General features: G+C 39.8%; 5 protein-coding genes across 10 annotated transcripts in view; 4 read left to right on the top strand and 1 right to left on the bottom strand.

Moving 5' to 3' along the window:
• The window catches only part of LOC139313753 (dimethylaniline monooxygenase [N-oxide-forming] 2-like), a 17,631-nt gene extending 16,066 nt beyond the window's left edge, over positions 1-1,565 (bottom strand). The window contains exon 1 of the mRNA XM_070939199.1: positions 1,428-1,565. Within this exon, the coding sequence (XP_070795300.1) occupies positions 1,428-1,559 (132 nt within the window). The 5' untranslated portion in view covers positions 1,560-1,565. The remainder of the gene's footprint in view (positions 1-1,427) is intronic.
• Positions 1,566-48,784: 47,219 nt separating this feature from the next.
• Positions 48,785-77,436, top strand: LOC139313754 (flavin-containing monooxygenase 3-like). Its single transcript, XM_070939200.1, has 9 exons — positions 48,785-48,813; positions 49,594-49,731; positions 62,210-62,398; positions 65,147-65,309; positions 68,657-68,799; positions 69,549-69,748; positions 74,323-74,681; positions 75,153-75,225; positions 77,006-77,436. Exons 2-9 carry the CDS (start codon positions 49,600-49,602, stop codon positions 77,346-77,348), a joined length of 1,602 nt encoding a protein of 533 aa, XP_070795301.1. The 5' UTR covers positions 48,785-48,813; positions 49,594-49,599; the 3' UTR covers positions 77,349-77,436.
• Positions 77,437-90,819: 13,383 nt separating this feature from the next.
• LOC139313756 (dimethylaniline monooxygenase [N-oxide-forming] 2-like) lies at positions 90,820-111,001 on the top strand. Its single transcript, XM_070939201.1, has 9 exons — positions 90,820-90,842; positions 93,745-93,881; positions 95,107-95,295; positions 97,271-97,433; positions 97,740-97,882; positions 99,365-99,564; positions 101,904-102,259; positions 109,213-109,285; positions 110,164-111,001. Exons 2-9 carry the CDS (start codon positions 93,750-93,752, stop codon positions 110,513-110,515), a joined length of 1,608 nt encoding a protein of 535 aa, XP_070795302.1. The 5' UTR covers positions 90,820-90,842; positions 93,745-93,749; the 3' UTR covers positions 110,516-111,001.
• Positions 111,002-142,143: 31,142 nt separating this feature from the next.
• On the top strand, positions 142,144-184,981 carry LOC139314910 (flavin-containing monooxygenase 1-like). Of its 4 annotated transcripts, XM_070940900.1 has the most exons (9): positions 142,144-142,203; positions 149,634-149,770; positions 154,890-155,078; positions 155,357-155,519; positions 157,814-157,956; positions 168,159-168,358; positions 178,511-178,866; positions 180,289-180,361; positions 182,885-184,981. In XM_070940900.1, the coding sequence occupies exons 2-9, from the start codon at positions 149,639-149,641 to the stop codon at positions 183,225-183,227; spliced, it is 1,599 nt and encodes a 532-aa protein (XP_070797001.1). In that variant the 5' UTR covers positions 142,144-142,203; positions 149,634-149,638; the 3' UTR covers positions 183,228-184,981. The 4 variants fall into 4 exon arrangements, with proteins under 4 accessions (XP_070797001.1, XP_070797002.1, XP_070797004.1 ...); XM_070940901.1 differs by lacking the exons at positions 142,144-142,203; positions 149,634-149,770; positions 154,890-155,078; positions 155,357-155,519 and adding an exon at positions 155,825-156,103 and having other exon boundaries at positions 157,848-157,956; XM_070940903.1 differs by lacking the exons at positions 142,144-142,203; positions 149,634-149,770; positions 154,890-155,078; positions 155,357-155,519 and adding an exon at positions 156,078-156,103.
• Positions 184,982-192,880: 7,899 nt separating this feature from the next.
• Positions 192,881-230,069, top strand: LOC139314909 (dimethylaniline monooxygenase [N-oxide-forming] 4-like). 3 transcript variants are annotated; one of them, XM_070940899.1, is made up of 10 exons: positions 192,881-193,012; positions 196,244-196,432; positions 197,020-197,182; positions 205,128-205,270; positions 208,223-208,422; positions 209,826-210,170; positions 220,808-220,837; positions 222,397-222,405; positions 225,678-225,722; positions 229,371-230,069. In XM_070940899.1, exons 1-10 carry the CDS (start codon positions 192,881-192,883, stop codon positions 229,735-229,737), a joined length of 1,623 nt encoding a protein of 540 aa, XP_070797000.1. In that variant the 3' UTR covers positions 229,738-230,069. The 3 variants fall into 3 exon arrangements, with proteins under 3 accessions (XP_070797000.1, XP_070796999.1, XP_070796997.1); XM_070940898.1 differs by lacking the exons at positions 222,397-222,405; positions 225,678-225,722 and adding an exon at positions 223,975-224,062 and having other exon boundaries at positions 220,808-220,861; positions 229,399-230,069; XM_070940896.1 differs by lacking the exons at positions 220,808-220,837; positions 222,397-222,405 and having other exon boundaries at positions 209,826-210,178; positions 225,650-225,722.
• Positions 230,070-243,793: the final 13,724 nt, after the last annotated feature.

The following is a 243,793-nucleotide window of genomic DNA, read 5'->3' on the forward strand; positions in this document are numbered from 1 at the left end:
GCTATGATTTCTTGTCTAATTTATGTTTTCTTCAAATCCCAATAGTACTTTGAAAACACATTCTAACTATATACATATTGGAAATGAAAAAAAAAAAATAGCACAAGATATCAAGTTCCAATGTATTTAACTATTAACTATTTATTTAACCATGGTCAACGACCAAAACATTAAAAAAAGATCATACACAATGGCTGAATGCAGCTAAGACAGTGCCTTAGTCATATAAACTTAAAGCTTTAGTCATATAAGCTTAAACCTCTAAAACAGTGGTTCTCAACCTGTGGGTCGGGACCCCTTTGGGGGTCGAACGACCCTTTCACAGGGGTCGCCTAAGGCCATTGGAAAACACATATTTTCAATGGTTTTAGGAATAATTTTATGGTTGGGGGTCACCACAACATGAGGAACTGTATTAAAGGGTCGTGGTATTAGGAAGGATGAGAACCACTGCTCTAAAACTTAAACCTTTAGACTTAGAATCACATGCATGCACATAGACATAGAGGCACACATGCATAACTATATACCTAAAAGAGTCACATTTTGGCACAAACTGAGAAACAAAACTCAACATATTGTCTCTGTTCCCATCTGTTGGTCGAAAAGACAGGATACGGCTGGCTGTTTCTAGAGCACTTCAGATTTACAAAAAAGGAAACACATTTGTTCATATAGCATTGTGTTAATTTAAAATAATCCGAAGAGGCTGCTGAAAGCCTGTTTATTTAAATTGTAGAATCAGAAGATTTGGGCCACAAAAAGTTCTCTTCAGGAAAGCTTCTGAAACTTCTGATTTTCATGCTAAATATAATAGTTAAAAATGCACACAATCTGAACACAAATAGTAAAATAGTCAAAAGCTCCCCAACTATACAAATTTTACCTCAATTTTTCCTTTTCATTTTACTGATGTTGCACTGATGATCAAATGGTAGCTCAGCTACCTCATATTTGGATATTACAAGGTAGTTATTTTTATTTACTATTTATTTCTCTTCTTTCCCATCCATATAATTAATAATTAATCAACTAGGTATCCCTTGATAGATAAAAGGAGAAATGTCACCCTAATGAGCAGAGTCCAAAGTAGGAGATTCTCGAAGAAAAGTTATTTGCTGAGAGAAAAAGGAATACAGTAGAACCTCTGGTCACGAACGCTTCTGACGACAACAAAAAAAAATCACTTTTTTTTCCGCGGCTCAGTTCCCCTTCCGCGCCATTTTTTCTGTAAGTGCCAAATTTCCAAAATTAAGTTTAGGTCATGACCAAATTGGTTTGCGACCAAAGTTATGGAATTAATTATGGTTGTGACCAGAGGTTCTACTGTATTTGGTTGTTGAGGAACAACAAAAAAGAAATATTCTAGTGAGGCTGGTAAATGGGTTAGTTACAGAACAATCAATATTGCCTATGAGAAAACATACCTGGAATCTCCATAGCCCCCCTATATCTTCATTTCTCTCAAAACATGTTGGCTGAAGACCCTCATCCAAACAGCATTTAATGGCTGTAAGGCCACTCGCCCCAGCTCCGATGATGGCTACTCTTTTGGCCATTCTGTTCTGCAACAGGGAGGAATGAGCCATTATATTTTTCTTTCACACATTCTTAAAAATTATATAAATTTGAACAAATCAAATCAATACACAGCAAACAACACATAACCACAGCCTGTACAACTAACATATGTGGAACAAATTGGAGAATTAATATGTTGCCAAAGTAGATTACAGTTGTATTTCCACCAGTGAAAGTCTGGAAAAATCATGCAGGATTCTATATTTATTTTTAATCAATGCACACACTTGGAAAATTCTTCATTTTGATTTAGGAGACAACAGTGGCACATTTGTGTAGCTCTGTAAAAATAAAAATAAAAATTCAGTCTATGTTTAAGTCAGCTTAAAGTTTTGCTGCCATGTTTGTCATATCCTCAATTTATTGCCACAATTGAGACCAGAATTCCATTGTTAAGTAAGACAGTTGTTAAGTGAGTTGCACCCAATTTTACAACCTTTTTCACCATGATTATTAAGAAAATCACTTGTAGTTAAATTAATAACACTGTTGTTAAGTGAACCTGGCTTCCCCCATTGACTGGTTGTTGGAAAGTGCCTGGGAAGGTCGCAAATGGAGATCACATCAGCCTGAGACAAATACCTGCCAATTGCCAAGTGTCCAAATTTTGATCATGTGATTGTGCTGCAAGGTTGTAAGTGTGAGTGCCAGTTGTATCTCATTTTTCTAGCGCTGCTGTAACTTCGAACAGTCACTAAATGAATGGTTATAACTCAAGGCTATTTATATATTGATCTTTTCCCTTAAGGCTTCTACACTCTCCAAGCAAGCAGATGGAGTAAGACAATTGTCTTCCTTCAGCTTCTTCTTTTAACTCAATAAGAGTGCCCTCTTAGAAAGATTCAGGTAGTTTTTTAAAATTAGAACTTCAAATGAAAAGGCAATAAGAAAGAGTCAGAATTTTGCACCAATATTTGTTAGAAATAAATAATACCTATGGTTTTTAGTATCCGCTGTAAAAAGCAAGTCCTTGGTATTTTTTCACTTAATGTATTCTGTTAGTATGAGCATATCATATTTTTCGGAGTATAAAATGCACTGGAGTATAAGACGCAGCTTAGTTTTTGGGGAGGAAAATAGGAGGGAAAAAATCTGCCTACCAGGTATTCATCTTGCTAGCATCCTTAGTCTGGTGAGCTTCAGCACATTAGTTTGCTGGTTTTTATCCCCTGCTTGGGGATAAAAAACAGCTTCTAAGGCACAGCTGAGAGGAAGCAGCAATGAGAAAAGCAGGCAAAGTATGGAGGAGATTGCTTCACTTGGCTAGCGCCTTGTTAGGGCTGGAAAAAAAGCTTTGAAAAAGCTACATTTGGAGTATAAGACGCACACAAATTTTCAGCCTCTTTTTGGGGGGGGGGAATTTGGTTAAACATTCCTTGCCCTGCATTTTCAAACTGTACAACTGCCTAAAGAAGTAGCAAGATCTAGCAATTGAATTGCTCACAGCAAATGGTCAAATTCTTTTGATTGGAATTTATGCTCCCAACCAACAACAGGACTATTTTTATAAGATGTTACATACTAAAATATTGCAATGGGACTATAGATCTATTTTAATTATGGGAGACTGGAATGGAGTAATTGATTCTAAACTAGATAAAAAGAGCTTGGCAAAGTCTAGAATTAGACTACCACAGACTTTTTTTGATATGAAAGAAGATATGGAACTAAAAGATGTTTGGAGAATACATAATCCAAATGAATTGGATTACACTTTCTTTTCTGATAGACACAGATCCTTTTCTAGGATTGATTTTATCCTGTTGTCAAATGATCTACTTGTTAAAACAAAAAGAACAAAGATTTTTCCAAGAACTTTGACTGACCATAGCCCTGTATGGATAGAAATTGAGATGGACAAGGTTGAGAGACGTTCTTGGAGATTAAATGAGAACTTGTTTAGATATGAAAAAAATACAATAGAACTTAAAAAGCATTTGAAAGAATTTTTTGAAATAAATTTGAATAAAGGTACCCCAATTGAAATTGTTTGGGACGCAAGTAAAGCTTATATGAGAGGGGTACTTATCTACATGAATTCTAAACATAGACTGTTCCGACAAAAGAAAAGATCTGAGTTGGAAATGGAAATGAAGAATAAAGAACAGTTACTTATTAAAAACCCAACAGATGAAAGAATACGAAGTGCTATAAAACTTTTGAAAGACCAATTTCAAATGCTTATGGCGGAACAAGTTGCAACAAGCCTACAATACGTGAAGCATAATACATTTTGCAACGCTAACAAACCGGGCAGATGGTTGGCTTATACATTGAGGAAAAAACAAAGTACACGGACTATTGATAGTATTGATATTGGAGGGAAAGAAATTTTTCAACAAAATTTAATTAAAGAAGCTTTTGTGGACTATTATACTAAACTATATGCCAAAGAAGAGGTGCAGAATGGACTTATAGAAAAATATTTAAATGATAAGAGAGTTACAAAAATTACTGATCAACAAAAGGAAAGAATGAATTATCCTATAACAGAGGAGGAGATAACAGCAGCAATTAAACAGTTAAAAACAGCCAAAGCTCCTGGCACGGATGGTTTGACTGCAGTGTATTATAAAACTTTACAAGCTGAAATGGTGGGACAACTTAGAGATTTATTTTGCAATATTCAACAAGGGGGTAAAATACCCCCATCTTGGACAACTGCTTATATATCTTTGATACCAAAAGAACAAGTTGGTCCTAAAAAACCAGAGAATTACAGACCAATATCTCTTTTGAACACAGACTATAAAATTTATGCGAAGGTATTAGCCAACAGGTTGATGCCAGTAATTCAAAAGGTGATTCATGAGGACCAAGCGGGATTTATTGAGGGCAGATATATGAAGGACAATGTAAGGCAAGTAATAGACTTATTGGAATATCTTGATAAGAATAAACAGATCCCTGCAGTGCTGGTTTTTCTGGATGCAGAGAAGGCCTTTGATAGAGTGGATTGGAATTTTCTACTAAAGACTTTAAAAAAGATGGGCTTTGGGGACCAATTTATACAGGCGATCTCAGCAATTTATCAAGAGCAAAAAGCACAGATTATTATTAATGGAAGTCTGACGACTGAGTTTAAAATTGAAAAAGGAACAAGACAGGGATGTCCGTTGTCCCCACTTTTATTTATTTTAACATTGGAAGTCTTGCTAAATACAATACGGGACTCTAAAATTTTGAAAGGTATAATGATAAGGCAAGAGGATTATAGAATAAAGGCATTTGCAGATGATCTGGTGGTTACCCTATCACAACCAATGGAATCAATAATTTTGATGAACGACATTATACAAGACTATGGTAGAGTTTCAGGTTTCAGACTGAATTCAAAAAAGACTAAAATGATAGTCAAAAATATGACACAAGATCGTAAACATGAGCTTGAAAGGAGGGCAGGTTTTGAAATTGTACCTAAGGTAAAATATCTTGGAGTTCAGGTTGCAGAATCAAACATGAAATTGTTCCAAAATAATTATGAGGTGTTGTGGTGAGAGGTCCAGAAAGACATGGAGACTTGGAAAAAGCTGCAACTGTCTTTACTTGGAAGAATAGCAGCAGTTAAGATGAACATTTTGCCAAGATTTCTGTTTTTGTTTCAAATGATTCCGGTGCTTAAAAGTGACAAACAACTGAAAGTTTGGCAGTCTGGTGTGAATAAGTTTGTCTGGAACGAGAAGAAGCCGAGAGTGAAATTGAAAATTATGCAAGATGTTCCAGAAAGAGGAGGCCTTAAACTCCCAAACCTACAGTTATATTATGATGCAGCAGCTTTAACTTTAATAAGTGATTGGTTTGGAAGTAAAAAGACTGGAATACTGAATGCAGAAAGTTTTGATCTTGAATTTGGATGGCATGCTTATTTATTCTATGACGACAAAGTAGATAAAGTATTTAAAAGTCATATACTTAGAGAATCTTTGATGAGAGTTTGGAAGAAGCACCGACTCAAATGGGATTATAAAATACCGTTATGGCTGGATCTTGGTCATACTATGTGGAATACAAATATAATGTCACTCGGGGGTTTTTTATATAAAGAGGTTCTTTTTACAGATGCGGGCAGATGGCAGCTGAAGACATTACAGACACTGTTGGATGAAGGAATTAATTTAACTTGGTTACAATATAATCAACTACAATTGAGATGGAAAGAGGACCAAAAAACTGGTATTATGTTGCATGAGGAAGAATTGGTTAGACATATAAGAGAGAAAGGTCCAATGCATATTAAAAGGCTTTATAATGTTTTGCTAGAAAGGGATTCAGAAACTGAATTAGTTAAAGATTGTATGATTAAGTGGGCACAAAATTTTGAAGAACCAGTGATGTTGGAAACATGGGAAAAAATTTGGGTTCAGAATGTTAAATTTACACAGTCGCAGAACCTGAGGGAAAACTTTTATAAAATGTTTTATAGATGGCATTTAGATCCTAAAAAGTTGTCATGTATGTACCCTAATGTTCAGCCAAAATGTTGGAGATGCGAATGTTTGGATGCTACGTATTATCATGTTTGGTGGACCTGTAGGAAAGTTAAGGCTTTTTGGATAAAAATATGGTGGGTTATGCAGAATGTTTTGAAGAAAAAAATTCAATTCTCTCCACAATTGTTTTTATTGGGTATAGTTAAGGGTTTTACACGGGGTGAAATAAAACTAATATTGTATATGATAACTGCAGCAAGATTGTTGATAGGTAAATATTGGAAGAATGAAGCCTTGCCTACTATCGAGGAATGGACTTTGAAGATGGCTAGTTTTGCAGAGATGGCGAAGATTTCAGCATACTTAAAGGATTGTTCACAAGAGACTTATGAATGGGAATGGAAAAGGTGGATAGAATATGTTCAGAACAAATACCAAACTAGAAAGTATCAAATAGCTTTTATTTGAAAATAATGTATTAGAAATATCTTAATGTAAAGAGAAAAAGAGGAAAAATTATATAGGGGGAGGGATGGGTTCAGGTTTATATATCAGTGTTATTAGTTATGAGTACATAATAGGGAAGTCTGGGGGGGGAGGATTAGGGAGGGTTAGGGAGGACGGGAAGTTTGGGGAGGGAGGTGGGGGGGTGAAAAAAAGGGGTGAAAATGTAATTGTAAAACTTTTGCAATAAAAAAAAAAGAAGTAGCAAGATCTTCTCATGTACTTATGTTTCATTTTTCTTTTCTTTTCTTTTCTTTCTTTTTTTTGTATGAGACTGGTATTGATTGAAATTTGATAAATAGGACCAAAATCCTGTTTTTATAAACTGTTTCAATAATAGGAAAAAAAATCCAATTCTTGTTTCTGTGATTTTTGTCTCCCCTTCACATTCATAACCTGTTTATGGTTCATTTTCTCCAATTGTTTTATGAGACTTTTTGGCATAGACTCAGAGCTCTATTATACTTAACCTCAAGTCTCTGGGATAAACAGAATGTTGAATTCTTACCCTTGCTTTGCAACTGCTCCCAACTGGTCCTTCCTATGTTGCTTCCAAACAACAGTTTTTTATTTTAAAAAAGTGAGATAAACCAATCCCAAATATAAATTCTTATAATTTAGTCCTCAGTCTTTGCAAGCTTACTTACATGGTATATAGGTATCAAACAGGAATTCCCTGGGTTTATAGAAAAGGTATAAGAATGTGACTTTGGATAATACAAGCGCAAACACAGGGTAGAAGGGTCAAAAGTGCTTTTAACCTGGATTGATAGGCTTTAGTACCCAGCCAATGATTCTGTATATTCTACAGAAGCAAAATCAAGCTGAACCAGAAAACAGGTAAAGATATTCACATTTCTTGCCAAAGTTTTCAAACCAATTCAGCAATTTACTGGTACCCCACCCCCCATACTATTAGCTCTCTTGTATAGGATATTTTGCCGAACACACACACACACACGGCTCCTAAATCTCAATTTCTGCATCCAGAAAAATAGCTTTATGAACAATCCAAGTCCATCTTTCCTTTAGATGAGTCACCGGTAACCAGTGCAGGGAATCCAAAAGAATCCCTGCAAACTGAGGTTCAAATTTCCTTAGGTCTCACACTGCTTACTATGATTCACTGCCTTTATTATTGCTGTTCCTGTTTTTTTTATTGTCTCTTAGGCAGCTTTAAGGATTTGGTTTCTAAAGTTTGTACATTATTTTATATTCTTTTCATATTATCTTTGTCCTGTTGTTATATATGATTATGCCTTTTATTATAATACATTTTTAACTGACTGTCCATTTCCCAGAGAACTCCTGGTATTCAAATACAATAATATAGATCACAAAGGAAAGGAAGGCATCATGGAGCAAAAAGACACACAGCTTCTCTGAAATAAGTATGGCAGAGGGAGGGAATACAATAGCAAGCCATGGAAAACACACAACCATACATACATGCAATGATAGAAGGAGTCTCCAACAGCTCAGATGGTGTTCCTCAAGAAGAATGAACCAGTCAGAAGAAATCCAAGGACTTTTGTTAAATCGTATTTATGAAGAAAGATACCAAGTTGTAAATAGAATGAGTCAGCATATGTTTTTGTCTCTTCCAAGTTGGGGCAGAAATGAAAATCCCTTGCAGTGTTGTGCATTCGTTATGTTGTATTTTGTAGTGTTTGCTTTGCATAATGCTTTGGGAACAGATATAAGTAGTTTCCATTCTTCTTTCCCACCCTATTCTTTCCTTTCTTTTATAACAAAGTCCAATTGTTTATACGTACTGTTACTAAAAGGAGACTATATTAATATTATTGTTCCCAATATTACTGGACTAAATATTGGGGAAGAAATGCAAAAAGCATGTGAATCAGCCCTTCCTCTGATGCTCCTCATGTTTCTAATAGGATTTGGAGACAGTTTTTATGGGGAACATTCAGGGTTTCATCTGTGAGGCAGATGACCCATCTATTCCCTTTATGCAGCATTATACAGATCAGACAAGGACAGGAGTAGTGTCATGCCTTGGAAACATAACAAATTCCCCCTAACTAATAAGCTTTAAAGTCTCTGGAGGGGGAATAGCTGACTATGAAATAAATACATTCATTTCTACTTCACTCTATATTTCCATAGAGAATTAAATGCCCTGAACCTCTCCTCCTGCCCACTTACCATCAGGATTGAGAATTTGATCTAGAAGGAGACAAGGAAATGCAATATAGTTGTCTACATAAAAATTTGGTTTCTTCTCCATCATTTTTTTCTATGTGGGATTTATCTAGAAATTCATAAGAGTAAGGAAAGTGCACAAGAAACCAAATGCCCTGGGAAAATAGCTATTTCGTGATTAACACCCCTTCCTTTAAATCTTCAGTGAGAGGTAGAGCAGCATGTCTGTAATGAAGAATTATATTTCATTTCTGCTTTATTGTCTGTTCTGTTGAAATTTTCTAGTGGAACAGGGAGCTGCTAATCTGGAAGCACATTCAGATAATCTTCTAATAATATAGAGGACCATAATATTAATAATATTAAAGAAAGCTTTTAACATTTTAACCAAAAGTGTCTTTTAATCTCTTGAAAAATACAGCAATATATGGTTGCACAGAGAGATTTCTTCTCTTTCTTCAAGTTCTGTATTTCTCTGAGAAAGAACCTATTGGTTTTACTAGACACTGGGTAAATTAGAATATTTTCAATTAATTGAAAGATGACTGACTTTTTAAAAATTGCAAAATAAAATTATACACCCAATTTTTATGTCCTCTCCTACCTGGGTCTCCTTTCCTTTTTGGATTATGCTCTCTAATTTAACAACAAGTGTAAAGTCTTGGTTAAGGTATCATAATGACCATTAAATTACACCTGATCCTGTCTTGACATTTCTGAAGAGCAGGGGAGAGAGAGAGAGAGAGAGAGAGAGAGAGAGAGAGAGAGAGAGAGAGAGAGAGAGAGAGAGAGAGAGAGAGAGAGACTATCTTTCAGTGGATGGTTACTCTTCTTTAAGCAGCATTTCTGTCCTGGGCTTTATGGTGTACAGATAAGATGTGTGTGCTGGGAACTAAGTGAACAGAACAAGAATTGCTATCTTTTGAGATAACTGAGCAATTACTAAATCTTCAGAGAGAGATAAAGTAGGGCTGCAGTTTGTAAAGGGGAAATTATTTCATTATTGCTTCATGTTTCATTACGCAAAAGTTCTATGGCAGACTAAGGCGCTGACAAAACAACTATCCTACTAATCCTAAACAGAAAGTCCTCGACTTACAATTATTAATTTAGTGACCATTCAAAGTTACAACAGCACTGAAAAAATTGACTTATGATGGGTTTTTCACACTTATGACCATTGTGGCATCTCTGTGATCACATAATCAAAATTCAGACGTTTGACAACTGTCATGTATTTATAACAGTTGCATTGTCCTGGGGTCATGTGATCATCTTTGGGACCTTCTGACAAGCAAGGTCAGAAGGTCCCAAAATGGAGAAGCCAGATTCACTTAACAACCGTGTTACTAACTTAACAACTACAGTGATACAATTAACAAGTGTAACGACTTGCCTTGAGAAGTTGTGGAGGAAAAACTGGAGGTTTTTAAGAGAATGGACAATCATATGTCTGGAATGATCAGTTTATCTGGCTTCAGCAGGGGATTGGACTAGAAGACCTCCAAGGTCCCTTCCAACTCTGTTATTCTGTGATTTACTTAACAAATGTGGCAAGAAAGGTTGTAAAACTGAGCAAAACTCACTTAACTATCTTGCTTAGCAACAGAAATCTTGGGCTCATAAATCAAGGATTACCTGTATTTTAAAGGGAGCACCTGCATAATTACACAGATCTGTTTCCTTACCAAAGTGTGCTCAAGATCCTGACCTTCTCTAATAGTGAATAAGAGGGAAGGTGCTCAAAAGGATGATAATAGAGGCTTTAAAAGAAGTTTTACCAAGAGTCAGGAAATTATTTTCCCACAACAGATTAGAAACAGCCTAGCAATTTTGCTACACTAGTTCAGTAGGACAGTTAGAGGAAGGAGAAGTCATTCCCATAGCAAAGAAGGAAGCTAAGATGTTAGAGGAAATGGATATCAGCAGGTCTGGCAAAATGCATTCATTCTTTAAAGAAAAGACATACCTGTTATTGTTCTGTTTGCAAAACAGACGTGGATGGAGGTCTACCTCATTATTCACTAAACTCTTATTTATATGGATTATAACCCAACAATCATAATATTGCACTGAGGAAATTCCAGTTCAAAAAAAAAAACTGGGGATCCACTATTTTTTATCATGATATTAGATTGAAGGCCCAGTATGAATTAAAGTGCTTCCTCCAGCCCAAACTCCAAATATTTCTTTATTCAGTTGGACAGATGGATTTAAAATAAAGTTTTGAAATTATTTGTAATGAACTTGATCTAGTAGAAGTATAGTAAATGAAACTTACAAAAAGATGGATTTTATCAATTACAACTATTTTGAGAACTTATTACCTTATAAATTATTAAGAGAATAATAAAAAAGAATTATTACTGCATTTTGGAATGGAAAGTGGTATGTGTCAACTCCAAAAGAAATTATAAATCTATTTATTACAATACAATAGGATATATTTTATTGACTAGTAAATTGACCATATCAAATAAGAGCATCAGCCACAGCAAAATACAATAAAATGAGTTAAGATAGGATATAGTGAAATGAGATAAAATAGAATAAGATACAATAAGTAAGATACAGCAGGCAAATGAAGGATAAAATAGTATAAGGTAAAATAGAAGAATATATGGTTGATTACAAGGACAAAGGCATCACATTTGGAAAAGAATGTAGAAAGTTAGCACCCACCCTTCTCCTAGAAGAATGAAATATTCTAGGAAATATTAAAAAGGCAGAATATTATACCTCCCTGGATGAGAAAAGGCGATACATGCTCTTGGAAAGCAGGCTATTATCTTTGTTAATAGACCCAGAAAGACTGGGCCATCCTATCTACAAGACAAAAGCCTGGGCCAGCTTATCTACAACACAAAAGACCTTCACTTTCAGGACATAATAGGATTAGCCCTCTACCCATCTCACCACATGACACCTGGGAAGATTATATCACCCAGCAAGATTCAACCAAGCCTGGGACTCAAGACAACCAACAAAGTTACCCCTACATGCCCCCAAGGGACTCCGACAACCAATCCGAATACATTTCTTTCACAGGAACAGGAAGCTCTAAGGCGGGGCCCAAGAGAGGATATGTGTGTGTGTGTGTGTGTGTGTGTGTGCGTGCATGCGCGCACACACACACACATATCTTCCATGTGCTCATTTTGCCCAGGACTCAAAAAACCCATGTGGTCCTGTTCACCATTAAATCATCTTTCCAAACAGCCTCCATGTTTCCAGTGTCTTTCTTCCCATTTGGAACTGAACTGAGATGGACATTTCTCCCACTAAGAACAAAAAAGATTTTAAATGCACACAGGTCATAAAATTCACACACCAACAAAAAGAAGTTCTCAAGAAGTCGTTCACATAAATTGAACTAAAGTAGCAAAACAGAAACTGATATTGAATACATTCCCAGAAGCAGATATGGTGAAATTTATTTCTGATTAGATACGTTTTAAATGGTGCTCTTAATTATACATTTGTTAAAACTCTTTCATGATGTTAAATGCTGCTATTTTAGGAATTCTCTTTGCATCCAAATATTTCTTGGTATCCCTACTTATTTCAGCATTCTAAAAAATATGGTAATATTCCTCTTTAATAAGACAATATTTTTTATATCTCTTTTAAAAAACAAAAATCCCAAATGTGCCCATCAAACAGAGTTTTTTGTCCTGCATCAGGGAACACTTTAGATTATCAACAGGAAACAGACTAGGACCAAACACGGTAATTTTTTTAACCAGAATTCATCCCTTGCGAAAACAATTTTACATGGAGAAGACGTGGAGGGCAAGTCCAACAAGCCAGAAGACATTACAGAAGGGGTTCCCCCTTCAAATGCAAATATCCTTGAACAATATCTGCTGTTTGCTAAAGATAACAATGAGTCTGTATTTCAAGGACAGTCACTGATCAAAGGGCACTGTGTGAGGTGGAAGCAATGTACATGACAACAATAGCAAAACTAGGTAGTGAAAACAATATGGAAATTGAAGGAAAAATGCAGAGTCCTTTGAGGAATTAAAAAAAGCAACATGTATTACAAACCAAAATCATTGGCTTTTGTAGCAAAGTAACTAAACTATTGAGTGAAAGTAAATTGGGTGTAGTGACTAAGGCATCAGGCTAGAAACCAGGACACTGTGAGTTCTAGTTCTGTCTTAAACATGAAGCCAGTTGGGAGACCTTGGGCTAGTCATTCTCCGACAATGGCGCCCACGGCAGTCATACTGGGTATCGACACGTTCGCTATCCAATAGGACCGAGTCTACTGGAACTTTAGTCCCGCCTCTTCCTCCTTCAGTTCCAGTTTTTCGGCTCGGTCTCTATCAGGACAGCCGTGTCTGTAGCCTTTCTAGTTCTAATTAGTTCATATAACGCTATTTCCATCGATTTCTGAGAAGTTGGAGCGTTCCCAGCGAGAAGGTTGGATTCTGACTCCGCTGAAGGCCGCCAAGCGGCGAGAGCTGCCGGCGGGCAGTCTCTCCATCGCGCGCACGGGCCTGCCTTGTCTAGCCCCGCCGCGCTTCGCCCTGCCTTCCCGCGCCTCAGTTCAATAATTCCTTCGGCGCAGTTTGGAGGAAACCGCTCTACAGCTGAGCGGCGCGCACGGGCTTGCCTTGTCTAGCCCCGCCGCGCTTCGTCCTGCCCTCCCGCTCCTCACTTCAGCTAATTTGGGCTATTTTCGGCGAATTTTTTTCGGCGCCGCTTTGAACAACCGCTCTACAGCTGATCGGCGCGAGGGCGATTCCGCGCCCTTTCTTCCCCTCACTTTCAAGCCGGACGGCTAGCGAGTCTGCGTGGCAAGCTTCCTAATCTCTTTTAGTCCGTTACCCTGTTGGAAGGTATTGTTTGGGCTTCTGAATTACCTGTTTTCCCGTCTGTGGTAGTTTTCACGTTTTGGCGCCTTTCTGCTTCGTTTGAAAATGGCGGACGCCCCTGTTGCTAGGCAGACTGGCTCGAAGGCGAAGAGCAAGAAGCGCCATTGTACTGAGGATCCAGGGGAGGGGCCATCATCCAGCCATAAAGGAAAGGAGCAGTCAACCTCCAAACGTGCCCATTCTTCTAGGACCTCCTCTCTGGCCAGAGATGAGAACCGGCGCCATAAAGCTATGGAGAAAGCTTTCCAGAGAGCTCATTCCAGAGCAGCACAGGAATCTAGGCTTCTCCCAGTGGCCTCCCAATCTCCCTTACCAGAGGATCATTCCTCAGTGGCCCCCCCGCTATCACCTGACGTCTCCATGCAAGGGGATTCCAGTGGTCCGGCTGATGCGGCATCAGTTTTTCCGTCTACCTCCATGGGAACCGGGTCGCGAATTCTTCAAGCTTCCTCGGTTTCTCCCCCAACTCAAATCTCCTCTGGGGCTCCCTCCTCTCAACAGTTCCTCCAGGGAAACCAGGTTCCACCAGATCTGCAGCCTTCTTTGGCTGACCTGATCTCTGAGGCGATCCGCCAGGGCATAGCGCAGGGTCTGCAGCAACACACCGCTTCCGCCCAGACTAGCCACAGGCCTTCTCGGCCTCGAACCTGTCATGCGGAGACCATGGCGGATGACTATGATCAGGATTCTGCAAGCCAGGGCTCTCTATCAGAAGAGGAGATCCTTCCTGAGCAAGATCTTTCGGAAGACGAAGGATTAGAGCCAGATCAACCGGCTTTTGTGGGACTTTTCAAGCCACACATGTTTCGCTCTCTTCTATACAAAGCTAAAGTTGTCACCGGATTGGGTGGAGGGCCCACCGCTTCTGATTCCTCTTCTTCTTCGTCTACTCAAGTTGACCCAAAGTCTGCTTTGTTCCAGGAACCTCCTGTTCATTCCGAGGTGGTCCCGGCTCCGAAGTTATTTTCGGACGTGCTTAAACGACAGTGGTCTTCCCCCAGTTCAGGTCCCATCCCTAACAACCTGGACAGAAGGTTGTTCAATCTAGCCACAGATTTCTCCTCTCTCTTGCAGGTGCCCTCTGTGGATACCCCGGTCGTGGCTCTGTCCTCTTCTACTCCTATCACTGGACCATCCGAGGAGTATCTAAGACCGGAGGAGAAGAAAGTAGAGCGGACTCTTATCAAAGGCCATCAGGCCTCGGCCTGGTCTGTGCAAGCGTCATCCGCGGCATCCTTTTTCAATAGGGCTACTATTCTGTGGTTACGCCAACTGCAGGAACGCATTCCGGCGTCTGAGCAGCGCACACACCAAGATATTGTCAAGATCCTGGCAGCGGTGGAGTTTTCCGCTGATGCCACACTTTCCGCTGCTCGATTTTCGGCCAAGGCCATCGGTTCCTCGGTGACTTCACGACGGCTCCTCTGGCTCCGCAATTGGCAGGCTGACGCCAGGAATAAATGGCGCCTCGCTTCCTCGCCTTATGCTGGCCCTAAGTTATTTGGAGAGCAACTAGAGCCTTTACTCATCGAGACCAAAGATCATCGGAAGATTCTTCCTTCTCTCTCTCGTCGCTCGGAATATCGTCTTCAGGGACCCTATCGCTCATCCTCCTTTCGAGGCTCCGACTCTACAACCTTCCAGCACCGTCATCACCGGCCCTTTTTCTCCAGGGGACCTCTGCAACAGGATAGCCAGGTCAGACAGGGGCCCCGCTTTTCATCAAAACGGCCCTTTCGAGGTGGGAGGGGCCGCCCTTTCCGACGATCCCGCTAGGTCTCTCCCTGACACCCTGATCGGCGGCCGTTTAACCTTTTTCGCCGATCAATGGGACTTGTCGGTGTCTGATTCCTGGGTCAGGAATACTATCAGGTTTGGTTTGTCCCTTGAATTTCGTTCCATCCCCCCTAGCTTCTACCTACCTTGTCCGATTTCCCTGGACCCGGTTAAACGGGCCCGGGTTAAGGAGGCCATCCAACACTTATTAACCATCAAGGCCATTCAACCAGTCCCTCTTTCGCAAAGGGGTAACGGGTTTTACTCCCGTTTGTTTCTGGTCCCCAAGTCCTCGGGAGGCTGGAGAGCCATTCTCGACTTGAAGTCCCTCAACCGACACATCGTCTACCGTCGGTTTAAGATGCAGTCGCTTCAGACCATCTTGCTCTGCATCCGTAGAGGAGACTTTATGTCTTCCATCGATTTAACCGAGGCCTATCTCCATATTCCCATCCTCCCCTCTCACCGTAAATTTCTTCGTTTTTCCTATAACGGGCAGCATTTCCAGTATGCTGCCTTACCATTTGGCCTTTCATCTGCCCCCAGGGTATTCACTAAAATAATGGCGGCCCTAATGGCCCATGTCGCTTCCGTCCCTATACGCGCACTTTTTTATTTGGATGATATCCTTATCCTGTCCCAGTCCCAAATTCAAGCAAACAGAGATCTTTCCTCTGTTATGGCTATTTTACGAAGTCACGGTTTTTCCATTAATGTATCTAAGAGCCATCTGTCACCCTCTACGTGCCTAAAACACCTTGGGGCCATTATCGATTCATCCACCCTGCGGGTATCTCTGTCATCAGAGCGCCAGTCCAGTCTCTCTGACCTGGCTTCCTCTGTCAGGGGGCGGGCCTCGGCCTCCCTTCTGGTCCTCTCTAGCCTGCTGGGTAAGATGGTCTCCGCTTACGGCATTGTGCCGTGGTCTCGCCTCCACAGCCGGGAGCTCCAGTGGCTATTACTCCCGTTCCAACGGAGTTTCCGCAGCACTTCGACCTCCAGGATTGTCCTGCCGCCGAGAGTACTAGACTCGCTCAGTTGGTGGACGCCATCAGCGGTATCCCGGGGCTCTTTCTTCGGAGAGGCCGACAGGATTGTCATCACAACGGACGCCAGTCTGTCTGGATGGGGCGCTCATCTGGGGAACCTTCTAGCGCAGGGTCTTTGGTCTCCTTCGGAGCAGACCCTCAACATCAACTTACTGGAACTGCGGGCCATCTACCTGGCCCTACTGAACTTCGAACCTCAGGTCCTTGGCAGGGACGTCCTCATCCTGACGGACAATGTCTCTGCCAAGGCACATGTCAACAGGCAAGGCGGCACCAGGTCTCGTTCTCTGCTGAAGGAGTCTCTCCGCCTGGGTCTCTGGGCGGAGATCCACCTGTCGTCTCTCCGAGCGGAGCATATCTCCGGGACGGCGAACGTCTGCGCGGATTCCCTCAGCCGCCACATCATCGACCCTGCCGAGTGGAGCCTATGCCCCCTCCTCTTCAAGGACTTAACCTCCCGCTTCGGCACGCCGTCATTGGACCTGTTTGCTTCGAGCGAGAATCATCAGCTGCCCCGCTTTTTCTCCCGCTATCCCTCTCCGGGGGCGGAGGCAGTGGATGCATTACGCAGCCCTTGGCCAGTCGGACAGCTCCTCTACGCCTTTCCTCCATTGCCTCTCATCTCCAGAGTCGTTCGGAAAATTCTCTCGGAGAGAGCAGAGGTCATTCTGCTTGCCCCACACTGGCCTCGTCACCCGTGGTTTCCCGACCTGAAGTCCCTGTCAGTTGCTCCTCCGTGGCGGATTCCCGACGATCGGATATCCCTACGGCAGGGGCCCATCCTGCACCCGGACCCTCAGTCCTACCAGCTGACAGCCTGGCGACTGAGCGGCTCTTATTGACCAGGGCCTTCGTTTCCACGGGAGCCATCGAAGTCATCCAGGCGGCTCGTAGGCCCTCCACTCAGCGCATCTACGGCTCTACCTGGAGGACTTTTTCTGATTGGTGCCGTCGCCGTTCCATCTCTCCTACCGAGGTCTCGATCCTCCAGCTCTTGGACTTCCTACACGACGGCTTTGTGGCCGGCCTCGCTCCTAATACACTCCGTCGCCAGGTAGCTGCTCTTTCTTCGGTACTATTCTGCGGTTCTAATACCTCACTGGCCAATGATCCACTGATTCGGTCTTTTTTGAGGGGCGCCACCAATCTGCGACCCCCCACAGTACACCGGTTCCCAACCTGGGATTTGAACAAGGTTTTGATAGCCCTCACAGGTCCTCCATTCGAGCCACTGCGAGAGGTTAGCCTCAAGTTTTTATCATTTAAGGTTTCCTTTTTAGTTGCTATCACCTCCGCGCGGAGGATTTCTGAGCTCGCAGCCCTTTCTGTACGACCGGATCTTTGCATTTTTCATACGGACAGGGTAGTCCTCCGCCTTGATCCTGCCTTCATCCCAAAAATTAATACCATCTTCCACAGATCACAGGAGCTCTCCCTCCCGAATTTTTGCCCAACGCCTCGTTGCCGGCAGGAATATGTCTGGCATAAACTGGATGTACGCAGGGCCCTTCGGATTTATGTACACAGGACGGCCCCATTCCGGAGGACCGAGGCCCTATTCCTGTCCTTCCAACCTTCTTCGATGGGATCTCGAGCCTCCTCGGTTACTATAGGACGGTGGCTCAGGGCCACTATATCATCAGCTTACGAGGCTCATTCCCTGGAACCTCCTCGTGGCATCACTGCGCACTCTACACGGAGCGCCTCCACCTCGGCCGCATGGGCCACCCAGGCCTCTTTGGAGGAGGTTTGCCGGGCTGCAACATGGTCATCGGTGACTCCTTTTATACGGCACTACCGCCTGGATTCATATGCGTCGGCTGACGCAGCATTCGGCAGGAGGGTTCTGCAGCAGGTCCGGCCTTTCCCGCCCTAGGAGACACCAAGCTTTGGTATGTCCCAGTATGACTGCCGTGGGCGCCATTGTCGGAGAATGGGCGTTGGTCTTACCTGATACGCCCCTTCTCGAGCAGGCGCCCACGGCAGTCATCCCCACCCCTTCTTTTTCAGGCCGCACCTGGTTCTTGACTGGGGTGGGAGGGATCTTTTCACTTCTCTGTTTCTTTTGCTACAGACACCACAGTCTGCTGGTCAACCTCGCCTCCAAACTGGAACTGAAGGAGGAAGAGGCGGGACTAAAGTTCCAGTAGACTCGGTCCTATTGGATAGCGAACGTGTCGATACCCAGTATGACTGCCGTGGGCGCCTGCTCGAGAAGGGGCGTATCAGGTAAGACCAACGCCCATTCTCTCTGCATCTTAGGAAGGAGGCAAGCACAAGCTTTTTAAAAAAAAAACTTTGCCAAATAAACTGCAGGGAATACAGTAGTCCAGGCAATTGTCAGATGTCAAAACCTGACCTGAACATCTATATTAAGCCTAAAGAAAAACCAGAACAGGAGAGAATAAAACAAGAAAGTTTTATTTTTGGCACTCTTGGCATTATATGTGAGTTTATAAAGAACAAAGTTCAAAACAGGGGTGGGTTCTACTTACTTTTACTACCGGTTCGCAGCGGGGCTGCACGCACGCAAGCAAAGCACTCTTCTGCACATACACAGAAGTTTTGATGATGTCGGGTCAGTGGGTGGAGCCTCCCGCCGGTTTTACTATTGGTTCTATAGAACCAATGCGAACCGGAGACAACCCATCAGTGGTTCAAAACCTTGCTGGTACCTACTTAACCAGTAGAGTTCCTTGGGCAAAGACTTATTAACACTTCAGCTCAAAAATGAGAGTGACAAGTATTAGGAAATTCATGTCAACTCATCTGGATTAACAAGTTCTACATCAGATGTTGGGGAAGCAGGGCAACCTAACAATAAATGGGCTATTAGAACAAACAATACATGGATGAGACAAGAGAACCTGGAATTGATGGAATAGCAGACCTAATGAGAAGAGATATATGGTTGGACAAAAGTTGTATGTCCACACTAAATGAGAAACAGCTACTTAAGCAACACATCAGCATAGTAAAGAGGAACCTGTTCTCACAACTTGAGATAGACTAATTACTATGTGAATACATGGCATGGCACTTTACAAAGTTAACAACATACAAAGCACCTTCCTCAATAACTCAATAAGATTATGGAAGTCAAGTTTGGGAATCAACTCAAGACAATTCACATAAGTGGCCATCAAGTGTGGTGTATACCTATCCCTGCCGTTCTTCTACATAGTCTTAAACCCCCACAGCCAGACAATTACAATGATTGGCTTCAGATACAAGTTCAAAAGTGGAACTACCATCAATCACTTCCGCTACACAGATGACATCAAGCTGTATACTAAGAGTGAATGAAACATCAATTTACTGATTCACATGGGTCTGCAGTGAGGACATTGGGATGTCATTCGGATTGTAGAAGTATGATCAGAAAGCAGTAAAGGGAGGGAAGATTGTCAAGACTGATTGGATAGAATTACTAGTGGGTCACATAGCAAACATATAGATCAGCTGTATGATCTTGGTGTTCCACAGTCACATGAGAATCATGTTGAAGAGACAAGGAAGACAGCAACATCCAAGTACCACAAAGTACCTAAAGAACCAGCTCAATGGAAGGAACAAGATCCATGCCATCAACACATATGCCTGCCTGTCATCAGTACCTTGCCAGTCTAGTGAGCTGGCCAAAGGAGGACATGGAAGCTGCTCTTGTGAAGACTGGTAACCACCCCAGCTCCATGAAGGCAAAAAGATGTCACAATATGTCATGATATGTCACGTGACACGATTGAGTCTGACACCCATGTTCTACAGCTCTAATGTGCTGCAAATAGTGACATCGCAGCAGTTGTACCTAAATGAAGAGATCAGGATCCTTTCAGGATTATTGTAAAATACCAGTTTTACCAATTTATGAATATATGTAGGTCAGGGTTGAACTGTAGACTCCTTGGTGCTCTCTGAGTTCAGTTGTTTACTTGCAGATGTTCCATTACTCAACTAAGTAACATTTTCAGTGCTAGAAGGAAATGGAATTTGCTCTCTGTTTATATACAATAGCTTGCCCTTTTAGTACTACATCTTGGCAGTTTCTTGATTAGACAAACTGCTTGATTGTTTGTCTAGTGTTAATCCCTGTTTATCTGGGTATTGATTGCTGGTGTGTGTGTGTGGGGGGGGGGTTTCCTTGTCTTTTTGTTTCCTTTTTAGTTTTTATGTTGTCCCTTTTGAAATGATGCTTAAATGTTTATCTTAATTACTTAAGGGAGTGCTTAAATATTGTTTACTGGGACTGATGAGAAAATAATTACCAAAATATATAAATCCCTCCTTCAATTCAAAATGGAGGAGGAAACGGTAAAAGAAATGATGATAATTTGGGTGAAAAACTTTGGGTATAATATTGAATTAGAATACTGGGAAAAATTATGGGGAACAAATTATAAGATGATGTTGTCGGCCGCCTATAAAGAAAATATTTACAAAATGTTTTATAGGTGGCATTTACCCCCAGCGAGATTGGCCAAGATATCCCAAAAAAATGCACCAAATTGTTGGAAATGCAATCATCAACATTGGACATATTTCCACATGTGGTGGACATGTCCCAAAGCAAAGGCATATTGGTTAAAAATCCAAAAACGGTTAGAGGAAATGACAGGGGGAAAAATTGCTATGAAACCCGAACTATTTTTATTGGGAATTATAAAAGAGAAGATTAGGAAAGAAATTTATTACCTTATACTTCATATAATTACAGCCGCCAGAATTTCATTTGCACAAAATTGGAAACACAGATTTGCTCCATCAAATATGATGATCATAAAAATGGTGCTAGAATGTGCAGAAGCAGATAAATTAACAAAGGAACTAAAAGGCTGAGAGGAAACGATTTATTACAAGACATGGAATAGATGGTATAACTGATTGGAGAAAGAATCCAAAATTAATGTATAAATGTATAAACGTAAAAGAAGATATTAGAGAGGAGTGAAAAATTATTGTGTAATAGATAGGTATAAATTGTAGTGAATATAGAAATTAGTAAGTAATATATAAAATGTATGTGTATATAGTTGGTTAAAAGATAAAATAGACATTACCAAAGATGCCGGTATCAGAAAGTTGTAAAAATGTAACAAGGATGTTAAAGATGTAAACGTTGAATAAAAATTATTTTTAAAAAAATATTGTTAACATCAGACAAACAATCAAGCAGTAAGTAATATCTAACAAATGCTATGTCTTTTTCGAATGCTAAATTGACTTTATAGGGAAATCCAATTTTAAAAATTTTAGAAAAGAATGATGAAATGGAAAAATTGGATGGAAGCAGGAATATTGACCTTGAGTCAACTGATAGATGATGAGGATGATTTTTTATCATATTCTGCATTAGAAGACAAATAGCATTTACAAGATGTAACCCAATGGAAATATTTACAATTACATTTGCTAACAATATTGTCTGGACCAGCACCATTCTCAGCTTCTGAGACACCAGAGATGCTAAATATCCTTTAAGAGTAAGAAAGAAACCCTACTAGATATTTGTTCTTTGTAAATCAATTTGATATGCAGATGCTAAGAAATGAGTGAATTAAAGAATTATCAATTCCTATACATATAATCCTTGATTTACAACCATTCATTTAGCGATCATTTCAAGTTACAATGGCACTGGAAAAAGTGACTTATATTATTTTTGACACTTACAACCAATACAGAATCCCCATGGTCATATGATCAAAATTTGGGTTCTTGGCAACTGGCATGTATTTATGGCAGTTGCAATGTCCCAGGATCATGTGATAATCATTTGTAATTTTCCCAGCTGGCATCTGACAAATAAAGTCAAAGGGGGAAGCTGGATTCGCATAATGACTGCATGATTTATTTAACAACTGCAGTAACTTAACAGTGCTTAACAAGAGAAATGTTGGGCTTAACTGTGGTCATAAGTCAAAGACCACCTATATACACTTGTATTGTAAGAACAGGGTGAGTTCAGTTTGCAGCTTTTTGTAAATTATTGGTGGTGAAATAAAATATAGAGTATATGTTTGAAGATAATATTTAATTAATATATATAGTTAAGTCACCAGACTAGAAAGCGGGACATTGTGAGTTCTAGTCATGCCTTACATATGAAAGTTGACTGGGTGATTTTGGGCCAGTCACTCTTTCTCTCAGCCTAACTCACCTCAAAGGATTGTTGTTGTTAGGGTGTGTGTAAAAAGTATTTGTTGCTTGTGCAGAAACACACAGGGAAGGAGATAAACGTGCAGCTCGTGTGAGAAAAATACTTTATATACAAGATAATAAGCAGTCTCGGTGTAGGTAAAACAGTCCAAGGTCATAAACAGTAGTATCAGTCCAGTAAGTATCTTCCCTTACCAAAGCAAACAGACTTTAGTAACTCTCGGTATACAGTACCATATAACAATCCAGTCTAACACCAATCAGCAGAAAGACGCAGGAAGCAACAGGAACAGGAACAATCAGGAACAAGGAACGCTTCTCTGCGCTGCTTATTTATGCACTGTATCCTAATTACAGGGTTCAGCAAACCCTGATTACGTGGCTCAGTTGTTTCTTAAAGAAACAGATATATTGCCTGACCAACAAGTTAGGAGTAAGCTACAAGCTGAACCTAACATTCTCCCCATTGGGCAGGACAATATACACAATAGATACACAAATAAAAATACACATCCAAATCATACATTGTACAGTGGTATCAGTTACATTTCAGATTCTTAATCCAAATCTTTCACAACAATTGGTGTGTTTAATGGCACCTTGCGCTTTGGTAAAATTATCGGCAATATTGTCCTCTGATGCGCAATATTCCAATGTAATCATGTTATCCTTAACACATTGCAGAACATTCAGATAACGTATATCAGTGTATTTAGTCCTTGTCTTTACAGCAAGATTCGTTGCCATTGTAATGGCTGCCTGGTTATCTTCATAAACCATAATAGAATAGTCCATTTTGAATCCAATATCTTCCATCAACTGTTTATAATAAATCAGTTCAGTACATGTAAGTGATAGACAAGAAAACTCCGCTTCCATGGTAGACAAACTGATGTGTTTCTGGCGAATTGATCTCCATCCAATCAGGCAGTTATCCAACATGTTTGCTATTCCAGATGTAGATTTTCTGGCAAAACTGGCATCAGCATATGCCTTTAACACCATATTGGCATTTGGTTCTAAATACATAGCAAAATGTAACGTTCTTTTAAGATATCTAAGAATACGTTTTGCAGCTTGCCAAAGCCTATCAGTAGGCTCTGAACTATATTGTGCTAGTTGATTAACACTAAAAGCTATATCAGGCCGTGTCCAGTTGCTCAAATACGACAAACTGCCTATTAATGATTGATACAGTTCTTTACTGAACTGTGGACTCTGCAAACTATCCTGCTGGAATTCTTGTGTCATAGGAGTCTTGGCAGGTTTACATAATTCCATCCCATATTTTTTCAACAATTTGCAGATTTTATTAGATTGTGAAATTTTAAATCCTCTAGATGTTTTCAGGATATCCAGCCCTAGATAATGCCGTATATGTCCTAGATTTCTAAGTTTAAATTTTGTTTGCAACTGATTGATAATCTCTCTGGCCTCAGCATCAGTTCTGGTAATTATGGCAATGTCGTCTGTAAAGAGTAACAAGAATGAAACACATCCATCCTGTTCTTTTTTAAACAGACATTTATCTGCTAAGCCCTCATAGAACCCAATGTTATGTAATTCCTGCACTATACATTGGTTCCACTCGTAACCTGATTGCCTTAAACCATATAGGCTTTTTTGTAGCCTCCAACACTCAGTGCTATCCTGTATATCATAACCAGGAGGTTTCTTCATATATATTGTATGCCTCAACGGAGCGTTCAAGTAAGCTGTCTCGACATCTATATGAGTAATAGAGCATTTATTTCTAGCTGCCCAAACCAGCATCGTTCTCAAAGTGCTCGCTCGTAAACTTGGAGCAAAAACCTCATCATAGTCTCTATCTGTCTGTGAGAACCCTTGTGCAACAAGCTGAGCTTTATGGGTTACTACCCCATCTACACTTTTCTTTACCTTGTAGACCCACCTACAGCCTATAAGTTTCTCATTTGGTGGTATTCTTACAACTTCATAGACACCAAGCCTCTTCAATGAATCAATTTCTCTATCCATTGTCTCTTGCCAGGCTTTTTGCTCCTTTTCTGGATATAATTTTATATCATGATAACTGGATGGTTCGATATCTACTTGGCAAACCACTGTGGCTTCATAGCGATCTGGTGGATGCCGGTCCCTGGAAGATCGTCTAGGCATAACAGGACTAACATCAGGTATATTGGGTTCATCCTCCCCTAACCCTGATTCCTGTTCCTGTTCTTCAACCTTAATAGATGGTTTATCATCCATCTCAGATGAACTATCATCAGGAATATGGTCTACCTTAACATCCACATCTGTAAAACCATAGTCTGCTTTTTCTAACCTGTCCCAGCCTTCATGTTCTAGGAATTTAGCACTAGCGCTACACAAAACTTTTGTTGTTCCTTTTTCCCAGAACCTATAGGACCTATGGTTAGCCTCATAGCCAACAAAAATCATTTTCTTTGCTCTCTGTTGGTCCTTCCTTCTCTGACTAACCAGTATATGCACCCAGGCTGGTGCACCAAAAGTATGTATATAACTTAAATCAGGCTTCCTCCCATGCCATAAAGTAAAAGGTATTTTTCCTGTAGAGGAGTGCACCACATTATTTAAAATATGATTGGCACATAGTATTGCTTCTCCCCACAATTTATCAGGTAAACAAGCATCAGCCAGCATAGTCCTAGTCATAGCTTGTAGGGTCTGGCCTCTTCGTTCTATATATGCAATATGTTCCGGCCGAAAAGGGGCAGAACGTATATGCTGTATCCCCGCATCCTTCAAAAACTTAGCCAACTGATGGTTAGTAAACTCAGTTCCATTGTCAGTAACAATGCATTTCACCTTAAACCTCTGCTTCCTTTCTACAAAACGAAGCCAGTTTGTGATACATTGGAACGTGTATCACTTTTGGACTTCATAAGGTAGCAAAAACCATATCTGGTAAAGTGATCAACTATACTCAAAATATAGCATGCTCCCCCTAAACTGGGTTTCTTTGGCCCTATTAAGTCTAAAAAGACTACCTCCAAAGGTTTAGTTGTTTTAAACCCATTGCAGCGGTTTGCAGGTGTAACTTTACTTTTATGCTGGTTACAAGTATTACAGTTCAGGTATTTGCTGCAAGCCCTTAACTTAATGCCTTTAGACTGCTTAACAGTCAAATGCAACAACCTGAAATTCAGATGACCATTTACTTCTATGTAGTAAATGTACGCATTCATCATGCGGCTTTACATTTCCAAATTTAGCTTTTGACTGAACTAACAGTAAGGACTTATCCCTAATGACAAATAAGTCATTTTCTAATTCTGCAGTAACTACAGTGCCTTCACATTCCAGCAAACATTTGTTGTTTTTAAAAGTTACTGTAAACCCAGAATGTAGTAATGACTTTACAGATAAAAGGTTATATTTCAAACTAGGGATATAAAGCATGGGTAAAGGGTGCTTACTAATAGAACATTGAACAAGTCCCTCCCCAGCTACAGTCACATTCCAGCCATTAGCTAATTTGACCTTTTTCTGTTTTTTGTTATTGATTGAGAGGCACCGCTATCAATCACCCACCAATCATCTCTTATATTAATAGATGAACTGGTTACTAAATTACACCCTTTCCTGGGTTTAGCAGAGTTTCTAGCAGATACTTTCTTATTATTACAATATTTTGCAATGTGCCCCTTAGCCCCACATGCATAACAGCGTTTAACAGTATTGACATTCTCATATACAGCTTCCACTTTTGGTTGCTGTTGCATCCTTAACTGGTCTCGTTCTTGCCTACGTTTGGCCTCATCCAGTAACCAACCAGTTATACTGGCTAATGTTAGTTCATCTCTAGACAATACTTCTAATGATGAAACAAAAGAGTCATAACTGTCATCCAACGATGAAAGAATAATATAAACTTGCTGCAGTTCAGTAAACACAAGGTCTTTCTCATGTAGCTCCTGGAAAAGCCCTGTCATGGAGTCCAGGTGAGCCATCATGTCTCCTCCTTTCTGAAGATGTAAGCGAAATAATTTCCGTGTCAGGTAGATATGGACACCCACAGAGTCACAAACGTAGAGCTTCTTTAGCTTTGTCCAGCACCTCGCAGCAGACTCTTCGCCCCGGAAATGGACAAGTTGCTGGTCTCCCAGTGTCAGGCCAATGATGCATAAAGCACGCTCGTTGTCCCTGTGAAACTTCGCTATCTTTTTGGCATCTTCTTCGTCAGCAGCATTCAATGCAGTTATGTCCGGTGGATTATTAACCATGTCCCACAGTCCTTCTTTTCGCAAAAGTAGACAGCATTTTGTGGACCAGGTACCATCCAACCGGGTTATGGTAGAATAACTTGTACCTTGCTCAAAAGCCATCATCTTGACTACTACACCCACTGCCTGCACTTCTCACTTCCGCAAAAACAAATTAAAAAGCCCTGGAACGTTCTGGGCCCATAACCAATGTTAGGGTGTGTGTAAAAAGTATTTGTTGCTTGTGCAACGAGCAGAGCAGAAACACACAGGGAAGGAGATAAACGTGCAGCTCGTGTGAGAAAAATACTTTATATACAAGATAATAAGCAGTCTCGGTGTAGGTAAAACAGTCCAAGGTCATAAACAGTAATATCAGTCCAGTAAGTATCTTCCCGTACCAAAGCAAACAGACTTTAGTAACTCTCGGTATACAGTACCATATAACAATCCAGTCTAACACCAATCAGCAGAAAGACGCAGGAAGCAACAGGAACAGGAACAATCAGGAATAAGGAACGCTTATCTGCGCTGCTTATTTATGCACTGTAGCCTAATTACAGGGTTCAGCAAACCCTGATTACGTGGCTCAGTTGTTTCTTAAAGAAACAGATATATTGCCTGACCAACAAGTTAGGAGTAAGCTACAAGCTGAACCTAACAGTTGTTGTGGAGAAAATAGGAGGAAGAAGGTGTGCTGGATATGTTCTCCACCATGAGTTATTTGTAAAACTAATAAGGCAGGATATTTATTTATTTATTTATTTATTTTTAAATTTGTATACCGCCCTTCTCCCTGAGGACTTAGGGCGGTGAACAGCCAAGTAAAAACATAAACTACAAACATTAAAGTACAATTAAAAAGATATATATAAATTTGGCCCCATGATTAAAAACAATAACAAACAATTTAAAACATTTTAAAAAGTGTTAGGCCAGCCCGGCTTGCTGGAAAAAGAAGGTTTTAAGGGGACGGCGGAAGGCACTGAGGTCTTGGATTCTCCTTATCTCTGGGGGCAGCTGATTCCAGAGGGTAGGTGCCCCCACAGAGAAGGCCCTCCCCCTGGGGGTCACCAGCCTTCATTGTTTGGCTGATGGCACCCCGAGGAGGCCCTCTCTGTGGGAGCGCACAGGTCGATGGGAGGCCGTCGGTAGCAGCAGGCGGTCTCGAAGATAACTAGGTCCTATGCCATGGAGCGCTTTAAAGGTGATAACCAACACCTTGAAGCGCACCCGGAAGACCACTGGGAGCCAGTGCAGCTCACGCAGGAGAGGTGTTGTATGGGAGCACCATGCAGCTCCCTTGACTACCCATGCAGCTGCATTCTGACCAGTTGGAGCCTCTGGGTGCTCTTCAAGGGGAGCCCCATGTAGAGAGTGTTGCAGTACTCCAGGCGAGAGGTGACGAGGGCATGAGTGACTGTGCACAGAAAATCCCGATCAAGAAAGGGCCGCAACTGGCGAATCAGGCGAACCTGACAGAAGGTCCCCCTGGCTACAGCCGTCAGATGTTCCTCCAAGGACAGCTGCGTATCCAGGAGGACTCCCAGATTGCGTGCCCTCTCCGTGGGGGCCAAAGACTCGCCCCTGATAGTCAGTGATGGAGTCAACTGACTATATCGGGATGCTGGGAACCACAGCCACTCAGTCTTGAAAGGATTGAGCTTGAGCCTGTTCCTCCCCATCCAGATCCGCACAGCCTCCAGGCATTGGGACATCACTTCAAGGGCATCATTGGGGTGGCCTGGGGTGGAGATGTACAGCTGGGTGTCATCAGCGTACTGATGGTACTTCACCCCAAAGCCACGGATGATCTCGCCCAGCGGCTTCTCATAAATGTTGAACAGAAGGGGTGAGAGGACCGACCCCTGAGGCACTCCACATATAAGAGGCCTCGAGGTCGACCTCTGCCCCCCTGCCAACACGAACTGCGACCGGTCTGAGAGAAAGGAGGAGAACCACCATAACACTGTGCCCCCCATCCCCAACTCTTCCAACCGGTGCAGCATGATACCATGGTCGATGGTATCAAAAGCCGCTGAGAGGTCTAACAGGGCCAGAACAGAGGAGCAACCTCTGTCCCGAGCCCTCCAGAGATCATCTACCAACGCGACCAATGCTGTTTCCATGCTGTGCCCGGGCCTGAAACCCGACTGGAACAGATCTAGATAAGATGTTTCCTCCAGGTACTGCGGAAACTGTCGTGCGACCACACTCTCGACAACCTTTGCCACAAAGCGAAGGTTGGAGGCAGGACGATAGTTGGCTAATACTGCCAGGTCCAGGGAAGGCTTCTTGAGGAGAGGCCTCACCACCACCTCTTTCAAGGCTGTGGGGAAGTAACCCTCACTCAACGAAGTGTTAATAATTCCCTGGAGCCAGCCTCGTGTAACCTCCCGGGAAGCCAGTACTAACCAGGAGGGACACGGATCCAGTAAACATGTGGCTGCACTAAGTCTCCCCAGAATCCTGTCCACGTCATCAGGGGTCACAGAGTCAAACTCTTCCCAGATAACGTTCTCAAGACTATTCCTCGCCACCCTGCCCGAATCTACCCAGTCAGAGTCCAAATCCCCCCGGATCTGAGCGATTTTGTCATACAGATATTGTCCGAAATCCTCAGCCCTGCCTTCCAAGGGGTCCTCCCGTGCTCCCGGGTGGAGCAGGGAGTGGGTCACCCTAAACAGGACGGCTGGACGATTCTCTGATGATGCAATAAGAGCGGGAAAGTAATTAAACTTTGCCACTTTTATCGCCACTAAGTAGGTCTTAATATGCGACCTTACCAGTGTTCGGTCAGATTCAGCGAGACTGGCCCTCCAACCACTCTCTAGGCGTCTTTTCCGGCGTATATATACAGAATATATACAGGATATATACAGAATATATACAGAATATATGCAGAATATATACAGAATATATACAGGATATACAGAAAACCGGAAGTGTCGCAGCGAGGCTGGCTGGAAAATAGTGGGCTCCGATGAGCCATGTGAAAATCCAGCCAGACAAACCACTGTCGAGGGATCTTTGGACCAGAACTGTCCTGTAGGGACAGTGAAGAAGGAGAGGCACCTGGGATGACCAAGAGGAACAGGTAAGTTCCTCAAAAGGTTGGAGGCAGCTCCTCGAACCAGTGGCGGGGGTGGCGGCCATTAAAAATGACCACTTCGAAGCAGGGGCAACCGGAATAAGACTTTGTGCAGGAGCAGTGTTTGAATGGAGTACTGGTACTGGGTGAGTGATTGGCAAACTCACAGGTAAAAAAGGAAATTTTAAAAAAACTTTAAAAGGTGTCCCGGCGAGGAAACGAGCAGCTAATTGGCACTTGGGGATTTTAATGGAGGGAGAAGAACAAAGAGGAAGTTAAAGTACTAAATCCCAGAAAAGAAAACTTTATATTTGGATTTAAAATTGGATTTGGAGAAATTAAAACTAATACAAAAAAAAGAAATCCAAGGGAAAATACTTTTCAATGAGGATTTGAAATAATTTTGACAGTTTTGAAATTTGGAGGAAAAACAAAGAGGAGATTAAAATATTAAAGCCCAAGAAAGGAAATTTTACAGTTCGATTTAAAACTGAAATTGGAGAATTTAAAAACAATAAAAGGAAAAGAAATTTGAGATAAAGTATTTTCTATGTGGATTTAAAACACTTTTGCAAGCTGGATACTTTGTTGTTCTGAGAATTGTGGATTGGAGAGAGACATCTGCTGGTGGAAAGAAAGCACTACAATGACCGGCTTGAAAATTGAAAGAAATAACAACAGTGACCTTGATCACTACAAGAGCTGTGAGAATTTTTTTTAAAAAAAAAAATTATAAACTTTATTAAAACACATATAACACACATATAACATACATAAAAAAACCATATAAATACATTATACAATAAACAATTTGTAAGTAAATCAATCTTTTGAAGCATTTGTTTCGTATTGGTCTTTCAGGTAATACGGTTATACTTATTCCCCTAAATCTTAACTTAACGATTTCATTTTACCATTTCTCCCTCCCCTCTCTTCTTTTCTCTAAGACTTCTACTTTAGTAGTCTATATATCATATATTTGAATGATATCTTTACTTTTAGGGTTTCTCTCTGTAAGTTTATCTGCCCGTAGGAAATTATTTGTATGCACAATTGTATTTCTATTCTATCTTACTTCTAGTTGTGTTTCTTCAGTAGTAAAATTATGCCATTGATACCATTTATTCCAAACTTTGTAAAATTCTGTGTCTTCTTTTTCCTTTAGCTCTTTTGTTAGCCTATCCATTTCAGCGCACTGTGTAATTTTATCCATTAATTCTTCTTCCATTGGGATTTTTTCCACTTTCCAGTTTTTAGCATATATTATCCTAGCTGCCGTTAAAATATGTATTAACAGATATTTTATTTCTTTAGGATATGCTTTTGTGAAGATTCCTAACAGGAAAGTTTCAGGTCTCTTGTCTTTTTGTAATTTGGTAATTTGTTCTAGCCATTTCTTGATATTGGACCAAAATTTCTTTGCCGCCGGCCATGTCCACCATAGATGGTAAAAAGTGCCTTGTGGGTTTTTACATTTCCAGCACACTGAGCTATTTTTCGGGTGGATTTTGGCCAATTTTGTAGGCGACATATGCCACCTATAAAACATCTTTAGCTGGTTCTCCTTGTATGCCACCGCCAATGTTGTTTTTGTATTCAATTGCCAGAGTTCTTCCCATTTCTCCAATTCTATTGAATATTTAAAATTTTGCATCCATTTAATCATCGTATTTTTAACTATTTCCTCCTCCATTTTATATCGCAGTAGGAATTTGTAGATTTTACTGATTAGTTTCTCTTCGGAGTCTAGTAAAATTTTATCTAGTTCCTGCTTCTCTTTACATATTTCATACATTTTTATATATTCCTAATGTTTCGATTGAATCTGGGACTTCCAGTGGTGACGATATCGTGAGCAGGATGAGGAAACGGTTGCTGCCGTTTCTGGAACCCAAATATTCTCTAATAGAAGCTCTTTACGAGCTTTCCTGATCCCGTAGAGATCGGGAAACAAGAGGGGAAGCCTTGAAGCCCCTGGATGCGGCGCTAGCGTCGGAGGGGACACAAGACAAACGCCTCAAATCTGTTGGGGAAGAAGTCTGCCCCCAGGGCAGACAGGAGCATTGGCAGCCGTCTAGAGTGAAGCCGAGAGTGGAGAGCTGTTTCGAGAGGTAGAGCTGAGCAGAGAATCCCCAGAACTGGTGAGACAAGGAGGAACGCGGACTAAGAGGGCGCGAACTGATGGATTAATTTGTGGTGGCAATTTACGATAGAAGCGCAAAAGCCTACACAGAACAGTAGCGAAAGGAAGCACAGCCCCGCGGAGTGACTAAGCATTATTGAAATGAATAACTCTAGGACTCTGAAAAGTGGTGGAGAAATAGGAACTGGAAAAGAAGACACAGCGTATATTCAAATAACTTACAGAACTCTGAAGGCCAAGGAGAACTGAAAGGAGAACTGCTTATAGGACAAAACTGGTGTTAAAAACAATTGCAGTGATTAGACCAAGATGGAGGGTGAGAAACGTGGACTTGATCGGAAAGCAGGAAATTGCCATACCTAAGCCACTGAGGAGACTGGACTAAAAACGCTAAATACTATTAAGAAAAAGGGGGGTAACTGTTCTCTAGTCTCTATCTGTTAAGAGCTTGGACATATTGTATATATTGTATATATTGTACAGATAGTAAGTAAAGAGAGACAGTAAAGATAAAGAGGAAATATATACTACAATCTATAATCTTTAAATACAGACTGTGTTGTGAACTTATAGATCTTGGAAAAAGAGGATGGGGAATAAATGAATTATAACTGAGATTGTTTGATTGGAAATACTGTAAAATAAGAGGTGAAAACTGAAAGAATATTAATTAAGTACAGTTGATTGTTTAGTAAATAAAGATAACGGGATCAAAGTCTGGATAGCTTATATGAACAGAAATAAAACTAGGTGAAGAATTGGAAGAAATAGAGGACAGAAAATTAACGTGTAAGAATTATATGTTAGCCTGGGAAAGTTTCTCTCGAGCATTAAAGATGTCAACAATATCTACTATAACGAAAACAGGGAAAAAATCAGCTGTAAATACTACAGTAGCGGTGGCATCACCACTACAACAAAAAACACTAGATAGTATGGTGGGAAAAGAAAAGGAGAAAGAAAAATCGGAAATGACTTTAAATACCATGCAAAGTATGTTTTCAATGATTCAGGAAACATTATTAAAAACACAGGAAAAGATGGCAGAGAATCAGCAAAAAATGAGAACACTCAGAAATTAAAAATGAAATTGGAGAAGTCAGGGGGGACATTAAAAATATGAATGATAGAATTGGAGATATACAACAATCAATAACCGAAATTGAACAAAGAATCAGAAAGGCAGAAAGAAAAATAGATTTAGTAGAGACAAAAGTAGAAGCAATGGAACAGAAAACTTCTCAAATAAATAAAGAACTGTCTGATTCCTTAGCAATGCTCGAGAGGGAAAAAGCATCATATTTCCTGCGCTTTCAAAATATACCAGAAGAGAAGATGAAGACCTAGGTGGAAAAATGGCAGAGATAATAGCAGAAATAATAGAAAAAGATAAATTGGATATAAAGGGACAACTGGATGAAACCTACCGTGTCCATACAAACTATATAAGAAGGCATCGTTTGGCAAGAGAAATACACATTAAATTTTCAAAACGATCAATTAGGGATGAGGTATACAGTATATGAAATCTAGAGAAGGGACGCTGACATATAAGGGTAAAGAAATCATAGTCTTAAAACAAATACCACGAAGAATTATGAACCAGCGTCAGCCATACCAGTTTCTAACAAAGCAGTTGAACAGATATAAAATAGCCTTTAAATGGGGAAGGATACTGTAAAATCTCCATTCCCTCCCCAATCCAGGGGAAGGTTACTGCAAAATCCCTATTTCCTCCCGATCAGCTGGGACTTGGAAGACAGAGAATAGATGGGGGCGGGGCAAGTCAGAATTTTTATTACCGGTTCTCCGAATTACTCAAAATTTCTGCTACCAGTTCTCCAGAACTGGTCAGAACCTGCTGAAACCCACCTCTGATGTATATTGTGTATTGTAAAATGAACAGCAGATGAAATATGAAGTGGCAATTTGGTTCAATTATGAAAATAACTAAAATCAAGAGATGAAATTGAAATGTAAAAAAGTGTGATGGGGATTTTGAAATAATGTTGTAAATGATGAAATAAAATAATTAATTGATGCTATATTAAGAAATTAGGAATTAAGGGCGAATAGTGATATTGTTTATTATGTACTTAGAAGAGATTAAGATAAAATGTGGAAGGTCAATTAAGTTAAAGGGTTTCAAAGTAAAAATTGAATAAGATGAAGTACATTGTTTATAGCTAAAAATGTGATGGGGATTTTGACAAATATACTTTATAAATGGAGAAATAAGATAATCAATTGAAGTAATGCTAAGAAATTAGAATTTGAAGGGTGGATGGTGATATTGTTTATATACTTTGTATTAAGAAGAGATTAAGATAAGATAAAAAAGTAGGGAAAAAGAATATCATAGCAGAAATTGAAATATGTAAATTGTATTTGGAAAAAACAAAAAAGAAGATTGGAATAGATTATAAAAATCAATATATAACTATGTTATAAGTTGTATAAGATGTGACCCGGTCAACACTCTGTTCATAAAATATGTAATATGTAAAAGAAAAACTTAATAAAACTTGTTCAAAAAAAAAGGCAGGATACACACACACACACACACACACACACACACACACACACACACACATTACCAGGACTACTTCAGCAACAACAACTGTTTTTTCAATCTTCAAAATGTAACTGCTGTTGCTCACATTTTTGCATTCCATTTGATGATGAAGTATCATTTGAATAGTGTCAGTGATCAGATAAATAGATAAAGATAATCGCTTTGCAAACTGTTCTTCCAGGCCTTCCAATGGATCCCATCACAGCTGTAATTGAGACTATCCATCTTGATACTCATTATCATATTCTCTTTCTGTTCCACCTTTCCCAGCATTATGTCTTAATGCAATGTGTCGAAAATGTGATAATTTGAGCTGGGACATTTGTGCATTGAGTAAGAATTATTTTCCTTTCATTCTTTTAATCAATTGTTGCTTTTGTGAAATTCTTGGCAAATCCTAATTCAGATGCAGGCAATTCCACTAAAATAAGTGACACAGGCTGGTTTCTTTCAGTGGTCTTCAGAGATGGACCAGTGACATAGAGCATAAAATAATAGGGACCTCGGAGGTCTCCTAGTCCAACTTCCTACTCAAGCAGGAGACCCTATCCCATTTCAGACAAATGGTTGTTGAGTCTCTTTTTGAAAGCCTCCAGTGATGGAGCACCCACAACTTCTGAAGGCAAGCTATTCCACTGGCTGATTGCTCTCACCTAGGAAATTTCTCCTTAGTTCTAGGTTGCTTCTCTCCTTGCTTAGTTTCCAACCATTGTTTCTTGTCTTGTCTTTTGGTGCTTTGGAAAATAGTTTGACACCCCCCTCATCTTTTAGGAGCCCCTCAAATATCAGAACTCTGCTATTATGTCACTCTTAGTCCTTCTTTTCATTAGACTAAACATACCCAATTTCTGTAACTGTTCTTCATATGTTTTAGTCTCCAGCCCCTTAATCACTTTTGCTGTTCTTCACTGCACTCTTTCCAGAGTCTCAACGTCTTTTTTATATTGTGTGACCAGAACTGGATGCAGTATTCCAAATGTGGTCTTACTAAGGCTTTATAAAGCAGTACTAGAACTTCACATGATCTTGATTCTATCCCCCTATTAATGTAGCCTAGGATTGCATTGGCTCTTTTGACTGCTACCACACACTGTTGGCTCATATTTAAGTGATTGTCCACTAGGATTCCAAGATGTCGCTCATAATTATTGGCATTAAGCCATTTTTCACCTAGTCTATACTTATAGGGTATGTTTATGTGTATGTCTATACATAAACATATGTTGATGTATATGTTGATGTTTATGTCTATATACCTACAATATAGGGTACCCCGCATCTGCCTGCCTGCCTGCCTGCATGCATGCATGCCTGCCTGCCTATGAGTATAAAGCCTCTCTGCTTGACAGAGAGAGTTTGCTCTGAGGTAGCTGGATATAGCATTCCTACAGGACTTTCCAACCGAATTCCCAAGAAGATTTGAATCTGGAATTCCCTAGTCCAAATTCAACATGTTAACCACCGCAAACATCATAGAAAACTGTGATAATCTGCCCCCAAAATGAAAGGTCTAGCACATTGCTTACAATTTCCTTCCTATTTAGGAGGAAAACAAAATATTATTCTCTGTTACCACAGCAGAGCTACAGAATTGGTAGTTGCTTCACTGTGGAATCTTCTCATTTAGGTTTCCCTATCGATTATTTTCATCTGAAATTTCAAACATAAATTTTCTTATTGACAAAATAGCATAGAACATATTAATAGTAATAATTTTTAAATAGCTAGCTAGTGTTCCATATTTCCATAAATATCCATTTGTGTGCTGGAATTTTGAGGGAGGGACACTCTCAGAATTCTGTGACAGCTGCACTCTCTTCGTAGAATGCTGGTTCCTAGAATTGGGGAAGGGCGGTGAAAATTAAACCAGGGTATTAGTGAAAATAGAATGCATTCCCACACATTTTTCTGTCCTCCATTAGGTGGCGACAGGTATCCATATTTGACTCATTTAGTTTATATTTTCAACCTGACTCTTTAAGCAGTTCTGCCTAATTGTGCAACATATGGCAGACAGGCAGGCAGAGATCCAGCCAAGTAGCTGTCAAATAAAGCAACACCTTCAGGAGGGATTTATATATGCAGCCACCACCCCATTAGAATGTCTGTGCCAGATAATGACAGTCTCATCAGGATTTATAACCATTTGCACTTGGTGGATATTTTTGGCAGACATATTTGATAGCACTAGCACTTAGCCTTATATACCGTTTCACAGTGCTTCACAGCCCTCTCTAAGCAGTTTACAGAGTCAGCATATTGCCCCCAACAATCTGGCTCCTCATTTTACCGACCTCGGAAAGATGGAAGGCTGAGTCAACTTGAACCAGTGAGACTTGAACTGCAGAAATGCTGGCAATCAGCAGTCAGCAGAATTAGCCTTCTAAGCACTGCGCCACTGTAACTCTTAATAGTCTGTGTAATGGGATACTTGGGAAATTCTTTTTTTAAAAATAAGTTTTATTACAATTTTTCTTTCATCATACATATTTTATGAACAGTGTATTGACCGGGTCACATCTTATACATCTTATACATAATCTTAATTTTAATATATTCTAATCTTCCCATTTTTTCAATATTCATCTTTTATATCTTTTTTATCTTTTTTTTGTGAATGATTTTTTAAATGTTATCTAATTCTGGGTTTTATTTAATTGACCAAACTAAGTAATAATTTTAATTAGCAATTTTATGATGTTTGTGTGTCTATATTTTTCTTGACTGTACACCGCCTTGAGTCCTAGGGGAGAAAGGCGGTATAGAAATATAATAAATAATAAATAAATAAATATAATCCTTTATTGCAAATTAATCATTTTTCATCATATTTTATTATTTCAGCTTCTGCCATATTAGTCTCTTTCCATAATTCTTTATCATTTTCAATTTTTACACATAAATAACATCACTTTAGGCCCTATATTTCTCCTCTCTTGCAAATACACCAGTTATTTACCATATTTCTTCATTTCTGGAAGCATCTCTCCAATTCCCCTTCCCAATCATTAGCATTTTGAATTTTCATCCTAATTTGCATTGTTATCAAAATTAGTAATGTTATTAAATTACTTATTTTCACATTTCCAATTACTGAATTTTATCTTAAACAAGTTCTATTCATTCATCTTTACAAAATAATCACTTTCGTAACTTTGTTATTCCAGTTTCAACATTATTATTCTCTTTACATATTTCTTTATCATTTCATGTTCATTTCTTTCACATAAACAACATCACAGTGCGCCCTATAATTCTTCTCTCTTACAAGCACAATAACATTTTAAATTCCACTCTAATTTAAAATACTATCAAAATTACTAATATTATATTATCTACTTTCCCATTCCCATTTACTGATCTACCTTGTTATACATATTAACTAATATTTACCCCATTATCATTTCCCCTTTCTGATAGCATTATTCACTTTAATCCATCGTCTCTTAATCTTTTTAGAATCCCATTTTTAAATGATTTTTTGCTCAGCCTTTTTTTATTTTTTCTCTTTTTTATTTTTTTTATATGTGTTACATTTTATCTTCTCAGTTCCTTTTATCTCTTTTTGTTGTACAGTTTGAGCATCCCTCACCAAATATGTCTCTTCCAAATATTTTCCTTTTTTCTTTTTTAAGGGGGATTTTCCCCCTTTCCTCTCTACTCTTTCTACATTACAAAAAAAGTCTGTAATATTGGCTACCTGATCCTTATTTTTTAATACTTTCTCTTCTATGTTCTTAACTTCTTGCATCTCATTTAAATTTCCCTCTTCCAAATCCTCTTCACTTTCCTTTTCTATCTATTTCAACAAATTTTCTGTTTCTTTGTTGCCTATTCACACATATTTTTCAACATCAGAAATAACTCTTCATACATCTGCAACTCCATTTTGTAACAATTTAAAAAATTATTAAAACCTCCCCAATTATATCTCTTCACAATTAGCCAAAGTTTAGAGTCTATTTAACTTTATTGTTTCTCCTCTTTTCTTCCTTTCTTCTTCAATTATTCTGCTTTTCTTCAGAAACAAAATGTTCTCCTAAATTATTAATAATCCAACTCCAGAAATAATGAAATCCAATTAAAAGGCTGTCTTCCAAGAGAGAAGGGGAAAAAAACAAAAGCCAAATGCAAAACACAATCACTCCTTAAATGTTCTTACAGTGTCCAAATTATCTTCTTCTATATGGCCAAGGTCTGGGCTTCCAGCTGTTACTTTTTCTTTTTTGTCTATTTAAGTAAAGTATTACAGTACTTTTTCTTTCCTCCAGTAGATGGCACTCTCCATTTCTATTCCATACAAAATAGTCTATTAAAATCAGCTAATTGTCCAAGTATCCAGGGATTTTAAGGTACTCATACAAAATGCTATTTTCTCTCAAAAATCACTTTTTTTTCCTTTTAAAATGTTTTGCTTTCCCCAATTTTCCAAGTATAGGACTTCTTCTTGGGCTTTTTGTATTACAGTGCCTGCTTCCTCCCCCCCCAATGTGGTTTTTTTTTTTTTCTTCCAAGTGCCAGATAGCCACTAATCCAAGCTCAGGAATTTCTTTTAAAACTCCAATTTCAATTTTTCCTTTAAGTATAAATTGGCAATTATCTCACCCAGTTCCAGCACTCCGTCCAAACACCACTCCAACTCAATTCTTGGGTCCAGTTGTCCCAGCTTCAAGGTGGCCAGAAGAAGATGGCCGCCGCCTCTGCTGCTGATCGGAAGAGCTATTGCTGTTCCAGCAAGGATATTGCCAATTCCTCGTGGTCCACGAAACGCCTTTCCTTTCTTCACCATCCCTACAAGACAGCTATGGCCCAAAAGCCTCCTGGCAGCAGTTTGTCTGGTTGGATTTCATGGGGCTCATCAGAGCCCGCTATTTTCCAGTCCATTCCCGCCGTGATGTCAAACCATCAAACCGGAGGGATACTTGGGAAATTCTTAAATGGACTTTGAAAAATCTAATTCCCACAGCGTGATTAAATGTTTTTGAAAAAACTCACTGTGTCTAACTGAAAGAATGTGGAAATAATACTGAACATGTACAGGGCATTTTCCATTCACAATTCATCATCATCATTTTAGCCATTGTCTATCCACTGCAGGGTGAAGGCTTCTTTCAGCTGTTTCCAACCAATATGATCTTGAGCTTTTGCAATTTCTTTTGCCAATTGGGCCCATCAATTGACAAATACTTGCTGATGTCATTGATCCATCTTGTTTTAGGTCTCTTTCATGGACACTTTATATCAAGAGGGAGTTGAAATGGAAATGAAAATGGGCTGGTCACATAGCAAGAAGAAGTGATGGCAGGTGGACCAAGGCAATCATAGAATGGATCCCATTTACAATTGAGTAGCCATAATTCATCCAGTTTGTAATAAATCTAAGAAGTGCAGATTTCTCAGCAGATGGCATCTATATCCAGAAAGTTTAAACCAAAAGAGCTTACTTGTACTTTCCCCTTAAAAATATAAGACTGTGCTCATAAAAGATGTTTAACTGGGTCTTGGGGTTGGAGCATAGTGAGTAGCAGAACGCTGCTATCATACAGGAGTTGGTTTTGAAATGAATCAGCATTCATTTCAGAGTTGAGTCGTAATCCATGAGAATATTCATAGACTTCCTGGATCTAGCAATTCAACTTCTATACTTTATTATGTTTACGTGGTAAAACCCATAATTAAGTAATTTGATCTCTGGTGAAGTAGTAAAGACTCTTTTTACCGCAAGCGCTTAACAATTCTTTCTTCAGCTGCAAAGATTCTTATTTTACAAGACAAATACTCTTTGAGTCCCATGATCTTACATGGTTCGGAGCACTAATTGCTGGCAGGAGTGGTTTCAGAGAGTTTATTCACTCCACCACTAGTGCCAGATTAAACATAGAATATATCATTGTTTTAGGGCCTTTACATATCATATTTCTTTCAAAGAGTATTAAAATGTGATTGTGTATCTGTTGACAGCTAATTGAACAGTGACTTCAGACATTTGAATGTAAGCATTTTAACCATATCAATGAGGACACTTGTATAAGTTGTCTAAATATCGTATTCACCAGATGAATGGAAAATGATAAAATTAATCTGATTTTATAATTAGTATAAACAAGAATAACCACTTGGAAAGACTATGCATTCACAGTGCTCCATGAATTTGGAGAGCAAATTGGGCATTGCCAATTGACTCACAGTGCTTTGGTATGTTTAGAAGGGTGCTGAGTTTTCGACCCCGCCTTATCTCTATTTCCTGGGAAAATATATTGGAAAATCCCATTGGGGAGTAAATCTAATTAGGGTTAGGGTTAGATCTCTAAGAATTTGGATAGCAAAATAAACATCACCAATGGATTTGCAGCACATTGGTAAACTTAGGAGGGCACAGACTTTTCAAACCTGCCTTATCTACATTTCTCGGGAAAATCCCATTGGGTGGTAAATTCACATAGAGTTAGGGTTAGGTCTCCAGGAATTTGGAAAGCAGAATGTACATTGCAGTTGTACATTGGGATGTACAATTGTGACATCCTAATCAATTTCACCTGAATATTTTACAAATACTTTAGAATTTGAAAATATGTCAATTTCCTCTTTGCTATTTGTTACAGCACTTGGAGCCAACTAGACTCAATTGATTGATTGGTTGGTTGGTTGGTTGATTAGACTAACAACTAGCCTCTTCATTTAATAGCTCAAGATAGTGCATGGGTCTCATGATTTCCATCCATTTGCCATTCAGGCAGATTCAGTGTATTCCAGGTCCCCTCTATTTAGTGTTATCATTTAAACACATCCTAGAAAAGTACTTTTTGTGTCACAACACCTGTCCTCTGGAATCACCTCACCCAGGGATTCAATATCCCCTACCCTACTCTCCTTCGAGTAATACATAAATTGGCCTATTCTTCAAGCCTTGGGATGTCTTATGAATATAAATATATAAGGAATTGTTCTTTCCTCCTATTTTTTCTCACAACACCCATGTACAGTAGGTTGGACTGAAAGAGGATGACTTGGGATGGCTGAAGATGAGGTAGAACCAAAGTCACTATGCTACAGTGACTCTCAGTCACAATTGTACAAGCTCATCCAATGTGCAATTCAATATGGAATGTGAAACAGCACCACCAGTTTTGAAAATGATTTGATGCTACTGAGAAGCAGAGTTAGACAAGACAAATAAGGTAATCAAGTTGAAATCTTTACAGGGCTTTGGGGGCTTTAATTAAAGATTTCCTATTTATTATTACTTTCCTATTTATGGATCAGTATTTGTGTTCATCTGTCTGTGTGAGTTTCTGATAGACAAACTGAAAAAATAAACTTCATGAAAAACAGATGTTACACAAGCCTGTAAAAAGTACAATTAAGAAGCTGTCAACCCTGATTCTATAACTGCTGTGTCCTACTTATTACATATTATATAGTGAAGTTCACTACTCCTGCCACTATTATTGCACAATATTTTAAAAGCATAATGTCCACAATTTAATTCAATACATCATTGGAAAGTTATGCTATCTAAATGAGGTCCCTGTCTGAAAAGAAATGCAGAAGTTAAGACCCAATAATTGACCATTTGTTATTGCACCATGGTACTTCAAATCTATCACATGAATTAGGCTAGCTCCTCCCTCTCTTGCAATCAAAGATTTTTATAGAAGAGCGGGGAAGTGCAGCATTGGATTCCAAAAGCAAAAGATGTGCAAGGAAAGCAGATAAACATCAGCAATGACTTCCAAAAAAATCTTACAGAGCAGTACTTTCAAGACATGGATCCATTGAACATTGGATCTTAGTCTTCTTGTTCTTTGTGTTATTCCATGGGAGCCACAGTTTTGCATTTTGTCCATCAGTTTGTCCAGTCTGCAGTGTTGGCAGAGCACACGCCTATGGCTCACATGTCTTTTTTTTTTTTTTTAATTTGATTTATATGCCGCCCTTCTCCGGAGACTCAGGGCGGCTTACAATGCGTTAAGCAATAGCCTTCATACTTTTGTATATTTTATACAAAGTCAGCTTATTGCCCCCACAAACTGGGTCCTCATTTCACCTACCTTAGAAAGGATGGAAGGCTGAGTCAACCTTGATTGTTTGCAAGTGGACTGGACATTGGATTGTAGTGTGGCACTAAATCTCATCATGCAAGAATGTAAATAGAGAAGGTGCCATGGAGCTGAAGAAGAGCTTCTATTGCTTTTACTGCTATAACCAAGAGTGACTTGTTCTGGATCACTGCACATAATTTGGAATTTCTGGGATGTGGACAAGAGAATGCCTGCCTTGCAAAGTAGTCACTAGATTAGAGATCCTAGTTTACAAAACATAGTGTGAACAACTTTAGGGTAATATTGGTCTCTGGTTGTGCTTGTGAAATCCTGGCCAAAATGTGCCAAAATGGATTGGTACTGTCCTAACTATTTGCATAAAATGCTATAAGTGATGGGAACATTTTAGTTTACTAGATCTGATGCAACTAGAGCTAGTGGTTTCAAACTACTTATTCCAAATTAGTTTGATTCTCAGAAAGTACTACAGCCATGTGCACTGCTTAAGTATTTCAGCTACTGACCCTCAAGCAGGGGTGAAATCCAGCAGATTCTAACAGGTTCTGAAGAACCGGTAGCGGAAATTTTGAGTAGTTCGGAGAACCGGCAAATACCACCTCTGGCTGGCCCCAGAGTGGGTTGGGAGTTGAGATTTTGCAATATCCTTCCCCCAGGAGGGGAGGGAATGGAGTATCCTTCCCCTGGAGTGGGGTGGGAATGGAGATTTTACAGTATCCTTCCCCTGCCACGCCCACCAAGCCATGCCCACAGAACCGGTAGGGAAAAATTTTGGATTTCACCCCTGCCCTCAAGCCTTTTAGGATTTATACATTATATTTAGACATATTGCAGTTTCCTTACTTGAAAATTAAGTAACAGGATAGAACACAACTAGAAACAATGATAAAATCATCCACCAGATCAGAAATTTAGTGCTCTGAGGCTTCAAAGGGGATTGGATTAATATGTAATACAATTCAAAGGAAAGGTCAAATTCCCAGCACATTTTCCCTTGAGCAAGAATCAATCAATTCCTCAGTGCTAAGCAAAACATTGCACAAATCTATTTAAGTGCAGGAGGATCTTGCCTATCAAAACCAGTGTTTTATTTTCAAGATTTCTTTCACAGCTGAAACTAAACTATTTGTCTACATTAAATTTGTTTATACATTATTTAAATAAATGGATAATTGATTTATCCTCACTTTATCCAAGGAAAACATCCAAAGAGTAATTTTGCACTGGGCTACCTGCCCTGATGAGAGGATGGTGGCCCACTTCCCATGCCCCCTTGCCTCTGCCTTTTTCTGAGTGTCCTCTCACAGCCATGACAGGGCAAAGACAACTTAAGAAGCCTTCCTCAGGAAATGTAGCTTTTGCTCATATCCTGCCTCAAGACCCTGTGTTCAGGCAATGAGCACTGAATTAAATTGGTGAGGCAGTTTGAAAAGAAGGGGTCCATGCCAGCACTTTTGTGGCTCTATTTGGTTCTGGTGGTTTCTTGGGAGAACCGCCCTTTCAGCTGGGTCCTGAATAGTTCAGATATGTTCTCCATATAGTACTGGTTTATTTAAAGGGAATTTTGTATCTCATAAGCAACATTCAATACACTTTCCTCACTTTAGTATGGAATGTTGCAGTTTGAGATTGTTTGTTTGTGGTGCAGCAAAACCTTTAAACAGGTCTTTGTCTGACTTCCAAAAGTCTTCCTTTATTACGTCAACAGAGAATGTACCATCTGTATTCTCAGGAAAGTTAAAAAAAAAAAACATCTGGAAATCACATAAAAATTCATTCTTGCAGAATATACAAAGTTTGTGGACCAAAAGATTCTTCAAAATTATGGTTCTTGATTTAATTTCAGGCAGAAACCAAGAGTACACTAAACCTTGCATATGCTTACTATATAGAATTTAGATGAGTTACCTGTTTCTTCTGCTTTGTGGCATTTTGGTGGAATGCATCCATTTTATCAAGGCTGACCAGATCTGGATGGTAAAAATCTAGATAACTACAGATTCACAAAATCACAGGAACTTTTGCTGCTTTCCTAATGAGAATCTGGATTGCTGCAACCCAGATTTGATAACCTTTACATTATAATCACCATAACCAAGGGTGTCAAACTGGCGGTGCCAGGTTGGATGTGTCACACACAGGCCACGCCTACCACAGCTCTGCAAAGGGGAAAAAATTGCAAAACGTCACAGGACAGCAATGTGATGCCATGGGTTTGACAACTGTGCCATAAGCAGTAAAGCCATTTCAAATATTTGGGACCCTCTGAGGAGCTTTGATTGTTTTATTAAAAAACTAAATCTCTTTTATGAGGCATTTCCTTTTGGCACATTTTTTCAAAAATAAAGATTAAAATCTGGTTTCCTCATCATCTGGTTTCTTCCGGAAATTCTGTTACAGAAATTTGTCAAGATAAAGATCATACAATTATTTAGGCTATACCATGAAACAGAGATACATTTTCCAGTTGCATTTGTAACATTTTTATTTTCATACTTAAAAAAAATTATATCCCACTTTTATTTTTTTTACATCTCAAAATGGCAGAGATTCCTCCTATTTTTCCCACAATAGGCATTTTTAGAATGTGAATCCTAACTGAATATTGAGAAACTTCAAAGGTGACAAATACTGAAAAACATGTTATCCTTATGAGAATTGCTGTACATATTCAATGAAAAGGGGCTGTTTTTGCATTGATTACTAAAATTTTGTGATAATTGCTTTTGGAACTGTTTTTTTTTAGTGCCGAGAAGGATATAACATTTTACACATTTGTATTCATATTTCTTATATCTTCATTCCTTGCAAATTTTCCTTATCAGTGCACTATAATGCAAAAAAATGACCAAGTGATGCTGGAAGGTCTTTTTTTAAAACAGCTGTTCTGAACTTTAAAAATCAGTTCTGCTTTTGTATCTTCTTCTTTCACAAGATAACATGGATTGGACCAACAGCTGATCAGAACTCAGGAGGATTTACAATTCTTTTGACTTTCTGCTATACATGATAGCAATTATAAACCCCTTTGCATTTATAGATCCTTCCAAGGGATATGAAAAACTAGAAGGGAATATAACAAAAGAAAGAAAAAAACCCAACCTCCACTAAATATGCAGTGGTTTAGTGCACCCTGTTATTAACACAGCTGCCTGCAATTTCTGCTGGTTCGAATCTCTCCAAGGCTCAAGGTTGACTCAGCCTTCCATCCTTTCTAAGGTAGGTGAAATGAGGACCCAGTTTGTGGGGGCAATAAGCTGACTTTGTATAAAATATACAAAAGAATGAAGGCTATTGCTTAACACATTGTAAGCCGCCCTGAGTCTCCGGAGAAGGGCGGCATATAAATCAAATTAAAAAAAAAAATATGAAGAATTTGGGATAGTTGCACAATGTTCTTGGATTTCTGGAACAGTATGTTTTCTTTCCTTACAAGGTTGGGAAATACTGTAAGGATTGCCTCTCTTTCCAACTTAAGAAAGTACGAACTCTTGAAACGTAGTTGTTCAAAAGGATTCTTTTATTAAGCAGAAGTGAAAACCATCCAGCTAAAGCACAATCTGAATGCCCTTAGGCAAAGCAGTAGGATTAAAGTAGTAGAGACCCCTCCCTTTAAGTCAGAATGCAGATTTCAGCCAATACACAAGTGTGAAGATGTTTTCTTTACTATTTCCTTTGAGAACCCGAACAAACATGCATTCCCACCACTACTCTTTAAAGTGAGACAACCCACATGGCTATCATAAAAATTCCTGCAGGTAAAGGGAATCTCAGGCTTCCTTGGCGCCAGGATATAGGTTGTAAAATATCTGATGACACAGGCCATGCTAGTAAATCGAATCCAAGTCCCCCCTTCCTCCACTTGAATGGCAGTATCACTTTTAGGGATCTGACAAATGTATTAAGCATTATTTCAGCTTCATTGAAGTAGTACAGCTATTGGAGAGGCTCTCCTGTGCGGGTGGAGAGGAACTGTGTAAAAGTATCACCATTTATTATTAACTTTTGTGCTTTATTTTGCATGCTTTCACAGAATTGATTCCAAGTAATACTGACTATTTCATGTAGACTGTGTAATGCTTTCCCCCTCAACTTCTGTCACAAGAAACTCTTCTCTAGAAGTTTTTCTGTGCTTGTTATTCTACTTAGTTCATTATTTTCTCTGACTTAGTTCACTGCTTCAAGTTTTTTAGTTACTTTCATTTATATTGTTTCTACCACTGCAATTCCACATCTTTGGCACCACTGGGCAGCTAAAGCTATTTTCCTTTCTCTTATCTTTCCTAGCAGAGAATGGAGCAATAGAAACTCTGGACAGTTGTCCTGATGGTATTTGCGTCAATTATAGTAGAAATTATGGGATTCAGCAGAAGTAAGCTCTGCCAAAACCTCTCGGGTACATACTGATACAAATCATCTCCCTTACACTGAGGGAAGTACTAGAGACTTGTAGAAGAAAGAAATAAGTGGTGGTGGCTGCAGCACTTGTAGCTTTAAGATGGGATCCTAGCATGGTGTCCAAAGTTCCCACTGAAATTTCCCTTGATGCCCCCTACTTTCTTGCCTCTTTCCACTTTGCAATTGTCTTTCAATTTTGATTTTAATTTTGAATGCAGGATGCTGGCATGCCACAAAAGCAAAGGCCACTTTCCAGAATTACTTTGGTTTTTAACTGAGTTGGAAAATAAAAATGTTGAGTGGCTGCAGCTCAGTTTGTAAATGGCCTCTTCTCTGCCAAGAAAGACTTTTCAAGGGGAATAAGCTACAGAAGTTTTCTATAAACATTTGCCTTGCATTTCCTTTCACCCAGATTGTCACAAGAGATTCCCATTTTCTGAAATTTGTATCAGTGTTCAAGTTGCTGAAGCAAGTTGCTTATCACACAACCTGTTCAAACATGTTGCATTCGGTGCCCCTTCGTTACCTTTGTCCCTTTCTCTGCATATATCTCTTGGCTAATAATCATATAATGCTGCCTTAAATTCTAGTTGCAATGGAACCACTTTCTGTTTGTTGAGTGGGAATAAAAATCTGCCATTTAGCAGTTTCTTTCATTATAGTTTTTCTCAGAGTACCGGTAGTTACATTTAAGTAACTTGAAATATAGACGGTAGATTCAAGAGGTCAGGCATTAAAGAACTTTAAACTTATTTATGCCAGCATTCTCCTGAACTGAAGCCAACCAGATGCCAAACCCTTTATTTCTGCCACAGCTTGTAGTCAGAACTACATCAATTGACCCTGAGGTAGATACTTGCATAGCTTCCTTTTTTTTTTCTAATTCACATTTGAAGCATTCCAAGTTGGCCATCCCTTCATGTTCTTCTAGCTGCAGATTCCATAGGTTAGCCCTGCATTGTTTAAAAATGTACTGCCTGAATTTCTCATTTAATTTGCTTTTGTGATTCTAGATTGGGAAGACCCATTTCCTTTTTGAGGCTTGTTTTCCTTTTCCTGCTTTTTTATTTATTTACTTAAATGGATGCAAACTGCATATCCTTTTCTGATTAAAAGTTGCTCTTGGTTTTCAATAATATTAAATTCCATTTTCTGAAATGTCATTAGCTCTACAGTAGGCTTGTGGAGGTGCAGTGATCAAAATGGTTTGCAATATTTGAAATGTGCCAACTTTGGAAGCTTTCCTAATGATTCCTAGCATGGGATATATATTTTTTGCAACAACCACTAACTTAGTTAATGTTTTTATCATATAGTGATCACAACCAACAACTCTTTTTTGAATTTCAGTCATTATCAGCTGAACATCAGTATATCAGATCTAAACTGTTTTGACTGCTTTTCATTTGATGACATTTAACTGTCCTAGCCTAATTAGTAGCCATTTCCTAACACACTTGACCAGCTCATGGCTCATTCCTAACTCTAATCATTTAGAAGCAAGTTAAAAGTCAACCGTCCACAACAGATACCTAAGGAGTCAGGTAGTTCCCATTCTTCTTTAAAGAGCTGTTCATTTTCCTTTTGTGTAGTGCATTGCACTTTTCCTAAGGGCTGCCAACACTTAGGAACCACAATCAGATCACAAGTTATGTAATCTTGCTCTAAAGGAACTCCTCCTCTTTTTCAGAGCCAGCCTCCAAAACTAGCAGGGAAATATATTTGGCTTTTCTTGCCAGAGTCACTTGTATGCTATAAAGAAGCTGACAGAACAAGAAGGGCAACAGCCAAAAGAAGTAAGGTTTGTGTGTGTGTTATGTGTGGAGGGAATGGCAAATATAAGAGTAACAGGTCAAGAGCTGGAAGGGAGGGGGTGAAAAACTATACCAATATTTCTGTCGCTGATTCTTGTTCTGTATTCCTTAGAACAGCATTCCTAAAACCAGAAAGTATAGGAAGGGATGCCTATGCAAGTTCTAAGCTTCAGGACAATGCCAAAAATCTTTTTGAGAAAGAGTCTTCTTTGCAGAGGCATTTTCCACCTGAAAAATCCAGGTGTATCTATTTGAATTATGAGGTTCCTAAAAGATTATTGATCTTTTAAAATGTTTGCCTAGAATTTAGAGGCTAAGGTAAATGACTCACAAGGGGTAAAATGGCATCACTGTGGAGAAATAAAGGGGCAACTGTGGATATCTAGCTGTAATCAGTGTTTGGTTGCTGTGATTTTGTTGTACCATTTTCATTTTTTAACAGCAATAGCACTTAGACTTATCTATTGCTTCACAGTGCTTTACAGCGCTAAACAGTTTACAGGGTTAGCATATTGCCCCCAACAATCTGGGTCCTCATTTTACCGACCTCAGAAGGATGGAAGGCTGAGTCAACCTTGAGCCAGTCAGAATTGATCTCCTGGTAATGAACAGTGAGGTAGCCTGCAATACTGCATTCTAGTAAATGTGCCACCATGGTGCCACTCTGCCACCATGGTGCTACTCTGCCACCATGGTGCCACTCTGCCACCATGGCTCTTAATGTAAGAATAAGTTTGGTTTGAACAATTCCTTTTCCATTAGGTAACCATGGTATGCCGTGTAGCAATTATTGGAGCAGGAGTGAGTGGCCTCGCATCCATCAAATGCTGCCTGGATGAGGGACTGGAACCAACATGCTTTGAGAGGAGTGAGAGCATTGGTGGATTGTGGCGCTTCATGGTGAGATCTAAATATCCTACTTGCGTGACAAATGTACTGGGCTTGAAACCTGCTTAGATATCCTGGAGTTCTTATAATACCTGGTGTATCCCTTGTCTGTTTTTGATTGGCAAAAAATTTGATATCTTGAATTTGCAGGGATATTAGAGATGTTTATAATGGGTAGTGAAACACTTACATAAACTTGTGTGAAGTTTATGCAAAAGTACTGACTGGAGCTTTATTCAGTTCATGGTATATTTTAAATAGGTAAAGCAGTGTTTCTCAACCATGGCAGCTTGAAGATGTATAGACTTCAATTGCCAGAGTTCCCCAACCTTGCTGGCTGGGGAATTCTGGGAGTTGGAGTCTGCATATCTTCAGGTTGCCAAGGCTAGGAAACTGGGGTAGAGTATAGGTGTCATTCATATTGCTGTATCTCTTTACTCCATCTCTTTACTCTTTACATTGAGCAGGTCTCAGATCATACAGAGCTGTAATAGAATTCAAGAAAAAATGGGCACAATTCCTCTTCAGACTTACAGCTTGAATGTATGGAAGTTGGGAATAGATAGATAGATGACTTGGTCAGTCCTGGAATCTGAAAGAAAGATAGAAGGGGTGAGGGCTATCAGTGCCTAAAAATTCACAGTCAAATATGAGGTAGTATCATCAAAGGATGATGATGTCATGGTTCTGCAAAAATACCCCCTACTCCAATGTAAGATATTGCAATTAGAGATTTGAGGGAATGATTTCCCGTCTGGACTACTGCAACGCTCTCTACATGGGGCTCCCCTTGAAGAGCACTTGGAAGCTTCAACTGGTCCAGAATGCAGCCGCGCGGGTGGTTATGAGTGCGACTCAGCGCACCCACGTAACACCCCTCCTGCGCGAGCTGCACTGGCTCCCGGTGATGTTCCGGGTGCGATTCAAGGTGTTGGTCACCACCTTTAAAGCACTCCATGGTTTAGGACTGGGGTATATACGAGACCGCCTTCTGCCATCAACAACCTCCCACCGGCCAATATGTTCCCACAGAGAGGGACTCCTCAGAGTGCCGTCGGCCAAACAATGCCGACTGGCGACACCCAGGGGGAGAGCCTTCTCTGTGGGGGCACCAGCCCTCTGGGATGAGCTGCCCCTAGAGCTTCGTCTTAGCCCCAACCTGCGTACTTTTCGCCACGCCCTTAAGATCCTTCTGTTCCAGCAAGCCGGACTGGCCTAGTACGAATTTTAAAATGGGTGTATGTGTGTTTTAATTTGCAGACCAAATTTTTATACTCGATTTTAATTGGTTTTAAATTTTATAAATCTATGTGTTTTAATATGGTTGTACACTGCCCTGAGTCCTTCGGGAGAAGGGCGGTATAGAAATCTAATAAACTTGAAACTTGAAACTTGAAATGCTAGTCTATGAGTTTACTGCCTGCTACCCACCTACCTACCTACCTACCCACCTATCTACCTACCCAGGGGAGGGTTCTACTTACCTTTACGTTCACAGCGGGGCTGCGTGTGCGCCCTCACTTTGCTCGCGCGTGCGCACACTCTTCTGCGCAAAAGCACAGAAGCTTCTGCACATGCGCAGAAGCGTTTTGATGACGTCGGGGTCGGTGAGCGGAGCTTTCCACTGGTTTTACTACTGGTTCTATAGAACCAGTGTGAACCAGGGGCAACCCACCACTGTACCTACCCTCCCTCCCTCCCTCCCTCCCTCCCTCCCTCCCTTCCTGTTTAGCAAATGGGTCCTTTTTATTTTTAATAAACCTAATTACATATTGCAGTTAAAGTACATTGGGCTGGCTTCAAATACCCTTCATCAGATTTCTCTCCAAATGGAATACAATTGTATGAGATACTGAAGCAGACTTTGAAAATGGAAAAGAAGCGATATTTCACATAGTTTATTTCTCTTGAGTTGGCTCCTAAAATTAGTTGATTGGTTGATGGATTGACATATTTGATTGTATAGTTTATAGTGTGAACAATTTCAGCTGTTTAAGTGAAAGTATTCATAAATATTGGTCCCATTGGGTGAGCCATAAATCTCTTGTTCTAGGATTCAGCAAGAGCAGAAACGAAAATGATCTCCACCTTCAACAGCTCCATCAGACTTTGTGGAGTTCTTGGTGCTGTTTCTGCTTGGTTGTTCACTTTCATATGTTTCATTACCTGATTAGGTAACTTCAGCACTGATGATGTCTGTAAGCAAACAATTGAGTTCAAAGAGCACCAAGGACTCCACAGTTCAACCCAGAGCTGCATATATTCTGTGCATTGGGTCCATCAGGCTTTATCTTCTATCCCCTTCCCACCTCCCACCTGTCATCCAGCTATTTCTCCCTCTGGCTCTAGTATAAGAAGGCATAAAGGACAGAGCCCTTGTTTTAACTGGGAAATCATTTATGGCTCTTGTTGTAGGCTAGATTAAGAAGTGGCCAACTGCTTCCATAGTTCATCAAGAAAGGTGTGGGACTTCCGATTCGCTTGCCTCTGGTGAAAGACAGTCCCCTCTTAAGGACCGCCAGCCCCGCCGCCTGTAGAGTCGCTTCGATATCGAGAAGCGGCTTGAAAACTCCGAAATCTGAAGGATTGCAGGAGGAGAGTAGGCAAGGTGCAGGTTGAGCCCCTGTGAGCCCCCAGAAAATCACTACTGGGGAGGAAACAGGCGCGGCTCCCTTTCAACTTGCTGAGACTCCGGACGGCGTGGGACGACTCTGCCTTCCGCAGAGCAAGCCGGCTGCAGCAAACATTCAAATTGAATGAAACCAACCTTAACAATTAGCGGAAATATCAACTTGAACCCTCAAATCTGGAAATCGCAAGTATTATTGCTTTGGTGACTTTTTGATTTAAGAAAAAGTACGAATGAGTGAAAGCGGTTGGGGAAAAAATGGCGCCCAGCTGCAGAGTTAACAAGCTGAGAGTGAGAGTGGATTTGTGAAGTTACTTTAATCTGCTACAAAGTTGCACTGCCTGTAACAAGGAGGAATAGGAGAAGAGGAAAAAAATTCTTTTTTAAAATCTGAGCTTGCTTCAGTCTAGTTTCTATCCCCAATTTGATTAAACCTGGGGGATTTTTTTAGAGGACTTTGTGGTGGTGGAAAAGGAAAAAGGATCTCCTTTTTCAGAAAATCTAACCTACGTGGCAGGATGGCTTCTAAGAAGCAGGAAGGAAAGGCAGCAGGGGGGGATCCCCCACGCACAAACATGAACAGCAGCTTCCTCCTGCTCAACAGAGTCAGAAAAAAGATTTTGATTTTGAAAGTTTAAAAGAATTTATTACTCAGGCTCTGGATGATAAATTTCAAAAATCTCAACAGGAAATAGATGATAAATTTCAAAAATCTCAACAGGAAATTGTGCAGGAAATTAATGAAATTAAAAATATGGTGAAGGAGAATTATGGCAAGGTGACTAAAAAAATATCGAATCTGGTGTCTGGCCTGTCAGAAATTATTATTAAAGTGGATTCCAAATTGGAAGAATTTAAATCAGAAGTCAATGTTAAAATTAAGGATACTGACTATAAAATTTCTGATGTTGATGATAAAATGCAGAGAGTTGAAAATGAAATTACAATGATGCAATTCAGGGCCATGGAATTCGCTATAAGGCTTAGAGGCATTAAAGAGAATGACAGACAGGACTTGAGACAGATTTGTGCTGATGCCTTGGCTGTGTTATTAAAAATTAATCCTGAAGAGGTTTTTTACAAAATAGACAAAATTTACAGAGTGAATTCCTGGGTGGCCAGACAAAGACAATTGCCTAGAGATGTTGTGATATATTTTACAGACAGAACAATAAGAAATGATATCTTGCAAAAATCTTTTCTTTCCTCTGTGCAAGTGGAGGGAGCTCAAATTGGAGTTTATAAAGAACTACCACCTAAAATGTTAAAAGATAGAAAAGACTTTGGTTTCCTAGTGAATGAATTGAAAAAACAACAAGTACCATTTCGGTGGGACGCCCCAGCTGGTATAATTCTGAAGTATAATGGAGAAAGACATCGGTTGAACACTGTTGAGAAGGCGGAACATTTTTACCATACCATTCTTAAAGAGAGATCACCATCTCCACGTACATCTACAGTGTTGGAGATTAAGGAGAGTGATAAGAAGCAATTTCAGCAAGAGATGGAAGAACAGTTTAAGCAGGTGGAGCCAGTGGAAACAGAGGGTGCTACAGGAGGTTTTCTGGAGGAGCACCTGTTAGAATCTTCCCCAATTTTGGACCTGGCTCGGATGGTTGAAGTTAAAGACCAGCGCATAACTCGTGCAAATTCTAAGCAACTTAAAGAAAAGCAACAACAGGAAAGACAATACAAAAAGGGAGCTAAGAGTACTACACAAGGAAGTGAAGCCATGGGGGGAGCAAAACCGAAGAGTTTGGAAGATATTCGGCTATTGTGCTCGTCGCTTCAAAAAGAAGAAGATGACAATTTTTTTTTTTTAATTTGATTTATATGCCGCCCTTCTCCGGAGACTCAGGGCGGCTTACAATGCTTTAAGCAATAGCCTTCATTCTTTTGTATATTTTATACAAAGTCAGCTTATTGCCCCCACAAACTGGGTCCTCATTTCACCTACCTTAGAAAGGATGGAAGGCTGAGTCAACCTTGAGCCTTGGAGAGATTCGAACCAGCAGAAATTGCAGGCAGCTGTGTTAATAACAGGGTGCACTAAACCCTTGTACTATCAAGGCTCTTTAGGTGTTTATCTTGGAATGTGAACGGGCTGAATTTACCACAGAAAAGGAAGAAGCTATTTACATATTTGAGACAATTTAATAATGATATAATCTGTTTACAAGAAACTCATATTAGAACTCAAGATCAAAAATACTTGATAAATTCAAAATTAGGAACACATTTTATAGCTTCAACTTCGGAAAAAAAAGAATGGTGTGGTCATTTATGTAAACAAAAGACTGACAGCTAAAATTATAGAAGCAGATGAAGATGGTAGGTTTATAGCAATTGAACTGCATACAGTAAATGGCCACATTCTTCTGATTGGAATTTACGCTCCTAACGAACAACAGGACCATTTTTATAAAACTTTACACACTAAAATACTGCAATGGGATTATAGATCTATCCTAATTATGGGAGATTGGAATGGAGTAATTGATTCCAAATTAGATAAAAAGAGCCTGGCGAAATCAAGGATTAGATTACCACAGACTTTTTTCGATATGAAAGAAGATTTGGAATTAAAAGATATCTGGAGAATACATAACCCAAAAGAATTGGACTATACTTTTTTTTCTGATAGACATAGATCCTTCTCTAGGATTGATTTTATTTTGTTATCAGATGATCTACTTGTTAAAACAAAAAGAACAAAGATTTTCCCAAGAACTTTGACCGACCATAGCCCAGTATGGATAGAAATTGAGATGGGTAAGACTGAGAGACGATCATGGAGATTGAACGAGAACTTGTTTAGATATGAAAAAAATATAATGGAACTTAAAAAGCAGATGAAAGAATTTTTTGAAATAAATCTGAATAAGGGTACCCCAATTGAAATTGTGTGGGATGCGAGCAAAGCGTATATGAGAGGGGTACTCATTCATATGAATTCTAAACATAAACTGAATCGACAAAAGAAAAGATCTGAATTGGAAGCAGAAATAAAGAATAAAGAACAGTTACTTATCAAAAACCCAACAGATGAAAGAATACGTGGTGCTATAAACCTTTTGAAAGATCAATTTAAAATGCTTATGGCGGAACAAGTTGCAACAAATTTACAATATGCAAAGCATAATACATTTTGTAATGCCAATAAACCGGGCAGATGGTTGGCCTACACATTAAGGAAAAAGCAGAGCATACGGACTATTGATAGCATTGACATTGGAGGGAAAGAAATTTTTCAACAAAAATTAATTAAAGAAGCTTTTGTAGATTATTATACCAAATTATATGCTAAAGATGATATACAGAATGGACTTATAGAAAAGTACTTAGAAAATAAAAGAATCACAAAAATTACTAATCAACAAAAGGAAAGAATGAACTATCCTATAACAGAGGAGGAGATAATAGCAGCAATCAAACAATTAAAAACAGCTAAAGCTCCTGGAACGGATGGTTTGACTGCAGTGTATTATAAAACTTTGCAAGCAGAAATGGTGGAACAACTCAGAGACTTATTTTGCAATATACAACAAGGGGGTAAAATACCCCCATCATGGAAAACAGCTTATATTTCATTGATACCGAAAGAGCAAGTAGGTCCTAAAAAACCGGAGAATTATAGACCAATATCTCTTCTGAATAATGATTATAAAATTTACGCAAAAGTACTAGCCAACAGGCTGATGCCAGTAATCCAAGAGGTGATTCATGATGATCAAGCGGGATTTATTGAGGGCAGATATATGAAGGATAATGTAAGGCAAGTAATAGACTTATTGGAATATCTTGAGAAGAATAAACAGATCCCTGCAGTGCTGGTCTTTCTGGATGCGGAGAAGGCCTTTGATAGAGTGGACTGGAATTTTCTATTAAAGACTTTAAAAAAGATGGACTTTGGGGATCAATTAATACAGGCGGTTTCAGCAATTTACCAAGAGCAAAAGGCACAGATTATTATTAATGGAAGTTTGACAACAGATTTTAATATTGAAAAAGGAACAAGACAAGGTTGTCCGTTATCCCCGTTGTTATTTATTTTAACACTAGAAGTCTTGTTGAATACAATACGGGACTCTAATATCTTGAAAGGTATAATGATAAGGCAAGAGAACTATAGAATAAAGGCATTTGCAGATGATCTGGTTGTTACCCTAACACAGCCGATGGAATCAATAATCCAGATGAAAGACATTATACAAGACTATGGTATAGTATCAGGTTTTAGACTGAATCAGAAAAAAACTAAGATGATAGTTAAAAATATGACACAAGATCGTAAACACGAACTTGAAAGGAGGGCAGGTTTCGAGATTGTACCGAAGGTTAAATATCTAGGAGTTCAGGTTGCAGAATCAAATATGAAACTGTTTCAAAATAATTATGAGGTGTTGTGGCGAGATGTGCAGAAAGATATGGAGAATTGAAAAAAACTGCAGCTGTCTCTACTTGGAAGAATAGCAGCAGTTAAGATGAATATTTTGCCAAGATTTCTTTTTTTTGTTTCAAATGATTCCGGTGCTTAAAAGCGATAAACAATTGAAAGAGTGGCAAAGCGGAGTGAATAAGTTTGTCTGGAATGAGAAAAAACCGAGAGTGAAATTGAAAATTATGCAAGATGTTCCAGAAAGGGGAGGTCTTAAACTTCCAAACCTACAGTTATATTATGAAGCAGCAGCTTTATCTCAAGCAAGTGATTGGTTTGGAAGGAAAAAGACTGGAATATTGAATATAGAAAGTTTTGATCTTGAATTCAGATGGCATGCCTACTTATTTTATGAAAATAAAGTGGATAAAGTATTTAAAAGCCATATATTTAGAGACTCTTTGATGAGAGTTTGGAAGAAGCACCGACTCAAATGGGATTATAAAATACTGCTATGGCTGGATCTTGGTCTTATTATTTGGAATACAAATATAATGTCACTCGGGGGGGGGTTATATAAAGAGGTTCTTTTTACAGATGCGGGCAGATGGCAATTGAAGACACTAGAGACACTGTTGGATGAAGGGATTAACTTAACTTGGTTACAGTATAATCAACTTCAACTGAGATGGAAAGAGGACCAAAAAACTGGTATTATGTTGCATGAGGAAGAATTGGTCAGACATATAAAAGAGAAAGGTCCAATGCATATTAAAAGGCTTTACAATGTTTTGTTAGAAAGGGATTCAGAAACTGAACTGGTTAAAGATTGTATGATTAAGTGGGCACAAAATTTTGCAGAACCAGTGATGTTGGAAACATGGGAAAAAAATTGGGTTCAGAACGCTAAATTTACACAGTCACAGAATTTGAGGGAAAATTTTTATAAAATGTTTTATAGATGGCATTTAGATCCTAAGAAATTGTCATGCATGTACCCTAATGTTCAGCCAAAATGTTGGAGATGTGATTGTTTAGATGCTACATATTATCATGTCTGGTGGACTTGTAAGAAAGTTAAGGCTTTTTGGATAAAAATTTGGTGGGTTATGCAGAATGTTTTGAAGAAAAAAATTCAATTTTCTCCACAATTGTTTTTATTGGGTATAGTTAAGGGTTTTACAAAGGGTGAAACAAAGTTGATATTGTATATGATAACAGCAGCGAGATTATTGATAGGTAAATACTGGAAAAATGAAGCTTTGCCCACCTTTGAGGAATGGATTTTGAAAATGGCCAGTTTTGCAGAGATGGCGAAGATTTCAGCATACCTAAAAGATTGTTCACAAGAGACTTATGAATGGGAATGGAAAAAGTGGATAGATTATGTGCAGAACAAATATCAAACTAGGAAGTATCAAATAGCTTTTAATTGAAAATGTTATATTAAGATAGAAATATTTTAACTTTGTGAAGATGAAAAATTATATGGGGGATGGAGGGGTTCAAGTTTTATATAACGGGGTTTTTTTTTTTAGATGGGAGTATATTCTGTGGAAGTCCGGGGGGGAGGGGAGGGTTAGGGGGGGTTAGGGAGGGTGAGGTTGGGGAGTTTGGGGTGGGTTGGGGGGGGGAAAAATGGGGTGAAAATGTAATTGTAAAACTTTTGCAATAAAAAAAAAAAAGAAAGGTGTAAGAAATCCCCAGGAGTTTAACTTAACTCAAAAAAATGTTATTATATTGTAATCTCTTTGAACAGTTTCCATTTCCAATTTGCAAAAGCATTAAATGTTATAGCTAAATTTTTAAGATCAGTTTTAAAATAATTGGGTATCTGAATGTTCATGTTTCACTTTGCTTTGCTTCCACTTACTTGTTTAGTTGTATATTTTATACTGCAAATGTGTGAGTAAGGATTCCCAGAGTGGAAGATTAAAGCAAGTTATAAATACTCCAGATAAATATTTTTCAAGAAGCTAGTATTATTACAAATAGTAGCTTGCAACTGCTGTTATATATATATATATATATATATATATATATATATATATATATATATATATATATATATATATCAATTTTCTTACTTCTTCGTAGGGTCTATGTGTGTTTTTCTTCTAGCCAGGTTTTCCCTACGTAGCCAAGGTTTTTTTTTTTTTTTTTGTAGCTCCAGCTCAGTAGAATCTCATCTACTCGGTTCTGGGCTTTTTTCTTTTCTAACACATATATATATATACATTATATGTAGGCTTGCAAAAGATAATGCAATAGTTAATGCAGAAAATAAGTATTCAAGTTAATAAGTGTTATTTGATAGGACTTTGATATCTGTCTTCTTTTTGTTGCCTGGGAATAAGCTGTGGTGTTTTGTCTTGGTTATGCAATCCTTCATAGCCATCTGCAGAATATTAATCCAAGTGCAAACATGTTAAGTAACATGAAGTGCTGCTTGACTCAGTACTGGCCACCTTAATCTTTTGGATTGCTTTGAAACTAGCAAGGTCTTTGTGAAGGCTGTACCTTAAACCGCTGAACTCCTAAGGGTAAACCACCTGGAAATGAAGTTTTAAGAAGTTCATGTCCAGATTTCAGCTGATTCCTCCTTTGGGCTGATGTTCTGTCTGAAATGCATTTTCCACAGCTTTTGATTGTAGAATTCCCTGTTTTTTAATACCTCCTGGAGCAGCAAAAGAAAAATACAAAAATACTACTATTGTTGTTTTTCCTGCCACTCAGGCTACAAGGGGAAAGTGGCAGAAATCTTGTCAATCTGACTCAGGATTTAAAAAAGAAAAAAAAAGATCCATCCGCTTGAGTTGGTTCTAGAAGAGCTTACAGATTTGTTTCTATGGAAATCTATTGCAGGAATTTTAGTATTTTTCCCCTTAACATCCCTACTTCTTGTTCTCAAGTCTGCAGTATGCATAAAAAATAGGCACAGCTTCAGTTGTGGCTATCATCTTGCCACCTCCCCCATACTCTGCATCTTTTTATTGTTTTGCCTGTACAGCTGTAAAAGAAATGTTCATGGAGGTAGTAGGTGACCAGCATTCCTGCTTTTAGAACATAGTAACTGACAGGATTGGAAGTTTTTGCCTCTTGTGAAATGAAATGTAGTAGGGGATCTGTACTCTACCACTCGAGGCAGCACAGCTCAGAAGCACTTTCATGCAGTGCAGAAAAAGATGAGTGGAGATTGCCTTCTCAGTGGGTGAGGGAAGGCTAGAGCACAATGTTGTACATTTATGTCCTCAAGAAATGGTTGAAGGTTAGCACTGAGGCAAGTGGATCAATCAGGGAAGTTCCCATAAACTAGAGTAGGCCCAAAAGTACAATTCCTTAAATGGGAAATGGTATAGTGGTTAAGGCACCAGGCTAGAAACCAAGAGACTGTGAGTTCTGTCCTGCCTGTGGCACAAAGGCAGTCATTTTCTTCCTTCCTTCCTTCCTTTAGTAAGGAAGTATTGATGAAAAAAAATTCTTGGCTGCCACCCCCAAAAATATTTTTTAGATTCTTCAGGTCATAGTCACCCATCCAATGCTCAGAAATAGATATATTTCCCTTTGGAAATAAACTGTGCTCTAAACTTTGAATTTTGACATTCCATGGTAGTTAGCTGGTTCACATGTCACTGATTGCTGATTCCTCTTCTGACATTTGAAAATGTTTTTGATAATTGCCAGTATAATCCCCATCCCTATTAAGAACAATTTGTACTCTTGAGAATTGCCTGAGGCAAATGTAGGTAAGTATTTCCCAGCCTCACAAAGTCTTCTTAAACAAAAGAGAGTTAGTAGATTAAATAGAATCTGTAAGAGGAAACTGCCACATTTCTTTCTTCTTTCTTGACAAAAAAAAAAACTTATGAAACCCACAAATGGCTTTCTTCCAACAAATTCAATTACTTGCCCTTCTGGTGATTGTACAATCCATTGGACTATTAGCCTTGTCCTTCATGGGATGAAAAATGCCTTGTATCTCCTACAGTCGTCTCTTGGTAAGACACTAGACCAGAAGTATCAAACTCAAGGCCTGGGGGCCAGATCTGGCCTGCGGGGTACTTAGATCTGTCCCATGGGGCTGCCCTAGAAACAGCAAAGGACTGGCCCGCAGTGCCTCTGCCAGTGAAAAAGGAGCTTGGGAGGGCCACACGCGGCCCTCCCAGGCTCCATTTTTGGCTGCGACAGCCTCCTACTGCCCTCTGCCAGCAAAAATAGAGCTTGGGGAGCTGTGTACGCTTCCCCCCCAGATCAATTTTCACTGGCAGAGGGTGACAGGAGGCCATCGCGGCTGAAAATTGAGTTTGGGAGCCCATTTTTGCTACCAGAGTGCTCGGGCCACCACAAATGCCGCCAACATGAGTGACATCAAGCTGGCCATGCCCATCCCGGCCACGCTCATCCTGGTCCCCAAGGTCAAACACAACCCTGATGCGGCCCTCAATGAAATCGAGTTTGACACCCTTGCACTAGACTAATATTTCTCAATTGTAGAATTCAGACGAATCGACTTCAATTCCCAGAATTCTCTTAAAGTTGCTAAGGTTGGGAAACACTGCACTAGGCTCTTGGGGGAGGCCAATGGAGCCAGCACTAATGGCAATCACAAGAATGAGACAAACAGTAACTACTATTGCAGGACCCAATCTGGGTCAGTCACCAGGACCAGAGGTTTAGTCTTCCGAGTTTTCAGACTTGTGCTGGAGCGCAGACTCAGGAAACTACTCTCACCGGAATGTGTGCTTTGGGCTATTCTATGCATAAGTGGACACCATGTGCTGTGAAGGATTCGCAAAGTCGAACTGTTTGAAGCAATAGTGCCCAGATCTCTCACAAATGAAGGCAAATAATGCATGAAGGATAATGTTGCAGGATCCAATCTGGGTAGCTGTTGTATTGCATATATCTCTATGCATATTGGATGTATCTTCCCAATCCAGTTGACATTCTAATTTCCATCTCTATTTGGCTACTGGCACACACATATGATGATTAAACTGCAACAATGAAAGACTGCTCCACTTGGGGCTTTCCATGCTAATTATCTACAGTATTATTTACAATGGCCCTAGAAAGTTCTATCCTTTTTGATAGAGATAGATATCTTGTTTTATGAGTATTGCTTGCTTCATGAATAATGTATTTTATTTGTGTCCATCAGCTATTTTGATTGCTTCTGGCACACCTTTTGTTTGGGTGTCCCTATGGCTGAGCTAAGAACTTTTTCCTTGCCATGTTGTTGCAAGCAAATAAAATTGGGATAGCAAGCCTAGATTTTATGGACAAGTTCAAAATGATCCATCACTTCTCTCAATGGAAAATACCATCCTTACCTGTCCCTTTTTGTTTGTACGACAAACAGAGCTGAGAAAAATCTAGCACCTCAAATTTCAAGTTAACTGAAAATATTTCCACTTTCTGCAGCTCTGTTTCTTTAAAGAAATTTCAAATAACATTCATCTTTGCTTTCCTTTCTCTGCCAGGAGTCACCAGAGGAAGGCAGAGCCAGCATTTACAGATCTGTGTTTACCAACTCATGCAAAGAAATGATGTGCTACATGGACTTCCCTTTCCCAGAGAATTTTCCTAACTATATGCACAACTCCAAACTTCAGGAATATATTGAACTATATGCCAAGCATTTTGATCTTCTTAAATACATACAGTTTAAGGTAAGTGATTATAAACTGATTGAGAAGGGATTTTTAACAATTTCATTGCTGGTTCATATTCAGTATGTGGACCCCAAAAATACTGATCTGTACTGCTTCTTATGGCTCCTGGATAACAGTCAAAAGACGTTTTATTATTTATTTATTCATCAAATTTATATGGCCAGGAAGTGATTCTGGACAGTGAAGAGTAAAAACAGTGTAAAACAATATACATGTCATACACAGTCATATTAAAAAGTTACAAAAACCTAAACCATGCACACAAAAGCTTTGATTAGCAATGGAGACATCTGAAGACCAGTTCCCTGGGACAAAGCTAGGTCTTGAGAGACTTCTGGATGGAAAATGGATGGAAGAAGGGAAAAATAATGAGAGGATAACAAATGAAGGGAAAAAAGCATTCTAGGGTTCTCATAAAATTCTGAGAATAAGGCAGGGCAATAGGATTAGAAGAGCAAACAAAAATGGCTGCTGTTGACTCATTTCTTGTTTGAACCAGCATAAAAATAATACTTTGCATTTCTTCTGTGTATATCCCTGGCATTGCTTTTTCTTTGGTTTGGTGAAAATTTATAATTCAGATTACAGATTAACAGAGTTTGAAGGGACCTTATAGGTCATCTAGTCCAACCCCCCACTCAAGCAGGACCATTTCTGGCAAATGGCAGTCAAATCTTTTCTTGAAAGTCTCAAGTGATGAAAGTCTTAAGTGATGAAGCTCCCACAACTTCCGAAGGCAAGCTGTTCCACTGGTTGATTGTTCTCACTGTCAGAAAGATTCTCCTTATTTCTAGGTTGAATCTCTCCTTAGTCAGTTTCCATCCATTATTCCTTGTCTGGCCTTCAGGTGCTTTTGGAAAATAGCTTGACCCCCTCCTCTTTGTGGCAGCCCGTAAGATATTGGAACACTGCTATCATGTCTCCCCTGGTCCTTCTCTTCACAAGACTAGTCATGCCCAGTTCCTGTAACCGTTCTTCATATGTTTTAGTCTCCAGTCCCCTAATCATCCTGGTTCCTCTCCTCTGCACTTTTTCTAGAGTCTCAACATCTTTTTTATAGTGTGGTGACCAAAACTGGATGCAGTACTCTAGGTGTGGTCTTACTAGGGCTTTATAGAGTGGTATTAGTACCCCACTTGATCTTGATAGTATCCCTCTGTTAATGCAATTTAGGATTGCATTGGCTTTTTAAACTGCCGCTGCACACTGCTGGCTCATATTTAGCTGGTTGTCCACTAAGACTCCAAGATCCCTCTCACAGTCACTGCTATTAAGCCATCTGGATCTTGACCCTATCTTCTAGGGTGTTTGCTATTCCTGCCATCTTAGTATCATCTGAAAATTTGGTAAATTCTCCTTCTATTCCTTCATCTAAGTCGTTTATGAAGATATTGAAGAGTACTGGGCCTAAGACAGAACCACTATTTACTTCCCTCCCTGTAGACTTAGACCCGTTAATGACTACTCATTGAGTACAGTTTGTCAGCCAGTTGTGAATCCATCTGGTGGTGTAACTATCTATCCCATTTTTTTCTAGTTTACGAAGAAGTAGGTTGTGATATACTTTGTCAAATGCCTTGCTGAAGTCTAAGTATATTATGTCCACAGTATTTCGTTGATCTACTAATTCCCGAGATTCTCTCAGCTGAATTTGTAACAAATAAATTTAATTAATAACTTGCACTGATTTAACCTTTGGCATAAGCCTAATGTGCTGAACCCCTGACTTGAACATTATTCTAATTTTCACAAGAGAAGATCTGAAATAGAGCCTATTTTTCTCTTTGACTATAAATGTTATATTCAAGCTGAGGATGAATTATGGAGGGGAGATCTGTGTTCTTAATATAGTTTGTTTAAACTGGGTTCCTTTTAGGGGCTGATTATATATTGAGCCAGATAAATCATGGTGTTTTTACTATTATAGCTTTATGCAGAGTTGGCAAGCTTTTCAGAAACTAGACACTATTTCGATACAGCTTTGCCCCCATTTTGTTTTTAAAGAACGTGCCTGAAATATCATCCCTAAAATGTCACAATTCCTTGCTGTTTTCAACATATATCTTGCAAGCAATCTTACAATAATTTTGCCATTTAAAATAAAATTTAAGAATAATTTGGAGATATTTATACATGATCTGAAACATCATGGGTACTTTAGCATTATTGAGTGCTGCATTGTCAACAATTGGTTTAGCATACTGCACAGATTGAGACATAGATATTACAGGTTGCAATCCTAAATTCATGTATTGGGGATTGATTGATTGATTGATCAAATCACTTTCAATTCTTAGCAATCACACAGATAGATATTAGGGATAAGTTTTATTACACAAGTAAACTTGTATAGGATTGGATTACATGGTCTTTTGTCAATTTTTAAATTCCACTGAGAAGAATTATAGATATATATCCATATATAATATCTATGTACATATATCTCATACATGATGCATCCATTCACACCAATTAGATGTCATCAGTAGTCATTTATATAGTTGCTTTGGAACTTGAATCATACTAACTCCCCAGGCATTAGGGCCAGGAAGTTAAGCCAGATGTGTTGTTAGTGTGATTTTTATGACTGGGATATAATGAATGATATATTTGGGCATCATCAGTTATTGTATTGTTATTTAAACACAACCTTTGTTTGTATGCAGCCCAGACCCACAGTTGTGAGATAGGCAGCCATATAAATTATTTAAATAAATAAATATGTCCTTGAATGTTTCTTCAAAGACACGTGTGACCAATATTAAGAAGCACTCAGATTTCTCTGTCTCTGGTCAATGGGATGTTGAGACACAGAAGGATGGCAAGCTGGAATCAACTACTTTTGATGCTGTCATGGTTTGCTCGGGACATCATGTGTATCCAAGTATCCCAGTTGATAGCTTTCCTGGTAAGTGACAAATAATTAAATAGATATGGAAAAACAGCAAGAAGATATGTCCTACTTAGGATTTATTAAAATTAATGGAAGTTATTATCTGACTGGAGGGAGCAGCCCTACCCCCTTTAATATTGTACATATATGTGTTAGTTTCCACACTACCTCTGATCCTGCATATCAGGTTTTGGGCTCACATGAAACCAATTCACATACAATAGTAAATGTAAGGTATTTGCTGGGCAAGCATCTATATTGTGATAAACATGCCTGTCTCTGACTGAATCAGCACAGTTTAAAAGGGGCACCACTTTTCCACTCTTAACATGGACAGTTTTATATTTTTCATAATGACTAAACAGAACCAACCTTTGATAAACCACAAATGATGAAACATACTTTGTGAATTGTTTCTATGAGCGATACAAGAGATTCTCATACTTTTTCTTGATGCAGCTAAAGTGCATTGTATCTTCTTCCTTATAGTTATTTCAAAGCAAAATTGAGCCTAAAGTTAAATTCATGACTACATTAATATATCAGTTTTACTTTTAACAGTAGTTGCTAGCAGTGGGGAACTGGACTAGAATCATGGCAGATGAGAAGGAATTTTAAAACCATTTTCTCCTATACCACTATCCTATTTAAAATCCTTCCCTCCAAAGCTATAAAGAAAATCCCATTGATTTAACAGTAAACTTCATTTTTAAGGGCAGTGGGGCATTCAGACCAATTACTCTAGGAAACAGTAATAGTAGAAGATGAGATGATAAGAACAGTATCAGTGGGAAAACTGAAGATGTGCATCCACGTCAGACCTCCATGTGCTTTCACTCTATTGTAAGGTGACCAGATTTTAACATTGGTAAAGAGGGACATTGTGGGCGTGGCTTATTTTGTGGGCGTGGCTAGCTGGTCATGTGACTGGGTGGGCGTGGCTAGCTGGTCATGTGACCGGGTGGCCATGGCTATGTGTATAGGGTAAGGTGAATAGATTTTAACATTGGTAAGAGGGACACCATTGTGGGCGGGGCTTATTGTGTGGGCGTGGCTTGGAGGCCATGTGACTGGGTGGGCGTGGCTAGCTGGTCATGTGACCGGGTGGCCATGGCTATGTGTATAGGGACTACTCAGAGGGCTGGAAAGTCATTTCTGACAGGTCCTCACACTTTTGACTGGTCCTCACACTTATGACCATCCTCACATTTATGCCCGTGCAGTATTCTTAACAACCATGTCACTCATTTCACAACTGCTTCTCTTCACCATGGTGACAAGATAGGGCAAAAAACGTAAAATGTGAGGACAGTCGTAAGTTCGAGGACTGGTCAAAAGTGCAAGGACCAGTCAAAAATAACTTTTTCAGCCGTCTGAGTAGTCCATATGCACAAAAGGACTAACCAGAGGACTGAAAAAAGTCATTTCTGACAGGTCCTCACACTTTTGACTGGTCCTCACACTTATGACCATCCTCACATTTATGCCCGTGCAGCATTCTTAACAACCATGTCACTCATTTCACAACTGCTTCTCTTCACCATGATGACAAGATAGGGCAAAAATTTAAAATGTGAGGACAGTCGTAAGTTCGAGGACTGGTCAAAAGTGCGAGGACCAGTCAAAAATAACTTTTTCAGCCCTCTGAGTAGTCCATATGCACAAAAGGACTAACCAGAGGGCTGAAAAAAGTCATTTCTGACAGGTCCTCACACTTTTGACTGGTCCTCACACTTATGACCATCCTCACATTTATGCCCGTGCAGTATTCTTAACAACCATGTCACTCATTTCACAACTGCTTCTCTTCACCATGGTGACAAGATAGGGCAAAAATGTAAAATGTGAGGACAGTCGTAAGTTCGAGGACTGGTCAAAAGTGCGAGGACCAGTCAAAAATAACTTTTTCAGCCCTCTGAGTAGTCCATATGCATAAAAGGATACAGTAATTGAGAGGGATGAAGGAAGGGAAGGGAAATTAGAGTAGGAGTGACGGTTAAGAGAGGGAGGAAGAGAGGAGGAGAAGGAGAAAGGAAGAGGAAGTAGGGAGGAGAAGAAGAGGGGGGGAAGAGAAAGTAAGAAGGAAAGAAAAGAGAGGTGGTAGGTTTGAGGAGAAAGATTGCTGTACAATAAAAAAGATGAAAGGGAAGAAAGCCAACCCCAAACAAATATAAAGATATTAAGATAAAGAATGAATTGTTAAACTTTAAAGAATAAAAGAGAACAAATATGAATAAATAGCAATAATTAGAAACACACATACATACAATGTATTTTCTTTGAACAGAATATTTGGCTGGTTCACAAATTTAAACAGTGTTTAGTCATTTCAATTAAATTTACAATTTCTATATTTCCTTTTTGCCATATTTATTCCTCATCTATTTTTTTTAAAAAACAATATTACCCTTCATCCTCATCTCTAATCTTAATCAAATTCAATTTTTCCCTTCTATTCTATTTTATACCCCTTCCCATTGTCATCTGTTTTTATCTCCATCCTCACATTGGTTAATTATGTAATTATGTAATACAGTTGTTTAATACAAATTCAACATTTTAATATAAATCAATTAGTTATATAACTATCTTTTTTGTATATTAATCAATATGAACATGAATATTCCAATTATTTCCATGCAATCCAATTTCTTACAAATCAATTAATTATACTTACCAATAATAATAAACCAAATAATTTCCCCCATATATTCCTCCAAACCACAACTTAACCATTTCTGCTTTCAACACAGTATACAATTAATAATATCTCAATTATTACAATTCCCTAGTTAAAAAGAGCTTTTTTTTCTTTTGTGTTTTAAAATCTTGAACTCTCCTCTTTTGCCCTAAATAATTTTCCATTGTTTGCACTTACCTTTTTTGGTGAGGAAAAGGAAAATAAATCTGCTGCCTAATTTTCCAACGTTGCAAGCAAACCGCAAAGCCAACAGCCTGTTTTACTTTCAGTTTCGTTTTGAGCTTGGTTTGCACAAAGAGGAAAAAAAAACTGAGCAATTTAGCAAGAGCAGAGCCCTGTGCAAATCAGCTGAGAGGGGGAAGCCGAGCTAATTAATGTAGGGCGGCCCTTTGAAGCCCCGCGGCAAGAGTTTAAACAGGTTTTTTCCCTCTAGCCATCAGCAGGGATTCAGGAGGCAGCCGGGAACCAGGAGGCAGAATGAAAAATCGGGACTTTTTTAAAACACCGCGGGACGCGGGACAAATTGGTCAAAAGCGGGACTGTCCCGCCAAAAGCGGGACGTCTGGTCACCTTACTCTATTGCATCAGTGGTTTTGCTTTGATGTGCTGGAAAATTTCAATTGTTACAATCATAATTTGTTTTCAAACTTTTTTCACACAGGGTTAGAGAAATTTCAGGGTGCCTTCTTCCACAGCCGGGAATACAAAGGCCCTGAAAAGTTCAGGGGGAAGAAAGTTCTGGTAATTGGCCTAGGCAATTCTGGGAGCGACATTGCTGTTGAGCTCAGTCATACAGCCTCTCAGGTATTGCCTCTACCCTGATAGTCCTCAGTTCTAGTTGTAGTTGTTCTAGTTCTCAGAGTAACCCATCCAAAGCTGTGCCATTTCCTAGAGGGTCTATTTCAAAAAATCTTAAAACGTGCAATGTTTATAACGATTTGCACATAGTGTAATGAGAAAAAATAGGGATTATAATGAGATAAATTAGGGATTATACAGGAGGATCCAGATGAATTACACGCAGAAGGATTCAAGTTCAATTTCTAATACATCTACATGAAGGAATTTTCCATTAGTACAATATGGATACTTCACTCTAAAGCCTTGAAAGACCTTTACCAATCTGTCATAGTGATCTAAGATGACTTCACATTGTGTTAAACCATAGTTTAACTGGAGGTATACAGCCAATATTAAACTATAGTTGATGGTTACAATAATAGAGACTGAGTCCACATAATATATTAAGACACAATGAAACCTAATTGTTCTGCAAACAGAAAATGTTTGTACACTCTGGATTCTTACAATGTGAGAAGTCTCCAAATGTGATTAAAAATACCTTGTATATGGAAGGGAGTGAGCTTAAATGGACTCCAGAGGATGGTAGAGGACAGGAAGGCCTGAAGGAACATTGTCCATGGGGTTGCAATGGGTCGGACATGACTTCGCAACTAACAACAACAACAATATGGGAGGGAGTTGAGATGGTGGCATGCATGGCCCCAGAACATGGATTTCATACTTTGGTATCCTCTCCTTGTTTTTTAAAGGTTTGCATCAGCTCTAGAAGTGGATCCTGGATAATGAGTCGTGTCTGGGACAAAGGCTACCCTTGGGACATGTTGATCGTAACTCGCTTTGAAACATTCCTCAAAAATGCCCTCCCAACAGCCATTTCTGACTGGCTGTATGTGAGGAAAATGAACAGATGGTTTAAACATGAGAACTATGGCCTGATACCTGTGAATAGGTAATGTATGAACAAGAGCTTATAATGAGATTCTGTGAAAACACATTCCTATCTGCCAGATCCACACTGATAGGCAAATGTATTGCTTACTTAGAAGGCTTATATTCATCTTTTGATTGAATGATTTTTGATACAGCTTTCAAAACATTATAATAAACAAACTAATATAATAATCCAAAACTCATACGACAAAATGCTTTAGCTAATTCCTAATCAAGTCAGAGTAGATATGCTGGTGGAAAATAATGGAAATCATTCTAATATATCTGATGATGGGTCCAAGAATGGGGAAGCTGCCTTAGCATATTAATAAGTCACTTGTAAAATGAAAGTTTAAAGTTGTTTAAATGTATGACTAGAGTAACAGTATTGGCTACATTTAATTTAATTCCAATGTTGATGTAAATACAGCTAAATCAAATTCAATTTTCTTCTGTCCTCTAATTCTGGTAGTGTAAAATTGGCCATTTAAAAATCAACTACAGCTTTTGGCCCACAAAAAGTTGTACACTCTTGATACAGATGTGTCTCCTTTTTCTGGGGTGGGGGTGAGGGGCATAAAATTTGATTCAATTTCCCAAGCCATTTATATTACACCTAAAATCAGAAAAGTTCCAGCCACAAATGGCACCATTTTCTTCAATGCTAATAATAGCACACTAACATTTCTACAAGATTATTAATGTGCTCATATCATTTTCTACATGATATCTACAGAGGTGTAGAAGGATTCTCCTTTTTGATAGCACTGAAGTAAATTAACTTTAAATAAATTTGTGCTTTGAATTATATGAAGTAACAAATATAATAGAATTTTTGATAATTCTAACAACATTAGGATTAATGAAAATATAGATGTATCCTTACAGACTGAATTTGTAAAGCTGAATAAGTTATGTTCCATTCCTTGAAGCAGAATAAAAATTTGCCAAATCAAACATATTAATGGGGCAAGAAAAAGCATGGGCCTGATGGGCACTTGCCCGTGGGCCCCACGAACATAGGGGCCTCATACTAATCTGTGTATGTTAACCCTTCAATGCACCTTGTATCATACAAATACAGCAACATATTTATTACACTTTACTGCATTTTTAAATTAATATTAATATGTAAATATATGTTTAATTGTATCAACCATTTACATTTTTATTCCTGTGAGTAATTGTCATAGGGGCCCCAGTACACTGCTTTGCCCGGGCGCATAATGCTGTTAAGACGGCCCTGGTATGTACATTGGATGCAACAGTACTCTTCCATATTCTCTGGAAAAAAATCCTTAAAATGTCAATCTGTTATCCTGCTGGAAAGAAATTAACTTTTAAACTAAATCTATTTCTAGATAAACCAACTATAACAACAATAATTTGACTTTTCCAAGAAACATACTAAACTGCAAGAAGAAATCAGTAAATAAATCATTGTCTATCTGAATTGCTAAATAGTTTAAATATTCTTCTGAAGTGAGTTTGATTTGTGCAAGACACACACTTCACTTTATACAAACACTGAGATTAGAAGAAAATAGTCAAAGTTCAGGAAATCTATTATTTTCTCATTCATATCAGTTCAAAGCCAAAATCCAGTCCAGAAAATGTTACATAAACTTTTATGTCACTCCCAATAAGCTAACACAATTACATTCCTTAACTTTTTCTTTAGAGGTTGGTTTTGAAAGCTTCAGGACTTTTAGCAAAGACTTGAAGAATTTTAAATATTTTATCTAGGGAGTGGAAGTCTGTTCAGTATAATAATCCCTACTGTTGTACAGCTTTGTGCTATGACTGTTTTGTGGCAGTCATGAACTGTGATATAAGGCTGATTTAAAGAACTTGGAACACAAGGTTTGGAGTCTTCCCAGATATAACCCTAATTAACACTATATATTGATTCCTATAAAACAAGATGAGGAAGGAGAATGAAGAGACAGTGTGTATTAGAAGAAAGGATCATGATTTGGGAAGAGAATAGCACCACTATGCAGGTCAATCTAGTTAGGATGATCAGTTGATCTAATCTACCAGCATTACCTAAATGGGTGGACTAGTGTATTAAAAAAAACCCATTGGTCTGATTTCTCTATAGTATTGGCTAACATGGAGAGGCATTAGCCAGGGGGTAAACCGGTCTACTCATAAATCTGTTGGCCTGATCTGCCCATTGGCTCATTCAGAGCTGTGTTAGTACCTGCTTGCCTGAAAATCCCATTCGTGGGAAGCAGATATGTATTTACTATTTAAGCTGCTGTTGTCCAGATTGTGTCACTTGGCAACAATTTACATGCTTAGTCCAGACTGCAGGCTACTACAGTACCCCACTGGACATTTTTCCTGCTGTTGGCTATATCTATATATACATACATACATATACATATATTACACATTAATGTATACATACCTTACACACACACACATATACACACACACCTCCCTTAAAAATCCAAACACCAAAATGAAAACAATACAATGAAACTTTGGGAAAGGTGGGTTTATTGTAATGATGTACAACTAAAAGGTTTTCACACCTCTCCTGGACAAAGCCTGCACTTTCCCAAGAGAGGTACAGTTTATAATTTGGGAAAGCTTCCTCTAAGTCTAAGAGATGCTGTCAAGAATGCTATAGAATATGGATGTCCAACCTTTTGCCTTGCGTGGGCCACATATAAAATATATAATGTAGTCAATGTGTGTGTATATATATATATATGCATATTCTTTCTAGCCAGGTTTTACCTACGTAAACTGAGTTGTTCTGCAGCCCCAGTTCTGTGAAATCTCATTCACAAGCTTCTGGGCTTTTTTTCTGTTGACAAACTGCAACTCTGTGTTGCTCTCTGGGAGACTCAGATAGCTATTTCTGCCTTTTAAGGCATCGTCAGTGAGCCACACCCACTTCTCAGATATTCCCCCTGTAAAGGTACAATGTGTCTTTTTCTTTTTCGTAGGCTTTTATGTGCATATTCTTTCTAGCCAGGTTTTACCTACGCAAACTGAGTTGTTCTGCAGCCCTAGTTCTGTGAAATCTCATTCACAAGCTTCTGGGCTTTTTTTCTGTTGACAAACTGCAACTCTGTGTTGCTCTCTGGGAGACTCAGATAGCTATTTCTGCCTTTTAAGGCGTCGTCAGTGAGCCACACCCACTTCTCAGATATTCCCCCTGTAAAGGTACAATGTGTCTTTTTCTTTTTCGTAGGCTTTTATGTGCATATTCTTTCTAGCCAGGTTTTACCTACGTAAACTGAGTTGTTCTGTGTATCTGAGAAGTGGGTGTGGCTCACTGACGACGCCTTAAAAGGCAGAAATAGCTATCTGAGTCTCCCAGAGAGCAACACAGAGTTGCAGTTTGTCAACAGAAAAAAAGCCCAGAAGCTTGTGAATGAGATTTCACAGAACTAGGGCTGCAGAACAACTCAGTTTACGTAGGTAAAACCTGGCTAGAAAGAATATGCACATAAAAGCCTACGAAAAAGAAAAAGACATATATATATATATATATATATGTATGTATGTATGTATGTATGTATATGTTTTTCTTTCTTTTTCGTAGGTTTTATGTGTATATCTCTTTAGCCAGGTTCTACCTACGTAAACCAAGATATTATGCAGCCCTAGTTCAGTGAAATCACAATTCACTAGTTTCTGGGCTTTTTTTTCTTTTTCTGGCAGCCAGCAGACCCTTTGCTGCCCATTGGGAGACTAAGATAGATCTATTTCGGCCTTATAAGGCTTAGCTTCAGGAGAACAATTTCCCCTGAAGCTAAGCTGAAATTCCAGGTAGAAGTCTTCTTTTTCTTTCAAATCTGCTCTCAAACAATGAAGTGTATATGTTTGAACGTGTATCAAACAGTAGAACAGTGCAATGTAAATAATTTAACCATGAAAAAAAGAAAACTGGGGAAGAATAAAATGGCTGAGAATTTATATAATAAATCCATATATCATAAAGCAAGCAAATGCATTTGATCAAATTGTTCAAAAAGAATAATGTTAATAAAGAGCATGTATCAGCATTCTGTTGCTGCAGATCAGGTAGAAAGGATGAAGAGTTTCCAAGAAGAAGAAGAAAATGAAAACTGATTCCCCTACAACTCTCTTTCTGTAGGAGAGAGAGTGTGGCAGAGTCAGGGTGATGAGTTAAATGAGACATCCGTTTAGAATCCTTATATAGCCACCAAAGAATGAAGTCCAACTTCCCTTGAAAGCTGTTGACTCTTATCTAGTTCTTTCCAGGTGCAGAAACAGGAGTATCAAACTTGTGTCATCATGGCAGTGTCACGTGACATATCTAGACTTTTTCCCCTTCGCTAAATCAGTGTACGTGGCTAGCGTGTGTTGCATCCAGCCCATGGGATGGGAGTTTGACAGCCCTGATCTAAAAGATTCTTGTGCATAGGCTTTAACAATAAATCAATAATTCAGAAACTTCACATATGGACCCTGTTTTTTGTACCTGACATATCCTGAGACAGCAACTATATAACATACAGTATATGTTATACAGATATACAGTATGACCCTTTAAAAAAAGTGATATCTGCCAACCTAAAGGTCCCCCTCTCTTCTCTTTCTGCCTAGGACTCTGCGAAAGGAGCCTGTCTTCAATGATGACCTCCCGAGCCGCATTATCTGTGGCACTGTTGTGGTTAAACCCAATGTGAAACAATTTACAGAAACCTCTGCAATATTTCAAGATGGGACTGTGCTGGAAGGCCTTGATTATGTCATCTTTGCTACAGGCTACACCTTTGCCTACCCTTTCATGGATGATGAATCCATTATAAAGAGTAGAAATAATGAAGTCACCCTATACAAAAGTATCCTCCCCCCTCTGTTGGAGAAACCAACCATGGCAGTCATTGGCTTAGTCCAATCTCTTGGATCAGCTATCCCAACTGCTGAGCTTCAGGCTCGCTGGGCTACACGAGTATTTAAGGGTTAGTGATAATGCTGTATATCAGGATGTCCCGTTTCACATATTACTTGATATTTTCATGTCTTCAAATTAATACAATTACTAGCCCTAATTTTACATGAATCATACAGAGCTGGCTTATATTCAGAGTAAAACTTAACCTCTCATATGAATGATCCATGGCCAGAAACTAAATCTCTGCTTTGGTAACTGCAGTTAACTTGTCAGATCAGGGTCAAAATATTCTGAATGATCATCCATATTTAATATTTTCTTCAGGTACCATTGTTTTTTAACACTTCTTTTTGATAATTCTTTGCCTATATCCAGCTTCTCAAATCATTGAAAATTCAGGTTGTATATTATGAAGTCACTTCACTTAAAATAATGCAGAATGTATGAATAAAGAGATGGGTAGAAGGATATCCTTATTGTATCTGTGAAAAAAGTGATTATCGTAAGAAATCATAGCCAATTCTTCCTTCTTCTACAGGATTATGTAAGCTGCCTTCAAAGACCACCATGATGGATGATATAGATGAGAAAATGGGGAAGAAGCTCAAATGGTATGTATTGCAGATATGACCTTCTGAATCTCTACTCATGTAAGAAATGTTCATACCATCACTTCAAGTCCTAAAAGCCCTTTTAACTTTTGGGATGATTTTCTAAAATATTAAAAGTACTTTGGAGACAATCCACTACTATCTTTGTCTTCATTCTATTTTATTTTATTCAAAAGAAAGGTGAAATACAAAACGCCAAAAAAATAAAAAGATTAAAAAATAAAAGAAGACTCAAAACAATCAAGACAAAAAAAAAGCATTAAACAAAAAACAATATATATACGCATTATCCATTATTACAATATAAGTTCCCACCCCTTGCAAAACACCCCCCATACACACATTTTTAAACTAGTAAATCTATTTGCAAATTATTGATTGACCTGTCTTCTATATACTATATTAATGACAAAATAGTTAACAGGAAAAAGAATAATAATAATAAAAGGACAAGATTAAGGTTTCAAAACAAATAGTTATTGTAAACCACTTGAAGAAAGTTTGCCATGGCATCTTATCTATCACAAATCATCCCAAAAGTTAAAAGTCATTTGTCTTGGATCAAATATCCACATTTCTTGTTCTTGTTTCTTAATGCCTTCTCTTATCAATTGTTATCTAATTAAATATAATAGATTCAGTCTCCACAGTGTATCTATCTTCCCAATAAAGTCCAAATAGAAATGGTTTCCAGTTAGGTGTAATAAATCTTCCAATTTCCCTCAGTCTTCATAGGAAAAAAAAAAAGAATTTGTCACTTTCCCATTCAGTCAGACAGACTCCTAGTATTGTAAGGATATGCAGCCTTGAACTTCAAAGTGCCGCATGGGATCAACTCAGTTAGTTCTCTAGCTATGGGGAAATCTCTCTGATTTGCAACTTTAAGTTCAGAGTTCTTTTGTGAATCTTTATCCAAAAATATTATCATCTCATCAAAGTTTTCAAAAAACCTTTCAACTAAAGATGCATATTACCCAACAAGCCACCATTGCTTGTCTGTAATCCGATATATTGGTACTTTGTGTAAATTGATCAGAGAACAAAGAACACTAAAACAGAAGGAAACAAGAATATATTGTCTGGATATTTCAATCCAAGGTTAAAAGAAAAATTTAAAAGAGATAAACTTCAAATGTTTTGTGAATTCAAAAAATACAAAAATCCTGCGGTGAGAGTTCAGTATTAATGTAAATCAAATGAAAGCCCTTCAGCATCCAGAAATGTGCCATACTTCCTTACAGAGAGAACAAAGATTATTCAAAACAAGAGCTCCCATTCAAATCCAGAGAACAGCACTGCCAGATAACCAGCTTTGGCAGCAAAAACAGTAGATTGTCAATAAGAACGGAAAAGCCTCTTAATATTCAGCAGCCACCTTGAGGGGTAGTCTACAACTATCTTTTGTTTTGATACTCTTAACATTGAGAAGGAACAAAAAACAAAATCTCTCCTTCTTGTAAAAATTCTAGAGGAGTCTGGTAGCATTTTTCTACTAAGACATTTTATTTAAAGACATAAGCTTTCATGACCCATAACTTACTTCATCATAATACAAAATAACAGAGTTGAAAGAGACTTTAGAAGTTTTCTAGTCCAATCCCATACTCAAGCAGAAGATCCTATACCATATTATACTATAATATTCTTTCCTTACATAAATTTGGCTCATAGCTCCCTAACAGAAACCAAAATTAAATAAAGGAGAGTGAGGCTTTCCTTAGTTTTTCCTTGTTCTTAGAAATGCTTCTACCAAACTTTCTCCTTTCTTTTTTCTTTTAAGGTTTGGCCAGAGTGACACCCTGCAAACAGATTACATTCTCTATATGGATGAAATCTCCTCCAACATAGGTGTCAAGCCCAACATCCCACTTCTCTTTTTGACGGATCCCTGGCTGGCACTGAAAGTCTTCTTTGGCCCCTGCAGTCCATATCAATTTCGCCTCACTGGGCCAGGGAAGTGGGATGGAGCAAGAGATGCCATCCTAACGCAGTGGGACCGAACAATGAAGGTCACAAGGACACGAACTGTACCCAAGTCTCAGAAGTGTTTCTCTTTCTCTGTCTTGCTCAAAATCCTTGTAATTCCATTTCTCCTTGCTGCTATTTTTATATTGTTGAACTAGTAACTTCAATATCAAATTAGAAAATGTCATGGGATTCTAAACTATGTTTTATTGGAAAGCAAAATAATCTCAGGTTTCATAATAAACATTTCAAAAGAGTGCTGAATACCTGCACATGCAGAATCCAAATAAAATTTGACAAACATTTTAAGAGATCATCAGCCAAGCATTACATGCAGGGGTGAAATGCTACCGGCTCAGACCGGTTCTCCTGAACTGGTAGTAAAAACTGCTACAGGTGTTTCGCGGGCGATCCGGTATTTCTGACAATCAGCTGGGCGATGATCAGCTATTTTTTTTTTTAATTTGATTTATATGCCGCCCTTCTCTGGAGACTCAGGGCGGCTTACAGTGCGTTAAGCAATAGCCTTCATTCTTTTGTATATTTATACAAAGTCAGCTTATTGCCCCCATAATCTGGGTCCTCATTTTATCTACCTTTGAAAGGATGGAAGGCTGAGTCAACCTTGAGCCTTGGCGAGATTCGAACCTGCAATCATTGCAGGCAGCTGGTCTTAATAACCAGCTTAATAACAGGGTGCCTTAGACCACTGTACTACCAAGGCTGTGATGTGCAATTTGTATTAACTAGAACCGTTGGATTTCCTGCTTTCTAGCTAATCTAAATTGTGTGGCACAGCAGATCCCCCCCCCCCCGCTATTCTACTTGCCTTTGCAGACTCGGAAGGCTTCAAAATGTTCCTTTTTTGTGCTGTGTGGGCACTCCTCAGGTGCGCATGTGTGCAAAGCGCACGCTCGGTAGCAGACTCTCAGAACTGGTAGAGGACTTCAGAGGATTTCAGTGCTGATTACATGTGCAGATTCCTGTGCAGAAGCCAGACATCTGTCCTGTCCTACAGCCTAAGGCAAAAATGCTGTGGGAACTGTGGCCAGTGACCCAAAGGGTTCTATGTGACAGCACTTCAGATATTGAAGGTAATTGCAATCCCTCTGCAATTTTCTCCAGTCTAAACTTATCCAGTGCCTCCAACCACGCCCTTTATCAGCTTGGTTGTTCTACAATGATATTACCATTTTTTAAAAATGCTAATTTAAAAAAATTAGTAATGTTGTTGACTCCAGTAATGTTGTTGACTCGTCTGGGTTCTTTTCTTGCCAATTATGGGGGCATGAGGTTAAGCCAGAAGTAGTAAGGTCTGTTACAAGCCAGAAGCATATTTTAAATTCTGCTAATGTATTGCTATCTTGGCTCCTCCAAGTATTCTGCAGTTACAAGAGTTTCATTATTCTATTGGAAAAGAAGAAAACATGTTTTGTATTATTCCACTTTAATAATATTCTAAAATATAAATTTATCTTTAGTTGCAGAAACTCAACTTTCCCCCATTTCACTGTCCAGAAAATAATGAGAGATGTTGAACCCAGGTTTTGTTGTTTATTTTTCAGTGTTATTCACTATCACAATCTTGTAAGGGACAAAACTCTATTTTTAGGCTTCTCCCTGAGTTGGTAGAAATGAATGAAAAGGAAGCAGACAGCCAGGCCTCAATAGAAAAAAAACAAAAACAAATATTCATAAAGACAAAAGGAATATGCATTTTTCCAGCTCAGAGGTGAGCACAAAGGAAAGTAGAAAAGCAGATTTCCAAAGGTGTCCAAAGACCTGAGTTTTTCTTTATTTGCTCAAATTATCCACTGGGTTAGCTGTTTGCACTGTACAATTGGCAGAGTTGCATATAACAGCAGAAATGTGGTCAAAGCACTGTGTTATAAGATTTATTCTAATCTCACCCATAATAATCATATTTCCTCTTTTATATAAGTTTATAAGATATCTAAACTGGCTATAATATTTGACTTCTTCATAACTTTCATAGTTCCATTATTTTTGTAAGTATTGAGGCGAATATTTAAAGCAGATCCTGTCAGAGGCTTACAGATTCCAACAGATGCAAAAGCTTAGTTATGTAATCGGCAAAGTCTCAGCATTATTTTAATAGGAAAACTGCCACTGAGTAGAGGAAAGTCTCATTTACTGCAGGAATATAGGAAAATCTCTTTATAAGTCCATTATCTGTTTATCAATGGGATGGGGAGGGGGCAATCCTATAAAGTGAATCCGAAAATGAGAATATGAAGCGCCAAGATGCCTAAATGCTCAATGATGTTTTAATTCACAGGCATCTGACAAAATAATTCAATGCTAATGTTTTGTTCAACCCATGTAATTTTATTTACACCAATCCCTTCAACCAGATGTTTCAACTAAATTATGAGGTGATAAATTTTCTTCTTTAGATAGTTTTATACATAATCCTACTTTAGTGCAAAGTCAACTGTAATACAAAAACATTTCCTTAATGAACTGCAATACCAGAACTTCAACGATTTAATATCCTATCTCTTAAATAGGCAATTAAGCACCATGTTTTTCTAATTCCAAACTTTCAGTTATAGTTAAACTCATAATTCCATTGTAATCATTCTATATAATCTATTCTAAATTTATTTTTTATTGGCATTTACACAGTTGTGTCAGGGGCAAGTCACCAGGAATAAGAGTTCAGTTCAAAGCACTAAAAGTTCCTGCTGTACATGCAACGTTCCTTATACCTTACAGTCCAAAACTTTGCAGTTTCTGTTGCTGGTTTTAACTGTATTTTATTCAGCTTTAAAAGCATATGTAACTCCAATGTAGTTAACTCATTTTATCTTGTGTAACAATCTCCATGTTTTTTTAAGCAATTACAATTATCATCTAATCAAAGAGATTTATTTTTTTCTAGATATGCTCATTCTATATAAATGAAAGCCCCAGTAGACGTGTGCATCAGAATCAGTGATGAAAGGATACAAAAATATACAACTGTCACTATAGAATGGTTGCAAAGTAATTTATAGTTCCCACCTTACATTTGTATGGCAGACAGCAAAGATATACAGAATCCACACAGGAAATTAAAATCTGGGGCCCAGCTCCTGAATGTTCATGGATCGAGTGAGTTGTACAGACACCTGAATTCTAGAATATTCATGGTCCCTAATGTATTTGACAACTTCCAAATCAATAGTGCCTCTCAAAGAGGATATTCTGTCCCCCACCCCCCCACCCCTCACCCCATTACATAGGACTGTATTTCTTGACACTTTATCAATAGAGTCTTAAGAATGACTAATTTATACAGAAGAGGAGGCTGGAATGCAGGATTAGAATTTCAGAATTCATTTGAAGATTGAATATATGACAGCACTATATCCTGAAACTGGATATATGCCAGCACTACACCCAGGGTAACTGGGTGCATGCCAGCACTACACTGGGTATATGCCAGCACTACACCCTGAAACTGGGTGTGGAAGTAGACAAGTTTTCAAAAATACATTACAAAACAGGCCTTATTTACTTCTAGTTTGCATTTTTATTCTGGTCCCATTGTACTGTAGTATTGAGATAAATAGACTTGGCAGTTTTCTAAAGCACTACCAAAAGTGATCTTGAATATCTTTTTAGTTAATGTATTATTAGAGCATAGTGGAAATCAAATGAATTTGCTATAGCTCAGTCTTTTAGGTGAGTCACCTCAAGTGCTTCTTTCATTGGTCTGACATTGATTTCTTATTCGTCTTCAGTATTAAAGTATCTGCAGCAATGATGGCTGGTCTTTGGCATACAGTATTTCCTCCTCTTTAGGATCTTATAATTAACTAAAATGCCAATATTTTTTCAGGTGGTTAGAAGCAGTTTTTGAAAGCAGAAAGCTGTTCTAGTTTCAGGAAGCATCATGAGAAGTTGAAATAAAAAAGATACATTGAAGTCAGATATTTGTGTTTGAGAATTTGGAGATGGATAAGAGAGAGGAAGCAATCCTGCTTCAAATGATAAATGGTTTCTTTTTGCAATCAAGACTGTATCTCTTAAACTGTTCCAGAAGTTCAAGTCAAATGTGGCAATTCCATGAGCTGAACAAATGGATTGCCCCAATAAAAAAAAGAAGAAGTGGAAAATACTACAAAATGTTTAGTTTGTGGGAAATGGGAAACAACACCTTTCTGGTTTCAAGGAATCTATTACATTTCTTTCCACATCATTTTCATGTTTCACTCAAATCTTTCTACAGATCAGGCAGTTTTCAAAGGTATGTGTCCTCTATGTGGGGTGTCACTGCGTTCTTGTATTTCCCAGCTGAGCTTCATATTTTTGGACTAATAGACTTACTATAGTTTGCCAAGTTCTTTATCAGTATTTTTACTGCGCATGTCCTACATTCCATTCCTTCATTACTACTATTTCCTTTGTTCTCTCTGCCAGGAATGGTCCGGCAGAGGAACGCTGCCAAGATGTAGCTAATTAGATAGATAGGTGTTTTGTTACTTTTTACAAATAAAAGAGTTTTATTAGAGAATACTTCTTCGGGTTTTATTTCAGAATATTGCAACTTGGAGAAAGCCATGGTCCATCCTCTAATTAATGGTGAGATTATCCCAGAGTCAAAAATGGGATCAATCAAAACCCTGACACCTGGTAGCAGAGGATGGTTGAAATTATGGTTTTTTCCTTGCTTGTTATTTCTGATAAGACCGCCTAGGCTAATTAGCTAGATGATTGATTTTACGACTGAGGAACGTTAATTAATCTATCTGCTAAGATGCCAAAGAAGAAGAAGAAAAACAAGTTCAAAATGTATATTGCTGAGAAGGTGGCAGAAAGGAGGTTTTCAGATTTCCAGCCCCTTGCTACAGCCACGCAACTTGAACAAGAAGGGGCCATGGGTGAGGAAGATCAAAAAATGCTTTTGGAAACGCGTCAAGGGAGAAATAACAGAACAGCTGCTTTTGAAGATAATGAATTGCGACTGAGGTCGGTAGCTTTTTCTTCTCAATTTGCATGCTATAAATCTATCCTCCCGGAGCCCTCAGATTATGATGTGCTTGGTGCTAGGCCAAGAAAGTTTCCACAAACTGCCGAGCATTCTTCCCCCCACATAGAGAGAGAAGTAATTTACTATCCTCCTCAAAGCCCTGAACTCACTCAGCGTGAGATGGCCATCAAATCCTATCGTGAGCATGTAAAATATTATGAAAATGAACTGTCTCGGTTTAAGAGGGATTTGTTTATGCTTGAGCAAGATAAGGCAGAGCCTCGTGACTTAAGAACCTCTATAAGCGCCATCTTGCCTTCCTCCTCAGAGCCAAAGACACACCCCCTGGTGGATTCTGTGTCAGGCCAATTAAAACAGAGAGCAGTGCACACGTCACATAAAAGTCTCCCTGATCAAGTTACATGTAAACCTGCCAGGCAGTCATTTCTTGTAACTGGGCTGCCCGAAGCTAAAGGTGCAGCACCATCTGCTGGCGAAAGTAATTTACTACAGGAAGCTGAAAGAGAACAGATCTTAGATGAGCACTTTGAATTATTACAGCAGACCCTGACAAACCTGTCTCTAACTCACTCAGAGATTCAGGCTGCAATCCCACAAGTGTCTCCACAGGCCCAAACTCAAGCACCCCCTGGTGGTGCTGGTGTCCTTGTAGATGGAACACAACCACGCTCAATGCAGCAAAGGCAAGCTCAAGTACAAATGGCAGCTGGAATACAGCAGATTCCAATGCAACAACAGCCACAAATGCCTGCATATGTGCCACAGCCACAAGTGCAAACAGGGCCAGCTCCCGGTCCACCTCCAATGGCACAACCAAGACCATTTTTAGGTCCACAACAGGCACAGCAAATACCACAGGCATTTCTGCCAGCACAGCCAGCATACCAAATGCATGCTCCTTACCAGGCATTTTCTGTCTCTCCACTAACTAGTGAGTCAAAACTAAAAATGTCAGGACATAATTATAAAGCCTGGGTCAGTGAGATTACACTATTGCTTCTTAGAGAAGGCACTCACTGCATGATTTTTAATCCTCCTGGACAGCCATGGACTTTTGCAATAAGAAACTTAGAGATTAGAGCTCGCACAACATTATTGATGTCCATGGATACTGAACTGCAGGTCACTTTTCCACCAAATACAACAGCCCGACAAATTTGGGCTCAATTGGAAAATTGCTACAGGCCTGTCTCAATTGAATCTTCATGTTTACTCATGTCTGAACTCCACGGTTTGAGATTGAAACCCGCTAAACAAATTGGAGGGCATTTGACCAAACTGTGAGGAATCAGAACAGAATTGAGAGAAAGAGGCCATAATATTGAAGATATTCAAATGATCAGCATCATCATTAACTCAGGATAGTTGCAGTTGCTAAAGCAATTTTTACACTCTCAGTTCGAACTGTCGGTGAGTAGGTATTTGTATAGTCCTCAGGATAACGTTGAGCGAAACCCTGAGCTACAAGTCTGGCCTTGTACAATGACTCACCATTTGGCTTCTTTTTGATTCTGTAGACCCATCGAGTGCCAATGACCTTTTTGTTTGCTGGAGGTTTTGCAGGTGTAAACACTTTAAGTTTCTTTAGACTGTCCATTTCAACCTGCATTGCCTCATACCATTTGTCTTGCTCTGAATCAGGGAGCTGCTTGATTTGTGTGAAATTATCAGGTGGAAGTGTAACATTGCAAATCAAAGGCAAGGGTGCTTTTGTCAGTTGCCAAGAATATCATTGTGGAGGGATTCCTTTTGTGGCCCTCTTTCCAGAAATGAATTGTTGCCTGCATATTTTCCTGAAGTTCTATCTATTTTGTTAGTTTGAAATAAATGATCTGCAAATTTCAAAATCCTGAAGATACTGGGTGACCCAGATCAACTGACAGTTGTATGCAGGTAACTGCACCTTTTGCCACAGCCTATGTAGAGCTTTTGTTTTCAAATACAAATGAGGGAAAGAAAAGGAAGAAAAGTAAGCTTGAACCTTATTCCTGATCTTTAGCTACTGATGGCAGAAATGGCTTATTCCTGCAATCTAATCTTTATCCTAGCCTTGGAAATCAGCTTTGTAATGTCCTAGATGGGTTCTGGACTGGTGTTGCTTTCCAGAAATGAATTGTTATGTGGCAGTATATACAAAAAGCTTCAACTCTTCCTTCTATTTCTATTTCCTTTTGTTCAGGTTTTTGCTTGCAAATAGAATATAAATTTTAACATTATTATTAAAAGCCTGAACTCCACTCATTTCCTTTATAGGAATATAATACTATAACCCATCACCCTCTAGCCTACAACTAACTCAATGCATACATACTTGTGCACATACACATTAGTATGCAATTATTTGGTATAGCACTAGGAAGGAGTCCTCAAACTTCATCCTATGCAAGGTAATTCATTGACTCCTACTTGGGCAACGAGAGCGATAGAATTTGACTGAGGGAGGCAGGATTGGCTTACAGATGAGCATCACAGCATAACTTGTAGTCCACTGTTATACTCCAAAGTCAGTTAAAAGATGGCCAGTTACATAAATGTTTTAAATAATTAAATAAGTAGGAGCTCCATGATTTGTTACAAAGACTGCTTCTATGATGTTAACATCTGCCTGTGTTAAAATCCATATTAGAACTTAGCAGTTGAAGTTCTTCTTAGCATGCAGGGGACGAAAGATAAATCCTAATTATACAGTTTTAGCTTAGAATCTAATAGAAGCTGGAACATAAATAGACCCACATATTAGATTATGTAAAAAGGCAGCTTTTTATTTCTATTGTTTTGAGATATAGGAATCAATATCACTCTTAGGGTATCAAATGTATCACTGTTCATTTGCTAATATAATCAGGACCCTTTCTAAGCTTCTCTTCACATGCACCATCCACAGCAAGATCATGCCCCTGATATTTCCTTATGACACAGACCACATCTGAAGCCGCTTAAATTCATTTTCTAATTTTTCTATTCTAATTGTAATGTTTTTTCTCCATCTTACAAATCAACTTTTTTGCTGTGGACATCATCTAGGATACTTGAAAATTAGTCAGGGAATGAAATCTACCCAACAATTTTTGACCACTTTAGGCCAGTGCAAATATGCTTCCTCTCCTCTGGAAGTCTGTAAAGATTCCCAGTCATCCAGGTCATGGTTGTCCCAAAGGTGCCTTTTCAGGAAGCAACTGGACTTTCTTGTTTTTTCTTTGAAGACATTTCATTTCTCATCCAAGAAGCTTCTTCAGCTCTGACAGGATGTGGGGAATGGAAGGATTTATATTCCTTGCAGGCAGATGGTCATTTGCATCCTGTCGAACCCCAGCCTGGGGTTTGCCATACCTGGGAGGGAGGTAGGCCGGATGGCTGAGCTGGAGGTCCATCGTGGATGGCATGGCGAGCAGCAGACAAGGCTTCAGTGGCGGCAGTTACAGCTGTTCATTGGGTCCCCAGCGTGGGTGTGGTGACACCGGAATGATATCACCTGTTCGTCAACCGGCGAGGAGGCCTCCGCCTACCCACCTACCAGCTGATTGGGCAAGGATCACGGACGCGCCACCACAAAGAAACATATTATTTATTTGAATATTAGTAATATGTTTTACCCCCTTCATGGATTACTGCCTTGTTGTAAGGGTCCAACCACAGCGCCTCAAGCGTCCTGCGCAGCTACAGCCTCGTGTTTCTGGCCCTGGAATGTTCACCGAATGGGAGCTGTCAGGCTGGGTATACCCAGCCAATTGGAAGGCGTGGGCCTTTGCCATTAAAGTGTGCTGGGAGGCGGATGCTCCCAGCCCTGACTTTACACCAGACTTTGCATTGGACTCATTGTGTACCGAGGCTCTGGCCTCATTAAACTTTTTGCTGGCTTGACGGTTCCTGAGCGTGCTTGCTTAGTTTGGCCCGGGTCCAGCCTCAGACCATTGAGACATCCTTTTAGAGCTGGCAGCCCATGGGCTGGATGCATCACATGCAGGCCACGCCATCCCAGCTCCGCAAAGGGGAAAAACATTGTGATACATCACGTGACGGCAACATGACCCCACAAGTTTGACACCCATGTTTTAGAGGATTGTTGAAGCACTCAGAGGTTTATTTGTGTCCTCAGGGTCACCTGAGTAGTGCTCCTGGTTCCTATAGTCTGCTATTTTTCCTCTGGAAATCCATTCCTACTCCCACACTATTCAAAGGGTGTTCATCCCAAATTGTATAGCTAAAAGTCCATAGAGATCCTCAGTCATCCAGGTCATGGTTGTCCCAAAGGTGCTTTTTCAGGAGGCAACTGGACTTTCTTGATTTTTCTTTGAAGACATTTTGCTTCTCATCCAAGAAGCTTCTACAGCTCTGACAGGATAGTGGGGAATGGAAAGATTTATATTCCTTGCAGACAGCTGATCATTTGCCTTTTTTGAAACATCTTCAAAGAAAAAACAAGAAAGTCCAATTGCCTCCTGAAAAAGCACCTTTAGTTCTTCTCCTCTGGTCTCCGCCATTCACAGCCATTTTGGCTTAGATTGCAGGACAGCCTGACACTTGGCTTCTGCAAAAGAATTTGTCCATGTAATACCTGACTAGTCAAGAGACCTAGATTCCTTTTACACAAAGATATTATGCTCTTTTGCAGGAACACCAGATTTGGATTTAAATAAGTTCAGATCCCTCAGTGTTGCCCAGAACAGAAAAAAGACAACCAGACTTTGCCAACTGTGTATTGCGAGTCCTATCACCAATAAATTCATTATACATTTTCCATTGCTTCTATCAACAAGAGGTCATAAGGTCATACTTTTTATTATTCTATTATTTTGGTGTGGACTGACATTTTACATCCTCCTTTACATGCTTCCATGCCATTTTCCTACAAGTCTGGCTATTAACATGTGCTGTTAGCCATAGCCACTCTTTGCTAACAATGCCACGGTTACATCTTTAGTCAAGGAAAGAAATTACTTTTTATCCATGCCAAAATTCTCTTGGATATAAAGAACATATTTTTCCCAATACCCCACTCTGATGAATCAGAACACACTTGCTGATTTGCCAAGGGCTCTCTAACCCAGATGTCTTGAAATTGAAAATAGCACTGTTCAAAAGATCATAAGTATGGCTGAAATGTGATGCAAGTTCTTTTAGAGACGTTGTAGAAAGACTTTTTTCTTTAATGTTACTCAAGGGAACTTCAATATATGTATCCTTCATAGTAAGGAAATGTTATAAAGAAATGGCACATTTTTAAAGAGTTCCCTGACTAGTTTCTAAAGTTTGGTTTAGAAAAAGTCAAGAAAGACTTTGGTCTTCTAGAGAACACTTACTTACATCAAAGGTCACTGTGCCTTTTCCAAAGCTCAGTTTAATGCCTCTCCTCTGGCACTTTTAGCAGGCAGATGTAATAATCTTCTAGCCATGCAGAAGCTTTAACCATGTGACTTAAGATAGGTGAAATAATGTAGATAAACTCCTCCAACCTCTTATAACAAAAATATCTGTGCACCCAGATGAAGGTTATACCTATTATTTTTTTTTGTTACTGTGGTTATCATCTTTGAATCTGTCACAGTCTGGTATTCTTGGTGAGATTAGATTAGTAAGCACTTTTAGAGTATTTTCATAGGAAATTTTCATGTTTGCATTTTATATATACTGAATATAGTATATGTATTAAGCATGTGATAAAACTGTTTCCTTTACTCATTGACATATTTACGTATGTATAGATCCATCTCTATTCAAATACACTGCCTAATGTGAGGCATTGGTATTTATTCTATGTTTGAATACTTCATATTAAAAATATTTTCCTGTGACTCTTTTAACTAGGTAAGAAACTCTGCAGTTAAGAGGTCAGAGTGGTTTTGAAGTGTGCAATTAACCCTGTGAGATGGGGTTGAGAGAAAATGAGTGGCCCCAAATCACTCAAGAACTTCTATGGCCAAGAGTAGACTAGAACCTCAGTCTTCTCAGTGCCCCTCAAAAGGCTTATCCACCCTTTCTGACTTCCCCATGTCTTATGTCCTATTTCTCAGTCCATGTATCTGTTAGAAATTATCTCTCTGGGCTGGGCAAATGAGGGTTTGGGAAAAACATACTGTTCCTTGTGGTTTGTTTCTCTTGCACAATCCCTGCTCTCTATGACCACTTGGGCTACAAAGGAAAAGCATTTGCCAGGCAAAGGGATGATTAATGAATTGCTGGATGGGACACAAGAAGAGGGAGCCCAAACAGCTGCCAAGAGGAATGAAATGAGGAAGAAATGCTTGCTGACTGCTGAAAACCCTTCAAGAGGCCTAACATTGTTACGGAATTGTAGAGGTAGGAAGGGCTCTGTCCAAAAAGAACAAATGTCAATTCTTGATCCCATAGAAAGAAGAATGCTCTATCAGTCAGGACTGATGGTTAAGACTGCACAGTATTGACTGACTTTGTGGCACTTTCTAATTTGTTTAGCTGGAATGGGCATGGTAGCTCTCCATATGCCCCTTGTATGTATGTGTGCCTTTGAGTGTTGACTCCAGGTGACTGCCTGGACAAGTCTCTACAGTATTCTTGTCTGGTTTTTAGAAGTAGCTTGTCATTGCCTTCTTCTAAGGGCTGAGAGGGCCTAGCCCACGGTCATACAAATGGCTTCCTGTCAAAGGCAGGAATAGACTCACAGTCTAATTTTAAATTTTAATTTTAAAATTGGGGTCGAGTATGGAAGATATGATTGAATAAAAGAAAAAAAGGGACATAAGATTTAGTTAAAAGAATCCTATTAAATTGGAAAACTGCCTTATTGAGCAAATTTGTTCCCTAGAGCCCTGGTGGTGCTATAGTTAAAATGTAATATTGCAGGAAAACTCTGCCCACTGCCAGGAGTTTTATCCTGACTGGCTCAAGGTTGACTTAGCCTTCCATTCTTCTGAGGTCAATAAAATGAGATCCAAATTGTTGGGAGCAATATGCAAATAATACTTCTACATTGTAAACTGCCCAGAGAGTGTTGAGCCAAAAATCTGCTAGGTCATTGGTAAAAGATTCAGTAGAAGGGTTTGAATAGACATTACACTAGATTAGGTTCTGGCACAATAAATAATGGTGGCTTTGCTTCTAGATAGAATTTGCTTAACCTGAATGTCCAGTATAAAACTGATCTAAGGGTTTTCTTCCGTAATACAATAACTGTCCTTCTGGATTGAAAAAGGTTGAACTGAATCGTCTTGGGGAAAGAAAACAGAATTTTCTCGCCCACTTTTATCTTAGCTGCTGCTTTATAAATGGACTTATTCTAATATTTCTGGCTATTCAATGGTTCATCGAGAAAAGGATTAAGTAAGCGGGAAGGTCATTTGAAGGAAAGCAGGCAGGCAGGCAGAATGCAGCATCTGGGAGTATGGCAAGTGTTATATAAAAATCTTACTTCTAGGGATTTAAAGGAAATAGGCTCTTTATATTCAAGTTCCCAAAATATTTTTTTCTGGCAAGCCCATCTCCCTATCCTGTCTTCTATCTGTATAATATCTTTGTTCTTCTTGGCATTGGTTTTTATGTGATGGCTAGTTACATAAGAACGGATCTACAGATTCGTATTGGTTTCATGAACTCTGCCATCAAATATATTAATATTTTCCCAGAATAAAAACATGCAAAGCTGGGAAGAAGAAATCTATAATCAGCACTGGAATTTATTCAGTGAATGGATTGTTTCCAGAACAAAAAGTTGTTAAAAATATTTTGCATTTGTTTTCAGTTAGACCATGTCAATTCAAGGAGGCTCTATTAAATATTTGTCCTAAACCTTGTTTCCCTTGGGATATTGAATGTTGTCCAAACCTCATTTCCTGTTGGAATCAAGTTTATCAAATATTATCCTAAACATTGTTCCTTCCTCTCACTATGTTTCACTCTTTGCCTAGATTTGTGGGGAAAAGAACACTACAGAGGCATTGCTAGCAAATCACTTTGGAGAGATTACAACCTTAAATTCCATGAAGACTTGCAGAAGAGAGAGACAAAGAAAGAACAAAAAGCAAGCTGTTTGTAGAGTAAATGGGAAGATAGAACACATGAACCACCAACACCCCCCAAATTTGCAGAATTATCCTTTCAGCCTGGAACTCTTTTAAGCAGAAGGTAAATAGCCATTTGGAAGGAAGACTGTAATAGGGATTGGACTCATAGGGCTCTGGTCTATGAAAAGAGATTTTTGGCAAGTATTTTTTCTTTCTCCATTTCTGCACCAACCAAAAGTACCTCCTCTAAACAATTTCAAAAGTTAGTGTCCTTTTTTCACATTTTATTACATCATTTATTATTAAATATTTTCAGAGTATTCCAAAAAAACAAGTGTTGGATATTTATTGCTTCTTCATTCCAGAAAGAGTTCCAAATTTGATTCCTGGTTAAACTTGCATTTTTGAAAAATCTCCCTCCAAAACACATAAATTTTATATGACAATTAAACTGTGTTTTCTCCAATTATCATTTGATAAGTGTAATGTTTCAATAAAAAAGCCAGGATAGAAGAAATCTGGCTAAATTCATAGCCGTCTGGGTCTTTGCCAGTGGAATAGAAAACCACGTGAGGTTTTGCCTGTTCATTTAAAGCTCTCTGGACCTTGCTTGTCAGTGTCAATTTCCCTCCAGATACTAAAGGGACAGTTAGCTTGTTCTAGAAGACAGACACCAGGTAAGAACTGTTCCTTCTCTACTATACTTTTTCTCTTCAAAGCAGCTCATCCTGATTAAAAGAAAACAAGTCTAGAAAGAGAGACAAACAATTCCTGTTTGATGGAAATAGCAGGCAAATGCACAAAACAGTTAAAATTTGTCTCTTACTTACATGTGCATGCACACTGCTAGATGAATTGAAAGCTTCCCAAGATCCTGGTGTCTCTGTATTCATCTGATGTGATTCAATTTAGATTGTAAAGACAGCATTGGAGAAAGGATTATAACTCTTTTTATTTCATTCAAAATCTGAGCCCTCTACAGCTGTTCTAATTAAAAACAGACACAATTTTCCAAAGTTATGGTTTATTTAACTCAATTTCATTTTTTTTTCTTTTCCTGAAGCTAATGCATAATTGCTGACTGTGCTATATGGTAATAAATCAAATTCATATGTATCTGATTCAGGCAGCCTGAAAAAAAAGTATTGCAAAGTTTGACTAGATGATATAACAATAATGAATAGCAAAGCCCTATATTTAATCTTAACCCAAAGTAGTATATCTAAGATATGAGCTGTAGAATTCTTTCTTGCAGACTATTTTATTGAATATTTCTGTATGCTTTTCCTCTTCCTTCCCCATATACCTGATTTTGGTCAATTAATATTTAGCATTTCTTAGATACAAAACTTGAATGAGTATAGCAATAAACATTTCATGGATTCATTCATACTAAGTATTATAAGTTGCCATGGTTAATGGAAGTGCATATCAGGATGTCTTGTAAGTCTACTTCTAAAAAGAAAGCTAGGAGAACAGCTGCATCAGAACAATCCTATTCATTCCATGTGTGCAGACATGTAAGTGGATAGATATCCTTGCCTCACATTCTTGAGTGTCAATGGCAATGAGTCTATATGTGCAAAAAGTTCTTCCACTGTACATTGGACCTATGATTACTATGAGCATGAAAATGGCAAGGGGAAGTTGGCATAATATTCTTCCTCTTTAATGCATTCATTCCATTTATCTTTCACTGTTCTAATGGAATTGAAATTAGTTTTTCTAATCTAGTAAAGCTAGCTGCAATGTATTTCCATTGCTTAATGGCTGGCTTCAGACTCCGTTTTAACCTCTATTTTTGTTGCATGATCCACAGTGTATCTGTTAGTATAATACACAAAAGCAAACAAACAACATTATGCTTTAGAGCAGGGGTGTCAAACTCGTGTTGTCATGGTGTCATCACATGACATATCAGGACTTTTTCCCCCTTCACTAAACCAGGCATGGGCGTGGCCAGTGCATGACGCATCCAGCCCATGGGCCGTGAGTTTGATAGCCCTGCTTTAGAGTAATGTATGCCCAGTTGGGATATGAATACTAGAAGAGCAAAAATTTTTGAGCTATTAGTGCCTTGGGCAGGAAAAAAGGGGCAGGAAAAAAGGGGCAGGAAAGAGGTAGGAGAATTGGAAAAACATTGCATAAAAGGGCTAAAAAAATAAAAAAGACGGTCAGATAAATGAGTGCACAATAGTAACATGGGAAGAAATGTGTAAAAAATATAAGTGGAGACCTATGATGTACACAAAAAGAAGGAGGAAGCCAAGCTTTCTATTATTGCAGAAAGAAGAGAAAGTGGATACCCTGACTCAGGTTTGGATTAGTCTCTCACTTTCTTTCCAATCTGTTTACGTGATGCTTATTGAATCCACATTGTGATTTGGAGGTCACTTAGTCTTTGGAATGACATTACAAATCACATGGTGGATTGGTGTCAAGGCTGTTTAAGAGTTTCCTTGAATACTTTGGAATGCCACCTAAAATTCTCCTTGTGGAAATCTAATTGAGGCTCTTAAAATTCCATTCATCACTCTCAAGCTCTGAGAGTTGCATCCAATGATCTGGAGTGTCCTCTTGCCTTTCCACATTACCTGGGTTCATAAGTGGCCCTTTGCTCAAAATAGCCTTTATAAAATCTATCCACAGATATCAGAAATACCTGCATCAGACTGGCCACTTAGAGCATTCCTGAATTAATTTGTTCTGCCTTTCATTCTCATATCGCTGCCTCTCATCATGGCCACCCCCACTTATACATTCAGCCAATAGAAGAAAGAGCGAGAGGAAAAGGGGACGTCAGAAAATAAGAAGGGATGACCTACTCACAAATGGAAATAAATAAATCAGGAAAAAACATCTCTTTTGATAGAAAAGAACTAGAAGCACAGGGAGATGAAGTGATTGGATTTCCCCCGCCTATTTGCGAAGTTTTTTCTTTATATAAAACCTCAACGCTTCTCAAACTGCAGTGCCACTCTTAGTATTTGGTTCTTTCTCCCTGATTCTCCAAATATGGCAAAGAATTTTTAAAGTCTTATTTTTCTGATTTTCCATTTATCTTAACTCAAGTCAAATTAAAGTTTTCATATTCTGCAGATTCCTTGACAGGCAAAGTATCTGTGTTTCCCAAACCTCTTTCCAGTTGACCATCTGTGATTAGCTAAAGATGTCCAGAGTATGAGGTTCAAATCACATTAATTATGTGCAAGATCTGTTAAAGGATGGAAGGGACAGAAGAGGAAGAAATTGAAATTATCTGGGCAAAGGGGAAAGGATCTGAACTTTTATGAAGCATAGGTCCATGCTTAAAGCATGGATTCAGTGATCTTTTAAAAATCATGGTGTTTCTGGCAAAAGTAGGCATTTCGCCTTATTGAGCGCTTTGTATTAATAGAATTTGTTAAAAGGAAATTCCTAAGATAAGTTTTATAATTTCTACCCATTATTAATATAACAAACTGGCAAAGATACTATGTTGAGTTAATAACATTTATTGGAGGCCTTTAGATTTGAAGGAAGGATCTGAACAGGGATCCCCTGCCCTCAAAGAATTATCCTGATCATTCTGTATTGTAGGGATCATGTCAAAGAGAGTAGCAGTTGTTGGTTCTGGAGTAACTGGGCTGACATCCATCAAAGCTTGCCTGGAGGAAGGACTTGAACCCACCTGTTTTGAGCAAAGCAATGACATTGGTGGCCTATGGCGATTCACAGTAAGTAGATAAAAAAATTTTAATTGCTTTCTTATAGAAACAAGTATAATATGCAGGCAAAGTTTGAAAAATTGGAGTTTTGAAATCCTCTTAGGAATTTTCCTCTTCAAAAGAGAAAGAATCCTATAAAGAGTATTTCTCTAAATCTGACAGCAATCCTACCGGTAGGAAAAATGTAGCTGTGTAAAACTTTTTATGAATTGAATTTGTATCTCTTAAACAGCATTCTAACGGCATATGCAGATAAGATGGATAAAAAAAGTTAAGATGGCCATAACTACATGGTTGAATTCTCACCCTGTTTATGTGGATTGGATATATGATCGACATAAAAAAGTGTAAAGCCTCTCTTATCAACATTGATCGATAATTGATCGATTATGCACTATTAAGCCATTATTTACCCTTAGTCAACCACATAGATACGTCTGCTCCATGATGATCTGTCACTAATCTGATCTTTCAGGTCTTCATCATCACACAGTAATACTTGCTCAAAAATTCCCAGTAAATACTCCCTCACTAGGCAAATCTGCCTGGAGACCTACTAGCATAAAAATATTGCCTCAAAATAAGATCACTTTTTATTTTCAGTGTTACAAAGGTTTAATGCATCTTTCTCAACATTGCAAGTCAGCTAATGTCCTAGTGTTTAATCAATACCACCTATTATTACTGACCATTACCAATGAAATATTCTATCTAGACTCTCATCCAGAATTGAATATATGACTGTATACTATGAGTTACTTGTTGCCTAGTGTGCTTTTTAAAACAAATATTTTCTCCGATCACTAAGAGTACTATAAGTAATCCTCCATATTATTTCTAAACTACTTTTTATAGTTAAATAGCTTTCCATCTGAAGGAAAGAGATTCTCTTTTAGGTAGTCTGTGTTTTCCATACATCAAATTTTCAATTTCTGAAATTTTTTTTGCATAGTTAAATGAAACACAGCTCAGGTTCTTGCAATTTTGATGGTATAGTTTTGGATAGATTTTGTTCTAAGTTCATAGGAAGAATGCAGATAAATGTGAGCAATCAGCTCAAGTCAAAAGTTAGGCCTGCGATCAATATTTGTTCAGAATGCAGAATGAAGCCTGGCTCTTGTTCATTGTCGAGAATTGATGTTAGAGATACTTAAAGAACCAGTATTACATATCATACATGGTGGCTTTCTGTGTAGAGAATATTGGAGAAAAGGTTATTTTTTATATTCTTTAGGAAACTGTAGAGGAGAGAAAAGCAAGTATCTACAGGTCACTCACCAGTAATTCCTCCAAAGAGATGAGCTGCTTCAGTGACTTTCCAATGCCGGACAACTTTCCAAACTTTCTGCACAATACAAAATTCCTGGAATATTTGCGACTGTATGCAAAACATTTTGATCTACTAAAATATATCAGATTCAAGGTGAGTAGAATTGAATTCCCAAGTGGCCTTATGGACGTATCATACAAGCACTGTTTAAATCACTGTTTTTAAACTTGGCAACTCTAAGATTGTGGATTTCAACTACCAGAATTTTCCAGCCAGCATTTGAAAAACACTGATTTAAATAAAAGAAAATGGAAATCATCTCTGGTATAGCAGTAAGCATAATGTATATCTCAGAGGACTACACAACATGTGTATTGTACATTGAAATACATTGACATATATACATATATATAATTTATATTTGCTGATAAAGAAATAAAGAGAGACTAGTATAGATCTATTTCAAGCTATTTAGCTCTCATCAGCTAGCCATACCCTTACTCGGATTCGAACTTGGGCTACCTGCATATTAGGCAGTTGTATTAACCTCTGAGCCACAAGTTCAGCTTGAACCATGGGAGAAATTAAGTGTTTTTCTGTTGAAGCACCTGGTTAACCCCCAATATGGGAGGGAGCATACTGCTTCCCTTTCGCCTTTCAGCTCCAATCCAGGAGTCCTCAAGCAATCGCATGCACGACAAACCATTTTATACCAAATTATATTTGCTGATAAAGAAATAGCTTGAAATAGATCTAAACTAATCTCCCTTTATTTCTTTATCAGCAAATATAAATTTTGTATAAAATGGTTTGTCGTGAATGCGACTGCTTGAGGGCTCTATCCTGACTGGGAAACTTCCCAATCTAGAGTAATTCCACTTAATCTAGTTTATCTATCTAATTACCCTAGTGGTAAAGGCACCAGACTAGAACTCAGGACACTTTAAGTTCTAGTTCCACTTTAAGCTTAAAAGCTAGCCAAGCCACTCTCTCTCAGCCCAACTTACCTCACAGGTTTGTTGTTATTGGGGAAATAGAAGAAACTATTAGGTTTGTTCACCATCTTGAGTTATTTATAAAAACAATAAAGACAGGATAAAAATAAATACAGGTAGTCCTATGCTTATGGCTGTAATGGAGCCTGCCCATTACAGTTGCAAGTTACAATGGTCATTAAGAGAAATGTCAAGCCTACTGGGCTCCCCTCCATCCCTGCTCTCCCAAATGAATCATTAAATGAATGTACAGATTATTAGGTGGAGAACTGGGTGCCTCAGGGGTGGGGCAGACCCTTGGAGGCCTAGTGCAGACTCAGGTCCATCTGCTCCAGGCCTCTCCCACCCTTGAGAGACTTGATGCTCCCTGTCCCTTGGAATTCCCCCAGGCCGAGTCCTGCTAGCAAGCTGGCCTTTAAGCCACGCAACAGAGCCTAAAGGAGCTATCAACGCAGGGAGGAAAGTTATAGCTTGTAGGCCTTAGCCAACTGCCCATCCAGCCATCTGAGGGACCACTCACTTCTAGGGCCAAGCAGCATCCAACTTACCTTTATTTTTTTGCAGAGGAGTCCAGGCCAGGGGAGGTGAGGTGAGGCTTTTGTTGCAGAGACCGCCAGCCTTATGCCAACCTTATGCTAATCTTCTAGCAAGTGGTACTTCTCAAGAGACTGTGGGAGGCTCTGTTTTTTAAGGAGGCTCCCTTTGTTAGAGGCTCTGTTATTTTTAAAAAGGTCCTGTGAGTTTGCTCCCTAGTGTCTCAGTAATTTTTTCACAGTGACTCTCATTCCCAAAATGTGCACTGCTGCAACACCCAAAAGTCTCTGCTTCCTCCAGTCCACAGGAAGAATGATTGGTGTACCGTATTTATTCCTCATGGCAGGTGACATTTAGAGATAAAACAAAGCAAGGGGAATTCACCTTAATTTGTTCCACATAAAATCTGTAAACACAACTCCAACCGATCAGTCTTGTCATTTCTCCTGGCTGAAGAAATGCACATTGAACATGGCAATTGTATAAATCCCAGACTTGTTCTTTTAACTTCATTCAAGGAAACAAAAAGAGACAAGCTATTTCAGCAGCCAACAATTACTGTATATAATAACTGTGTCCTTTCTCTGTTTATATATTAGTCTCCAGTTGTCCGTGTAGAAAAATGTCAAAATTTCTCTACCACTGGCCAATGGAATGTGACTATAGAGAAAGATGGAAAGCAGGAATCCTTCACCTTTGATGCTGTCATGGTCTGTACAGGACACCATATAGAAGCATATACTCCACTGAATTCTTTTCCTGGTATGGCTTGGAAATGTTTTTGCAAATGTTTAGAAATAGCACATTCTAGTCCCGGGATCCAGCTATTGGGGATGAGATGAGTTTTGTAACATATCCTTTATGTCCAGTTGTGCAAACAAAATGATGAAAGTAAATCATGTAATATTCTTTATTTTTATATAATAGCAAGCTCACATTTTGACTTCTTTAAAGAGGGAAGGAATTGAAATTCTACATGGAGGAGAAAGGACCAGAATCTGGTATATTAAAACCAATTTCTTGCAGCCTAAAATTATTGTACTATAGTTGTGGTTTGCTTCGTGGCAGGTTTGGAAAAGTTCAAGGGGAATTCATTCCACAGCCAAAATTACAAGGATTCAGAAGGATTTGAAGGGAAGACTGTTGTGATAATTGGAATGGGAAATTCAGCTGCTGACATTGCTGTGGAGATCTGCAAGAAAGCAAAGAAGGTAAAGTGAGAGTAGGTTATTTGGGGGAGGTTATAATATTTCTTTTGCAGCAGGCCCAAAGCATGAAAGTAGATGACTCAATTCGAAAAGAACATTCATGCACGCACACAAGAGAACAGGAATAGGGGGAGTGAAAGTGATACAGAAAAAATTGCATACCATATTCCTGGTTTTGGTTTTTTTTTTACAAAAACAAATGGTTAGAAGGGATCCTTGAAACAAGAGTAACATGATAGCGGATCATGCATCCATCAGTTTCTTACAAAAAGAAAAAATTCCCTAGGCCTTCTCTGCATTTCTTGAATTGTAGAATCCATTTGCCAAAACATAAAATCCAATCTAGTTATTGGAAAGCAAAACAAATTCATTCCTGACTTCATCAAAACCACCTGAAGTGGATAAGTGATTTCACTTTTCAACTGTGCAAACACTTTGACTCATGTAATAATTCTGGAATAAACTCAGAATTTGCCAGATTAAAATAATCCCACCTATTTTGTACCCGAATGGATTATCAAGGAAGGGAAGATAATTCCCCTTCTATTTCAGTGTGCCAGAAAACAGATAAACCACAGAAAAAATAATGCAAACAAATGAGTTTTAAATGTCTCGGGACAAACACCATAGAAAAAGGCAAAAGTGATTTGTCAAATTCAAATGAATGATATTCCAGCCCAAGTTTCAATTTTTTGAATAAGATGTACTGCTTTCATCACAAATTTCACATATTTTGAAATTTGTTACAACAGTTGAATATTATGACCTTCATTAGAACCAGATAAACTTTACAACTTTCTAAGTGTTTGAATTACTAAGAAAACTATTTCAAGCTAATTTAATGGTAAAGGTATTTTCAAAGAGCTAAGGATGTTTAAGATCTCTGAGCATTCACTGAACTTATAGCCACATTAAGTGCTTTTCATTTCTGAGCTTTAAGGTATTAACATTTTCTTTTCTCAGATCTTTGGATTTTCTTTGGACACTGAAATCTCAACGGAGTAAAAAATGAGTCTCTATCCTTCTTTCCTCAAATTTGCTAGATTTTATGTACTTTGCCCTATTCTCTGACTTGGTATCATGGTTCTGTAGTATTTTTATTTTCATCTTTTATTTGGATAGGACATATCCACTAGGTGGGACATATTGGAATCCCACACCTCTACCAGCAAAGCACAAAATTACAATATAATCAAGAGTTAAAATCTATAGTACCCCTAGTGTACAGCATGAGTTTGAAGTGTATGCTAAAAAAAGCTGTTTCTTTGAGAATCAAAACAATAATAACACCTCTAATTATAAATTAAATGATTAAAAATAACAGAAGACTATAGAAAAGTTCATACTTATAGAGTGGGAAACGATCATGAGAGCATCATGTACCTATACTCAAATGTTGTAGTAGACTAAGGAAAAGAAAGTTGGTTTCAGGAAAAGGATAGCATCAAAATAGATATCTTCAACCCTTCTCTTGTGGTTATATAGGTAGTCCTCAGTGCCAGGGGAGGCACCTGGGTGATGAGTCGAGTATATGACAATGGCTATCCCTGGGACACCATCTATCACACTCGCTTTCTTAATTTTATCCGAAATTCTATCCCATGGTTTCTTTTGAAATGGATGACAGAACAGAAGATGAATCAATGGTTCAATCATGAAAACTATGGCTTGGTGCCTCAAAACAGGTATATGAGGAGAAATGTATATTTGTCATGAGACTGTCTTTATAGTTATTGCTAGTTATTACAACAATCATTTGAAAAATTAGTAATTTAACCTTAAAGCTAGTCAAGGTTTTGAATTGTGCTGAATTTTGTCTCCTGTACCATTCTGCAAAACTAAGCAAAATTGAATTAGTATGTCGCTTAACATAAATTATTATAAGTAAAGTTAAATAATCTTTGACTATCAGTATTAGCTTCCATTTATTTCTATTTTGAAAAACCATATGCAATTCCCACTTTAAAACTCAGGTGTCTGTAAAAATATGTTTCTTACTGTGTCAGCCCTGGAGGCCATCTTTTTCTTTGGATCTTCAGGGCTGCCGCACTTAGTGCTGTGGGAAACTGGGAGGGGGGATTGCGTGGAGTTGCAGAGATAGCTAAACATAATATTCTTTTCTCTGAGAGCCAAGGACATTCTGCCTGCACCTGGAGCGACATGACTGGAAGGTATCTCCAGTTGGGACGGTGCATTGACTGGCCCTGCACCCACATGATGGTCATGTGGGTGCAGGGGAAGGGACTTGGACTTTCTTTTGGGTGGGGAAAACCTGGAAGCTTTTAGATTTGGGTTTTCCTAGATGTGCCAATATGACATCTCTAATAAAATGGAACTTTGAGGAACCCTAACAGTGTCTTCATGGATCACTTTTGTTGCCTTGCTGATCAGGGTTCTGACCAATGCTCTAATGAAAACATGAATCTCAAGCCGAGGTTCAAAAGAAATCCAGTTATTTATTAGGAGCGTCATGTCGGCATGTACCAAGTGAAGCCAACTGTTAGGGTTCCAAGTAACACCCTCAACGAAAGAAGACTCCAAGGCTACTTCCTCAAAGTACCATTTTATTTTTATTATGCTTTGTTTTGATTGAGGTGCAATCTCCCCGATACAGCTGTGAGGCTTGATTCCCCATCCCCCTGCCGTGCACATGTGCAGGGGCTGCATGCACTTTGCATTTTGAGGGTTCAGGCACACATGTGCACATTTGTGCATTTGCACGCACGCTTTGGCACTTAAGTCCGGAAAAGGTTAGTCATCACTGCCTTAGAGTATGTAGGAGAAGCAAGTGTGGTGTCTTTCAATGACTTAATAGTCTTCCAATTGTCTTAATTGCAAGTGTATTTATATACTACAGTTGTGTAGGAAATCAGGCTACTTTATGTGGGGAAATCAAGCCTTCAAGTGTCTAGTTTCCACTTTCAAGGTTTTTGTTTCTTTTTTTTAAAAAAAGGAACATTAACAACATATGCATTTTCTCAGGTATGTACAGATGCAGGTTTGAAATAAATAGTGATTCATACCTATGCAGGGACAAAGCGAGAAATATGTTTTAAAAACTTTTAAAAAATGTTTTATCTTTTCAACAAATCCCTCCCATCTCTACTTACAGAATTAAAATGGGAGAAAATGTTGCAAAACAAATTTGAAGTTCCTCTTCCTATTTTCCCCATAACAACAAGTCTATGAAGTTTATTGGGCTAAGACCGTGATGACAAGCCTATAGCACACGTGCTGGAAGTGGCACGCAAAGCCATCTCTCAGGGCATGCCAGCCATCGCCCGTTGCTCTTCCGGGTTCCAGCTCGCACATGTGTGCCCACCAGCTGGTCTTCACGTGTGCTAGAGCGCCAGAAACTGGAAGAGTAGCTCCCTGGTGTGCATCCACCCACTGGGTAGCTGAGCTTTTGGTTTCCGGCATGTGCATGCATGCCAGGGAACTGCTTTTCCAACTTCCGGCACACCAGCGCATGCGCACTAAGGAGTTGCTCTTCTGGTTTCCGGTGCTCGCCCCCCCCCCCCACGTGCGCACGCTCCCACTTCGTTACTTGGTGCTGAAAAGGTTTGCCAATACTGGGCTAAGAGGTTGTGACTGCCCTAAAGTCACCCAGCAGGCTTTCATGCCTAAGGCAGGACTATAACTGACAATCTCTTGGTTTCTAGCCTGATGCCTTAACCACGAGACTGAACTGGCTCTTTTCAAATTTTTAATTAATTTTCAATTAAACATTTTACAATTTAAAATTAAGTTTAAAACTAGTTTAGAAGAAAAATGGGAGATGTCATCAAATTTTAGTGGGGAAAGCCATTTTTTATAGTGTGAGTTGTTATAAAACTGAGGAGCAATGATGTTAGTATAGATTGGCTTAAGAAAACTAGAATGAGTTCCTGAGGGAAGATAATGTTTACCTTCTGGGAAATGCTCTTCTCTTCATTGAATATTACAAAATTGAATTCTACAAAGTATTATGAAAAGTCAACTGGTGATAATATATGTTTTCCATCTATTGTTTGGTACATATTAGGTACTTGATGAAAGAACCAGTGTTCAATGATGACCTGCCAAGCCGTATCCTGTGTGGATATGTGAATGTGAAACCACTTGTCAGGCAATTCACAGAAACCTCAGCCATATTTGAAGATGGGACAGTGCTGGAGAATGTAGACATTGTCATCTTTGCAACAGGCTATAGTGTTACATTTCCTTTCCTGGACAAATCAGTCCTTGAGGTAGAAGATAATCGTGTCCCACTGTATAAACATGTCTTCCCTCCTCATCTGGAGAAGCCAACCTTGGCTGTTATTGGTCTCATCCAGCCCCTTGGGCCTATTATACCCACTTCAGAACTGCAGGCACGCTGGGCTACAAGAGTCTTCAAGGGTAAGATTATAAAGAGAATGAATATTTTATATAAAATGATGCCAATAGTGGGCATCCTGACGTGCAGAGTATAGAGGGATAACATGCTGACTTAAAAACCTTGAAATCCAAAATTTGATACAGGATAATAATAAAACAAAATGAAGAACACTATACTTACTCAAGGTACATGTAGCCCTGAAATTACAACCATTTGTTTAATAATAGTTCAAAGTTACAATGGCTTTGGTAAAAATGACTCATGTCTTCTACTCACACTTAAGACCATTGCAACATCCTTGTGGTCATGAGATTGCAATTCAGGCATTGGAAACTGGCTCACATTAACAATGGTTGCAGTCATGTAATTGCCATTTGCAATCTTTTTTGTTGATTTTCAACAAAAAAATGACAAAAATACCAATTGGAGAAGCTGAATTTGCTTAACGACCATATGATTTGCTTAATGTCTAGATGATTCACTTACTGTCTTGAGTAAAAATTGTTGCAAGTAAGGTCCATCTCGACTTACAACCACAAAAATTGATTACAAACATTCTGGTCTCAATTATGGTCACAAGTCAAAGACCAACTGTAATATATATTATTTACTTATATACAAACCAGAATTTATTTGAAGTTGATAAACCACCGTTTGAAACATTGGTTTGCTGTTGGCTTTTTGATAACAAGTACAGTTTAAAGGTCCACCAAAGTTGCAGCCTTTTTACTTCTAATACTTATTAAATATAATTTAATTGATATTTAAGTTTATTTTTTCTTAGCAATTTTTATTTTATTCAAAAAAAGTTAAAATATAAAACTCAAAGAAATTTAAAAACAACAACAAACAAAAGACACAAAGCATGCAAGACATTAAAAAGTGCTTTAAAAAGGAAAAGAAAAACCCCCATCACATATACACATATTATCCCCCCCTAGGTTGAGTATTGATTAATACATGGCTACACTATTAGTTCCAAACCCTTGTGAAACAGATCCCCCAATTTTTAAAAAACTAATAAATCTGTTTGCAAACAAAATTCTTACTGTTAACAGTAAGCACAATAATAATGAAAAGGACAATATTAGAGTTTCAAAATCCTCTGTTAACAAACTGTTATTGTAATCAATTTGTAGAAAATTTACCATGGCATCTTATTTATCCCAAATCATCCCCAAAATTAAGAGTAATTCATCCTGGATCAAATATCCACATTTGTTTCTTGATTCCATATTTATCAGTTGTTGTCTAGTTAAATATAATACATTCAATCTCCACAATCAGTCTATTTTTTTTTTTTTAATTTGATTTATATGCCGCCCTTCTCCAGAGACTCAGGGCGGCTTAAAATGCGTTAAGCAATAGCCTTCATACTTTTGTATATTTTATACAAAGTCAGCTTATTGCCCCCACAAACTGGGTCCTCATTTCACCTACCTTAGAAAGGATGGAAGGCTGAGTCAACCTTGAGCCTTGGAGAGATTTGAACCAGCAGAAATTGCAGGCAGCTGTATTAATAACAGGGTGCGTATACCACTGTACTATCAAGGCTATCTTCCTAATAAAGTCTAGATAAAAGTGATTTTCAATTAAGCGTAATCAATCCATTCCCTAATCTCAGCTAGTCCTCCTACGAAAAACCAATTTGTCACTTTTCCACATCAGACTTCTGCTATTGTAAACAAATGCACACTTGAAGTTCAAAGAGATGTATGGAATCAACTCAGTTCTCTGTACAATCAATACTCTTTGATCTACAGATTTCAAATCAGATTCCTCCAAAGCTACACGCCTCCGAATATTTTCCAAGACCATTATCATCCCATCAAACTTTTTAAAAAAGCTTTCAACTAAAAGTTGTATGGTGCCAAAATGTCTTTTCTGAGATTTCAGCCACTGCTTCTCTGTCCTCTGAAACATTGTTGCTCTATGAAACTTAACCAGAGAACAAAGAAGCTGATTTCGATAGATTAAAAAAAATTAAAAAGAAACAAACTTCAAATATTTTGCAAATTAAAAAGGAACAAAAAACCTTGTGGTGAGAGTCCAAATTAATGTAAATAAATGAAAACACTTCATAATCCACAAGCACACTTGTGGATTATGCACAAATTTACATACTGAAAACAAAAGTTATTTAGAACAACAGCATAAATCAAAGGAAAAAGAAAAAAGAGAACAGCTAAAGCCCAGAAGGGGGTTGAAATGAATTAGCATTCAGCCAGCCGGTCTACTTTTAAAGAGAAAAAGCAAAATAAAAATTCAAAAATTGAAATTAAAATGGAAGCATGCTTAAAAAAACCTGAAATGCCAGCAGGAAGAGATGGATGTCCAAGACTTTTTGACCACTCCCAAAGGGAACTGGAATCTTCAAGGTCCCCCTTCCCAAATGGGTCCACAGCTGTCCCAAAGTCATATTGGGTCATTCCTAAATGCTCCTATTCAAATCCAGGGAGCAGCACTGCCAAAGAGCCACTCTAGCCCTGCCTGCCCTGGCCCTCTCAAAGTCTCCACCGCCCCCAAGATGCCCCATTCTCCACTTTCCATACCTTGGGTCCAACAGGCCTTTTTCCCACTCCCATCAGGTCCCCTCAGGTTATAGACCTGATTCCCACCCCACTCCTCCTCCTCCCTTATCTTTTGAAGAGCTCCAAGGCCTTCCAGAGTACTGGAATCAATTGTTTCTTTACACATCAACATGGCAAGGATAGGCCACAGTCATAAACTCTGGTCATGACATGGTAGAGTTACCAGTTAGAGAATATGTCATTTTGAAACCAGGTTTGCACCATTGTTTTGGCAGATCTGATTTGTGTTTATGCTTCTCCCAGGCCTCTCATCAGATGTAGAGTTAGAGCTCCTCAGAAGTACAAAGAAAAACCAATCAGGATTGGCCAATCAAGACAGAATTTTATATTTATTGGCAAATTTGGCTTGTTCTACCAATCCTGGTTAAAAGAACACATGGTTTAATCTGGGACATATGAACAGTGATGGGCTGCAACCAGTTTAACAACTGGTTCAGTGAGCGCGGGCTTCATGCACATGCACGCTTAATGCACTTGTGCACAGCGTTCAAAATACAGCAATTTAAAGCTCAGCTGCTTACCTTCTAAGGCAGCCCCAGTAAGTAGAACAGCGGAGGCACGGAAATCAGCTGTACTGCACGAATCAGCTGAGTCAGAAAGAAGGAAATATAGGACAGCATAGGGCAGGGGTGGGGCCAGCTGATCGTCGGAACTACCAGTTCACCTGAACCAGTTCGAACCGGCAGCAGCCCACCACTGCATATGAACTCAGACACTAATCCTAAATTACTCAGTGAGCTTCATAATTTTCTCTGGTTCTCATCCAACAAGATTTTAGCCTAGGAAGCTAGTAATGACAGACTAGTGAATTTATGGCTGAAATCTGAAACATAATTATTGCTACTGTCAGGTGTGCTTCCTTCAAAGTCCAGGAAAGAATGATCCAAACTCCATTGTTTATAGAGAAAGGTACTTTTACTAGAAGATGAAGGGAACGCAACCAAAGGAAAGCAGAATCTAAGGCAATACGCACGAAAATTGCATATAGAAAGCATCCCCTCCCACTGTCCACCGTAAATCATCCAATCCAAAGGTCTCCCAGGGGTCAGATGGAAGCACACGTCTGGCAGCGTCATCAATCAGGAATGCCACGACCGTTGGCCCGACGGCAGCTTCAAAGAAACAGTCCGGTGGCTTAACTATCGGTTTTGTTTTCCTTCAGCACGCTTCCCCCCCCCATACTACCCAGGTCTCCCCCTCCCATTACTATGGCAGCCAAAGCAGAAAAGGTGGAGGCTGACAGCTACTATATGCCAGATTTTGAGTGATTTTGTATGTTCTAAAACAATAAGGGTAAAGAAGATAGAACAATAGGGATTCTTTCCATATTTTGATATCTTGGAAACAATTATCAGGAAAAAGAAAGGAAAAAGAAAGATACATAAACATATGACATACATAAAGAAGGAAAGGAAAAGGAAAGATATATAAACACAGAAACATATTAATTCCTTCCAATCATAAGCACTGAGTAGGTTTTAGCCAATAATAATGCAAGGCATGACAAAATTCTTGATAAGAAAGAGGCCTGTTTCTTTATAAAACAGTGTATACTGAAGCTTTGCAGAAGTTACCTTTATATATTCCTTAAACCAAGAAACATGAACTCTGGCTAAGATAAAAGAATAGCTGGTTAGAACAAGTGATGGCTTTTGCTTCCCTTTGTAGCCTGCCTACTTCACACAGAAGTCTATATTTCTCTCAGTTTTGTGCATCTTTAAAAATAAAAGAAGATGAAGAAAAAGAAAAATATCACAATCTTCCAGGTCTACAACTTTTAAACTTTTTCAAGCTCTGGAACTTGTTAGATAAAAGAAAAAAACTTGATATGGTAGTAAACAAGGTACTAGTGATAGAAAACTGGCTGAATTTGAGTGAACTATTTTTTAAAACCCTTAGACTCACAGAATCCCAAGGTAATTTTGCACTAACACACTTTACATTTGCAAACAAGGGTTTGTGTACTGTGGAGTACTTAACAATTAAGTGTCCTATGGTTTCTATGTGAGTAATTCTTCAATATGCTCTTTCTTGAGCAAATCAGAATACCTTATTCATTGATCTGATTGATTCTTCTAGTATCTTTTGCAACAATCCCAACTGTCATTTTTAGAAAATCCTGAGGTATAGCAATTTCAATACTCAGCATGTGATCAATGGAATTACAGCCACTGCAATAGGGTATCCCAAGGTTCTGTCTTTGGCCCAGTTCTTTTCGACATCTTCATAAATGACCTAGATGAGAGAATTGAAAGGGAGATCATCAAATTTGTGGATGACACTAAGCTGAGGGAAATTGGTAACACTTTGGAAGAGAGACTCAAGATTTGGGATGATCTTGACAGACTTGGACTAACAAGTTGCAAAAAGTGAAAAAAGTAAGGGCCTGCACAGGTACAGAATAGGCAATATCTGGCTCAACTGTAGTACTTGTGAGAAGGATCAAGGAGTTCTAGTGGATCACCGTTTCAGTATGAGCCAGCAGTGTGCTGCAGCTGTCAAAAAAGTCAATTCAGTTCTAGGCTGCACCAACAGAGGGATAGCATCAAAAGAAGTGATAATAACTCTAAATAATAAGGCTACAGTTACTTTGTCCAGTTCTGGCCACAATATAAAAAAGATGCTGAGACCCAGAAAGAATGCAGAGAACAGTAACAAAGATGATAAGTTTGTCTAGAGCCGTGATGGCGAACCTATGGCACGCGTGCCACAGGTGGCATGCAGAGCCATATCTGTGGGCAGGCAAGCATTGCCCTAGCTCAGCTCCAGCGCACAAGCGTGCTCTGGTCAGCTGATTTTCAGGCCTTCTGGGCCCACCGGAAGTCGGGAAACGGGGGTTGGGGAAGGCTGTTTTCGCCCTCCCTGGGCTCCAAGAAAGCCTCTGGACCCTGGGGAGGGCGAAAAACGGGCCTATTGGGCCCACTGGGCCATTGTGTGCCAAAAGCGGGGGAAGCGCGGGGTATCTGTATGTCATGCGCGCATGCACGGGGACGGGGCACATCGAATTATGAATGGGGGCAGATGCATGTGTGACCCCCCCTGCATTCCCCCCACACTTTTGGCATGTGATGGCAAAAAGGTCTAGAGCCTAAAGTGCAGGATGAACAGCTAAGGGTATGTTTAGCCCAACGAACAGAAGGATTAGGGTTGATAGCTGTCATCCAGTACTTGAGGGGCTGACATAGAGGCTGAACTTATGCTCCAACATATCTGAGGGTAGGACAAGAAGTAAAGGACAGAATCTCATTCAAGAGAGATCCAATCTAATTTCCTGATAGTGAGAACAGTTAATCAATGAAACAGCTTGCCTTCCAGAATTGTAGAATTGTGGATGCTCCATTGCTGCAGGTTTTCAATAAAAGATTGGACAATCAATCAGGATGGAATAAGGTCTCTTACCTTGGCCAAAAAGATACATTTAGGAAGCTCAAGAATGGATTGGACTCTTCTACTGTTGCTCCCTAATATTTATGGCTGTGAAATAGGAATTTTAGGATTAGAAGCCATTGATAACCCAATCCATCACAAATCTGGTCCACTTTTAAAACCATCTAAACTGCTGACCACCACCCAATGCAAGTGAATTTGACAGATTAATTGTATATAAGCTAAAATAATAAACCAATAAAGGAGAATATTTGTAGCTCAGGGTTGAAATGAGGGGTCTTTAGTGCTCTCTAAACTTTGTTGTTTTCTTGCAGACTGATGATATTAACTAACTGGGTAATGAAACTTCTGCAAGAAAACAACAAAGTTCTGAGAGCATCAAGGATCCTTCAAAATAGTAAATGACAGCAAAGGAAAGAATAAAAATGCCTGGTGCAGCTATATAAATTGTATTCCTAATTGTCCATGAAGTGATGGCAATGTATGTATATAGGTTTGTGTATGTGTTCATTGTTAGAATATAAAGATATTGTATGCTTGCCCTTTTAATCCTCATTTCTCCCCCCCAAAATTTCATCATTGAAGCAGTGAATGACTTTTCCATTTTTTAATTCAGAAGTACATTTTAAGTAAACACAGACAAAGGCATTAATACAGAGAGTATGGGAAAACTGAAGAAATGGTAAGAGGAAGTGATATTAAAATTTTCCTCTGCTACTGTCACCCACTTTACACGCTCTAAAAACAATGACATATAATCTCTCTATATTAGTTATCAAAATTATAAGAAAAAGTAGATGACAGTGGTAATGATTATAAAAACAATAGCAACCACATCCAAGAGGGCAAGAGTGAGTTATAAACCAATTAAGCTTATGCATGTGTATGCCTTATGTAAAATTGGAATGTACTATACTGAGATGACTATTCTGCTATGATGTCTTCTGAGAGGCTTAAATGACTTGTTCAGACTCAAACTCTCCCCCCTCCCCCAGGGTTAAGCCTTCTGCCTTCAGAGCGTTCCATGATGGCTGATACTATTAAAAGAAATGAGAAGAGGACTAAGTGGTAAGAGAACTCTCCTAGGCATTGGCATATGTGGAGATGATAAGGGGCAGTAAGTAATGAAACTTGTGTTGTAATGATTACAGTGCAAACATTGCCCATTATATATTTGCATGCAATATCATCATGCAAATAGAAGAAAACAGAAGTTGCCTTGTGACATCACAACACACATTTTGACATTTGGCCATCAGCATGGTTAGGACTGGATAGTTATATTCCTAAAGAACATTGATCTTCCTTATTTGGAGACACTTCTCCATCTTATAAAGTTTCCCAAATGGGAACAAATTTGAAGGGACTAAACATGATGATATGTTAATAATCTCTGCTATAGATCAGTGGGCTTTGATATTTTTAAATAGTTTAACTTGAGAGAAGTATCAGGAAACATGCTTTGGCATGGATTTATAACATTAAAATGTTATAATTATATTTATTTGCTAACCATGAGATAATTAAGAATGTTTTCATATCAATAATGTAAAACCAAATATCAGCAGCTTATCAGTTGATTAGTGAGGAGAGCTGGATAGTAGCATTATTAGTTGGTTTTCTTGTTTCAAGCTCTATTATCTAGACTTTTATTTAGTGACTATTTCTATTCGGACACAAAATGCTGCAGGGAAGAAAGAAAATACAAAATGTAGGATTGAGGGTTTTTACTTTTTAAAATAGGAATAGTCCAATCAAGTGATCAAAACATGGCATTTAAACATTATTTTTATTAACATTCCACAATATTTTAATTCACTTCGTACCAAGGATATGTGGTGAGTGGGAGGGGTAGAATTGACAATCTGCTGTTGGAAGGGGAATAATTATTTCCATCACAGAAACTCCTCTCAACTACTGTCTCTTTATTTTCCCCACCCACAAAGGTTTGGCACCAGCCGCAGTCAATCAATCCAAACCGATTTCATTGATTACCTGGACGAGCTTGCTGCAGCCTTGGGATCAAAGCCAGATCTATTCTCACTGCTGTTGTGGGATCCCATACTGGCTTGGGCCATGTTTTTTGGACCTTGCAACCCTTTTCAGTTCCGTTTGAAAGGGCCAGGAAAGTGGACTGGAGCCAGGGATGCCATCCTCACCCAGAGAGCGCGGATCATTAAACCCACAAAAACACGAGTTGTGAGCAGCTCTTCAAACCACACTCTGCTCTCCCTGTTCACAGCCATTGGTCTCCTTGGTATCTTGGCTGCATTTTTCCTTTTCCTTGTTCAGTACTGATGTCCATCCTAAAACATTAGTGACAATTGCTTATGCCAAAACCATGCTTTCTATTCCTCTAATGAGCACCATCACAGATTTATTATCTATTACACCTTATTTCTGTATGCTCACAAACATAAAAGAGGATCTTTTGAGCAACTTCCTGGGAAATTATGAACAAGGAAGAGATATGGAAAATGGGGGGATGCAAGAAAGAAAAAGCTATTTTTTTTTTAAAGAAAGGGAAGTAAACATGCCAAGTGCAGCTTTGGCATGTAGGTGCTCCTACAACATGCCTATTTTTCTGATTCCTTTTAACATTAGATAGCAGTGTGAATTGCAATTCATTCTTGAATTTAAAAAAAGGAGTAAATTTGGATTTCATACTTGAATCATAAAATGCTGTCCGGAACATGTCTGTTAATGTCTAAAGGCAGAAATATACAGTATATTTAATGAAATCCTGTGATATTCCTCTATGTGGCCTTGCTCAAGGAGCTTAGCTGTTATACAGAATTTGCCATCATGCTTGGTGTAGTATAAAGTGTGGCTTAATATTTTATGCAAATTCACCGAATTTGTCTTTATACAATAAATCATGGACCAATAAATAAAGATCTTTTACTTCTTAACTGAAAGAGTACAACATGTAGTGGGAACGAAAAGTTTAAAGAGGATGATTTTTCAATCACCTTCAGTAAGAGAATTTTCAGATTGTTGTGCAGATCAAAATGAGATGCGTGCACACCCATCAGATGACATTGTAGGTTTAAGCTTAAGAAAACAAGAAAATCCTGTTTTCCTGTGTTTCTCCATCAATTGGTTTTATACAGATTTTGTTTCCCTGTGCTTAATAGGTAGTCTCTGCCCTACTAGGAGTGTCATAGCTGGTCTGCCTCCCAACCCAAATTCTCCGATTATAGCAACATTGACTAGACTGGACAAAGGAACCAAATATCAAGAATCTTAACATGACAACATAAATAATTTTAAGGAGGCTGAAATCAGGCGTTATAGTGAGCAAAAACATGGGTTCATCAAATATTATTTCCTCTTCAGTTTCTCTAAAGAATTATTACTGGTCAGCAGCCAAATAGTAACTAGTTGCCAATTCTCTGGGCACAAGTATTGCTAAAAAGAATTACCAGTAGTACTTATTGACTGAAAGTTCATTACAAATAAATATGATCCATCCTCCCTGTTTCCCAATTTCCAAAAAGATCTGAAATACTCAGAACACCCCAGAATAGTTTTAAATGGAATAATTAAATTTAATCAAATCAAATCAGAGATTCTAGAAAGAGTGCAGAGAAGAGCAACAATGTTGCTAGGGGGCTGGAACTAAAACATATGATGAACAGCCATTCCCTGCAGGAACTGGGTATGTCTAGTCTAATGAAAAGAAGAACGAGGGGTGACATAATAGCAGTGTTCCAATATTTGAAGGACTGTCACAGAGGAGTCAACCTATTCTCCAAAGCACCAGAAGGAAGGACAAAAAGTAACAGATGGAAACCTATAAAGGAGAGATCCAATCTAGAACAAAGGAGAAATTTCCTGACAATGAGAACAATTAATCAGTGGAATGGCTTGCCTCCAGTGATTGTTAGTGCTCCATCACTGGAGGTTTTTAAAAAGAGATTGGACAGCCATTAGTCTGGAATGATATAGGGTCTCCTTCTTGAGCAGGAGGTTGACCTAGAGGACCTCCAAGGCCCTTCCATCTCTGTTATTCAGTATTTTGTAGAAAAATCTTGCCATCATAAAATCCTTTCAATCTGAAAATATTCAGGGTTGCTTTATCTGTTAAAAAAAACCCCTCAGAACAAAGTTCCATTGAACTATACAAAAGTATACAGTTTACTCCAAAACTTCAAAAAGATATAAAATGGTAAAGGAGGAAGGGATGGCCAAGAAACGGGAGATAGAAGAGAAACAATTGCAAGCTGAAGCTGACAATTAAGGATGGACAATCTTTGGAGGCTGTTCAGGTTTGCGAATCTCTGATACATTTGGAGGAAGTAAAGGAGCAAAGACAGACCCAAGCAATCACAAAACGTAAAGAATTGGAATTAAAAAGGCAACAAATTCAGGTGACAACCCAAGAAATTACTAAAACAGAAGCCGCGGGAGGAGCTAGGCCAAAGAGGCAGATGAAGGAAGACCTCCAGCTGATGCTCAAAAAGCTTCAAGGAGCCAAGAATGGCGACTAGATTTCTGACCTGGAATGTAAATGGATTAAATTCACCACAAAAAAGAAAGAAGATATTTCATTATCTCAAACAATTTAAAAATGATGTAATATGCTTGCAGGAAACACACATTAGAATATCAGACCAAAAATATTTGATAAATTCAAGATTAGGTATACATTTTGTTGCATCGGCTCCAGAAAAGAGAAATGGCATAGTTATCTACTTAAAGAAAGATTTATCTGCTAAATTAATTGAAGCGGATGTTCAAGGAAGATATATAGCAATTGAACTTTTAGCGGAAGGAAAGGAAAGAAAACACTTGTGGTAGGAATATATGCTCCTAACCAGCAACAAGAAAAATTTTATAAACTTTTACACGCCAAAATGTTACAATGAGATTATAAATCATCTATATTAATGGGAGATTGGAATGGAGTTTTGGACAATCGAAAAGACAAGAAAAGTCTTTCTCAAAATACTTCAAACTCCCTAAAGCTTTTTTGATATGATGGAAGATTTGGAATTGAGAGACATTTGGCATGAGTGGAATAATGAAGAAAAAGATTTTACTTTCTTCTCTGACAGACACCAATCCTTCTCTAGGATTGATTTTATACTAATTACTAATGATTTCCTTCCTAGGGTAAAGAAGACAAAGATATGTTCAAGAATATTATATGATCATAGCCCGGTTTGGGTGGAATTAGATCAGGAACAGAGAGATAGGCGATCATGGAGGTTAAATGAGAATTTGTTTAGATATGAAGAAAATGTGAAGGAGTGCAAAAGACATATGAAAGAATTTTTTGTTATGAATATGCATAAGGGCACATCTACAGAGATGGTATGGGATGCAAGTAAAGCATATATGAGGGGAATTTTAATATATATGAATAATAGACATAGACTTAGACAGCAGAAAAAGCAGAAAGATTTAGAGGAAGAAATAAAAAAGAAAGAGTAATTACTTGTTCTAAATCCACAAGACAAGAGACTAAAAGAAGCAATAAGTATATTACGAGGGCAGTTTAAAATGTTGATAGCAGACCAGGTGGCTATTAACCTACAATATGCTAAGCATAATACATTTTGCAATGCTAATAAGCCAGGTAGATGGTTGGCTTATTTAATAAGGAAAAAACAGAAATCACGATTAATTGCTAAGATTGAATATAGAGGTAAAGAAGCATATCAACAGAATTTGATCAAGAAAGCTTTTTTAGAGTTTTATACAAAGCTATATACTAGTGCAGTGGTTCTCAACCTTCCTAATGCCGCGACCCATTAATACAGTTCCTCATGTTGTGATGACCCCCAACCAGGGGTGGGTTCTAATTTTTTTTACTATCGGTTCTGTGGGCGTGGCTTGGCGGTCATGTGACTGGGTGGGCGTGGCTAGCTGGTCATGTGACCGGGTGGCCATGGCTATGTGTATAGGGACTACTCAGAGGGCTGAAAAAAGTCATTTCTGACAGATCCTCACACTTTTGACTGGTCCTCACACTTATGACCATCTTCACATTTATGCCCGTGCAGCATTCTTAACAACCATGTCACTCATTTCACAACTGCTTCTCTTCACCATTGTGATAAGATAGGGCAAAAAATGTAAAATGTGAGGACAGTTGTAAATTCGAGGACTGGTCAAAATTGCGAGGATCAGTCAAAAATAACTTTTTCAGCCCTCTGAGTAGTCCATGTGCACAAAAGGACTACCCAGAGGGCTGAAAAAAGTGATTTGTGACAGTCCTCGCACTTTTGACCGGTCTTCGCACTTATGACTAGTCATCATGCCCATTGTAGCATTCTTAACAACCGTGTCACTCATTTCACAACTGCTTCTCTTCACCATGGTGACAAGATAGGGCAAAAACGTAAAATGTGAGGACAATCGTAAGTTCAAGGACTGGTCAAAAGTGCGAGGACCAGTCAAAAATAACTTTTTCAGCCCTCTGAGTAGTCCATATGCATAAAAGGATACAGCAATAGAGAGGGATGAAGGAAGGGAAGGGAAATTAGAGTAGGAGTGAGGGTAAGAGAGGGAGGAAGAGAGGAGGAGAAGGAGAAAGGAAGAGGAAGTAGGAAGTAGGAAGGAGAAGAAGAGGGGGGGAGAGAAAGTAAGAAGGAAAGAAAAGAGAGAGGTGGTAGGTTTGAGGAGAAAGATTGCTGTACAATAAAAAAGATGAAAGGGAAGAAAACCAATCCCAAACAAATATAAAGATATTAAGATAAAGAATGAATTGTTAAACTTTAAAGAATAAAAGAGAACAAATATGAATAAATAGCAATAATTAGAAACACACATACAAACATACAATGTATTTCCTTTGAACAGAGTATTTGGCCAGTTCACAAATTTAACCAGTGTTTAGTCATTTCAATTAAATTTACAATTTCTATATTTTCTTTTTGCCATATTTATTCCTCATCTATTTTTTTAAAAAACCAATATTACCCTTCATCCACATCTCTAATCTTAATCAAATTCAATTTTTCCCTTCTATTCTATATTATACCCCTTCCCATTGTCATCTATTTTTATATCCATCCTCACATTGGTTAATTATGTAATTATGTAATACAGTTGTTTAATACAAATTCAACATTTTAATATAAATCAATTAGTTATATAACTATCTTTTTTGTATATCAATCAATATGAACATGAATATTCCAATTATTTCCATGCAATCCAATTTCTTACAAATCAATTAATTATATTTACCAATAATAATAAACCAAATAATTTCCCCCATATATTCCTCCAAACCACAACTTAACCATTTCTGCTTTCAACACAATATACAATTAATAGTATCTCAATTGTTACAATTCCCTAGTTAAATAGAGCTTTTTTCTTTTGTGTTTTAAAATCTTGAACCTCCTCTTTTGCCCTAAATTTCCCATTGTTTGAAGTTTTGCACCTATCTTTTTTGGTGAGGAAAAAGAAAAAGAAATCTCTCTCTGCCTCATTTTGTCACGTTGCAGCAAAGACCCTGCTTTACTTTCAGTTTCGTTTTTCAGCATAGCTAGGGGGAAAAAAATCTGCTCCTCTCTTTGCAGCTAGCAACAGAGCCCTCCGGAAAACAGCTGAGAGCAAACCAGCTGAGAGTCCGGAGGCTGATCAAATCAACTTATGGTAATTAACCTATGCTGAAGCTGAAAGGGGCTGTTTTTTTCTATTTTTGCAGGGACCAGTCTCATTTGTTCTCATTTGTTTTCTTTTTACACTGATCAGCTGTAGGGCGGCCCTTTGAAGCCTCACGGCAAGAATTTAAACGGTTTGTTTCCCTCTAGCCATCAGCTGGGACTCAGAAGGCAGCAATAGATTGGGAGTGGGCAGGGTAAGCAAACGGTGACCGGCGATCCAACAGAGGCAGAGAGTGAGGGTGAGTGAAGGCGTGGGGGGGGCGAGAGAGGGCTTTGGCGACCCCTGTGAAATGGCCATTCGACCCCCAAAGGGGTCGCGACCCTCAGCTTGAGAACCGCTGTACTAGTGACTCAATTCAAGGTATAGGTATAGAGAGATATATACAGGAGCAGAATATTGTTGCACTTACATCAGAGCAACGGGAAGGATTTTATCAATTTATAACCTCTGAGGAAATTTTTTCAGTAATTAAAGAGTTAAAAATGGGCAGAGCCCCAGGGACAGATGGTTTGACAGCTGTTTATTATAAAAATCTACAAGCAGAAATGGTGGAACCGCTTAGGGATTTATTTAAAAAAAATTTGTCTGGAGGGGAAGTGCCTCCTTCATGGAGAACAGCTTTCATTTCATTGATACTAAAGGAAGATCAAGATTGTAACAAACCAGAAAATTATAGGCCAATATCGCTTTTAAACATTGACTATAAGATTTTTGCTAAAATATTAGCAAATAGATTAATGATAGTTACGCAGCAAATAATTCATAATGATCAGTCAGGATTTATTAAAGGGAGACAAATGAGATGTAACATTAGACAAATTGTTGATTTATTGGAATATTTGGAGAGAAACAACCAGGTCCCTGCAGCACTTTTTTTCTTGGATGCCGAGAAAGCATTTGATCGATTGAATTGGAAATTTTTACTTAAAGTAATAGAAAGGATGCAATTTGGGGAATATTTTACACAATCAATTAAGGCAATATATCAACAACAAACAGCCCAAATAATAGTTAATGGTAGTTTAACAGAAATTTTTAAAATTGAAAAAGGGACAAGGCAGGGGGTCCATTATCTCCATTATTGTTTATTTTAACTTTAGAACTATTATTGAATAAAATACCTAGTTCAAGAGAAATTAAGGGAATTAAAATAAAACAGCAAGATTATAGATTAAGAGCAGTTGCAGATGACCTGGTTGTTACTCTATCACAACCAACACATTCGGTGATATATCTGTGGGATATACTTGATCAATATGGAAAAGTATCAGGATTTAAAGTAAATCAATGAAAGACAAAGATAATAATAAAAAATATGACTATACAGCAAAAAGAAGAGTTAGAAAGAATAACGGGCTTTGAAATAGTAAAAAAGGTGAGATATCTGGGAGTGTTTATTACAGCTACAAATGTGAAATTATATAAAAATAATTATGAAGTGTTATGGCATAAAGTACAGAAAGAAATGGAAAATTGGAAAAAGCTATCTTTATTGGGAAGAATAGCAGCAATAAAGATGAATGTTTGGCCAAGATTTTTATTTTTGTTTTAAATGATACCAATATTTATAAAAGATGTAAATCTCAAGGAATGGCAGAAAGGTATTAATAATTTTGTATGGGTGGATAAAAGACCCAGGTTAAAGCTAAAAATAATACAGGATATACATGAAAGATGAGGTCTTAAAATGCCTAATTTAAGATTATATTATGAGGTAGTTGCTCTTTCAATAATTAGTGATTGGTTTAATTTAACTGAAGAAAGAATATTGAATATAGAAGGATATGATTTGTTATACAGATAGCATGCTTATTTATTATATGATAAGAAAGTGGACAAGACATTTAAAAGTCATATATTTAGAAATGCTTTGTTGTATGTCTGGAAAAAGTATCAGTATAAGTTGAATTATAAAATACCTGTATGGGCAATTCCTAGACACGCGATAGAGAATATAAACTTAGAACCAAAACAAGAGATTATCACTTATAAAGAACTCCTTTTTATGGAGAGGGGAAAATTACAATTGAAATCACTAAATATATTAAGAGAAGAAGGGAGAACCTTTACATGGTTTCAGTATGGGCAACTGCAAGTTAGATGGAAGGAAGATCAGAAATTTGGTATCATGCAAAATGAAGAAAACTTGGTAAAACAAATTAGAGATCAAGGGCATTCGCATATTAAAAGATTATATAACGTTTTGATAGAAATAGATTCCGAAACGGAACTGGTTAAAAATTGCATGATTAAATGGGCACAGAATATTCAGGAACCTATAATGTTGGAAACTTGGGAAAAAATTTGGGTCAGAAATGTTAAATTTACACAAGCACAAAACTTAAGAGAAAATTTTTACAAAATATTTTATAGATGGCATTTAGACCCAAAAAAACTAGCGAGTATGTACCCAGATATGCAAGCTCAGTGTTGGAGATGTGAGACGGAGGATGCAACGTATTTTCATATATGGTGGACTTGTAAAAAAGTTAAGGCATTTTGGATAAAAATTTGGTGGATTATGCAAAATATTATGAAAAAAAGGTTAAAATTTACTCCACAATTGTTTTTGCTGGGCATAATTACAGACTGTACAGCCATAGAGACTAAATTGATTTTAAACTTGATAACAGCAGCTAGGCTTTTGGTAGCACAATATTGGAAGAAGAAATGTTTACCTACTATTGAAGACTGGACGTTAAAAGTGGCAAATTTTGCAGAGATGGCGAAAATCTCGGCGTACTTGAAGGACCATACACAAGAAAGATATATACTGGAGTGGAGAAGATGGATTGACTACATTCAAAATAAATATCAGACTAGGAAATACCAAATAGCTTATGAGTGATTAGAATGTTAGAAATGTATCTGTATTTTGTTAGTACAAGGGAAGTTAAGGTTCTGGGAACTTATAGATGGTCAGTTTAGTTTAGCTTATGATTGATAAATGTTATACCCTGTATTTTGCTTTGGGAAGTCCGGGGGGGAGTGGGAGTGGTAGGGGGAGGGGGGAGGGGGGGAGGGGGTAGAGGGAGAGGGGGGGAAATTTGTAAAAATGTTTTTTGTTTTGTAAAACTCTTTAATAAAAAAAGATATAAAACGGTGTGACTGTTTTGTCAAATTTATTTTTCCTTTGATCATTTTATTTTGGGGTTCCTTCTGTAGATCAAATTCTTATTCTTTAAGCTCTTTTAACAGGTTATCTCGTGATCGTTATTTGTCTTTATTTTTCTTCACTGTATATGCAATTGCCAGACCTCTTATGTACGCTTTTGCCGTGTCCCAAAGATTTTGAAGTGAGGTTTTCTCTTTTGTATTTATCTTGAAAAATATGTTCATTTCTTTTTCCATCATCTGTATGTATTCTTTATCTTTTAATATTTCCTTGTTCATTATCCATCTTTTCCTTCTCCATTGTGCTTTCCATATTACTTTTACCGGATTGTTATCTGCCCACATATTTGTCATTATTTCTACCTCTTCAACATCTTTTCTGAGTTCTGTCGTCATCCAAGCCATGTCTATTTTAGACCATGATTGATGTGGACTAGAATAGAACGTGTACTGTTTTTTCTCTTTATTTACCTCCCTCCATGCATCTTGAAGATATAATTCCTGTATCATCTCTTAAACGTATCTGGAAGTGTCTTTTTCTTAGTTTTATTTTTCTTGTTGCTCTGATAGTCTTTTTTCATGTCCGTAATTGCGTTGAAGTCACCTATAATGCAAATATTTTCATATTCCAAATCTTTTACTTTATCATATAAACTTTTATAGAATTCATTTTGGTTCCCGTTTGGTGCATATATCGAAATCAATAATATTATTTTTTGTTCTGTTTGTATCTCAATCATTAAGACCCTTCCCTCTTCATCTGTGTATATTTGTTTTGTTTCAAATGTTTTTTAATATAAACTGCAATTCCTCGGTTTTTTTGTTCTACTAATGAAGTATATAAATTTCCTAGTCTTGGATTCTCTAGCATCTTTTTGTGTTGTTTCTTGATATGAACTTCTTGTAAATTTATAATGTCCATCTCCAATTTTTGTAACTTTGTGAATGTCTGAATTCTCTTGGCTGGTGTGTTTAACCCGTTTATGTTAATTGAAATCATTTTTATTTCTTGCTCCATTTTTATTCTTATCTATTCTTTGTCCTTAGTCTTCTTGTGTTTCTTGTTACTATTTGTGTTTTTTCCCTCGCTCCCTCTCTCTCTATTCTTTCTCTTTCCAATCTTCTCCTTTCCTCTTGTTATCCTTCTGTTTCTTCTGTGACGCATTCTTCTTGGCTTTTACTCTCTGATTCCTCTCTACTTTCTTGGTCTTCCTCCAAGGTAAAATGATGTTCAAGAAACTCTTGAGCTTTTTCCAAGTTATCTATCCTGTATTTCTTCTCTTGCCAAGAGATTAGAATGCCCTCCGGTATCAGCCATCGAAACATGACGTTATATTTGTTTAATTGTGATGTGAGAAAGTTGGAATTTTTCCTCTGGTCCCTTACTCATCTTGGAATTTGTTTGAGTGTTATTATCTCCTTCCCTTTGTACAGAATTGCCTCATCTCTCATCTTTTTGTAGATTTCTTCCTTTATTGTTTTTTTGGTGAATCTGACTTGAACTTCCTTTGGCAGTTTGTGCCTGTGTGCATAATTTGTATGCACTCTATAGACCTCATCAATGTCTCTTCTCATATCCTCCTTGTCTCTCTGTGTTGTTTCTGCCAGGATCTCCGCCATTATCTCTCCTAAGTCTTCATCCTTACTTTCTTTCCATAATATTCTGGAACCTAAGATAAAAAGATGCCTTCTCCATTTCCAGATGTGTGATTGACTCTTCCAGTTCCCTGTTAGTTGACATCTGCTTTTGTTCCAACGTCTCTATCTTCTTGTCTGTTTGTTCCATTTTTGATTCTACCTTTTGGATCCTTTGTTCATTCTTAATGATATTCTGTTGAATTTTTTCTATTTTGTCATCCATTTTCTTTATATTGTCTTTTATTTCTCCTACATCAGATTTCAAATCCTCATGGTTTCTTGTTTCCTCGTGATTATTTGCAATGGATTCTTGTGTCTTGTTCATTGCTTTTTGGATCATTGCCACACTGATTGAATATTTTGTATACTGGAAATGGAGCCTGCCTTTTCTTTATCTGTTCTCAGCATGGTTTCTATCGACCTTTGCTGTGCTGGGGACACTGTAAGAGATGTCTGATTCGAGATTATTTTCTTATTTATTTTGGTTATAGTTGTTGTGCCTGTGCTTGTCATTTTTACTCTTTGTTGTAGATTTTCCCAAAATTTCACTCAATAGCTTACTTTTAATATCCTAAAGTTTGTTGTCTATAATAGTTTTTTAGCTTTAATCTATATTCTACAACTCCTTAAATAACAGTCTATATTTATAATATTATAAGTTTATCTGCATAAATATTCTTATCTCTCTAATAAGTATGAAATCACTCTATAAGGTAATATATGTTACTATATATCTTTCTGAGTACTGTTTAGGATTCTATAAGTTTTAACTTGTATATACGCTTATGGAGAGGAGAAAAAAATTAAAGAAGGGAAGTAAGAGTAAAAATTTAAAATTCTAAATGTTCATTAATTTGTTAATAATATAGTCAGTACAATATATATAATCAACTATAAAGATAAGTAAATATAACTAGACATTACTGAAGTTAATATCAATATCAATAATCCAACTTGTCTCAATCGTTAAGCACTAATTACCAATTAATAATCAACAATCAGCAGTTATTAATAATTAATTCTACTCAGGTTAATCAATTACACACACACACACACACACACACACACACACACACACACACACACATATATATATATATATGCATATTCTTTCTAGCCAGGTTCCACCTATGTAAGCTAAGTTGTTCTTCAGCCCTAGTTCTGTGAAATCTCATTCACAAGTTTCTGGGCTTTTTGTATCCTGCTGAAAAGCAACAACTCTGTGCTGCAATTTGGGAGACTCAAATAGCTATTTCTGCCTTATAACCCTTCCACTTAATTAAATACTGGAGGCACCCTCTGTGCCACCTCGAATCGAGAACTCGCTGTACTTCATAGTGGGTCTGGCCTCCAACAATCAAGGGCCTGGGGGATCACGTGGCACCAGCCTTAAAGTTGACCCTACCACAGGCTTCAGGAGGCTACTATGAAAAACGGGGTGTATCCTCCCTAGTAACCGGGGCAACTGCAATTGTACTGTGACCGGGTTGATTATTTTTACTATTGGAAATGGTCCTATGAATTTCGGCCCCAGTTTTCTGGTCGGGAGTCTGAGTCTTAAATGCTTGGTGGAGAGGTAGACCTTCTCCCCTACTTGGAATGGCCTCTGGGGGGCTCGGTGCTTATCTGCTTGTTTCTTATAAGACCGTGCTGCCTTGTCTAATGCCCTCTTGACGTTCTCCCAGGTTTCTCTCAGCATTGCCATCCATTCGGTCAAGATAACTGAGGAAGGAGGCTCCCTTGGGTAATCTAGCATGGGGACGAAATTGATGCCGCTCACTATCTTAAATGGGGTTAGTCCTGTACTACTGTGGACAGCATTGTTATATGCGACCTCCGCAAACGATAAGAGGTCTGCCCAGTTCGATTGTTGGTAGTCAACGTAGCACCTCAGGTACTGCTCTATCATGGCATTCAACCTCTCTGCCCCTCATTGGTGCTCGGGTGAAACGCTGAGCTGAGGCCTTGGGATGATCCTATGGATCGAAGGAATTCCCTCCAGAACTTTGCTGTAAACTGGACACCTCGATCAGAGATGATTCTTCTGGGTACTCTGTGCAGGCGGTAGATGTGTTTTACGAACAGTTTGGCCAATTGGCGGGCTGAGGGTAGTCTGCTGCAGGGTATGAAATGTGCCTGTTTGAAGAATAAGTCTATTACAGTCCAGATCACTGTGCTTCCGCTGCTCCTCAGCAGTTCGACTATGACAGCGGTTCTCAACCTGGGGGTCACGACCCCTTTGGGGGTCGAACGGCCATTCCACAGGGGTCGCCAAAGCCCTCTCTCGCCCCCCCCCCGCCTTCATTCACCCTCACTCTCTGCCTCTGTTGGATTGCCGGTCACCGTTTGCTTACCCCGCCCACTCCCAATCTATTGCTGCCTTCTGAGTCCCAGCTGATGGCTAGAGGGAAACAAACCATTTAAATTCTTGCCGTGGGGCTTCAAAGGGCCGCCCTACAGCTGATCAGTGTAAAAAGAAAACAAATGAGAAGACCGGTCCCTGCAAAAATAGAAAAAAACAGCCCCTTTCAGCTTCAGCATAGGTTAATTACCATAAGTTGATTTGATCAGCCTCCGGACTCTCAGCTGGTTTGCTCTCAGCTGTTTTCTGGAGAGCTCTGTTGCTAGCTGCAAAGAGAGGAGGAGATTTTTTTTCCCCTAGCTATGCTGAAAAACGAAACTGAAAGTAAAGCAGGGTCTTTGCTGCAACGTGACAAAATGAGGCAGAGAGAGATTTCTTTTTCTTTTTCCTCACCAAAAAAGATAGATGCAAAACTTCAAACAATGGGAAATTTAGGGCAAAAGAGGAGGTTCAAGATTTTAAAACACAAAAGAAAAAAAGCTCTATTTAACTAGGGAATTGTAATAATTGAGATACTATTAATTGTATATTGTGTTGAAAGCAGAAATGGTTAAGTTGTGGTTTGGAGGAATATATGGGGGAAATTATTTGGTTTATTATTATTGGTAAATATAATTAATTGATTTGTAAGAAATTGGATTGCATGGAAATAATTGGAATATTCATGTTCATATTGATTGATATACAAAAAAGATAGTTATATAACTAATTGATTTATATTAAAATGTTGAATTTGTATTAAACAACTGTATTACATAATTACATAATTAACCAATGTGAGGATGGATATAAAAATAGATGACAATGGGAAGGGGTATAATATAGAATAGAAGGGAAAAATTGAATTTGATTAAGATTAGAGATGTGGATGAAGGGTAATATTGGTTTTTTAAAAAAATAGATGAGGAATAAATATGGCAAAAAGGAAATATAGAAATTGTAAATTTAATTGAAATGACTAAACACTGGTTAAATTTGTGAACCGGCCAAATAACTCTGTTCAAAGGAAATACATTGTATGTTTGTATGTGTGTTTCTAATTATTGCTATTTATTCATATTTGTTCTCTTTTATTCTTTAAAGTTTAACAATTCATTCTTTATCTTAATATCTTTATATTTGTTTGGGATTGGTTTTCTTCCCTTTCATCTTTTTTATTGTACAGCAATCTTTCTCCTCAAACCTACCACCTCTCTCTTTTCTTTCCTTCTTACTTTCTCTCCCCCCCTCTTCTTCTCCTTCCTACTTCCTCTTCCTTTCTCCTTCTCCTCCTCTCTTCCTCCCTCTCTTACCCTCACTCCTACTCTAATTTCCCTTCCCTTCCTTCATCCCTCTCTATTGCTGTATCCTTTTATGCATATGGACTACTCAGAGGGCTGAAAAAGTTATTTTTGACTGGTCCTCACACTTTTGACCAGTCCTTGAACTTACGATTGTCCTCACATTTTACGTTTTTGCCCTATCTTGTCACCATGGTGAAGAGAAGCAGTTGTGAAATGAGTGACACGGTTGTTAAGAATGCTACAATGGGCATGATGACTAGTCATAAGTGCGAAGACCGGTCAAAAGTGCGAGGACCTGTCAGAAATCACTTTTTTCAGCCCTCTGGGTAGTCCTTTTGTGCACATGGACTACTCAGAGGGCTGAAAAAGTTATTTTTGACTGGTCCTCGCAATTTTTTTTTTATTGAAAAAGTTTTTCAAATACAATTTTTCCCCCTTTTTTCTCCCCCCTCCTCCCTAACCCCCCCTCGCCACCCCTCCCTCTGTGACTTTTTCAAAGTAAAACCCAAATTCATAACAGATTATATAATACTTTACCATCCCCTTACTCCATCCCCCAAATACTGACCCTTTCTTTCTAATAATATTATTATATCCCCCTTTTACTGTACATTTCAAAATAACATTCTACTATAACATTGTATAATAACTTCTGGTTTAACATAGTAATATTATTATAACTCCCAATTTAGCAATAATCTGCCCTTTTTCTCCTCCCCCATACATATATCTCTTAAATCAAACCTTTTATGTATATTAATATAACATTTCAAAACAACCTTCCACTTTAAGACTATATAATAAATCCTAATTTAACATTTAATCTTTTGTGTATATTAATATAACATTTCAAAGCAGCCTTCCACTATAAAGCTATATAATAAATTCTAATTTAACATTTATTCAACTCATAGTCTATCCATTTCCTCCACTCCCATAAGTATATCTCTTAAACATCCCTTTTCTTAAACTAAACAATCAATAAACTAGCCTGTCTCCACCCACTTTCCTACAAAATTACCATACATAACAATTCTTAATATCTTTATTCTTCTGCCCACCCTACTAAAAAAATATTCCCTTATATAGATAAAATCAATGACTTTAAACTTGTAATCCATATAATGTCTTCTATAATGTCTTTCAACTGGATTGTTAACTCCATCACATCCTAATTAGGGTAACATCACATCCTAATTCCAACAGAATGTTCGGAATCCTCAGTTATCATCTGCCCCCATCAATAATAAATATCTTCATGTATATATAAAAAAAAGAAAACAACCACCCGAGTGACATTATAATTGTATTCCATATAGTATCTGTAGTAGTGGCTTTCTTCAAGATTATTAATTCCAACCATCATAATGGGGTAACAACCAGATCTTCTGCGTGCCCCAACGTAGCTCTCTTGCCATATAACTCAGCATAAACATAATACATTTATCAAAGAATCCAAAATAGATAATTCCGATCCAACAGTTTAAGGCCCTTTTCACATCCCAAAAATACGGCATTGCAGAGGTCTGTCACTCTCCTCAGGATAATATTAACCAATACTTCGCCTCAACTGTCTTTTCATATATTCAATCATCTTTTAGATAACTGGCATCGCTGTTGCCTAGTTTAAAAATTTTTTGTTTTTGTGAGACCTATTTCTTTTTTTCTTGACTTTTTGTGGGTTTGATCTCCATCCTGATTTCCTTTCTATGAGTTGTATATCAACTGTTCGGTTTTGGTACTGATCTATAACTTGATCTTGTTGGTTTTGCTTTTGTGGCTTAGATTGCCATTCAGGTTTCTTTTCTATAAGTTGTGTATCAACTGGTTGATTTCCATGCTTGTCTGTGACTTGATGAGTCATCACATTAGAATCCAACGCCGCTTCTCTCATATTTATAAGTAGTCCAACTGAGACATTTAAAGGATCCAAAAGCGATTCATCTACAAAGACCTCTGTAGCTCGATGTTTTTCCATTATTTCCAACTCCTTCTGCTTATCCTGTGTTATGCATGAAGATGTTGAACCCATTTTTAGAATCTTATAATAAAATTATTCCGTTTTTTCAACAGTATTTAATTGGTATCTTTCTCCTTGATATCTCAATATTATACCAACTGGAACATCCCACCTAAATAAGACATTTTGTTTTTTAAGCTCAGTCACCAGGAATCCAAATTTCTTTCTGTCTACTAACATCTTGGGCGGTAGCTCTTTATATATCCAAATCTTTCTTCCATACAGTTGTAAAGTAGAATTAAAAGATTTTTGCACAATATTATTTCTTATTTCTTTATCTGTAAAATAAATCACCACATCTCTAGGCAGTTGCCTTTGCTTTGCAATCCAAGAATTAACTCTGTGGACTCTATCAATCTTGCAAAATACCTCCTCAGGATGAACCTTTAAAATCCCAGCCAGAATTTCAGCAGATATTTTTCTTAAATCATCTCTATTATTTTCCTGTAATCCTCTCATTCTGATCGCAAATTCTGTGAACCTGTGTTGCATCATTAAAACTTCTTTTTCAATCCATTGTTTTATATTTTCTACATTGCAAGTCTTATGATCAACTTCCATTTTAAATTTTACTTCTGAGCTATTGTCTTGAATATTTATCAAATCATTTTCAATTCTTTGTATTTTATTGTCCAAATTATAAATCTTGTCATCAACTTCCTCCATTTTAGACTCTAATAACTTAATATTATTATCCATCTTTATAAATATTTCTGTAAAAGTATCAGCCACTGTTATAATCTTTTGTTTCAAATTATCATACTTTGATTGTATCAATTCTTTAATTTCCTGCTTGAATTTTTCAAGATTCTGGTTCACAATCTCATCTCTTCTTACCATCTCCTCCAAGAGAAATTCTATTAAGTTAAAATCATTTTTCTGAGTCTGTAGGTTTGAAACTTGTTCACGTAGTTTGTAAATGGGGGAATCCCCCCCCGCTGCTTGTTTGTCTGGCTTTGTTAGTTTAAACGCCATCCTGCCACACAGACAAACTCTTTTTTAAGAAAAGAAAGCTTCTTTCCAAACAAAATCAATATCAGATCTCCAGGAAGAAAGAAACATAAAAGTAGAACTTTTTCTTCTCAATTGTAGCCAGCAGTATTTATTCTGCTACTTTGTGGCTTGTTAAACTATTGAAACGGAAGGACTTTCTCTTTCAGCTTTCCCTTCTCAAGCCTCAGCAGTCGCCATTTTAAATTTCTTTTTTCCCCTTGAGTTCCGGTTTGCTCTCTGTCGCTGCCAGACGGTCCCTCGGGACCGCCAGCCCCATCGCCTGTAAAGAGCCGCCTTTACAGCTGAAAGGCGGCTCAAAAAACTCCATTTCCATAAGGAAATGTGAGACAGAGCAGGTGAGGGCAGGTAGAGCTCTCTGCGAAGTCCCCAGAGTTTTTTTTTACTCTTGGGGATGAAGCAGATGAGGCTCCCTATTTCCCTCGCCGCTGCTCCGGGCTTCGGGAGACCTCTGCCTTTTTGCAGAGCCAGGCGACGAGAACAAGCCTTTTAATGAAAATTAACAGATTGTTTAATCAAAGAGGATGAGATCTGAATCTGGGACCCTAAATCGCAAGTATTTTCATTGACTTTATAAATGATATTGAAGAATGGTCCTCGCAATTTTGACCAGTCCTCGAATTTACAACTGTCCTCACATTTTACATTTTTTGCCCTATCTTATTACCATGGTGAAGAGAAGCAGTTGTGAAATGAGTGACATGGTTGTTAAGAATGCTGCACGGGCATAAATGTGAGGATGGTCATAAGTGTGAGGACCAGTCAAAAGTGCAAGGATCTGTCAGAAATGACTTTTTTCAGCCCTCTGAGTAGTCCCTATACACATAGCCATGGCCACCCGGTCACATGACCAGCTAGCCACACCCACCAGGTCACATGACTTCCAAGCCAAGCTCACAAAATAAGCCACGCCCACAGAACCGATAGTAAAAAAATTTAGAACCCACCTCTGGTTGGGGGTCATCACAACATGAGGAACTGTATTAATGGGTCGCGACATTAGGAAGGTTGAGAACCACTGGACTATGAAGTCCATAGCAATTTCCTCCCATGGCCTTGATGGTTCAGCTACTGTCTGCAGCAGCCCTGGGGGCCTTCCTGGTCGGGTTTTCATCGTGGCACAAATGGTACAACTTTTTACATAGCTGTCTATGTCTTTTCTCATGTGGGGCCACCAAAACTGTCTCCGTGCTAAGCGCAGAGTCTTTAGGAAGCCAAAATGTCCCACTGGTTTGACATCGTGACTTCTCTTGAGGACCAAGGTGCGTAAGGCCTCTGGGACATAAAGTTTCATCCCTCTCCATGCTAGGCCATCTCTCTTTGTCAAGAGATGTTGATTGTCTCGGAACCAGGGGTCCGCCAACGTTTCTGCCTTGAGCCTTGTTGACCAGCGGGTTGCCCCCGCTGGTCTCGATGCTGCCGTCTGGTGGTTACTTGGCCCACTCCTTGGGCAGAAGGGATGATGGGATTCACTATCTGCTCACGTTCACTGTTGTATTGAGGCATTTGGGAGAGGGCATCGGCCAGAAAGTTCTTCCCCCCTGGGATGTGCTTCAGCTCGAAGTTGAAACGATTGAAGTATTGGGCCCACTGGACTTGCCTGGGTGATAACTTCCATGGGGTCTTGAGGGCCTCCAGGTTTTTGTGGTCAGTGCAAACCTCGAACGGTGTCTGGCCTCCTTCTAGCAGGTGACACCAGGTTAACGGCGCCCATCTCACCGTGAACGCTTCTTTTTCCCACGCCGCCCATCGTCTCTCTGTGTCAGTGAGTTTGCGGGATGTATAGGCACAAGGTTGCAGGTCCCCCTGGCTGTTCTTTTGGAGTAGGACTGCCCCTACTGCCACATCGCTGGCATCTGCTTGGATGACGAAGGGTTGTTTCGGGTCAGGATGCTTCAAGACCGGTTCTTTTGCAAACATTTGTTTTAGTCTCTCGAATGCCTATTGGTAGGCCGGGTCCCACTGTAGAGGCTGTCCCGGGCGGGGTTTCGTTGTCGGACTCCTTGTCTTTAGGAGGTCCGTCAGAGGTTTGGCAATTCTTGCAAAGGAGTGGATGAATTGCCTGTAGAAATTTGCGAACCCCAGGAAGCTTTGTAGTTGCCTGCGGGTGCGAGGGGGTCACCAGTCTAGGACTGATTGTACTTTAGCCGGGTCCATCTCTATCCCCTCGTTTGACACTCGGTAATCTATGTAGTTTCACATTTCTTGCATTTCACGGGGCGTCATGGCATACAATTTAGGTTTAGGTAGTTTCGCCCCAGGGATGATTTCGATGATGCAGTCGGCATCGCGGTGGGGAGGTAGGACATCACACTCGGTCTCGCTAAATACCTCTGCTAGGTCTTGGTAGTCTTTTGGAATCTGCTCTGCTTCATGGGTGCTGTTGGATGTGGGCCCCAGCTGCTTCGCGGTGCCCTTCGGGAGGGGTCCTTGCGTCGGTGTCATCTTCTTTTGTTCAGGCGGGAGACGTTGGGGCTCAAGTGTGGGGGGTGTTTGTTCTGGTTGGAACGGCAGAGGTTGGGGCCCTTTGGCTGTCCTCAATCTGCGGGTCCCCTCTTGCCACCAGATAATTGGACCCCACTTGTCTAGCCAGGAAAGTCCCAGTATGACTGGATCGGCCAGTCATACTGGGACTGGATCGGGGGCTATTATGAACCGTATCGTCTCCCAGTGATCCCCTAGTTCTAGCTTCACTGGCTCGGTCAGGTGTGTGGCGTAAGCTCCCCCTACTAGGGTCCCATCAACTTGCTCAAATCGAATTGGGTGGTTGAGCTTCTTAGCTCGGATCCCCAATTTTAAGTCTGTGGGTAGATTAATCAGGCACCTGGTGCAGCCCGAATCTATCAGGGCCTGGAAAGTCTCTTGGGTACCTGTTTTTGGGGTGTATGGGGAAAAGGAAAGGATGGATGGGTCCACTCACCATTGGGTCGTCTTCACCCTCGTCCTTTCTGTCATACGAGTCGGGGGATTGGTCTCCATCATCCGGGACTCCCCTTGTCTTGGTCAGGTGGGCGAAGACCTCTGTGCCTGGGGAGAGACTTCATGGCGCATCGGTGGCTCGCTTGGGGCCCCATTCCCGTCGTGCCTTTGGCTGAGTGTTTGGCCTCGGGCCCGGGGTTCCACACACTGTTGCTAGATGGCCCATTCCTCCACATCTGTAGCATCTCATTGGGCTTCGTGGAATGAAAGGCCTTTGGGTAGGCCGTAGTGCCATGGTTCCCCGTCTGGTATGTGGCCTCGGGTCCAATTGGTATCTTTCTCTGGCCTCTGGTTGCTTTAGCATGTCATTGGTGCGCAGTCCCCTTTCAATTTGCATCGCCATGCAGAACCATTTGGAGAGGGATGGTTTGGGATGTCCCAATAAGCGGTCACTTGAGCGATCCACTTATCTAGGCTTGTTCTGAAGAAATACACTAGCAGTCACTCTGGTAGGGGAGACAAGGTGCCCACGACTCTTTGGAACTCACGAATGTGCTCCTTGATGGGCTTCCCTCTCTGCATTAGGCTTCTGAGTTCGTCTTCCACATATGGGTCCTCCCCTGCTTCCTCGAACCTCGCCTGCAGTAGTTGCAAGAAATCATCTGCGTCTTGCAGTTAGGGGGCTCTATTCTTGTAGAGGGCTGATGATCAAGTCTTTGCTTCTCCCTCCAGCCCTTCTGAAATGGCATTGACTAAGGCTCTGGGGAATGGGTAAAGATACCCATAGCGCTCGATATAGACCTCAGCTGCGTCGAGGAACTGCACTACTTGGTCTGGATCCCCATCAAACTTCCCTCTGAACCAGGGTGGCTCTGCCCTCGGTGGCCCCTCTTCCCATAGTGGGGCTCTGTGTGCCTGTCTAGAGTGTCATTGGGTTTCTTCCTCATCTCTCATTTGGGGGCGGGGGGTGATGCCTTGCGTAGGCTGGTATGCTTGCTGGGCAGAGGAGGAACCCATGGATGCACACTGGGACTTTCTTTCCTTCTGATGTGGGAGGGGGAAGGACTGGGCCCCCGTCTATGGTGACTTAGTTCAACAGGGTCAGCTGGCCTCCTTCTATCTTTGGGCCTGCAGGATGGACCCTCTTCCAGGCTGACGGCACGTTCAAACTCTTGCTTTAACTCTTCCATGGGGCTTTCGAGTGGCAGCTTTGAAGTTTTCTGCTGTCTGGCCTGCTGCCAATCCCATAACCAGTCTGCCCTTCCCAATTCACTCAGGGGCTTCCCCTTACCTTTAGCGTCTGGAAAGGGGAATTCAGCTTCTGCAGATTTTGGCAAAGTCCACTAAGGTTCATCATTTTTTCTCCTCTTGGGCTGGAGCACGATTGTCTGTCCTTGGTAATTCTATGGCAATGGGGGGGGGAAGGGGGGGGGTTGCAGCTTTGCTGGGGGAGGGGGTGGCCCCGTTGCATCCAAGCTGGCTGGAGTAGGGAGGGGGAGCTGGTTCACAGCCACTTGGAGTAGGCTTTCAGTAGAGAGCTGGCTTTCTGCCATGGCTTCGGAACCTTGCCGCCACTCCGTCCAAACATCTGGCAGGGAGCTGGAGGGCTGAAGGTTTGCCAGTTTGGCTTGGAAAGTTGTGAGTCTTGTCCGTCTGTCAGACTTCGATGCTATCTCAAAATAAATGAATTTCCAAACTGCCAATCTTTAAGGAAATCTTCTCTTTATTTGAGCACAGCAACCGGATCATGACTCGTGCGGACAAGACTGACCTTTTGCCCCCCAATCCCTCCCTTTCCGATCCCCAATTCTCTGCTTCTCATTGGCTATCTTCCAAGTCACTCTCCTGACTTCTTGTCTCATCATTTCACAGGAATGTTCCCCCCCCCCTCTTCATTTCCACGGAGACCGAGCTTCAAAGGGATTTAGCAGGCAAAAGTCCAGGGCTTATCTCCCTTTCTATGTCAGCACTGAGGCGCTGACATCGTTATTCTTCTTCCATACAATCCTCTTTCACTCTTGCATCATTTGCTGCTCAGTCTCTGTACAGTCCTTTTTTCCAACTCTCTTGAAGTATAGTTTTTAATGCCACTCTCCAGGAGTGTCCAAATATCCAAATGTCTAGATTCAGCACTTTTAAATAACAGGTTTAAAGTTCGTTATTTTCCAAGTCTATTCTGTCTATAGTTCTGATAAAGTCACCACTTCTCCAATCACCATTCTGGTTCCACCGCTCACTTTCTCTCTCTGATCTTTAATGGCTTCTGTCGATCTCACAGTCCTAGTCCAAAGCACTGTCTTCCAACAAGTCTATTTCTTTTGTAATCCACACCTCTTTCAAGTCAAAATCCAAATATATCTGGTAAAGTTTTCTTCCTTGTCTCCGCCACTCTCTCGCCTTTCACGCAGTCACTACCTGTCAAAGTTCCTTCTTTCTTCCGCCGTTCATTATCTCTTTCCAATCTTTAAGGGTTTCAGTCAGTCTCACAGTCTTCCACTCAGTCTATTTGTTTTGTAATCCACACCTCTTTCAAATCAAAAACAAATTATAGCCGTTGGAGTCTTCTTCCTCGTCTCCATCACTCTTTCTCCTTTCATGCAGTCACTACCTATCAAAGTTCCTTCTTCCGCTCCTCTCCCTTTTTGTTCCCGTGTTTATCTGGCTACTATTTTGCCACTTGTTTTGGAGACTTGATCTCTCTGCTCTCTTCTCCCACTATATAGCTGTACCTTACTTGTTTTTTCTTTCCCGGCTTCTTGTACTGTTGCGATCTGTTGGTTTACTTTTCGCTTCCTACTCCTCGGCTGTCAGCGCTTCAGGCCAGCCAAAATGGCTGGTTTTTTCCCTATCAGAATTAAGAGGTTTCTCCTGAACCTTCGGGGTGATTGCTTTTCCCCCCAAGGTCCTTGAAAACTCCTCTTTTTTCTATTGATCTCTCCAGGATCAATAGTGCCTAATTCTGCTTCCTGGTTGGGAATATTGGAACTACAAGAACAGAGCCCCATTCTCTCCTTCCAAACACGCTGACATCACCACCGGAAGTCTTTATGTTTATGTGTTTGTATGTTTTATTGTTGTTTGTTTGTTTGTTTATACTTTTAAAAAAAACTTTCCAGAGAGATAGCTGTGTTAGTCTGGCACTACAAAAACAGCAGGCTGATTGTAGGTTTCTTTTAATACCAATGTGGCTTGGCATGGACTTTGTGGATTTGTTTTATTAGGTTTATTAACTCAATAATAACGTGAGCGTTCTGTTCAGTAGACCCTTAAAAAATAAATAAATAAATAAATAAATAAATAAATAAATAAATAAATAAATAAATAAATAAAATGGTGTGACTGTATTTGGGGGGGAGGAAAAGAACATAGAGTAGGAATTGCATCTGGCCTTACGTTTCAAATGTACAAAGTGATATTCTGAAATTTCACATTAAACATCATTGACTGGATGATAGATGTCTATTCAACATCAGTCCCTGAAGGGTAACTGCTGATTGACTGGTGGTTCTTGGCGACTCAATAGACTGACAAGCATATTAATGTGTCTATGCCCACAGCATATGTTATCTTAGTGGTAGAAGTTGTAAGAAATAGGAAATGTATTTTGTTTCAAGCTCAGAACAAAGTATGTTCTGATTTGGCTGTGTTCTGGTGGAATTAAAATGACATGAGAGTTATTGAAAACAAAGTATTCTAGCCATATTTTGGGGGGTGGGGGGTAATGAAAATTGGCTTAATTTGTCTTTCATCCAGGTGAGGTGGCAGTTCATGCTGATGTTTATTAGTTAGTCATCTTGTAGACAGAGAATAGAGTAGAGTAGAGTAGAGTTCTTTTTTGAAGATGAGAACTACATCAGCTCTTTTCCAGTTCTCTGGCAGTTCCCCAATGCTCCAGGATCTTTGTAAAAGGAATAATTTTTAAAAGGTTGACAGTGCATATAAGCAAAAATAACTCAGACATTTCTAACTGACATGATACTGGTGCCCAACATTTAAGACAAAAAGCTAATTCTTTCATCAGTCAAACGCCATGATCCTAAATCCTTTACCCACACCAACACCAAACAGCACCAGTTCAAGGAGCCCTGGTGGCGCAGGAGACTAAAGCACTGTTATTAACATCAGCTGCCTGTAATTACTGCAAGTTCAAATCTCACCAGGCTCAAGGTTGACTCAGCCTTCCATCCTTTCTAAGGTAGGTAAAATGAGGACCCAGACTGTGGGGGCAATAAGCTGACTTTGTATAAATATACAAAAGTATGAAGGCTATTGCTCAACGCATTGTAAGCCACCCTGAGTCTCCAGAGAAGGGCGGCATATAAATCAAAACCCACCCCCCCCCAAAAAAAATTGGCGCAACACTATAATCATTGGCCATGCTACCACCCACCATGCTCATGAGTTCATCAAAGCCTGCCACTCCACAAGCAATTCCATCAACAGACACATTGACCTACAACCTGCCTACGAACCCCTGAGAATCCAAATCAACCACACAACTAAGCAGAGACAGCATTGACCCTCAACCAACCCATGCAAGCACCTCCACCAGCACTTCACCTTCTAATGACCTTCACCTGATGTAATCTCTCCATCATAAGACCCATCAAAAGACTCCCACTGATGACTCCCACCTGACCCATCACAAGACCCATCATTACAAGACCCTCACTTGACACACCCACACCTGACCCCTACTGACCACATGATGCCCTTATAAACAGAAGAACACTGACACCCCCTAAATTCTGCTGAAAATGGTACCTAACCTGGTAACGAAATGTTTGGAAACTAACCCACAAGCTAGAAGAATGAACCTCCACCCTCATCTTTCATCAGTATTCTTCAACTGGCTATAAATTATATTTTCCCAAACTAAATATACTGTCAAGCTTGTGGACTTAATTGCATTTCTATTATTTTTATAGAAACATTTTAAATGTTTTCAAACTTAACAGAGGAATGACTGCTGCTTAGCTGCATTTAAGTGTTAACATTACAAAAATGCAAGAGAGTATTGCTCCCTCTCACCCCATTATTATTTTGACAGACTCTATGACAATAAAAATCAGCATTTAAATATATGCTCCAGCAGCTGTTCAGTAAAACATAAAATCAAGTGCTAGCAACCAAACTAACAGGGATAATAATTTAGGTTTCTTAATACATCCTTAAGTTAATATTAACAAGACAGAGATTTATGCCAACATACAGCCTTTTCTCTTCCCACTTATCAGTAACCTATTACACCACACTCCTTTAATATTAAAATACAAATGTAGCACACTTGAACAAAATTGGGCTGGTACTGTGGAGTTGTCTAGAGGTGGTCAAGTAGATATATCACTAATTCCACCACAGCAATCTAATCGTAGGACTCTTACAAATGGCAGAGACAGAGCTAGAATGGCTCCTTGAGATACAATGTGCTTGGTTCTGCTTCCTGTGCCAGCATTCCACACTTCCTTCCAGGTCATCCCATTCAACCTCAACCAGTAACAGCTGATATACAGGCCAACCAAGGATGTTTTTACTTTTATTCAAAGGTCAAATGAATTTTCCAGAACAACAGAGAATGCTTAAACAGTACCACTCAAAAAGGTCATATTTTGTCCCAAATATGAAGCAAAACTACGTACTTTCTTCTAAACATTGTATTTGCAGAGGACACCCAAAGCAGCTGTTTTGAGCTCTAAGGACCTCACATTCAAACTATTTTGTACATTTCTGTTAAAAGGAATAGAAAATAATCAGAACAGTTCCGCCAGCTCAAGCTACATTTTAATTATGGGATAGGCTATTTTTTGTGAGTAGCATATGGGCAGATGCAGATTGTAAATACCTTAATCATACAGACAATAGCCACATAGCAGTAGTGGAATTCAATTTTTTTACTACTGGTTCTGTGGGTGTGGCTTGGTGGGTGTGGTGTGGCTTGGTGGACATGGCAGGGGAAGGATACTGCAAAATCTCCATTCCCACCCCACTCCAGTGGAAGGATACTGCAAAATCTCCATTCCCACCCCACTCTGGGGCCAGCCAGAGGTGGTATTTGCCGGTTCTTCGAACTACTCAAAATTTCCGCTACCAGTTCTCCAGAATCTGTCAGAACCTGCTGAATAGCATCCCTGCCACATAGTGGTTAAAGGCATTAGACCAGAAGCCGGGAGACTGTGAGTTCTAGTCCTGCCTTAGGCGCAAAGCCAGATGGGTAACCTTAGATCTATTACCCTTACATAATCATAGAAAGAAGGCAATGAGGAACCACTTTGAAAATATGGTCATGAACTTGTCCAGGGAATTGTCAGGAGACAAGACAAAGTCATTTTTTAAAAAAGTATTGAAGTGTTAAACTGTTTTAACTGCAGAAAGTTACAGTACAACTGATTATGCTGTAGTTACTCCTCATGGGAACAAGTTTCTGCAATATAAAAATACTCCGGTGAACTGTTTAGTTGTATTCTAAATAGCCTAGAAAAGTGAGCTATGCATCAAGAGTTCTACTGTATTTTGTTTTTATTTGAGAAGTGAAGAGTGATCTTAAAGTACAGTTCCATTAAGTAATTCTTACCATCACATTGTTAAAATCTTCCAAGCTCCTATGAATGCAAAACTTGGTATTTATTGAAAAGAACTGCCAAGTAGAAAGTAGCACTTAATCCTTCCTGCACTCATCAGTATGCCGATATAAATGCCTCCAAGGCCATCACACCTGACAAGTTTATTTACAGTCACCTGATCCATTTGAAGGATAACAAAATGTATAGATTCAGGTTACCAATTCTCATCCAACTTTTCTTAAGGGGCCCTTACTCTCTTATCAGTGGTTTGAGAGCCAGCCTAACATCTCAGATATGTTAGGTATGAAACTTTCAAAATTCCTAACTAATATGGCCAATGACATTTGTAAAAACCTGATTGGAAAGGTTGTCCTAATTCTAGCTTTAGATTGCTGTATTGACATCCTTACCTTATTTTAAAAAATGCAAAAGCAAATACATTCCTCAGTAACTTAATCTCTATTAAAATTCAAAAATCAATCACCTTTGCACAATTATTACTTGATGTATAGCCCAAAAGTTAGACCAAGTGAACTTTCTGACAGTTTAAATTCCATATCTTCACTTTTATTGCCAAAAATGAACCTATGACAATAAAACATAAGATTTTCCCACCCAGCTGGAAGTACCACAATTTGGCAATTTACCGTACATTTTGTATGTAAAGAAAAAGTAAACCTGTACAGAAATTGAAGAACCAGGGCATAAAACATCACTACAGATTTCTTACTCACGAAACCATCTGCTAAGAATTAAGCAATGTTTCTTTAAGGAGCAACTTTCTGTGATCTCACCACCCCCCCACCTCCCACCCTTTACAATCACGCGGAGGAGATTCTAACACAGGAAGAAGCAAATTCCCTGGAGCTATGGATTACAAAAAAACAAAACAAACAGAGGAAATGGAGACAAGGTAAAAGGGTGGGAATTTTGAACAGGCTAAGGAATAGGGGAAATAGAACTGCTCTGCCTTCAATCTTCCTGACAAATTTACGTTCACTTGCTAAGAAGAACCACAAAACCAACAATTAAATCAGTGAAGACCTGGACTGAGGAGGCAAAGTTAAAGCTACAGGCCTGCCTTGACTGCACTGATTGGAATGTTTTCGAAAATACCTCTGCAGACTTAGATGAACTCACAGATACTGTAACATCATGTGTCAGCTTTTGTGAAGACCTATGTGTATCGACCAGGAACTTGCAAATATACAGTAACAACAAACCTTGGTTCACAGCTAAATTTAAGCAGTTACGTCGTTCCAAATAGGAAGCCTAAAGAAAAGGTGATAAAATGCTGTACAATCAGGCCAGAAATGTATTAACAAGGGAGATCAGAGCAGCAAAAAGAAGCTACTCTGAAAAGCTAAAGAATCAATTCTCAACAAATGAACCAGCAAACATGTGGAAAACTCTTAAAAATATCACCGGTTATGGCAAATCTCCTTCCCAGGTTGAAGGAAATGAACAACTGGCAGATGACCTGAACGTGTTGTACTGCAGGTTTGAAAGAAAACTACAGCCACCTATCTCCACAACCCCCATCCCAGACACACCAACAACAGCCAAGCCTCCTACAGCTGACCCATCCCATTGGGTTCACAACCCCTAGTGATCACAGAAAAGGAAGTACAAGACCTATTTCACAGACAAAAGCCAGGAAAAGTTCCAGGCCCAGACAAGATAACTCCTCCTTGCTTAAAAGTCTGTGCTGACCAATTGGCCCCCATCTTTACCCGTACCTTCAATAAATCACTAGAGATGTGCTATGTTCCTTCTTGCTTCAAACGCTCTACTATTATCCCAGTGCTGAAGAAGCCCACCATCAAGGAACTGAATGACTACAGACCAGTTGCTCTAACATCTGTAGTTATGAAAACCTTTGAAAGGCTAGTGATGTCCCCCAAAACCATCATGGATCCCTGCAATTTGCATACCGAGCAAATAGATCAACAGATGATGCTGTTAATTTGGCTCTGCACTACATCCTACAACATCTTGAATCTCCAAAGACCTACGCAAGAGTCCTCTTTGTAGACTTTAGTTCAGCATTCAATATCATCATACCGGACAGTCTTCTAACTAAGCTAAACCAGCTAGCGGTACCTGACCACACTTGTAAGTGGAACACAAGCTTCCTAACAGACAGGAAGCAGCAGGTGAAGCTAGGCAAAATCACATCAGATACCTGTACAATTAGCATAGGAGCCCCCCCCCCGAGCTATGTGCTCCCTCCACTTCTCTTCTCTCTATATATCAATGACTGCATCTCTAACGATCCATCTGTTAAACTACTGAAGTTTGAAGATGACACAACAGTTGAACAACTAGCCTCGTGGTGCAACCAGAACAATCTGGAACTGAACACACTCAAAACTGTAGAAATGGTGGTGGACTTTAGGAGAAACCCTCCCATACTACCACTTCTTACAATACTAGACAACACAGTATCAACAGTAGAGACCTTCAAATTTCTAGGTTCGACCATATTTCACAACCTAAAATGGACACCTAACATCAAAATCGTCATCAAAAAAGCACAACAAAGAATGTTCTTTCTGTGCCAACTCAGAAAGCTCAAACTGCTCAAGGAGCTGCTGATCCAGTTCTACAGAGGAATTATTGAGTCTGTCATCTGCACCTCTATAACTGTCTGGTTTGGTTCTGCAACCCAACAAGACAGACACAGACTTCAGAGGATAATTAGAACTGCAGAAAAAACAATTACTACCAACCTGCCTTCCATTGAGGACTGTATATTGCACAAGTCAAAAAGAGGGCTGTGAAAATATTTACAGACCCCTCACATCCTGGACACAAATTGTTTCAACTCCTACCCTCAAAATGACGCTATAGAGCACTGCACACCAGAACAACTAGACACAAGAACAGTTTTTTCCCAAACATCATCACTCTGCTAAACAAATAATTCCCTTAACATTGTCAAACTAGTTACTAGGTCTGCATTACTATTAATCTTCTCATCATTCCTATTCACCCATCTCCTCCCACTTATGACTGTATGACTGTAACTTTGTTGCTGGTATCCTTAAGATTTATATTGACTGTTTCCCTATGATTATCATTAAGTGTTGTACCTTATGATTCTTGACAAATGTATCTTTTCTTTTATGTACACTGAGAGCGTATGCACCAAGACAAATTCCTTGTGTGTCCAATCACACTTGGCCAATAAAGAACTCTATTCTATTATGCCTCCAGAAACAGCTGTTGCCCATTCTGTTGATGGGGCAACCTAGCAGTCCAGGTAAGTCCTTAATCATAATATTTAAGTGTGGAATGTTTTTGCTACTGTCTGCAACAAAACTTTCGGGTGTTAAACTCTAGCTAAATAGGTGTTTAATGCCTTTCACCAGGAAAAAAACTGAAGAAATGCCCATGCTTATCATTTTTTTCTTGACTGAAATGTCAGAGATTCCTCTGATCATTTTGAATCTGATTAAACAGCTTCTTTCCACATGTGGATCATGTAAGTTTACAAAACTCTATTGTGTAATCCAATGCTAATCAAAAGAATGTTTGCTTTGTCCTCTCAGAAAAAGCAGTTCCACCCTTCCACACAGTCTTGCAACATATCCATTGCAGTACAGTGCTGTCTGCATTTCAAAGCAATTCCTTCAAAGCAATTTATGTAAGCCTGTGAAATTGAAGAAAATTTGAAGGGGACTTCTGAAATGAGGTAAGATTGTGACAATCTGTTAGTCTTCTGCTAGAGACATTCCAAAGTAGAAAAAAATATGCATAATGAGAATAAATAAAATTTTGCTGCTGAATGAGCTAGGGATTGATTTGTCACTGAAATCCTTTTCTATTGCTTTTTAGAATTACATAATACAGGGAGAATTAATTTTGCCAATTGACTAGAATAACTATAATTTGCCTTTACAACAGTTTTGAATACAGAAAGTACAGTAATCTTGTATGTCTTTATGGTGATATACTGTTAATTTTGTGGTGATACTATATGGATTGTCAATCATTAATTTCAGCACATGTTCATACCATGTTCTGCTTAGTTGCAGGCTTTTCTTGTTTTCCCACTGTACTCACCTAGTTCTTACAATGAAGCTTATGATAATTTTCCAGCCAGGAGGTCACAGAGCCTGAAACTAATTAGAGCTAAGAGGACAGAGCATGACCAAAATCACCTAACTGGTTTTCATGCCAAAATGGGGACTAAAACCAGGGTTTCCCACTCATTTTACAACTCATTAAACTATCTCACCATGTTGGCTGTCCAGAGATTTCTGTACATGAAACTAATAAAGGCTTTGCCTGAATATATTAGGCTGCAATAGGCGCAGTAGCTTAAATTTGTACCCAGAGGAAGTAGCCAATGAAGACCCCAAAAGAAATTCTGTGGGAACTCTAGGTGTCTATATGTGAACTGGTTCTTTACTTCTTTGCAAATCATTCACTTTTCACCTCCTAGGAGAAGTCTGGTACTTTAACCTACATATCCTTTTAAGGATAAATTTTGAATCCAGACTTAATTCTTAGGAGTGCTTGCTTATAGTTGGAGATACAAGCTAAGACAAAGGTAAGCAACCACTTAAGAATCATGACTCTTTCCCTTGAAGGTTTTATAATCTCTACCACACTTTTTAATGGATGGATAAATAATTGATATTTTAAACTGGTTTATAATATTTTTATGAGAATTTTTCAATACAATAAAAATATAAAAATTAAAGAAAAAATAATGGAAAAAAGAAAAGAAAAAAGAAAGCATAGATTTATGACTTTCACCTTTCTATTAAGTAATTGCCTCTTACTCTTGCCCCTTCCTCTTCAGCCCTTTTTAATCCCCAAATCCATAAATCATCAGTTCAGTCTTTTTTTCTTTCAGCAAAACTTCTATATAAAGTTTCCAATCCTTTAAAAGTCTCTATTGTATTTTCCCTGATCAAGTTGGTCAGTTTGCCTTTCTGCAAACTTCATTTTATAATCCAATCTTCTAGTCTGGGCAATTTATTATTTTCCCAACTTTGTGTGTACAATAATCTTGCCACAATTGCTACATACAGTACTATTTTCTCATATTTCTTTTCTATCTTAACAAATATTTTAATTAAGAAAATAATTTGACACTACATACAACATACAACAAAATCTCTGACAGCATCCTTATTTCTGAAATTTCACTTCATACCTATCTTGTTCCTTCTGTAAAAAAAAAAAAAAGATTTATTTTAAGACTATTGCATGTATTTGTGGATGAGCCCACCTGTGGATAAGCCACTCCTTAAAATTTTAACCAAAATACCATAAAAATATGCCACCATACCATAAGTGTAGATTTATGTTTATCATCATTTTTTTCTTCACTTTATCTACTAACCAATTGCTGTATTTACAGACTTGCATGAAGAAAAGTACTGGAGAACTTGAAAGCTTGCATACTTTTTAAGACATCTGAAATTGTCATAATAAAGGTATTGTTTTATTTTTAAATTTATTAATTCATCTGTTCATGCTTACTTTTCATCTTTGATTTACTGTATTCACCATCTCAGTCTTTGAGTTCTGCTAATATTGTGTATAATTGTTATGATTTTCCCCTATACTTTCATATACGTCTGACAATATATGTATTGACAATATTCTGCTAATTGCTTCTTTTCCCATGTGTAAAAAACACTTAGACTTTACATTGAAATGTTAGGATTATTACAATATTTGCTCTCTTTTCCTGCAGCTTATAATCAACCCTATTTCTTCCCTATATGTTGTTTCGTCACAACGGCAGCTCTTACTAGGAAAAATTTGTACTATCAACTGTTTCTCTAAACTATTTTTTTCCAAAGTTGGCTTTAAGATGTATGGACTCTCGATCCACACATATTAAAGTTGCCACATCTGTAAACCAAGGTTGTATATATTGCACTTTGCATTTAGAAAGCAAAATCTCTTTAAAGAATGGAAAAGAGATGTTATTCTACCTCAAACTGTACCTATAATTTTGTTATCAGCAGAATTCCTTTTAATTTCAATACAGAAAAATAGCCATATATTTCTAACAATTAGTACAACTTTCTAGCTACTATTTCTGATTGACAAGCTGATTGAACTCTAACTGAAAGTTGAAATGCCAACTCATTATCAGTTAAAAGTTAAGTGAGAGGATTTCCATTTCATGAGGACTATAGCTGATCCAAGTGATATTTTAAATGTACAGGTTTAAGTGCAGGAAAACCTCAAGATCCTGAAACTCAATTAATTTTGTAATGGAGGGATTTCCAAATGGCTGGGAACAATCCATTTTCAAAAAGTTATGCAATATTTTCAAGATAAGAATATGTGTTTCAGCAAAAAGAAGCAGTAAAGCAAACAGAAGGACTGCCAGCCAACACTACAGTCTTTTTAAGCTGAATGTTTTCTTTCACCATACTACCATATCATGTGAAGCAGTGCATCAGTTGCAAATAAGATGCCATCAGTGATATAGTAATTGGTGCCAAAGGGAAGGAATCTCCTATGCCTTATAGAGTTGTGAAGAGAATGTTGGCCACACTTATTATCTGGGAGACAGAAAGACTCTACTTTAATACTCTCAACTACGCATTTCTTAATAGGAGAGGAACTGACCACAGTTATCTTTCTTGAAAGCTTCCAGCAATGAAGCATCAGTGTTGGGCTCCTGCCAGTTTGCACTGGTTCTCCCGAACAGTGTGTTAATTTTCTGACCAGTTCAGAGAACCAGTTGTTGGAAGAAATATTTTCCCACTTTACAGGGCTAATCCTGCAAGGAACGCAGGAAGGAAAGATTCTAGTGTGCCTGTATTTCTAGGCTAATCCTTATCTTAATTGCCACTCTTGGTGCTTTAAGTGTTTTCAGAAACTGCCTCTGGGGTTAAGCTTTGTTACATTGTAACAGCCTTAATGGTTCTTGGCAGTACGCCCAGACTTTCTGTCTGTAGCTGAGCTTCTCTGGAGTCGTCCCCACCCACCCCTGAGTTTTTTGTGGTATTTTTATTCCTGGGGCTTGAACAGCTATTTACAGAATGGTTGGCATAGCCATAGAAGAAATGGCTGAGAGGCAGGATGCAAGCTTGGCATTCTGTCTAATTTTTTTACTGCCTTTCTGAGGGCATGTGATTTTCCTTAAATCTGGATGATTACCTTAGGATATCTTGTGAAATGAATAAGACCAGCTGGTATCTTTAAGTACTGCAAATAGATCTAATGATTGCTTCTCCTGGGTGCTTTGTTAGTTCACTGAGCACAAGAATCTCTTGTCTATGAGTATTCTTCAATCACCCAGGTCATGGTTGTCCCAAAGGTGTTTTTTTCAAGAGGCAACTGGACTTTCTTGGTTTCCAGAAAGTCCAGTTGCCTCTTGAAAAAGCACCTTTAGGACAGGAGTCTCTTGCATTGCTTCAGAGTGGCCAAGCTACATGATTGTTCACTGATAATAAGTGGATCCTCCTTCCAATTTGTTATAGTTTACTCTCATGATATTATGGTATAGTAACATGACACCATGTTTGTATAAAGTTAGCACCTACCCTTCTCCTAGAAGAATGAAATATTTTGAGAGATATTAAAAAGGAAGAATATATTTCCCTGGATGAGAAATGGAGAAACATGTTTTCTTAGAGGGAGAAAGCAGCCCCCACCTTCCTTAATAGTCCACAGCAGATGTCAGCACTTAAGAGATAAAGAGATAGATAGCTATATTCATGGGCAAAAATTCCCTGCAGCAAGGTCTGAACAAAGACAGAATGGGATTAGCCCTCACTCAAGATGTTAATTTGTTAATTTGTCTCTTTAGCTAGGCATTTGGTAGCCCAAATATCTCACCCACTTTCTGGATAGCTTAAATGCTAAAGGGTTTCACTTTATGAGCAAGAGTTGGCTGTATTTTAACTATTTTAATTCCTCAATGTGCTCTGGCACACTGCCTGATTTGTAACTCTGGGTTGCAGGTATTGCTGAGGAAAAGGAACGTATTCAGACAGAATAGTATAGCTTTCCATGACAGCTGTGACTCATTGATCTTCAGTGTGTATTCCACTATTTCTAATCTAATGATTTGTATTTAGGGCAGCTTTTTGCAAGCAAAGCTTTTTGTATTTTTGTACAGGTAATCCTTGACTTACAACAGTTCATTTAGTGACCATTCAAAGTTACAATGGCACTGAAAAAAGTGACTTATGACTGTTTTTCACACTTACAACTGTTGCAGCATCCCCATGGTCACAAGAGGCCAGGCGAGGCTAAGTGCCCCTCGATGTGAGTGACATCAAGTTGGCCACACCCACTCGGTCACATACCACCCAACCACACCTACCCAGCCGGTCATTAGGGCAGAGAACTGGTTATTAAATTATTTGAAGTCCATCACTGTGAAGCACCCACAACTTCTGGAGGCAAGCTGTTCCATTGATTGATTGCTCTCACTGTCAGAAAATTTCTCCTTATTTCCAGGTTGAATCTCTCCTTGATCAGTTTCCATCCATTATTCCTTATCTGGCCTTCAGGTGCTTTGGAAAATAGCTTGACCCCCTTCTTCTCTGTGGCAGCCCCTCAAATATTAGAACACTGCTATCATGTCATCCCTGGTCTTTCTCTTCACTAGACTGGCCATACCCAGTTTCTACAACCATTCTTCATATGTTTTAGCCTCCAGTCCCCTAATCATCCTTGTTCTCTGCATTCATTCTAGAGAATCAAAATCTTTTTTATAGTGTGGTGACCAAAACTGGATGCAGTATTCTAGGTGTGGTCTTACTAAGGCTTTATAGAGTGGTATTAGTACTTCATGTGATCTTGATTCAATCCCTCTGTTAATGCAATTTAGGATTACATTGGCTTTTTGGGCTGCCACTACACACTGCTGGCTCATATTTAATTGATTGTCCACTAAGACTTTAAGATCTGTCTCACAGTTAGTGTCACAGTTACTCACATATAGATTCATCATTCACCCAATACTTTTGTGCCCTCCTTTATACTTACATAAAAAACAGAGGTTTTAGTCTTCAATAAATACTTAATGGCTAATTAAGATATTTTAGAATGTTAAATTATAAATATTTCCACACTAATCAAACCTGATTATGTGAAAGCATAGAGAGATTCTGGAGCCCTCAATATTACTCTGTCAAACTTTAAAGGCATGAAGTAAATCACCCTGGGCATTAGGAGGATAGTATCAATGCCTTTACAATTTTGGATACTTATATTGATGACTACTTTTGTATCTCGGGTAACTTTCTTTTTGAAAGGTTATTAAAGATAACATAACATTTATTCTTGGGACAAACTATTAGAAAATTCCTCCTTTTTTCTTTTTCTATATATCTCATCTTCTGCATTGTTTTTTCTAACTCACAAAGCCTGAATACCTTAATCTGACTAATTTCAATCTTCCTATTGGCACAGATATGAATCTGTGTTTTCACCCTGTTAGCCATACAGTACATAATCATTTGCTATATACTAATTTATCATATCCTGTAACACTGTAATCTAACCCAAATAAAATCATTAGAACATTTTGATATTCTGTGAATGTAATAAGTTAAATCACTTCTCACTTCCATTTCCAAGAAACTTGGGACTTAGTATAAAATTTGCTAAGATATATGACTATTGACATCTCTCCAATAATATGCACTGTTGTGCAGAGAATTCTTTTTTAAAAAACTTTTTTAATTTTTTAAACAAACAAACATTTAATACATCAGTCATTCTTTCCGTGTGACATCTTGGTGTTGTCTCCAATTGTTCTTCTTTTTATTATTTCTTCTGTCTTCGTTCTCATCGAATCAATCACAACAATTCATCACTAACAAAATATTCTGATTATGGCATTTTTATACATAACTATTAATTTACTTATTTGTATCTCTTTTCTAACCAATAATAAAATTGTTTCCATATCTTAAAGTATTCTGAATCTCCTCTTTCTTTAATCATCAAAGTCAATCTATTCATTTCTGCACAATCTAAATTTTGTTTAATTACTTTTCCTTCCAAAGGTATTTTCTCTGCTTTCCAGATTTGTGGATAAACCATCCTTGCAGCCGTTATTACATGTATAATCAAATAAATATTTTCTTTGCTAATTTTTTCTGGCAGGATACCCAACAGGAACAGTTCTGGTTTTAAATCAATACGTTGTTGTATCATTTCTTCCAGCCATATCTTAATTGTATTCCAATAATTTTTTGCTTCTGGACATATCCACCACATATGGTAATAAGAACCTGGTAACTGGTGACATTTCCAATATTTAGCTGATTTATCTTTAAACATTTTTGCCAGTTTCTCAGGTGGCATATGCCATCTATAAAACATTTTATATTGATTTTCCTTATATGCAGTGGACATTGTTAATTTATAATTCCTTTCCCATAACTGTTGCCATTTATCTAGATCTATTGAATGTCCAAAATTCTTTGCCCAGGCTATCATTGTTTCCTTTACTTGCTCCTCCTCCAGTTCAATGCCTAGTAAAAAAATATAGATTTTTAAAATTAATTTATCCACTGTTCCCATAAGTATCCCATCCAACTCTGTTTTTTCTAAGTGAAAACCATATAATTTAGCATCTTTTTCATATCTTGTTTGCATCTGCATCTACATATACCAATCCATCTCAATCCCCTGTTCTTCCAACTCTCATTTCCCTTTCAAATCCCCCTTATCTGTTAGTAAGTCCTTATATCTAACAATATTTCCAACATTAAAAACATTTGGGTGTATCAAAGCTTCCATTGTTCAAAGAATTCTTATGCACAAACTAAGACACTATTCTGTTTATCTGTATCCTATACAAATCTGGATCCTATACAAATCTGGATCCTATACAAATCTGGATGATAGTCCTGCTCTGCAAGATAGATATGCAGAGAGATTGAATAGCCCAAGCTGAGACCATCACCTAGCTGTATTAAAAAGATCCATGTATGAGCAATGTTCCTTCAGATACACACAATCATGCAACAAAGGAAGCTTTGCTTAGTAATATGGTGTCTTTCCCCAAGCCAGGCCTTTGAGGATGCACCTGCTGCCTCAAAAATGTTTGCTAATGTTGGTTAGATTGACTTTCCCTGGGAATCATACAATTGCTGCTTATATCTAGTTATCGCTTCCTTTCAGACTAGAGTCTCCTGGTCAGTTCTAATTTCAGCTTTTCAGTTAATTCTATTTATCCGCACAATTCCTTTATTTATATTTTCGTGACCTGTGACTTTTACCTGTTCTTCTGCCTCCTATAAATTTTCCTACTTATATTCCATTTATGCTCAAAAATGACTGTACTGCATTTAAGTTATACTAGAGGTAATCAAAATATGAATAATCAATACAATTAATCATAATATCTGAATGTCTGCATTGTTAGAAATAAGAATAAACAACCAGAATACATATACTACTATGTCGTATGGGTGATTCACCACAGTTTGTCTCACAAGATCATGTACCAAGCTTGGGCATGGGTCTGCAGAGCAAGCATGATAAAAGCATTTATCCTGTTCCACATTTTTTTTTTTTGCAAGAATTCTAGTAAATGATAATCTATTAACAGGCCATGTGAATTTAACCAACAATCTATTGATGAAATGTAACCTTCTGCAAACCTCTTTTCAATTATGCACCCTTTTTATAACCTACATAGTGATATCAAGCTTAGTGATACTGGGGGGAATAGCCAACACTCTAGAACACGGATGTTAAACTTGTGGCGTCACGTTGCTGTCATGTGACATTTTGTGATGTTTTTCCCCTTTGTGGAGCTGGGATGGGCATGGCCTGCGCATGATGCATGCAGGCTGTGGGCCGCCAGTTTGACACCCCTGCTCTAGAAGATAGGCTCAAGATCTAAAAGGATCTTGATAGACTTGAACATTCAACAAAATGCAGTTCAGTGGTGAGAAAAATAAGTTTTTTCACAGGCAAGAAAAACCAAATGCTTAGGTATAGAATAGGCAGTACCTGGTTCAACAGCAATAACTGAAAGAGGAATCTGGGTATTCTAATAGACAACAATGTGAGCCAGCAGTATGCTGCAGTTGCCAAAAAGGCCAATACAGTCTTACGCTGCATCAAAGAGGGATAGTATCAATATCATGTGAAGTGTTAGCACTGTTTTATACTGCACTGATAAGGTCACACTTGGAATACTGCATCCAGTTTTGGTCACCATAATGCAGAAAAGATGTTGAGATTCTAGAAAGAGCACAGAAAGAGCAACAAAGATAATTAGGTGACTGGAGGCTGAACAGTTGCAGAAACTGGGATTGTCTAGTTTAATGAAGAACTATGGATGACATGATAGCAGTGTTCCAGTATTTGAGGAGCTGTCACAAAGAGGAGGGGATGAACCTATTCTCAAAAGCACCTGAGGGCAGGAAAAGAAGTAAAGGATGGAAGCTTAAAAAAGAGAGATCCAACTTAGAATAAGGAGAAATTACCAGTCAATGAGAACAATTAATCCATAGAATGGCTTGTCTTCAGAAGTTGTAGATACTCAACCACTGGAGGTTTTTAACAAGAAACTGGGCAACCATTTGTCTAAAATACTATGGAATCTCTGCTTGAGTAGGAGGGGTAGATTAAAAGACCTCCAAGATCCTTTCCAACTGTGCTATTCTTTATTCTACCCAGAGAATAGTTGAAACAGACAGAGGTATTCTACTGAAAGGAAGCTATAAACATAAGTTGGGAAATAAAAGTACTTTGAATGAAACTTTCTGTGTAAGAAAAGCAAATTTCAGAATTCAGACTTGAAAGTGTAAGTTAAACACAATTTTTAAGAAAGGTCCAACCAGCTATCATGACAAGTTGAAACAGGAAGCTACTTTCATTTTTTTAAAATAGTAACCCCATATATTTCTGCTCTTCTTGCTGCAAGAAATCATGGTGAAAAAGGTAGCCATTGTTGGAGCCGGTGTGAGTGGACTGACCTCCATTAAGTGCTGCTTGGAAGAGGGACTAGAGCCAACCTGTTTTGAGCAAAGTGATGACATAGGAGGATTGTGGCGATTCACAGTAAGTTATGATAGTAGAGTGTAGACTCATCTCTACCATGCCCATGTGTTATGATGCTTAACTATGAAAAGAGACAACTGAATGTTCACACTGTGTGTATTATTACAAGTTTTATTATTTAAACCGCAAAGTAACTTTAAACCCAAAGCAGGTCCTGATGAAAAGTATTCAATATACAGTATTTACCCTACCAATAATTTCAAAATATTTACAAAATATTTAATAATTGTACAATATCTATTTTCCCAATTCTTTCTTTAAATAGCAATAGCACTTAGACTTATATACCACTTCATGGTGCTTTACAGACCTCTCTAAGAGGTTTACAGAGTTATCATATTGCCCCCAACAATCTGGGTCCTCATTTTTACTGACCTTGGAAGGATGGAAGGCTGAGTCAGCCCTGAGCCGGTGAGAATTGAACTGCTGAACTGTTGGCAGCTGGCAGTCAGCAGAAGTAGCCAGCAGTACTGCATTCTAACCACTGCACCTATGTAGATGGAAAAAAGAACAAACTGTATAATACACACCTACACTAAGGTGACCAGACGTCCCGCTTTTGGCGGGACAGTCCCGCTTTTGAGCAATTTGTCCCGCGTCCCGCGGCGTTTCAAAAAAGTCCCGATTTTTCTTGAGCCCCAGCTGATGGCTAAAAGAAAAAAAAACTGTTTAAACTCTTGCCCGGGGCTTCAAAGGGCCGCCCTACAGGCAATCAGTGTAAAGCAGTTTTTTTTCCCCCTAGCTAAGCTTCAGAAACGAAAACGAAACCGAAACCAGGGTCTTTGGTGCAGCGTGACAAAATGAGGCAGAGAGAGATTTATTTTTATTTTTATTTTTCCTCCCCAAAAAAGGTAGGTGAAAAACTGCAAACAATGGGAAATTTAGGAGGAGAGTTCAAGATTTTAAAACACAAAAGAAAAAAAGCTGTATTTAACTAGGGAATTGTAATAATTGAGATACTATTAATTGTATATTGTGTTGAAAGCAGAAATGGTTAAGTTGTGGTTCGGAGGAATATATGGGAGAAATTATTTGGTTTATTATTATTGGTAAATATAATTAATTGATTTGTAAGAAATTGGATTGCATGGAAATAATTGGAATATTCATGTTCATATTGATTAATATACAAAAAAGATAGTTTTATAACTAATTGATTTATATTAAAATGTTGAATTTGTATTAAACAACTGTATTACATAATTACATAATTAAACAATGTGAGGATGGCTATAAAAATAGATGACAATGGGAAGGGGTATAATATAGAATAGAAGGGAAAATTTGAATTTGATTAAGATTAGAGATGAGGATGAAGGGTAATATTGGTTTTTTTAAAAAATAGATGAGGAATAAATATGGCAAAAAGGAAATATAGAAATTGTAAATTTAATTGAAATGACTAAACGCTGTTTAAATTTGTGAACCAGCCAAATATTCTGTTCAAAGAAAATACATTGTATGTTTGTATGTGTGTTTCTAATTATTGCTATTTATTCATATTTGTTCTCTTTTATTCTTTAAAGTTTAACAATTCATTCTTTATCTTAATATCTTTATATTTGCTTGGGGTTGGCTTTCTTCCCTTTCATCTTTTTTATTGTACAGCAATCTTTCTCCTCAAACCTACCACCTCTCTCTTTTCTTTCCTTCTTACTTTCTCTTCCCCCCACCCTCTTTTTCTCCTCCCTACTTCCTCTTTCTTTCTCCTTCTCCTCCTCTCTTCCTCCCTCTCTTACCCTCACTCCTACTCTAATTTCCATTCCTTCATCCCTCTCTATTGCTGTAATCCTTTAATGCATATGGACTACTCAGAGGGCTGAAAAAGTTATTTTTGACTGGTCCTCACACTTTTGACCAGTCCTCGAACTTACGACTGTCCTCACATTTTACATTTTTGCCCTATCTTGTCACCATGTTGAAGAGAAGCAGTTGTGAAATGAGTGACATGGTTGTTAAGAATGCTGCACGGGCATAAATGTGAGGATGGTCATAAGTGTGAGGACCAGTCAAAAGTGCGAGGACCTGTCAGAAATGACTTTTTTCAGCCCTCTGGTTAGTCCTTTTGTGCATATGGACTACTCAGAGGGCTGAAAAAGTTATTTTTGACTGGTCCTCACACTTTTGACCAGTCCTCGAACTTACGACTGTCCTCACATTTTACATTTTTGCCCTATCTTGTCACCTTGTTGAAGAGAAGCAGTTGTGAAATGAGTGACATGGTTGTTAAGAATGCTGCACGGGCATAAATGTGAGGATGGTCATAAGTGTGAGGACCAGTCAAAAGTGTGAGGACCTGTCAGAAATGACTTTTTTCAGCCCTCTGGTTAGTCCTTTTGTGCATATGGACTACTCAGAGGGCTGAAAAAGTTATTTTTGACTGGTCCTCACACTTTGACCAGTCCTCGAACTTACGACTGTCCTCACATTTTACATTTTTGCCCTATCTTGTCACCTTGTTGAAGAGAAGCAGTTGTGAAATGAGTGACATGGTTGTTAAGAATGCTGCACGGGCATAAATGTGAGGATGGTCATAAGTGTGAGGACCAGTCAAAAGTGTGAGGACCTGTCAGAAATGACTTTTCAGCCCTCTGAGTAGTCCCTATACACATAGCCATGGCCACCCAGTCACATGGCCTCCAAGCCACGCCCACACAATAAGCCACGCCCACAATGGTGTCCTTCTTACCAATGTTAAAATCTGTTCACCTTACCCTATAGACATAGCCATGGCCACCCGGTCACATGACCAGCTAGCCACGCCCACCCAGTCACATGACCAGCTAGTCACGCCCACAAAATAAGCCACGCCCACAATGTCCCTCTTTACCAATGTTAAAATCTGGTCACCTTAACCTACACATACACACACACACACACAGTTATACTTCATATAAGGAAAAAACATAATACTGCAAAATAATGGCAAAATCCCATAATTTTCTACATATTAACCTCAATGTTCTCCAAGCGTAAACTTATGAGGAGTTATGTCATGTACACAGTAATATCAATATCATTTCATTTGTTTCTTTTTACTGTTATCCCAGCGGTGGGATTCTACCAGTTCGCACCGATTCAGTAGAACCGGTTGTTAAGTAGTTAAGTAGTTAAGCAGTTCAGAGAACCGGTTCTTAAAAGAAATCTCCTTTTGTTTTTTTCCACTTTACAGGGTTAATCCTGTAAGGAATTACAACATTTGGTGTTGTTTCCTAGCCTAATCTTTATTGCCCTGCTTACAGAAACTGCCTCTCCAGCAGTATGCCTGCTGTTGCTTCCAGAGGTTTGTTTTTTTTTTTGCTTGACTTTCTTAAAGGGGAAGGGTTGTTTTAAGCTTTTTACACCGCTGTTGGGAGGAAATACTCCCCTGTTGGAGTTCTTCCAGCCAGGGTGCAATGATCAGCACTTTGAAGAAATAATTGAATAACGAAGCAGAAGCTTTTAATGACAAAGAACCAAGATGAGTGACATTCAGCAAGACTTAGACAGATTGACATTCAAACGTGAGTTTACATACCCTTTCTGACTTTTGGTCTAAAACAGGTTTTTGGTGAAGTTTAATTCTGTGCTTGGTGATGTTTAATCCTGTGTTTAGTGATGAGATAATTTTCCCTATTCAGCTTTGTTTGGAAGGAAAAATGTTAATCTCTGTTCCTGAAAAGAAGCAGCTTTGGAAATCTGACTAGCTCTGTGTTTATTTGTTCTGGTAATTGGTTTAACAAGCAACAGATACTCTGTTTGCTCCTTTGCATCATTCTGGAGAGCTTAAATGACCTCTCTGCTAAAGGGTTTCACTTTATGAGCAAGAGTTGGCTGCTGATAGTTATCATTGCATTTTAACTATTTTAATTCCTCAAGGTGCTCTGCCACCCTCCCTAATTTGTAACTCCAGTTTGCAGGTATTTCTAATCTAATGATTGGTATTTAGGGCAGCTTTTTGCAAGCAAAGACGTTTTTTGTATTTTTGTACAGGTAATCCTTGATTTACAACAGTTACAATAGCACTGGAAAAAGTGACTTATGACCGTTTTTCACACTTATGACCATTGCAGCAAACTGTCATTAGGGCAAAGAAGCGATGCCACATGACCACCTGGCCACGGCCATCCGGTCACATGAAGCACCGCAGTTATGAAATGAGTGACACGGTTGTTAAGAATGCTGCAACGGGCATAAATGATGACCAGTCATAAGTGCGAGGACCGGTCAAAAGTGCGAGGATGGGTCAGAAATCACTTTTTCAGCCCTCTGGCTAGTCCTTTTGTGCATATGGACTACTCGGAGGGCTGAAAACGTTATTTTTGACTGGTCCTCACACTTTTGACCAGTCCTCGCACTTACGACTATCCTCACATTTTAGTTTTTTGCCCTATCTTGTCACCATGGTGAAGAGAAGCAGTTGTGAAATGAGTGACATGGTTGTTAAGAATGCTGCAACGGGCATAAATGTGAGGATGGTCATAAGTGTGAGGACCAGTCAAAAGTGCAAGGACCGGTCAGAAATGACTTTTTTCAGCCTTCTGAGTAGTCCCTATACACATAGCCACGGCCACCCAGTCACATGATCAGTTAGCCATGCCCACCTGGTCACATGACCACCAAGCCACACCCACCCAAATAAGTCACGCCCACAGAACCGGTTGTTAAAAAAATTGAATCCCACCACTGGTTATACCCTTTATTGTGCAAAATAAATTCCATATTTTATTCACAGTGGGCAAACCATGAAAGAATGTACTCAGCTTCCAAGTATTTGATCTATCTGCCACCTTCCAGGTTTTTGGGTCTAAATCTTTGTATTTTAACAGATATTGCCTACAGGTAATAGAATTGCAGTTAGCCTTCTTTAATCACCTCACATATCCTTTTCATAACAAGTATTGTGCTTAATCTGAAAATGGCATAGTTTATGTCTATTAAATGGCAAATATGTCTGAAAGTGTTACCTGAATCTGTCTAAACTCAAGAAAATTGCACTTTACCCCTTTTTTAAATTAAGAAGCTTAGATTTCAAATTCCTTTTGGAACCCTGCCCAAGCATCACGGTCTCCTGGTTTCTAGTCTGATGCCTTAACAAACTGGCTTTTTAATACATAATCTTGTAATATTTTATGGATAGGACTATGTTGAAGATGGAAGACCCAGCATGTACAGGTCAATGGTCAGTAACAGCTCTAAGGAGATGTCTGCCTTCACAGATTTTCCATATCCAGAAAACTTTCCAGCCTTCTTGTCCCATCACCAACTCCTGGAATATCTGAGGATGTACACAAAATATTTTGATCTCCAGAAATACATTCAAATAAAGGTAAGCTTTAAAAATATTAGCTGAATGTTCACATTAAAAAAAAGTAGTACATTTATTTCTAGAGACTTTGGTTCAGTGAAACTCAAACACAGATTTTGCCTCTCCAAGTGTAAACTTTTCAGAGCAAATATATGATTTTGCTTGTTCACTTTTGTTTATATTTGTACATTCATCTATTTCTAATCTAAAAAGATGCCTATGAACTCAAAGCCAGATGTATTTGCAAGTTTAGTCCTTTTTGGATCATCTCACCTGATTATTTTCTGGAAATGTTTCAGACAAAAGTGATCAGCATAACGAAGTGTCCTGATTTTTCTAACACTGGCCAGTGGGAAGTTGTTACAGAGGCCAATGGGAAGCAGAGCTCAACCATTTTTGATGCTGTGATGGTTTGTGTGGGCTATCTTACTGAGCCTTTATTGCCACTCAAGAGTTACCCAGGTATATTGATTTCCAAGCATATGTTTAATTTAGAAATGCATAATCAGGTACTCCAGGTTTAATATTTACTTTTGAAATGCATGGACAGAATTCTTAAGAAGTGATCAATTGTCACTTTGTTGAACTTGTGTTCTCTAGAGTGCTTCATGAGCAGGGATTTTTGCCATTAATACATCTGTTTTATTTGTTAAATTACAGGTTGTAATACTTAAGGAAATGACAATATAATATATATGTACATACACACTTAAGTATCTTTGTAAACATGATGATGATGATGATTTTATCCATTCAGTCAAGTTCGACTTGACAATTCTATTTCATTTCATTTCATTTTCATTTTATTTGATTTATACACCGAAACCACGGATGATCTCACCCAACGGCTTTACATAAATGTTGAACAGAAGGGACGAGAGGACCGACCCTTGTGGCACCCAACATATGAGGCACCTCGGGGTCGACCTCTGCCCCCCTGCCAACACAGACTGCGACCGGTCGGAGAGAAAGGAGGAGAACCACTGCAACACGGTGCCTCCCACCCCCAACTCTTCCAAATTCCAATTCCAAATTCTATGGGCCAGGTCTCTCCACATCTTCCAATCTTGCACTATTTCTTTATGTTTTTCTATGCTATGGCTGGTGTCAGCTTTGATAGTGTCCAGCCACCATGTTCTTTGATGGCCTGGTTTCCTTTTACTGCTAACTCTTCCAAACATAATTGTTTTCTCCAGTGAAGTCCAGTGAAGTAAGTGAGACACAGTTTTGTGATTTTGCCTTATAATGACATGTCTGGTGTTATGCTAAACAATGTGCAGACTTAATACATTTTGGCCTTTTACAGGAGTCCCCTGACCCACCCAAAATTAATACCTTTGAAAATTGTCATTTTGCTGCAGTCATATGGGAGCTCTCTGTAGCGGCACAAAATGGAGTCTAAATCCTTCTCTAATCCAGTTTCCACCTCTCAGTTACAATGTATTTAAGTATATTGATACATAATGACATCAACAAAACAATTTCTTAATAAAATAAGAAAGTCAAGCATTATTAGAGAGCCTTGCTGTATCCCGTTTTACATCTTCATCATTATCTTTGGCTCTGGTTTCCCTGTAAGCTTGTACTCTTTATGATGAGATGGCTTCATTTCTGCCAGTTTAGTTTTTACTCTGTTTTTACAAAAGTCTTTATTGAATTTATTTATTGAATTATTGCTTTAAATTTACAAAGCAGGATCTCTTTAAAAATTAAGTCATCCTAATTATGCTGTCTTGCTTAAGAACTGGCACAGACAACTTGTGGCCTTCCAAATGTTGATCAATTGCTAATCCTACCAATTTTCATCTTGGTCATACTGCAACTGATAGGAACTGAAGCTTGAGAACAATTAAAATATTTGTCTATCAGGGGTGGAGTCCAACCAGTATTACCACCGGTTCTCTTCACGCACGTGCTTTGCGTGCGATCACCGAACAAGCGCGTTAGGTTTCTAAGCCAGCTGAGATGCGGCAATCCACTCTGCCACGCCTATCAGCTGGGCTAAAAAACAAGAAATAAAAGTAGGAATAATGTGGGGGTGGGCAGGAAGGCCCAGCTCCCAGTCAAAGAGAACCGGTTCGGTGACGTCACATCGTCACCACTACTGGCTCGGCCGAACCAAGCCGAACCAGGAGCAACCCACCACTGTTGTCTACTTTAGAATTAGATAATAGTTTTTCTGGGTGACCAAGCTGTAGGTAGGCCAATACTCTTCACAAAAAACAAAGACATCTATGGTTACAAAGGTTGACCTTTTGCCCACTTCTAAAAAAACTTCACAAAAAACAAACAGAATTAGCTTACAGCAGAGAACAGCAATGGAAAACTATAAGATAATTTATGTGACAGTGTCCAGCAAAGACTGTTAGCATCAACTCTATTCCAGAAACATATTGTTGAATATTGTTTTATGAAACTCAGATATGGTCATCAAATGAAGGAATATCATCAGCCCTTAAAATTCCCCCAAATGCTATCCATCTTTGTTTTTCTTACAGGAATATTGAGGAAAGTGCTTTATGAATTTCTTAGATAGTATCTAGTTGGCAAGCTACAGTTTAGATTTCTCACCAATAATAGGCTACAGTATACTTTGTTGGGCTCACGTAAGGGTGACTGGGATAATACATGTAAAGAACTTTGCATATTAGGGTTGCTCTATATAAATGCCACCATTGCAATCAAGATGGAATCTGCTATTATTTATTATAAATTTTATTTGAAAGTTCATTGGATTTGTCTTTGTTTCCCCACAGATTTAGAAAAGTTTAATGGTCATTATTTTCACAGCCGGGAATACAAAACCCCAGAGGTATTCAGAGATAAAAAGGTACTTGTGATTGGCATGGGGAATTCTGGAGTTGATATTGCTGTCGAAGCCACTCAAACAGCAAAAAAGGTAAAGTACTTCAGAACAGCTTCACTTTTGGAAACCTGACTGGGCTACATTTTAGCCTTGATTTTGGTAGAGAAGTTAGACTATTCTCTTATCACTATTGTTCTAATGTGTGAGGAACTTCTATGTAAATCTTCCTCAAAAACATGCCACTCAGCTAATATGAGTGTGAGAATAATAAAATGAGAATTAGCTTTTGTAATTTATTCAGTAAAAGGTGCTCATTATTACTGTACTGAATAAGTTCAGAACTTAAGATTGGTAATGCTTGTTCCACACCAAATTTATAATGCTAACAGATGAGGTCTTCCAAGTGAAGGCATAATGCCTGTGACTAAGTGAGCCAATCACATTTTATATGGCTTAAACCAGTAGTTCTTTTTTTGGCCATGCCCCACCTAAGCATCTTGAATAGCCTGATGCCCCCCCCCCCAACATATAATTCTTATTATTCAAAAAGTGAATTCCTACTCACAGGAGGAAGCCTAAAAGGCCATTAACTTGGTTTAAACAAGGTTCCAATTGCCCCCATTAAAATGTAGTTTCAAAGTAGCAAATATCGTTTTATAAATGACAGCCTATCACTGCCTTTTGCTTGACTATGTGAGCTACAAACTTACTGGAACCAAACTTCTTGGTTCATTCTGGAATTTCCCTTTGGTAGCATGATGAGGGAAAGGAGCTCAAATACAAATTACTTGCCACCCCAGCTTTAGCAATACAGCTGACCTGGGGATTTTGATCTTTCTTCCTCCGATAAAAAAAAAACAAAAGCATATTTAACAAGAAAAAAGGTTCAAATATGAGTGTGCAACCATTTATGTTGAAGACAAAGGCAAAGTTGCCTCAACAAAGTAGCTTTTTCCAAATAAGTTTTAAAAAGCAACAAAGATGGAGCATTCCTGGCAGATTCTAGTCCACTATGCATTGCTCAGCTTAGAAATTTACAGAGGTTCAAGCTTGTCAAAGAAAAAGTATGACTTAAGGACTATAACAGAATGTTTAACTTCACTGTTAGGAATTTGTTAGGCAGAGAAGGTGGGGTTTGGGGTTATTTTTTTTTTGTTTGTTTTTTGCCATAAGGAATGCAGCAACATGGGAAAATGCAATTCTTTTGTTTTTATGGAAAGATGGAATTTGGTATCTTTATGCATAGATTTGAGCAGGGAAGATATGGCACTCAGTTATTGGCCTGCAAATAAGCATTGACTGATTGCTATGGTCTTTCTGTTTGACTATTGGTCAGAAGGGGCTGTTAACTTTTTTGGGCTCCAGATTCATAAAGATGAGTTATCCAAGTATGCATACAGCCTTGATCAGTCATCCCCAATCAATATAGCTCACCCTGAGGATGCCAGGTATTTAAGGCCTTGCAAAACACCAAAGGTCAGAATGAGTCTGTTCTCCAAAGAGATGATGTTCTAGAGATGAGCACTGTGACAGAAAAGGCCGTCTTCCTGGGTCCCACAAGCTAACATTCTGTCACAGAAAGGACCTGGAGCAGCTTCTACTCCTGCTGGATCCAACAGGATGGATAGATACCACTGGGGAGAAATGGTGTTGTAAGTAACATGTCCCTCATACAATCCCTTGCTATTGTCCACATTGATTGAACGTTACTACCATATTTCTCCAAAATTACGACCTACCCTGAAAAAAAGCTCTAGCCGGATTTTCACACCTGCACCTAAATTAAGCCCTACCCCAAAAATAAGCCTTAGTTAAGCCCCACCCATCATCTGGTTGTACAAGGTGGGGCAAGGGGCAGGTGTAAAAATCAAACTAGGGCAAGGGGGTGGGGGTGATGGAGGTGCCCCATACGTCCTGCATTGTGCCGGTGGAGCTGCTCGTGGCAGAAAGCCGTTCACGACAGAACTTTTCACGCAGACAGAGAAATGATGGAGACTCAAAGCTTCGTGTGCTTGCTAGGGGGACAGTTTGAAACAGAGCAATTAGCTCTGTTTCAAAGTATCCCCTTTGCAAGCAGACAAAGCCTAGTCTCCCTCTGGACAAAAAGTGTTTGGGCAGCTACCACCGACCTCGCCCTCTCTGTCCCACTGTCTGCTTGCCCACGGCCTCAATCAGGGCCAAGCTCTCAGCATGTCCCAGGCTCCATTCACCCTGCGAGGACAAAGAGCCCCCATGAAGCACTATGGCCAATAAGTGTCCCAGCAGCATCTGGGCCAGCAGGTAGGGTGAATGGAGGCTGGGGCATGCTGAGAGCTTGGCCCGTTGCAGCTGTGGACAAGCAGACAGTGGGACAGAGAGGGTGGGGCCAGCGGTAGCTGTGCTCCCACTCCCATCGGCCCCCACACTTAAAAAAAATAAGACCTCTTCAAAAATAAGCTCAAGTGCGTATTTTCAAGCCCAAAAGAAAATAAGACCGGATCTTATTTTCAGGGAAACATGGTAGAACCTAAATCTGAAATATTTGGACAGTATTACATTTTCTGTCCTTCATACAAAAGCAAGGGCATGTTTTATTTGCAGACCATATGTTCTGCATGCAAAAAATTATAACGCATCCTTTTCCAGGTTGGGTTTGGTAAATCATGTCAAAACATTGATCAACAACTATAAATAATAACTGGATGTACATGACATACAGCTGTTCGATCTAGAAAAATCCTCATTTTTCTACATGCAGTATGTCTCAAAACAAGATACAGAGGAATTTATTGAAATAAGGTTTAGGAAAAATTCTGATTTTTCCATATTATTGTTGGAAGCCTTAAGTGGAATGGTAGCTCCATCTTGTGTGAAAAACTATGTCCTGAATATTTTTTTTCTATAGCCAATGGAGAGATTCTTCATATGCTAATAAAGTACATTAACTATATTCAGATTTTCCCACAACCGGATTTTGTACAAATTAGCAGAAGAATTTTGCCCCATATAACCTTGACTGTACAGTTAAGATCATTTATGGAGGCCTTCTTCTGATAATCCTTGTCAATGATGTCACTGGAGCTTATTCACACAAAGGAAAGGGGCACATAAGGAGTATGAATTAACCTCCCATTTAAATTGTATTTTTAAATTTATTCTTATTAAATTTTAATAAGAGATTTATAGAGATTTATGCAGGGGTGAAATGCTCCCAGTTTGGACCAGATCACCCGATCCGGTAGCAATGGAGGCAGGTGGTTCAGAGAACCGGTAGCAAAAATCCCTGCCCCCGCCCCCATGCCCAGCTGAGCCGCACAATCATCAAAGGCTTTTTTAATTTTTAAAAGCATTTTTTCTACAATCTCTTCAACCGAAAAAATGCTTTTAAAAGTAAAAAAAAAAGCCTCTGATGATCCCAGCTGAGTTGCCTGATCGGCAGAGGCTTTTTTTTCCTTTTAAAAGCCTCTGACGATCCAAGCTGAGTTGACTGATTGGCAGAGGTTTTTTTTTCTTTTAAATGCCTCTGACGATCCAGGCTGAGTTGCCTGATCGGCGGAGACTTTTAAAAGAAAAAAAGCCTCTACCAATCAGGCAACTCATCTGGGATCGTCAGAGCCTTTTGAAAACATTTTTTACAACCTCTTCGCTGAAGAGGTTGTAGAAAAAATAGTTTTAAAAGTAAAAAAAAAAAATTGGCCACACCCACCCAGTCACATTACCCCACCACCACCAAGCCACGCCCACAGAACCAGTAGTAACAAATTTTAAATTTCACCACTGGATTTATGTATGTGTGTATGTGGGCGCACGCATGCATGTGTGAGTATTGGCTGCAGGGGGCAGGACAGCTGTGGCATCAGGAGGCAGGGTGGCAGTGGTGGAGCAGGGGCTGTGGTGGTGGCCCTTCAGAATATTTCCGGTTTCTCATGTGGCCCCTTGGGAAAATGTATTGCCCATCAACTGTTCTAGTGAATAGGTACAATCTTATTTTTTCCCCTCTGTTTTAAATTTCAAAAGACAAAACAATGGAATGGAAAATATTCAAAAAGTAGCAAAATATATATGAGTAATAGTAAAAACTCTCAAAATTAGACCAGATGAAAATTGAATGGAGAAGGCTAAGAAAAAAATAAATATATTCGGATGCCAACTACACACAGTAGTAATTGCAAGCTTCCCCCCAAAACAACCCATAATCTGAACACTTCCATTTTTTCTGAGAATACCACCATATATCTTACATAGCAGCAAAATGAGGGACCTCTGATGACCGACTTGGTTTATGGGTAAACTCAAGACCCTTCAGATATTGTATTACAAGACTGCAGTGCTCCAATATATAAATGAAACTGCTGGGTGTATGATCAGGATCCAGAGTTATTCATCTCTGCCCAGGCTGTCCAAGTGATGAAACTGAAATATTCTCCCTGTGCCTAGAGACTTTCTAGACTGATTGGGGAAGAACCAGCTTTGGCTCACCCCAGTAGTGGGTTCCACTTACTTTCGCTACTGGTTAGGAACTGTGAGTACGCGTGCGGGGCGCTTCCGCATGTGCGCAGAGCATTCGTGATGATGTCCAGGTGGGTGGATGGAGCCTCCCACCACCACCATTACCGGTTCACCCGAACCGGGGTGAGCTGGTAGAAACCCACCACTGGCTCAACCCTGACAAGGCTTTAGGAACCTTGGTATCTAATGATTTTCTATAGTTAACTCTGCATGGAGTTACAATCGCCCAGGTAGAGTTGATGCATCTAGGGATGCTCCTGGACTCATAGCTTTTGCTCACAGGACAGCCTTTGCAGAAATACGTCTTGTGTGGTTACAGCCATTCCTGGGCTGGGAGGCACTGCACTTTGTCATTTGTGTCTTAATCAACTCCCACTTCCACTACTGCAACAGGGCTGCCCTGAACAGTTTTTGGAAACAGTGACTGGTCTAAAAGGCAGAAGCACATACAGTTCAGAGGGCATCACAGCACACTCATGTAACACCACTATTGCATTAGCTGCACTGGCTCCCAGTGGGCTTCCAGTACTATTCAAGGTGCTAACTGTCAATTTTTAAACTATTCATGGCATGGGGCCAGGATGCTTGTGAGACTGCCTATCTCTGATGTTTTCTACATATCTCACTACATCTGCCACAAAGGGAACATTCTGGGTCCTCTTGATGAGTGTATCAACTTACATTAGCTCATTTGGTGACTATTCAAAGTTACAGCAGCATTTAAAAAGTGACTGATGATCGCTTTTCACACTTATACAATCATTGCAGCATCCCGGTGGTCATGTGATAAAAATTCAGATGCTTGGTAACTGGCTCTTATTTATGACAGTTGCAGTGTCCCAAGGTCATGTGATCCCCTTTTGTGATCTTCTGACAAGCAAAGTCAATGGGGAAGCCAGATTCATTTAACAGCTATGTTACTAACTTAACAACTGCAGTGATTCATTTAACAACTGTGGCAAGAAAGGTCATAAAATGGGGCAAAATTCACTTAACAACTATCTCACTTAGCAACAGAAATTTTAGACTCTATTGTGGTCATAAGTCGAGGACTACCTATAGTATTATATGGTCGGTCCTGGGAAGATGCCTTCTCTGTCACAGCCTTTGCTTTATGGAACAGCCACCTCCTAGAGCAGGGCTGTCAAACTCACGGCCCGCAGGCCAGATGCATCACATGCTGGCCACACCCATGCCCGGTTTAGTGAAGGTGGAAAAAGTCCCAATATGTCACATGACCCGCTGTGACGCCACGAGTTTGACACCCCTGTCCTAGAGATATGAACATCCTCTAGTTATTTCTTCCTGACCGCTGAGATCAGGCAGAGTAAGTGCCCTCTGGGTCCCATTGATTAAACATTATCATCTTGCAGGATACGAGAAAGATGCCTTCTCCATCACACTGCCTGTGCCCTGCAATGCCACTCACCCCTAAAGTCCATATACCCCAATGACATTCAGAAAATCCTTTAAAAGTTGGTTGTTCTCCCAAACATTGTGATGCAGCAGTTGTGGAATCCCCATAAGTTGGATTTTTTAAATTGGTACTGAGTTAATCTTCCTTTCATGTATATCTATATGTCACTTTTTCTATATATGTTATTTTTCTTTTGTAATTATAAGCTGCCCAGAGTTGTTAAATTGTAAGGTGACCAGATTTTAACATTGGTAAAGAGGGACATTGTGGGCGTGGCTTATTTTGTGGGCGTGGCTAGCTGGTCATGTGACTGGGTGGGCGTGGCTAGCTGGTCATGTGACCGGGTGGCCATGGCTATGTCTATAGGGTAAGGTGAACAGATTTTAACATTGGTAAGAGGGACACCATTGTGGGCGTGGCTTATTGTGTGGGCGTGGCTTGGAGGCCATGTGACTGGGTGGGCGTGGCTAGCTGGTCATGTGACCGGGTGGCCATGGCTATGTGTATAGGGACTACTCAGAGGGCTGGAAAGTCATTTCTGACAGGTCCTCGCACTTTTGACTGGTCCTCACACTAATGACCATCCTCACATTTATGCCCGTGCAGCATTCTTAACAACCGTGTCACTCATTTCACAACCGCTTCTCTTCACCATGGTGACAAGATAGGGCAAAAAACGTAAAATGTAAGGACAGTCGTAAGTTCGAGGACTGGTCAAAAGTGTGAGGACCAGTCAAAAATAACTTTTTCAGCCCTCTGAGTAGTCCATATGCACAAAAGGACTAACCAGAGGGCTGAAAAAAGTCATTTCTGACAGGTCCTTGCACTTTTGACTGGTCCTCAGACTTATGACCATCCTCATATTTATGCCCATGCAGCATTCTTAACAACCATGTCACTCATTTCACAACTGCTTCTCTTCACCATGATGACAAGATAGGGCAAAAATGTAAAATGTGAGGACAGTCGTAAGTTCGAGGACTGGTCAAAAGTGCGAGGACCAGTCAAAAATAACTTTTTCAGCCCTCTGAGTAGTCCATATGCACAAAAGGACTAACCAGAGGGCTGAAAAAAGTCATTTCTGACAGGTCCTCGCACTTTTGACTGGTCCTCACACTTATGACCATCCTCACATTTATGCCCGTGCAGCATTCTTAACAACCATGTCACTCATTTCACAACTGCTTCTCTTCACCATGGTGATAAGATAGGGAAAAAAACGTAAAATGTGAAGACAGTCGTAAGTTCGAGGACTGGTCAAAAGTGCGAGGACCAGTCAAAAATAACTTTTTCAGCCCTCTGAGTAGTCCATATGCACAAAAGGACTAACCAGAGGGCTGAAAAAAGTCATTTCTGACAGGTCCTCGCACTTTTGACTGGTCCTCACACTTATGACCATCCTCACATTTATGCCCGTGCAGCATTCTTAACAACCATGTCACTCATTTCACAACTGCTTCTCTTCAACATGGTGACAAGATAGGGCAAAAATGTAAAATGTGAGGACAGTCGTAAGTTCGAGGACTGGTCAAAAGTGTGAGGACCAGTCAAAAATAACTTTTTCAGCCCTCTGAGTAGTCCATATGCACAAAAGGACTAACCAGAGGGCTGAAAAAAGTCATTTCTGACAGGTCCTCGCACTTTTGACTGGTCCTCACACTTATGACCATCCTCACATTTATGCCCGTGCAGCATTCTTAACAACCATGTCACTCATTTCACAACTGCTTCTCTTCACCATGGTGATAAGATAGGGAAAAAAACGTAAAATGTGAAGACAGTCGTAAGTTCGAGGACTGGTCAAAAGTGCGAGGACCAGTCAAAAATAACTTTTTCAGCCCTCTGAGTAGTCCATATGCACAAAAGGACTAACCAGAGGGCTGAAAAAAGTCATTTCTGACAGGTCCTCGCACTTTTGACTGGTCCTCACACTTATGACCATCCTCACATTTATGCCCGTGCAGCATTCTTAACAACCATGTCACTCATTTCACAACTGCTTCTCTTCACCATGGTGATAAGATAGGGAAAAAAACGTAAAATGTGAAGACAGTCGTAAGTTCGAGGACTGGTCAAAAGTGCGAGGACCAGTCAAAAATAACTTTTTCAGCCCTCTGAGTAGTCCATATGCACAAAAGGACTAACCAGAGGGCTGAAAAAAGTCATTTCTGACAGGTCCTCACACTTTTGACTGGTCCTCACACTTATGACCATCCTCACATTTATGCCCGTGCAGTATTCTTAACAACCATGTCACTCATTTCACAACTGCTTCTCTTCACCATGATGACAAGATAGGGCAAAAATGTAAAATGTGAGGACAGTCGTAAGTTCGAGGACTGGTCAAAAGTGTGAGGACCAGTCAAAAATAACTTTTTCAGCCCTCTGAGTAGTCCATATGCACAAAAGGATACAGTAATTGAGAGGGATGAAGGAAGGGAAGGGAAATTAGAGTAGGAGTGAGGGTAAGAGAGGGAGGAAGAGAGGAGGAGAAGGAGAAAAGAAGAGGAAGTAGGGAGGAGAAGAAGAGGGGGGGGAAGAGAAAGTAAGAAGGAAAGAAAAGAGAGGTGGTAGGTTTGAGGAGAAAGATTGCTGTACAATAAAAAAGATGAAAGGGAAGAAAGCCAACCCCAAACAAATATAAAGATATTAAGATAAAGAATGAATTGTTAAACTTTAAAGAATAAAAGAGAACAAATATGAATAAATAGCAATAATTAGAAACACACATACATACAATGTATTTTCTTTGAACAGAATATTTGGCTGGTTCACAAATTTAAACAGTGTTTAGTCATTTCAATTAAATTTACAATTTCTATATTTCCTTTTTGCCATATTTATTCCTCATCTATTTTTTTTAAAAAACAATATTACCGTTCATCCTCATCTCTAATCTTAATCAAATTCAATTTTTCCCTTCTATTCTATTTTATACCCCTTCCCATTGTCATCTATTTTTATATCCATCCTCACATTGGTTAATTATGTAATTATGTAATACGGTTGTTTAATACAAATTCAACATTTTAATATAAATCAATTAGTTATATAACTATCTTTTTTGTATATTAATCAATATGAACATGAATATTCCAATTATTTCCATGCAATCCAATTTCTTACAAATCAATTAATTATACTTACCAATAATAATAAACCAAATAATTTCCCCCATATATTCCTCCAAACCACAACTTAACCATTTCTGCTTTCAACACAGTATACAATTAATAATATCTCAATTATTACAATTCCCTAGTTAAAAAGAGCTTTTTTTTCTTTTGTGTTTTAAAATCTTGAACTCTCCTCTTTTGCCCTAAATAATTTTCCATTGTTTGCACTTACCTTTTTTGGTGAGGAAAAGGAAAATAAATCTGCTGCCTAATTTTCCAACGTTGCAAGCAAACCGCAAAGCCAACAGCCTGTTTTACTTTCACTTTCGTTTTGAGCTTGGTTTGCACAAAGAGGAAAAAAAAACTGAGCAATTTAGCAAGAGCAGAGCCCTGTGCAAATCAGCTGAGAGGGGGAAGCCGAGCTAATTAACGTAGGGCGGCCCTTTGAAGCCCCGCGGCAAGAGTTTAAACAGGTTTTTTCCCTCTAGCCATCAGCGGGGATTCAGGAGGCAGCCGGGAACCAGGAGGCAGAATGAAAAATCGGGACTTTTTTAAAACGCCGCGGGACGCGGGACAAATTGCTCAAAAGCGGGACTGTCCCGCCAAAAGCGGGACGTCTGGTCACCTTATAAATTGGCAGCCTCAAAACTGAAATCCATCAATCAAAATATTGGCCTTTCAGAAAACCATGATGTTTTGGCTCATCTCCCAGGCAATAGAACCTGGGTGTTAATTTACTGTAGTTTTGACACGTATATATAAATTACATGAGGAAAATTGATATTTTACTGGGGTCTCAGCTTTGTGTGTGTGTGTGTGTGTATTGGACATTTCTTTTACTTAGTGGGCACAGTTAGATGGATATTGGCAGGCCACAATATAGCCAGCAGAATTAAAAGAACCAAGTGGGCACTTAGAAGAAATACTGCAAGCAGTTCCCGGATCTGTCTCAACCCAGCATGAAGTTTGGAATTAATTTACATAACTAATGACTTTCAAGAGGGCCAGCACTACATGGGTTAATGTTATTTATGAAGCTTTATATCACCTCAATTACAATTGGCATTAAGCAGTTCACAGCCTAACATTATATTGTACATAATATGGGGGGGGGGGGGAGAGAGTGAATGAATGAATACAGGTTCTCATCGTAAGAGTCCCAAACCTAGACTGAGATAATCTATTAAATATTTTTGTGTGAGGTATAGATATGACTTGAGATTGTTCATTATTATCAGGCTGCTGCTCTCTTTTCATTGTCTTCTATTTTTTAGGTGATGATCAGCACAGAAAGAGGTGCTTGGGTAATAAGCCGTGTTTTTGATAATGGATACCCCTGGGACATGGTGTTTCTAAGTCGTTTTTTGAATATTATCCGAAATAGCCTTCCTGGACGTATCACAACATGGATGATTGCAAACAGAGTGAACCAGTGGTTTAACCATGCAAACTATGGCTTAATTCCCCAAGACAGGTACTGGGAATAAATTAGAGGTTAAAGATGGGAAGATAATAAATTTTATTTATTTGTTTATTTATTTACAAAATTTATATTGTAACTATATTGAATTCTACTGTATAGTGCAATATTAATGCAATATTGGGTTTTCAATTTAATTGTGTGTGTTTTATTTTTATAGTTATAATGTACACTGAAGTTGGCATTTAATTTCATTGTACGAGGTGCAATGACAATAAACTAAACTAAACTAAACTAAACTAAACTAAACTAAACTAAACTAAACTAAACTAAACTAAACTAAACTATTGCTGCCTATTAAAACATGGCGACTCAAGGCAGTTTACAAGAATATAAAAACCTCATATAAAAAAACAATAAAACTAATAAAAGAGAGAATCCTATAATAAATTAATAAAATAGTATAAATTTATTTATTTATTTATTTATTTATTATATTTCTATACCGCCTTTCTCCCGTAGGACTCAAATAACCTGCCACCCCCACCCCACCCCGGCAACAACACATCACATGAGCCATTTAATGGGCTCCATCCCGCTCTGCATTTTCCAGGCCCACTGGTAGAACCAGGTCTTCAGCGCCTTCCGGAAGAGTGTTAGAGTGGGGGCCATTCTAATCTCTGGGAGAATGATGTTCCAGAGAGAGGGAACTACCACAGAGAAGGCACTTCTTCTGGGTCCCACCAGGTGTATCCCCCTAGGACAGTGGTATCAAACTCAAGGCCCAGGGGCTGGATCTGGCCTGTGGGGTGCTTAGATCTGGCCCACGGGGCCGCCCTAGAAACAGTAAAGGACTGACCCATGGTGCCTGTGCCAGCGAAAACAGAGTTTGCTGGGTTTGGCTGCAATGGCCTCCTGCCCCTCTCTCCAAGCGAAAATGGAGCTCGGGGGGGGGGCGTGTACGGCCCCCCAAGCTCAGTTTTCACTGGCAGAGGGCGGCAGGAGGCCATCACAGCTGAAAATTGAGCTCTGGAGCCCGTTTTCACTGGAAGACAGCTTGGGCCACCACAGACACCCCTGACATGAGTGACATCAAGCTGGCCTTGCCCACCTTGGCCACGCACACCCCAGCCCCTCAGGTCAAACACAATCCTGATGCGGCCCTCAATGAAATCGAGTTTGACATCCCTGCCCTAAGGGATGGGTTCTGCAACATTCCTTGCCTCCCCCGCTCAGGTGGGTTGGGTAGATGTGACCGGCAAGAGACAGTCCCTCAGATAACCTGGTCCCAGGCCATGAAGGGCTTTAAAGATGACAGCCAGCACTTTGAATTGCACCTGGAAGCAAATGAACAACCAATGCAGCTCCTGCAGGAGAGGTGATACATGTGCACACTGAGGTCTGCATAAAACCATGCAGGCCACTGTATTTTGCACCAACTGGAGCTTCCAGATGCTCTTCAAGGGCAACTCCATGTAGAGCGCGTTGTAAAAGTCAAGATGGGAAGTTACTAGAGCATGAGTGACCATGAGTAGGGATTGTTGATCCAGGAAAGCGTGTAACTGGCGCACAAACTGCAATTGCACAAAGGCAGTGGTGGGATTCAGCCAGTTCGCACCACTTCGGGAGAACCGGTTGTTAACTTTCTGAGCAGTTTGGCAAACTGGTTGTTGGAAGAAATCATTAGGGCAGAGAACCGGTTGTTAAATTACTTGAATCCCATCACTGCACAAAGGCCCTCCTGGCCACGACTGCAACCTGCTCTTTGAGCAGGAGTCACAAATCCAGGAGAACCCCCAGATTATACACAGGGTCTGTTTGGGGTAGTGCCACTCCACCCAAGACCAAAGGTGGCAATTCTCCCTGGGCCAAGGAATTCCAAACCCAGAACCAGGGTTGGTCAGTCTTGCCAGGGTTTAGTTTCAACCCGTTGCTCCCATTCAGCCCTAACAGCCTCCAGGCACTGTGAGAAGGAGGACATGGCATCACTTAATTTACCACGGGCTGAGACATACAGCTGAGTATCATCATCTTATTGATAATATCTGAGTCCATGGTGATGGATGATCTCTCCCAGTGGCTTCATATAAATGTTGAACAGGAGCGGAGAGACTACCAAGCCCTGCGGAACTATGCAAAGCAGTGGGGGAGGGCTGGATCTCTCCCCTCCTATCAACACTGACTGAGTTGACAAATACCTCAAACCTCTTCCTCCCCTCCAGAATTCTTGTTAAGTCTTCACATCCTGATCCTTTCCCCTGCATTAGTTATTGATGCCTAATATAGTGCCACTTGCTGGCCATTTATCCTGGCCACCTACCGGTAGTCTAGCATTTTGACTAACCAGTTCTGTATTTATTTTTTCCTCTTGAGAGATAAACCAATCTCATTGCAAATAAAGTAGTGTTGTGTTTTGTTATGTTATGTTATATAGAAAACACTTTTTAACTTCATGTATTAAAAAATCAGTTTCATGTAGTGATTAAGGTATCACACTAGAAACTGGGAGATTATGAGTTCTAGTCTTGCCATAGATTAGAGTCCAGATGGGCGATCTTGTCATTTTTCCTCAATCCTAGGAAGCAGGCAATGGCAAACTACTTCCAAAAACTCTTGCCAAGAAAACTTCAGGCACTGATTTTAAAAACCTGCAAAACCCTGATTCAAAGCTGTGTGCACATACACATTAAAATACAAGTATTCAACAGAGAAAGAGATAACTATAGAAGGAGCGTTGGTCCTACCTGATACGTTCCTTCTCGTTGAGTGGAGACAGCAGCCAGCATGGGTAGTGTCCATCCAATCAGCTTGAAGGACTGAGACTGCCAATTATTCTTAATCCCGCCCTTGTTGCCGGGCAGGCCAGCTTTTGGTGAAGACTGGAAGACAGACTCGGTGTGTGGGACAAGAAGAGAACCCAAAGACAGATAGGACAGAAAAAACGTGCCAGGTCCAGCTCAAATAAGGGGAGGGTCTGGCTGCTGTCTCCACTCAACGAGAAGGAACGTATCAGGTAGGACCAACGCTCCTTCTCCATTGAGAGTGGAGACAGCAGCCAGCATGGGACATACCCAAGTTCACTGTCCCATAATCAGGGGGGGATCATGCTGGACCGCATTGTCCTCTCCGGCAACAACCCTTTGCAGAACCCGGCGTCCAAACGAGGCTTCGGCCGACGCAAACTGGTCGAGTTTGTAGTGTCGAATGAAAGGACTAGGGGAAGACCACGTAGCCGCTCTACAAATTTCCAGCAAAGGAGCCTGCGTAGCCCAAGCAGCCGTCGTAGATGCGCTGCGGGTGGAGTGTGCTGTCAATCGTGAGGGACGCAGAAGAGATCTACTATCGTAGGCCGCAGCAATAGTCTGACGAATCCAACGACCGATTGTCGATGATGAGACCCTACCGCCTTGAGAGGTAGGTAAGAAGGAGACAAAAAGAGACTCCGAACGGCGGAAGGGAGCTGTCCTCTTCAGGTAGATTCGCAGTGCCCGCCGGACATCAAGGGCGTGCCAACGACGTTCCCGAGGATGAGAAGGCCGGGGACAGAAATTAGGTAAGATAAATTCCTGCGCACGATGAAACACAGAATTGATCTTAGGTACAAATGTTGGGTCCAAACGGAGTACCACTCGGTCTGCGTGGAAAACACAAAGGTCCGGACGAGTGGATAAGGCGGCAAGCTCAGAAATGCGGCGAGCCGAAGTGATGGCTACTAAGAAGGCAACCTTGCAGGTGAGAAGTCTGAGACTGGCAGTTCGGAGAGGTTCGTATGGCGGGCCTGTAAGCGACTGCAAGACCAGAGGAAGATCCCAGGTAGGGTAGCGGTGCAACACAGGAGGACACAAGTTCTTTGCCCCCCGGAGAAACCGGCGGATCAAGGGGTGCTGAGCCAGGGACGACAAGGAACCGCAGGTAAGCACCGAAGATAAAGCTGCAATTTGACGGCGGAGTGTGTTATGCGAGAGACCTTGGGAGAGGCCCTTCTGCAAAAACATCAGAATATGAATAATAGATGGTTGAAGAGGCATTACGTCGACCTGGCTACACCAATTGCAGAAAATCCGCCAGGTGGCAGAGTAAATGCGTTCTGTAGAAGGCCGTCGGGATGATAGTAAGGTATGAGCAACGTCTGCAGGAACATGAGCCGCCTTCAAAGTGCACCGCTCAATCTCCAGGCGGTCAGATTGAGCCAGGCCGGGTCTGGATGTGTTAGAGCGCCCTGCGAGAGAATATTGTCCGAGAGGGGTATGCGCCACGATGGGGTCACCGATAGGGACACGAGGTCCGCAAACCAGGGCCTCCGAGGCCAATGCGGTGCCACAAGTATCACTTCCGCTCGCTCGGATAGAATTTTGCGGATGACCCTGGGAAGGAGGGCCGTCGGGGGAAAAGCGTACAGAAGGCCCGAAGGCCATGGAGCCCGAAGAGCGTCGACACTGGCTGCTCGAGGGTGGGATATCGAGAGAGGAACAGCGGAAGTTGGGTGTTCTCGTGAGTCGCGAACAGGTCGATTACTGGACGGCCGAAGCGAAGAGACAGGTCCTGGAAAATGCGCGGGTGGAGATGCCATTCCGCATTGTCTATCCGCCTGCGACTCAGCCAATCCGCCTGGATGTTCTGTCCCCCGGAAATGTGCTCCGCTCGAAGGGAGCACAGATGGCGCTCTGACCAAAGTCCCAATGCCATTGCCACCGCCAAAAGGGACTTCGACCTGGTGCCTCCCAACCTGTTCAGATGTGCTTTGGCGGCGATGTTGTCCGTGAGAACGAGGACGTGAGCTCTGGAGACCAGATGACGGAACGACTTCAGGGCAAGGAAGACCGCCTGCAGTTCCAGCCAATTGATGGGACGATGAGCTTCCGAGGGCGTCCAAGTCCCTTGAGCCAGTTGGCCCTGGCAATGAGCTCCCCAGCCCAGGAGACTGGCATCTGTAGTCACCACCACCCGTGGGGGTTCGAGGAAGAAGCGACCCGCAGTGAGAGCAGGGGAAAGCCACCACCGGAGAGATCGGCAAACCGCAGGAGGGAGCGTGATTGGTCTCGATGAAGTGCCTCTGCCCGCCTTCTGCAACGGCAAGAGAAACCATTGGAGTTCCCTGGCGTGCAACTGAGCCCAGGGAACTATGGCTATCGCAGAAATCATCTTACCCAACAGCTGAGACAAGACATAGGGGGAAACAACCCGCTCTCTAACAATCTGGGAGACCAAACGCCTCAAACTATTCTGCCTATCGGGAGAGGAACACCTTGCCCTGAAGGGTGTCAATCAGGGCACCCAAATGAACCAGGCTAGTGGAGGGAGAGAGGTGGCTCTTCTCCAAATTAATGGAAAACCCATGAGCTGCTAACGTCTCAACTGTCAGACACACATCTCGGGCAGCCTGCTGGACAGAGGGGGACAAAAGTAGAATATCATCTAAATAACACAAAAGGCGAACTGAACTAAGACGGAGAGAAGCCGCCAAGGCAGCCAACACCTTCGTAAAGGTGCGGGGGGCAGAGGAGAGCCCAAAGGGCAAAGCTCTGTATTGGTAATGTACTCCGCCATAACAAAACCTCAAAAACCGTCTATGAGAAGGGAGGATAGGGATGTGGAGATAGGCCTCAGTTAGATCAATAGAAGAGAGGAGATCGCCCCTCCGAACACCGTCCAGAATGGTCTGTAAAGATTGCATTTTAAATTTGCGGTACACGACGTACCTGTTCAAACGTTTGAGGTCCAGAATAGGCCGCCACCCCCCCGATGACTTAGGGACTAGAAACACCCTTGAATAAAAACCCGAGCCTTCCTGACCAGGAGGCACAGGTTGAATCGCCTTGATGGAGAGGAGATGCTGAACCGACGAGTCCATAAGGGACCTCTTTTCAGGATTACAAGAAATCGGACAGCAGACAAAGGTGTCAGGAGGGGGGGGTAACGAACTCTATAGCCAAACCGGATCTTAAGGTGGCGAGGACCCATTTGTCCGAGGTGGACTCCTCCCAGATGGCAGCGAAAAGGCCCAATCTGCCGCCAATGGGAGGGTTAGGAATGCAATCAGCGGCGGCGACGGGCGAAACGACCTCCTCCTCCTCGAAAGGGCCGCCTAAAGGTAAGGTGACGCCCACTAGCTGATCTATCGAAAGATCCCCGCTGTCGGTTAAAGGACCCCTCCCTCCTGAAGGGGGGGAAGGAGGAAGAGGAAGAAGAGGCCCCCCCGTCAGCACCTTGAGAAAAGGGACGAGAAGGGTAGGGCGAGTAACGGGGCTCTCCTCTACGGTAAGCAGCTGCCAAAACTTTCTTTTTGTCCCTGGTTTCTGTGAGGAACGGGTCTAGAGCATCCCCGAACAGTTTCGTGCCCCGAAAAGGAACCGATGCCAAGCAGGCAGGCTGATGTGTCTGGCATCAGCCTGCCAGTGACGAAGGTACAGCAGACGACGAGCTGTGACTGAAGAAGCCAAGGACTTCGCAGCAAATTTTGCAGCATTCAGGGTAGAGTCAGCTGAAAACTGGACGGCCGCTACAATTTTGTTCAAGTCCTGCCTGAGACGGGAATCACCCGGAGTTAACTTGTCTTGTAATTGGCGCAACCATAGCAAGGTTGACCTATTGAAGAAGGAGGCCGTAGTGGATGATTTAATCGCCCAGGAGGAACTCTGAAAAGCTTTCTGAAGAACTTGATCAGATCGTCGCTCATCGGGGCGGAGACCCTCGTCGGGTTCGCCCGGGACATTAGCGTTAGGAAGTAGTGCCGCAACCGGGGCGTCAATAGAAGGAATCTGAAGAAGAGATTCAAGGTCCGAAGAAACCTGAAAATTTCTCCTATCATTCGACGAGGGAAGAGGAGCAGCCGCCGGTGATTCCCATTGTCGTTTCACCACATCCAAAAAAAGAGGAGGTGTAGGCACAGATGTTATAGGCCTAGCAGGTTCCGCGAACATTGGGTCCAAAGGTCCAGAGGAGGACGGAGCAGGAGAAGGATCAGAGCAAGGTGATGATAAACGGGCCGTGTTAACCGCCTTGAACAGTAAGGATTTGAACAAAGCCTGTGGGAAAAGGCCTGTGAAGGCAGGCTGATCTGGGGGAAGGTTCTCATCCTCCGACAATTCAGAGCCAGGACTCTCCACGTCAGACAAGGCCGAACGGTGACTGGAGTGAGAGCCGGTAGGAGAAGCAGAACAAATGGAATGAGAGCAGTCTTGACCCCCGTGGCGTGACGAAATGGGAGAAGCCGCCCTCACCGATCCGTGATGACTTGAAGCACAAGAACGGGCAGCCAAGGATTTTTGGACCGCAGCCTCGATCATTTGTTGAAGTTGATCTGGGGAAATCGGGGAAACAACTGGATTTGAAGAACGTGCAGGTGCAGAATCCGCAGAGGGAGCAGTCAGAACCACTGATGGCTCCGAAGTAGTTGAATAACAGAGCCAGAACCCCACAAATTGTCCTCGGAAATAGAGACTGGACAGTCCTGCAGAGACAGTTGGTCAGGAGTAGGAGAGCGAGGCGCAGCAGCGGGAGCCGAATCTGATGGTGTGGAGGGAGGCTGAGGAGCGGCTGGAGGCAATTGGGCGCATGCCTTGTCACACAACTTAGTCAGAACTTTGTCCCTACGTTTCTCCGCTTTTGAAGAAGAAGAAGACGAGCCACCCTTGGTAGTGTTACGGAGATGAGAGGGATGAGAGGTCGTGGGAGGGGACCTGGGGGCCTCCATCATAGATTGCTGGGTAGCAGACATGGAGTCTGATTGGCCAATAACACTTGCACTAGCCTTCCGGCCGTGCTTGGACTTAGAAAGGGCCTTAGGCATAGCTAAACGTCACCACAGATCAGAGTATGATGTCCAAATCACGCCTCAATAATTTTATTCTGAGTTATGTCCAGGGAGCGAAAGGAACTCCACAAGAGGCAGCAGAGCCAAGGCTGACCCGAAAAACTCACTAGGAGAGAGCCAGGCAGTGAATACAGGGAGCGTAAAAACTCCACCAATTGGTAGGCGTGGCAGAGAAAAAAGGCCCAAGGCTCGTCCAGGTGTTTCTGAGGAGGAGGCAATTGATTAATTAGGTAGGCAGATAATCGCAGCCCTGAGGCCACGGGGGGGGGGCGCGAAGCTCCACTAGCCTCCGTCAAGATCAGAGCCGAAAGAGAGCAGCTGTTGTCGAAGAAGGAGGGGGCGCGAAGCTCCACAGGCAATAAATTAGGCTACTGCTCAAAGGAAACGGGGGCGCGAGGCTCCGCCGAAACAGTCAAATAGCCGGCAACGTGCTCCGTTAATTAGTAAGGCTGAGGTGAACGGTCACGAGAGGAGCGCTCCGAGCGAGAAAAAAACGGAGCCGACGAAGTCCGTCAGAGAGAGAGGAGGCAGCTTCGAACAATGGCACTGTCCTCCGCGGCGGGAAAAGTCAATCCAAAATGGCCGACGGCGTCCCAGCGCGCCCGCCGGAGCTTCCACAGATAAAAATCGGTAAAAAGGGCAGCCGAAAAACGACGAGGGCCGAGGAAATCAAAAAAGTAGGGGGCCTCGAAGATCCGCCAACTACCAACGCCCCCAGGGAGGAAAAAAAGGAGCAGGGAAGCCCACGACCTGGGGAAAGGCCAGGGAAGCGAGGCCAAGTCAAACAGCAGACAACTCACAACTCGATGTCAAACGGATCCAAATTCAGCCGAAAATATCAGTCAATGTCCAAATCGAAAGGCAAGTCACAGTCAAACAGTCCAAGTCAAAAAAAGTCCAGAAATCCAACATGAAAAGAGGCAAAATACAGAATTTAGCCAGAGAGAAGAGTCCCACACACCAGCCAGCGCTGAAGGACTGAGACAAAAGCTGGCCTGCCCGGCAACAAGGGCGGGATTGAGAATAATTGGCAGTCTCAGTCCTTCAAGCTGATTGGATGGACACTACCCATGCTGGCTGCTGTCTCCACTCTCAATGGAGAACTGTCAAGATCACATTACTTGGAAAGTAGTTTAAAAAGAACAAAGGAAAATAGAACAGACCACGGTGTGGCATGTTCTATCACAAATGAAGAGCTTGCAAGACAAATTCTGGTAAAGAAATTAGGGATTCAAATGATTACCAAGCATAATGTTCCCAAAACATTTTATATTTTCACGCAGAGCCTAAATTGGCATTAAATGCTAATTCTGTAATTTGTGCAGAGATGAAAAACAGAGATTTAGCACCACCAAAAACCAAATAAAAAGCCTAGTGCAAATTCATGGCTATACATATATCATATTTCTATAAAATTAGCAGGATTCTCAAAACAAATATTCTCTGCTTCCTTTCTGCATTTTTTACAGCTTCCCAAGATCCGAAACATTAATCAGAGATTGCTGGGCAGATGATAGTTGTGCTCCTTCCCAATTTCCTTCTTCAGATTTTTGCCCTTTGTTTTAAAAAGATCAAGCAATTTCTTTATCTGAAGGAGAGAGTGGCTGCTGACCTGTATGTGACAAAGAGCCATTCCTCACGTAAGGGTTTATGGATTGTACATATACAATATGACATATAGTCTCCATTCAAAACATGAACATTAAAGGGAACTCAAAGGTATAAAATTACTTTGTTCTATAGCTGATTGTTACCTCCTGAATAATAAGCATTCCTTGCCTTGAGCACATTCATTTCAGTCTTTCAGCACAAGGCAACTCTCTTGGAGACAAAGTTGCAAGCAGAGCAATTTGCTAATTAGAGATGTACTGTACAAATCTATCTGTAATTGATAAGAAAGCAAGCATTTTAAATTCTAGGTTTGAGAGGTTTTTCTTACTTTCTCTCTGAGTCTACAGAAGAAGTTTTTCTAAACTATGCTAGAGAAGAGCGGAGGTTTGCAAACTTCACTTCTTGTTTAAGAGAGAGATAAATGAATTTTCCCCCTCACCATATTACTAGATCTCTAGGTCATCTAATGGAAGTTTGGAAAACTTCAAAGAAAATGCATCTTTACATCATGATAATGGACTTCACTTGTACAAGTGGTGAAAATTGCTATTAGTTTAGCCAGCCTAGAACATGCATGAACATATACATAGGTATTCTTTATTAGCCACTATATATTCATAGTTAAATGAATGAAAACTCCAGACTGAGAGTCAAAGGGAGAATTTCTTTCTCATAACTTTCTCCAATAAGAATGACCTATAAAAAATTCTGAAAAGAAAGGATAATCCAGGGGGTATCTCCTTTGCCTGCAACTTACTAATTGCATTTATTTTTTTTCCTAGGAGTGTGATGAGAGAACCTATATTAAATGATTTACTTCCTTCATGCATTCTCACTGGAAAGATCTCTATAATGCCTGCAGTCAAAGAGTTCAAAGAGAATGCTGTTGTGTTTGTAAATGCTCCCACTGCAGAGGAAGTAGATATTGTTGTCTTTGCCACTGGATACAAAGCTTCTTTTCCCTTCATTGATGAATCAATTCTCAAGGTTGAAAACCATCATGCTTCCTTGTACAAATACATCTTTCCTCCTCAACTAGAGAAACCAACACTAGCCATTATAGGCTTCATCAGGCCATTTGGTGCAATCATACCAGTTGTGGAAATCCAAGCACGTTGGGTCACACGTGTCTTTAATGGTATGTAGATTGAGTTGCAACTCTCTAATGCAGGGGTGTCAAACTCGTGGCCTGTGAGCCAGATGCTTATGTGCTGAGCACACCCCGCTCAGTTTAGTGAAGGGGAGAAAAGTCCCAATATGTCACGTGATGATGCCGTGATGACGCGAGTTTGACACCCCTGCTCTAATGAGTCCTTGAGCATATCTATTTTATATGCAAAATGCTGCTGGACAACAGAGTGATGACAAGGTATTCTTTGATAGTAGCTTCCCAGCAAGAGTTACCAGCCTGCTTTCAGATATATCCCTGCTCAGTACCATCATAGATAAACTGTAGATAACCAGTTCAGCCAAGGCTATTACTGACAATGGTATTACTATCATATCTCAGATCTTAATAACTAATTCCAGGTAGCCCCCTTCTGAAACACTAACTAGATCCATACTTGTTTGTCCTTAGCAGAGTGGTTACATCCTATACCTTCTTATATTTTTGACTTAGAGCAGGGGTGTTAAACTCAAGGCCTGGGGGCCAGAACTGGCCCATGGGGTGCTTAGATCTGGCCCGAGGGGACACCCTGGAATCAGCAAAGGAGTGGTCTTCGATGCCTCTGCCAAAGAAAACGGAGCTTAGGAGGGCCACGTGCGTCTCTCCCGAGCTTCGTTTTTGCTGGCAGAGGAGTGCAATCGAGTTTGACACCACTGACTTAGAGGATTTCCCCTTGTTGTTTAGTTTTTGAAACTATCCTACTTTATTAATCTGATTCATTACAAACTTTTTATTTTGTTTGTTCATCTTGTGTGCTGCTTGGCTCTGCTTACTCAAATGAGTCCGCATTTTTCTGCCTACTAAAATAGAAGTACTTGGAGATTCAAGGGGCCTATTCTAATTTCATAGTATTTCCATTCAATTTCCAGAATAACTTCCTTTCCAAAGATTGCATCCATTACGTGCTTCAGATGAATTGAGGCACAAACCCCTTCTCACTCCTACTCTTTAAAGTAGTTTATTATTTATTTACTTTATCTCTTCACTCTTGTTTACAGAGTTGAGATGCAGGAGGGGGAAGCCAATTCCCCAAATCAGAGGATGCAACTTGTTTCACTTGTCAGTGTTTTGATGGTGGGGGCTGTTATTAAGATTAAGGTGAAATTAGTAGTAGGAAGCCTTGGGGTGGCAATTTACAGCCATTACAATTCTCAGAATATATCTCTAAGGAAAACAAATATACCTTCAACCGTAATTTGAATCCAGTTACATGATAATCTCATGATCATTTCCATTTGGGCATTTTTTTATTTGCTACATCTTCTTTGAAAGACAGACAGACAGGTTTTTTGTTTGGTAATAATCCTCCATTAAAGTTATCATTTACTTGCTTTGGTGCAAAACACCCACCAACTTTCTGAAATATTGCTGAAATATTCTCTTTCCTTTCAGGTTTGTGTAAATTGCCTCCAGCCAAAACCATGATGGAAGAAATCAATGAAAAGAAAAAAAACAAAGTCAACTGGTAAGTCTTTTTATGTAATTAAGACTATATTGGACCAAGTCTCCTTGGCTGGAAAAAAAATGCACTGCAATTATTAGCTGACCAGCTTCCAGCACATGTTTGATCTTCGGAAAACACTAAAAAATTTATACAATGTAAACATTGATTGCTGATATTTTTGTACTGCATGGCAGATAAACAATCTAATCCAATAAACCATGGTGGTGCAGTGGTTGGAGTGCAGTACTGTAGTACTGCAGGCTACTTCTGCTGCCTGCTGCCTGCTGCCTGCCTGCAATTTGACTGTTCAAATCTCACTAGGCTCAAGGTTGACTCAGCCTTCCATCCTTCCAAGGTCGGTAAAATGAGGACTCAGATTGTTGGGGGAATATGCTGACTCTGACTCTATGCTCATAAACCAAAGCTGCTTCAAATGAGACAAGAAGGAACTAATATCTTTGTCCTGAACTAAGAGGAATTGGTGTGACATGGATAAAATTCTCAGCTAATTGCCTACTAGCTCAGGTCACATGGCTAAGTACTAGCAATATAGTAAAAAAAAATATTTCCATAAATGTTTATTGACTTAAACCAGATTTAATCAAGCTTCAGTTCTATTAGAGGGCTATTTCAATGTTGCAGATGGAATCCTTGAAGTTGCATCCTATATTTATGTGTGTTTGTCTGGTGGCATCTGTAGTTGTGGAGAACTACATCATCATCTTCATTTCATGGTGGCACCTAAACCTAGTAGATGAAAGATACTTGCCTTGCAAAGCTTGCAAAATGCTGTATGATTGCTGATTTTCATGTTAGCATTACAAGGCTCAAATGGAAGAAAATTAGTTTTAAATCAAGGATAATGTCAGGCAGTATTTCCAATCAGTAAACAGAAGCGGTCATAGCTCAGAAGAATGCAGGATAGACCTCACTTAGCAACATTCATATCATTCAAAGTTACAGCAATGTAAAATAAATTAGCTTTGTGACCAATCCTTGCATTCATGATTGTTGTTAATGTGCTCCACAACTGATTTCTGACAAGCACAGTTAATGGAGAACTTAGAAATAAAATCACAAGTAACAGTCATGTGATATCTCATTTATCAATCACAGTGATTTGACAAACAACTGAATCGGAAGTGACATCATAAGCCTGTTGCAGTCACTTGATTTTTCACTTAGCAACCACAGTGGTTAGTGACAGAATTGCCAGTCCCTATTGTGATCATTAAGCATGGGCTATGTCAGGGATGTCAAACTCGCGTTATCATGTTGTCGTCACAGGACATATCGTGACTTTATTCCCCTTTGCTAAAATGGGAATGGGCGTGGCCAACATGTGACAAATCCAGCCCACCGGCTGCAAGTTTGACACTACTGGTCTATGGAAATACAATCTTTACAATAGATCTTGTTTAATGACCACAATTGGGACCAGCAAATTTGTCATTAAGTGAAGTGACTGTTAATCACAACCATGCTTATAATCTTACTTTAGCTTTCCATTGCTTTACAGAACTGCAAAGTCATATAGGCAGGTATTGGTCATGAAGTTATTTTTTTCATCCTCAATGCAATTGCAAGCAGATGCTAAATAAATCAGTCATTAAATGAAGACTACATTTTCTTCCAGTGAGATCTCAAATTTTGCATGCAGATTTTGTCCCTTTTCTGGAGCAATCAATCTATGGACCAATTTCCTGATGAGAATTACAGTATGCTTGTAGCTCAGAAAAGCGATTAAATAATAAATAAAACTGGCTCTCCTGGGGCCACTGCAAATCTTTTGATTTTCTAGGCTAGGGCAAATGATCATAATTAAATCACAAAGCACTTGTTTTGCATGATCACATACAAAAATTGATGCCATGTCCAGCTTTAAATGTATCTTAAATGGAAGGAATAAGTCTGCTTGAGCCATAATATTGCACAAAATATTAGGACAATTGAACTGATGGATTGATTCAGTTTTCACTGGCCAGCATTACAGGCTGAATGTCTAGTAGCCTTTACAAAGCTGACTTTCACTATGTCAAGGGGCATACAAATCCTTCTTTAAAAAGGTTTTCAAAGGAGCACAGTAGTCTTCACTTCTAACACAGAAGCAGCCTCTCTTCTTCATTTGGAGGTGCTCCAGGGCCTCCCTCACAATCTGGACTAACATTTTTATTCCTTGAAGATGTTCTATGTGTGCATAAGAGCCCCTTTCAGATACTGGAAATGCTGGTTGAAATTGTGCTGCCTAGTGAGGTGAATTGTGTCGCCTCTGCGGTATGAGGTAAATAATAGTATTTCACAGGTTGCTAAGTTATTTTTTTTTTAATCAGAAAAGCAAATAAATGGTATTTCTGTTCATCTAAATTAAATCATAACAATATATTGGCTCCAAAGAGATTTGTAGACATTTTAAGTTTTGGAGGAAGCTAAATATTAAAGATCCAGGGTCCCCAAGAAAAAGGACAGAATTTTCAATGCCAGGTGGTGTATTTAATTTACTAACTGTACTATTTCCTGTCTCTTCCTTTGTGCTATTTGATTAAGGTTTGGCCTGTCCTTTGATGAAGTCCTGAAAACAGATTGCCTTGTTTACTGTGATGAACTTGGTTCCTTCATTGGTATAAAGCCTAGTGTGCCAGCTCTACTTCTCAAAGATCCCATACTAGCAGTCAAGATTTTCTTTGGCCCCTGCTCTCCCTACCAGTATCGTCTGACTGGACCAGGAAAATGGAATGGGGCCAGAAATGCCATCCTGAACCAGTGGGAACGAGTCCTGAAGCCCACAAGAACCCGAGTTGTGGAAGATTCCTTGAATTGCTTCTCTTGCTTATTGAAAGGGCTTGCCATATTTGTTATCTTGGTTGGAATTTACCTTAGTTTCAATTAGTTTTTGCAGACCACTTTGGGACAACCAAGGTGCAAATTTCTCTTTTTAAAAAGGATGTGCCACTCCAGGTACCTCTTCAAAAAGTTAGAGTTCTCTAAACATTACAAAATATTAATTTTGAATTTATTGCTTGACCAAATAGTAATCAGTTAATTATGTTTGATTTTACTTAAAAGTAAAAGAAGATGTAAATGTTGACCTGACCCAGTTAACTATTTTTTTTGAAGGGCAGCCTTGGTATGCCACCCAAAAGGCATTATCCGGCCTTCAGCTTTAGCCATGACATTTTCTTGAGTTTGTTATAGTCATTTGGGTAATATAAAAAGTCCTACTAGAATATATAAAAGTTTCAACTAATTGATCTTTCTGTGGCCAGAAAAGTAGGACATGATTAAAGTTCCTGTTCCCCAAAAGCCAGTTCTCAGACCCACTGTGATTAATATTTATTGATAGACATACTTTTCTACTCCCCTTCAAAATCATTCAGATTCAACTCCACATTGTTTGAGTAAATTCCATATTTCATGTGAAGGATCCCACTCTTCTTTCTGAAAGCAAAACAATTACATTGCTTTGCTTTGCTTTGCATTGCTCTTATTTCATCTGGCAATTCTAGTTGCCTAAGAGGTTCCTATGCTTGTGCAGACATCACTTCCTGCCTGTAAACCTTTCAAGGTAATCCAGGTAGGAAACCAAAATATGATTACTCATGCTACCTTTATTGTAAGATTACAATAAGAGAATCTTGCAAGTCTAAAAGCATTTCCCCCCTCCCTTGCTTTTACTTTCCACAGAATTAGGAAGAGTCCTTTCTGATATGTTTTTTCCACCTGCATTTGCTGTTTGGCCTCAAATTTTGTTCATCAGACCATTGTTTAGACTGCAGCTCTTCCTTCTGTCTTGCAAGGTTATTTTCACAGCCAATTACATCACCCTTCTAGTCAACACCTGAAAGAATCAGAGGCTTTGGTGCATATATATTACAGGTAGTCCTTGATTTACAAACATTTGTTTAGTGACCATTCAAAGTTACAATGTCACAGAAAATAGTAATTTATGACCGTTTTTCACCCTTATGACTGTTACAGCATCCCCATAATTACATGATCAAAATTAGGTCACTTGGCAATTGGCATGTACTGTATTTATGACCGTTGCAGTGTCCCGAAGTCATGTGATCACTTTTTGCAACTTCTGACAAGTTAAGTGAATGGGGAAGCCAGATTCACTTATCAGTTGTGTTATTAACTTAACAACTGCAAAGTTTCACTTAACAACTGTGGCAAGAAAGGGTGTAAAATGGGGCAAAACTCATTTAACAACTGTCTTGCTTAGCAACAGAAATTTTGGGCTAATTGTGGTCGTAAGTCGAGGGCTACATGTATTGGAACTGCCAGATGAAACTTCAAGTCAGTATGAAACATTCTGATATGAGTTACTGCCATGTCACTATGGCATCAAGCACCTCTTCAAGGGCAAACATAGCCATTTCACAAAGTTTATTAACTATAGTAGTTAATGGCTTGAACTTACTGTTATCCTTTGTCTCTCTGCTAAATGTCTCATAATTCTGGATCCTCTAAGCCAGGGGTGAAATGCTCCTGGTTCGGACCGGATCGCCCAATCTGGTAGCGATGGAGGCGGGTGGTTCGGAGAACCGGTAGCAAAAATCCCTGCCCCTCCACCCATGCCCAGCTAAGCCGCGCAGAGGCTTTTTTAAAAAAAATTTTAAAAGCATTTTTTCTACAACTTCTTCGGCCAAAAAAATGCTTTTAAAAGTAAAAAAAAAGCCTCTGATGATCGCACGGCTCAGCTGGGATCGTCAAAGGCTTTTAAAAGCATTTTTTCTACAATCTGTTCAGAGATTGTAGAAAAAATGGTTTTAAAGGCCTCTGATGATCCCAGCTGAGTTGCCTGATTGGCAGAGGCTTTTAAAAGAAAAAAACCCTCTGCCGATCAGGCAACTCAGCTGGGATGGTCAGAGCCTTTTGAAAGCATTTTTTTACAACCTCTTCGCTGAAGAGGTTGTAGAAAAAATGGTTTTAAAAGTAAAAAAAAAATTGGCCACACCCACCAAGTCACATTACGCCCCCCCCACCAAGCCACGCCCACAGAACCGGTAGTAACAAATTTTAGATTTCACCACTGCTCTAAGCATTGACTTTCAACTTTTTTTTAATCCATTCATTGGTACCCTCATGATTTTAAGTGGGTTAGGACAGTGGTGGGATTCAAGTAATTTAACAACCGGTTCTCTGCCCTAATGATTTCTTCCAACAACCAGTTTGCCAAACTGCTCAGAAAGTTAACAACCGGTTCTCCCGAAGTGGTGCGAACTGGCTGAATCCCACCACTGGGTTAGGACTTGGAGATGAGAGATATACAATCAGTCAGATGTAAAACTGGTAATTTCCTCTTAATAACAAGAACAAAACAGCTCTGTGACATCAGGCTATAGTGCAGCATTATCAGGCACTTAGTGGCCAACTGGATGCATTTGCAAAGGTAAAAAGGTAACATCCAAAGGAGGTTCAAACCAATCTACAGTATCTTTGGTGTTCAAAGAGAGGTTAGAGTTCCATGCCAGTGTTGCAGATTTAAACCAATCAACTTGTTTTCATTTGGAAGGTTCCCATGCAGGAATTAACTTTTTCTTCAGAATCTGTGACCAATAACTGTACAAACCTCCCTTCACCATTGATAAGATGTCTTGTTTTGACTGCAAACACAAGAAAACTAGGCTAAGAGATTTGTTTGAATGTTGCCTTCATTTTAATTTTGCTTTAATGAACATAATGGTGTCTGTTTACAGAGCTGATTAGAGAACAAGTATATTAAAAAGTTAATTGTGTGACTGGACATGCACTAACCAAATCAGCCTCCCCAATCTACTACTCCCCAGATGTTTTAGACGATACAGTAGAACCTCGGGTCACGAACGCTTCTGACCACGACCAAACTGAGTGCTGACCAAAGAAATCTGCTAAATGTTTCACTCTGGTCACAAACACATCCTTGAGTGGCGATCAAACACAGCCGCGGCAATTTTCCCTTCCGTGCCATTTTTTTTTTCTGTATGCGCATGCGCAGTCAGTCTTACGTCTGGTTATAACCAAGTCAGGTTGCGACCAAAGTCCTGGAAAGGATTACAGTCATGACCGGAGGTTCCACTGTGCCCCAAATCATCTTATATGGCAAGAAGCAAAGGATTGTAATCATTTAGCATTTGTGGTAACAATATCATCCTATTTTAAGTAGCATATTTACACACAAAGTGGTTTCATATGTTTGGCTACCATATACATATATGGTAATAGATACATATATATTAACACATATATTTTTTATTCCTACCAGATATGATTGCAATGCCAGGACATTAATTTACTCCATAGGATATTGTGTTATCTTTTAAAATAATGCAAATTTTTAAAGAATATAGGATGACTCAGAATTTTGCTTTCAGCATTGCTTAGCCTGATCCCTTGGGAAATGGGATATGAAAGCAATATGATTCCTTAAACTGGCAACTAAGTTCAGAGTTTCATTTTACTATAATGAGTAATGGATATTGGCATATGCATTTTTATGCTATAATTCTCTTAAGGCTCAGTCATAATTGTTAGTAATCAGATATAATGGGAACTATAATCTAAAATATTGTGAAAGAAAATTGACAAAAATATCAAGTTTCAGAACAGTTAACTGAAGTTACATAATCATATCTTAGATAAACAAATGTTCATATCAGTTTTAATAGTCATGCCTATTAAAACCTCTTTTTCTATTTCCTTCTATGTTACCATATATTGGTGCCTTCGCCAAACAAATTTGCATTACATTAAAAATATTTAAACTTTAACTTCATTACTAGTGCTTGCAGTGAGCAGTATGATTTTACTTCAATTTTGGTACTGAAAAATGTATTCTTCTTAGAGTCAAAGGTATTCTCAAAAACTTTCTCCACTGTCACAATTCAAAGGCATTGATCCATTATCCTTTTTAATTGTTAACTTAGTTCTGATATGTTAAATTAATAAGACTATGGCTTTGACAATAGGTATCTTTGTTGTCAAGATATTATGCTTTGCAAATTGCACTAAAATACTTTAAATAATATCATAAAATATATGTTTAATACCATTGATATTTTGCTGTCAGATATGCTATAATAAACAAATTCTACTTTAACACTTTAAATAATTTTACATTAACTACATTAACAATTTTAAATGTCATTGCATAATAATTAGGAAGAATTCATTATAACAATTATGGAGTGAAATAGATGGCAAATTTCAAAAGGAAAAAATGTTACACCAGAACACAAAAGCCTTGGTAGTACAAGGGTTTAAAGCACCCTGTTATTAAGCTGCTTAAGACCAGCTGCCTGCAATTACTGCAGGGTTCGAATCTCGCCAAGGCTCAAGGTTGACTCAGCCTTCCATCCTTTCTAAGGTAGGTGAAATGAGGACCCAGTTTGTGGGGGCAATAAGCTGACTTTGTATAAATATACAAAAAGGATGAAGGCTATTGCTGAGCACATTGTAAGCCGCCCTGAGTCTTCGGAGAAGGGCGGCATATAAATCAAATTAAAAAAAAAAAAAATGGGAGTGATCAGAACCGAGGCTGAAAGTTTGCCTACCAGCAAAGAGAGAAAAGAAAAACTAAAACAAATCTTCCAGGTGTTATTTATTTCTACTTTTTCCCCCTTTGCTTTATCATTACTTCCCAAGGTTACAGTAGTTTAGTATATATTCCATTCACCAGTAGATGGCGGCTTCAGCTTAAATTTCAACGTTTCACAAAATCTGACAAATATTTATTTCAGGTTTTTTGCAAATAGTCAATATTGAGACAAATAATTCCAGCATTTTAAAATGCCTTACCAAAATGGCTGTTGGTCCTACCTGAATGCCATTTCTTGTAGAGATGGAAGAGAGCATCCAGAGTGGGTAGTAGCTCTATGTTCTGCATGTAGACTGAGCACGTGATCTTCATTTGCATCTCAGGTCACTCCTCCCTCGCCTGGTGCTTCCCCAGTTCGGCGAAGGTCAATCGATGCATAGACTTGTGTCCTGTAAAAGAGGAGCCCCTCCCAGACTGTGGACCAGAACCTAGTAAGGGTGGGGCTGGTGTCCACTTTGTTAACCCTATGGGGTGACTTTAGCCTCTTAGGGGGCCCTCCAACGAGGAGGATTTGGCACGAGTTTGCGGAGCCCCACTCCTCATGTCCGATCTTGCCGCGACATCAAACCACTATAGTAACATTTCTTCTTGAGGGGGAGATATTGGGGAGCAGAAGAGAGGTTATATCAAAAGTCTTCCATTGTGTTGCACCATAGAGTCAACTGACACCCTTATTTAGCATTTAATATGAAGTTAATTGGTATCATTGGTAAGCAGATAATATCCAGTTGAATATCACAACCTTGGATCAAGAAAAAGAATGCATACAGTAAATGTCCTATTCTGGTGTCTGGAAGCAATTCGTTTCTAGACTGGGAAGAAAGGCTCAGATTTAATCCCAACACTACAGAATTCCACTAATTCTACGTCTACAGAAATCTTGCTGTTCCCGGGATCTTTCTTTTTAAGTAATGTGGGAAGCCCCCACCCCAAAGAATGAAATATTTTGGGGGATATTAAAAAGGCAAGGTAGAATATTTCCCATAAAGGAGAAATGGGAAAAAAACCTTAAGAGAGGCAGAAACCAGCCCCAGTTTCCCTGCCCCAAGCAGTTTATAGAAATGCAGAAAGACTGAGTCAGGCAGAAACTTCAGATAAGCAACACAATCAGCAACACAATCAAGCCAAAGTTTGACAAAATTAGCTCAGACAAACAAATAGAATTTGCATTTCCCATTTTGCATATAGAGCCAGCTATGACCCCTACATGACCCACCCACTCTAAACTCATTTTGTCAGCTGTCCCAGAATCACATGTGCTTGGTGGTTCTGCTTCATCAATCAAGGGAACCTTTCTTTCCAATCAACCTCCAGGCTCCATTTTATTTCCAGTGCCTTTCTCCCAGCTTGGAACTGGACCTGGGATTTTTCTTCCAACAGTAGCATTGCCCTTTTTGTATGAAATGTTCATAATCTGAGACTTGCTCTGGAAACAACCACTGGAAAGACTGAGCACAACCACTTATTTCCCATGCACCATCTCAACCTTTTCCAGGTGTCAGAGTATCTGGAGGGTTCAATATCTGAGGCTTGCAAATAAGACCACTGCTACTACTCAGATAATATCTGCCTGCCGTAAATATTTGCAAGAGAAAACCCTTTTGTGGGTAGGGAAAAGCCTGAATCATATCTTTGCTTGGGGCTGTTAGACAAATCAAATACAAGTTATGATTTGTGTAGTTCTCAAGGGGAAAAACAGTGTGTGTAGACACTACTGGAATATTTGTTTTAAGGTAAAGTTGAAAGGGGGAAAGATGAAGCAGGTACAAAGTGCTTCCTGTTAAAATGAGAGTTTTGGATTAATGGAAACACTGCAAAATTTAATAAACCTCTCTATAAACTTTCGCCATAATGGTGGTGGATTATGCAATACTGTCTTCTATAAAGCTGTTTGAAGAGAATCTGCTGTTTACAGTAGTTTGTGGATTAAATAGAAAAGGAGAAAACATTACTCTTGGTTATCTCACCTATTTAAGGTATGTATAATAATTTTCTCCCCCCCCCCAAATGCTCTGTGAAAGCAAATACTGGAGGGAACATTTTTACCCTCTTCTCTACCCCCTCCCCATTTCTTTTCTCTTTCTTTCTGTTCTTAATTCCTGCCAGATGAGTCAAAATGGTTTGGACAGCATACATACAATTGATTTCTCTTTTCCCCCTTGCCCTTCCTCCACACTAAAAACTTCTGGAAATGCTGCATTTATGCTGCTGCAGAGGAAGAAATCTGAAGCATTTTTGTTTCTTAATCACAGTTTTAACAACAAATTTTAATTCTTGTTCCTTTGTTTGCCCTGTGATTGTGATTTTTGCCCAAAGTCAGATAAATTTGCACAGATAGATTCTGCAAACATTCATTAATCAACAACTGAGTTACATGAATTTTGCACAGAGATATCCTGCAGAATGTATTTAAAGATATCCTTGTGATCACAGAACAATGTGAGCAAAAACTTTTTAGGAAGCAAAATAAATGAGCCCAGACTGTTATAAAAACAGGAAGTAGTATCATATGATTTTATTTGCAAAAAGTATGCTAAGAAAGCAACTTCAGAAATAAGTTATGGGAAAACGTACTTTAGCCCTAAGACAAATCCACATGAGGGTTTTATACACTCTTTCAGCTGGTTTTGAGAGGCGAGAGGCAATTTCCCTGCACTGTAGATTTTAGCTGCAATACTGTATTGAAGGGTACTGAAAACAAGTCCAAACATGGATGTTTTAGCAGCAGAGAAAAAGAAAGTTTGTTTGCAAAACAAAAGTTAGAGTTGCAAAAAAGTAAAAATCAAATTTTATGCAGTTTGTTGTAGAGGAAACAAAAATGAAATTGTTTCTGTAGAACACAGAATATTTGTGATAGTCTGCAATTTACTTCATGGTCAGCATTTAATCTCTACAGATTAAATACAAAAAATTTAACCATTCTATAGTTGTTAGGGGAAGGGAAATGTTCTACTGAGAAATGAATTCTGCATTTTTTAGCTTCACCCTTTCCTAGTTCTGTTTGATTTTATTTTGCAAAATTCAAAATAAGTTCACCATACTTCTAAATGTGCACAGATACATGTAGATTAGTGTACATAAATGTAAGACATGTAATTAAATCTGCCTTTCTTGAAATGTGCAGGCTGCAGTTTCATTATGAACTCCCCTACTCAAAAAGGCAGAGAAATGTACAAAAGAAGGAACTTATCAGTGTTTTGCTTTCGTAATTATTAGAATCAAAACTAAGAAACCACTTTTTGTCTTTGAGCATATCAATTACCTCTTAGGTTAGTTGACACATCATACTAAGTGAAATATAATTTGTTTGATGTGGCTCATCTAGAACTGTTGTGCCTTCCTCTGACATATCCTCAAATGAAGAACTACTGAACTGAAGAAATAATCAAGGTACAGTTCCCAATTCAAGCTGAGGCTGGACTATGCAATGTTCCTCCAGGTCAAGGAACTTAATCCAGAATCTACTTAAGTGCTGTCTGGATTTCTCCCCAGAGAATACTGATGCTTGCAGAGAATTCACAGGAATGGGAGAAAGACTAATGCTTAGAAGTGCAGGAAAAGTCATTCAGATCTTCCAGGAGTAGGTCTGCTGCAAATTCACACACAAATAACAGAGGAACTATGCTGCCATCAGCATTTACCTCTCTGCCTTCCTTTCAGTCTATATTACCAGCAACTGTCTGCTAATGCTGAATGGCTTTTAACCCTTCTTGGATGGAGCTTTGCTCACCCCAATACAAAAAAGATATTGAGACTTTGGAAAGAGTTCAGAGAAGAGCGACAAAAATGATTAGGGGCCTAAAACATATGAAGAACAATTGCAGGAACTGGGTATAGTCTAGTGAAAACAAGGAGCATGGGTGACATGATAGTATTCTCATACTTGAACAGTTGCCATAAGGGAGGGCCAACTTATTTACCAAAACACCTGAAGACAGGAAAAGTAACAATGGATGGAAACTAAGCAAGAAAAGAGACAACCTAGAATTAAGGAGAAAATTCCCAAGAGTGAGAACAATTAACCAATGGAACAAATTGCCTTCAGAAATTGTGGGTGCCCCATTAATGGAAGCTTTTAAGAAAAGAGTGGACAACCATCTTATCAGAAATAGTATAGGTCTCCTACGAGAGCAGGGATTAGACTAGATGACCTCTGAGGTCCCTTCCAACTCTATTATTGTTACATCATGTGATGAAGCTAGTTCCTGTTACTCTTGGTCACCTTTTGAGTTTCTCTGTGGTAGTTCTGACAAACTACATTCACTGCTATTGACCCTGCTTTTACTGTGGAGTTTCACCTTTGCTACAGCTCCACCTCCTCTAGAAATAAAGAAATAAAACTGCCATGGTAAGGCAAAATACCAACTATATTATGGAGTTTGGCAAGTTGTGCCAAAACAGCAAGTGTTGACTTATTCACCACTTAAACCAGTGATATAAAATAAATATAGTATGACCTGGCAATGAAACCACTTTCATTAACTTGATTTAAAATGCTATATTGTAGCATAATTCACTTTTTTAATTTTTACTTTCCTTTTTTCATAACTGAGCACCCCCACCCCACAACCAATAGAATCTGGAGTCCCTGTATTCTCCATATTTATTTTTACCATTATTATGAGTATCTCTCACACTGCATAGATTAGAAGAATGTTGTTTAGGAATGGTGAGTATTAACAAAGCTCTAGTGTTAAAAGAGGCAAGAGGGCCTCCCTGAGAAAAGAACAGTAATTTGCATTCCAATATACAATATAAACAGTGCTTGAATTTACCAGATATTTACTGGCAAAGGGAAGAGAAAAATGCTTCCTGCTTATGAAACTTCACAAGGAAATAATAAAAGTATTGCTACAGAATTATAACCTTTGCACTTTGTGTCCAACAGATAGTAGTGTGTTAATTAATACCAGTGCAACTTTCTAGCTGCCTCTTCAGAAAAGCCTCTATCCTGACACCAAGGTATGGGACGAAAAGTGGCCATTATTGGGGCAGGAGTGAGTGGGCTGGCCTCTATCAAGTGTTGCCTAGAGGAAGGACTGGAACCTACCTGCTTTGAAAAAAATTATGTCATTGGAGGACTTTGGCAATTCACAGTGAGTAGCACTAATTCAAATTTAAAATTCTGGAAAAAAAAACCCTATCAAATTGTAGTAATTCTACAAGCAACAACAGAGAAGAACTTTACTTGAATCCAAAGATTCTGGAGTTTGGGATTTTTTTCTCTATGTTGTGAGGTCTCTTTTGCTTGTGCCATCAAAGAAAATTTGGGGCCATTAAACTAAAATACAGGTAATCCTTGACTTACAACAGTTCATTTAGTGACGTTCAAAATTACAATGGCATTGAAAAGTGCAACTTACGACCTTTTTTCATAGTTACAACCTTTGCAGCATCCCCATGATCATGTGATCAAAATTCAGATGCTTGGCAACTGGTTCATATTTATGACGGTTGCTGTGCCCCAGGATTAAATGATCACCTTTTGTGACCTTCTGTCAAGCAAAGTCAATGGGAAAGCCACGTTCACTTAACAACCAGTTACTAACTTATCAAGTGCAGTGATTCTCTTAACAACTCAAAGTGGTAAAATGGGGCAAAACTTAACAAATGTCTCACTTAACAACATAAATTTTGAGGTCAATTGCGGTCGTAAATTGAGGACTACCTATAACTGTTTTGCCCTCCAGAGATTATGTTGCAATCATTAAAGTATTTTTTAAAACAACACCCATGAAATAATAGGAAGATTCTATAGACCAAAAAGAAAGCAAGAGATAATCTTGCTCTGAGCAACTATAAGCTGCTGTTGTTAAGTTATAAGATAACTTGACTGTGGAGGAAATATGTATACAAGAAGCAATATCTAACTACTGACACTGATGTCAGAAGGGTCCAAGGGTAGTACCAAGACAGGCAGACTAAAGAAAAGGAAAATAATTAAAAGATGAAGCTACGGGAGGTACGGAGACAAAAGATAGAGGAAGCATTATAAGCAACTCTTTGAGAAAGCTGCCCTGCTGCCAAATGCAATCAAGATTTCTATATGTCTTTCTTGGATGGGAAGTAAAACATATGAACCTTGTCCAAAAAGCAGATATCTATCACTTCCACCTGGAGACTGGCCCAGTCCTGCCAGTTCAACCAGAGAAGAAAATAATAAATGGTCCAGCCCTTCGGGAGATTCTCATCCCTACAGGCAGTTTGCCATGGATTTTGTTTACCTCAGTAATCACAAATTCAGAGGCAGCAGTCAGAGATTGTGGGGCTCTTAGTGGGAGGGTTCAAGTGAAAGCTGGTTGAGAAGCTGACTATTTCCAAAGTTGGCAGGGAGATAAAAACCCTGAATTTCCTACAGGCAGTCTGTAAAAAATTAGGAGACCTTTAATTAAGCATTGTTGAGAAACAATGAGAAAAACTGCTCTTCATATTGATAATTCCCATAGACTTTAGCACCTTCATATACTAAGATCTGTTCATATGTGGGTTGGACATATAAAAAATTAAATTAAAATTAAAAAATAATTAATTAATTAAAAAAACAAAAACATCCAAAAGGCAGATTAAATGGACCACTAGGTCTTTTTCGGCTGTCTCTTTTCTTGTTTCTATAATGAAATTCAGATTATACGCATTTAAGTGGTTGTATACACATTGACTTCACCACACAGCTGTTTTTTGATAAATTGAGTGCCACATACATATGAAGCTATACAGTACATAAGTAGAAGGTGTTAAACCTTCTTACTATCATATTTTACTAGCATAGTTTAGATATATTAAAACTCCTTGGTAACCTTTCCTGTTTGATGAAAGACAAAGAAACCAGGCATTCTCTGCTTTCAGAGAAGCCAGATATTCCCAGGATTAATTACATAGACTCCAATGCTCATCCCCAAACTACATCATTCTGGGAATCACTAAAATGACATTCTCAACACATTTTCACAGATAGGAAGCATGTCTACAGATATCAGTGTGTCACAGATACCATGTTTATGTTCTCAAGTCTCCCTGCAGCAAAAAGTGTCCTTTGGAATGATGAACACACAAACACATGTCTAATTAAAATTTGATTGTAGAACAGGGGTGTTAAACTCAATTTCATTGAGGTCCGCATTAGGGTTGTGTTTGACCTCCGGGGGCTAGGGTGGGCCAGCTCGATGTCATTCATGTCGGGGGCACCTGTGGTTGCCCAAGTGCTCTGCCAGTGAAAACGGGCTCCCAAGCTCTGTTTTTGGCTGCCATGGCCTCGTGCAACCCTCTGCCAGTGAAAATGGAGCTTGGGAGGGCCGCATGCAGCTCTCCCAAGCTCCGTTTTCGCTGGCAAAAGCACCGCGGGCTGGTCCTTTGCTGTTTCCAGGACAGCCCTGCAGGCCAGATCTGGCCCCTGGGCCTTGAGTTTGACACCCCTGATCTAGAATAACCTGAATGGTTCCAATGAAAAAACAGAGCAACTTTGGCCTTCTTAACGGGCTCTTGCTAGAATACAGAAGCTGATCTCAATCCAGTTTCTCAGGGATATATTCACTTAGAGAGTTTGTAAATGAAAAATACATAGGCTTTTCATGTTGTTTCTTGAATTATTTATGATATAGCATAGTGGAGCTCGGGCAGGCTGCAAGCTCCATTTTCTCTGGCAGAGGGTTGCAGGATGCTGTGGCAGCCGAAAATGGAGTTCAGGAGCCTGTTTTCACTGGCAGAAGCACCACGAGCCAGTCCTTTGCTGTTTCCAGGGTGGACCTGCTGGCCAGATCTAAGTACCCCACGGGCTGGATCTAGCCCCTGGGTCTTGAGTTTGACACCCCTGTTGTAGAATAAGATGAAAATGTAATGTTGTTTTATTTATTTCTTTAATATTTACATTTATATACTACTCATTTTGTTGTCCAAAGCTGAACAGCTAAGATCATTAAAATAAAGGTAGCTATATATCAGTGGTCAGCAGAATTAAATAAAACCAGATTTATCCAGAGGTGAAATTCATGTACCTTCCTTACCGGTTTGCAAATGTGTGCGCACTGCGCACATGCTTGCTTTGCTCCCATGCGTCATCTGCACATGCGCAAAGCATTCTGTGCATGCGCAGAGGCTTAAAATGTCACAAAAAGTGACATCATGACATCTGCATGGTTGGGTGGAGCATCCCACAGCCGCTGCTACAGGTTCGCCTGAGCTGGATAGATCCGGCTGAATTTCACCCCTGGATTTATCCCATGGCTAAAGCAGATTACATATAAATAGTAGGTTGCATTGCAAAGCACTTTCAAAAATGATTTTTAAAGGCTCATAAACATTTTACTATATTATATACAACCATTGTACAGGACATTCCTGAAAAGGGAAGGACCAATGTATACAGATCTGTGGTGAGCAATACATCCAAGGAAATGACCTGCTTCAGTGACTTCCCATTTCCAGAAAGCTGTCCTAACTACCTACATCACTCCTTAGTCCTGGAGTACCTCAAGGATTATGCTAAACATTTTCACCTTCTGGACTGCATTCAGTTTAAGGTGAGGGGGGAGTAGATATTTCTGCAATTCGGAATAGGAAAGGACTGTAAATTTTAAGTGAAATTTCAACCATTATGGTATGTTAAAAATATAGAATTCCACTACATTATTCCATAGAAGCATAGAATCATAGGGCTGGAAGGGATCTGTTTTAACATCTAAGCAGCTGCCTCTGGAAAGCTTTTTGCAGTCTGCCTCCTACTCCTATACAGTATTTATTTATTAGAATTTTATTCCATTGTTAAACCCAGAAATATAGTGTTTCTGATCATGTGTACAACACTCTTTGAGTGGGTTATACCACATCTTGTAAAAACCTGGTGTTTACACTTTAGATTGGCTTAGATAGAAAAGGGGACACACAGCCCCTGCTAGATATGGATAGCAGTGAGAGATTTATTACTAAACCAAAAATTTCCTCTGAGTGCTTAATGCTCTTATTAACTGTTATGCCTTTTGAGTAGTTCTATCCTTTTATCTAGTAATCCTCAAAAATCTCAACAGAACACAAAATAACAGGAAAATTGGAGATGTTATCACTCTATAATGATGCCGAGTTGTTTTCATTTGTTTGGGGGTTATACAAGACTACAGTATACAGCATCAGAAAACATCCAGATTTCACAGCTACTGGACAATGGGTGGTCTACACAGAGGCTAACGGAAAACAGGCATCAACTGTCTTTGACGCAGTTATGATTTGCAGTGGCCATTATACAGAAGTTAATCTACCCTTAGATTCTTTTCCTGGTGAGTTTTGCTTAATACAAATAAGCTAATGTGATTATGGTTCCAGCTATTTAAAAAAAATGGTCTTGCTGTTTTATAATACCAGGTTGATTCAAAATAAAATAGATAATCCATGATTTGATCATGGGTGAAAAAGCCAAATGCATTCTTTGGGGGAGGGGATGACAAAAATGACCTTAAAATAGTACAGGACACATGCAGGTTACTTATAAGATTAACAAAGGTAACATGCATGTTGGTCTACCTTTGTGTCTAGTCTAGAAACTTCAGTTTCTGTAAAAATCAAGAGCCAAACTGGTTTGGGGATAAATGCAAACAGCCCGTAACATTTGGGTGCTCAAATTATTGCACCAGCTGCTTGTTCATTTCCTGTCAAAATACTGGTTGTAAGTACTACAAAACTTTGGTCCAGGTTGGTTGAGAGAATGTTTCTTTCTATAGGAACTTCTACAGTTGCCGAGAGCAGTGATGACATTTACCTACAAGGGGTTGATCTGGCATTGACTCAGGTCAAGCCTTCTTGGCTGACACTTCAATTCTGTGGAATGTTTTTCCTGCAGAGTTCAGGGTCCTGATGTTTCCATTAACTTTTTAAAAAAGTCCTTAAAACACATTTTGGTTTATAACTGTTGTTTAATTGTTAATTATTGATTTTACTTGCCTAACTTGTCTTCTGGCTTTTAATTGTTACTGAGACTTCAGTGGCCAGCTATACACCAACTTAAAATAATAATACAGGCAGTCCTCAACTTATAACACTTCATTTAGTTTACAATGGCACTAAAAAAAGTGACTTATGACAGTTTTTCACAGTTATAACCTTTGCAGCATCCCCTCAATGAAAATTCAGATGCTTGGCAACTGGTTCATATTTATAACCATTGTTGTATCCCAAGGTCATGTGACCACCTTTTGTGACCTACTGAAAAGCATAGTCAATGTGGAAAACCACTTAACAACCAGATTACTAACTTATCAACTGCAGTAATTCACTTAACAACTGTGGCAAGAAAGGTCGTAAAATGGGGCAAAACTCACTTAACAAATGTCTCACTTAACAACAGAAATGTGGGGTTCAATCAATCAGAATAGAGCTGGAAGGGAACTTGGGAGGTCTTCCAATTCAACCCCCTGCTCAAGCGGGAGACCCTGGCCTATACCATTTCAGATAGGTGGCTATCCAGTCTTTTCTTAAAAACCTCCAGTGATGAAGAACCCACAACTTCTGAAGGCAAGCTATTCCACTAGTAGTTAATTGACCTCACTGTTAGGAAGTTTCTCCTTAATTCCAGGTTGCTTCTCTCCTTGATTGGTTTCCATTCATTGTTTCTTGTCCTGAACTCAGGTGCTTTGGAAAATAAGTTGAACCCCTCTTCTTTGTGGTAGCCCCTCAAATACTGGAATACTGCTATCATGTCATCCCTAGTTCTTCTTTTCTCTAGAAATTCAATTCTTGCAACCATTCTTCATAGGTTTTTGTTTCCAGGCCCTTAATTATCTTAGTTGCGCTTCTCTCCGCTTTTTCCAAAGTCTCAACATCTTCTTTGTAATGTGGTGACCAAAACTAGATGCAATATTCCAGGTATGATTTTACTAAGGATTTATAAAGTGATACTAATACTTCACATGATTTTGATTCTGTGCCTCTGTTTATACCATCAAGGATAGCATTAGCTTTTTTGGCTGTTGCCGCATACTGCTGACTCATGCTTAAGTGATTGTCCACTAGGATTCCAAGATCCTTCTCACAGTTAGTGTTTTTGAGCCAGGTTTCACCTCATCTGTATTTATACCTTTGGTTTTTCCTGTCTAGGCGCAAAATTTTGCTTTTCTCCACATTGAATTTCATGTTGTTAGATAAGGACCATTGTTCAAGTCTGTCAAGATCTTTTTGGATCCTGAGCTTGTCTTCTGGGGTGTTGGCTATTCCTGTCAGCTTAGTGTCATCTGCAAATTTGAAGAGTTCCCCTCCTATTCCTGGATCTAAGTCATTTATGAAGATATTGAAGAGTACTGGCCTAATACCGAACCTACTGGTACCCCATTGCTTACTTCCCTTCATATAGATGTGGTACCATTAAGGACTATTCATTGAGTATGGTTTGTCAGTAATCATTTTTGGGGCTATCCTGGATCACACTAAAATCACCTTTCTAGTCTTGGCATGTATAATTTGAATAATAAATAGCCAGTGGGGAAAGATGCAGTGTTAAGGGGTCTGGGGGAAAAGCAATTTTATTACATTTACTTGTAATGTAATTTACATTACAGAAATATGAGAATTGCTGTCCTCCACATGTGCTTGCTTATTTTCAATGGGAAGAATGATTCCAAAAGAAGATTTTTCTCCCATGAAGAACAGCAGATCCAGAAAGCAGAGAGGCAATTATAATGGGAATTACAGTAGGGATAAAGACCTAAAGCCACCTTATCTCACCTGTTGTCTTAGTCAACCCCATTTCTACCCATGGTAGCTATTATGTTCTCAAAATTACACAATTCCTGTCATATCTTTTTGGATTTCAATATTTTCATACATGAGAGATGAATCATTACAATCACTACTTGAGGCAGAAGAATTAAATGGTATTAGAGACAATGAAACAAGTTTCCCTGTTACATGGAAAGAAAACAGAAGGAAATCAGTTCCATTTACAGTTGAATAAATCTGATAATGTCAGAGCTTCAGCAGACCAGGACTAATTTAGTCCAGCATAATATTGCCAGTAGACCAGTAGTGGGTTTCAAATCCCGTCGCTACTGGTTCGCTTGTCAGCGTGCATGCGCTTGCACTCATGCGACACATCTGGGCAGGTGGGTGGAGCTTGCCGCTGCCGCCACTACCGGTTCACCTGATCTGGGGTGAACGGGTAGCAACCCACCACTGCAGTAGATCCAACCAAGTGCTTCTAAAAAACTCATGTAGAATATCAAGGGAATCAATATAGAAAAGGACATTTTAAGGTGTTGCAGAGAAGTACTATATTTGCACTCACAGATGCTTTTTTTTTAGAGGAATTTATCAATTTATTTAAGATATTTAAAGAATCAACCATAAACATAGCATTCAAATATGTATTGGTTTTGAAGCAAAATTATTTACACAACTCTTAGTATTCTCTTTCATCTTAGATCTTTTGGAATGTTTTTATTGACTAAACTGGATATTTTCCTAGCAAAAATAATCCTCAAGTATTTAATAGCTTCTAGATAATACAAAAACCCTAATTTGTTTCTTTTTCTCCTTTGAACCTTCTTTTTTTATATATATATAAATTATTTTATAAACACGCATACATACAATATATAATCAATCAGTGTATCATCTAAATACATCTTTTTTCCTGATATCATTTCATTTGTTGTAACATTTTCCCCACATTTATCAACAATTTTGTCCCAACCCGACCCTCCTCCCCTCCCCCACCCCCCCCACCCCCGACTTCCCAGAGCAAAAACAGGGTATAACATTTAACAAGCAAAAGCTAAAATATACTAACCTACTATAAAGTTTAAAACTCCTTCACGCTCTTTAACTCCTCTTTTGCAAATTCATCAACCTCCCTTTTGTAAATTCTCAAAATCAGTTAGATTAAATTCTTTCTTCCTGAATATAAGAGCCTTTTTCTTGGTATGTAATCCAATAGCTTTAACAATATTACAAGCATTAACAAACATTGATAAATTTCATTTTCATCCCTCAAACACCTTTCTTTTTCAACATTGCTCCCTAATAAGATTCTAAATTAAACATTTATCCTCTTTATTCCTTCATAAATTATCAATTTCTAACTATTCAGCATTAAAAATTCTAAATTAAACATTTTAAAACTTTAAACATTTTATCACCTATACCTTTTAAAATAATATAATCTTATATTAAACATTTTAAAAAACCTCTTAATACATACAATAAGACCTTCTCAGTTCATTCCTCAAAAATATAAATTTCAAAACCTTCAGGAAACTATCCCTTAAATTTTTAATTAACCATTTCTATATTTTTTCCAGTCCTTCTTCCTCAATCAACATTGCTCCCTAATAAAGTTCCAAATTAGACATTTATCCTCTTTAATCCTTCATAAAATTAAACATTTTAAAACTTTAAACATTTAATCTCATATACCTTCTTAAAATACTATAATCTCATGTTAAACATTTTAGAAATCTCTTAATACATCAATAGGACATTAAGTAAGGTGACCAGATTTTAACATTGGTAAAGAGGGACATTGTGGGCGTGGCTTATTTTGTGGGCGTGGCTAGCTGGTCATGTGACTGGGTGGGCGTGGCTAGCTGGTCATGTGACCGGGTGGCCATGGCTATGTATATAGGGACTACTCAGAGGGCTGAAAAAAGTCATTTCTGACAGGTCCTCACACTTTTGACTGGTCCTCACACTTATGACCATCCTCACATTTATGCCCGTGCAGCATTCTTAACAACCACGTCACTCATTTCACAACTGCTTCTCTTCACCATGATGACAAGATAGGGCAAAAATGTAAAATGTGAGGACAGTCGTAAGTTCGAGGACTGGTCAAAAGTGCGAGGACCAGTCAAAAATAACTTTTTCAGCCCTCTGAGTAGTCCATATGCACAAAAGGACTAACCAGAGGGCTGAAAAAAGTCATTTCTGACAGGTCCTCACACTTTTGACTGGTCCTCACACTTATGACCATCCTCACATTTATGCCCGTGCAGCATTCTTAACAACCATGTCACTCATTTCACAACTGCTTCTCTTCACCATGATGACAAGATAGGGCAAAAATGTAAAATGTGAGGACAGTCGTAAGTTCGAGGACTGGTCAAAAGTGCGAGGACCAGTCAAAAATAACTTTTTCAGCCCTCTGAGTAGTCCATATGCATAAAAGGATACAGTAATTGAGAGGGATGAAGGAAGGGAAGGGAAATTAGAGTAGGAGTGACGGTTAAGAGAGGGAGGAAGAGAGGAGGAGAAGGAGAAAGGAAGAGGAAGTAGGGAGGAGAAGAAGAGGGGGGGAAGAGAAAGTAAGAAGGAAAGAAAAGAGAGGTGGTAGGTTTGAGGAGAAAGATTGCTGTACAATAAAAAAGATGAAAGGGAAGAAAGCCAACCCCAAACAAATATAAAGATATTAAGATAAAGAATGAATTGTTAAACTTTAAAGAATAAAAGAGAACAAATATGAATAAATAGCAATAATTAGAAACACACATACATACAATGTATTTTCTTTGAACAGAATATTTGGCTGGTTCACAAATTTAAACAGTGTTTAGTCATTTCAATTAAATTTACAATTTCTATATTTCCTTTTTGCCATATTTATTCCTCATCTATTTTTTTAAAAAAACAATATTACCCTTCATCCTCATCTCTAATCTTAATCAAATTCAATTTTTCCCTTCTATTCTATTTTATACCCCTTCCCATTGTCATCTATTTTTATATCCATCCTCACATTGGTTAATTATGTAATTATGTAATACAGTTGTTTAATACAAATTCAACATTTTAATATAAATCAATTAGTTATATAACTATCTTTTTTGTATATTAATCAATATGAACATGAATATTCCAATTATTTCCATGCAATCCAATTTCTTACAAATCAATTAATTATACTTACCAATAATAATAAACCAAATAATTTCCCCCATATATTCCTCCAAACCACAACTTAACCATTTCTGCTTTCAACACAGTATACAATTAATAATATCTCAATTATTACAATTCCCTAGTTAAAAAGAGCTTTTTTTTCTTTCGTGTTTTAAAATCTTGAACTCTCCTCTTTTGCCCTAAATAATTTTCCATTGTTTGCACTTACCTTTTTTGGTGAGGAAAAGGAAAATAAATCTGCTGCCTAATTTTCCAACGTTGCAAGCAAACCGCAAAGCCAACAGCCTGTTTTACTTTCACTTTCGTTTTGAGCTTGGTTTGCACAAAGAGGAAAAAAAACTGAGCAATTTAGCAAGAGCAGAGCCCTGTGCAAATCAGCTGAGAGGGGGAAGCCGAGCTAATTAACGTAGGGCGGCCCTTTGAAGCCCCGCGGCAAGAGTTTAAACAGGTTTTTTCCCTCTAGCCATCAGCGGGGATTCAGGAGGCAGCCGGGAACCAGGAGGCAGAATGAAAAATCGGGACTTTTTTAAAACGCCGCGGGACGCGGGACAAATTGCTCAAAAGCGGGACTGTCCCGCCAAAAGCGGGACGTCTGGTCACCTTAACATTAAGTCATTTCTCAAAATATAAATTTCAAACCCTTCAGAAAGGTGTCCCTCAAATTTTTAATTAGCCATTTTAATACCTCGATAACTCTTAAAAAGCTATCATTTTTACCTCGATAACTCTTAAGAAGCTATCATTTTTATATCCAGAACCAATTGTAATAACCCACTTCCTTTATATTATTATCTTAGAATAAACTTTAAAAATACAAATTTAATTAAGCCTCTCAACCTATTGCCCAAATGCTCCCCAAAAAAGATTAATCTTCAATTCTTCCCTTCTTTCTCTATTTTTTCCAGTCCTTTTTCTTCGATAATTCTTTCTTCTTCAGCATTGCTCCTCCTCCTGCTTTTATTTTCGAGAATTTTAAAATTTGGATTTGAGGTTGATGTCTGTTTGAAAGTTTTTGTCTTCTTAAAGTTATTTCATTTAATTTGAAACCCCCATAAATCTCTCTCAAGTCCTCCTGATTAAACTCTTCCAGATTCCTTTGCTTTCCCCTCTTGGTCTGGAAAGCATCCTTTTTGTCCAAAGTCACATTAAACTGAATTTCTGCCCCATCTTGTTCCAACAGCTCACTACTGTCTAACAAGCCTTGAAATGATACTATATTCTCCTTTGTCTCCATGTTTTGAGTCAAAATAGTTTCTTCTTCCTGAGACCTTTCATCAAAAAAACCTTTAAGACTTTCCAGTAAAGCAGTGGTTTGTGACTCAAAAATTTCATGTATTATAGCTCTTATTTGTGTATTTGCTGGTGTGTGTAATAATAGTCCTTCAGCACTTTCAAAGGTGCCAGCCATTTTCTTTTTGTTTTCAAAGTCCAATTATTTTTAAATTTGTTCAGCTATCAGGTCAATAAATCCAATAATTTTCCACACAATTTAGAAGTATAGAGTAGTTAAGATCAATACCATAGTCTTTTTCATTTCACTAGCACTTTAAATCTTTTTCTTGCCACGTTTACAATGTTGCAGCTTTAACGATCACTTTCACTTGTAACTTTCATTTTAAACGCCCTTAAGCACCATCTTTTTTCCTTTTTCTTTTAAACAGAGTTAAAGTTTAATACTTGCATTTCCTGTTCTCCTGATTTGCTCTGCCAGCATCCAGATTCGAATTTTCTCATAATCCTTAAAATTGCGCTGCTGGTGTCGTGACCCCTTGTTCTGCTTAAAGCAGAATCGTCCCGGATCCGGAGCACTGAAGGGCTTTCAGGGAGCTTTCACCCTGCAAACCCCAGGCTTAAAAAAAAAAAAGCCTGGGGGTCTAGGGGAGCTCTACCCAGACCCTTCTGCTCTTCTCTCCCCCTTTTTCCCTGGGGGAGAGTTTCGAGCTGCTAGAACAGCTGATTTTCACTGTTCTAGCGGCGAACGGAATCACGGGGCTGGAGCTCCTGAAGGAGTGTCCATTTGGGGAATGCGGAGCCACCGGACCTCCACTCACAGATGCTTTGAAGCCCATTTGAGAGGATTAAATCCAAAGTTTTGGGCAGCCATTTTGCATACAATTAAAAAATGGGGCCATGTCGCCGCCTCTTGCTATGGTACAGTATTTCCCCTAACTCTCTTGGCAGATAGCCTCTGATATATATAAAAATCAATACTGTAAAGTTTAATAAAGAACCTTTGGCACTGTATTGAGTAGCTGGTAATAATGGAAAAAAACCTGTTTTATTGTCAGGGAGAAATATCTCATGAAACATGACATTGTCTTCTCTGTCATTTTACAGGATTTGAAAACTTTAAAGGTCAATACATGCATAGCTGGGAATACAGAGATCCAAAAGGGTTGGAGGGTAAAAAAGTTCTGATACTTGGTGCTGGGAACACTGGAGGCGATGTTGCCGTGGAAGTGAGTCGCACAGCTGCCAAGGTATTGTTTGCTGAATCAATGACTGCTATGCTTCTACACTCCAGTAGGAATAAGTGGTCATCTTGGAGTCGTCGTCGTCATCATCATCACACAATATCAATTTTAAAAGAGCAGAGTCAGAAGCAGTGAACAGGGCCGGATTTAGAGGAAAAGAGGCCCTAGGCTATTCCACTTATGAGGCCCTTTCACCAATGGTGGGATTCAATTTTTTAACAACAGGTTCTGTGGGCGTGGCTTAGTTGGGGGTGTGGCTTGGCAATCATGTAACTGGGTGGGTGTGGCTAGCTGGTCACATGACTGTGTAGGCATGGGTAGCTCGTCATGTGACCGGGTGGGCGTGGCTATTTGCATAGACTTTTTTCAGAGGGCTGAAAAAAGTCATTTCTGACTGGGCCTCACACTTTTGACCGATCCTCACACTTATGACCATCCTCACATTTATGCCCGTGCAGCTTTCTTAACAACCATGTCACTCATTTCACAACTGCTTTTCTTCACCATGGTGACAAGATAAGGCAAAAACGTAAAATGTGAGGACAGTCGTAAGTTCGAGGACTGGTCAAAAGTGCGAGGACCAGTCAAAAATAACTTTTTCAGCCCTCTGAGTAGTCCATATGCACAAAAGGACTAACCAGAGGGCTGAAAAAAGTCATTTCTGACTGGGCCTCGCACTTTTGACCGGTCCTCACACTTATGACCATCCTCACATTTATGCCCATGCAGCTTTCTTAACAACCATGTCACTCATTTCACAACTGCTTCTCTTCACCATGGTGACAAGATAGGGCAAAAATGTAAAATGTGAGGACAGTCGTAAGTTCGAGGACTGGTCAAAAGTGCGAGGATCAGTCAGAAATAACTTTTTCAGCCCTCTGAGTAGTCCATATGCATAAAAGGATACAGCAATAGAGAGGGATGAAGGAAGGGAAGGGAAATTAGAGTAAGAGAGAGAGGGAGGAAGAGAGGAGGAGAAGGAGAAAGGAAGAGGAAGTAGGGAGGAGAAGAAGAGGGGGAGGAAGAGAAAGTAAGAAGGAAAGAAAAGAGAGGTGGTAGGTTTGAGGAGAAAGATTGCTGTACAATAAAAAAGATGAAAGGGAAGAAAGCCAACCCCAAACAAATATAAAGATATTAAGATAAAGAATGAATTGTTAAACTTTAAAAAATAAAAGAGAACAAATATGAATAAATAACAATAATTAGAAACACACATACAAACATACAATGTATTTTCTTTGAACAGAGTATTTGGCCGGTTCACAAATTTAAACAGTGTTTAGTCATTTCAATTAAATTTACAATTTCTATATTTCCTTTTTGCCATATTTATTCCTCATCTATTTTTGTAAAAAACCAATATTACCCTCATCCTCATCTCTAATCTTAATCAAATTCAATTTTTCCCTTCTATTCTATATTAGACCCCTTCCCATTGTCATCTATTTTTATATCCATCCTCACATTGGTTAATTATGTAATATTAGTTGTTTAATATAAATTCAACATTTTAATATAAATCAATTAGTTATATAACTACCTTTTTTGTATATTAATCAATATGAACATGAATATTCCAATTATTTCCATGCAATCCAATTTCTTACAAATCAATTAATTATATTTACCAATAATAATAAACCAAATAATTTCCCCCATATATTCCTCCAAACCACAACTTAACCATTTCTGCTTTCAGAAATATACAATTAATAGTATCTCAATTATTACAATTCCCTTGTTAAATAGATCTTTTTTTCTTTTGTGTTTTAAAATCTTGAACTCTCCTCTTTTTCCCTAAATTTCCCATTGTTTGCACCTACCTTATTTGGTGAGCAAAAAGAAAAAGAAATCTCTCCCTGCCTAATTTTCCAATGTTGCAACAACAGCAAAGCTAACAGCCTGCTTTACTTTCTGTTTCGTTTTTCAGCATAGATAGGGGAAAGAAAATCAGCACTCTTTGCAAGCAAGCAGCAGAGCCCTGAGCAAAACAGCTGAGAGCAAATCAGCTGAGATTCGGGAGCCGATCTAAGCAAGGGCTAATTAGCCTATGCTGAAGCTCCACAGGCCAATAAAATTACAAAAAAACACCGAACCCTTTGTTAAATTGCTGGCTCGCCCACCCCTCGCCCACCACTATTTATTGGCAATAAATAGTGGTGCGGAGGGGCGGGGCGAGCCAGCAATTTAACAAAGGGTTCAGCCGAACCCCCTAGAACCGGCAGAATCCCACCACTGCTTACAACCATTTGTTTAGTGACCATTCATTTACGATGACATTGAAAAAAGTGACTTATGACCATTTTTCACACTTATGACTATTGCATCATCCCCATGGTCAGGTGATCAGAATTTGGGTGCTTGGGAACTGGTTCATATTTATGACGGTTGCAATGTCCTGGGCTCATGTGATCAACTTTTGCAACCTTCTGACAAGCAAAATCAATGGAGAAGCCAGATTCACTTAACAACCATGTTACTAATTTAACAACTGCAGTGATTCATTTAATAACTATAGCAAGAAAGATTATAAAATGGGACAAAACTCACTTGAGAGCTGTCTTGATTAACAACAGAAATTTGGTCGTAAGTCGAGAACTACCTGTAATGTATTTCAGAATTATTGCCCCTCTTGCACTGCTTTCTAATTCTTTCTTAAAAATATTGCCAAAAGTTTTTAGCTTGCCATATTCTGTAGCCTCTTATCGGTTATGCATTATTAGGTCATATTATTCTCACATCCTTAGTTGTAAGCTTGATATAATATTGCTCTTCCATACTATGTGCCTCCATTGGATACTGTTTTAATGTTTTTATTTTGAATGTATTAATAATGCTGTCTATCTTACCAAAGGATTTAACCTCCTTTTTGCCTTTTACTGCTAGACTAGATCACTTCCCATTCACCAGTAGTTGGAGAGTTCCTAGGAATGCTCTTTTCAGTTTTTCGCCCCTTAGGTCTTTCTCAGCACCAGAAATGGAGCCTGGGTACTAAGTCGGATGTCAAAAGCCGGCTGGCCTAATGATATGGTCTTCCAAACTCGATTTCTATCCTTCATTCAAGGACTTCTTCCTGTCAGCATTAGGGACAAGTTATTGGCAAAGAAATTCAATCAATGGTTTAACCATAAGAATTATGGACTGATCCCTATTAAAAGGTAATCTCTTTTACTATGCATTACATTGTATTTGCCAAAATGCTGAGCTTAGAAAAGATGAAGTCTGCTAGTAAGTAAAAACTAATTTGCTATTTGCAAGTCTGTTGCCAAAAAAATTTTCCCAGTGCATTGTTAACAAACTTCCCCTCCTCAAGGGAAATATATACTGTTAAAAACACTAGTTAGACTATTTACTGATTCTTGAGCCTTTTCCCAAAGCGATCTGTGAACTATGTTTCTGGAGAATTCTCAAATCCATATTGGGCAACTTGTTGCTTACGATACACACAATTATTTTTGCTTTCTCAGAAAAACAGATTGTTGAACTGAACACTAGCTCAGTTACAAGAGACATTAAAAGCAGAGTATCATTTGCACATTGATGATTAAAAGAAATGAATTTAGAAATTTTAGAACTGAAGAGATTATACCTATAGGCTCCTGTACCAAATCTATCACCCAGGCTGATTCAGGCTGATCAATTGTTGGAAGAAATGTCCATCTGCGTTCAGTTTCAAGTGGGGAAGAAAGACACTGGAAACAAGGAGACTGCTTGGAAATATGGTTTTTAATCGTGGACAGGAGCACATGGTTTGAGGTCCTGGGGGGAAAAAAGGGAAGAGATACTGAGGGTGCCCCAGTTTTATGCCCTCTCTGGGCTTTTGAATTTGAGCTTGTATTCTGATTGGTTGTCAGACTCCCATGGGGCCATGCAGGGGCAACTCTGTAGGCTATCCTGAGTCCCTAATTTGGTTGACTCTTGCTCGGTTATGATGTAATATGAAAGGGCTTTGGGATTCCTATTATAGCTCTGCCTGAAGGAGGTAGATCTTTGTTATGTAGAATAGACTGGCCCAGGCCTTAATGGCCCATTAACAAAGGTGGGGGGCTGGGTTTCTGCCTCCCATTCTGCCCTTTTAATATTTCCTAAAATATCTCATTTTCCTAGGAGAGGGGTGGGTGCTAACTTCCTACACTGTTAACAACTTGATTGCCCATCTGCTGATTAACTAGCCAGCCAACTACTTAACTAGGGTCACTTCTCATATCTCATTTGGAGGATAATCTATGCCTAGCCATACTGAAATCTGAGATAAAAATAGGAGGAGAAAGAAATTTCTGTAGCAGTTGATGGCAAGCCAGACTAGGATCAAAATCCTGCTATCTTCTATCTAATTCTACCAACTGAAGAACTAGCCAACATTTGAAATTATTTAATATCCAGGCAAGTAGTTAAGGAAGGTGGTGGAAGTAAAAAGGTATGCTGACATTTTTTTTGTCTGTGCAGTGTGAGTCAATATAAGTCTTTCAGAAGCAAAATAGGGTAGTACCTGAAAATGGACTAGGCTAATGGGGATAGTTGACCTAACAGTGCTTCTTTCTACTTTTGTTCTTTCCATCAGCTCATTGACATATGTCATTATAAATGACGAACTGCCCAGCTGCATCCTCTGTGGTTCAGTGGTTGTAAAGCCAAATGTGAAGAAGTTTACTGAGACTTCTGCCATATTTGAAGATGGAACTGTAGAAGAAAATATAGATGTGGTCATTTTTACTACAGGCTATGCTGCTTCATTTCTCTTCCTGGAAGAATCGGTTCGCAATGTTTGTAAAAGTAGTACATTCCTTTATAAACAAGTATTCCCTCCTCACTTGCAAAAGCCCACACTTGCCTTCATAGGTTTTATATCAGTAACGGGATCTATTCTACCAGCAGTGGAACTTCAGGCTCGATGGGTTACAAGAGTGTTTAATGGTAAGGCTAATCTAAATATGTATATTTCATGTATATTTATATTTCAACTTTAAGTTGCTTTCCAGTTTAATATTAATATTACATTTAATACTAAAATATTCTCATGTTTGTCTGCACCCATGTAAGCTTTAAATTTTATGAAGCCAAAAATCATAGAAATCTCATCACAATGCTACATTGTAATTAAATGGCATATTAGTTTCTAGAATGCCAGCTAAGCATCTGGCCTCTTTATTATGAGATCCATAAAAATACAACTAGGGAGATCTTGCAAATGCAATTTTGGGGCTCATACCTTTCATAAATTCAGCCCTCATTTTCAAGTTGGTCTGAAATATTTAGATACTGCATTATATTATATTGTATTATATGTTATGGTGATTGCTGAGTCCCACAGGGTGGAATATCCCATCTCGTCTGGCCAAAGCTTATGTGTCCTCATAACCTGGTTCCATATCCTGCTCTGATATAGTAGCTTGGAAATTTCTGGGGTTGTTGCCTATCTTCCAAGTAACATCTAGAAAGGAGACATCTTTCCAGTAACATTAATATGCAAGAAAGATGGGACTCTCACATCACTCAGTACTGTCTTTCTGGCAATTAATAGTCAAAATGAAAAGGTTGAATTTCTATAATCTCACTTCCTGGCTTTGCTGCAAAATAAAGTAGCTACCAGACGATTAAGCTCTTTCCAATTTGAAAGATGACTCAATCTCACAGGAAATGAATACATCAAAAAGAAACAAAGATAACATATAGGCACACTTTTTAATGTTAAGTATTAAAATGCAAATATTCAGTACTGAAGTAGATAATTACAGAGCTGCCCCAATTAAGCAATATAGCTGCTTGCAAAATAGCGGATAAAGAAAATTTCACCAAAAAATGCAGTATATAGACAAACAAGATGATAGTCGTCTGTTTCGTTTGTAGCAGAGAGAGTTTCAAATTATTGTTACAAATCAAAGAGATTTTAAAAGATATAGGTATTAATTAGTAGCACAGAAGAGATATGATTGATGTATAATCCAACATAACAGTGGTGGGTTCCTCCCGGTTTGGCCCGGTTCTCCCGAGCCGGTAGCGGTGAAGATATGACATCACCGAACCGGTTCTGGCCCCCCTGCGCCCCCCCTACCCACCCTACCCACCCCCGCGTTATCCTTACCTTTTATTTGGCCCCACCCCCAATCTATTGCTGCCTCCTGAGTCCCAGCTGCTGGCTAGAGGGGAAAAAACTGTTTAAACTCTTGCGGGAGGCTTCAAAGGGCCACCCTACAGCTGATCAGTGTTAAAAGAAAACAAATGAGTAGACCAGTGCCTGCAAAAATACATGAGTAGATCAGTGCCTGCAAAAATAAATGGGTAGACCAGTGCCTGCAAAAAATAAATGGGTAGATTGGTACAGCTCTGCAGGCAGTTAAAAGCCTGGTAGACCAGTACCTCTGCTAAATCCTAAAGAATTGTCACATGACCATCAAGCCACGCCCACAAAGTAAGCCACGCCCATAGAACTGGTAGTAAAAAAATTTAGAACCCACCCCTGCAACATAAGTATTAACCAATACTGTACATATGAATTGAACTCATATGTATCCCTAGAAAGATTAAGTGGTTTCTGGATGTTTACTATTGCTGTTTTTTAATCTCCTACAAATCGGTGCAAGGTAACAGAAAAACAGCACTTAGTTAAAACCTTCAGTTCGCACAGCATTGTTTTTCACATACATATCTTGTGTGCTTGATTTGAAAACAATGGGAATGAGAAACTGATTAATTTGTATTTCACATATAGTGGCATATGAATAAAACTTCAGAGTTGCTGGGATGGATGGATGGGACAGGCCGACTTGCTCTCTACAGCAAAGTAAACAGAGGCTGTGAACACTCTCACCTATAACATGATTAATAAAATGGACGTTGTCTTACCTGGACGTCCATTTTCGGAGCGCTGCGGATACACTCCATAGATGGGATCAATCCTCCTTTCTGACAGCAACTGAGAGAACTTAAACAAAAAAATTTAACACCCACTCTGTGCTCTAGCCACGCCCTCCTTACCCAAACTTCCCCAGTCTTGAACGAAGGCGCAACACAGGTATCAAACCAACAAACTTTATTAGGCACAAACACAACCAACAACAGCAAAAGAAATAAAGCAGGAAGCTTATCAACAACCAAGGGAGGGAATGGAGTGTATCCGCAGCGCTTCAAAAATGGACGTTCAGGTAAGACAACGTCCGTTTTCCAGAGCGCTGCGTCTCCACTCCATAGATGGGATATACCCAAGCCTAAACCCCATGGGCGGGAAGCTGACTGCTCCCAGAGGAATCCGAAACCACACTCTGCAAAACACGCCTCCCGAAGGAGGCCTCAGCTGAATTATAAGCGTCAATTCTATAATGTCTAATGAAAGGAGACAAGGAAGTCCAAGTAGCTGCTCGACAAATGTCCAACACGGAGGCCTGCGTCGCCCAAGCCGCAGAAGTGGCCGCACTTCTCGTGGAATGAGATAAAATCCGTGCCGGAAGAGGACGCACTTGACGCTCGTAGGCAGACGAAATGCAGGCTTTAATCCAGCGACCCACCGTGGTCGATGACACTTTCTGACCCATGGGTGGAAAGACACAAGGAGGGCCTCCGTCTTACGAAAGGACGCCATCCGACGTATATAAGGTCACAGAGCCCTGCGGACATCCAGAGTGTGCCAGAGAACCTCACGGTGATGTCTAGGCGACAGACAGAAATCCGGTAACACAACCTCCTGCGAACGGTGAAATGAAGAATTCACCTTGGGTGTGAACGCCGGATCGAGTCTAAGCACCACCGTGTTAGCATGAAAAATGCATAAGTCTTTCCTGACCGAAAGCGCTGCAAGCTCAGAAACCCTTCTGGCCGAAGTGATGGCCAGAAGAAAAGCCACCTTGAAAGAGAGAAACTTTAAAGAGATGGAACCAAGGGGTTCAAACGGTGGTCCAGTGAGGGCTTGCAACACAAGAGGCAAGTCCCATGAAGGATATCGATGTACCGTAGGTGGTCTTAAATTCGTGGCGCCGTGTAGAAACTCCCGCACCCATGGGTGGTGAGAAAGCGACTGGAAAGGGGGAAAAGACAGTACCATTGAAAGAGCAGCAACCTGCCATCTCAAGGTGGCCGAAGCTAAACCTCGGTCCAACCCCGACTGGAGAAAATCAAGTACGTCCTGGACCACAGCCAAAGTCGGGTCCACGTGTCGACCAGAGCACCGTCTGCAGAAGGCCTTCCAGGTCGCTTCATAAATCCTTGTCATGGATGGTCGACGAGCCGCCTGGATAGTGCCAATCACGTTGTCTGACAGTCGACCTTTCTTCAGGATGACCCTTTCAAATGCCAAATGGCCAACTGGAGCCACTGAGGCTCTGGATGGCGGATGGCCCCTTGGTGAAGCGATATTCAATGTGGCGGGATCACCCACAGACTGCTCACTAAGAACTCCACTAGGTCGGCAAACCAGGGTCTGCGTGGCCAATTTGGGGCTACCAACAATAGTTCTGCTCCCTCTGCCACCATCTTGCGGACTACGAGTGGAATCAGCTTGACTGGAGGAAAGGCGTACAACCGCCCGGTTGGCCACTGGCATCTTAGTGCGTCCGTGTCCTCCGCCTGAGGATTCGGGTACCTGGAAATGAACCGAGGGAGTTGGGCGTTGGCAGGACTGGCGAAGAGGTCAACCACGGAGCTCCAAACCGGAGCGAGAGTTCCTGAAATAGTCACGGATGTAGTTGCCATTCTGCCGGGTCAATCTGTTCTCTGCTGAGCCAGTCTGCCTGAACATTGGCCATGCCCAATATGTGGTCCGCCCGCACAGAGAGTAGATAACATTCTACCCAACAGAAAAGCTTCTCCGACTCCAGCATCAGGACACGAGACTTCGTGCCCCCCTCCCAGTTCACATGAGCCTTGGTGGACGTATTTATTTATTTATTTGTTTGTTTGTTTGTTTGTTTGTTTGTTTGTTTATTACATGTATTTATATGCCGCCATTCTCCTGAAGGACTCAGGGCAGCGAACACAAGTTAAGAAACAAGTACAATAAAATCATAATTTAATCCAAATAATTAATTAGTAGTAAACAATAAAGCCCGGAATCAGTCTCAGCCTATTTGTTTGAAAAGCCAAGTCTTCAAGTCCCGACGGAAGGAGCGGAGATCAGGAGTCATCCGGAGCTCAGTAGGTAATTCATTCCAGAGGGTGGGAGCACCCACAGAGAATGCCCTACCCCTGGGCACAGCAAGGTGACATTGGCTCGCCGTCGGAACCCTGAGGAGAGCGGCCCTATGTGAGCAAACAGGACGGTGAGAGGCAGGTAGGAGAAGGTCATGCAAATATCCCGGACCTAAGTCATGAAGGGCCTTATAGGTGAGGATTAGCACCTTGAAGCGGACCCGGAGAACCACTGGTAACCAGTGCAGCTCACACAGGAGGGGTGTTATATGGGAGTAACGAGGGGCTCCCATAACAACCAGTGCAGCTGCATTCTGGATCAGCTGGAGTCTCCGGGTGCATCTCAGGGGCAGGCCCATGTAGACGGAATTGCAGTAATCCAAGCGGGAAGTAACCAGGGCATGAGTGACTGTGCGAAGGTCATCTCGGTCCAGGAAAGGGCGCAACTGGTGCACCAGGCGAACCTGTGCGAAGGCCCCCCTGGTCACGGCTATTAGATGGTCTTCTAGGGATAGCCGAGCATCCAGGAGGACACCCAAGTTGTGAGCCCTATCAACAGGTGCAAGATTTTCCCCATCTATCAAAAGTGATGGAGCCTCTGAAACCCGAGATGCCGGCATCCACAGCCACTCAGTCTTAGAGGGATTGAGTTTGAGTCTGTTTCTGCCCATCCAGTTTCGTACCTCCTCCAGGCAACGGAAAGGGCATCTCTGGGGTGGTCTGGGGTGGAGATGTATAATTGGGTATCATCAGCATATTGATGATATCTCACCCCAAAGCCACGAATGATCTCACCCAGTGGCTTCATATAGATGTTAAAGAGCAGGGGGGAGAGAACTGACCCCTGAGACACCCCACAATTAAGGGGCCTCGGGGTTGATCTCTGCCCTCCCGCCCATACAAACTGAAAGCGACCCAAGAGGTAGGAGGAAAACCACCATAAGACAGTGCCTCCCACCCCTAACCCCACAAGTCACTGCAGTAGGATACCATGGTTGATGGTATCAAAAGCCGCTGAGAGGTCAAGTAGGACCAGGAGGAAGGAACAACCCCCATCCCGAGCCCGCCAGAGATCATTCACCAGAGCGACCAATGCCGTTTCCGTGCTGTGACCGTGTCGGAAGCCTGATTGGTATGGGTCAAGGTATTCCATTTCCTCCAGGAATTGTGGGAGCTGTTGAGCCACTACAGCCTCAACAACCTTCGCGATGAAGCAAAGGTTGGAGACGGGACGTTAGTTATTAAGTGAGTCTGGATCCAGGGAAGGCTTCTTGAGGAGAGGTCGAACCACCGCCTCCTTAAGAGAGGCAGGGAAGTTCCCCTCTCTCAACGAAGCGTTGACAATTGCCTGGATCCAGTCTCTAGTCACCTCTCTGGCAGCCGAAACCAACCAGGAGGGACAAGGGTCCAATAAGCAAGTGGAGGAACTAAGTTTGCCCACAATCCTGTCCACTTCTTTGACAGAAACAGGGTCAAACTCAATCCAGATATTATTCTCAAGACCCACCCTAGTCTCCCGATTGGATTCTGCCCAGTCAGAGTCCAATCCGATCCAGATCTGAGCGATTTTATCATGTAGAAACTGTACAAAATCCTCAGCTCTGCCCTGCAAAGGGTCTTCCCTCGCTCCCTGATTGAGGTGGGAGCGGGTCACACGAAACAGGGCCGCTGGGCGGTTTTCTCCAGATGCAATGAGGGCAGCGAAGTAGTATTGTCTGTGAGGATCAATAAGTGACGTCCGTGTACTGTCGCAGAGAAATGAAGCAGAGCAAGACGAGTCGCCCTCAGCTCGAGCAAATTGATGCTGTGAAGCCTCTCCGATCTTGACCACAATCCTTGAGCTACTTGGTTGTCCAAGTGGGCACCCAAGCCTTGCAGACTGGCATCTGTGGTCAGAACGATCCACTTCTGGTCCAGAAAGTGACAGCCCTGCCGGAGTGCTGGTGACTTCCACCAACGTAGAGACAATCTCATCTGCGGAGGGACGAACACAGTCCTGGAGGTGCTGGAAACTCCCCTCCGCTGGAAGGGGAAGAGAAACCATTGTAATGGGCGAGAGTGTCTGCGCACCCAAGGGACAATGTGGAAACATGAGACCAGTTTCCCGAGTAGCTGTGAGAGGGTCCGTAGAGGCACCGACCTCTGGGCCAGAACCTGGTCTAACAAACTCCTGATGCTCCGCATCCTTTCTGGGGACAAAAAGACCTGCCCCTTGGACGAGTCTATCACTGATCCGAGATGCAGAATGGAGGTGGACGGAATGAACAGACTCTTGTCCAAGTTTATGGTGAACCCGTGCCACCGGAAGGCCGAAAGGACCCGGTCCATGTCTTGTGCCGCTTGATCCCAGGATGACGAGAGGACTAGGATGCCGTCTAGATAACACAATAGTCTAACCGGAACCGGCCTGAGAGTCGCAACCACCGCTACCACCAGCTTGGTGAATGTCCTGGGTGCCGAGGAAAGTCCAAATGGCATGGCACAGTACTGATAATGCCTGCCCACATACTCGAACCGCAGAAACCTGTGATGGAAGGGATGCACTGGCACATGGAGATAAGCCTCGCGTAAGTCCACTGATTGCATGAGGTCTCCCTGCTGAACTGAAGCCAGTATTGACCGCAGCGAGTGCATTTTGAATTGGCGGTAATGAACCGCCCGATTCAGGTCTTTCAAGTTGAGAATCCCTCTGATGCCCCCCGAGCTTTTGGGGACCAGGAAGAGAATCGAGTAAAACCCCATCCCTAACAAGTCCTCGGGAACCGGGTCTATCGCCTTGATATCCAACAGGTGAGTTTTTTCTGCTGACATGAGACGACGGAGCTCGGCTGATCGAGGCACAGGGCACCCGACGAAACGACTCGGAGGACGATCTACGAATTCGATCAAGAGTCCTTGGGCCACAGTGCGATGAACCCACATGTCCGATGTTGACGCTGCCCACTGACGATGAAAGGCTTGCAGCCAACCGCCAACGGGACCGGATGGCGATGAGTCATTTTCCCTGACGATAGGGCTTGGAACCGGAGCCATGAAAGGGGCGCTTTGACGCGGACTGCTGCCTGCCACGGTCCCGGAATCTTTGCCTGTCTGAAAAACGGTTGGATGATTGGAACGGTCGTCGGTAAGAGGAGGGCCCACCGGCCCCCGAGTAAGGCCGAAAGGGCTGCCACTGTGTGTAAGGTGTATAGCGCCACTCCTGCCTACGAAAGGCCGATGGAAGGACCTTTTGCTTATCCTTGTCCTCAACGAGAACAGGGTCGAGAGCAGCACCAAAGAGGTTGGGCGATTTGTAAGCGGCAGCAGCTAGCTTCCATTTTGTCTTGACGTCGGCCTTCCAAGGTCGCAGCCAGAAGAGATGCCAAGATATGATGGAAGACACCAAGGCACGTGATGCAAACTTAACAGAATTCAAGGACGTATCAGCAGAATATTCCGTGGCCGCAATAATCTTGTTAACGTCTTGGTGCAAAAGGGTTTCCTTGGGAGGAAGGCGTTCTTGCAACTGTTTCAGCCAAATCAAGGAGGCGCGATTAAAAAATGACGTCTAGTTGCGGTCCTGATGGTCTAGGCCACAGCCTGGTGCGATTTCCGAAAGGCCAGTTCCGTGCGCCTGTCCTCCGCCTTCAGGCCGTCCAGTGGGTCTGCCGAAATCATCGACTGAAATGTGAGACCTGCCACCGGAACGTCAACGGCCGGTAAGTCCAACAACGCCTCCAACTCAGGTGCAGGACAGTAAAGTTTCCTGTCCTGATTGTTTGGTGCCGTCGACGATGCAGGCTGACCCCAAGGGGCTTGAAGAATGTCCATGAACAGCTGGGGACATGGAATGAAGTCCTTCTCTTGCTTAGCTTGCTTGAACAAGGCATCATGCGGACCTGACTCAGATTGGGAGGTAGAAGGTTGCGCCCCTACCAAACCCAGATTAGTTGTCAAGCGCGCCTTGTGGAGAAGGGACTTGAATAACGCAGGTCGAAAAAGGCCCGTGAAAGCCAGGGAGTCAGGCAACAAACCCTAATCCTCCGAGAATGCGAGATCTTCCGGGTAGTCCTCCCCATGGTCCGAATCAGCAGAAGAGTCAGTCTCACGTTGATGAGGAGAGCGGGTCCTGCGATGGGTCGAAGCGGAGGATGCAGCTTGGCTAGGCGCAGGAGGGGCTCCCTGGGCTGAGTGCTGAGCTCCAGCGGCCATGATAGATGCCAAGGCCATGGACAGCATGGTTTGAAAGTCCATTTGTGTGCCCGCAGAAGGCGGGTCCACAGGTCGAAGCCCCGCTGCTGTGGGTGTAAAGGTTGCCGAAGGAACCTGTCTGCGAGGCGGAGGGGATGAGGCCAAACCCACAGCTGACACATCAGGTAGGATTGCGAGACCCTTTTTGACAAGGCCCGGGGGACTGGTACATGGGACTCCTCGCTAGCAGTCTCAGGAGTAGAAAGAGCTGCTGAAGTGTCAGCGGCCCGCTTGGCCTTTTCATACTGGCGCTCAAATGCCTTATGGCGCCTGAGGGCATCCCTGTCAGAAGCAGCAGACAACCTGGAGCGATGAGACATGCGGCTGCCAGACACAGACCGCTTGCCCCCTTTCGATTTATGTGATCTGACTGACCTAGGAGGGCTAGTCTCCTAACTAAGAACTCGTAAGGCAAAAGGACCCCCAAAGGCTCAGTCACCCAAGAGGGGGTTATTAATAGGCAGATATGGCACCCAAACAGCACACCTGCAGTAAGGGAGGCAAACTTGGTTCCGGGCTATCAAGGAAGGCCTGCCGTCAGTCAAGAGTGACAGGGCCTTATAACGATATGATCCCTTCGTGTGGGGGGGGGAGAAACGCCCCTCCCAACCAGCCTGGGAGGGCCAGAAGCCTGTTGTTGCGTGCCACGCTAACTTCCCTCAACAAAATGGCGGGCGCGATGGCGAGTGGCTCCAAAAATGGCGGCCGTAGTGAGCCAGCAAATTCCGCCCCAAACAACTACTGGGAGCAAGGCCCAACCAAAGGAAACACAGCTCCGGAGACTGGCGGCCCAGGAAATGGCTGCGCAGTTCCTCCCAACAACTCACGGCAGCCGACGATCTTCCAAAGCGCTTTCTGGCCTCACGAGGACCACGCCGCCCGCAGAAACCTGACGGGACCACAGCCACTCATTCCGATGATTCAGCTCCAAAGGCACGAAATTTGTGCGCCCGCACCGCTGCCTCCTATCTAACGCCGAAGAGCCATGCTGGAAACAAACAACCTCATGGTGGAGGGGATGAGACAGAAGAAACCGCCCAGCGCCCCACTCCACCGGCGGCAAAATGTTGGCCGGATCCGCCCCGCGGGGTCGGAATCCAGCTGCTGAGAGCGCTGCAAGCGCAAAGCTCGGAACGGCCTGGGTCGTCCAGGCACGTTACTGGCGACTACAGCTGACTGGCGGGCAAGCTAATCTCAGATCTTCCGCTCTCCACCGCAAGGAAGAAAAAAATATAATAAAAAATAAATAAAAAGCCTATTCGCACTACCTAACCAGAGCACAGAGCTAAAAATTCACCTCAGTCTGTCAGCAACTGAGAGAAAGACTGGGGAAGTTTGGGTAAGGAGGGCATGGCTAGAGCACAGAGTGAGTGTTAAATTTTTTTGTTTAAGTTGTATTGTATTTGTTTATTGAATAGCCCGAAGGCCTTTTCAAACAAAACAGAAAAGAAAAAGGGAAAAAGGCAAAACAGTTACAGAAATAACAATCTAAAAATATATGATATATGACATTAAAATTTTACAATATCAGATTTCAATAGCTAAGTTGCCAAGACTAGATAACCCAAATAAGATAGCTCCTCTCTAACTCAGCTCATCTTTCTTACAATCAATGAAATTCTTTTCGATATAACTGGCTCGTATTGCTGTCATCCTTTTAAGATAGTGAGTGATAGCCCTTACCATGGGAGGAGAGTCAGCCTTCAACAGAAATGCTAGTTTATGCCTTATATTCCAGTGGGGAAATTTATTTATAATCGGGGACAGATATTGTTTTCTTACTTCCTCATACAGCCTACATTCGAATATTATATGTGCCGTGTCCTCCATGACGTTTACCCCACATATACATGTTCTTTTGTCATACGGGATTTTCCGGTAACGGCCGAATTTAACGTTGGTATCTAAAAGTTCGAATCTAAACTTAACAAATAACTGTCTCTCCACTGATGGCATTTCTAAATGTAAATACTTTCCAGGGTGAAAGTTATTTTAACTGCTGTCAGCAGTTTAAGCGAGTGATTAGTTGAAAGAGTTGCCATGTCCATTTGCCCATGTATATCTTTAATCCGTTGTTTAACTTGCTTCAGTGTGTCACACAACGGGAGCCCTACGCCATATCGGTTCAATATTTCTGACAGCCGGGCTAGCCAGGAATACTTTTGAGGATTTGAAATCTGCTGTTCCTCTAGGCAGATTTTGGGGAGTCTGCTGGCTTCCATCTGAGTCATTTTTAGCCAGTAGGCTACTGCCCTAGTGATTATATAGGTGTACAGTGAGAAATGTCCCAATTCAGCTCTGACGGCTGCAGCTGAAGTGGAATTGTTTACCCCGAGCATCCTCCTTAACAAATTATTTTGAGTTCTCTCCAATATGGGGGCCTCTGTAAGACCCCAAATTTCGGCACCATAGAGCATGATCGGAACAAGTTTAGCCTGAAAGACTTTACGAAGAGGTAAAATGGAGGTTGGTTGGATACGTTTACTTAATTTGGATACAAGGCTTGCTCCTGCTCTGACCTTTTGAGAAAGGTATTGATGGTGCGGAGTCCAACCTCCTGCACTGGAAAAAACAATTCCAAGATAAGTATATTGGGTAACTTGCTCAATCTTTGTGTCATTAATCTGCCAATTGTGCTTTTTATTCTTATTGCCAAAGACTAAAACTTTTGATTTAGCTACATTTATAGTCAAGTGGTTTGTAGTACAATAACATGTGAGCTTGGCAAGAAGTCTCCTCATTCCTATTTGGGTTCTAGAAAACAGCACTAAGTCATCGGCGTACATTAATACGTTAATAAATCTAGAGCCTATTTGGGGGCTATGCGTCAGAAGATCTTCCAGCTCCGCTGGGATATCATTTATATAAAGGTTAAAAAGAGTAGGGCCCAGCAGGCAGCCCTGCCTCACTCCTCTAGTTGTCGGTATGCTGTTTGTTGAGGCCCCATTTGCTGCATATCTGACTCTAATTGCCGTATTAGTATAGAGAGTCCTGATCAACAAAATAAGTCTGGGGTCCATCCCCATGACTTGTAGTTTCCTCCACAAATGGTTCCTATCTATAGAATCAAAAGCAGCGGTAAGGTCAATAAAGGCGGTATACAGCTTTTTCCCCTGGGTCTTGTATTTATTAATTAAGTGGGAAAGGACAAAACAATTGTCAATGGTAGACCTACCTGATCTAAAACCTGCCTGCTCATTTGCCAGAATTTCCTTATCCAAGCACCAGTCCTCTATTTTATTTAGCAGATGTTTCGTATACATTTTTGAAATTATATTAAGAAGACTGATGGGTCGGTAGTTGGATGGGGCGGCTCTGTCACCTTTCTTGAAAATTGGAAAAACTATAGCTAACCTCCATCCTTCAGGGATTATCCCTACTTTATTGATATAAGTAAACAGTGCTACCAGCACCGGTACCCAAAAGTCAATGTTGGACCTAAAGAGTTCAGGAGGCAGCAAGTCCTCTCCAGGGGCCTTCCCGGCTTTTAAGGATTGAATTATATGTGTAACTTCGGTAGAGGTAACTGGTGTCCATTCCGGACATTTCCTTAATTCCTGCTGGAGAATATCCAGTTGCAAGACATTTGTTGTATTATTACCATTAAATAAAGCAAGATAGTGCTTCTCCCATTTTACTGCTGATATATCAGTGTCCATAAATGGGGAACGTTGTTTTAATATACCGGCTATCTTATGCCAAAAGATCATAGGGAATTGGGATTTCGCTGCCATTTCTACCTCTTTCCACATCCTGGTATTATAGCTACTTTTCTTGTTTTTCAGGAGGGATTTGTATGCTCTCCTGAGTTGAACCATATTTGAATAATCACCATCCTGTCTGGACCGGTTAACTTTCCTAACTGCGGCTCTTAGATTTGACCTCAAGCTATGGCAATCGTCATCAAACCACTTTCTAGAGATCCCATCTACTTTTCTATCATTCTGGATCATTAAGTTCTTAAGAGTAGAAGTTAGCTCTATATAAGCTGGCATTGGGGTGTTGTCTCCGGGCTTAGATTGGGAGATTTCCCTTGCTAGCTGCCTGGCTTCATCTGAGCCCAAATAAGTGGTCACAGATTTGACATCAAGTCTGTGCCAATATAACCTTTTGTAGTTATAAACCCGGGCGTTTACTAAGGTGTCAATTTCCTCTCTTGAATGAGGCCTAACTTCTGAAGAGAGTGAAACCAGAGCCGTGATGGGATAGTGGTCACTTTCCTCTCTAAATATAGTTCTTACATTTGAAAAATGGTGTACTAAACTAGAGGAAGTGCAGATATAATCGATAGAGGTTGATGTTTTGTTGGACAAGAAAGTATAGGGATATATATACCCATCACTCAAGCCACTAAATACTTGCATATCATTCATAAACAGCAGGGAAATTAACCTCTGGGCATATTTATTGGTCCTCTTGTCCATTGAGGACCAGGTGAACTCATTATAAAAGTATCCAGTTGGTACCAGGTCTCGGTTAGCATAGCTCTTCATTGAGGGGCCTAGTCTTGCATTAGTATCTCCAGCTAATATAATTTTTGCTTGGGGAAAGCGTCCCTTTAAGGTAGCTAATACTGAATCTAATTCATCCCATAAATCCCTTCCTAGAAGGTGGAATGAAAAAGGAGCGATATATACATTAATTAAGATTAAGTCCATCCCCCTGAACGAAAATCTAATAGGCAGAATATATTGGAATTGAGGGTCTAAAGTAATTTCTTCACCCTTCCATCCCGTATCCCTTTTGACCATCATGGTTAAGCCCCCAATTGCCCTCCCTCTTAAATTGACTTTGCCTGCCGGTTTATGCCATGAGGCAAAGCCCGGTAAGCTGATCTGTGGATCATTAGTAGTCAGCCAGGTTTCTTGAAGGAGGATGAGTTGATGTGTTGAAATCAGTTTTATAAAATCCATCCGGTTTGCAATGCCTTTCCAGCCCGCTATATTCCAGGACAGGAGGGAAAGGCTAGGGATATAAGATACCCTAGTTATTGGCCATTTGTTGTCTAGTCAATCACCCCGAGGCACTACTCCTTGTGTTTCTTCCTCCACCCTTCTGGTGGAGGGATCCAGAATTACTACCACCGCCTTCTCTGGAGTGCCAAAGGAGTCAAAAGTGGCCTCTGATTGTTGCGGAAGTGCCTCCCCCGTTCTTAAGGAAGATGAGACAGGTGAGGGCAGTTGCACAGTTGGGGGAGGGTGAACTTCTGCCACTACATTCATGGTCTTTGTTTCTTTGAAAAGTCTTTTGCCTTCCCTTCTATCCCGCTGGACGGACTTAACAACTTTAGGCCTTGTCTGAACATGCTTTCCCCGTTCTTCCAACTTGGATAGCCTTCTCGTTGAACTGCAGGCTTCTGCTAGCGAAGATCTTAATAAGTCAAATTCAATTAACATCGACCTTTGCTCCTTTGGAGACAAGGAGACAAATTCGCTGATTATAACATCCTCTGTCGGTGCTTGCCTTCATATGTGGGACCTCCCTGGTCTGGCCTGCCTCCATAGCTTCTCCGGATTCTAGAGGAAAGACCCTGGAGGTAGCAGAGTGGTTCCTAGGTACCATTTTTGATGTTTGGTTAAGTCCTTGTAAAAGCGGTTTAATAGGCCCACTCAAGAAGACTCTTGTAGGAATGACTTCAAATCTCAGCAGGGATCCTTTTCTTTTCATTACAGCATTCGGAATAGTATTGCTGTCAAAATGCAGTATTAGTCAAACACAATTGCTATGCTGGGGAAGTTTTTCGTATCTGAGTAGATCTATTAATAAAGGATCAGATTTCAATAGCTGTGCAAGTGAGAGGATTATCCTTTCCTTTGAAGTCCATCGTCCTCTATTGCATGGGATTTTCCTTATCCTTAAAGCAATTTGTTTCTTTAACAACCTTCTTCCTTGATGAGGGTTAGCGTCAGTACTTGCAATGCTTTGTTGTTTGGGTTGAGGTCTTAAACCCTTCCACTCTCTCCGCGCGTCAGGACGGTGTGCAGTCTCACCCTCCTTAGCTGCAGGGTGAGGGCCATTTAAGAATTGGAAGATCCTCTCGATGTCTCTTTTGATCGATGTCAGTAAGTCATATATTGAATCTACTGTGTGCGCAGTTAACATACTCTGAGTACAGACCATCTCTCTGAGGTCTGAATATGTCGGAACTTCTTTTAAACAGCTAGAAGTAGGAGAGGGGATAAAGCTTGAAAAGTCACCCATTCTATCAGGCGAGTTTAAATCTGAAATCCAGGAAGAAAGCTCCCTTTTTGTATCTCCCTCTCCCAATGATACAGTCGACAGAGACAAAGTTCGAAGTTCAGATTGGGGTTCTGGATTACACCTCTCCATAAAGTCATTCAATTTAAGCTGTTTAAGAGGCTTGGAGTAATTAAGTTCTGTCATAGATTTTGGGGAGAGAGAGTCAGCTCTCTGCCTCTTACTCTTCTTCACCACTCTGGTAGATAGTTGATCCAGTATCTCCCAGCAAAATTAAATATCGCAACAATTTATCCTCCCTCGGCAATCGTAGTTAAGGAAGGCCTTAATGATGGTCTCAACCGAGGCACCACGGAGGTAAAAACCAATCTCCTTTCCAAATAACGGCTTGTCTTTTACTCCCACTTCTTTGCTATCATCTATTTTCAGAATTGTTTAAATTGTTTAAATTATTTCACAGGGGAAATATGTGGGAGAAAGAGACTAAAAAGCTGATAGAGTTTCATTAAAAGCAGGCCTACCGGGAGCGTCTGCAGCCAGCCAGTTCCTTACTGTACTCGTTCCAAAAACAAACAGCTCAAAATCCCCTCCGAGGTTAGGGGCCTCCACTGAGGTTTGTCAACAAGTCCGGTAATCCGAATTTCAGGCCTTGCAAGAAGTCACAGGAGTAGCCTAAGCCAGGAATGCAGGTTGTAGTATTGTTAAAATATGTCTAAAACATTGTGACTAGCCACAGAGTGTGGCCTAACAGGCCATTTTGCCTAAAGAAACTCAAAGCAACAGCTGAGGTTGTCATGGTCAAAACTCATCCATGTTGTTTCCTTTTTTTTTCCTTACCAGGATCTAATAAGCTGCCTCCAATGAACAGAATGATGAATGAAATTGCTATGCAGAAGAAAAGGCTCCTTAAAAAGTATGAAATGTTATATATTATTTTAAAAGCTATAGTTAGTACTTTTTGCCTCTCAGATTCAGTGAATTAGAAAAGAAAATGTTAACCCAGGGAGTAAACAAATATTAATTCAAGGTATCATTCTGGCAAAATTCCCTGAAAAGTGTATGCAAAGTTCCTGGGAAGAAGTTAACAGACAGGAACTCTTTAAAGAGAAGACATGATACTCCTAAAATAAGATGAGGCAAAACATATCACAAAGAATGAAGTAAATTGGAAAGGGCATAACAAAGTTCCACACTGTTTTTTTAAATGTAAAAAAATAATCTCTAATTCTACTCAGATCAACTCCTGGTAATTTCTTGGGCATGTTTATGTGCATTTTAGCAACTGGTCCTCTATTGACATTGACTGGCTTAGAAAGAAAAATTGAGCCTAAGGTCTTACCCTCATATCCCCCTAACCACAGGATAAACTTGTTCCAGTTTTTAAATACCATGTCCTGATGACATTGCCTTCATCTCATCCCCAAACCCTAGCTGATTCAGTTTAACTAATCTTAATCTGTTCCAGTTTTAAAGTAATTTTTCTCTTTTCTCCTGATAGCTCATTACATCAATGATATGGTAACTCAGAATTAGGATATGCCATTTGATCATGGAAATATTGGACATCTACCCATATAATGCCTCACAAATGGTTTTCAAATTTCTTATTCAATCTTGTTTGTCAAATCAATTCAAATCTTTATTATAGTAGACCAACATATCTAGTAGACCATCACATAAGTATGAGCCAGCAATGTGTTACAGCTGCCAAAAAAGTTAATGAAGTCCTGGATTGCATCAACAGAAGAATAGTTTCAAGAGGTAGTACCGCTTTATACAGCACTTGTGAGACCACAGTGGGAATATTGCATCCAATTCTGGTCACCACCATACAGAAAAGATGTTGAGATCCTAGAAAAGAGTGCAGAGAAGAGCAACAAAGATGACAAGGGGTCTGAAGGCTAAACCATATGATGAATGATTGAGGAAGCTAGGTATGTCTAGTCCTGTGATGGCAAACCTATGGCATGCATGGCAGAGGTGATACGGTGAGCCCTCTCTATGGGCATGCGCGCCGTCTCCAGCTGCTCTTCTGGTTTCCAGCGTGCATGCACGCTGGCCAGCTGGTCTTTGCGCGTGCCGGAGCGCCGGAAGCCCAAAGACCAGGTGGCCGGTGCACATGCACATGCCAGCCACCTGGTCTTCAGGTTTCCAACGCTCCGGCGTGCATTCTGGTTTGGGCACTTGGTGCCAAAAAGGTTCGTCATCACTGGCCTAGTCTAATGAAGAGACAGACTAGGAGTGATAGGATAACTGTCTTCCAATACTTGAACAGCTGTCAAAGAGAAGAGGGAATCAACTTACTCTCCACCTCAGAGCAGGACAAGAATTAATGGGTGGAAGAACAGTAAAGAGAGCTCCAACTTAGAAGTTACGGAGAAATTTCTTGACAGTGAGACCAATTAATCACTGGAATGGTTTGCCTCTGGAAGTTGTGGTTGCTCCATCACTGTAGTTTTCCGAACGTCTGGGTAACCATCTATCCAGAATAAACTAGGATCTGCTGCTATAGGCAGGAGGTTGCACTAGAAGACCTCCAAGATCCTTTCCAACCCTATTCTTCTATATAGTTCTCTGTGTCATGTTAGGTAACTTGACAGATTGCTAAATCAGGCATTCTAAGCAGCTGCCTCTCCTTACCCATTCCTACATTAGGGACTACAATTGAAGGTTGCTTTTTCCTGCCTATAGGGGTACATAGCTGAGAGAATTTACCAAGAACTTTTTTTTAATTTGTCCTGCATTGAAACAATAAGGCTAGAACATACCACTTTCTTGCTACTGCAGCATTGAAAAGATCAACAATTGGGACAAAACATTTTATCTTGGCATACTGATTGTGGATATTACTGCTATATAACTGTGGCCTAAGAGTTGCTGCTTCAAGTATATAGGTAAAAAAGCTAACTGGTGCAGAAGTGTGTGTAACTTTTCCTGGCTGTTTTAATATTCTTTATCAAGGTTTTTTTTTTTTTTATCTAAATAGATGCTGAATGCTATTTTCAGAGTTACGCAATGTACCCTCTGAATAGAAAGGTGATCTATACTAAACATAAAAGGAAATATTTTAGGATCCTTGAGGCAGAAGGGCTAGGTATGGTGACCTGTAATACTGGCCCCAGTCCTTTTAATGGCATTACAGAACATAGAACATGTTTGAAAATCCTTAAACCATAGAAGAAGAAAATATTATATATATTTGTGCAGTTGTCAACCGTCCATATGGTGCCATCATGTGGCCATAGAAAATAACTTGCACTACACCTTGACTCATGAAATATTTCCAGGCTTAATGCCATTAAAAAAAAGATATTGTGTAGCCACAGTATTCTCTCTTTTCCTTTGGGTTTTGAGTGGGATAAGGAGGATATAGGAGAGTTACAGGGAGAAGGTCACTCTTTTTTATGTAAAATTCTTTGGATGAGACACCATACAAATCTGACCTAGAAGCATCTGAATTATTCAATTGTGGCTTTTCTGTGTGGTTAGACACTTCTAATTACAGTAGATACTTTTGATTCCAGGTAACCCTTGTTATATGTTTGGTTTGGCTATATATGACAATAGCAGGGTTTTTCGTTGTTTTTATTTTAATCAGATATAACATTAAGAAAAGCAAATAATATGCTATTGAGTTTTTCTTGTGCTAGAGAAGAAACAGATCCCAGGACAAGGCAAAACGTAGGAGATCTGAGCAATTTACTGCTCTGGGTGGAAGATAATTTGCTGTGACATACATTCAACTGATTTACAAATGAATGGGTCACATTTAACTTCAGAAAGGAAATAAACCTTTCTGTATTTCAAACATTTCTATTGTTTCTGATGTTTCAGATATTGCATGTTTCTTTTTAGTTTCAAAAAGAAAACTCAAACTATTACTCAATATGCCATGGTTTAATGCAGGAATAGAGGCTTTTATTCATTATGATATTGGGCTGTAAATTGCATGCACAAAATTCTACTCCCAAAGTATATGAATCTGATCAAGGATATTTTATTTAATTTCATGTACATTTAAACTAAATTAAATTTGCAATATAGCATCTTTAATTCGTTCTCTACTATATCCTACTATGTATTTTGCCATTTGCTGCTGTTTTATTTTAACAAATTTCACTTTCACTAATGCCTGGATCTAGGATGCACTTCTTTCAGTCAAATTTATCACATCAAAGTTCACAATAAATGTCCCTCTGAATGTTGCTGAACTAGAGTTCCCAGTGCCAAAGTCAGTATGGTGACAAGCATGAACAACAGATCCACACATGAAGAGTTCAATTAGCTACTTAACTGCTCGTGCCTATTTCACAGCAATCTTCCAGACTAACGGTTTGCGTTTGGGCCAGACTAGATAATGTTCAATGGCATTCAATGGGGGGTGGGGGGGAGGTTCACTTTGCCTTCTTGTGCCCATGTAAAGATTCCAGACTAATTCCCCACTTTACAGACCAGGCTGTCTCCAACAAATGGCATGACATTTGTCCCAAAGTTCCATGTCTTTCTCACCATCTATAGCTACAGAATATTTATTATTATTTCCATTTGTCTTCTGCTCCAGGGGTATTTCCAACACAGAGAAAAAAAAGGAATCATTTGTTCACTACATGGATGAAATTGCTGTTTGCATAGGGGTTAAGCCCAATGTGCCATTACTTTTACTACAGGACCCCAAACTAGCTTTGAAGATCTTATTTGGTCCTTGTACTTCTTACCAGTATCGCCTTTGTGGACCTGGAAAGTGGGAGAAAGCTAGAAATGCAATTCTGACCCAGTGGGATCGTGTTCTCAAGCCCCTGAAGACTCGGGTCATAGACAATTCTTCAAAACATATCAAGCCACCCTTTTGGAAAAAAATATTCCACTTCACTGCATTCCTTGGAACTACTATACTCATCATACTTCTGTACTCATTTTATACCAGCTAAGGAAAACATCTAATCTTAGAACTTTATTTCATAATTTTACAGCAGGAATCAAAACCTAATCTGGCATCAAAGCAGCATACAAAATGCATATATATGCTGGACTTTGAAAAATAATCTTGCAAAATACAATATTTTTGCTCAGAAATATCTATGTCCAATGGAACGTATTACCTGATATGTTCATCTCATGAAACCTGAGTGGTTGTTTCACAGGTTATGCAGAATAGCACCCTGACCTTATGCAAAACTGCAACTTTTGTCTTCCATTTACTTTTCCATGATCTTCCTCATTTTCATCAGATTCAGGCAACCTGTAGACAACTGCCCTATAATCCTTCCTTATTGATTGATTGTTTTTTCCAATATTGTTTTCTAAGCTGTATCAATTGTTTTAAAATTAAAATGCAATGAAGTATATAGCTTAAAATGCTCCAAGCAAACTCTAATCAAAAATAAACATTTACATTCACTAAATGTATCAGCCAGTATCTCTACAAAATATATTCCACGTGAGTCTATTTATTTATTTATTTATTCATTCATTTATTTATTGGTTCCATTTATATGCCGCCCTTCTCAGGGACTCAGACTCAGGGCGGTTTACAATGCATTAAGCAATAGCCTTCATACTTTTTTATATACCTGCTTAGTAGGGCTTTTGGCCCTAAGCGGTGTTCTTTTTTGTACAAAGTCAGCTTATTGCCCCCCACAATCCGGGTCCTCATTTTACCTACCTCGAAAGGATGGAAGGCTGAGTCAACCTTGAGCCTGGTGAGATTTGAACTTGCAGTAATTGCAGGCAGCTGGTGCTAGTTAACAGCACTTTAGTCTGCTGCGCCACCAAGACTGTGTTATGAAACACAGTCATCTCACTCTATGGAATGAGGGATCTTTCAATAGGAGACCTCTCCTGGAATCAAATCACAAAATGCATATTCCCATTTTTAAAAGGGGCAATTAAACTTTTAAAGCAGGGGTGTCAAAATCTATTTCATTGAGGGCCACATCAGGGTTGTGTTTGTCCTTGGGGGGCCGGGGGTGGACGTGGCCAGGGTAGATGTGGCCAGCTCAACGTCACTTGTGTCGGGGCGCCTATGGTGGCCCAAGCATTCTGCCAATGAAAACGGGTTCCCAAGCTCCATTTCCAGCTGTGACGGCCTCCTGCAACCCTCTGCCAGTGAAAACAAAGCTCGGGAGGACCATATACAGCCCTCGCAAGCTCTGTTTCCAGCTGCAATGGCCTCCTGCAACCCTCCTGCGGCCTGCCTGAGCTCTGTTTTCACTGGTAGAGGCACTGCGGACTGGTCCTTTGCTATTTCCAAGGCACCCCCATGGGCCAGATCTAAGCACCCCGCAGGCCGGATGTGGCCCCTGGGCCTTGAGTTTGACATCCCTGCTTTAAAGCTTTCGGAGACCTTGAGTTGCTGCTGACTGACCAAAATAATACTGGTCTAAAAATAACCTCATGTCCTCCCAACCCCATTAGGAATTTATCCCAGTAACAATGTCATCCCCAGTCCTCAGCTAAGGCAGCCTTGAACTCATTTTTACCTGTTCTGGTTTTCAGGTATCGATTTTCTTTTTCCCTAGACAGTCTTTGCTGTTGACATGCTCTAGGAAGTTAAATGAAGTGGACAGCAATGCAGCCAAGGATTGGTATTTGCAAACTCTGAGTAGTTCCCTTAGGCTGCTGTGACCAGGCAGCTTTTCCCCCTAGTTGCTGGGACCTACTCCCTATGACCATTTTGGCTGGACACCTGGCTTCTATGAAAGCATATGCTCAAGCAATGCCTGACTGGGGCTTTCAAGTCACTTTTCAAGGCTTGCGCTGATGCTTAATATGCACAGGCTTAGCACATTTGTTTTTTTAAAAAAGTGTCCTGTCTTGCATTTAAATTTAAAAGTTGATTTAAATGGAGCCTGAGTGGCGTTGGAGGCTAATGCCTCCTAAGGCAGCATTTAACATCCAGCTGCCTGCAATTATTGCGAGTTCAATTCTCACCAGGCTCAAGGTCGACTCAGCCTTCCATCCTTTCTAAGGTGGGTAAATTGAGGATCCAGTTTGTAGGGGCAATAAGCTGACGTTGTATAAATATACAAAAGTATGAAGGCTATTGCTTAACGCATTGTAAGCCGCCCTGAGTCTCCGGAGAATGGCGGCATATAAATCAAATTAAAAAAAATAAATAAATAAAAAATAAGGAAAGTGCTGGGTTTCCCCAGCTTTATTTTAGTGGTTTGGTCATCCATGGGTATATTATACACTTTGCACTTCTTCTGTCCACAAGGGTTTTTTTATGGAAGTCTGTTTTGATCTGGTGATAGCAATGGCCTCTTGTTGCAAGTACTATCATTTCTTTGAAGCACAACTCAAAGAGTGTGTCCATTATCGATTACTCCTTCCTGCTTCACCACATGCTCTGCTTGTTAGCTAAACTAATAGGTGAAGCATAGGGAGCATCCTCATTGCATTTTGCAGCCTCGCCTCCAAACTTGTGATCTGATATTCAGATTATTTCTAAACAGTTGTCTAACAATCTCTTTAAAGTGTGGTGACCCTGTGACCAAAATTAGCCCGGCTGAGAAGTCTCAGGCCTAGAGAAATGAAGTACCTCAGCCTGCTAGCTGAGTAACTTAACATGCACCAAATTCACCATTCAAAGCATCCTCCTACACTTCCTCCACCCTGCCACAGATATAGAATTAGGGGACAAGCAAACCTCCTAAAACCATACTAGTAAAATACTAAAACAGGTTTCAAGCCCATTCCACTAAGAGGCAAAAGAAAGGAGAACAAGAATGTGTAATTCTATTTCAGTATAATTAGGGTTTGCATTTGATACATAGCAGTCACTAAAATTGTTTTATAATGACTTTGTTATCTTTTCTTTACTAAATCTACTTATTAAAAGCTCTCTTGTCCTTGAATGTCTGCTTATCTATTTCTAGTCTGGCTTGCCAAGCAAAGCCTGACAAACATGATTGGTAGTACTTCCTTATGGATAGGTGATGTTTCATCAAAGGGAAAATTAAGCTGGGGAATCCTCCAATTTCCTTCACTTGTCCCACATTAAAACTGTAAAGATTGGAGGGCGCACGCTAGTTTTTATTGAGGCAATATAAGGTTGAGAGTGGGGTAGGACAATTTATGTCAGCAGAGGTAATGGTGGCAAATTAAAAAAAACAAATCTATTGTAAAACTACCCACACTAACCAAGTGTTCCACTACCAAAGTCACAAGCCAATCTTCCACAAGAGAAACTATGTAAGACAAACACAAACACACTGCAACCCTGAACACATCAGGAAAATGAAAACAAATCATCTATATAACTTCCAATAAAATAGATACCTACGCAACTTTATCAAATGTACCTGATCACTCAGCTCACTACTGCACAACCAACATAAATTAGGAAAAGGATAACACTGCCATTCATTAAAAATATTTCAGAAATAACCAACAGACTACTACAACCACATAGCATCACTGTAGCATGCAAACCAATTAAAGTCCTCCAAAACATCTTAAGTAAATCAAAAGACCCAGCAACCAAAAAAGAAAAAACAGGAATAATCTACAACACATACATATTGTAAGGACTGTAACAGCCACTATGTAGGATAAACAGGCAAAGACCAACAGAGCACATTCCTGAACACCAACTGGCAGTCAGAACACATGATGAAAACTAATTAATTGCACAACACATGGACAAGTTTAACCATAGTTTCAATTGAGAATCCTGGACCAAACCAAATCTAGAGAAACTAGAGAATTCCTGAAAGCTTGGCACAAATCAGCCATCAATAGATACATAGATATACATCTACAAAAGAGACAATCAACAAGGAAACAAAAAGACAAAAACATCTCCTCCCCAGCAATAAACACCCAGACAATCAGAGATTAACACTAGGATTAGTATCAAAGCAACAATTAAGCAGTAAATAATAACCCAATCAGAGAACTTCCAAATCAGACAAACTATTAAAACAAGTAAGCCACAGCCTAATCAAGGAACTATCAAGAATATTCCCACTAATACTAACAGGGCAAGCCAGTTGTATATAAATAGAGAGCAAGCTCCACTTTCTCTAGTACTGATAATGTTACCTAGTTGGATGATGAAACATCTGCAAGAAAGCAACCAAGCTCAGAGAAAATCAAGTACCCTACAAATATGGAAATGGAATAGTCATTTAAAATAAATGTACATATGCTATTTGAGTTAAGATGTTTTGGGAAAGCGCTATAGGCATTTTGTGAAGTTTTTCTTGCTTTTGCTCTTGAATTTTCCTTTGTAAAGCAAAGTTATAAGCAACTATATATTTTATGCTATGAATCTTTCAGATCTGTCCCTTTTTCACATTTGTCCTTTATTTTTTCCAAACTATAATAGTATAGTTTTAATAAACAAAGATAATACTTAACCATCCACCTTCTCTTATTTAGAACAATTATTCTATTTCATATGTATAGCTATGATTTGATTAAAAAACTGTATAATATGTTGTTTTTTATATAACACAGAAACAAAAATCCTTCCTGCTATAAGCACAGGGGAAACATTGAATAGAGGCATCAGGATTAGATGGAAGGAACATCTTAGGGAAAATTTTCTCAAAATTGGCAGTACCACAATTTCTTAAAATTAACAATGAAGTGGTCAAATATTCCCCACATCCTCAGTAAACTAATGATTGTACTGGTCTTAAGTCTGAGCTTATTTTAATATTTAAATTTTATTCTATAAATCACCAGGGTATTGTAAACCTTGTAGTTCATCAGTTGCCTACCGTACAAGTCAACTCAGGAGCAAAACAAAGCAAAGAATATTTTGAGGGCTAGGGTTGCCAGGTCTGCTCCCAAAAAATAGCGGACAAGCGGGGGGGGGGGGGGGGTTTAAGTAGTAAAAAAATATAAAAAATTACAATTAAATTATATATTTTCTTACAAACATTTTAACACGTATTAAAATAATCACTTCAAAACTTTACTTAAAATTCAAAACATCAAATATAATAATATGTAAAATATTAAATTACATTTTACTTTGCTGTTGTGTGTATTTTTTATTTGACTGCGCAGCTTTGATCAATTCTTTGTGTTTAAGGAATAATTCTTTAATTTCAGTACAACATTGAGAAATATTAAAAAAATATACAAAGTTCACTTTGAACTGATGGTACAAGCAGTCGGTTATGTTCGTCAGTCCACAAATTTCTCATGACACTAAAAATTCGTTCAACGTTTGCATTTGATACTGGAATTGATGCACAATACTGGAACAGTTTCAGTAAACTCGGAGCTGGCTCTTTCTTGAAAAAGTACGTCCACTTATCAAGGGATGAATCGCCCTGCAGATGAACATAAACTTCTTCTAAGGCAGAAATTTCATCAAAGAGAGTATTGGGTGGAAGTTCTTCTCTCCATGGTGATAATAACCAGATGTTCGTCATTTTTCCTAAAGTTGGAGGATTATTGCGATCAATTAGTTTGAAACAACTTAGCGTCTCATATACTGAATCAGTGAAATTATACCACTTTTCTAGGTACGCAATGGCTCTTTGATACACGTTGATGGCTTCTTTCTTGAACTTTTGCACGGCATTCTCAGGCAAATGTTTTTTACGTAAGGCAAATAAAACTTTCATTCCAAAAAACTGCTCATCGTATTTTTTTTTGCAAAGAATCATGCAGCTTACACATGATAATGTGCAGATCACATGCAAGAATTTTCTTGCTTTCCAGCTTCAGTAAGGGGTCTTGCATTATTGACATGAAGAAGTGCGTGAAATATAAATACAATTCTGAAATTGTTGGTTCATCGTCCTTTGCGAGTTCATTTTGCTGATCCGAAATAAGGTTCCAGATAACCTTATGGCACTCATCAGATCCAAGAGAAATAAAATACGATTCTAGAGGGTTATCCAGTTTAAAAGAAGTCTTTCGACCGCTTTAAACAAACTTAACCAACGTGTTGGAACATGGCGCAAAACTTCATGGAATTCTGACTCGTAAAACTCAAAAAATCATTTCAACTCTTCTCGTTTCTTCGCAGAATTCAAAAATTCGGCAAAAACCTTCAGCACTACATTTTTGATATCAAAAGATAACTGCTTTAATGCATTTTTTGCGCTGTTGTGTAAAATGTGATTATTGCAATAAGCAGCTACAATATTGTCATTTTCCAGCAATAATTTTTGGTAAATTGACCGATGCATTATCTGCTGAGTAAGCTGAAACATTATTTATTTCCAATTCGTTATCACTAAGAACTCGACACAGCTGATTTTTTTATTGGTGTAGAATCTTCGAAAGAATCCTCATAAAAGTCTAAAATTTTCACACACAGTCCTTCTTCACAAGTAAAATATTGTACAACAACGGGATACATTTTGCGATTTCCCTTGTTTGATGCATCAGTGGAGAGAGAAAATGGAATTCCAACTCAATAGAAAAAGGATACAAAACCTCATTGACAATAGCTGATGATTTGGTTCTTCCACAAGACATCTTTTTTACAATTTCTGAGTCATCAAAAATTTGCTTCATTAACTTAATACCGCATTCTTGAGCCAGGAAAGAAATATGGTATTTGATCCCATGGTAAGTTTCAGCCATTTCAGCTACAGTCACTTTCTCACTGAAAGAGGAGTCTTTAACAATGAAAAACTAATTGATTCGCTTGTTGCTGGAAGCTATTTTCTCCTTATCTAAATGATTTTTTGTGCATGCATGCTGTGTGACAGCTTTTATACCATTATATTAAATTGTGAACGGTTTCTGACACAATTTACAGTAGGCTGTCGTATTTGTTCTGTCGGTTTCGTTGTTGGTAATCCATGCAAAAGTAGCTTCCCAGTCTTTGGTGTATTTGCACACTCCTCTCTTTCGTTTTAAAGAATTTGAAATCTCGCCGCTGTCACTCTCATCACTCGACACCATTTTAGGTCAGTCGATACAAGCTACAATACATTTTAAAAATGTGAACTGTACATAATTTTATAGTATATTTTTATTTTAATCTCATCATTAATTTTTTCGGAGAATCGAGTTCAATGGATATTCGATCTTTGTCTCATTCTAACTTATGAAAAAAAAGACAAAATGCGATTCTCCTATCCTTATTCTCTTAGACTGTACAGCTTTAGATTACGTACCATTTCATCATAAAGCTTTTGAATAAAAAAAATGTCCACTATTTTGTGAAAAAAAATAGTGAACATAATGTGAAAAAAGTGGACTGTCCACTCAAATAGTGGACACCTGGCAACTCTATTGAGGGCTCCTGCTTTGTCTGAACAAATCTGATTTATTTTTTTTTAAAGAAAAACTGGGAATACTACTACTTTTCTTCCCCTAAAATATTTACAAATATATTTATTGCACGGGGATTCACAACCACCATTTGAAAAATCCTATTTTAGGAAGCTATTTTAGGAAGCATAGTTCATGCACATTCTCCGTACAGATGCCCAGAATGGGTCCTCTCACAGAGAATTCATACAAATACCCACATTCCAAGAAAGCACATAGGAAGAGGAAAGGCATAATACAAACTCTAGTTTTTTGTAAGACTCTGGGTAACAATTGGCTTTGGCGAAAACTTGTATTTTAATTTTTTTACTTACACTGTTGCTTTACTTATAAGTAAAAAAAAACCCTCTAGGATCTCTGATCTATGGATTTATACAACTTTTCATTTTTAATGGGATTTTTATCAGTAAATTTGTTTCTGGGATCATTTGTCATTGAATGACAAATCTGGATCATACTTCTTTCTTCCAACCATCATCATCATTATTATTGTCAGAGTATATTCATGAACTGGAATAGGGCATAGCAACAGGTCAGCCAATGAGGACTGTTTGGTAACTGAAACATAGAATTTGTTGTATGGGACCATAAGAGACAGTTTGGAGCCTGGGTATGGCTTAACTGTTCTGTATATAAGCTTGAGGTCACTAGCTTCCTCCTCCTCCATTTTTGCCACCTCCATTTTGTGCCATGTTTGTACTTGCTATTTCTCTTCTCTACAACGTGGAAAAACCTACAAGGGTATTGTATGCCTTATGTGTTGTTATGTATATAAAGACGTTTTGAATCCTGCTTAATAGTCTGCTTGTGTGTGCTGCAACAAACTCTGACATTATTTATTATTATTATTATTATTATTATTATTATTATTATTATTATTATTATTATTATTATTTACTTTATTCATTAAACATGAAACTCAGTCAACTGAACATTCAAAAATGCATCATAAATGTGGGAATGAGGTAGCCATGGTGTATGTGTGGATCAGACTGGTTGGTTGGAACACATATGCGGAGCCTGGCACCAAAATAATTTGGAGATCATGAACCATTAGACTGTTTAAGTTTTGTTTTTGCTTTAGGTATTGCTTTCCTAGAAATCATATGATTTACTGTAGGGATTGTAGGATATGAAACTTATGCCCATATATGGGGTAAAAATGTAGTAACTGAATACTTTCCTTTTAATCACAAATGTAATATGAGAATGTATAGCTGTAATCATGTCTTCTGATACGCCCTATACCCTTGTTTAATAAAAGAGAGGTCTGGAGTCAGCTCGAGGCTCTCTCATCCCGAGAAACACCTGTGCCTGTGTCTTCTCTAATCTCCTCCCGTTCCTCCTACAGCTCCCGCTTCCCCCTCCCCTGAGACGTTTAGTTTGTCTACCTCTGAACCCTCTGCTTCCGCATCTTCCCCCTCTGCTGTAGGCGCTGTACAATCCGCTATGATGAGAGCCTATAGAGAGGGAGAATTAGAAGGTGATGAAATGATTTCAGCTTTTCCTTTAGTATTTGTAAACCAGGGAGGAGCGCAAGTTCCACAATGGGAACCGCTCCCTATTAAATTGATAAGGGACATCAAACAATCCTGTATGATGTATGGTATCCAAGCACCTTATACCCAAGGCTTGTTGAGAACCATGGCAAACGCCCACCTCCTGATTCCGGCTGATTGGAAGAACTTGTTTAGCATGATCCTAACAAGGACTCAGTATGTTGTTTGGCATTCAGAATACCAGCGCCATGCAGCCCTCTTAGCGGCTAGGAACTCCCCTGTCACAGTTAATGAGACCTGTGGAGAGGGACGGTTTCTGCCTCCTACTGCTCAATAAGCTTTACCAATTCCTACTCTTACCTTAACTTCTCAAGCTGCTCTCGAGGTTCTTATTCGAGTGGACGACCCTGGTACATCCAAACAATCTTTTGCAAAAATTGTTCAGGGTCCAAATGAACCCTATTCAGATTTTGTTGAGAGACTGCAAGTTGTTCTCTCACGTCAAATCACCAACGCGGACGCACGACATGAAATTACAATGAAATTGGCCTATGAAAACGCAAACAATGATTGTCGTGCCCTGCTCTCCCCATTGGTCAATACACCAGGCATCTCACTGGCTCAATATCTGACCGCCTGTCGTGCCATTGGCACGCACGCCTATCATGCTGAACTTCTTGCTTCAGCAATCCAAAAGGGGAGTGAGAAAATACCATCTGGTAATTGCTTTAACTGTGGAAAATCTGGTCATTTCAAAACTCAATGCCGAGCACCTGGTGGTGGAGCGGCACGAAACTCAAATTCAAATCGTGACATCAGGCCAAAAACAGTCTGCCCAAAATGCAGAAAGGGTTTCCATTGGGCAAACCAATGTCCATCAAAACCCTCTGACCAGGGAAACTAGATTTGGGGCCAGCAACTAGCCCCGTCCCAAAGGTTGCGCAGGATCAACCAACCTCTGCACCATTGACAATTCAATATCCAATTTCCTTTGACTTACCGTATGCTTTGTGTAGTGTTTCTGTTAACACCTTCTTTGCATCTTGATGATAGTGTCTCTGTCCTGATTGAGTCTCACCCGAATGCCCAACTAAAACGCATTTCGGTTTTTCCTACTATTTTCTCATTGCCATTTCCCTTGCAATTCCAACTTCACCTATCTTCCACCTTGCCTCAAAATCTGTCTGCTGGGGATGTAGTCGCCAAAATGATACTTGTGTCAAAAGATTCAGATAATGCAGAAATTTTAGCCATTACCACCTCTATAACCGAAACTAAGCCTACATTAAAGGTAGTCATTAATGGTAAAAACTTTTCTGGCCTTCTAGATTCCGGCGCTAATGTTTCGGTGATCAGAGCGGAAGAATGGCCCTCCTCTTGGCCAACTGAAAATTCTCCATCTGTAAGAGGAGTGGGCGGAATCCAACCGGTTCGCATAAGTAAAAATTGGCTTCGAGCGTCTGCAGCAAATGTTGCAGGCACAGCTAACATCAAACCTTTGATCTTACCACTACATACAAATTTGTGGGGCAGGGACCTTCTCTCTCAATTTAATGCAAAGTTGCTTTTAGAATGATTACGATCCCTCCGCTTAAACTTTCCTTGTCCACTGACGCCCCGGTGTGGGTGGACCAGTGGCCACTAACTTCTGAAAAACTCCTCGCGCTACATTATTTAGTACAGGAGCAGCTCTCCCTGGAGCATATAGAACCTTCCTTAAGTCCTTACAACACCCCTGTATTTGTTATAAAAAAGAAATCAGAAAAATGGAGATTCCTTCACGATCTTCGCTCCGTGAATGCTGTAATTCGACCTATGGGGCCCCTTCAATGTGGGATGCCTAATCCAAATTTAATCCCTAGAGATTTCGATCTGGTTGTCATAGATTTGGCGGATTGTTTTTTCTCTATTCCACTCCATCAGGAGGACAGACAATTATTTGCATTCACTATTCCGGAACCTAACAACATCAAGCCCACCAAACAGTTTCAGTGGAAGGTACTGCCACAGGGAATGCTAAATAGCCCTACCATGTGCCAGTACTATGTGGACAAGGTTCTAGCTCCAATTCGACAGCTTTACAAACACTTTCTTGTCTACCATTATATGGATGACATTTTGATTGCAGCCCCGGGCCCTACGGGCACTGTGGCGCAAAAATTACCAACAATTATGAACCATTTAAAGGTGTATGGTTTGCATGTGGCTCCGGAAAAAATCCAAACTCATTCACCCTTTAAATATTTAGGTCATAAATTGCTCTCTTCTCATGCTGCTCCCTTTACTCCTGTGCTAAAGCTTCCCTCTGAGACTACTCTTGTGCAATTACAACAATATTTAGGTGCCATTAATTGGACTCGTCCATTCTTTGGCATCTCTACTTCCGCACTCTCGCCTCTTTTTGATGCCCTGAAAAAAGGAAAACAACCGGGAGACAGGATTGATTTGGGCCAAGAACAATTGAATGTGGTAGAGTTAATACAAAAAACCATGGAACAGCGATCGTTGTGAGATGGACACGCCTATTACTTTAATAATTATTAACACTCTAAATTTACCCACTGCGGTACTCGCCCAAAAAACTGACAAGCTCCTAATTATTGAATGGCTCCATTTACCGCACACACCTCGTAAAACAATTACTCCAAAATCATCTCAATTTGCTCAGCTGATCCAAAAAGGACGCCTTCGCTCTAAAGCCCTTATGGCAATTGAACCCAGCACCCTGTATCTTCCCTGTTCATTGGCGGATTGGGAAGTCATGTACATTAATTCGGATCCTTTACAAAATTCTTTGGCACAATGGCCGGGGGAAATTTCATGTCATCCTCCTTCTGATCCACGGCTGGCTCTTCTAAAAGCAGTCCCGTTTGTGTGGCAATCTCCCATGGCAATCCAGCCGATTCCAGATACATTTACGGTATTTGCAGATGGAAGCAAAACATATGATGCTTGTGCCTGGAACTTTGATGGGCAATGGCACACCAAAATTACTTCACCCCAAACATCTGCGCAGTGGGCTGAGCTTGCCGCTGCTATATTGGCCTTTCAGCATTTTGCTCATACGCCTCTCAATTTAATCCTGGACAGTCTGTACGTTACTCAAATTATAAAACAAATTTATTATTCCTATTTGTCTCCTGCATTAGATTCTGATCTGTTAACCTTAATGCTCACTTTACAGAAACTTATTTCTGACAGAACTCAGCCATTCTTTGTGACCCATATAAGAAGTCATCAGCTCTTCCCGGGCCCCCTCCAGGAGGGAAATGACAAAGCCGATGCTGCTGCAACTGCACTCATGGTTATGTCTCCCATCACACCATGGGACAGTCATGCTTATTTTCATCAAAATAAAAAAGCGTTGGCGAAACAATTTGGTTTCACGGCAGCCGAAGCGACTGCCATCATACAACAATGTCCTACCTGTAGTCAACAAGCTCATTCTATCCCTATGGGTGTAAACCCTAGAGGTCTCAAAGCTTGTGAAATCTGGCAAATGGATGTGACTCAATACCTTTCCTTTGCCCCATGGAAATATTTGCACGTTTCCATGGATACTTATTCAGGATTCATCATGGCATCCCCACAAAGGGGAGAAGCAGCCAAACATGTAATAAATCATTGTATTCGGACTTTTGCATCGATGGGACGCCCAATTGAACTTAAAACTGACAATGGAGCTGCATACACCAGTACTGCCTTTGCAGACTTTTGTAACAAGTGGTCCATCACACACAAATTTGGCTTACCCTACAATTCTCAAGGCCAGGCAATTGCAGAACGGGCTAATCAGACCCACAAAAACGCCCTGGATAAATTGAAAGAGGAAAAATGCCTTGGCCTCCCAGCCATGCAAAACAAACTCAATCTTTGCTTATATACTTTGAACTTTCTTAACCTGACTGGACAGCCTCCCACATCGGCTGCAACCCGTCATTTTTCTGCTTCCCCATCAGCTACCCCAAAACCGAAGGTCTATTTCCGCCAACCACCCGATCCTACATGGAAAGGGCCCGCTGACCTTATTACCTGGGGCCGTGGATACGCTGCTGTCCAGTACAACGATCGCACCATTTGGATCCCCGGAAGACACGTAAGACCATTTCATTTACAACAAAAAGAAGGAGAAACCAGTCACGATCTTGCATCTATTGCCCCTACATCTCATGATCCTTCATGTCAGCAGCCTCTACGTTCAATCATAATGGGACAGTAATAAAAGACATTCAAATAGCTGCTAATCGGACAAACTCCACTACTCCTATTTCCCAAACCACACCCACCACTGACCCTCCCCCTGACGTAGTGAGCTTCACACCACAGTGATTATGATTTGTTTATGGCTGTGGACATTGTTAGCTTTGGGACTCTCAAGTGCCCATGTAAGGAACATCAAATCCCCACATACATACACTTTAAGTCAAGTACGCTCCCGCCACAAACACATTGTCTATGCACAAGGTCCTTACTTTCTACCTAAGTCTACTCCACCACCTAAGGTTCCCATATTGACATTCCCAGCTGAGTGGGGAGTGGATAAGGAAAATGGGCCTCTGCAACAATTGCATAGAGGAGATTATATCTCACAGATTCTGGAATTAAGTCAAGATCTTGTTAATCAGTACAACCCTACCCTAGGTCAGAAATGCTGGTTATGCCTATCTGCTGACCCTGCATCTTATCATGCTATCCCTGTAAAATCACAACTCTGGGTTAGAACAAAGGCTACAATTCTCCTTGAAAGGGATAGTAGAGATAAAGTACCCGTCTCACCAATACAAGGAGATTTTTATGAAGCATTCAAAAGATTGGGAAAAAGTCATCTTTCTATCACGGGCCCAATTGCTACAGGTGTAGACCTCATAGGAACACCTTCTTTGTGTGTAAAGAGACATCAGAAATTTGGTAGGCCTGTAGGATCCCTGACAGACGAACAATGTCGGTCAGCAATATATTTTAGCCCAAAAATAAATTTGGTGGACATAAAATTAACAAAGGGAGTTTTTCCCTCTGCTTACCGCAAATTTCAACAAAAGGTTACTTTCTCAGCTCCACCAGAACTACACTTTAGAAAGGAGAGGTGGGGTGGATGGAATCTGTCCTTGGAAAGCTGTCCAAGACCATTTCACCCTCCAGGATTTCCCACTTGGTTCAATCTAAAGTCCAAAGCAGATCTGTGTATCCTTTTTCCACCGGGAAATACTACCTCTCGATATATTTTTGAAGGACC

This window comes from Pituophis catenifer, unplaced genomic scaffold, assembly GCF_029215685.1.
Source record: "Pituophis catenifer annectens isolate HBS135680 unplaced genomic scaffold, rPitCat1.0.hap2 SCAF_3, whole genome shotgun sequence".
Taxonomy (NCBI): Eukaryota; Metazoa; Chordata; class Lepidosauria; order Squamata; family Colubridae; genus Pituophis; species Pituophis catenifer.

Excerpts from the sequence above, each read along its gene's own strand:
- LOC139313754 (XM_070939200.1), top strand. The coding sequence starts at position 49,600 with ATGGTATGCCGTGTAGCAATTATTGGAGCAGGAGTGAGTGGCCTCGCA. Across the intron at positions 65,310-68,656 it reads CCCAGTTGATAGCTTTCCTG|GGTTAGAGAAATTTCAGGGT; the intron begins GTAAGTGACAAA and ends TTTTTCACACAG. Across the intron at positions 74,682-75,152 it reads GGCTACACGAGTATTTAAGG|GATTATGTAAGCTGCCTTCA; the intron begins GTTAGTGATAAT and ends CTTCTTCTACAG.
- LOC139313756 (XM_070939201.1), top strand. The coding sequence starts at position 93,750 with ATGTCAAAGAGAGTAGCAGTTGTTGGTTCTGGAGTAACTGGGCTGACA. Across the intron at positions 93,882-95,106 it reads GTGGCCTATGGCGATTCACA|GAAACTGTAGAGGAGAGAAA; the intron begins GTAAGTAGATAA and ends TATATTCTTTAG. Across the intron at positions 97,434-97,739 it reads TCCACTGAATTCTTTTCCTG|GTTTGGAAAAGTTCAAGGGG; the intron begins GTATGGCTTGGA and ends GCTTCGTGGCAG.
- LOC139314910 (XM_070940900.1), top strand. The coding sequence starts at position 149,639 with ATGGTGAAAAAGGTAGCCATTGTTGGAGCCGGTGTGAGTGGACTGACC. Across the intron at positions 149,771-154,889 it reads GAGGATTGTGGCGATTCACA|GACTATGTTGAAGATGGAAG; the intron begins GTAAGTTATGAT and ends TTTTATGGATAG. Across the intron at positions 157,957-168,158 it reads CCACTCAAACAGCAAAAAAG|GTGATGATCAGCACAGAAAG; the intron begins GTAAAGTACTTC and ends TCTATTTTTTAG.
- LOC139314909 (XM_070940898.1), top strand. The coding sequence starts at position 192,881 with ATGGGACGAAAAGTGGCCATTATTGGGGCAGGAGTGAGTGGGCTGGCC. Across the intron at positions 210,171-220,807 it reads GCTCGATGGGTTACAAGAGT|ATTTTGGGGAGTCTGCTGGC; the intron begins GTTTAATGGTAA and ends TCCTCTAGGCAG. Across the intron at positions 220,862-223,974 it reads TTTTTAGCCAGTAGGCTACT|CGAAGATCTTAATAAGTCAA; the intron begins GCCCTAGTGATT and ends GGCTTCTGCTAG.